General features: G+C 39.5%; 16 protein-coding genes across 51 annotated transcripts in view; 10 read left to right on the plus strand and 6 right to left on the minus strand.

Annotated features, from left to right (window-relative positions):
- fam222ba (family with sequence similarity 222 member Ba) overlaps positions 1-31,201 on the plus strand; it is a 66,671-nt gene extending 35,470 nt beyond the window's left edge. For both annotated transcript variants that reach the window (XM_047151982.2, XM_017459964.3), the window contains exons 2-3: positions 12,492-12,628; positions 27,435-31,201. In XM_047151982.2, the coding sequence (XP_047007938.1) occupies positions 12,547-12,628; positions 27,435-29,110 (1,758 nt within the window). In that variant the 5' untranslated portion in view covers positions 12,492-12,546 and the 3' untranslated portion in view covers positions 29,111-31,201. The remainder of the gene's footprint in view (positions 1-12,491; positions 12,629-27,434) is intronic.
- A 9,545-nt stretch (positions 31,202-40,746) lies between these two features.
- On the minus strand, positions 40,747-56,791 carry trpv1 (transient receptor potential cation channel, subfamily V, member 1). 2 transcript variants are annotated; one of them, XM_047151983.2, is made up of 16 exons: positions 56,630-56,791; positions 52,631-52,837; positions 50,942-51,093; positions 50,676-50,828; positions 49,763-49,900; positions 49,076-49,365; positions 47,476-47,661; positions 47,081-47,248; positions 46,822-46,944; positions 46,667-46,737; positions 45,092-45,257; positions 44,876-44,942; positions 44,443-44,789; positions 43,751-43,866; positions 42,826-42,926; positions 40,747-42,695 (listed from the first exon to the last, which is right to left on the minus strand). In XM_047151983.2, the coding sequence occupies exons 2-16, from the start codon at positions 52,804-52,806 to the stop codon at positions 42,589-42,591; spliced, it is 2,361 nt and encodes a 786-aa protein (XP_047007939.1). In that variant the 5' UTR covers positions 52,807-52,837; positions 56,630-56,791; the 3' UTR covers positions 40,747-42,588. The 2 variants fall into 2 exon arrangements, with proteins under 2 accessions (XP_047007939.1, XP_017315455.1); XM_017459966.3 differs by having other exon boundaries at positions 47,485-47,661; positions 56,630-56,790.
- A 2,509-nt stretch (positions 56,792-59,300) lies between these two features.
- On the minus strand, positions 59,301-73,990 carry LOC108260043 (transient receptor potential cation channel subfamily V member 1). Of its 4 annotated transcripts, XM_017459970.3 has the most exons (17): positions 73,708-73,979; positions 73,466-73,526; positions 68,895-69,108; positions 68,020-68,171; positions 67,738-67,890; positions 66,997-67,134; positions 66,111-66,400; positions 65,116-65,292; positions 64,748-64,903; positions 64,365-64,460; positions 64,216-64,286; positions 63,582-63,747; positions 62,436-62,502; positions 62,055-62,347; positions 60,599-60,714; positions 59,636-59,736; positions 59,301-59,485 (listed from the first exon to the last, which is right to left on the minus strand). In XM_017459970.3, exons 3-17 carry the CDS (start codon positions 69,062-69,064, stop codon positions 59,454-59,456), a joined length of 2,178 nt encoding a protein of 725 aa, XP_017315459.1. In that variant the 5' UTR covers positions 69,065-69,108; positions 73,466-73,526; positions 73,708-73,979; the 3' UTR covers positions 59,301-59,453. The 4 variants fall into 4 exon arrangements, 3 of the variants coding, with proteins under 3 accessions (XP_017315459.1, XP_017315460.1, XP_017315458.1); XM_017459971.3 differs by lacking the exon at positions 73,466-73,526 and having other exon boundaries at positions 68,895-69,144; XM_017459969.3 differs by lacking the exon at positions 73,466-73,526 and having other exon boundaries at positions 73,708-73,977.
- Positions 73,991-75,345: 1,355 nt separating this feature from the next.
- Positions 75,346-82,507, minus strand: shpk (sedoheptulokinase). The gene is made up of 7 exons (XM_017459974.3): positions 82,103-82,507; positions 81,882-82,023; positions 80,542-80,725; positions 79,447-79,599; positions 78,003-78,178; positions 76,701-76,901; positions 75,346-76,453 (listed from the first exon to the last, which is right to left on the minus strand). Exons 1-7 carry the CDS (start codon positions 82,259-82,261, stop codon positions 76,047-76,049), a joined length of 1,422 nt encoding a protein of 473 aa, XP_017315463.1. The 5' UTR covers positions 82,262-82,507; the 3' UTR covers positions 75,346-76,046.
- Positions 82,508-82,667: 160 nt separating this feature from the next.
- On the plus strand, positions 82,668-84,632 carry emc6 (ER membrane protein complex subunit 6). 5 transcript variants are annotated; one of them, XM_053677293.1, is made up of 4 exons: positions 82,932-83,107; positions 83,255-83,620; positions 83,753-83,772; positions 83,859-84,632. In XM_053677293.1, the coding sequence occupies exon 2, from the start codon at positions 83,268-83,270 to the stop codon at positions 83,598-83,600; it is 333 nt and encodes a 110-aa protein (XP_053533268.1). In that variant the 5' UTR covers positions 82,932-83,107; positions 83,255-83,267; the 3' UTR covers positions 83,601-83,620; positions 83,753-83,772; positions 83,859-84,632. The 5 variants fall into 5 exon arrangements, with proteins under 5 accessions (XP_017315466.1, XP_017315467.1, XP_053533268.1 ...); XM_053677292.1 differs by having other exon boundaries at positions 82,933-83,107; positions 83,750-83,772; XM_017459982.3 differs by lacking the exon at positions 83,753-83,772 and having other exon boundaries at positions 82,934-83,107.
- A 5-nt stretch (positions 84,633-84,637) lies between these two features.
- Positions 84,638-99,940, minus strand: p2rx5 (purinergic receptor P2X, ligand-gated ion channel, 5). 2 transcript variants are annotated; one of them, XM_017459975.3, is made up of 12 exons: positions 99,613-99,938; positions 97,209-97,359; positions 96,249-96,320; positions 95,837-95,912; positions 93,107-93,191; positions 92,919-92,999; positions 89,299-89,440; positions 88,337-88,467; positions 87,128-87,221; positions 86,968-87,033; positions 85,711-85,796; positions 84,638-85,594 (listed from the first exon to the last, which is right to left on the minus strand). In XM_017459975.3, the coding sequence occupies exons 1-12, from the start codon at positions 99,744-99,746 to the stop codon at positions 85,333-85,335; spliced, it is 1,380 nt and encodes a 459-aa protein (XP_017315464.1). In that variant the 5' UTR covers positions 99,747-99,938; the 3' UTR covers positions 84,638-85,332. The 2 variants fall into 2 exon arrangements, with proteins under 2 accessions (XP_017315464.1, XP_017315465.1); XM_017459976.3 differs by having other exon boundaries at positions 85,455-85,594; positions 85,716-85,796; positions 99,613-99,940.
- Positions 99,941-105,039: 5,099 nt separating this feature from the next.
- On the minus strand, positions 105,040-107,924 carry ubb (ubiquitin B). The gene is made up of 2 exons (XM_053677094.1): positions 107,790-107,924; positions 105,040-107,147 (listed from the first exon to the last, which is right to left on the minus strand). The coding sequence occupies exon 2, from the start codon at positions 107,135-107,137 to the stop codon at positions 105,308-105,310; it is 1,830 nt and encodes a 609-aa protein (XP_053533069.1). The 5' UTR covers positions 107,138-107,147; positions 107,790-107,924; the 3' UTR covers positions 105,040-105,307.
- Positions 107,925-111,324: 3,400 nt separating this feature from the next.
- cenpv (centromere protein V) lies at positions 111,325-116,311 on the plus strand. 2 transcript variants are annotated; one of them, XM_017459635.3, is made up of 5 exons: positions 111,325-111,480; positions 112,808-112,933; positions 113,044-113,113; positions 114,793-114,907; positions 115,804-116,311. In XM_017459635.3, exons 1-5 carry the CDS (start codon positions 111,467-111,469, stop codon positions 115,941-115,943), a joined length of 465 nt encoding a protein of 154 aa, XP_017315124.1. In that variant the 5' UTR covers positions 111,325-111,466; the 3' UTR covers positions 115,944-116,311. The 2 variants fall into 2 exon arrangements, with proteins under 2 accessions (XP_017315124.1, XP_047007840.1); XM_047151884.2 differs by having other exon boundaries at positions 111,326-111,480; positions 112,808-112,906.
- Positions 116,312-116,331: 20 nt separating this feature from the next.
- Positions 116,332-143,828, minus strand: pigl (phosphatidylinositol glycan anchor biosynthesis, class L). Its single transcript, XM_017459634.3, has 7 exons — positions 143,473-143,828; positions 142,007-142,106; positions 126,082-126,172; positions 123,063-123,130; positions 120,173-120,204; positions 119,063-119,196; positions 116,332-117,024 (listed from the first exon to the last, which is right to left on the minus strand). The coding sequence occupies exons 1-7, from the start codon at positions 143,798-143,800 to the stop codon at positions 116,896-116,898; spliced, it is 882 nt and encodes a 293-aa protein (XP_017315123.1). The 5' UTR covers positions 143,801-143,828; the 3' UTR covers positions 116,332-116,895.
- A 464-nt stretch (positions 143,829-144,292) lies between these two features.
- On the plus strand, positions 144,293-225,985 carry ncor1 (nuclear receptor corepressor 1). 15 transcript variants are annotated; one of them, XM_017459609.3, is made up of 51 exons: positions 144,295-144,543; positions 146,391-146,512; positions 147,592-147,669; positions 155,189-155,414; positions 161,565-161,701; positions 161,790-161,991; positions 163,085-163,267; positions 164,707-164,820; positions 168,173-168,229; positions 168,363-168,415; positions 170,808-170,874; positions 172,074-172,246; positions 173,506-173,596; positions 174,239-174,361; positions 174,603-174,781; positions 175,983-176,037; positions 177,029-177,130; positions 188,566-188,696; positions 191,538-191,746; positions 192,161-192,265; positions 195,229-195,291; positions 199,315-199,451; positions 199,885-199,987; positions 201,041-201,455; positions 201,760-201,985; positions 202,503-202,692; positions 204,331-204,492; positions 207,187-207,350; positions 207,592-207,712; positions 208,088-208,183; positions 209,265-209,356; positions 209,934-210,093; positions 210,443-210,562; positions 210,681-210,764; positions 210,901-211,124; positions 211,423-211,714; positions 212,414-212,608; positions 213,655-213,855; positions 214,539-214,688; positions 216,684-216,866; positions 216,980-217,118; positions 217,260-217,672; positions 218,665-218,796; positions 219,059-219,177; positions 219,286-219,518; positions 220,893-221,039; positions 221,511-221,629; positions 222,022-222,075; positions 222,278-222,481; positions 223,320-223,493; positions 223,650-225,985. In XM_017459609.3, exons 4-51 carry the CDS (start codon positions 155,307-155,309, stop codon positions 223,847-223,849), a joined length of 7,401 nt encoding a protein of 2,466 aa, XP_017315098.1. In that variant the 5' UTR covers positions 144,295-144,543; positions 146,391-146,512; positions 147,592-147,669; positions 155,189-155,306; the 3' UTR covers positions 223,850-225,985. The 15 variants fall into 15 exon arrangements, with proteins under 15 accessions (XP_053533053.1, XP_017315117.1, XP_017315098.1 ...); XM_053677071.1 differs by having other exon boundaries at positions 161,565-161,662; XM_053677078.1 differs by lacking the exon at positions 174,239-174,361 and having other exon boundaries at positions 144,293-144,543; positions 161,565-161,662; positions 216,983-217,118; ... (1 more) ...; positions 222,278-222,472; positions 223,323-223,493.
- Positions 225,986-226,112: 127 nt separating this feature from the next.
- Positions 226,113-231,285, plus strand: LOC108260330 (uncharacterized). The gene is made up of 6 exons (XM_047151849.2): positions 226,113-227,664; positions 227,857-228,219; positions 229,747-229,854; positions 229,996-230,047; positions 230,797-230,828; positions 230,955-231,285. Exons 1-6 carry the CDS (start codon positions 227,526-227,528, stop codon positions 231,008-231,010), a joined length of 750 nt encoding a protein of 249 aa, XP_047007805.1. The 5' UTR covers positions 226,113-227,525; the 3' UTR covers positions 231,011-231,285.
- Positions 231,286-231,387: 102 nt separating this feature from the next.
- Positions 231,388-236,219, plus strand: LOC124625946 (uncharacterized). 8 transcript variants are annotated; one of them, XM_047151853.2, is made up of 7 exons: positions 231,388-233,108; positions 233,208-233,416; positions 233,598-233,960; positions 234,328-234,438; positions 234,583-234,633; positions 234,806-234,856; positions 234,980-236,218. In XM_047151853.2, exons 2-7 carry the CDS (start codon positions 233,335-233,337, stop codon positions 235,042-235,044), a joined length of 723 nt encoding a protein of 240 aa, XP_047007809.1. In that variant the 5' UTR covers positions 231,388-233,108; positions 233,208-233,334; the 3' UTR covers positions 235,045-236,218. The 8 variants fall into 8 exon arrangements, 6 of the variants coding, with proteins under 6 accessions (XP_047007809.1, XP_047007810.1, XP_017316035.1 ...); XM_047151854.2 differs by having other exon boundaries at positions 234,601-234,633; positions 234,980-236,217; XR_006981319.2 differs by having other exon boundaries at positions 233,208-233,404; positions 234,328-234,633; positions 234,980-236,213.
- Positions 236,220-251,142: 14,923 nt separating this feature from the next.
- On the plus strand, positions 251,143-259,190 carry LOC108260329 (uncharacterized). 2 transcript variants are annotated; one of them, XM_017460542.3, is made up of 8 exons: positions 251,149-251,385; positions 251,620-252,000; positions 252,123-252,221; positions 252,878-252,913; positions 253,030-253,068; positions 254,876-254,950; positions 257,182-257,256; positions 257,348-259,190. In XM_017460542.3, the coding sequence occupies exons 1-8, from the start codon at positions 251,322-251,324 to the stop codon at positions 257,410-257,412; spliced, it is 834 nt and encodes a 277-aa protein (XP_017316031.1). In that variant the 5' UTR covers positions 251,149-251,321; the 3' UTR covers positions 257,413-259,190. The 2 variants fall into 2 exon arrangements, with proteins under 2 accessions (XP_047007812.1, XP_017316031.1); XM_047151856.2 differs by lacking the exons at positions 257,182-257,256; positions 257,348-259,190 and adding an exon at positions 255,042-256,720 and having other exon boundaries at positions 251,143-251,385.
- Positions 259,191-270,090: 10,900 nt separating this feature from the next.
- Positions 270,091-276,492, plus strand: LOC124626465 (uncharacterized). Its single transcript, XM_053677081.1, has 7 exons — positions 270,091-270,462; positions 270,697-271,074; positions 271,196-271,294; positions 271,948-271,983; positions 272,103-272,141; positions 274,195-274,269; positions 274,361-276,492. Exons 1-6 carry the CDS (start codon positions 270,399-270,401, stop codon positions 274,239-274,241), a joined length of 663 nt encoding a protein of 220 aa, XP_053533056.1. The 5' UTR covers positions 270,091-270,398; the 3' UTR covers positions 274,242-274,269; positions 274,361-276,492.
- Positions 276,493-278,211: 1,719 nt separating this feature from the next.
- LOC108260327 (uncharacterized) lies at positions 278,212-285,124 on the plus strand. 3 transcript variants are annotated; one of them, XM_053677082.1, is made up of 10 exons: positions 278,213-278,541; positions 278,776-279,153; positions 279,275-279,359; positions 281,460-281,530; positions 281,720-281,882; positions 282,384-282,746; positions 282,853-282,978; positions 283,063-283,107; positions 283,519-283,569; positions 283,753-285,124. In XM_053677082.1, the coding sequence occupies exons 5-10, from the start codon at positions 281,819-281,821 to the stop codon at positions 283,866-283,868; spliced, it is 765 nt and encodes a 254-aa protein (XP_053533057.1). In that variant the 5' UTR covers positions 278,213-278,541; positions 278,776-279,153; positions 279,275-279,359; positions 281,460-281,530; positions 281,720-281,818; the 3' UTR covers positions 283,869-285,124. The 3 variants fall into 3 exon arrangements, with proteins under 3 accessions (XP_047007816.1, XP_053533057.1, XP_047007814.1); XM_047151860.2 differs by having other exon boundaries at positions 278,212-278,541; positions 281,460-281,882; positions 283,756-285,124; XM_047151858.2 differs by having other exon boundaries at positions 281,460-281,882.
- A 272-nt stretch (positions 285,125-285,396) lies between these two features.
- LOC108260326 (uncharacterized) overlaps positions 285,397-287,642 on the plus strand; it is a 14,921-nt gene continuing 12,675 nt past the window's right edge. Inside the window, exon 1 of the mRNA XM_017460526.3 lies at positions 285,397-286,013. Within this exon, the coding sequence (XP_017316015.1) occupies positions 285,516-286,013 (498 nt within the window). The 5' untranslated portion in view covers positions 285,397-285,515. The remainder of the gene's footprint in view (positions 286,014-287,642) is intronic.

Here is a 287,642-nt window from a genome sequence, read left to right on the forward strand (position 1 = left end):
GATGATGATGCCTTGGGTTCAGTAGCACGAGTGCTACAAATAGCACTTCTGGTTAAGTGCACAATATGGCCATTTGTCAAGTACACTGAGCATTCACAGGATACTTTATTTTTCCCTCGGCCTACGACTTTCGGTTGATTGTACTCGTCCCTTTTTGTCATGCAGTGAATAAGGGAAACCACAACCTGCAGAATAATTGCATGCATTTGTTGCCTTGTAGTGCTAATGAGCCTGTTTCATAAAACTCTTCGCTGTTTAACTCGATCTGTAATTGCCTAGCCAAGACTCTGGTAGATGAGGGGTGACCAGTCGCTATATATAGTATAAGTACACACACGGACCAGGGCCGTATTCAGGGTTGAGTTAACCGCACATAATGATACCACAATTACGCACGTCGGTATTCAGACCTCGGATATAACTCCGGCCTTAAGTAATCTATTCAGACGTCACATAGGCAGGATGTGGTTTGAGTAATACAGAAGAAATTCCAGATAATAGGATGTGCCGGATCAAGTGCTATTTTACAAGCTGATGAATGAGTTTGGAATCCATACTGTTAAATTTAGGATTGATTTAATATGATCATTACAATTAGGATAATTACAAGTGGTTATATAGTCGACTCCTATTTCAGTGTTTGCCATTGTCTCATTCATAGATCATCGTATTAGGGTTTTTCTTTCTCCTATTTTAAATTTTCTTTAATCGTCTCTTCCTTTTGACACTGTTTTCCATCCTCTTCAGTTCTCCAGTCCTCATTTTCTGTCCCAGATTCCACCCCCTTGCACGTAATGGCGAGTACTTGTGTTTAAAGGCGGTGGTCTAGATGCATCAGGTGCTTCCGCGCAAGAAATATCTGCCGAATACAGAGGTGTGAATAACACACAGGTGATTTAGGAAATCTGAATGGGAGCTTGCAGAAAGTTAAGCGAGTGCTTAACCCATCTCTGAATACATGTAACTTTCCCCGTGTTAAATACTGCCATAACATTTGGGCTTAAATGGCCAACTTTGAATACAGCCCCAAGTTTATGAACCTGGGAATATCATGTCTGCGTCTCTCTCACTCTCTCTCTCTCTCTCTCTCTCTCTCTCTCTCTCTCTCACTCTCACTCACTCACTCACTCACTCACTCACTCACTCACATACAGAGTGACTGATACATAGCTGAGAGCAGACTCATATTCCCCACCTCAGCAAATCGCATTCCTGCTCTTTGTGCTTCTAGATTTATGCTGCAAAGCGATCCTGAATTGTCGCATAAACATATTGCAAAGTAACATTTGCTCGAGCCTGGCATTTCTCCATCAATCCCTTCAGTCGTGTTTTTATTTTTTTTTTTGTCTTTTTCCCCTCCTTCTTTTCCCTATCTCTCTCCTTTCTTTATGAATGAATGAACAGCTTGGTGTCGTATTCAAAGATAACGCTGTTCATTCATTCTTTTCAATCTCCTCTCCCCCTCTGATTTTTCTACCTCCTGCCTTTTGATGAAATAACCCTGCTTTTACCACCCCCCCCCCCCCCCCCCCCCCAAAAAAAAAGTCATTTTTGCTCTACGGCTTTTGTGCTCCTCAGAAAATCTACACAGTAGATTACATTGAATTTTTTTTTCCCTTTTTTTTTTTTTTTTTTTTTTTGAGTTCCATAATGGACCCATAACCCGAGGCCGAACATGCAATTAAATAAGAGCGGCTCACATATACTCTCTAACTATACATACAGCCAGGTCCACAACATGCAGGTGTACTTTGTATTAATTATGGCTGTTCTTAGTCCCCAAAGTACTTATGTTCTGTATGTCGGCTTCTTTTGTAGTGCTTGCCCGTGTTCCTTCTCAGTAAATGCAAACCGAGAAACGGAAGGACGTACATGAATTCTGCTTTATTATTTCTGGAAACAGCCTTGGGCTCTCTTTCTCTCATTCACGAACTCTCTCTTGCAATATGTTCCCCTCTCTCGCTCTCGCTTGCTCGCTCGCTCGGCCGCTCTTTCGACCTTGCCTCTGAAATATGTGCATGTTTGTGTGTAATTAGCTTTTACATGTCAGTCTGCCTGCTGTATCCATACTGAGCACACCTTACCCTGAGCTGTGACAGCTAGGGTGCGTCGCTCCATCCCCGTCTGTTTATGCCTGTAGTGCAGGGGTGTGTGACTCCAGAGCACTGCACACTTCAGCACTCTGCCTCTCAGACTGCTGTGTTTAGCATTCTATCTCATTTAACACACCTGATTCGACTCGTCGGCTAATTAACGAGGCCTTCCTGGACTTAATTTGGTACATTAGGAGAGGGAAAACAAGTCTCTGTAGGGCTGCGGAGCACCAGGACCTGAATTTGGCGCTTGTTTCATTGAATAGTGCTCTTCCTCTTTCTTTTCACTTGCATCGCTGTGTCTATACGGGCGCTTTTGCATATGCAGCGTTTAGTCGGTTTGGAATCGGACTTGTCTGCGAGAACACAGTAAGTGCACTTGAGTCCGAGCCAAGACAACGGATCTGAGATGGTCTGAGCGACCTTCTGGTCTTGGTACGGTTTCAAGCGATATCTAATGCAGTTCGATTGCAGTAAGCAAGAGTTTCTATTACTTCTCAGGATGTGAGCTGCTAAACTGCCCCATAAAGCAGTGGTTTTTAAAGTGGGGGCCACTAGGGGGCACCCAGGGGCCCTCAACAATTTGGTCGGAGCCTCCAAGCCCATCCCTCCCACTAATGTTTTCTCTTTCTCACTCTGACAACCGCACACGCACAATCAATTCCTAATGTAATGTAAAGATGTAATACGTAATTATTAATAAAAAAAGGGGGATATATTCAGAAGTCTGTATTTTTAATGTGTTTTAAAGACATCTTGCTAAAGGGGAGCCTCGGTCAAGTGTTAATGCCATTTGGGTGGCCTCGCCCTGGAAAAGTTTGGGAACCCCTGCTATAAAGATTCAAGCTGAATAAAAAGACAGCTGTAGCATTGCAGAAAAGCCATGTGATCAGATATTTGGACAGACGAACTCTGCATGCGATACACACAATGTGTTCAACTCGCTATTTCTGTAATTATCTAATTATTTAGCTATCGCTGGCCCCGTGTCCGTCATGCTTGGGTGATTTTTGTGATTTCTGGGCGCACTCAGTTTTCTTTACCTTTTTCCGTTGCCATATTCCTGAAGAAATCTTTTCCTGAGTATGTTTTCAGTGCTGTACGTCATTTTATCAAATATTGTTATAAACCTGCTCTGGTTCAGACTCAACAAATTGACCAATAGGTGTCAAAGTGCCCTAAAAAGTAAAGCAAGGCAAAACTGACTGTATTTTTAAAATTTTCTTTATTTTTTAAAATCAGAGCTAGTATAACCCAGACCACATCCTCGTCACCAAGCTTATTTAATGTCTTCATAGCTTGTTTATGCACTTAAACAGGAAATGACAGAGACAGTCTTTAGTTTAGATTACTTAAATCAGCAACTGCGTTCAGAGTGTCTAGATGGATAAAACTCAATCTATTTGAAGGAGGACACAAGAGGCGCACGTCCCAGTGGTTCTACTACTTTTCCGTCATCTATCCTTTACATCCTGCTTTTGTGTTCTTTTTGTAATTACAGCAGCGAAATGGCAACATGAACGCCGCACAAAGCTCTAATAAACTAGCTAGCCGACTAATGTGTTTTTGTATGGGCTTTATTTCTGCAGCTAGTTTTAGCATGTTCTAGGGTACACCCAGAGGGTCCTCTTGTACCTTTTTTTTATTTTAACCAACGGTAGATGTTAAAATTTTCATAGTTTGATCATTGGCTATGATTCTGATATCAGCAACAAGAAAATCTAGCCCAGTGTCCAAAATGGTGTTGAACTCCAAATGACAGTAATCCAAATGACTGTTGTTTATTTTATGGATTTGATTTTCCAATCAAATGGAAAATCGTGAATGAAGGCCAAACCGTTGCAATACTCCCAATATAGTGTTTTATGTAGTAAACAGGGTTGTAAATTTAATCAGTTTCTTCACAACGACAACTTTTTCGAGCAAAACCAATGACTTCTAACATGAATGCAGCTTGCCGATACTGGAGCAGTTCTACCCGACTGCCCGGTGCTCTCTGCTCACAATTCCAGCTATCTTAAGCTGCCTCCAAATGTCTAGATCTGGAAATTCAGTGGAATTAAGTGGAGTCCAACGTGAACCACATTTAAGCGGCTTGTCTTGTCTGACAGTCATTTATATCGTCTCTTCATGTCTGCGTGATTATTTCATTTCTTGTAAGAACTAACCGCTCTTTGAAACTCATGTCACTCCCTCATCCATAAAATGGGAAGTATGATTCCAGTTCAGTGGAGCAGGATGCAGGTGATACTGTTGCTTGGAGATGGTGGATTGGGTTACAGTGACTAAGCTGTAGGAAAGGAGTCTGCGACTGAGCAGGAGTGAATTCATACATGCGTGGGTGTTTTTAACTCAAAATTCTCTTCTGTGATATATATATAAAAAAAAAAACATTATGGAGCAGGACCTGGTTGTTTTTCTCTTTTTCTGTTTTTGAGCAACTGAAATGTAGGTTTGGTATTCAACAAAAGAGCCTGTGTAACAGTGTCGCAACTCCAAATTCCGTCAGTATCGCATAATATTTCGTTTAAAACCTTTACATATGATGCATTGTTTAATATGTTGTAATGCCCAAGATGCTACTCGAACATCGCAGGAGCATAACTATAACTTTTATAGGATTTTATGAATATGCTAGAGTATGCAGAATGCCCACATCCCGATAACCTCCTGACATGCATATTAGCTAGCCAAATAGCTAACTGCCAATTAACGTCCTCATATTTGTCACTGGTAGCCAATGGGATTTCAGTAGCGGATACATAATTATCATTATATTCGTAGTACTTTATTTAAAAGTAGCCACACCCAACAAAACACACCACGACAAACGTGGTTTTGTTTAGTGACGTTTTTTTTATTCGAGAAGTTAGCTAGCTAGCTTAGCACACAGGTTGTACTGCTAGAAATTCTAGCATGTCAGCCCCAGGTCAGTTTTATTAAGAAATATTGAGTCTCGGTTTATAAATGTCTAACTTGCGCAGTGTTTTAACAAGTTTGACCCAAACTCCAAGCTGTGTGACTGGAATTATCCAGTCAGAACATGTTGCTATTAAAAATCACGTTGGAGTTTCTGGGGTAGCTTACGATCATGATGAACGGCTGTCATGTAGTTTTTATATACATACATTGCATAGTTTTTAATATAACTTTATTTCTGCTTGGAGAGGTTTCTAGGCACCGGAGTAAAGAAGAGAGACACCATGGTGCAACGCGCCGTAACTTTTGATTGTATTATCAACACAAAACGTGACGGTTATTGCTTAGACATCTCAAAACACAACAAATATTCTTACAAAGAACAGATGCACAATACCAAAGAAGAAAAAATGTAGAAAATTCTTTTGACTATGTATTTAAAAAAAAATATTTTTTTTAAAGGTTTCTTAAGCTGAAAATACTCGTACCAAGAAACCGGCATTCCAACGTACAAATGTCCGAATAATAAACCTTTAGTTTTGGGTATGTCATTCATAAAAAAAAAAAAAAAGTTTTAAAAATACCTTCAGTGTGTAAGGGATTAGACTACATAATGGACACTAATGGTGGTGTTTGGTTTGGTATTCAACCTTGAGCTACTTTAGTGCACTTTAGAGTTTCCTTCTCTACTAAACCCTTTCTGGTCCTTTCTTCTATACCCATCTTCTGTCTCTGCTCTCAGCACTAATTGAGTGGACATTGACCCATTGAACCCTTTGCTAACTTTAGGGAGCTTTGAAGGACATGCACCTGCAGAGTGCATAATAAATGACTATATAAATATTTAAGGGAACAAAGTATATTTTCGTGGCCAGTCCACGTATACAGGACTTGTTATTGTGTATGCCAAAGATGCTGCGGGGTTTTTATGTGGTTCTTTTTAAGTCTAAGGCCTGTAAGAAAGAAAGAGCGAGCGCAAGACTGATTATGTCTTATTGGAAAACCTGGCAGCTTTAATAGTGCGTCTTTATTCCTCATTATCATGCTTGAGAAACAGCCATCCTCTTTCGGCACTCTATTCCTGTAACTCGATATCACAAGCTCCCTTCAAGCCCCCCACCCCCCTCCTCCTCCTCCTCCTCCTCCTCTTCATCTCTCTCTTAATCCTTGTCATACTTGTTCAGGAAAAAGCGTTGGCACTTTCATAGATTAAACAAGGCTGGGGAAAAAATACAGAGAGACAAGCGGCTGAAACGGAGCCACGCACGCACCTCTAAATCCTTCAGGAAGCAGAACGAACACGTCAGGCCAATTAGAGCTAATGCATGGTGACGCGGGGAATCGAGGGCAAGGGGATTGGTGCCATATGGCAGGACAAGCTGGAAATCAGGAAGGAAGGAGAGAAACAGGCTGAAGAGGGGGTTGTTGGGCGAGGACAGAAGCAATAGGTGTGTCAGGATAGGCAGAGAAAGGCAGACAAATGGACAGAAGTTAAAAGCTCATCTCGGCACACTGCGGTCTCGGGGGTGAGGGTCAGCATGAGGATGGAGAGGCGAGAGACGTGCATCAGCAGTGGAGAAATGATGCCATGGGAGAAATGAGCAGTTCTTTGATGCATTGAAATTCTTTGAATGATTCTACATCCATGCACGACATCATAATCTCATGTTCGATTATGCATAAATGTTTTTTAATGCATTCAATGAATTAATGTCAGCAGTAGCAAAAATAAACACTAAGCTAGGACTGTCAAGATCTTTGAAAATTGCAATTCAGTACATTTTGAATATTAATTATCCTGTAAATTAACACTGCCACTGTTGTTGTTGTTACTCTTGTCAAATATTATACAAGCTTAAGAAATTACACATCAATATCCTCCTTTTATCACAAACACGTGTTCCAAAATTATTTTTATTTAATTACCCACAATAATGTCTTCCTTTCATTGATATTTCTCCATACTTTACTTTTCTTCGCGGACACAGAGAATGTGTGGCCAAAAATGCTTGATTGTTGCTGCGTTTTATTTTTTCTTCCAAATTTGTGAACTACTTGAATTGGCGAAATAGTTTTGCACGGCCTTTCTCGATGATGTTTGTTGGCAAATGAGATCTTTTAGCTGTACCCATGTACGACGCACGTGAATCGAAGGCTTTGGCTGAATGCGCGTTGTGATGACGTCACATAACGCGTCTTGGCCAAAATCTGCGGTAATTTTGAAAAATCGTAAGCTCCTCCGAATATTGCAGAGTTTCCTTGATTTTCTGTTCATTTCTGCTGTTGCAAGAATCCGGGCGGAACTGACTATATATGCTCACCGCATAGGATGAAACACATTGATGCTGGATGTATGACTAATTTCAGATTCAGTACCATAAAAAGCATCGCTCAGAAGAGCCGGTCGGAAATGAACGAATTACTTTGACCGTATTTTGTCTACCGTTTTCTATATTTAATCATTTAACTAAATGCATAATCAAACATTTTTGTGATAATAAACACTATAGTATTGTATAAAATGCATAGGATTAAAAAAAAAAAAAATGTTACAAATGAAGCATAAGTTTATGGCAGTTCTGTAAAGTAATTCACAGTCAGAGTGCCTGGGGTGTTGGGTCGGAATTGGCAGGAAGTTGCACGTACACCCCAACTTTAGACACTAAAGAAGCGCAACTCCACTGTGGCTGGTGGGAGCTGGCAGCCAATCAGGAGAGAGAGTGTAAACAAACAGGAGTGAGAGTATGAACACCTTCTATAAGCAAGAAAAGGATTGAGGGCTGACTTTTCAATTTGTCTTGTTGAACTGAAGGCATTTATTTGTGATCTAATGTTATGCGAAGCTAATGAATGATAGCAATCTGATTTATCCTCATTGTAAAGTTTGTATCATTACCCAGTTGTTAATCGTTTTAGCTAGAGGACGGCTTGTAGCTAATGGCAACCTTTTCATGAGTTCTGTGTAATTCTGAGTTTTCAAACTTCGGCAAGAGAAAGCCGATCAATACTTATTTTTGCTCTTTGTGTGTGTAATTTGGACATCTATCTATTTATTATCTGATACAAGTTAGGTAGTGTGCTGAGAATAGTCGGGCTAGTGGCTAACACTATTTTTTTTTTTTTTTTTTTTTTTTTTTGGTGTTATTTCTGTTATTTCAGGCTACGATGGGTCTTGAATTCTTACTTTAACGTATGTATTTTATTCTGTGATCTGTTTTAATTAGCATGCGAACATTATCAGGCTAGTAGCCAACACGTTTTTATTGTGTGTTTCTATACGTCATGCATTTTAAACTTGGGTGAGTTCAAACTATTTATAGCATTTATTCGCATAACTCTCCCATAAACCCAAGGGGACGACATTAACAGCAGATTTTGGTAGCCTCAGATTGCTGTTATGTGCATAGAATATATTTCAGATGAGTTCCCACTGAACGTATATTACATCCGCACAATGGAAATGGCACAGCACAACACTTTACAAAATGTTCTTCTGCAAGTAGCTCACATTCATTCTTTTTTTTTTTTTCTTTTCTGTTCTTTTTTTCTTTTTTACTGGAAATGGCGAAACTCCAAAACCTCACACCCTGCTGTTTTAAGTAACAAGCATTCTGACAGTCCTAATGGAAAATACATTACTTCATGATGGATGAAAATGGTGTTGTTTTCAAAAAAGCAAAGGGACTTACTGGAAAATGTAGTCATAATGTAGACTATAAAAATCCACAATTGAGCTGCATTAACATCATAGCACCCTGAATCGAGGGGGAAAAAAATCGAAGGTCTCAAGAGAATCCCAGCCTTACCAGAGAGGTAGCTGGAAAGGAAAAAAAGGGAGCTAGAACATTACAGAGAGGAGTGACCTTCCCATAATAGTTCTGTATCTGAACCACCGAGATCTCTCACTTCTCGTCCTTCCCTATCCTCAGGTTTCTGTCCGTCATTCTCCTACAGCTGTTTCAATGAACAAATCAAACAAAAAGCAATTGGAATAGTTCAACATTACAAATGCTTCAAGTGGTTTCCCCAAATTCAACTGAAAATGTAACTTATGATTTCTCCAGTCTCAAAATTACTCAACCCCTTCATGGCAAGCATCTTTAGTACTTAGTAGAGCACCCTTTTACTGTTATGACCTTCTGCAAACGAGAAGCAGGGGCCAGACACCAGCTTCTGGCAGCATTCCCGAGGAATCTTAGCATATTCCTCATGAGCAGTGGTCTCCAGTTCAGTAATATTTTTGGGTTTGCGTGCTGCAACCGCCACCTTCAAATCCCACCAGAGATTTTCTGTGGGGTTCAAGTCAGGTGACTGTGATGGCCCTGTAGAGTCTTCCAGAACTTCTTCTGCAAACAAGCCTTGGTGGAACTTGAGGTATGCTTGAGATCATCGTCCTTTTGGAAGGTCCAATGACGCCCAAGCTTCAGATTCCTCACATGACGTTTTCTCCTAGGATTTCTTCAATGAATCCACCTTGCCTTCCACACGCTGCAGGTTTCCAGTGCCAGAGGATGCAAAGCAGCCCCAGAGCATCACTGAGCCTCCACCATGCTTGACTGTGGATAGTGTTCTTTCTTCATTCTTCTTCCTCCAGACATACTGCTGATCCATCGTGCCCAAAAGTTCCAGCTTTGTTTCATCGCTCCACAGAACAGAATCCCAGAACGTCTGTGGCTAATTTATATGATTTTGAGGCGACTTTTCTTGTGCTTTTGGGTCAGTAGTGGTGTACGTCTTGGAGTTCTGGCATGGAAACCGTTTGCGTTTAGCACATGCCTTACTGTGCTCCTTGAAACCTCCGTGCCTGTTGCTATCAAGTCTTGCTGCAGGTCTTTTGCAGTCACTTGAGGGTTTTTCACAACCTGCCTTCTCAGAAATCTGGTTGCAGCCGTCGATAGCTTCCTTTTACTGCCCCGTCCAGGTCTGTCCATCCATCTTCTATACCACTCATCCTTTCTTCAGAGTCACGGGGAAACCTTTTGCCTATCCCAGGGAGTGTGGGGCACAAGGTGGGGTACACCCTGGACAGGGTGCCAATGCCCTGACCAGGTATTTCATATATTTTCTACCCCTAGCCAGTTCAGGTATTTCACGTGTTCCAACTCAGGCACACCTGGTGCAACTAATGAAGCCCTTGATTAGTTGCATCAGCTGTGCTTGAGACAACACATGTTTAGCATATTTGTGCTGTTGTGAGGGATTCTATTCAGGGGGTTGAATAATTTTGAGACGGATAAATCATAAGTTGTCTTTTCAGTTGAATTCCACGTGAAGCATTCGTTGAACTATTTCAATTGCTTTTGTTTGATTTGTTCATTGCAAACAGCTGAAAGTCCTGTAAATTGACAATAAACCTGATTTGCAATGGGGGTTGAATAATTTTGATTGCAACTGTAAGTATTTGTGTTCCTAACTGCTTTCTGTCGAGTGTGTGTGTGTGTGTGTGTGTGTGTGTGTGACTCTGCTTCATTAGTGCTTGTTTTCACCCTCACTGGGAGGATTTAAATGAGCCATCGTTCTGACCTTTTATAATCTCTCTCTCCCCTGGTCCAGGTCTGTCCTAAGCCCCCCGACAGCGCGGTAAGGCCCTGTCGTGGCTGTATGTTGGATAATTGCCTCTCGTGTGAGGTGTTTGTCTCCTTTTAGTTATTTCTCCTCCTTACTTATTGAAGGGTTAAAAAGAAGAAAAGGCGATGGAAGGGGTGGGCAAGAAAATGCGTCTGCTAGACACAAATGACCAGCCATTAGCGTGCCACCGCTGCTTTTGTTCCTTAGGCAAAGCGTGTCTGCTGCTGTGAATACTGTAATTGAATTGACTGGGGCTGCCTCTGAACGCCGCCAAGCCTCTTTCCTCAGCTCAGAAGCCTGGGAAACCTGGAAAACTAGAATTTTATATACTGATCAAACACACACAGATATACATGGTTAAAGTCCATGCTTGCTACTTTCAAATTGTGGTTGTCTGGTTATGAAAAGATGCCATGAGCAGTCCACTTTTTGGACGAAAACTTTGACAGCTTTGAGTACGTTATTTGTGCTACAATGTTGTTTCCTTAATATTGAGGGATCCATAGCACTGAATCGAGCTACTAATGCTAAGTTAGGTTAGGGTATAATTTTAGCCATACAGAGGCTTCTGTCAACAGTACACCAGTATATCTGAGGAAAATGTTGCTATTCAAAATGGTTCTGTCTGGTTCGCTTTGACATTCTGCCATTACACTGTCCTGTATAAGAGACTTAACAGCTACTATGTATTAGCTGGCTAAATTCCTCTTAGCCTTAGCCTCTGCGTTCAGCTAGCTTATATGTGCATAAAAAATATACAGCCCTAGTATAGCTTATTTATTTATTTTAAACATATTTCTTCCAATTTAGATGATCTGTTTGTCTCTTACCCAGCATTTAAAAATATAACCAGATACTATGATTTGGTTCTTTGTACTAGCAAGCTAATCTGTTGCCTCAATTTCAGCTAGCTTATGTGTGATTTAAAAAAATATATATATGGTGTCCTACATATGTAGAATCTTTTAAAAAACATATTTGTTCTGGTTTAGATGACTTTACACCATGTTTCTGTCTCTTACATAGCATTTTACATAGAATCAGGAAATATTGAAAGGAAAATATTGCTTCTGTTTATTAGCTTGAAACTAGCTTGTGTGCTCTGTGTAGTTATTAATTTTTATTTAATTTTTTTTTTTTTTTTTTTTTTTTTTTTTTAAATCTCATCATGTTTGTTCTGATTTAGATGATTTCTGGACTGTTGTCATCTCTTGCACAACATTTTTAAAATCTAAGCAGGCATCACATCAAACTGAGTAGGTCAGGAACTTCCTATACTGCTGTACTTTAACATGAGTAGATGTAGACACACTACAGATCCTGAGACATGGTGGCCATGACAGATGGAGGGGTAAAAGTAAGTCCAATGGAATATCAGAGGAAACTAGGCTTTGGGGATTTGAAGATGCAGTGGGAGAGCGAGAGAGAGATTGGAGTAGGGAGGTTGAATTACTCTCGGCTGCTGGCCCCAAGGCCCCGGCTCTCCACAGTGGCCATGCTGCGTTTGAAGTTTAATTAAAGTTTAGATTGGGTATCAAACGTGGCCTCACCTGCTTCGAGTGAGGGAGCAGGGTCTGAAATTGAATGGCGGGAGAGTGACCTGTCTCTGATCCGTGGGCAAAGCAGCTAGGATTAGGTTCTATCTGCATGAAGCATACGGCCCCCAAGGCCATGACTTTGTGTGTGTGGTTGGGGGAGGGCGGGGGCTCTGTGTGTGATGTGGTATGGTATGGTATAGAGATGTCAGAGCGCACATGTCCATTTGGATTTTATCTTAAACTATTAGGTTTGTATTAGGTTAGGGATGTCTGGGGGTGTGTGTGTTATACATGTTGCGCCTCATTAACATGTACACATACTGGTGTAATAACCTGCCTAACTAATCCTCTCTTTCTCGCTGTCTCTTTGCAGTGTGAGGAGGAGTGTGTGTCCCATGTTGCACTAGGAGTGTGAGTGTGTGTGTGAGATGCTGGCCTGTTTGCCAGGGCCAGGTGACCTCTCCCTCCAGCTTCTTCCCCACTCGCAGATGAACACTGGACTTCAGAAATGTGAGTACTAATTTACAGATGTACGCACACACATGCACACAGGAAAAAAAACTGCATTCTTAGTAAAATGGATAAAGAGGTGCAACCTATACCAGAGCTTCTGAGGGTATTATGATTGCCAGTCATCAGTGACCAATGAGAGAGACAGGAACACAGTAATATTGCTAATTAAACAGTACCCTAGACTCCGGATCCACCATGCCGCTTGTCAGGATAAGTTCACTTGTGAATGAATAAATAATTTGATGTACTATAGACTGATATGTTAAGCGAAAAAGTTGCCAGGTATTTTTCGTCGCCAGGTATTTTTTCTCGCCAATTTGCTTTTACTGAGTGAACAATGCTTCCTGCTCAGTGGAACAATCCATTTCAAGGGCATCAAGCAACACTTAAATTTTTTTTAAATATTATTATTTATTTATTTATTTTTAAATAAATACGTGCCAGGATATGACCAATAGAGAAATGCGATTCAAATCGATATCAGTGTCTCAATGTCAGCTTCACATCTCAGACTTTCAGCATCAGTATATTTCATAAGCAAATGTAAGCGTAATTAACTTTAGTCAACCTTGTAAACACACTGATCATTAGCACATCTGCACTGGTTGAGCTGACCCTATAAAGGAAGAGTGCATGTTGCAGCACAGTAGATGCAGAATGCTAACTGCACTAGTGTGCAAACATGAGCTTTTACAGTCGTGAAGGGGGAGAAAAAAAAAAAAAAAAAAGTACATCCCATGGACAATTGTTGGCTTTTTTTTTTTCTTCATATTTGGACAAGCAAACATTTGATCTTTGAAACTGAGCCTATTAATAAAGTTGGTATATTTTAACAAAACCATAAGGACAAATAGCTTTTTCAGTCATTTATTCAACAGAAGTATCAATAGATGCGAGATTTGTCTGTGGAAAAAGTAAGTACACCCTTGGCCTCAGGAGCCAGTGTTGCCCCCTTTAGCAGAAATAACTTCTCATAGGTGTTTTGCATAATTATCCATTTGACTTGCTGGAGTTTTTGACCACGCTTCCATGCATTTTTCTTTTCTTTCAGTTCCAAGATGTTTGAGGGTTTTCTGGCGTTTACTTTCTGTTTCAAACACCCCCCCCCCCCCCCCCCCCCCCCAAACATTTCAATGGGATTCAAATCTGCTCTTTGACTAGGCCGTTCCATAACCCTCCATTTCTTCTTTTTGAGCCATTCCTTGGTGGATTTGCTAGTGTGCTTAGGATCATTATCCTGTTGAAAGGTCCACTTTCGGTTCAACTTTCGGACAGATGGCCTCATATTATCTTCAAGCACTCTTTGATATGATGCAGAATTCATAGTTGAATCAATGAATGCAAGCTGTCCAGTCCCTGAGGCAGCGAAGCAACCCCAAACCATAACATTTCTACCACCGTGCTTCAGAGTTGGTATGAGGTGCTTCTCCTGATAAGCTGTCTGTGGCCTGTGCCTGACATGTCTGTTGTTACTGCGGGCAAACAACTCTATCTTTGATTCATCCGTCCAGAGCACATTATTCCAAAAGGCCTGGTCTTTGCCTTTTGCTCACTGGCAAACTGTAGTGTTGCTCTGATGTTCTTTTTAGACAGCAAAGGCTTTTTCCTGGCACGCCTCCCATGCAGGTCAAATTTGTGCAATCTCTTTCTGATTGTAGAAGCATGCACTTTGACACCAACAGTTGCAAGACTTACTAGCAGATCCTGTGATGAAATTTTAGGGGTCTTGGAGACTTCTTTTTGCATCAGATGGTCTGCTCTTGAGATGAATTTGCTTAGACGGTCAGTCTTGGACAAATTGGCAGTCGCTTGAAATCTGCACCACTTGTAGAGGATTTTCTTTACAGTGGAGTGATGCATTTAAAATAATTTAGAGATCGTTTTAAATCCCTTGCCAAACTCATAGGCATCCACAACCATTTTTATGAAGGCCTTACAGAACTCTTTAGATCTTGGCATGACAACACCTTGCACCTCAATAGCAAAGGGAACATCAGACACTAGATATGTGAGGGGTATAAATAAGCCCGCTTCCACCTGCACTCAATAAGCAGGATCTAATCACCGACCGATCTCGAACACCCGATTTTAATTTTGTGGATTTGTAGGGGTGTACTTACTACTTCCATGTTATTGAGCTGTTTTTTTGCTCATTTTAAATTGTTATTACTACAAAATATAAATTTTATGTGGCATTTGCTAGTGTATCGCCTTTATTAATAGGCACTGTTTCAAAGAGGATCAAATGTTTGCTTGTCCAAATATGTCAAAAAAGCCAACAATTGTCCATGGGTGTACTTATTTTTTTTCACATGTCTGTGCATAGTACTTCCTGACCCTGCTATAAACTGTGATGAAATAAAAGAAAGCGCCAGTGGGCAAAGAGCCAGTTAAACAGTTGTGGTAAAAACAGTCAGTCTGCATAAAGATGTCTGAAATGTTATCTGAATACGTAACGAATGTCATCATTTGATCGTTGTTGTATAGCTACTGTATGTGCTGTAGTGATGTGACATAAGCCTGATCAGTTCAGTGTTTCAAAATGTTCCTGTGCTGTATTCCGAAAAAAATTCAAGGATTCAAAGGTTTTATTTGTCACGCACAGCGTACAATACATAGTGAAATGCAGAGTGGTTGTCACTGGGACTGTGCATGTAAGCAAGAGTATGAAGTAATAGAGGGTAATAATAGGGAAAAATGTATAGATGTAATAAAATAGACATAGTGGGACATGTGCTTATTGGTTAGCGCGTTTGCCTCGCACCTCCAGGCTTGGGGATTCGAATCCTGACTCCGTCCTGTGTGTGCCGAGTTTGCATGTTCTCCCCGTGCTTTGGGGTTTCCTCCGGGTTCTCCAGTTTCTTTCTCCAGTTTCTTCCCCCAGTCCAGAGACGCACATTGTAGCCTGATTGGCTTTTCTAAATTATCCATAGTGTGTGAATGTGCATGTGATTGTGCCCTGCGATGGGTTGGTACCCCGTCTAGGGTGTCCCCCACATTGTGTTCCCTGGGATAGGCTCCAGCCTCCCCAGTGATCCTGTGTATGATAAGTGGGACAGAAAATGGATGGAAAATATTGGTAGATTTAAGAAATCGTATGTTTTAACCATATATACAGTACAAAATGTAAATTTTACCATTGGAAGGTTTTCCCAGGTGACCATACGTATAAAATATAAAATAACTAAAAATGGCTTTAACATTGCTATATCAGCAAACATTATTGCCAAGTCAGTTCAGTTGTAGTCTCGTATTTATTCCAGTTTTATGACTGGAAATATCCTCCAGCCTGAACTGTAGTTCTCGCCTCTCTAGTATCAGTACCGGCTGCATAAATCTTGTATTGGTCTTTCCAGTGCGACATCTTGCTTCTGCGGAAAGGACAATTAAGGACAGCTAAATTCTGTTCCTGCCTTCCTCACGTCCACAATTGTGTGCTCCTGTGACAAAAAAACTCAGGTCTATCTGTGCCAGTGTGAACGACACCCCTGAGTGACAGCCAATGCCCAATAAGCGCTGCTTTTCACCACGCACCTGTCAACCTCGCCCCCAGTCTCATCTCATACACACACATACATACACACACTTCCAGGAAACCCTGCTGCCTGTCCAAGCCTGTCCTTTTCAATGATGTTGAGCACTCGGTGAAATTAGGCGCTGTTGTTCGGAGGCCCAGCAGGAGAGCGGCAGCCATCAACTCCAACCTCCATCACCTCCAAACACAGAGAGCACCTGCTGCTCCTGCACAGCCATTCAGCTCTACATCTCTCTCTCTCTTTCTCTTTTTAACACATTGTCGCTGTGTCTCTCTATCACGCCCTCCCTCTCTCTTATAACACACATACGCTCTCTATCTCTGCCCTGGCCTTTTCTCTTCCCCCACGCTCGCTGTTCTCTCAGCAGTAGACAAATGTGGGTGTCGCCTGACATGACATGTCATGAGATTGGCAGGAGAGCTATTTAGCGAGGAAATGTCAGAGGCCATTTTGTTTAGTCAACAGCCCATGACGGAGAGAGAGCGAGCGAGAGATGAGGTACTATGCTCAATGAGGAAAAAGGATGAGATTAGTTTGTCCAGCTGAAGCACAGCATCATTGAGGCACAGAATGCTCTCAGACATGTCTGGAAGATTTTCAACACTTTTCTGGCCACAAACCTCTGACCTTTTTGTTTGGTTGAAATCTGAATTATGACGCACAAAAAAAAAATGTAATAAAAAGTAAACCTTTGAATCCAGTTGCTTTCATACTCTTCTGTGTTTGCATCATGGTGCACGTTCGCTAACATGGTTAGTGCAAGGAAAGAGATCCTGCAAAGAAATAAAGTTCATTTTATTTCCCTTCTCTATTTTTTCTCTCTCCAAGGATTTCAAAATGATTGTGCATCCAACAATGGCAGAATTTATTTAATTATTTTTTCCCTTTGCCTTCTGTTCAATAAGGATATTTATATCACATCGCTGCTGATTTTTTTAAAAATCTGATTGGTCACAAGGTTTTGGTTAGTTTTCTATAACAGCAGTGCAGACAGTAGTTACGGCAGGAGGAATAAAATGCTTTGGGATGATGATGATGATGATGATGATTCCTCTCCATTGTTGATTACTTTCCTATAACAATACACCCCATCATGGTTTATTCCTTACTTAGCAGACATTTTACTTACACTGACATCATTAAGAGTTGTTAAAAACAAACGTAAACCAAAAAAAAATCCATGCTCAGAACTGATTCATTCACGTTCAGAAAAATCCTTGCACTCAGTCCAACCAGTGAGAAGTAAATGTGTTTGTGATTCGCAAAAATGAAAACAAAATCAAGCGAACGCCACGCTATCCGGAGGAGCTTGCGATTTTTCAAAATCACCGCAGATTTACCACAGACTCCGGGCCAAGACGCGTCATGTAATCACAACGCACTTTCAGCCAAAGCCATTTGTGATTCACGTGCGTCGAACATGAGTACACCTAAAACGTCTCGCTTACCAAGAAACATCATTGCGAAAGATCGTGCAAAAAATTTCGTGCGATTGCAGTTTTGCCAAATCAAGTCGTTTTCCGGGGGGGGGGACCTTTTCTTTTTTTTTTTTTTTTTTTTTTTTTTTTAAAAAAAGCTTCAGCAAAATCAAGGATTTTTGGCTGCAACGATCACAAAAAACAGCGAAATCCTGGACAGACTGAAAAGACCCCAAAGAGGGAGCGTGTGGAGTGATGGACACTTTGTGCAGCAACCTGTCCCATCATGCACCAGGAAACGGCAGCAGAGGAACTGATAACAGACACAACAGCATTTGTGGTTCTGCTTCTGTCTCCGTTTCCAAACTGTGCTTGTCCTAAAAAAAGAAGTAAAAAAAAAAAAAAAACGTGACACTTGCTTAAATTAACGTGCGAACATCAGGTAAAGCGAAACACTTACTGTCACTGTTGTCTAAATCACAGGTATTTTTTTAACAATTTTACAAATTCATTTAAAAGTAAGTTCCATATACTAATACTAATCGTGTTCATTTATGAATTACAACATATCTTTCAGTGTTAGCTCATAGTATGTGATTTCCGAGCCTTCCTTTTGTCATTCTCATTCCCCGTCCCTTTCTCTAACCATCATACACACCTTTCCCCTGTGTCTCTTTACCTCCTCTGCCCTTCTCACCCCCCCCCCCCTTCTCTCTCTCTCTCGGTGCCATGTACCCCTGTAGAGCATGTTCTCCTGGGAGGCTGACTGGTGATAATGAGGACTCAATCTCTGTAGAATGGCAAAACCCAGTTAGACAGACAGACAGTGTCAACAGTGGCAGGAGACATCACTCTCCACTCGCAGGGGAAAGCCGAGAAGAGGAGAGGAAGCGACAGAGAGGGCTGAGTGTCACAGGAAAGGAGAGAGCTAAAGAGCGTTGACTCGGGGAGAGGGGGGAATGGAAGCGAGGCGTGCTGCAGGTGTTTGGCTAGCATATTCATGAAGCGCTTAACCACAGGAACAGCGTGTGTTCTGGTGCATCTGGACTCGGCGAGAAAGCACCTTCCGCTCCTCCCTCGGAGACCGACCGATCTCCGGAGGATTCGCTCGCAGTGTGAGCTTGACCCATTTCTGGGCCTCATTACTTATGCGCACTCTGTCTTTCCTTGTCCCTCTCCTTGTTACTTTTTGTGTGTGTGTATCTCTGTTCTAACTCGAGACCTTTTTTCCTCTATCTCTTTCTCTGCATCTGTCTCCGCCCCCTAACTCGAGTGCTCACACATTCATTCCCTCCACGTCTCCTCTCCTAATTCCCCCCTCCCCCTGTTCCTGTCTCGCTCTTTGTCATTTTCTCTCCTCCCTGTATCTCTCTCTCTCTGTCTCTCTCTGCCTTTCCCTCCCTGTCTCCCCCTTCATCAGCCGTGTGATTTGAGAATAGCAGTAATCAGACTAGCCCCAGGAGCCCCCATTACCGGCACACAGGGCCGTTCCCTTGCCATTGTCAGTCTCTACTATTCACACACACACACACACACACACACACACACATACACGCACATACATACACCCTTCCACAAGACACGCCTCTTTCAGCCCTCGGCTCCCTGCCGAACACATCAGGCCACTCCAACTCTCTTCTTTCAGCTACTTCTGCCTGATCGAAAGCTCATCTTTCACCCACTTCTGACTATAGCACCATTTATACGAGGCTTTTCTCCCGGGAGAATTGCTACGCCTTTATTCTTATTCATCTCCCTCTTTCTCGCCGTATAGCTCATTTCCTCTTAGCGAGTACTCCTGCTGCTTTAAAAAGTGGCGTAAAAGAGGAGGCAGAAAGAAAGATGACAAAGTGACAGGGAGCAAGACAGATTTTCATGCTTCTTTTCATTAATGTTGGAATTTGATTCTAAGGCTGCTGTTATGTTGAACTTGATTTGGTCTCTTGGTTGTATGCAACCTCATTATTGCCAACCTCTTTATCGCAAGCCGTATAGAAGTGCATTTTGGATGTATGAAGGCACACATGGTGCCTTACTAACATTTTATTATTATCTTTTAAATGTTTTTATTAGAATTTTTTTTTAGAATAGATTAGCAGCCATACATAGTAAATACGTTTAACTAGAAGGTCATACTAGACAATGTGATTTGAGACGCTGCCTATGACAATGACTACAAGAGTAGCAACCGGGCTTGTATACAATTGTACGATGTCTCCATGCTCTGTCAGTCATGCTGTAGTGACGTGCGTCCCAAAATAGTGGGTGTGAAATTGCCGGCATTTTGCAGATACTCGGAAACCTGCCAGGGGTGTTTTAGCTCTGATCTTTCCCCTAGTGGACAGCTTTTATTTAATCCTCCACATGTGTAAAAGCTATGCAGACAATGCATGAACAGTTCTGTTTCCTGTGTGTCTCCTGAGAGCCCTGTGCCCATGCCAGGTGTGCTTCACCAACCACAGGAAAGTCAACACTGACAAACTGTGCTTATCTGTGTTTTCCACTGACCACAGACATCAACAGAAAGCACCCACATTTCTCATTAGTTACCTTTGGTTGATCTAATCACGAGCTAAAATCCAAGATCCTGCCTCCGTCCATTGTCCAAAGGCAGTTTAATAGAAGTGTGCACACGTACCGCTTTCCTTTTATTCAGTCCCTCCAGGATTTCGCAATTTTGTTGGCAGAAACAGCTTAACCTGGACCCTACTTTGATGATGATGATGATGATGATGATGATGATGATGATGTGATGGCCTTCACCACACATCACACCATTTGTAAATGGTGCTATATGGTTATCTTATATTTGGTTGTTTTAGGTTGACGTTTTTCATCTTTCTTCACAATCTTTCAAAATGTCGTTGGAGGTCTTCCAGAAGGAAAGTGGAGGTTCTTACTTCAGTTCTTGTTTATCACGAGTATCAAATGACATTCTTCATTGAAGAGCTGTTTAGACCGGAACTAAGCTCAGTATGGAAAGTGGCTCCGAATTCAATCCATGTCTCTGCCCTAATGGTCAGGCGTGTGGATACAGGCCACAATCTCTCTGAGAGACAAGGAAAGAGATGGACAGGGACCAAGATAGTTGAGGACAAGAGATAGACAGCCAAGGGGGGGTCAGGAATGGCCCCATCACTTCAGTGGCTGTGTCTCCATAATTGCTGCTTATGGAGGGTCCCCTCAGGGTGACGTGCTGCTCATCAGTCTCCGTGCTAGCGGCCTGCTTGGCGACATGCACACCAACGTCTCCGGGGCATCATGTGCCACCCTGACAGAGAGCTAATCTGACAGGAAGTCTGCCCACAGAGAGATGTGGTGGATTTAAGAGTGTTTTTGCTTGGCCCTTCCTTGTTCCCTTGCTCGCTTGGTTTCCATCATTTTCTTCCCTCATGCATCTCCTTGTGGCCAGGTAGAAAGGCAGCCTGCTGGTGTCACTCTTAATGGACCAAATAGCTGGGGCAGATAGACTGCTGTAGTAAATGGCTCTAATGTGCACCTCTGAGACTGGATCTCTGGACAGGAATGGAGTGTTTTGTTGTAATCTAGGACCAGTTTCCTCTACTCAGCTTGGCTTAGAGATTCTCCTAGCCTGGGGACATGACCAAACCAAAACTGGCTTATCTCTCTCACTCCATCTCACTCTCTCTTCCTGCTGCGTCTGCCTCTCTCTGTCTCGCGCGGTCTCTCTCCACCCGAGGCCGAATGCAGTAGTGGGTAATAACTATCAGGCTGTAGCAGTGGGTCGATCACTGAGGTCAGATACGATACTCCACACTTTAATATGGCTCTCTATTTATGATTCATATGAAGGGAGAAGAATGCAGCTGGGAGTAGAAGATGAAGGGTCGGGGGGGCAAAGTGAAGAAGGCGAGCGTAAGAGAGAAGATACTTCATAATTCCATACCAAACGACGCCTTAAGACTTTCTGCAAAATGAATGTTGTGTCATCAGTTCCATAAATTGTTCTCTCTTATGTCTCGCTATCTGTCTCTATTTTTGGCTGTCTCAGCCTCCTTTTTATATAATAGTCATTAAAGTCCCAGGGAACATGGTGTAAAATATTAAAACATTTGTGTGAGTAGTATATTAAACATCCAGAAAACTTTGAATAATTTTTTTTTTAAACCCATATGCTAGTTCATGCAAGCAGAACTAAATATCGAAGTGCAAAAATTAGGATTGTTCGACTCCATTACTTACTGATTCGCTTACCAGATATCACAGTAGTCTACACGCACCAGGCTAGCTTTCACTCACTAGGTTAGCTTTCATGTGCTTGGTTAGCTTTTGTCCAGATTTGAATGAGTAGTTTGAGATTACAGTACTTAAGACTGTACTGAATTTCCTTTTGAAACACTCAGCACTGTTTAGCATTATAGTGTAAAACTGAGGAAGAGTAATGAATTACAATCGCACCATCGTCGACTAGAAGATGATGAGTTCTCTTTTGAGTCTGGTTCCTCTGAAGGTTTCTCGGTTCCGGGAAATTTTTCTTTCCAGTGTCGCCTATGGCTCTGGATTTCCGTTAAGCTGTTCTGTTAACAATGTGTGTTATAAGCACTGTACATATCAAATTGGTTTGAGCCTCCATCACTGATGAGGAGAGATTACATGTAGACTTGACAACTCATTCATAATTTCTCAGATTATTCATACTTAATGTATTCAGCATTCCAGTGAATTGGTGACTCTAAATTGTCCGTCTGTGTGAATGTGTGCGTGTTGTGTCCCTCGGTGGATCTATCCAGGGTGTATTCCTGCTTTATGACCAGTTTCGTGGGCTCCACCTCCACCATGGCACTAACTAGAGATGCATCAAACCGGATTGTTAAGACCGAGTACAAGTCCCGATACTTTTGCTGTAGTAGTCACCGATGCCGGTATTTTTAGTGACACAGCGTTACAGTGAGACAGATGAGTTGAAGACAGCTTTTCAGTATTTAGCTCCAGTGCTAAGTGATTAGTGCAGAGTTTGGAGTGAAAGAGAGGCAAGTGTTTTTGTCATTTAGCAAAGTGGTTGAAACTCAGCCAGCCAGGTCTCTGCTCATGGCGTCTGCCTGGAGGTTTGCCCCACAGCACTGATCTGAAACTAGTAAAGCACTTTCCACTGGTCAAACACGTCATACAGCTTTAACATCATCCTCCTGCTCAGAATACAGGCCTCTGTCTGCACTAGCCCTGGGCAATTTGGCAGTATGATGAAGATATTTGTAATAACTGCTTAACACTTACCAACTATGTTGTTACTCATACCAAGCTGCTGATTTGTTCTAAGCAAACATTGTTCTAGTTTTTCTTCATTAGGTACTCCTGGTTTGTTTTCAAATACCATAATACATTTTGTGCATTGAGTATTATGATACATTTTCTCCCTTCCACCACCACCATGCATCTTTAATGTACCCCTGAATTAGCTTAGTTTGTAACAATTCTAAACAAACTATATAGAATAGTAAGTAGAATTTTATTTTATTTTTTTCGCTTAAATTCTTAGGAAAGTACTGAAAATTGTCTAAAAAGTACAACTTCATTCACATGATTTGTATTTGAACAGCTATATTTTTCAGTCATCCAAAATAGCTAGACAGGATGGATGGATGGGTGGATGGATATTTGTCACAGGTCTTGAATGGGATTTATTTTTTTTTATCTCTTTCTGATGTCGTTATTTGCAGTGCCATATTCGCCACGATTTATTTATCAGGAGTCAAACTCGTACAAATTGTATAACCGTTACATCTATTTTGTTCAGCTTTAATATTAGCTAGGTTCTCTAGTTAGCTAAGAGTTTCCTGGTACCAGGTCATCCTGTGTTCTTTCGGAGGAAAAGCTTTAGGGAAAAACTGAGTTCCTGACACCTAATCTTATACAGACTAGCAGGTATCTTCAGTGTTCCCACAGCTCATCGTCACCACAGAGCCCACAATACATTTTTGTGAACAACAGATTAAAAATGCTCAGAGAATTACTTCATGCAGAGTGAGCGAGGGCCTTGTAAATAAGTGAACCAGGGGAAAAAAAATTGTGCCTTTCTTTCATCAGTGTGCAGAATTAATATTAGACTGTTAGAGAAGTGACCTCGACGTGAATGAGCCTGTGTGAGTGGCCTTGGTCACCGTGAGAAGCTTGGAGATGAGGGAGCCAGGGGCAAATGGAAATGCATGTAAATGTGGTGTGTGTGTAGGAAGGATGGTTCTGGATCAGAGTGGCAGGGAAGTGCAGGTGGGTGCACATCAGAAGCCCCCTCACCCATCTATCTCTCCTGCCCCCTAATTCTGTCTCTCCTTCTCTTCCTCTCTCTTTCTCTCTCTCACTTCGAATGATAAAAGCTTGTTTTATACAAAGACTTCCTTTCAGCAGCCAGACAGCGGCTTCACAGAGAACACTTATCGTCAAATTCTCTCTCTCTCTCTCTCTCTCTCTCTCTCTCTCTCTCTCTCTCTCTCTCTCTCTCTCTCTCTCTCTCTCTGTCTCTGTCTCATCTTTTATTCCCTCAGTGTCTTTTATATTCTATAGATGCATCATGCGTGTCATATCAACTTGAAAAACTCAAATTGTCCTTTGGGATAGTAGTGCTGTTTATCTAGTAGATCACAAGGAAGTATAGAGCGCTTTTGTCTTGTACAGAAAAATAATTTCTATATATGCAGTAATTGTGCATGTAGAAGTTGACATGGCTTCTACAATCTTTTGTATACAATTCTACAATCAGACTTTTTTTTTTTCCTTCTAATAAATAACTTTAAGGATGATAAAATTATCATGGGCCTTATTAGCAAAGTCCTATATTAAATATAAAAGATATGGTTATTTTTGCTTAGGATATATTTTGAAATATACAATCTTCAAGCCATTAATGATCACCACAAATATTATTCTGTTTAGTACAGTAGAATCCTGCGTCTGTAGGTTCTTTGAACGTAAATATAACATTTTTGTGCAATAAAAAAAATATAAAGCATGAAAATAGCTACCCTTTACTAGACTCGCCTCATGCTATAAATGTGTACATAATGGTATGTGTGTTTGACATTATACCTAAGGAGATATGAACTGCTAGAAGTACCTAACAGTGTAGAATAAACTTTTCCACTCGTTTTTCAAAACTAGAGGGAGGTGGGACCAAACTACAGTTAAATTTGTTAGCTTTTTTTTTTTTTTTTTTTTTTTAAACCACCATGAATTTTCGAGTAATAGCCTTTGTGTGAATTTACCAACCAAAAGTAATTAAAACACCATTTTTAAGTAGAAATTGAGTAATAATGTTGAACAAAGACGTAATACATGTCTCTCTCAAAGATTAAATTTAAAAAAAAAAAAAAAAAAAATTTTGGCTATTAAATGAACTCCAGAGATTCACCGTCGCACATTTTGTTCTCTTTGGCCTTAAGCATGCTGCACTCATCAAGATATAGTGAGGAGAGCAGAGGGAGAGAGAATGAGCACACTCTAATTAATCAGCTCATTTAGAGCCAAGACCACAGTTATTATAATAACAGGCTCGGCTGTTGTCCTTTTGGAAACGCTGCTGAGAAGCAGTTTGGAGGTGTTAGTAGTTGGGTCAAGTCTTTTACATGCACAGCTCAGCCAAGCATAGAAGTGTAGATTAATTGGAGCATAAGTAAATCTGAGTTTTTATGGTTGTCAGCTAGTTTGGATTAAATGTAATGGGAACTACACCCCAATCTCAATCCTGATACAGCACATTGGCTAAAATCGCCCATCCATTATAACTTTGTGAAATGTGTATAGAATCTATTGAAAAGATGTGTTTAAGAAACTTTAATGGGAAAGTTGACCAATGTTGCAACTGTGGTAATTTAATCGATAGATACAGCTGCAGCAACTGGCTGTCATTAGTAAGTTAAAAGTACTTTATAAAGCTATTAAATATAGCCTGCTGGCTAGCAATACTCTGAGGGGTTGTCACTGGAGCAGATGAGCATAACTAGCTTAATATCTCGCTAGCTTAGTAGTTAGCTACTCTCGCGCTGTAAAATTAGGCATAAGATAAAATAAGGTTTTAACAAAGCCAATGTTATACTAAAAGTCTATCACTGCAGTATGTAATTATTACCCAAGTAACCTAGCCAGCTAACTCAACATTATAACTTGTTTCGGGTACTGAAGGGTGCTATTGTAAGAATGTCAATGGCAGCCAGTGGGAAGGCTAAGCTATCAATAGCTCCTCAATTAAATTATTAGGGTCGCCCAATATATTCTATCCAGAAGGGTAAGAAGGCTAAGCTATCAATAGCTCAGCAATTAAATTATTAGGGTCGCCCAAGATATTTTATCCAGAAATAATAATAATAATAATAATAATAATAATAATAATAATAATAATAATGATGTTTAAATGCTGTAAATTTAAAAATAAAATTGGGGCTGAAACCCTTTTGTTCAGACCAAATAAACACTAAACATACTTTGTCATCTGTCCTTTTGTGTAATTTGTGCTTTGATTAGACAATGTGGGCTCAGCCTATCAATTTTTAGTTTCTCTTCCAAACTCATTTTAGTGACAAATTGATGATGAATAATCCTTTGTTCACGATCATTACACCCGTGACTGGTGGTGCTGTTGCACTGGGTTTCACAAAAATCCAAAGTAATACTCTAAAACATTAACCACAAATAAGACAACGTGGATACCGAAAAATGAAACCTTACATGGACTTTTAGCCCATCTTTTACAAGCTGCCCCTGATCACCACACTGGTTTCCCACATCCTAGGTGATGAGTCAATAAGCTAACTTCCCATGTGGTTAAAGGGAGCTTGTTTCAAATTCTCTACCAGCCAATACAGGATTATGGAATTTGTGACTCTCTACATGCTCTTAAAGACATGATATTTCTCTCTCTATCTCTCTTTCTCTATCTCTCACTGTTTTAAAATAGTGTCACATGCACTTGCCAAGCTTCAATGCATCTACCATGATGCTCATGGTGGTGTGTGAGGGAGAGAAAGGGAATTGGGATGATAAGCATTTAGCTACCTCAACCACGCACACACGTATTGCAATTAACCTATGTCGGTACAAGATATTTGCTTTTTAAATGTCAGACCACATTATTAAGTCATTAGGAGGAGACTGATGTGCCATGTACGCTGAAAACAAAATGTGCATGCTCATCAGAAATTACCTCTACAATGACCATCACAGTGCTCTGGTAATTTCCTGTGTAGATGATGCATACACAAGTACACCCAGCTGGCAGTGTAGATTTGTATTTATTAGGCACATCTACCTTGCAGCATATCAGTTATGATACAGCACCCATGGGGCAGACAGGTTTGCTCAAGTTGATTGACAGTTCTGTGGTTTGAATTCACAACCTTCTGATCAGTAGCACAGTACCACTGTCCAATCAATGGGTTATTATTAATCATTTGCATAATTTGACAGCCCCCTCTACTCTGTCCACTGATTGAAAGAGACCACCACAGGACCAACGCTGATCAGATTTGATTTGGGTTGGGCTAGACCTTTCTAAGCACAGCACCCTGTGTTGTTTGGGGGGGGTTATGAGTGGTACTGTGTGTCTCTTTATCAGCTAAAAGTCAAAGGTCTTTTTGTGGTTCTGCTCAAACTGGTAACCTGAGAATATTGGGGCATTCAGGTCCTGCTCCTCTGTGTACTCTGCTCTGGTTACTCCTGATCCTACTCACCTCTCCTTACATCCGGGTATCCATAGTTTATCTGCCCCCACCCCACCCACCCACTCTGTTATTTTTTACTGCATCCCTTTATCACCCTTTTTTGATGCTGTTTCCCTGTAACTGTCAGTTTCTTTGTTCATTCATTTCTTCTTCCACTCTCTTTCTTTGTCCTTCTCTCTAGGGGACACTACACAGAGGATGAGATCAGCCCAGTATCCGACCCCTGCGGAGCTGGACGCTTATGCTAAGAAGGTGGCCAACAGCCCGCTGACGATTAAAATCTTTCCTAACAGCGTCAAGGTCCCACAGCGCAACCACGTGCGGCGCACTGTCAACGGTTTGGACGCGGGTGGAGCACGCTACAGTCCCTATCCCCCTTCACAGTCTGCGGCCAAGGCCGGCCTCCTGGCCATTGTCAAGGCGCCCATCACCAAGGGCATCATCAAAGACTTCACCGGTACACGTGTGACGATGAGCACCCCTGGAAGTGGGTATGGCCCGGCACCAAGCACTTTAACCCTTCAGCATGCACCACAGCAGCTTCAGAGACCCCCACAACATCAGCAAGGCCTCCCACAACACAGTCAGAGTCTCCAGCCCCTCCAGCAGCAACAGCAACACCAGGGACTTGGGCTTCATGCACCCTCAGCAATGCCCCAGCACCCACAGGGCATGGGCAGGACACAGCCTCTTTCCCACCCCCCTCCTCTTGGTCACCCAGGTCCACAACCTCCACCTGCTCTCTTGCTTCAGCAACAGCAGCAGCACCTCCAACAGCCTCCTCCGGGCCTGCAGGGTGGCACGAGAAAACTCACGGATGCCGATGCCCCTCCCAATGTGACTGTTTCTACCTCAACCATTCCTCTCTCAATGGCTGGCACCCTGCACCAGGGCCGCCAAGCTGATCTGAGCACCATTGTGCACCAGATTAACCAGTTCTGCCAGGCTCGGGCCCAGGGTGCCGGGGCCACATCCATGTGTGAGGGCCAAATCGCAAACCCAAGCCCCATCAGCCGCAACTTGCTCATCAATGCCAGCTCCCGGGTGGCCATGCATAGTGGGCATTCCAGTGCTGTACCTCCAGGCCTCGGACACTCTTCTTGCACCATTGGAGCACCAGATAAATCAGTAGGCACTGGAGTGCCTCTGCACAACATGGGTGCCATAAACAGGATGGCTGTGTATCACAACGATTTGAAGCAGCAGCATCTGCAGCACCAACAGAACCCCCAACAGCATCCGATTTGCCACCAACAGCATCAGCAGATGATGTCATGGAACCAGCATCAGCTTGCCCACCTGCAGCATGTATCAGACGGGGCTGGGCACCCTTGCAAAACCGCTACTCGGGACCCAGGCTTCCCTTGTAAAGGTATGAACTACCCGCCTGAGCTGTGTGTAGGGCAGACTTACAACCTCAAACCCCCCATGGATAAGCCAACGCCTTCGCCTCCAGTTGTCAACAACACCATGCCACCTGGCACTGTTGCTCACTATGCCAATGGCCAGTACTACCACCAGGTGCCTGTGTGGGGTAGTATTCTCCCAACACCCAACAGTGATAGTTCCGGCTCACAGGAGTTGCCTGCACCCTTCCACGGTCCGACAGGCAATGGAACGGGTTGTACCAACCCCACCCCAGGGGTGGACTGCGCCCCCACGGGAGCAACGGCGCATTATCGACCGGCAGGAGTGGCTGGGGGAGCCACAGTGGGGCAGACTAATCTGATGCAAACAGCAGATTACATGGGAGGGGACTTCCAGACGCCCTGCTTCCGAGATCAAAATCTGGGCCTGATTGGGAAGATGCCCAGGCCTCCCCCCATGGCCCATGGCCAGCACCCAGGGTACAGATAAGCTTCGACACAGGATCTGCTCACCACCTCGGTCCATTTCAGATAGCCACATAAAATCATCTATTCTGTCTTAAAATTACTCAATAGGAGGAAAAGCATTACAACGCATCAGTTCACATTAACAATTCAGACAGCAAACAGAAAGTGATCACTGAAAACTGAAAAACATTTTTAAAAAAGCAGTGTTTTCACTATTTTTTTTTTCTTTTGTTTTAATCATTCTTGCAAGTGATCAATTTTTTTAAAGGATTAAGCCCATTTACTTTTGGTTATTGGTTTCACTTGGTTTCACTTTGTTTCTCCCAGATCACTGTGTGACACGTCTTCTAGGCATAGAAATACAGTCTGAAAGATCACATGATGTCCTTAAAACATCATGAATGGCCGACTCCCTTTCTTGCCAGGGGTCTATGGTTCAGCTGTAAGTTGAATAACCTCAGTAATGCACTGTTCAGGAAGATAATGTTTTTTTTCTTTCCTTTTTTTTTTCTTCTAGATCTGGCCTGTGTCTGTTTGGTCTCCAGATTTCTCACTAAATTGTTCGACAATATAGATCTTTTTTAGAGGGCTTCATCCTCTTCTCTACATTAATTTATTAATCTGTGAATGGGATGCTAGTTTGTAATTGACAACACGATTTCGACAGGATAACATATATATCAGTGAAGTTCTCTCAGTCGCATATCAAGCCAGTCTGGCTGGGCTTAATATGACCGAAGCATAATTTATGTATCAATTACAGTCAAAAGTGCTGCGACAAATCAGGTGGCTTAACTGATGTCTTAACTCGTGTAGATTAATGAAGTAGGCAGCATGATTGTGGAGTTTTTATTTTCTTAAAAAGCCAATGTGGGCTGAAGTAAAAGAAGAAGGAAAAAAAAACAAAAAAACGACCTGCCAGAAAACATTGAGCTTCAAGGGGTGCCATTGTACTTCTGCTTCATTTTCTTAAGATATGAAAACATACTTGAATCCTAGAGATGGGCTGTTGTCTTGTTAGACGGTTTGTAATAAAGTTAGCGGGACTAAACTTACTACTGGAGAAGATTGTGTATTGTGGATTGTTACTAATATGGTTTAGAGACTAACTACAAACCAAATTGAGATTATTTGATCCTACATTTTTCTCATGTATCTGTTGAAATAACTTCAGTTTAGGAGTTGCTACTGATGCTCTAATGACATGTGCTTGAATAGACCAAATTGATCACTTGCAAGATTGCTTGTGGGTAAATCAAGGAGGACTTTAAGTCAAAGGTGAAACAGCAGATTAATTATTTTATTGTACACTGGCTAATCTGCTATACTACTGTAACTTTTAAGAAGTGTAATGACTGTGTGAATGTTGGATGGTTTGTGTGGGGATGGTTTTAGTGGATGGGTGGGTGAGTGTGAGTAATGGGTGGGTGAGTGTGAGTTGTTGGTGGGTGTGTGTTGGTGGCTAGGGGTGTGTGTGGGGCTGTGTGTGTGTGTGTGTGTGCGCGTGTGTGTCTTGGTTGGTTGGTGGATTCGCCATCACCCACACTCTGCTTGCCTCCCTCTGGAACAGCCCTTATAAAGCCTTAAGTATTTGGTCCTTGGACTTTCCTTTGAAAACAAGCATGGTTATTATGAAACCTATAATATTGATAATTATGAAAACTTCAAAAAGACTATAAAGGAACAGCAATTTTTTCCTTGTTTATTTTTATTAACTAAAGCTTTTGTTGAATAGAAAAGCAATTCCTTAGGATTACTTTGCGACAAAAACCAAGAAAAAAGAATATTTTATTGTAATTATGTTTTATAGCTATGTGTAGTTCTGGGCTGTAACAAAAATCTTTTTATTCCAAGTTTCAAAGCTTCAGTTTTGCAATTTGTGACTATTTATAATTATAAACTTTTTTTTTTTCCTCATTATTTAATTTTTTTTTTTTTTTTTTTTTTTTTTTTTTTTTTTTTTGCTATAGCTGTGAAATGAAGAGTCTAGAAGACTTTCTCATATCTGTCACTCTGTGGCTGTTGAGTGAATGAGCGAAAACTACAGAGTGTGTGTGGAGAGTTGTGCTACTCTTTTTGTAATATTGTAATAATAAAATAAAGTTCTAATTTATGCTTTGAAATCTACCTTCTCCTTCTTATACACCACACCACTTTGGTCTCTCAACATAGATTGCACGTTTGAAGTCTGGTCTGTGTGTGGTCTCGTTGTTGCACACCCTTTTGTTTTCCGAAGCCACGTCCCAGACAGCACCTGTGCAGGAAATGTGATTCAGCTTCTGACCAAATTCTGCACGTGGCTTTGAAATACACTTTCTTTTCTTTTTTCATATAATACGAGCTGACTTGTAGCCACTGATGCACGAAATCCCACGATTCACTGCACTGAGAAAACAGTCGGAAATGAGTATGATTAAGCTCAGGCGCTGTGTGTGTAAGCAGCTGTGGGTTCTTACTGGACACCATAAAAAAAACATTTACAAGGATTATGAATACACTGCTCGGAGTTGGACAGGAAGTCCTCAGCTGATGATCAGAAGTGTCCAGCTGCCCTAAAACCAACACTGTAGATTCAATAGAGATTTTACTTTGTGTAGGTAGTAAAATGAGAGATGATTCATACATACTGTATTAACCACATCAGTAACTGCTGTTTCTTTACAGCTCATTTATGAAACTCAAAGGCTGCTTTCTAATATTTTTTTCAGCACTTCTTATCATTTTGCCTTCTTAAGGGCTTTTACTACTTAATTAGTGAAGTTTGTTGGATGAACCTGTGCACTTGTACAGCTGTGAACTTCAGGAGCAGAACTTATCCAGAATTTTTTGCTGCCTAATGTAATTTCTCTTTTAAAAAATCTACAAAGGGTGTGTTTAAAAACAGGACAACAAAAGAAGTTGTTTATTTCCCTATACCAACATGTCTTGAACCCTAACGTTTAGGTTTTAATTTTTAAATGTCTGTCACGTCATACTTTTTTTTCTTTTTTTTTTTCTTGTATTAGTCTATAGTTATATTTAATGTTGTGGAACATCCACAAAACTTACACTGATTAGCCATCACGTTAAAATCACATGACTAATATTGTGTAGATCCCACTTGTGCCACCAATACAGCTCTGACCCGTCGAGGCATGGATTCCACAAGACCTCTGGAAGTGTGCTTCGGTATCTGGCAACCAGACTTTAACAGCAGATCCTTTAAATCCTGTAAGTTGTGATGTGAGGTCTCGGTTGATCAGACTTGTTTGTCCAGTACATCCAACAGATGCTCGATCTGACTGAGATCTCGTGAATTTGTAGGTCAAGACAACACCTTGAAATGTTTGTCATGTTCCTCAAACCATTCCTCAACAATTTTTGCAGTGTGGACAGCCACAATATCTTGCTGAAAGAGGCCACTGCCCTTAGGGAATTTGGGTACCCGTTATCCTGATGTCGGTTCACCTTTCCTTGGACCACTTTTAGCTTGTACTAAGCACTCCATGCCCCCCACCCCACAAGACCTGCTGTTTTGAAGATGCCCTGACCAGTCATCTAACCATCACAATAGCCTTTGTTAAAGTTGCTCAGATCCTTAAGTTTGCCTATTTCCCCTGCTTTCAACACATCAACTTCGAGAACTGACTGTTCACCTGCTGCCTAATATATCCCACCCCTTGATATGTGCCGTTGTAAAGAAATAAGACCAAAAATATGCAGCTTGTAAGGCTCCTCTGTCCGGACGTCTTCCCACCCATGGAGGAAAACACTAACTGTTTCAAAGTGCTGACACTGGAGACACTGGAGACTTCCATAAGCATTAAATAAACATCATCTCCTTACCATATCAGTAAGTCGTGCTGTTAGAAAATTAATTGACACCTTTTGCCCAATCAGATTTGAGAATTCAACAGTCCTGTGGTATACAGTAATGTGGTGCCAGAACCATATATTCCCAGAAATATGTTATTTAAGAGTCATAGGCATAGTCAATTTAATTTTCTAATGGAGATCTGAAAAACACTAAATTCAAATGACTAGGTTGGAGGGGAAACAGCCCCCCCCCCACCCCCACCCCCCAAGCAGTCTACTTTTAGCCTTGCTGCCTCATGCACCGCGACAGCTGGCATACAAATGGATGAACTGCGTCGATTTGAGTCAATAGGGCCGTAAATCAAAGGCTCATGGCAGCAGGAAATAGCCCAGACTGGGGCAGCTCTGAAAAAGTCCAGGTCGGGGCATATTGGAGCCGTCTGAAGCGAATGGAAATGGGAATTGCATAAAAAGGGCACAGCGGGACAGCCAGGTGACACTCAGTGTGAGTAATATCGACCATTTCCCCCTCAAATATGTGTAAAAGTCAATTATACATGCAAAAGCAAGTGCAAGACATACAAAAAACCAGACTGAGCATAACAGCAGGGAAGAAAAACAAGTCAGACATTACACAATTGCATGCACAGGTGCGTTCCATTAATTTCTGGGCTGTTTGCAGGTGCGCACTCTCTTCTTCCTTCCTGTCTCTGAAAAATGTTTCAAATGCTAACTTTATTAAGGGTCCTTGAGAATCCCATCCATCCCCTGAGCCTCCAGAAAACACTGGTGACACTTTACAATAGGGTTCATGGTTAACGTTATGACTTCTGTTAAGCATGAACAAGCACAAAATTCAGCAACAATCCACTCAGATACACTGTTTTTATTTATTTATTTGTCTTAAATAATGAATGAAGTAAATCAAATAATGAATATCAATATTTATTAGAGGAAATAAGTCTGTGGTGATTAAAATCGAACTCCAACTTCAGTTAATGATCTGGTGGTTTGTTGGCAGTATTCATAATTGAGGTTCCATCATTTACATCCACAGGCCAGAGATTATTATGAACATTTAGTAACATGCTATAATACAGGTATGATACAAATTATCCCAAATTATGCTCCATTTATAATCATACACAAAATAAAAGCAAGTATGTGTTAAATTTGGCATTTAATCAAACCTGTGTGTGTTAAGTTACAGTGATTAATTACAACATGCTGTCGTGTTACAGAGAAACTGGTCTGAAAAGAATTTTTATCTAAGCAGCTACCAGCTGCCAAAACAGCTGGTCAAGCTAGTCGACCATGTTTGCCAGCTTGTAAGTTATTTTCCAGCTTCCTTATTATTGACTAAATTGATCAAGAAATGTTTGAGATTTTCTAATAACCTGATTGTTATTTTTGTTCAAAACAATGTGCCTATATCACTGATGAAAAAATGTATCATATCACAACAGCTCAGAAAGGCAAATATCTTTAAAAGCACCCATTACGTTGTCTCTTCATCTCGCTGTTTACAGTGAATTGCAAGCAGCAGCTCCGCCATACCACAAGAGGGCAGCATGACCAAGTAAGTCTTCCATTAACTTCACTGTGCACAATGAGGCCATTCTTTATATCGATCTTTATTGCAACTGTACAAATGACATGTTGTAAAAACACAGTATTCATATCCAAAATGTTGTCAGTGTGTAATTTCCATATGGATCATTGAGTAGGTTATAATATTTACATAGTGTGGCTAAGAATAACATTTACTTTTTACAAAGAAATGTTGTCATTACATATGTTCTTTTCTTTTCTTTTTCTTTCTTTCTTTTTTTTCTTCTTTTGTTTTTTGTTTTTTACCAAGTAAGTTCTATTTAAATAGCATACTAATGGCTCCAATTTTGCTCTCAGCAGTTATTTCATATTCTATGAATATGCAATTTGAAACACGACCAACCATTCACACTGACTACCTTCCACTAATAAACCCATATTGCATGGCCTGTATTTGCACACGGTAACCTGAACGGCTCTTATATTTCATGCAGTAGTGTAACGGGTATGGAAAATATTCCATAAATTTACTGTGTAGAATTACAGAAAAGGAAATTTATACCTGATAGTAACTGTCTGTTTGTGAGTACTTTCCTTTTTAATTGTCATGATGTCATTAGTCTGTGTAATTTCCTGTTTTGGCTCCTCCTCTTCCCTTTCACATTATGGTTGAACGGGAGAGGTAGGTTTAATTTTGAGTTCTCAGTAATCTTGTTTTATCTTTATTTAAATCATCATTTATATGTACTCAATTTAATTTGTATGTATAATGTTATTTTTTTTTACCTGTGTGATTAGTTTGGTTGTTTTACCTTTTCTTTTTGAGTGATTTTTTTTTTGTATTTTGTTTCAACATGTGATCATCGCACATCATAAAACAAAATAAAACACAACGCAGACTACAACCGGTTACACTTGGTGGTGCGACCATTTTGGATCATCAAATCAGCGGTTCGCCGATGCTTCACCAATCTTCTCTCCCGGCCGTCTTCCTCATCAGCATCGTTCGTTGCGGCTCCGTGTTCGTGCATAAGTAGGGCGCGCAAGTGAGATCGCAGGACAAACTATTGAATCTTAAAGGAACCGTAAAGAGTTTAATTAACTTCAACTTTGACCTTTTTTTTCTCCAGAGTACTTTCGTTCGTCGTTGCTGCATATTAAACAAGAGAGACTTTGTGATAAGCGCACCAGGACGCTTCAGTGACCTTCGAGCATCGTATCCTTTATCTGAACAGTATATAATAAGTGACTGTAGATGCATTTTAAATAAGAAACAGTGCCTGATAACTTATGTGGTGTGAGAGAGAAAATTATTTTTGTCAAGAAAAGGAGCGTTTCAGTTTTTTTTTTTTGTTTTTTTTTTGATTGATGTCCTCATTCTGATAGTGAACTGTTTTGATTTAACTTTATTTCATATATTTCCCTGTGTGTATGACGTATACTTGAACATTTGCCCGTTGGTTAAGGTTTTGCTGTTTGGGGCATATTCATTCGCAGTCGTTTTCACATTTTATGTGTTTTCACTTTACATTTGAAACATGTTTGAGGATATTGGCCAAGACAATTTCAGCCCTGTGAAACAATCTAATGTCACTTTCCCATTGTGCAGGGGTGGTGGACCTGAAATACATCGCAATGAGGGAGTGTCTGAAATTACTACTCGTTGTTATGGGAGAGGGAGAGCCAAAGCTAATGTGGGACTTGACCATGTGCATGCAGTTGGTTCAGTGATCGGTGCTTCTGTAGGTCCAGCAGCCAGCTCTACACCAATCACGTGCCCAGATACTGAACGTGTCGTTACTCCTGAGTCATTAGGGGGCATCATTTCAGATCTGGCTCAGGTAATAGGGGAGAGTATTTCAGCCAGCCTTAACCTTGTGCACCAGCCCAGCCCAGCCCAGTACAGCCTAGTCCACCTCGCCAGTCTCAGCGCTCCAGCGAGTACATTGATGCATCAGGCCTGAAGGTGATAGTACAGCAAGATCCGGGTCACGGCACGGATCCTTCTACACACTTGTACACAAAAAAATATTTCCTTGCCACCGTCGCCTCTGGGGTCTAAAATCAATATCTGGATTTCTGTAAAAGCGGCTTTATGATCATGTGTATTGTTAGAAGTGCTGTACAAATGAAGGTGAACTGAAATGTAAATGAATGAAAAGTGGAAGTTGCTAATCAAAACCATCGTTGAGTTCAAAAGTACCATTTTAGATTAAATTAGAAGTCAGGATTTATTTTAATATGGTTTTGTAGGTAAATGTATACGGATTTACACGTCTCCATTTGTTTGAAATCGGTTACTGTTTTCAGAGTTTTAGGATTTAAGGATATATATTAACATTAAATATTGGTATTTCATTCAACCTTACTGGTATGATGTTGAACAAAATCCGACCACATCACTTTTGTTTCATTTAATACATATAAATTTTTCCCATGAGATCCAGTTCTTTAAATTCTATATGTGACATCATTACCAAGGACTGACAAGTTACACAAATACCCTGTTATAAGTTGCAAATTTTGGTCTAATAATGGGACCACATTCACATATTTTAGTTAACTACAGAGCCGATAAACGATTCACCCCTACCCGTTCTACCTGAGGTAATGTCTGTCAAGCTTGGCACGGTTCATACAATAGATTTTTATAAAGTAAACATTACACGCAATCATGAGAGATTTTTTAAGGCGAACAATTTATCATTCTTGAAAAAATCTGTTATCAAATTGCTCTCAGGCTCCAGGTTTCTTCAGATATAAATATGAGCATGCACAAAGAGATATATGGTTGTTGATCCCCGCAGTGGATATAAAAAAAAAAATCCAACAAGCAGCTTAAAATATCATCATATCAATTTTCATAAAATAATTCAAACTTCTTATTTCATTTCATGAATGGTGCCAATGAGGGTGCAGCAGAATGTACGTGAGCACAATGTAGGTTATAAGTAGCACATAAAATACGTGTTTATACTCGTACTTCTCCGTGAACTCCAGGTCGCCCATGCCTATAGTGAACTTAAACAGCTCCAGAGTGGTGAAGGCGATGGTTTTAAAGGTGGGTTTGTTGCAGCCTTCAGCTGGGTTCGGATCGTCTGTATAAAAAGACCGCCCATGCGTGCGGTTATTCCGGGCTGGTGCATTAAGCTCTTCAGGGTCATCTTTGAGTAGAGTTACGACAGCTGTTTGGAGAGCAACAGAAAAGAAACATTTTAGTGACGGGGATTCTTGAGGATGGTGGGATACTATAGAGCCTTTTGCAAGAATTTTTCTTCAGTGGTGTGTCCTCTGACTGACTTGTAAAGTGTGTCTAGAGAATTCACTTGGAGTTCTGAGTGTGATCTAGCTTTCAAGTCAGCTAAAGATGATCTTTGTAGTGTCCCTGTTCTCTCTGCACCTGATTTTACCCCTCATTCAAACTCAAGGTGGATGCCAGTGCGATAGGGTCCAGTGCAGTATTGCTGCAAGAAAAGGAGCCTGGGATCGACCACCCAGTATGTTACTTTTCTAAAAAGTTCTTAAAAACTCAGCAAAATTACAGCACTATAGAAAATGAAGATTTAACGCTACTTCTTGCTTTACAGCACTTCGAAGTGTATGTAGGTGGTAGTACCTTACCTATAATAGTATATACTGACCATAACCCACTTGTCTTCCTAATGCGTATGTCAAATTCTAATCAAAGGTTGATGCGATGGTCTCTGGTGGTCCAAGGATTCAACTTGGACATTCGCCACAAGAAGGGTACAGAAAACATCTTGGCAGATGCCCTCTCACGAGCTTATACTTAATAGATGGTTAAAGTAGTCAAAATGAATTTGACTTTTATGGCTGGGGGTGTTACATCAGGAGACGTATTGTGTGTGTGTGTGTGTGTGTTCTCTCTCTCCCCGTTTCGGTCTCACAGGTCGCTCCGCCCTAATTCAACGTGCTGACGCGCTGCGGTGATCGCTCAGCAGGCTGTTCTCTGTCTTTATTAAACAGAATATATCTTTTTTTCCCTTCTTCATTTAAACCACTTCGACAATAATATTCCTTGTAACAAATTACACATTTAGCATCACATTACAGTATGGAGGTTAATATATCAAACCGCTGGAATAACATATTTTACAAATTATATAAATGTACAAATTTGTTGTTAAGTTCAACAGAAATACTTCACCTATCCGAGTCTTAACTGGTACAATGACTCACAATTACTGCTATTACCAGCTCCGAAATCATATCCATCCAGTAGCTTTAATACTGTTAAGCCTACTTGTTTCACACTTTTACTACATTTTCAAATACAAAATATAAAAACAATACAGAAGACCTACATTATAAAAATACCTCTGTCTCTTTAACCTTACCAACACATTACAACTATATATACACAACTATTGAAATAACTGTACTTTATAAACTTTAGCTCTAACAAATACAGAGAAAGGTGCACAGGTCCAGGAGCAATGACCATAAACAAAATAAATGTCAACGTCTGAAGGCTGCCATGTCGCTTACACTTTTTACACGGAAGCTAGCTACACTTCAATTCAAGGTCTCTCAACTGAATAAACCACTGTTTTACACATAAAACATTGTCAGAACAACATAATTAAGGCTTTAAAAGTCCTTAGAAATGTATTGCAGCAAAATATCACACACTACTAACCTGTTTTGGACAGGAAAATCAGACACAGGAGATATTAATTGTGATCGTTCAGCAAGCTGTTCTCTGTCTGAGAAGCGGAAGCATCGCGCAGCCCTACTAGCGCTCACATAAATGAGTGGCATAATCAAGCAATTGCACCCTCAAATATACATTCAATTTGTTCCTTTTATACAGGCCAATACACAAAACAACTTAACAATTGTGACAATACATTTGCAGACGTCACACAGACTTTTTATGTCCACTCTAGTTATTTCCGTGTTTGGGGACAGATATTGGTAAAAAAAAAAAAAAAAAAAAAGTTAGTACACCCCTCACATTTTTGTAAATATTTGATTATAACTTTTCATGTGGCAACACTGAAGAAATGACACTTTGCTACAATGTAAAGTAGTGAGTGTACAGCTTGTGTAACAGTGTAAATTTGCTGTCCCCTCAAAATAACTCAACACACAGCCATTCATGTCTAAACCACTGGCAACAAAAGTGAATACTCCGCTAAGTAAAAATGTCCAAATTTGGCCCAATTAGCCATTTTCCCTCCCTGGTGTCATGTGACTTGTTGGTGTCACAAGGTCTCAGGTGTGAATGGGGAGCAGGTGTGTTAAATTTGGTGTCATCGCTCTCACACTCCCTCATACTGGTCACTGGAAGGTCAACATGGCACCTCATGGCAAAGAACTCTCTGAGGATCTGAAAAAAAGAATTGTTGCTCTATATAAAGACGACCTAGGCTATAAGAAGATTGCCAAGACCCTGACACTGAGCTGCAGCACGGTGTCCAAGACCATACAGTGGTTTAACAGGACAGGTTCCACTCAGAACAAGCCTCGCCATGGTCGACCAAAGAAGTTGAGTGCACGTGCTCAGCGTCATATCCAGAGGTTGTGTTTGGGAAATAGACGTATGAGTGCTGCCAGCATTGCTGCAGAGGTTGAAGGGGTGGGGGGGTCAGCCTGTCAGTGCTCAGACCATACGCCACACACTGCATCAAGTTGTTCTGCATGGCTGTCGTCCCAGAAGGAAGCCTCTTCTAAAGTTGAGGCACAAGAAAGCCCGCAAACAGCAAATCAGATGGTGTCAAGCGTGTGTGGCAGCAACCAGGTGAGGAGTACAAAGACAAAAAATTAAGAGTACAAAGAAAAAAATTAAGTTATTTTAAAGAATAAAACTACATTTTCTTTTTGTTGTGGACTGTATTTACACTTTCAATTGTATTGAATGAGTATGAATTGTGGAATTGTGATGGCAAATTAAGAACACACGGAGGGTGCAGCGCAAATGTTCTCTCTCGGAGCCGCTATAAATTTAAGGTTCTTCTTTGGCTAAATATTTACCTTACCTATGTGTGTGTAAAGAATGCTGATATGGGATATGAAACATAACCAGTAGTCAATCTGCAAGCAACCAGTTGAATGGTGAATTTATGCTACTCTGTTGAATTCATATATTTGTACATCTGACTTTGAAAGAGTCAGTGCCTCCCCAGATACGAACTTCACCGCACGTCACCGCAAATATCTTTAAAAGCACCCATTACGTTGTCTCTTCATCTCGCTGTTTACAGTGAATTGCAAGCAGCAGCTCCGCCATACCACAAGAGGGCAGCATGACCAAGTAAGTCTTCCATTAACTTCACCGTACACAATGAGGCCATTCTTTATATTGATCTTTATTGCAACTGTACAAATGACATGTTGTAAAAACACAGTATTCATATCCAAAATGTTGTCAGTGTGTAATTTCCATATGGATCATTGAGTAGGTTATAATATTTACATTGTGGCTAAGAATAACATTTACTTTTTACAAAGAAATGTTGTCATTACATATGTTCTTTTCTTTTCTTTCTTTTTTCTTTTCTTTCTTTCTTTCTTTCTTTCTTTCTTTCTTTCTTTCTTTCTTTCTTTTTTTTTTTTACCAAGTAAGTTCTATTTAAATAGCATACTAATCCTCAAAAACACAGTTGAAGACAATATCAACACTGATGTATTGATTTTAAGGTGCATTTAAAATGAAAGTGACCTACCTTTAAGTCAGCAAAAACTTTAGACTAAAGAAGTGGCTCCAATTTTCCTCTCAGCAGTTATTTCATATTCTATGAATATGCAATTTGAAACATGACCAACCATTCACACTGACTACCTTCCACTAATAAACCCATATTGCATGGCCTGTATTTGCACACGGTAACCTGAACGGCTCTTATATTTCATGCAGTAGCACTTATCTGTCATGTGTTCAACACTAATTCAGATTTTCAAAAGTTTTCTGCTCCTATGTTGCTTAAAAGGATGTGGCAAAACTGCTGCAGTAACACTTTCCACACTTTAACAAGCCTGAGCATTCAAATTAATGGCCAGGAGGTGCCATGTTATTTTGATATAAGCCTGAGAGGCTCTTAAAATGTACTTGTTACCAATTCTACAATCACCAATGTACTATCAGTGCATTTGCATTTCATTTTGAGATTTTTCAATCAAATCCTTGATAAAAAATGTTAAAACGTTGTATACATTGGGAATTAGCGTTCGTATAGATGTAAGTTACAGCCATCTTATTACTTATGTACTTTTACTTACTAATGTACACTTGTTAGCTGTCCTATGTTTGGTTACTAGCAACAGAGCTAGCTATATAATTAACCAACTTGAAAATTGTATACATACACAAAGAAGAATTGTTCTATGCACTACCTCGCAGCTTACTATATTCGATATATAATATACTCGATAAATATAATGCTAATATTTCTTCCTCCATTTTTGACTGCCTCATTATAACCAAAGCTGTTGGATTAGAGTGCAAATATTTCTCTTTTTTATTATCTTTTTTTATATTGTTATATTTTGAAGAAAGAAAAAAAACACCTCGATACTCAATGAAATATTCAGTGTCGGAATTCGTTTGATGTGATGATTTGAATTTAAATAAATGAATGTCGATTATGAAAGGGAAAGATCTCCTGTTTCACTGGTTGGCCTTACAGTCTATAGACTGGATTTGGTCTGTGAGCTGCTAGTTGCTGACCTCTATAGGCTATTTTCACTCGTGGCTGAATATTAAAAAAACCTTGTGTCAGAAATGTATTAATAAAGAGTTATTTGCACTAGATCGTGCCATGTGCAATTATATATGTACTTATATGTATGTATATATATTCTAAGTCCAGGGTGTCCAGTCTTATCGGGAAAGGGCCGGTGTGGGTGCAGATTTTCATTCCATCCCAGCAGAAGCCACACCTGAGTCTACTGAAAGCCAAGATCAACTGATTAAACAGGTGGAATCAGGCGTGGCTGCTGCTTGGTTGGAATGAAAACCTGCACCCACGCCGGCCCTTTCCGGATAAGATTGGACACCCCTGCTCTAAGTGCTCTCAGAAAAAAATAAAAGTCCTCCAAAGCTTCCATGATTGCCTAAGCAATTGAAATGTGCATCAGACAAAATGTAGCTTGGATCAGTGTTCAAATACATTTTCATAGTTCCTAGTTCTGTTACACTGGACTAGATGCCAGGGGTTCTGTCTCCTGCCGTGACGGGTCCATACGAGTGTTGGGCCTCCGTCGGCTGATTTCACGTAGGAACCCACGCCGGCTGGGCTCTGGAGAGAGTGATGCACATCATATGTATCAAAGCATACATTTCTTACACCTTAAGGGCTAAGCATTAAATTTGTCAACATACTAATACGCATTTATTTTGAACCATAGAATTTTTTCAATGATGATTACCTCTTTGAGATCCAGTCTTCATCACTGTGTTGCATTCTCCAGGATCCTCGCTGATGATGCCCAGGTTGCGGTTCCATTTTTTCCAGTTGACTTCTTCCACTCTGCAAAATGCACAAATGCACCAATTACTGCCCACCATCTAAAAGCAATTGGTTGGTGATAATCAATTTACCAGTAATTATTATGTTTAGAGTGTGTTATGTTTAGAGTGTTGATTAGATTGTAAAATCAAAGCGATCAGGGGACTGCTCCAAGTGCCATCCTTCTACACACTTGTACACAAAAAAATATTTCCTTGCCACCGTCGCCTCTGGGGTCTAAAATCAATATCTGGATTTCTGTAAAAGCGGCTTTATGATCATGTGTATTGTTAGAAGTGCTGTACAAATGAAGGTGAACTGAAATGTAAATGAATGAAAAGTGGAAGTTGCTAATCAAAACCATCGTTGAGTTCAACAGTACCATTTTAGATTAAATTAGAAGTCAGGATTTATTTTAATATGGTTTTGTAGGTAAATGTATACGGATTTACACGTCTCCATTTGTTTGAAATCGGTTACTGTTTTCAGAGTGTTAGGATTTAAGGATATATATTAACATTAAATATTGGTATTTCATTCAACCTTACTGGTATGATGTTGAACAAAATCCGACCACATCACTTTTGTTTCATTTAACACATATAAAATTTTTCCCATGAGATCCAGTTCTTTAAATTCTACTTTAGAGTATTTTTTAATGCATTAGGAACAAATGAGACTAATATTCTGTACTTTCTTTACATTTAATTCTATTACTTCAGGTAACATTACATTGAACTGATAACCCATCCTCTAAATTGTTCCAGACATACCACACCATGCCACACTTTCATTTCCTGTCAAACTATCTATACATTTATAGCTACAAAAAAATTTCCGTTAACCTGAGACACCAGCGCCAGTCGTCCTGACTTTTGCCCAGGTTCCTCCTTACTCCTGAGCGCAACTTGTTCTTCAGACAGAATGCGTATCTCTCCAGATCCAATATGGTGATGGCACGCTGGGAAAACACAAACATTTACTGTTACACTGTTCACTGGCATAAAATATGTGACATCATTACCAAGGACTGACAAGTTACACAAATACCCTATTATAAGTTGCAAATTTTGGTCTAATAATGGGACCACATTCACATATTTTAGTTAACTACAGAGCCGATAAACGATTCACCCCTACCCGTTCTACCTGAGGTAATGTCTGTCAAGCTTGGCACGGTTCATACAATAGATTTTTATAAAGTAAACATTACACGCAATCATGAGAGATTTTTTAAGGCGAACAATTTATCATTCTTGAAAAAATCTGTTATCAAATTGCTCTCAGGCTCCAGGTTTCTTCAGATATAAATATGAACATGCACATAAGCAAAAAGAGACATAGGGTTGTTGATCCCCACAGTGGATATAAAAAAAAAAATCCAACAAGTTCAATAAAAATTCTATGATCAAAAAAAAAAAAAAAAAATCCAACAAGCAGCTTAAAATATCATATTATCCATTTTCATAAAATAATTTGAACTTCTTATTTCATTTCATGAGGGTGCCAATAATTCCGCTGGATGCTGTATGTATACCTGTAGTTTCCAGATACCGGTGCTTTCCTTGGACATCTTCTCCACAGTCTTGCTCATCAGAGCAATCAGCATGTTCAGCAGCAGAATGTACGTGAGCACAATGTAGGTTATAAGTAGCACATAAAATACGTGTTTATACTCGTACTTCTCCGTGAACTCCAGGTCGCCCATGCCTATAGTGAACTTAAACAGCTCCAGAGTGGTGAAGGCGATGGTTTTAAAGGTGGGTTTGTTGCAGCCTTCAGCTGGGTTCGGATCGTCTATAAAAAAAGACCGCCCCTGCGTGCGGTTATTCCGGGCTGTTGCATTAAACTCTTCACGGTCATCTTTGAGTAGAGTCACGATAGCTGTTTGGAGAGCAACAGAAAAGAAACATTTTAGTGACTGGGATGACCATTTGTGGAGCAGAGAATGACAATTGAGTAAATGGTACCTGCTGAAAATCCAAAGAGAAAGACCACGTATACGAAGAGGAAGCGCAAGATGTCGCTAAGAATCATCTAGTAAACAGATTGAAAGGAGTCAGAATATGTATTCTTAACCTGAGATCCTCAATAGTTTAAGATGGGGACAGAGCCACAGTGTACGACCGTCAAACGTGTTACTCAGGAAGTGTTCGTTTTAGCGAAAAGAAAAGAAAATCAGTTACCTTCTGAATCATAACGCTGTAGATGCCCATGTGTCGGGTTCCTCTAGAAAAGTAGAGCACATTAACCCAGCACAGAGCCACACTGAGCACCAGGAAGGCAAGATACTCGTCCATCCCGCCGCAATACAGCCCCGCACAGATGATAAAGAATACAGCCTGCAATAAACTACAGTACCAGAAGACATGAAAATAATATGTGGCATGTACAGTGGATAGAAAATGTTTACACCCCCCTGGTAAAATTGCAGATTTTTTGTGATTAAGCCAAGATAAATCATGTTAGTACTTGATGTAGAATCCAACAAAATTCAAACAGAACTAAAATAGAAACGATTTATGAAAAAATAATGAAACGTACAATACCCTGGCTGAATTAGTGTGCACACCCTTTTCTAATGGGGCAAGAATTATCATACAGCTGTCCTCAATGAAGAAATTCTGATTATTCCCAAATAAAGATCAACTGTTTCTGTACAATTTTCTTGGCATCTTCCTGGTTTCATCTGGCTGCTGAAGCCATGGTCCACAAAGAGCTACAAAGCATGTACACTCACTGTCGACAGGTATCGATCAGGAGAGGGTTACAAAAGAATTTTCAAAACATTAAATGTACCATGGAACACCATAAAGACCATCATCAACCAGTGGAGAAAATGGGGCACCACAGTGGCATTACCAAGAACATGACATCCCTCAAACGTACTTGATGTCAAGAGACATATGGAAACATTTAAGGAGTTGCAGGAATATCTGGCAAATGCTGATTACTCTCTACATGTGACAACAAGCTCTTATATTCTTCCATATTAGACAAAAACCCTTTCTCACAAAATAAAATGTCACCCCCAAACCATGTGGCAAAATGTGTTATTGTCTGATGAGACAAGGCAGGATTGTTGGGCATAATTCTAAAAAATATTTTTGGCACAAAAAATAGACAACTTATCACCCAAAGAACACTATACCCACAGTGAAGCGTGGTGGTGGCAGCGTGGTGCTATGGGGCTACTTCATTTCAGCTGGCACTGAGGCTCTAGTCAAGATAGGAGGAATCTTCTGACCTTCCAGCAGGATAACAACCCAAAGCACAAATCCAAGTCAACAAATTAATGGCTTCAGATGAAGAAGATCGATGTTTTGGAACGACCCAGTCAAACCACAGATCTTGTGCAAGCAGGTATTATTATATTATACGTTTATATTATACATTTCCATTTGTTTTTTTTTCTCCTAAATTTAGTTGGTTGATATATCACATTAAAAGTTTTTCTTTCTTTTTTTACATCACAAATACCTGCAGTTTTAACAGGGGTGTGCAGACTTTTTATGTCCACTGTATTTATTTCCATGTTTGGGGACAGGTATTGGTTAAATATATATATATATATATATATATATATATATATATATATATATATATATATATATATATATTAATCTAAGTTAGTATATACTTTAAGATGTCCTGTGTCACTAGGAACGTATTTGCGATCTACAATTTCACTGTTTGTTACAGTCAAAATGTATCCTATATACTGTGTGTAAATATATTTTTTTAAAAGTTCGAGCACTCACAAAAGCAGCTCAGAATACCCGTCTACCAGCAGTGTTTTCAGACTTGGCCGCTTTCTCTTTATATTCATCAGCTACAAGAAATCATAAGGCATCGTTAGACTAATGTTAGACTAATTAATGTTTATATTTTTTTGACACAAGTAAATGATACACACCACACTGATGAAGAAGTAGAGTGATCCGATAGCCATGATGACCTGTCCGGCAAACAGTAAGTAGCCATCTGGAATCTTTCTCTCAACGTTTTTCGGAGTATAAATCCTAATTGGAAATGGGGGCTAGATTGACAAATTAAATGTAGATCAGTTAATGATAAGACATTTATGTTAAGGTGATATTTGTCGTGTATAGGAGTTTTAAAAAATGATTCATTATTTGTCCAAATCGATCTGACTAGCTGTGGCCTCGACTCACTCGTTTTTCATCCGTTCCTTCTTCACGGTAATAAGACACAGTTGTGAAGATGATGAGGTATATGATATAAACAATAAACTTGAAGAGGAATATCCGGTGGGCGTATCTGTTCCATTTGTCTTCCAGCAGTTTATTAAGTGGCTCAGTTTGGAGCATCTCGAGACGATTCTGAAACAAGAGACCAAAGCATTACCAACTCTGTTCAGGATACCTGGATGTTTGTACAGAATGCTTCTTAGTCTAATTGTAATTGGCTTGAATATAAAGACTGCATTATTTACAAAACAATTATCAGCCGAATGCATAAAAAATGAATATGTACAGTAAGTTCATAGTGTGCATTACACCAAATTTAAGTGTATCTGCATATTAAGGCTTATTACTGCAGAGTATACTTCTCTAACAGGTATTTCTGTGCCATAAACAACTATCTCCAGGACAGAGTTTGGCTCGTAGGAGTCCACAGAGTCCAGGTCATATAGTGAAGCGTACACCGGGCCATACGCCCACTCTGTGAACTTTCGGGACAGATGTCTGCACTCTTCTTGCTGGAACTCGCGATGCAGAATGTGTTCAAACAACTGGAGGAAAAAAGAAAAAAAAAAACATGTAGTATGTTTGACCATGGCATGGTTATTGGTGCCAGATAGACTGGTTTAATAATTTTCAGAAACTGCTGATTTCCTGAGATTTTCACACACAACAGTCACTAGAAATTACACAGAAACATGTGAAAACAAGCCAAAAAACATCTAGTGAGCAGCAGTTCTACTAGGGAAACACCTTGTTGATGAGAGATGTCAGAGGAGAATGACCAGACTTGCTTGAGCTACGTAGGGAAGGCTACGGTAACTCAACCCCTCTTTACAACTGTGGTGAGCAAAAAAGCATCTCAGAGCACACAACATGCCAAATTTTGAGGCAGATGGGCTACAACAGCAGAAGACCACATCTGGTTCCACTCCTGTCAACCAAGAATATGAATCTCAGGCTACAGTGGGCACGGGCTCACTGAAACTTGAAAAAGATCAGGCAACATTTTCCTAATCTTCAACTGTCCAGTTTTGGTGAGTTCATATAGCCAAGTCTCACTCTTACTTCAGTGGATAATCTCACATGGATATTGTAGATTTATACCTGAGAACCGCTGCTGTAATCATAAAGATTGTCCTATGCTCCATGATGCCTATTCCCAATATTTCACAGCATACTCATACTGAACATCCTTTCAACACACTTTATACCCTACTGCTCACCTTTACTCTTCTACAGCTGTATATTGTAATGATCTATCATCACACTATCCAGTATCACCCAGAAGAGGAGATTTTCCTTATCACTTTTGTCTCTGGCTTCTTCATTAGGGATTTAACATTTTTAAATGAAACTACTTTATGACAACGTCTATTGAAGTTAATTGTTAAGGCACAGATACCTTTACATGTGATAACACTGTGGGAGAGGTTGGAGTGAAGCTTTTATCGTTTAATGCATGAATGAGTTTGAATGATCGTTTAATGCATGAATGATTACACATATGCGTAACTGCTGCCTTAGGGTACGAATCTTAAAAAGAGGAAGAATGTCTGAAGAACAGTCATGTGTAATTCCTACACTGCTGTAGTAGACAATATTTTCCAGTTCTTTTTCTGATGAAATTGTAGGGGGAAAACATCACAAGACTGAATAGAATGAATAAGCCATTTGAAATCAGGAACCACCAATATAAATACGGAATTGTTCAAGACTTTACTAAAACAAATCAGTGTTCCTCAAGCCAGTCCTAGATTCCCCCTATCCTGACCACATGCTCTTTTCCAGCTTCTAACACAGCCAAAAATGTGGATACCAGGAAGGCTTTGATAATCTCTGAATAAACTGCATAAACTCCACATTCATTGTGAGTTGTACCCCATTTTTTTAAGCCGGGAAGCTTGATCAGGTCACTCATTATTTAGCATTTATAGTACCTTTCATGTACTGATACACTCTTACCCCAATCCTTCCTAGCTTCGCAGCCAGCTTGATGGAAGTAAGTCCCTGATTGTTCTCAATGTCCTCCAGCTTCTTTTCTTTGGGATTCTTAGCGGCGTCTTTGGTAAGAATGTAGTCGTACATGGAAATGACGAAGTCTGTATTTTCAGGGCTGTTATCAGCCACCATCATAAGCGCATGAAGAACCGTGTTGCCCAGAGTGTCCGTACACCTCACGTCTGCTTTATCCATCAGAAGGTCCACTATGTCTTTCTGATTAGTACACGCTGCCAGAGAAAGAGGAAGCTCCCCTGTGGAAAAGATTTAGTTTATTTATTTATTTATTAATGAACATGTGAAATGTATATTATTGATTAAGCTACAAAGAAAACATGGTTTTATATATACAGGTGCATTAAAAAAAATTTGAATATCAAGGAAATGTTTTTTTTCTGTAATTTAATTCAAAAAGTGGAACTTTCATATATTCTAGATTCATTACACATAAAGTGAAATATTTTCAAGCAGTTTTTTGTTTTAATCTTGATTATGATGGCTTATAGCTCACAGAAATCAAATATCCAGTATCACAAAATATTAGAATAATCTCTATAACTACTATAATTTCTTATAGTAAACATTCTATGCTATTATAGTAAACATTCCTATAACACAACGGATTTTTTTTTTTACCTCACCGTCACTTACCAAAGTAAAAACATGCTTCATCAAGTGGTTGGAAGAATGTCCCACAAGCCTTTGCATGGACATTAGCCCCTTTCTGAATGAGCAGCTCAACATAACGCTTGTTCCTCCTCTCAATGGCTATATGAAGAGCTGTCTGTCCTTCACAAATCACACAAAAACAACACTGTACGTATGTAACTATCGCACAACAGCTACCTACCTGTGGAAGTTACAGCTAGCATTTTCTTCTTCCGATATGTGTTAAGATGTGAAGCTCTTGAGTGGCAGAGCAGAAAAGCAATGACCTTAGCATTGGGAGATTGTAAGTTTGAATCCTGATGATGCCAAATCTGTTGTGGTCAGGTGACCAAAAGAGCATATTGTATCTTGCTGTCTCGATGGGGATGGTGGCATTACTCTCTCAGATCAGAACAACACTAGCTGTGGTTAAGCTGGACTGTGAAGTCATGGACAGGCATTCTGATGGAAGTCTGAATTTTGGTGAGTGTAATGTCAAATGCAAAACTGTGCTGGGGGAGAAATAATGGTCTAGAGATGTTTTTTGGTTGGTTCAAACGATGTTCTAGTGATGTCATAGCAGCATACAGCTTTGCGGTAGATTGGGGATGGCCTCACAACATGGACTTTCTTTTTACAGTATGATGGGTTCATTTGTTAATGCAGAGTGGAAGAACCTGACCTCACCAAACATTTTTGGCATGAATTGGAGACATTTGTGACCAAATCTCAATTCTTGTGATTGAATGGAAAGAAACCCCCACTGGACTAGATATTATTTAGGTGGTGGACCTTTCTCAGCACAGGTGAGTGAGCAACATATTGCATAATAATGGTGTACCTATAGAGGAGGTAGAAATGCAAATTTAGTAATGTATGTTACTGTCATTAACAGAATAATTTCAAATTTTCATACCTTCATAGTAGGGATCTGTATATGCTGCGTTCACTAGCTTATCCAGATGTCCCATTCTCTCTGCGATACCCAGCAAGTGTTCCACTGCTTTGTTATCTCCATTTTTCAGGTTTAGCAGAGCCTTCATCAGGGCTGTCTTCCCATTGGGCCGATCTAAGGGACATGGGACATGGGACAATAATCCTATTGTTACTATAATCCTCAACTATAAGTAAGTGCACTGTTTTATCTATACATATATGTCTAGTTTGACACATAGTTCTTACATTCATTGTTTGTCAGCTTCTTATTTGTTTTAATCAGATACTCCTCCAGGCTCACCAGCCTATTGACGTCACCCTTGGACACGGCATCAAAAAGCCTCTTAATGTCAAACCTCTCGTGCTGATCTGGTTCGGCTTTTATCCCTTGTATTTCACTGCAGAAAGAACAAACATGAAGCCTTTATGTTCACTTAGTTATGGATGTGTTGTTGACCCACATCTGATTATCTAAATATACATTTTTTGGAAAATATACAGTAATTATTATTTTCATTTCAGTTATTAGTAACATGAACAATTGGAAAGGAACCTATATACCTACAAAGCCCATAAACCTTCAAGTTCTAAACATGAATACAATAGTTTCCTAACCTGTGATGTTGTTTAAGCATGTGCAATTAATGAATTGTTCTATACATCAATGTATAGATCAGGAAGCCAACTCTACAATACCAGTATCTTTGCATTTAAATGGAATGGTGTTTTCCACCCAAATGTACTTAGAAACAAATGCAAATGTGGCTTCCCACCTATATTCTGACAAATTCTGCCTTCTGCATTATGATTGGTTAAGACTTGGATTGGATACTTAACTCAACACGTCATTCATATCACTGTAGATAGACAGTTACAGTTGTGCTCATAAATTTATATACCCATTGCAGAATCTGCAAAATCTAAATAATAAAAAAAATAAGAGGGATCATAAAAATTGCATTTAGTTATTTATTTAGTCCTGCCCTGAATAAGCTATTTCACATAACAGATCTTTACATATAGTCCACAAGACACAATACTAACTGAATTTATACAAATGAACCAGCTCAAAAGTTTACATACGCTTGATTCTTAATACTGTGTGTTGTTACCTGGATGATCAACGACTGTTTGTATGTTTTGTGATAGTTGTTCATGAGTTTCTTGTTCGTCGTGAGTGGTTAAATTACCTACTGTTCTTCAGAAAAATCCTCCAGGTCCTGCACATTCTTTGCTTTTGAGCATTTTCTGCATATTTGACCCCTATCGGTGGCTATATGGTGTTGAGAGCCTTCTTTTCACACTTAGGACTTGTGGACTATATGTAAACATCTGTTATGTGAAATAGCTTATTCAGGACAGTACTAAATACAAAACAAAATGCAATTTTTATGATCCCTCTTATTATTTTTCTTATTATTAACATTTTGCAGATTCTGCAAGGAGTATGTAAATTTATGAGCACAACTGTACAGTTTGCAATGCACCAGCCACATTTTTCCCCACCCATATTTTGGCAAATCTCTTTCACTTCCCTCTTATTGGACATCCCTTGAGTCTGGCTGTTCAATTGTATAATTAACTGCTGGTAAAGAAGAACTACTATCCAATCCTACCACAGGTGGTACAAATAATTGTAGCACAAAAGGTGTGATTTGTTAGAATACTAGTTGTGAAAATAACATGAGTTTCCTTCATCTGTTCCTCCTTTAAGTTTATTGGTGGTTGCTGGACCACATCTTAAATGTACATTATCACCTGTCAGTCTATTAGTCAGTCAGTGAGAGACACTAATGCCTCTTTTAGGTCGGCCCACTTGGCAATCCAGCATACAAACCATGTTACTCTTGGTATTCAAGTGATGGAATGAATACCTTATTACTACTTTAACCACACATGCTGTAGGCACATAATGGACACATGACTTCGACTCACTCAGAAAAGTTCAGGTTGATTCGGACTTGGCAAGCAAAATCACCATGATCCTCTGCAAGTTCAGTATCCATTGGTGCTTTGGCCTTTCCATACGCTTGACGATCCTTTTTATTTGCTTTGGTCTTAGTCCTCTCCTCATCCGACCTGTCATCTGTGTCCAAAGAAAAGGGTTCCATACTTTTCCTTGTTGTCTTTAGTGTCACAATTCTGAGTAAAGAAGGGAAAATTTAGGTTCATCACATGAGTTGATAAAAAAAAATACAAATATTAGAAATGTTATTGAGTCAAACAATAAATTCTAAGTCATATTCATTTCCATTCTCATTTCTAGGCCAGATTACTGATTTACTGATTCTGAATATATTATTGTATAAGATGTTTGCTTCTTGTTGGGCAGTGTAATTTGCCTAAATATAATACATTTTAGAGTGAAAGAAGAAGCTTTTCCCTATACTAAAGATATAAACTGTGAGGCAGGAAGCAAAGGAACAAAAAAAAAAGAAGAAACTGAAACTGAGGTCATATGTTTGTTGAATAACATTGCCAAAGACATTTTAGCTTTCCAAATGCTACATTTTTACTATTTCAAACCCTACAGCAGAGGTTCTTTTTTAGAAAGATAGAAAGCTAAAACCCTAAACCTATCTATATGACCATTGAGGAACCTTTTTTAAAGGGTACAAACGTATACCGTTCTTTCTTATGAGACTTTTTGAAAGTTATAATATTGAAGTGTTCATGCAATGTACTCTCAGTGGCCGAGCGACTTTGTGTATTACCCAGAGCTAAAAGTATTACCAATAGTACATATAGCTTTTAATACAGAGAAACAGCAACTGGTTTACAAATGTGAAATTCAAATGTTTCTATCATGAAGTAAAATGTTAGCTATGTTATCTGAAACATACAGTATAACCAGAGATTGTATTCATTTATTGATGCCTAGCAAATGCTGTTAGGCTTAACTGATCATGGCTATTTATGTAGGGTGCTATCTTGCTAACTTCTAAATGCCTGTTAGTTAGCATGATTTAGTCTGACTATAGAATGGGCTACAAGCAGTAGTAAAAAAAAAATAAAAATAAAAATAAAAAACCCAAAAAGGAAAACAGAGAGGACTGGTGCTAAAGTAAAGACTGTACATGTGTATAAATATATGTGTTTTAGCACAGGGAGTTAGAAGCTTAATTAGTAGCTTAGCTAGAATAATACCTTTCTCCTTCAGACTTAGCTAGCAAGATACCTATTCTCCTTCATTCATGCTAATTCATGAACTAATTAGTCAGCTCCTAGCTAGCTAGGCTCATGTACTAGCCTAAGTAATGCTGGTTGTCATCATGATTATCACGTACCATTTCTGAAGGTTATCAGTAATAAATATTGTAAGTGATTTCACATGGCAATATTAATCTGAAAGCAATATTAATCTGAAATAGTATCGATTGAAACAGTCTTCATGTATTCTGCTTTAAATGACGCCTTGGCTGTTATAAAGAAAATTATTATTATATTGTGATATAATCTCAGTGTAGATTGTCGCAACATACTTGTTATTTTAAGCTTCCTTGGTGACTGTTTTTTGTTTTGTTTTTTAACTTAAATTCTTGAAGTTTTCTATTAGTACTGTTCTACTCAGTAAAGCCCCAGTGTTTTTACTGATTCACCAGAGTAGATTAGTTTCATTGGGCTGTGAACAGCATTTCTTCAGCTTTATTATACCAAGTGCTAGATAAATTAAACTTATTAATTCTTTATATGAGTATGTATACTGTTCTGATTATATTAGTGTACCTGTACTGATTAGATTTAGGGTTGCGTTCAAAAGTTTGCACCCCTAATTCCAAAATGTTACAAATTAAATGTAGGTGTATCCTGTAATATCCCAATGATTTCAAACATAAGAAAAAAAAACTCAGTCCCAATGTTAATGACTAAATATTCGGTTAGCCTGTTCAATACTTTTTTTCCTGTGTCATTCCAATTTATTACACATAACTTTATTTATGGACTTTAATGTTGTGAATTCTTTATATTTCCAGATTTCTTGACTTAATACTGATGTCTGGTGAAAATTTCATATGAATAGCCTCATTGGAAATATATTCACTGAAAAAAATGTTGACACGTTCAATACTTATTTCCCCCACTGTAACTGTAAATGTAGATATAACTTAATATATGTTCAAGAAATAAAGAGGAAGCCAAATTTTATGATACAGATTGAAAAGCAGAAAGCAAATGGGGAAAAAATTAGAAGTCTAAGTGGTGGTTTTAGGACTGTGTGGATCCCTAATATTGTAAGCGTCTTTGTATTTTGTTACCACAACAATGGTTCCCATGATATGATGATGTAGGCTTTTTCCAAACTGTTGCCACAAAATTAGAGGCACATGATTGTCTAGAATAACTATGTATCCTGTAGCATTACAATTTCCCTTCACTGGAACTAAGAGGCTAAAACTTGTTCCAACATGACAAGACCCCTGTGCACAAAGCAAGATCCCTGAAGACATGGCTTGCCAAGGTTGGTCTGGAAGAACTCAAGTGGCCTGCACAAACTCCCTCCCTCAAGCCAACTGAACACCTTTGGAATGAATTGGAATGCTGACTACACCCCAGGCCTCCTCACTCAGCATCAGTGCCTGACCTCACTAATGCTATTGTGGCTGGATGAGCACAAATCTCCACAGCTAAGCCTTCCCAGAAGAGTTGAGCTTAATATAACAGCAAATAATGGAATATATCTGTAATGGGATGTTCAACAAGCACATATGATTGTAATGGTCAGGCGTCCACAAACTTTTGGCCTCATAGTGTAGCTGTATATTGTGAGTTCTAGCTCATATGCTCTTGTCAGAAATGCAAATGCAGATAATTCAAGAATTATATTAATAAGTTTACATTAACAAAATAAAAGTGGCGCCAATTAATGACAAATTAATGGGAAAAAAACAACATAAAATATCTTACTACTGAAGGCATGAACACTATTCTTCTATAAGGGATTCCTTTTAGTTGTGATGTTTTCATGATGGCAGTAGAGAGGTGTTTGATTGGGATGCGTTATGGTGACCGTTAAGGCCATAGCATATGATTTACATTATTGTTATATTCAGCAAATAATTCAGTGAGCCCACTGTAGGGGACTTGAACAACCCTGAACTGCCCCGTTCTGTAATAGGATTATATATAATTGCATTATACTATGTTTGCTATATAATTGCATTCAGTTTCTTGCTTTAAATAAAAGTGTCTGGCAGATTGCTTCCTACATTTGCCATGGACAAACATGTAAAAACAGCCACTTGCATTTGCAGATGTGAAAACAACAGATAATGGTCAGATTGTTATGAGCACTACTAAGCCAAGCTGAGTTATGAATTATTAATGTTTCATAATGCTGCTGTTACATGATGCTCTTATGCATTAGCCAGAATCAATAACTGTTTCATATATCAAGATTTAGATGCATTATCTCCTAGTGAAAAACTTTCAAATCAAAGCGCAAAAGCATCAAAACCAGTAAACAAACCAAATGACATAAATGAGAGCAGGGAGCTGAGAGATGGGCTCAGGGTGCAGGCATGCTAACCACATTACTGCACTTATCTTTCATATCATATTACTGATCGACTCTAAATGTATCGCAGATCTCTCTATCACTGGGGTGTGGCAGTTGTTTGTTAATCAAATGGCGTGTTTGTTTTGCAGATAATTAAGAAAATAATAATAATTTTTTTTTTTAAAAACAAGAGTATAAAAAACTATATAAATAGCAACAACATATCACTGGCATGTGCATAATTATTTATCAATTGCATATTCCATTAGCATTAGCTAAAATAGGACAATTCAAGGCTTTCGATTTAAAGCTGGGGATGTATTTATGTGGAGGGCAATGAAAGATCTGTATTATAAAAGAGAAAATCACAGATAATGCTTATTTAAATAAAAATACATAAAATTAGATGAGTAGTGAGATGTGGAATTTGAACTTACCAAACACTCACTAAAATATCCAACCTGTGCTGAAGTTGAATTGAATTTGATCCCCAACTGTGTTAACACCTTAGAAACATCTTCTATTCTGGAACTCAACCTTTCGGCTTGCTAAAAATGAAGCAGAAGAGGAAGTGATCACTCGCATGTGAGAGAAACGGCGAGAGAGACACACACACACACAGAGAGAGAGAGAGAGAGAGAGAGAGAGAGAGTGGGAGAGAGCAAGCATGTGTGATTTTCAGGTGAATCACAGATGTAAGAGAATCCCAAAGAGACCCCCAGACTCATTTAGGATTGATTTGCTCTTAGGTGACCTTCCTAATTTTTGCAGTTCAACATAAGACGCCTGCAACTTGTCTGTTGAGCTACTGAATTTAAAATGGTAAATTTTGCATTGTGCTGATAAAAATATATATCTAAATAGAGTGGCCTTTTCCTCATTAAACAAGATTAGGTGCCCGTTTTTTTTTTTATATAATGACAGCAGATACATGCACTTATCAAATATCATCACTAGCTCAATTAAAAATGAGATACAAATTTAAAAAGAGCAAGACTAAATGTGTCCAGGTTTACATGTTTATTCAATGTTTAATGTTGTCATGTCATTCAGTCATTAACCAATCAAACAGGTTCTATTTTAGGATCAGAAATGGTATATTTTTTGTGTGTGTGTGTTACAATGTTGCATGATATGTAGCACACACTCAGCTGGTGTTTTGCAGATGTGGTTTTCTTAGAGCATGACATTACCCATTTCTGCACATTAACAAGGGCACACACACACACACATACAAATGTCAGACCCAACACTCTCATGTGATTTGGTGAAAAGAAACTGCACAAGTGAAACAGTCTATGCAAAACTGAAAACAGTTCAATGGAACCCGTGGGAAATTTGATGTAACGCAAAACATTTTGTTTTACATGAACTTGGAATGTGTTTTAAAAATCCCAAACCTATGTTATTATCAAATTCTAGTTGTTAGGTTAATGTTAGGGTTACCAAAGGTCCTCTCTATGTTTAAAACAGCATAGAACAAAATCAAACAGAAAAGGGTTCAGTTTTAGGCTCCTTTTTGTTGTAATTTGTATGCATTATTTTGACTCACTTCTCCACTGACATTAGCCAATTATACTTATTGGTTTGATCTGATACAGCACCACAGCTATGCATAATAGAAAACATAGTTAAAGACATAAAAACCATAATATTAATTAACTCTTTATCTAAATTCTGATGAAACAGAAATGCTTATCCTGAGTACTTAGTCTGTCGAATTATTTCACTCTAGAGCTTCCTGGCTATTCTATGGTAGAACTCCACGTGCAGTCCCTTATATCATTTCTGAGAACTGAGCATTATCATGCTGAGAATCTGGTGCATGTTTATATAACTTAGATTAGACTACTATAATGTTTTGCTGGCTGGCTGCTCTGCTGCTTTTTTCAGGAAGCTTTTCAACAAGCTATAACAAGCTGCTTGTTAAGTTGTGCACTGGTTACATAGTCCTACTTATGACATTTAAAGCTCTGAGTGGTTTAGATCACACTTATTTTGCTGAGGCAGGCCTACTATTAGTACCCAGGATCACTTGCAGCTCAGTTGGTGGAAGATTTAAAAAAAAAAAAAAATGTCACCCTTAAACTTGTGTTCTTGAGAACTTTAGACATCTTATAGGAGTTTTACTACTAATGTACATGTTTAGACTGCTGTATTGGTATTTCTTAGGCCTTCATCATATTAAACTATTTAATATGTTTAATATGTATTTAATAATTATTATTATTTATCTAATAATGATTATTTAATAATTTTTAATTGTTTCATTATCATAAAGACATTACTGTATACGGCCAAAAGTATGTGGTCACCTTGTTATAATAACCTCCAATGTTTTGGGAGGGCTTTCCACTAGATTTTGACACATGCCTGTGGGCATTTTGCTCATTCAGCCATAAGAGCATTATTGAAGTCGGGCACTGATGTCAGATGAGGAGGCCTGGGGCACTTAATCAGCATTCCAGTTCACTCCAAAGGTGTTCAGTGGGGTTAGGGTCAAGGTTCTGTACAGTCCGCTCGGGTTCTTCCACTCCAACCTTGTCAAACCATGTTTTTTATGGACCTCGCTTTGTGCACAGGGGCACTGTCATGCTGGAACAGGTTTGGGCTTGACCCTTGGGTCCATTGAAGGGACATCTTAATGCTACAGCACACAAAGACATTCTAGACAATTGTGTGCTTCCAAATTTCTGTCAACAGTTTGGGAAAGGCACACCCTTCCTAAGATTCATGTGTTAATGAAAACTTCCTCACTGGACATATATTGTGAACAGGAATGTGTTTGCAATGGCCAAAGAGACAGCTTTATCTTTGTGCTGACCTTGGAGTAGAAGCCTAGACTACACAATTCCTGACATGTTAACAAACAAGCACATATAATAATATATTAATGAAATAATGTTGAACTTTTTCTCTGTTTTTTTTTTTTTTTTGTATAGAAGCCATGTTGCATACAGGAAGAGGAAATTGTTAACCTCCTACCCTGACGAATTGGGTATAATTGGAAAGCAAAAGGAGAGATGCAAAACAAAATGTCCGCTACAGAACAAACAAATAAATAAGCAGGATCGCAGGAAGATGTTGCAAATACATATATGACTTAAATACTCTAAGAAAACAGACTTCCAAAGCCTCCTTTATTTTATAATTGCCTAAAAAAACTTGGATCAGTGCTCAAGTATATATTTATTTTCATTGTGCTGAGCTGTAGGCCAGGGGTTGTGTCTCTTCTTCTGCCTGGACTATAGACCGCTTGCATCACTTTCGACTGACATCACACTGGCTGGGCTCTGGAGAGAGTGATACATATCATAAGCATCAACACTTATTACTTACACCTCTATAAAGGCGAAGACTTAAATCTGTTAACAAACAAATTGGCACTGAAACTGTGTCACCACATGTAATTACACCACTAATTAGAAACGAAACCTGAATACCTCTGTAAGGTTCCGTTCGCATTACTGTTTTGCATTCTCCAGGATCCTCACTGATGATTCCCAGATTGCGGTTCCAATTTTTCCAGTTAACTTCTTCCACTCTGCAGAGAGCACAGGGACAAATGCACCAATTACTGCCCACCATCTAAAAACAACTTGTTGACTTGTAAACAATACTCAATTGACCACAGAAATATATTATTGGTTAGAAATAATGTGCTTAGGTGTCTTGTAAAATCAAAGTCATTAGGTGACTGCTCCAAGCGCTGTTATTTTACATAGGAAAGCAGAAACCAAAAAAACTCTTACTCAGATAAAAGCTTCAGTAAATAATCTCACCCGGACCATGTAGATATATGTTTGTAATCATAACGAATGTCTCGTGCTCATTCCAGAACTCTCTTAATAATTCTCATAATGTGCACATCGTTTTTTAAAAAGCGTGATACAAATGAAAGTGACTTGAAAATTTAACTGAATTAAAAGTGGATGTCACTAGTCAGAATTATGCTTGAATCAGTTAAAAAGTGTCCACACTAAAGTATTTAAAAGTAATTGTTTTGAGTGAGGGGGGAACGGTGGCTTAGTGGTTAGCATATTTGCCTCAAACAGGGTAATTTTAATGCTAGAGCATACAAAGACATCCTACATGGCCTACATATTGGTGTGATGGTCAGGTGTCCGCAAACTTTAGGCTATATAGTGTATGTTGATTGGCTCACCTGCCGTTTTTATTAGAGACAAAACAATACTTTGCTTTTGGCATATTTTTGTGCTCTGCTGTTAAAATGTGAAGGTCCTACTGTATGTATAAAAGACATGTCTGAAACAGATATTTAATTTTGTTTGTTTGTATTTTTCATATCCACGACCCCCTGCAATTCCACAGTTTGAATATCTCTTTGCTACACCATCTTTCACGTTTACTTTCCGGTCTATGGTTATCAAGATTTTTCTTTTAACCTAAGACACCAGCGCCAGTCTGCCTCGCTTTTGCCCAGGTTCCTCCTCACTCCTGAGCGCAACTTCTTCTTCAGACAGCATGCAAATCTCTCCAGATCCAGGATGGTGATGGCACGCTGGGAAAACGCAAACATCCAGAACATTTACTGTTACACAGAAACATGATGCATTGTCACCAAGGCCTAAATGCTTAGAATGGAATAATGAGTCCCTGAACATAGAAGCCATATAAGTTGCAAATGGAACCAAATTTGAATTTATGTTAACTATGGAGCTAATAAATGATAAACACCCATTCATCATTCTAGTTGTAGCTATAAGTAATCTGTATCAAGCTTGGCAGTGTTAATAAAGATTATTTCATAATTGTTTCTTTAAATCGCACAAAATTAATAAAAATCATTCTTTAAAAAATATATAGAATAAGTGTGTGTGTATATATATATATATATATATATATATATATATATATATATATATATATATATATACTCAGCAAAAAAAATAAACGTCCTTCTTTCAGGAGATCCAAATAAGCATTACAGATCTTTCTACTGACTCTGAAAAACACCAAAAGAAAGATGCCTAGGGTTCCTGCTCACCTGCGTGAACATGCCATAGTCCTGCTGCAGGGAGGCATGAGGACTGCAGATGTGGCCAGAGCAATAAACTGCAATGTCTGTTATGTAAGATGCCTGAGACAGTGCTACAGGGAGACAGGAAGGACAGCTAATTGTCCTTGCAGTGGAAATTCGAGAATCGCAAATGCCTTGATGGAAGAGTGGAGTAACATCTCACAGCAAGAACTGACACATCTGGAGCAGTCCATGAGGATGAGATGCACTGTACTACTTAAAGCAGATGTTCACTGTTATTTTTAATATTGAATATTGAATATTTTTATGTTAATACAAATATTTACACGTTAAGAAATTTGCTGGAAATAAAAACAGCTGAATGTGAGAGGAAGTTTCTTTTTTTTGCTGAGTATATATATATATATATATATATATATATATATATATATATATATATATATATATATATATATATATATATACACACACACTCATATTTGTATTTATATTTCCAAAGTAAATTAAAATAATTTAATATTTTAGCATCTTCAAAGTAGACCCCCCTTTTGACTACAATTTCAAAAATGTATTGTTGGCATTTTCTCAACCAATTTCTTGAGGGATCCCCCTGAGATGTCTTTTTTTGTAAATAAAATGTTTGTTTTCTAATTCAAGAAATGAATACGTTTAATATTTTTGTCTACAACACCGATTTCAAACATCACACACCTTTTTTTTTAAGGTTTTTAAGATCATGAGAAACATTTCAGTCGAGTGACTGGTAGTGTATATACACATACATATACTCAAATATAAATACAAATAGGAGGTTGCACATACATGTATGCAAAAAGAGGCATAGGGCACGGTATGTGTACCTGTAGTTTCCAGATGCTGGAGCTCTTCTCAGACATGTCTTCGACAGTCTTGCTCATCAGAGCGATCAACATATTCAGCAGCAGAATATACGTGAGCACAAGGTAGGATAAGAGCAGCATATAAAATGCGTGTATATTCTCATACTTCTCCGTGAACTCCAGGTCTCCCATGCCTATAGTGAACTTAAACAGTTCCAATGTGGTGAATGAGATGCTTTTAAAGGTGGGTTTGTTGCAGCTTTCTGTCACATTTGTACTATTGTTTTTAGGTTCGTGCAGTAGAGTCACCACAGCTGTTTTGGGAGCACAAAAAAAAAGCAAATGCTTTAGTGACTGGAATGACCTTTGTGGAGCAGAGAGTGATGATTTAGTGAATGGTACCTGCTGAAAATCCAATGAGGAAGACAATGTAGACAAAGAGGAAGCGCAAGATGTCGCCAAGGAATATCTAGTAAACAGAATGAGAGGAGTCAGAATATTTAGGCCTAACCTCATAACGTAACCTCAATAATGTAAGATGGAAACACCTTGTAGTAGCAGATATGCATCACTTGGAGGCAGTGTATATTTTTTCAGATCATGAAACAATGACATTTGGGTTGATTTATACTTCTATGAGCACGTATCTACGAGCATGTCAAAACATTTTGTAGACGCTCACACAGGGTGAAGTCTTGAATGTAATGTGAGTGTGTAGGGGCAGTGTCACATGAACTATACCAGAATTCACGGTGAAGATTTAACCAGAGACGAAGAGCCAAAAGAAAGGAACACTTAGTTCAGTGTTTTTACCCAATAACTGTATATATGGGTGGACATTATAACAGGGTGTAAAAATTGAAGCCAAAATGTCCCTGAGGCCCTCTAATGGCTGGCTACAGTACAATTTTTAACCCCGGCTACTCCCATTTCAGTCAACGGGACCGTTGAAGTTTTAAGTTTTGAAGTTTTAAGTTACATCTCCGCAAATTATTTTTGGGTAGAGTGTTCGGTCGTTTTTCAGCTGTCCTTGATAACTTATCCAATATTTTAGGGGAGTTATTTGTCGATAAATAAAAAGGTCTTGTTGATGACAATTTTGGACAGTCGAGCCTCATGAATCTGCATGCACTTTCCCACATGCACCTGAAGCTTTTGACAGTTCTGTAGCAAAGCCATGTCTCGTTCTGCTGTAAAATGTTTTAACAGTTTTCTGATATGTTGCTCAGTTTGAAATCTAGACTATAATTAGCCACATTTAACGTTTTAATGGCATTTTGAATCTGTGCCAACCAATGCTTTTGTGGCATTTCCGTTGTGGGATAAAAGTGACTCTGCTGTAAACTCTTCTCTAAGAAGTGGTTTCATTAAGTTTTTCATTAAATTTTAAAAGTTATATTTTGATGAGTTCCTCGCATCATTTCACAATGGTGTGTGGACCTGATGAATTGGTGCAATGAAGTGTGGGTCAGGATTTCCTATCAGGGCATGACAGTCAAAAGTTTTACTATAGGAGTGTTAACTTCAGTAAAGCAAAATGTCAGTCACCCTCTGAATCATGATGTTGTAGATGCCCATGTGTTGAGTTCCTCTGGAGAAGTAGAGCAGATTAACCCAGCACATAGCCACACTGAGCACCAGAAAGGCAAGATACTCTTGCCTCTTGAAGACATACAGCCCAGCAGAGATTATAAACAACCCAGCCTGTAATAAACTGCAGCACCACAAAACATACAGATTGTTTAAAAATACAGACAGGTCCATAAGTATTTGGACAGAAATTTGCACCAAAAATACACCACCAAAATGGATTTGAAACGAAGCAATCAAGATTGTGATTGAAATGCAGACTTTTGGCTTTAATTTAAGGGGTTTAACAAAAATATTGCATTAACCTTTCAGGAATTTCAGCCATTTATTACAGAGTCCGTCCATTTTTTATTCTACACTTCAATCATATCTTGATTACTTCATTTCAAATTCATTGTGTTAATATATGAAGTTAATATATGACTGGAAATATGTACAACAACCTGCCTGTTTTTATCAGTTAATACTTATTATATACTGTATATATATATATATATATATATATATATATATATATATATATATATATATATATATATATATATATATATATATATATATATATATATATATTAAAAGATCAAGCACTCACAAAAGCAGGTCAGAATAGCCATCTACCAGTATTTTTTTCAGACTTGGCCGCTTTTTATGTATATCCATCAGCTACAAGAAGACATAAGTCATCGTTAAACTTTAATTAACGTTAGCATTTGTTTCAAAACTAAAGTAAATGATACACACCACACTAAATAAGAAGTAGACTGATCCGGTAGCCATGATGACTTGACCAGCAAGCAGAAGGTAGTCCAAAGTTGTGTTCTTGAATGAAAATGAAGGCTAGATTGACAGATAAAATGATGATCAGTTAATAGCAAGACTTAAGATAATATTTTGCATGCATAGTTGTTTTTTTTTTTTTTTTTGTCCAAATCAATAAAGATTTAACAAAATGAAATCTGACCAAAATAACAGGATATTTTTTTTGGTATTGTAACTGTTTATATGTTATGGTGCTTTGTTTAATTAAATGAGCTATTTCTCTGAATAAACTTAAACTCCATGTAGGTGGGAAGTGTATAGTAGCACATCCAAATCTACTGTAACTAGATGTGGCCTGAACTCACTGTTCCTTCTTCACGGTGATAAGAAGTAACTGTGAAGATGATGAGATATATGAAATAAACAATAAACTTAAAGAGGAATATCCATTTGGCAAATCTGTTCCATTTGTCTTCCAGCAGTTTATTAAGTGGCTCAATCTGGAGCATCTCGAGACGATTCTGGAACAAAAGACCACAGCATCATCAAGTACATGCATTTAACATGTAATCTAACTGTAATTGGCTTGCGTACACAGGCTATATGATTTTATATATATATATATATATATATATATATATATATATATATATATATATATATATATATAAAAGTGCAGAATTTACATATATTGGCTTATAAGTTAAGTTTCTGCAGAGTATTTTTCTCTTACAGGTGTCTCTGTGCCATTAACAACTATCTCTAGGACAGAGTTTGGTTTGTAGGTGTCAATATCATCCACGTCGTACAGTGAACCGCACACTGGGCCATATGCCCACTCTGTGAACATTCGGGACAGATGCCTGCACTCTTCCTGCAGGAACTCACGATGCAGAATGTGTTTAAGCAGCTGGAGGAACAAAGAATATTTTCATTTAGTATGTTTTTTCCAGACCCATGCCAAGCACTGTGAATTTACACTCAATGTCCACTTTATTATGTACGCGTATTCATACATGCAGTTATCCAATCAGCCAATCATGTTGCAGTAGCGCTAAGCATAAAATCATTCCGATACAGGTCAAGAGCATCAGATAATATTTATTTCAGACAACAGAATGGGGAAAAATTTATCTCAGATACTTTCGTAAAAACATCACAAGACCAAATGAAATGAATAAGCCTGTTGAAAATAGGAAACACCAATATATAAATGCAGAACGTGATTGTGCAAGACTTCACTAAAACAAATCAGTGTTTCTCCAGCCAGTCCCTCAAGCCACCAATGTTCTCTCTTCCGGCTTCTAGCACAGCTAATATGGAGAATAAAGCTTGATCACCTTGTGGGTGGAACCAAAATACAGATATTGGGAAAGCTTTGAAAATGTCTAATGAGCTATAAAAACTCTGCATTCATTTTATATTGTATTTTACCTAGATGTGTAAAATGTATTGGAAAGATCTATTGGGGCAGAGTCTGATTGCTCAGTCCGCCCCACCCAATCCCATCATCCCTCCATCTTTAAGGTTGTCCTGTCTGTATTATCCGTCTACTACCTTCTAGTTTCACTTCTGTAAGATGCTCTGGATAAGGGCGTATGCTAAATGCTATAAATGTATGTAAATATAGATGACTAACCAAACCCACCATATTTGAGCTGGGAAGCTTGATCAGGTCACTCATTATTTAGCATTTATAGTACCTTTCATGTACTGATACACTCTTACCCCAATCCTTCCTAGCTTCGCAGCCAGCTTGATGGAAGTAAGTCCCTGACTGTTCTCAATGTCCTCCAGCTTCTTTTCTTTGGGATTCTTAGCGGCGTCTTTGGTAAGAATGTAGTCGTACATGGAAATGACGAAGTCTGTATTTTCAGGGCTGTTATCAGCCACCATCACAAGGGCATGAAGAACCGTGTTGCCCAGAGTGTCCGTACGCCTCATGTCTGCTTTATCCATCAGCAGGTCCACTATGTCTTTCTGATTAGTACACGCTGCCAGAGAAAGAGGAAGCTCCCCTGTGGAAAAGACTTTGTTTATTTATTTATTTATTTATTTATTTATTTATTTATTTATTAACGAACATGTGAAATGTATATTCTTGATTAAGCTACAAAGAAAACATGGTTTTATATATACAGGTGCATTTTTAAAAAATTATATCATGGAAATGTTAGGTTTTTTCTGTAATTTAATTAAAAAAGTGGAACTTTCATATATTCTAGATTCATTACACATAAAGTGAAATATTTCAAGCTTTTTTTTGTTTTAACCTTGATGATTCTAATATATAACAAAATATTAGAATAATCTCTATAACTACTATAATCTCTTATAGTAAACATTCTATGCTGTTATAGTAAATATTCCTATAACACAAAGGATTTTTTTTTTTTTTTTTTACCTCACCATCACTTACCAAGTAGAAACAAGTGGAAAAGGATTTGGAATTTATTAATGAACAGATCAAATATATTTAAGTATATTATTGATAAAGTTAAGGTCATTGTCCTATATATGACCTATGCTCTTTTACTTAACATTCCTATAACAGAAAGGATGTGTACCTCAAAAAAAAATAAAATAAATAAAATCATGCCCATCCAACACTTACCAAAGTAGAAACATGTTTCACTAAGTGGCTGGAAGAATTTCCCACAAGCCTTTGCATGGACATCAGCCCCTTTCTGAATGAGCAGCTCAACATAATGCTTGTTCCTCCTCTCAATGGCTATATGAAGAGCTGTTTGTCCTTCACAAATCCCACAAAAACAACACTGTAAGTATGTTACTATCGCAACTACCCACTTGGACAGGTTAGAGCTAGCATTTTCTTCTTCCAACACGTTAAAGTCAGTCACCACAAACGCCTGCTGATGTGGAATGGAAGAACTTGACAGGACTTCATAGAGCCCTGATTTCAACCTCACCAAATATTTTCGCATGAATTGGAGAGACATATGTGACCAGTTCACCCTACGTCAGTGCCTCACTAGTGTTGTTGCGAATATTACTTTATGGGAAGAAATCTGTGCAGCAACATTCCAGCAAGAAGGAAAAGTGTACATAAACCCAGTAGCACATGTCTTTATCAGTTAAACCTAGCATATAGGTGCACTATGTAGGTATACAATTACTGACTGCAGCTACCTGTTGTTAGAATGCACCATCTGTCCCACTTTAGGGGAAAAGGACTACCATAAGACTACCCCTTACCAGATATTATTTAGGTTGTGGACCGTTCTCAACACAGATGAGTAACATACTGTTTCATAATTTTATACCAAAATGGTATGTAGAACATCATATTCGGTAATATATCTTCAGAAATGAATAATGGTTCAAATATTCACACCTTTATAGTAGGGATCTGTGCATGCTGCATTCACTAACTCATGAAGATCGTTTTTTCTTTCTGCAATGCACAGCAAGTGCTCCACTGTTTCGTTTTTTCCATTTCTCAGGTTTAGCAGAGCCTTCATCAGGACTGTCTTTCCATTGGGCAAATCTGAGGGACATGGGACATAATAATGCTATTAATACTATAATCCTGTATTATGTATTGATACATACAGTGATAAGAGGCCTAGTAAGGATTCTGTGTGCAGATATGTGGAGTTTTACACCAAGTTCTTACAATCAGGGCTTGTCAGCTTCTTGTTTGTTCTACACAGATACTCCTCCAGGCCCTCCAGCCTGTTGACGTCAGCACTGGACACGGCATCAAAAAGCTTCTTAAGGCCAAACCTCTCATGCTGAACTGGTTCGGCGTTAATACCTTGTATTTCGCTGCAGAAAGAACAAACACAAACCCTTCATACTCTATTTACTAATTAGTAATGGATGAACTGTTGACTTACAGCATTTCTTATTTTCTAGACATAAAATTGTACATTTTATTGGAAAACACTAGTACTTATCATTAGCTCAGTTATATATAACTTATAAACGCACAAAGCACCTAAATCTTATAAAACCTAAGATGCATTATATGGCCAAAGGTTTGTGGACACCTGACCATCACATCCACTTGTGCTTTTTGAACATCCCATTCCAAATTTCATCCCAAAGTTCATCCCCAAGGTCTTCAGTTGGGTTAAGTTCAGATCTCTGTGCAGGCCACACATCCCCGTGTTATGTCTTCCCACCCGTATTCTGAAAAAAATGTGTGTCCCGCATTATGATTGATTAGCACTTCATATTGCAAGCAATCTGCCAATTGGCCAAGCAAGGTGGTATTCAAATAACTGTGGAAAAATGGATGTAGTATGAAAGTTGTTTGAAATTCAGCAAAGATGAGTCAGGAGATAGGGTTGATCAGATATTCAATGTTTATTTGTGCACTTGGAGTATCTTCAGATCAGCTGGAAGAATTCTTAGCTCCTATCCTTAAAATGGCTATTTTTGGCTTGCCTGCCAATCCAGTATTGATACCTTGTTACCCTTAGTATTAAAATGTGAAATAGCACATTACTACTGTAGGTACCTAATAAACATAGGCCTTTTACTCACTCAGAAAAATTCGGGTTGATTTGGATTAGGGCAATGGTACAACCAAGGTCCTTTTCGATGTCAGTGTCCAATGGTGTTTTGGCTTTTGCTTGACAATGTTCTCTCATTGCTCTGGCCTCTTCCCTCTTCTCATCCGTCCTCTCATCTACCTCCAAAGAAAAGGATTTCATACTTTGCAACTTGTTGATTGTCGTTCCTTTTCGGTGTCACAGCTCTGGGTAAAGAGGGGGCATTTCTGTTCAGCACAAGGCTTATTGTGAAAAATAATAATATCAGAAATGTTATTAAGTCAAATAATAAATTCTAGGTATTAGGTATTACATATTTATTTCTGTTCTCTACGCTTGTCGTAAGTATATTATAGTGAGTCATATATCATGTAACTTACAGTAACTTACATTTCAGTCCAAAAGTTTACATACCCCTAAGTGTAAGATATTCAATCATAGTTTTTCACAACTCAACTCATTTCATGCTACCATACATTTCTTTTGGCAAGGCAATTAAGGTTTCTACATTGTTACATCTACATTGAGAGATAATTTTAAAGCAATCGACTAGAGACTAAGTTATTATTTAATTCACTATATCAGAATTCCAGTAGGTCTAAAGTTTTCATACACCAAGTTGACTGTATTTTTAAACAGTCTGGAAGATTCCAGAAATTAATCATATTTACAAGCTTCTGATTGACCAATGGTCATAATTCGGAGATAATTGGGGGCGCACCTGTGGCTGTAAAAGGGCTTAGCTTTAGTGACAGTGTATTTTTGTCCTTAATTCCATGACAATTAAAGCAACTGAGCCATGACCTCAGAAAAAAATAGTGGCCCTCCACAAGTCCAGTTCGTCCTTAGGAACAATTTTCAAACAACTGAACACTTGGTATTGTTCAGGTGGACGCACAAGGGGATACTGAAGCAGCACCTCAAGACATCAGCCAAAAAGTTCAAACTTTGTCACATCTTGGTCTTCTAGCAGAACAATGATCTTAAGCATATCTCCAAAGTTGTCATAAAGACATCAAAGTGAAAGTTTTAGAGTGCCCATCACAACGCCCTAACCTAAATCCTATATAAAATATGTGGACTGAACTGAAAAAGTGTGTCTGAGCAAGGAGGCAGTTACACTAGTTCTGTCAAGAGGAATGGGCAAAAATTCCGGCAAAGTATTGTCAGAGGCTTGAGGAAGGCTACCCCATATGTTTGATTCAAGTTAAGCAATTAAAAGGCAATTCCACCAAATCCTAACAAAGTGTATGTAAACTTTTGACCCACAGAAAATCTGATATAGTAAATAAAATCTGAAATAAATCTGTATCCTAGGTATTATTTTAAAACTACCTCTTTGGGAAATAAAGTAGATTTAACACAGGAAGTGTACGGTAAAAATTTTGTTTGAATGTAGCCTAGGTGTATGTCAACATTTGGCCTCAACTGTATCCTAGATCAAGAGTTGTATTGAAGAATCCTGATATGTCAAGAAGGTGATCTGGTTTCAAGCTGGTGTATTACAATCTAATGGTCCTTTATTATTTAAAAATTTACTCTGTATTATGAGGAACCACACTAGGTTGACTGTAAAACTCAACTGCACAAAAAAAAAAAAAAAAAACAGCCTTTTGGATCCGAAGAACAGTTGGTGGTAAAGGTAAATAAAATAAAATAGAGAAGAAGACAACTGATTATAACTGCCATATTCTGTCCATAATTATGCTCAGTCTTATGATTTTATTTCATTGTTTTTATCAGTAAGGATCTCATCATTTCTATATGCACTAGGCGTATAATGCAATGTTATTATACATATTTGCATCTGTGTCTGTTTAGTCCTAAAAATATTCATATCTGGTTTTGAATTTGGATTAAAGCAAGAAGTGGGGATTGTCTATACCCAAACTGAAAAAAACTGAGAAAAAAAACCCAGCTTCTGGAAAAATTCACATATTATAACAATATACTGTAGCTTTCCATCATCTATCTAATGTAACTATGAAAGCAAGCTAACTTAAAAGCAGTGATAAGTTTCCCAAATCAATAAAAACTGTTAAATAGGTTACAGCTGACAACAAAAGAACTCTATTACAATTTTATCAGATTTACTCTAGTTTTTGGGTTACATTCCAGACAGTTCAGAAAATATTACAGAACATGCTATCAGAATCCATTATAAAGCTATGGGGCACCAAATGTAGTTGAAAACTCTTTTCTCTCTGATTTCTGATACATTTAGATAGCGACTCAAGTCAAATAATAGTTTTAAGTTTCAATGTAAATTTTACCTCTAAATGTTAAATATAAATATTAATGTTAAAAATAAATAACAATGTTAAATGTAAATCTAGAGCTTAAAGCTTTCGTTTATATGCTAATTGACCCCACCCTCTCTGAATGTGCGTCATGGAAAAACACAACACTGGTAGGGTTACACCATACTGTGATAGTTTTGGAACAAATTTGAAGATATGAAAAGCAAGTCTGCTGGTGGCATTTTTGGGCTGATCTATAAACAGTTTGCAGCAGCCTAGATCTTGTTTTAAAGTGTAGACCTATCTACGATCTTACAGAACCATTTCTGTCTTTGACGGAAGTCCAGAAAGGCCATGAGTTTTTTTTTTTTTCTTGTGACCTTGAGACAACAAAAGTTGTCTTAAGATCCTGAGCTCGGGTGTCTGCGTAGAGTTTCATTTTATTTTCCCCAAATTTTCCCTTGTGGATCAATAAAGAACATCTATCTATCCAACTATCTATCTATCTATCTATCTATCTATTGTCAGGTGCAGAAACAGATGCAGGTAATCAAAAGCTTTATTTATAAAGCTTGAAGACAGATCCAAAATGTGAGACAACCACAAGGTCAGAGAACAGGCAATGGTCAGGTGATGTGCAGACAGCATAAACTGGTATAGGCAAAGAGCAAAAATGAGGAAACCAGAAAGACTATGACTAAATACAAGGCTTGGTAACTGGTGTGCAAACACAGAGCATATACTTCGCAATGAGTGGGATGACTGAAAATCCTTAAATACTGTTCAGTGTGATTGCGTCCATGTGTCTGGGATTAGTAATCAGGTGAATTGGAACATTTGTGGTGGGATTTGGAGTCAGTGGCAGCCATGTTTGTAGGCCACGCTGTGTTATGAGAGTTGTAGTTAGACACCAATTCCGGCGTGACACGAAGTCTGTTAGGATTTACAATTAGCTGATCATGTGTGTTTAGGTAAATAGTCGAATTATAAAAAAAAAAATCAAAAAGAATGATGAAATGAAGAATAAAAACTTAAAGCACACATGAACTAATTAGTCAGCGCCTAGAAAGTAGCCTTGTGTAGTGGTACAACTTGGTACAAAATGGTACAACTTTTACCATTTTATTGTTTCTGGACATGTTTTTTCAGGTAATGTTTTTATCATCATGATTGTTATCAGTAGAAATACATCCAAAGTGATTTCATATAGCAACAGTAATCTGAAAGTTTTGGAAAATGGGAATGGCAATCAGAAAAGGGGATTATTTTTTATCATTTGGCTAAACCAGGAGATGAGTGCGTCCATGCATCCTGCTTCAAATTATGTCTATGATTATACTGTAATGCAGTATTGATGTAGACTATCCCAAATTCCTTGTTCTATTACGTTTTCTTGGGGAATTATTTCCTATACTAAAATTGTCGTAGGGAGTTTTCTTACAAATGCTAAACATTTCATCATACATGCTCTCAAGACTTTTCTACTCAGCAAGGCCCTAGTGTTTTTATTCGTTCACCAGAAAGACTAGTTTCAGGTAATTGTAGAAAGATTTTTTCAGATTTATAAACATGTCCAGATAAATTAGACAGTTTTTAAAATGTGAACATACGCATTTACGTAACTCTGAACGTGACTATACGTTTACATTATATACATTATATGATTGAATATACAGTTGAGTGTAAAAATTTTCACCTTCCATGGTTTTGGAATGGAAAAAGGAAAATATACCTTCACTGTACAATTTATCCAGAATTAAAACAAACTCCAAAAAGTTACAAATCAAATGTGGGTATTTCCTGCAACATCACAACAATTTACAACATAAAAAGAAAATGGAAAAATAAAAAGTTGTAGGGTTAAAGGCTTTAATCACAAGACTACAAGTCCTGGGATTTGAACTCACAACCTTCCAGTCACTGGTTCAAAACGTTACCAAAACCAAATCTTAACCAAATATACTTCTGAGTGTGAAACAGGAAGCTTTAGACTGAAAGAAAGCAAATGAGAAAAAAGAGAAGTGAGATGGTGGTTTTTGATTCTTAATCCTAAATGTGGCATTAACCCACCAGCACAAACCAGCAAAAAGTGCTAACTACATTACTGTAAATATCTTTCATATTGTACCATTTATTATCTAAATGGATCACACGTTGCTCTATCATTGGGGTGTGGCAATTATTTTGGTTGTTTTCAAAGACTTGTTTTCTTAATACATGTACTGTACGTGGAAAAGAACTACATCAATAGCAGTGATAGAACAACACATTCATTGACATGCACTTAATTAAATTAATCACATATTCCAGGAACATTATTTACAATGTGTCTCTTCAAGGTTGTCACTTTTAAAGCTGGGCTGGTATTTACATAGAAGTCGACACTGACAAAAAACAAAAACAAAAACAAACAAACAAACAAAAAAATGTAATTATTAGTGAGAAAAGTGAATAATCACTGAGATTACTAATTGAAGGTATTCACATATTTAAGATAATTAATACTTAAGATAGTATAGCAAGTGTAAAAGTAGATCAATAGTGATACGAGGAATTGGTACATACCAGTCATTCACTAAAATATCCCGATTTTATTTTATTTCCAACTGCAGTAGCACATTTCACAATATAACAGCGTGGTTTATGGTCTTCTACTTGCTAAACTTCATAAAGCCACATAAGAGGAAGTGATTAATGGCAAGTAGAGAGATGGAGAGAGAGAGAGAGAGAGAGAGAGAGAGAGAGAGAGAGAGCAAGAGAGAGAGAGCAAGAGAGAGAGCAAGAGAGAGAGCAAGAGAGAGAGCAAGAGAGAGAGCAAGAGAGAGAGCAAGAGAGAGAGCAAGAGAGAGAGCAAGAGAGAGAGAGTTGGAGAGCGAGAGAGAGCAAAAGAGAGTTGGAGAGCGAGAGAGAGCAAAAGAGAGTTGGAGAGCGAGAGAGCAAGAGAGAGAGAGAGAGAGAGAGAGAGAGAGAGAGAGAGAGAGAGAGAGAGAGAGAGAGAGAGAGTTTTGTCAAGACATACAGTAATATTATTTAGTGTAGTGTATTCTTTAGTGCCCCTATGATAGGAGTTAGGATTTGCTGGTCATGTCTGTTTATGTAGGGTCTAGCCTGTTAGTTTGCTTTGACCTGGCTACTGAATAGGTTACAATCAATGATCAAATTGCAAAAACAATATCTCAGGATTGGATTAGTGCTACAATTAAATACCTGGGTTTATTAAATTAAAAATCTTAATTAGCCTAGCTTGCAGGATCACTTTCTCCAAATATTATTAAATTGCTGTATTCACTGTTCAGCTGTATTAAAAAAAACACACATACACAGAGAAAAGAAGAGAGAGAGAGAGAGAGAGCGAGAGAGAGAGAGAGAGAGGAGGCAAGTGAAAAAGGGTGAAGTAGAGGGAGTCCTGCACCGAAAGAGAAAGAGAGACATATTCCATTATAGAATTTCTACATGGTTTCATTCTCTGTCACTTCGTTCTCTGTCCACCCCATAATCTGCAGCACACACACAGCTAGCAAAAAAAAAAAAAAAAAAAAAAAAACCTGTTTGCGGATGTGGTTTATAACTTGCATGAAGTAAAACATTTCTGTACAGTTATGTATGTACACACACACACACACACATACACACAAAATGCACAAATGAAACAATCTAAGCAATATTGAAAACAGTGCAATGGAAACAATACAAAATTCATGTAACAAAAGTATATACAAAACACTTTGTATCTCACAGCTTGCTGAAGATAAAGCTGCATACTAGGAAGTGATTCTTGCAAAGAGGGTGAGAGAGAGGGTGAGGCCCAGGGTGTGGTTGTTTATGTTAAGATATAAAGTGTGACTTACGTTATCTGAAACATTATAGACGATATTTATTTAGTGTATTTATTTATTGATCTCCTTGCTATCTAATGCAAGTTAGTGTTTTTTTTTTTTTGCACTGTTTTGGCCATAATATTGTAAGTGCGTTTGCCTTTTCTTACCACAGTAGCTGCTGATGTGATCAGTACAGATGTGTACTATGATATTTCCAACAACCTCAGCTCTGTTTATATATATATATATATATATATATATATATATATATATATATATATATATATATATATATATATGAGCTAAAACATCATCAGATTTTCACACAAGTCATAAAAGTAGACAAAGAGAACCCAATTAAATAAGTGAGACAAAAATATTATACTTGGTTACTTGGTCATTTGTTTATTGAAGAAAACGATCCAATATTACATATCTGTGAGAGGCAAAAGCCTCATCTCATATCCATCTTTTGATCGCAAACCCAAATGTCATTGGTGTATAGCACAAACACTGTATGAGAGCACGCACGAGAGAGAGGGAGGGAGGGAGAGAGAGAAAGAGAGACAGAGAGAGGAGGGAGGGAGAGATTCCAGGTCCATCCCAGATGTAAAATATTAGTTAATGTTACTTTACATTAACTAATGTTTTGTGTATTTTGTAATGTTACACAATATGTCCTTTATATTTGTTAAAGAAAAGAAACAAAAAAAAAATGTTATGGTAATAAATGAACAAAAATTAATAATAAATTATTATATCAATAATAAATTAGCAAATTACATTGTAATAATTACAGTTTCAATAATTAAATAACATATATGTACAGATCTGTAAAATCCCTTCCATTTAATTAATACTCAAAGTAGTAATGTAACCCAAATGGATTGACATGAACATCAAAGATTTTATTGTGGATCCAAAATATAAGGAATGTGCTAATGGATTTTAAGGTCACATAGAATTCCCTATTTTAATTTAAGAAACACGTGAGCAGCCAAGTCTGTAAATGGCACATAATAATATCTGCAAAGGTGCTGTGTGTCTATAGTGCATGCTAAGTAGCGTGTGTGGCTAACTCTAAAGTCAGTCGTTTCCTAACAGCTTATCATTAAAAACCATTGCCACTCCAACTGCTGAGTCCACGTCTTGCCCGTAGACTACAGGGAAAGGGAATGTTTGCTCTACTTCCTGTCTCAAGGCTTCGTTCCGAGACAGAGCGCTCCCGCTACCCATAATCCGTTTCACTCCTGCACCCAAAAGCACGTGTGGGGGCATCATAGCGGCTAGATTAGCTACGATCCCTGCACAAACAGCACGAGTCACGTGAGCCAGTGAGAGGTTGGTTGGGGAGATGTGGGACACGACAGCGAGGCTGCTGGGGTCATGCCGTTCTCCTAGCAGGGTCGGGGTCACACGGAGGTCAGTGCTGGGTTGGGTTAGGGCACACTCGATCAACTTGGAATATACTTCAGAGTCACTGACCTCCACTCCTGCACAATGAATTAGAAGAAATTAAACAGAACACACATTCGGTAAACGGGATAAACACAGATACAGTGTTGTGCCTGGTAAGAACAATCTAACACTGCAGCGCTGAACAGGATTATTGAACATTTGACATTTATATTATTAATTAATTACAAATATAATGTTCCAGTATGCACATGCAAGCGATTTAGCATTGGTTTATCAAGACTGGAGCATGGCATGTCAGAATTAAATCTACAGCGTAGTTACCAAAGTCTTTCATCCAACAAGTCAACATTCCTACAAACGCTGCCAGAACGTTGCCTCCATTGAGTGCTGCGGCCACGGCCAGGTAGCTGTTGTGGAAATAAGGGAAGTAAGCGATGGGGGAGCAGGCATCCGGCACATTTCCAGGGCTGAAATCAGCAGGCATGGAGAATGTCAACTGTGCCGAGGTGCTCATGTTTAATACTGTAAATGACATGAAGGGAACAAATCACATATTAAAACACTGTACACTATTCCTGCCAGAGCATATCACAGTGCTTAAATCACAGTGTGACAAAACATTTAAAAATATATATTTCCATTGGTGTTTCTAGGACTCATTCAATATAGGATCACTTTATTATTGTTGGTGCACATAGTATTTTCTCTGCTGTCTATAGAGCCTGGGGCACAACAGATGTGAAGTATTTTATTAAATGTGCTGCAATATGAGAAGAACGTTTCGGAATGTCACAAAAATGGTAGTGGAGGCGGTGCGACAGAAAAGCATTTCATCAGGGGAATCCTGGTGATGTTACAGCCATCTGTACCCACGAATCGAAGAGAGCAATATTGGTCATGCTCTCTGGGTGGGAGGGATGGTGTTACTCTCCCATGTCAATCAGAGCAACACTAGACAATTGTGTGTGTCTGTGCTCTCATGTATGCAGAAGAGGGCAGAGAGTGATTCTGTGCACTCTGGCGCTGCATGAGCAGTAGCTTGAACAAGCCAACTGACTACTAGGCTTGATGTCACCTAGTCTTGTGACTCAGACCTTCAGTTTGACTTGATTGCCTGGTACTTGGCAACTTTTACATGAAGAAGCAGATTCATACGTGCAAATAGTCCGGTTGCAACTAGACATCTACGTCTACTCTTCACTATCTGATATCTTGCTCTGAAAAAGGTTCAGTGTCCATGGGTTCCAGATTGGTGTTTGAATCCAAGTATTAAAAATAATATTAACATTTATGATTGTTCGTTTGTCCAATTACTTTTGAGCCTGTGAAAATGGAAGGACTCTTTAAAAGATAATGGCTATAATTCCTAAACGGTTAATGCAATATTTTTTTTGTTAAACCCACTGAATTGAAGCTGAAAGTCTACACTTCAACTGACTACTTCATTTCAAATCCACTGCGGTGGTGTACAGAGGCAGCATTTTTGTCACTGTCCAAATACTTATGGATGAGACTGTATGTAAATGTGTGAATATCCATTTCCACCCTTGAAGATTTTTAAGCTTGTGCTCAACTAAAGTGTAGAGATATATCAAGCTGAAACTAGCTATAACTCAACCATACCTGCATCCGTCTTATCCGTCATACAGGAGTAAACGCTGCACTGGAAATCTCCTAGAGCTGCTCCTACAGGTGTGTTGGCAGGAATCCCATGCCACTCACAGCAGGTCTGACCGGCTATAGACCCAGAATCCACCAGCGTGGGCAACAAGTGCACCGGGAAGCCTGCACCTTGCAGACTAACAATAAAACATACGTTTCAGTAAATGCAAAATCAGTTTTCCATAAAATATCTCTTTAACATCTGTATATAAATGAATTTACTTTTAGATTTATTGGTTTGACAGATGCTATCACTCAAACAGTGTCAGCAACCAGTACGTTTTCCCGTCAGGGGACAGGGAACTTTGGTTTCTTGGTAACATGACAAGCTGTAGTGTTGTTGTTGTTTGGTCTTATTAACATCAAGACAAAGAAAGAAAAAAGAGGCTGCTGAGGGAATGACTATTCATAGCAGTTGTAAGCGATAACAGGAACAATTAATCTTGCGTACATTCCACAGTGATGTTAAACAGATTGACAAGTTCTAATTCTCTTTAAAATGTTCCACTGTCATGATCCGCATCTCAAATCGTAAAACAGACCTTTCGGTAGGTTTGAAGGCTACATGAGAGGTTTTTTAAAATTCAAACCCTAAACGAAATAGGAAAACCAGTACTCAATGACAGTGTGGAACACTACGTTAGTATGTGATTTGAGTATACAATGGTAGGTTGTTTAGTCAGTGGCAGAGACAGGGACACATGGTGACCTGGATCAGTTTCCTATAACAGCAACCCTAATTGTTTTATTCCTTACTTGTTGCCAGGGTTGAGGAGGGTTACTTTAAAAAAATATATTCCATTACAGTTACAAATTACTTCATCCATCCATCCATCCATCCATCTTCTATACCACTTATCCTTTTCAGTAACGTAATCTAAGTATCACAATATGAAAGTAATGTAATCTAATTATTTTTGGATTATTTCAAGGTCACAAGTGTAAAGAAAGTCAAGAGAAAAGCAATATGATGTAAAATACTTTTATTTAGAGCTTATTTTAGAGCTTAAAAACATGTTCAGTGTTTGGATGTGTTTTAATAAAATAAATAAATTTGTTGCTCGTGTGAGTCACGACTGGCAAGAAAGAACCTGAACTATAACCATGCAGCTGTCTATATTGTGTTCTGTCAAAAAATTCATTTCATTGGTTTTAAATGAAATTTTTTTTTAATCCTGATAGTATTCAAAAAATTTTTTTACAAAATGTACCTGTAATCTGATTACTTTCTTTTTTGACATAACTGTAATGGGTTACAGTTACCATTTTTTTGTATCCTGATTACGTAACGCTGTTACACGTATTCCGTTACTCCCCAAGCCTGCTTGTTGAACATTACTATTGCGCATTTCATATAATAACACTGTGACCTCTACAAAATAATGCAACTGCACTCTGTACTCACATCTCTGTATTCCACTGGTTGTTGGTGGTGTTGAAGTAGCCCCAGCTTGCAGCGTTCTGTGCACTCATGAGACACACCTCCAAACCACACAGCATGGACACCACATAGTCCTGGATGGTTCCTGAGACACTGAACTTTGAAAGACATTCAGGGCTGTAGAGAGAAAAATTTCTCTCCAGTTAGTATTCATTATCCAACACATTTTATGGAGATGAAGTTGTCCAAGAGCTCTATTCATTTGTAAGTAGAAATAACAAGAGTGATGCATTTCAGTCTGGTTTGAAGAAGCTGAACTAGAAAATAACCTACTGCTTGGCCAGATTGTAGAAATGTGTCAGTTTTAATACTGCACTATTTGACACCATTGACCACGATATTTTAATGAACACGGCCAGTTTGGACAGACTTGTCCTTGACAAACTGTTATTAGATTTTTAGAATCAATGGAGAGTTTTTATAGCCTAAACAGTTTAAGATGGTGTCCCACAAGGTTTAGTTTTAGGCACCTTTTTGTTTTTATTTATATAGCCACTTAGACATAATTTGCAAACATAATGTTGGCTTCGCCCTCTATACTGATGATGCACAATTATGCTTTTCAAGTCAGCAAGATTTAACATCACTATGCGACTATGCAAAACGGGAAACATGGTTAAAGACATAAAAACTGATGAACATGAACTTCTGACAAAACAGAAGTGCTGATCCTGAATACTAAGCGTGCCCAATTACTTCACCCTGAAGATTTACGGCTATTCCACGAAAACCAAAAGCTACATTTAGGAATCTTGGTAGAACTAGATGTTGGGCTATCATTTGATGTTTAGACTGGCATTCTGATGTTTTTTAAGGCCTTCTATCTTATTAAATATACTTTTAAAATGAAAGGTTAACTGATAAACTGTAAATAGTTTTATTGTCTTAAGTATCTCATATAATCTTAAACTTCAGCGCATGTATTATGGCTGCATTTATGCATCTTCGCGAAGAAAATCACACGGACAGTGGGTCGTATTAGTAAAATACAGGTTTTCTCATGAGCAAAAAAAAAGCTGATGGGTAGAAACCACTAATGACATAAAATAGATGTCTGACCTGTGCTTGGTGTACCAGAGGATGGAGGCGCAGCCAAAGCCAGTAGCCACATTTAGGTGTGACTCAGGTTTGGGTAGCGATGACAGGAAATCACTTGTGCAGCGGCCATCCTGCCATGTGATCAAGTGACTCACATCCTGAGGTCTAAATTTGTGACTTCCATGACTACTGTACCACTCACAAGCTGAAATGGGAACAGACGACAATATGAGGAACTTGAGATTAGGAAAATCTATCCTGGTCTGTATGTATTGGTCATGGGGGAAAAAATCTAAATTCCTACTACAGATTGGGATCCAATCCAAAACACTGAAAGCTAAGTACACACTGGTTATTTATGCAGGTGTGTAATATTACAGTTAGAGCTGATATATACTGTAGTTAGAGCAAGTTTGGAGACAATTGAGATTCTGAGAGCATCTACACATACTCATGCCATGGGTTCTCAAACTATTTCGCAGCCAGGGATCCCTCTTTCTGAATCTCAACACAGATTCATTTTATGACTATAAAGCTAACTATTCTAATATTACAAAAATTGGGTGCCATCATATCTATCTACTGAATCCATTCGAGTTTTTTTTTTCCCCTGAACGTTCCCCCAACTAAACCCAAACCAGTTACAATGTGAGAAAAGATTTGAAACTGTATTTATGCTTACTGTTTCAGTTAGTATTAAATATTAAAGGAAATCTTCAGCCTAAAACACAATAAATAATGTGATGTGTTCAGTGATCTTGGAGCTAATTCGTTGGTTGCTGACGTATTTTTGTTGTTCCTGTGAGAAGTTAGAGGTTATCCGCCTCTCTGACGTCAAAGGGGGTTCAATACAAAAGAGCAAGGGCTTCTATTCTCATATTAATGATAAATCCAACAAGGAATTACTGGAGACAGCAAACACTGGATTGAAACTTAAAGAATGCAGTGCAGCTATAGGAAACAACTGAGCTGAGTGACAGCAGAGGTTCGGCTCATCTAGACAGAGATCTATGAGATGACAAGTGTGATGGCATTGATGGTGGTATCGGCATGAGAGTTGAAGCTTTGGAAGCTGATCTGACAGACTAAAGGACTAAAGCGCTGCCGCATCATTCTCTTTAGGTAGAAAAGAATTCCTACTGGCGCCACTATCAGCAGGTAACTGAACAACGTTCTCGGTAACGTATTGTCAGAAACCATTAACTTAAGTGGAAACAGACCAATATGTGAATGAAAAAGTTTTACCTTTATAAAGTAAAATCGAAATGACAAAATTACAATTACTAAAGAAATCTTGTAAACAACTGGACCCCAGTTTGAGAGCCCTGGCTTTAGGGTAGTGTTATTAGTTTAATGTGCACCTGTGTTAGATTTCCAGAACAAAACACCATGCATCTGTCCTGACACCCCAATGCATATGACGTCATGCAGCTTTTCCTTAGGGAGAGCACACATGCACTGGTCAAGAGCAGCAATGATCCGCACAGGGTCCTGCTCCTTGACCTGAATATAAGATATTGTGTTACTAAATGCTGAATAAAATACCACTGGCATGCCATACGGTGTTATTCTGCAAACCTACGTGTTCATGCATGTCGTCGATGACGTCAGAGTTGGTCTGTAAACTGCAGCTGTCAGTCACGGTCTTTGATCGGGTGTCAAACAACACAACTTTGATCGAGGTGGTTCCCAAATCAATGCCCAAAACATACTTAGCTGATGAGCCACGAAGTGCAGCCATTGTGTTTTATATGATGTTTAATAACTAAGTAATATAATAGTGCACTTAATCGGGTGTAGAAGCTGGAACTTAAGAGCACTAACATAGGAAGTACAGGAGAGATTTGAATTGAACTACTGTACGGTTTGTTCCTTTGCGGACACCGTAGTGGCGAGGTCAAAGGTAACGCAAATTTAAAAATAAAAATAAAAAACAAAGATAATTGCTCAATATCCAAACCAAATGTATGTATATAGAATTATTCTGAAATCTTAAAATACAACGAATAACGTTAGAAAAAAACACAATTCGATTTTATTATTTTATGTATTAAGGCTTCATTACATTTCAAGCATGATACTGCTTATTCAACATATAGTGCACTAAGTAGGGTGTGTAGACGCTGTCACTTCGTTCCCTCTATAGGGCGCCTATGTAGAAAGTAGGAAGAGATTCGAGTTGAACCACTTCTGATCGCGTTTTGTTCCTCTGTGGACACCGTAGTAGAGAAGTTAAGGGTAACCCATTTTTTATTTATTATTATTTAAATAAATAAATAACACTTACATTATACTATAAACATACCAAACTTTTTATACAGAAATATTTCGACTTTAAAAATAAGTAAACAGGGTTAAAAGAGCAAGTTTGTGATTGTGTCGTTTTAAGCGTTGTCCACGGTTCAGTGCCAGGAAACAACATGGCTGCCGAGGAGTGATAAGCGTAGCGTTTTAGTCCTACATCTTTTCACACAATAGCTATGTTAAAACGTTTTTAATATTGTCATGAATATATTATATGCATGTATAGGTTAATATAAGTGAAGTATTTTAACGTTTCCTAAGCGCGCGCATCTTAATCCCAACGGTAAGATAATCACCATAAGTCGAAGCTTTAAGCGGAAGTTGGTGTTAATGATAATAATAATAATAAATAACAGAGCACGCAATCACGTGGTGTGTTAATGGTACATTATAAATGGTTATTAAGGTGTGTTAACTGTGCGTGTCCCAGTGATTTGGACGGAATGGCGGCGGTTGCAGCTAAACGCGAGGGCCCGCAGTTCATCAGCGAGGTGGCGGTGCGGGGGAACGCCGCGGTGCTGGAGTACTGCCGCACCTCCGTGTCCGCTCTGTCCGGAGCCACAGCGGGCATCTTGGGCCTCACAGGCTTGTACGGCTTCATCTTCTACTTCCTCGCGTCATTCCTGCTGTCCGTGCTGCTAATCCTTAAAGCCGGCCGGCGGTGGAACAAGTGCTTTAAATCCAGACGCCTGCTCTTTACCGGAGGTCTCGTGGGCGGATTGTTCACCTACGTGCTCTTCTGGACTTTCCTCTACGGAATGGTGCATGTGTACTGAAGAGCAACACTGCTGTAGATGTGCGTTTGTGCATAGGTTAAGAAATCTCTGTAGGGTTCAGTGTAATCTCTAGGCATGATTAATTTCATCTAATGGTTATTTCCTCTCTCTGTTGTATTCGATTGCACTGAACTGATTACGACCTGAAGTAGCTCAGTACCTGGGCTTAAAGGTGAAGCGTGAAGTCGTTAATCAGATCTATTTTTATTTATTAATTTATTCGTTCATCTTCAGTAACGCCTTTTATTCTTGGTCAAGGTCGTGGTGGATCTGGAGCCTATCCTGGGAATGCACCCTGGATGAGATGAGAGGCCAATATACACATTCTCACACACACACACACACATGCGTGCACACATTCACTCCAATGGGCAATGTTGCGTAGTCAGTCCACCTACTGACATGTTTCTGGGAGGTAGGAGGAGTGCAGAGAACCTGGAGGAAACAAATACGGACTTGGAGAACATGTGAAACTCCACACACAGTAACACAAGATCAGGATTGAACCGGGGATCCTGGAGCTGTGAGAGAGTAATATTACCTGCTGTGCCACCTTGATACAAGACCTGCATCGTGATCTTTAATTTTGCTAACAAGTCTCTAAGTTTTGATTTAATTATCATTAAATAACACTCAAAGAAACAAGAGTTTCTGAAGGATTCTTTGGATAGTTTAAAGTTACACTTGGAACCCATTTCTGATGTTGTTTGTTGTTTTCACCCAAAGCAAACCGAAGAACCCTTCAGAATGCATTCTCTCTGACATTGTCATCAACAACAAACACATAGGAAATAAAACTGCTGGTGTAAAATTCGACAATAAATGCAATACTCAAAGGGGAATCTGTTTGAAATTTAGCATACTTGTATTAGAAATGGTATCTTTATTTCCTGAGAGTCTGAGAAGAAACAAATATCCTCCTTCCATCATGAGAAATATAAATTAACCATCTAACAACTCCTGACTTGTGTGGCATTGTGTGTGAATATTTCTGTGGTTGCTTCTAAATAAATAACTAAATCACTCATATAATTGTAGTAATTCTTTTATTTAAGTGTTTATTTATTTATTTAGCTTTTTAACCACCTTTACATCAACAAGCATGCATTATCTTTACATTTATAATAAAAGGCAATATGTGTAAAAAAAAAAAAAAAAAAAAAATTAAAAAAGTTAAAATATCAAAAGGCAATGTAGCAACTAATGTAACCTCCATTTCACACATTTTCTAGCATTTAAAAAAAAATACTGTTCACATTTTACATCAATCAACTCTAGAATTTTTTGGCACACTTCATGAAAACATACCAAAACGAATCCCATGCATTTATTGATATTTTGACCTTAAATGCTGTGAAATGTCAAACGTGCAAAAAATTTCTGCAAAATGCCACTTTCCCCTATAGCGTCTTCTTCCTGTAATGTCTTAACAAGGCTGGAGAGACTTGGCTCACTCTGTCATCTAGTACATTTCAAGCAGCTTTATTTTCTTTAGGTTCTGGAGTATTTTTTCCTTACAAATAAGTCAGTCATGTCTAAAGCAATTAGCGGTTTAAGGTTCGACCTTTCAGCTACAGTTAACATACTCACAGAGTTGCTCAACTTTGGCATAGCATGGAATAGTACCTTATTTGCCTGCAAAAATAAATACTTTCTCTCAGCTCCATCATTTTTCCTTCACAGTATACAGTAATTCTCTCCCAAAACAATTTCAGTTTCTTCATCTGCTACTTCATTTTTTTGGACTGTGTGGCTTCCTGGATGAGGAAGCCTGAGCCACGGGCTTTCTTTGAGGACTGTGGTGGGATCTGGATGTTGCCTCTTTAACGTGCTTCTGTTCATGACTGCGATGTTTGTGTATTCTCGGACTACGAGTCGGCGAGGACGACAGCAGTTCGTTCTCCAAGTCCAGTTTGTCTTCTTTCTTGTGTCTATCATGGCCGTGCCGATGGTGTCTCGTGCGCTTCTCCTCTTTGGATCGTCTGTCATGCTTGCTACAGGTGGTCATATTTGCACATTAGCATATATTGGATTAAAAAGAAGAAGAAGAAGAAGAAGAAGTAAAAAAAAAAAAAAAAAAGCTCCACACAAAGTTTCAACTCAATCTTACTTTACCACAGTCTCGAACTTCCTCTGTCTATAGAACGAGCTCCCACTCATCATATAGATGAGGATCATGTCGCAGCAGAACACCCCCTTTACAAAAAAACAAACACAGAACTACAGTTTATTACCGCTATTTACTTCCCATCATTGTGCTTGTTTAAAACTGACAAAACTGTGAACCATTTTATTCATGTCCAGTAATCAATGCAAATTAAAGCCTCAGATACTCGGATACATTTGTTCTTTTTTGGACTCTAACCCTCCGTTCAATGAAAGCTCAGTGTGGATGGGATAACAATTCAATTTGACTTGACAGTAATTTCAGCTACACCTGAAAGACATCACACACTGCTAATTAAAAAAACTAATGATGCCTTTCAAAGGACTATCAAAATGTCATTCTGGACATTTTGACGACATTTGTCGTCTGGTTTGTTCATGATGAAGAACAATACAATAGTGCCCTCTGTGGCTGAAGCTTTTTTATTTTATTTTATTTAAGAACAGAATAATCCGTCATTACTGTTACACATCACACATCTAGTTCAATCACTACTACTGCTAGACAAGCAATAATCACTTGTATACACAATATAGCCAAAGGTTTGTGGAAACCTGACCATCACACTCATATGTGGCTCTTCCACAAACTGTTGGAAGCAGACAATTATACAGAAAGTCTTTGTATGGTTTAGCATTACAATTTCCCTTCACTGGAATTAAGAGGCTCAAATCCGTTGTGCACAAAGCGAGCTCCATGAAGACATGGTTTGCCAAGGTTGGAGAAGAAGAACTCGAGTAGCCTGAACAAAACCCTGACCACAGCACCACTGAACACCTCTGGGATGAACTAGAACACTGACTGCACCCCAGGCCTTCTCATCCAACATCAGCACCTGGCCTCACTAATACTCTTGTGGCTGAATGAGCACAAATCCCCACAGACACGCTCCAAAATCTAATGGAACGCCTTCCCAGAAGAGTGGAGGTTATTATAACAGCAAAGGGGGACTAAATCTGGAATGGGATGTTCAACAAGCACATATGGGTTTGATGGTTTTCTTCTTCAGTTTAATTTACATCAATTACACAACCACCTTCTAAGTAATAGAATTTCCTCCTACAGTCATGTTTTGTTGTGACTGTATCTGTTCTTCCTACAACTATCCTGTACTTGGCTTTGGTAAGTTATGGCACTTATTGTTTCACTGAACAGCTATAGGGGTGATATGGTGGTGCAGTCACAGAAAGTTCTACTTACAACACCCATTAAAGCAACTCCAGACCCAATGTTCACCACTGTGGGGACAATACTGAATTTCCTTGCCTGGAAACCAAGACCACAAGATAAGCAATGAATCAAAAGTCAAGTTTTAAAAACTGAATTATCTCACTATAATAGTAATAACAGTGAGTCTTACCTCCCCGTTAACCATGATATCAAATCGAATGCCATACACTTTAAACAGCGAGCGATAAGTCTCTCCAGCTGCATCTCTGTAATAGCGAGCAAATCTGCGAGACAAGCCCGGAAATGTTATTATACCATTATAGGAAAACTCTGATGAGTATCAAAGTCTAGGCTTTGATCTAACCTGTGGTTGAGATTCTCTAAATGAGAGAATATTGTTTAACGATCCATTTAAAAACTGTACTTACTGAGAAATAATACAAAAGAAAGATTATTCCAACAGGAACTGGAATAGAGCATGACTTAAAATTTTACATGTATAGTGCCATAAAAATAAAAAATAAAGGCTTTGAGGTTTTTTCCCTATGTTCGTCGCAGGTGTTCAGCAGGAATAGTTCAAGAAGAGACAGAGTAACTAAAGCAAGTCCGAGTTCAAAAATTAAGGCTGCCCTGCATTTAACTGCATTGCTCTAATCAAAGTGAAACAAAATAAGTGAAGCTGTTAAATATTTCTGTTTACAGATGATTGACCGCACTGTATGTAATACGTGAGAAAATTTCCTGGCTGTAAGCGTTTGGTTACTGAGGACTGCAAATCATCGTCACCCGGAGGCATATTCAGTGGCGACTTTTGTCACGAAGCTAGCCTGGAAAATTGAGTGACAAGCTGGGTCCATGGCATAATTGACATCTAAAAATTTAATAAAATAATTGAAAATGTGCCGTTAAAATTGCACCATCTAGAAATGAAAACTGAAATTCTGATCTATCGTCTCATATTCATTTCTTTTTAAAATCTAAAACCCAAATGTCTTCAACGTATCGTGAAAAAATTGGCCTTGTTGTTCCAATACTTTTGGAGGGGACTGTATAAACCTCGTATTGTAACTGCAAGTACCAATTTACACCATTAAAACATTCATATTGCAGTTAATAATCAAACGTCGCTTACAGCTTTAATGCTACATTTACGAAGACCTGGTTATGGTTTTGTAAACTTGTAAAATGAAATCTAAATTATGAGCTGGATTTGTGAATAATGATTCACATTGGACGAGTGCACACAAAACGCAGCATACGAGGTGTGTGATTTATAAAATGACGATTCTAGTGTCTCATTTAGATATAATTCCTTTTGACAGGAAATGAACTTGAAAGATATCCATAGTTAAGTGTCAAACTTAACACGAGTGTTAACGATGCTGGGTGATGAACACACCTGAAGTTGTATCCAGTGATGTTTTCGTATTTCGAGTTGTCCAGACGAGTGAAGCTGTACATGGGGTTGCATTTAGAGTAGTCTTTATCTAAATCACAATTCCACTCAATCCCTACTCCAACAATTCCACCCTGTGTGTGTAAGAGAAAGAGAGAAGATAGATAGATAGATAGATTTTCAATTTATTTCAGTAGTTCTAAAAACATCAGTGTGTAAGGCTTGGTTCTGTGTGTATAGTTACTTCTTCTTTGCCATACATGTACAGTAAGTAGCATTAGGACATGCCTAATACAAATTCTAGCAAACCGATGTCCAGACCTTGAGCCACCTAAATGTCTGTATTGTGCAAGTTTATTATACGACAGCACTGTTTAATTCTCAAATCGATTCTGATTGGTCAGAAGATGTTGATTGATTTTTCTAAAACAGCAGCTTGGATTGTTGTGCTGGCTAATAATATTTATAATGTAAAAGATAAGACAAACTAACTGACTTTCCAAAGCATTAACTTCTAAACAGTTATAAAGCACAACATGATGTATGTTAATAAATTAAAGACTTGTCGTTGTTGCCAAATTTCTGTGGTATAAGAGGAATAAAAACACTTCAGGATGTCTGCTGTAGGAAAACAATCTGTTTTCACGTGGTACCTTTACAGTAACTCCACTTCATGTCAAGCTGCACCACACCACCCACTGATGATTATTTTCCTATGACAGTACACACCCCAAGTCTTTTATTCACATAACAGCTGCTCAAAAGTTCCTCTGTGGCCATAACACATGCTGAGTAACGAATGCGCCAAAGAAGCTCATAATGAAATCAGTTCTTCCCTAATGATATCCTTCCTCAATACTTCTCGAATCCTTCACAGTTAAATTCAGAACATCAACCCTAATCACTACTGGGCTCTGAGACATTATAAATACATTAAGACTACATAATGACATAATGACACTTGCCTTGACAGCCATTTCTCGGAAGCTGTGACCAGTCCAGTTGACCAGTTCTCCTATTCGGAAGATGGGGCAATATGGATGGTGGACTTTGTCATAGTAGCAAGACTTCAGATATGTGTGGTTGGTGGAGGGGAGAACATTGGATCTTAAAAAAAAAAGAAAGAAAGAAAGAAAGAAAGAAAGACAGCAAAAAAAGAAAGAAGAGAAAAACAGCAAGGATAACTTTTACATGAGACTGGAACACTGGGGTCTCATTTATAAACAGTGCATAACAAAATATTAAAATCTTGTGTCCATACAAAATAAATAATAAATTCTGCTTTCTAAAAGAAAAATGATAAAAGAGCACACGTTCACTTTTGAAGTGCATGCTCACTTTTATAAGGAATCTGGTTAGCATTTATATGAATTAATTCCTACACATAAATATTTACGGTTGTGTTACAATTATTAAATTTCAAATGATTATAATGTTCATAGCATGTTCCTATGGGTACAAACCATAGCACACACAATTTTATACATAAATATATTTAAACATTAGCATATACTGTAAAGAAGTTTGGATAACAATGTTGGTATGTGTTAGTACGCATGTATGTGTGTGTGTGTGAGTGTTATGGATGGTACCTCAGCAGGAATAAATTGGAAGCACTTTTTATTTTGCAGTACTGCAAACACCTAGTATTTTATTACACATTTATAGGTACTTATGGTAAGTATTTATAGGTACATACACTCTATATTCAGTTCTATATTCAGTTCGTAGATGTAAATGAAGACAGCTCCACACATACTGAGGTTACCTTTGGAGTTCCACAGGGTTCTGTTTTAGGCCCACTGCTTTTTACTTTGTATATGCTACCCCTAGGACAAATTATTCGTAAGCATGGAATTAGCTTCCACTGTTATGCTGATGATACACAGTTGTATGTTTCAGTGAAGCCAGAGGACAGACAGAAGCTTAGTAAGGTTGAGGATTGTGTAAAGGACATTAGATGTTGGATGTTAACTAACTTCCTTTTACTTAATTCTGATCAAACAGAAACACTATTATTAGGATCACATGTAGCTAGAAATAATCTTTCTGATCACATGGTTACTCTGGATGGACTTTCTGTTTCAACATGTACAGCAGTTAAAGACCTTGGAGTGATTATTGAGTCCAGCCTATCATTTGATGCTCATGTAGATAATATTACTAGGATAGCTCTCTTTCATCTCAGAAATATTTCTAAGATAAGAAACATATTGTCACTACATGATGCGGAAATACTAGTTCATGCATTCGTCACCTCTAGATTAGATTACTGTAATGCCTTACTGTCTGGATGTTCCAGTAGGAATATAAACAAACTCCTGTTAGTCGAGAATGCAGCTCCTAGAGTATTTACTAGAACTAGAAGATACGACCATATCACACCGATATTATCAATACTGCATTGGCTCCCAGTGGAATCCCGCATTAACTATAAAATACTTTTATTAACCTATAAAGCACTAAACGGTCTCACGCCACAATATTTAAGCGACCTTTTGGTTTTCTATGATCCGCCACGCCTACTTAGATCAAAAGATGCAGGCTATCTGACGGTACCTCGAATAGTGAAGGCTACAGCAGGGGGAAGAGCTTTCGCTTATAGAGCCCCACTGTTATGGAACAGTCTTCCTATTAGTGTTCGGGACTCAGACACAGTCTCAGTGTTTAAGTCTAGGCTTAAAATGTATTTGTTTACTCAAGCCTACCCTGACTAGACTTTCTATTATACTAATTCCCAGTCCTAATAATCTTTTCTCTCCCTCTGCCGAGCCACACACGATTTTATGGAGATACTACAGATCCAGATCCTTTCTGCCTCTGGATGGAGCTCAAATCTTCTCCAATTCCAGACTGCTGGGACTACGGCTGCTCCTAAGGCCATACAGACTTCATATAGGTCAATAATGAACTTTTTCACATTATCTGTTGTTACCCAGATGAGGATGGGTTCCCTTCTGAGTCGGGTTCCTCTCAAGGTTTCTTCCTCTTAAAACATCTTAGGGAGGTTTTCCTTGCCACCGTTGCCACTCAGTGGCTTGCTAAGTTGGGATAAATTTGCACCTTTAATATCTGTATACCGTGTTGATATTTCTGTAAAGCTGCTTTGAAAAAAGCTGCTATTGTAAAAAGTGCTATATAAATATAATTGAATTGAATTGAATATATTGAATTTTAACTTTTGTGAAAATTGCCAGGTTTGTACAGCAGTATATCCTGACACAGTGCGATAATTACTCAGAATTGAACAGGTAATGAAGTAGTACCTACAGGTTAAACTTGGCATGTAATATGCAAGTTGAATACGTAAGAATATAGAAATGTACAAATGTAAAATTAATTCATTAATTCATTTTTTTAAGCATTCTTCAAAACCTAAGATGTAAAGATAATAGTAGTAATACTACTAAACTGCCTCGTTAAATACATGAAATATAAATGTACTGCAGGTCACCAGTGTCTAATAATATTTGTAAACGATTAAACCTGGTTCACCTGAATCGGCTAAATGATTCTTGCTAAAGTCATGTCTAAATATTGATCTTAGCATTGTGTACTTTTACATTTGTCACTATATAATGACAGTTCCATCTGACAAAAAACACACCATGGGTTGTCTTTACCAATCTCACAAGAGCACTGGATTGTTCCAAACAATATTATTAGCGATATATATTTTACTTAGCTTAGCAAAGAAATACAGACATGACACACTCAAACGTTTTATGTCTGTATGTCTCCAAAATGTACCGGTTTAGAGCATAACGTCAAGTGTTGTGTCATAGTGTATTCTGCGAATTGTGTAACGTTAGGTTCAAAGACCACTGTTCATCCTGCTAAATAACAATACTATAGAACACTGGGTAATTCTATCTGCTAATCTACAAAGGAAGCTAGGTACTAGCTAGCTCCACTGAACAAACATAATGTTGTGATTTTGTCAATCCTTAAGGAAGCATAAACTAAAACAAGTATCGTAACCTTGAAAAAAATGTCCAGTAAATGTGCCAGGAAGAATCTAAGTTTTCTAGTTAAAGAACACTAGATAATGCTAGTTACAAATGTATTACACACTGTACACTTCAAGGTGAGGTAGCGTACCACAGCAATTCAAAAATACACCTTTGGAAAGAAATGCATATAGTACGACTGTGAGTGTTAACAGCGTGTGGAAAGATACTACTTCTTGTGTGCGATGAATAGGTGAAAACAAAAAAACAGTTTCAGCTTTTAGCATGCTGAGCATGCATCCATTGTCAGTGATCCCATAACAGTCTGAGTGTGTATAAATAGAGGTTTTATGTGCAAGATAATTTCAGTCTGAATATAGCACTGTGTTTTGATGTATCAGCATATTCCCCCTTTCATGAAACCCCTTGATGTACATGATGTACACACATGCTGAAAATGTTGTCCTACACATGTCATACATGGAAATATGTGTGGGTGTATGTTATGTAGGTAGGTGTGAACATACCTTGTGTGTGTGTGTGTGTGTGTGTGTGTGTGTTGGGGGAGCAAAGGGTACTGAAACGAAATTGTTTCATGTAGTGTTGCTTTTAAGTGAGAAACACACCCAACTTACTTGGAGAAGTCAAACCTCGGAAACCTAATGAAGTTCCTGATGTAGACGCTGAAGTTTTCTGCTTTCTCCAGCAATGGTACCCTAAATATCACACCAGAACCTTGACTCATTTCTTTCTTTAATCACGCTGTAGCAGGATAAATTCCAAGTGCAAATGATATGATGGTGTAAGGTGCTGTTTTTCTTACCTTGGTGTTTGACTGCACTCAACTGGACACCAGCCATAAATTTGGCACGTGCCTGTCTCATTCATACAGCGTCCCGTCTTCATCCCTAAGGCAAGACAGCGGGCAAATGAAGCATAAATTTCAAAGTTTTCTATAAGTTCTACATTAAAATATTGTGTTCAAAACAGAATACTTGAAATGTATTTAACATTTACACTTCTCAAAGCACCAGTACATACAGGATTTCGTGGTGTTTCTTTGTGATCGTTGTGACCAAAAACGCTTGATTTTCCTGCGGCTTTTTTCAAAATATCCGATGCAAATTAAGGAGTTTTTTGTGCTTTTTTTGCAGAAAACTACTTGAACTGCCGAAACTGTAATTGCACAAACTTGTTTTGCATGGTCTTTCACAGTGATGTTTGTTGGTAAATGAGACCTTTTAGCTGTACTCATGTTTGACGCACATGAATCGAAGGGAACTTTGGCTGAATGCGTATTGTGATGACGTCACGTGAAGTGTCTTGGCCCAAATCTGCAGTAATTTTGAAAAATTGCAAGCTTCTGAACTTTCCTTGATTTTGCGCTCATTTCTGAGAGGCAGTCGCTTTACTGTATAGATACTGTAAGCAGCAAAGAAACCTTGTCTGGAATTATTATTATTTTTAAATCTTGTAACACTTTTCATTAATTTGTCATTCCAGTTTTTGTTTTTATATTTATGTTATGTAGCTAATGTTTGCTACCTACCTTGACAAACTAAGAAGCTAACCCATATATGTTTGTCTGTTGTATTCAGGACTGTGAACCACTGATTCCCTCACTGTTGTTCTCATAGTTCATTTTGTCTCATTGTGTAATCTTTCATTTTAGCAGTTTCTTATTGCTTAACTTGATTGCTGATTTTAGTTATAGTTAAGTTCTTGCGTATGAGAATGCTGTAAATATTAATTACAGTAACTACCTGGCAACTTTGCTGCCAGTGAATTTACAAAGTATTTTCACAGTGTACAATAATCTCCATACAGGGGTGCAGTCGGTAGCGGTGCTGCCTCACAGCACGTCTTTGTTTATTTTCACAAGTTCTCCACCTGAGTTTCTTCTGGGTTCTAGCTATGCTAAAAACTGTCCCTAGGTTTGAATGAGTGGATGAATATGTGAAGTCTCGCCAAACATTACATTTAACTTCTGAGCCTTCTATGCTGTGTTTGAACATGTTCCCGATCTACTGTTTGCCCTTTTGAATTTGTCTCAGGTGCGTTGAAAACTTTTAAAACGGTGTCGTTAATAACACTGACATGGTTTGTGAATTCAGTTTGTATGCATGGATTTTGGATTTCGCTCTGTCTGGTCTGGATTGTTAGACGTGTACATCCTGCGTGAAGTTGGCCCCCCCACCAACGCAAAATGTCAGCAAAATAGTCTCAATCGTTTGTGCTCCATTTGTACTGGTTTGTGCCGTAAAAATTTTCGTCTGTGCTACTTCGATTTAGGAGATATTAAAAGAATATTCAAAGGTCATTCTGGAGTCACCCAGCCACCCCCCCCCCCCCCCCCCCCCACTACCACGCCCACCCCCACACACACATGCTCCAAATTAACCCGAGATAGTCTCAATCGTTTGTGCTTCGTTTGTGCTGGTTTGTGGTGATAAAAGTTTTGTTTGTGCTGCTTTCGTTTTTAAAATTTGCACCACTGGGACACTTGAACTCTCATCCCCTGCGAGAACAGCCTGATATAAGAAGATATGGCCAGACATGCCATTTAGTCTCTGTAGTTTCCTCACCACTGAGCCAGTTGCATCAAAACTCACAGTGGGGTTAGTAGACTTCTTTGATAATGACTTGTACATAAACATTTGTGTTTGACTCCAGTAGTGACAGAAGAACTTGTCCAGTCCAATGTCTTTAATGCTACCACTGTGAGGTGCACTATATTTTAACATCTGCAGTGACAAAATAGAATCCTTGTCACCTAATTCTAAGTCATTTCTCTCTTGCTTTGCTTTGCGCAGGGTGGCCAAATTAGGAAGATGGCTTGGCTCAGGATCTCCAAAATCCATCAGCTTTGTTGACTCTGATGCCCTCCATACATGGGGTTCCATTCTACCCTGACACATTTCTTTGGCTATATGCACACGCAAGTTACCAGACATCGGACACTTTGAACATCCAGTGTGCAGGGAGTCATCGGTGTTTTTAATTAAACAATTGAGCACCATTGGGCTATTCATTTCAGGCACTTTGTCACATTTTATGTGAATGTGGCCATGACATTCTTTACAGTTGCCTCTGATTTCTAGGAATTTCTCTGTTACTGATGGATAGACCTTGGCTCTTTTAAAGGCAATCTTTTGGTCTTGGGGAAAGGGACCCTGGCTCAAAATCATTGTCATCACTACTGCCATTTGTTTCATGATCACTTTCATAATCAAACCCTACAGCAGTCCAAATGTTGTGTCTGTTCAGTTTAACAAAAGTATATAGAGCCTTTGCAATGATCTTGTTTTCCAACTTCACGCAGGTCTTTAAGTCCTGGGTTGTTTTATTTCTTGAAACTAAAGTTCAGGTGCTTTATGATACTCAGACTCAGTTTCTTTACATACAATGCCAAGCTATAAATCTATAAATGACAAGCTGAAGCTGGCACAATAAATCATTTGTTAATTTGTTATCACAAACAACTTTTCTTATCCGTGAATCCCACGATAAACTGAACTATATAGACACGTTTAGTAAGTATAACTACTCTTACCATGACCTGCAATAACAGGAATTCCATCTGTGCAATCATCATCATGAGAGCAGACACCATCAGGGACCTTTGAACTCTGAACACATTCAAATGAACATGCAAATAACTACAGAGCTCACCGTGTACAGTGAACCAGATATTTAAAAAAAAAAGAAAAAAAAGAAAAAAAAAAAGAAGAAGTAGTAGAAGAAGAAGAAGAAGAAGAAAAAGAAGATAGAATGGCACCAAACAGTTTTAATAAAAAAAACAACAACTATCCTACAATGGTAGTGATTTTTCATATTCAGTCATAATATTCACCTAAGGAAAGCGATCTCTTCTTTTCAAGTACACAAGTTATTCTCTACTAAGCATGTGTCTGTGGTGTTCAAGATGCATTTTACTAGTAAAGTACATCCAAATGGATTCTTACCTCAGCGCACAAGCCCAGCCTTTGGTTTGGAGTCTCAATGTAATTGGTTACAATAAAGAAGACATTATCCCCCTTGATGAAAAAATAAATAAAAATTAACAAACAATGCCTTTAAAATATAGATGTAATGTATAATTTCAAAGACATGTATTTAGGATATACATAAGCAACTATCAATCCTATAAATAAAAAAAACTGGGAAATAATAATAATAATAATAATAATAATAATAATAATAATAATAATATTATCTTAATAATATTTTAACATTTTTAATGTTACATTTCAGTGTTTTTAAAATAGTATGTTAAGAAAGTTAGTCAGTTAGAAATTGCAACATATTTCCTATTGCTTGGGTGGATGTGTAAATATAATAGATCTTTGACCCTTGAAGCATAATTGATTCAGACGATGGTTTAGACGATTTAGAGATGAATTAGATCCTTCTGAACTTCCTGTGTACTTGTGTGCACGTTGTCTCTTGCTTTTTCATTTATATTTCATTTTGCATTTCATGCCTATGCGCCTTTCTGAAACGAAGAGGCTCTACCGTTTTCAAATGAATGGTTTCAGTATAAGAACAATAAACAGGAAAAGGATATGGAAAAGGGCAACATTTTCTTTTACTTTCTGTTTTAATGAACCTTGTAACACTCTTGACTCTGAATGAGAAGATCCTAAACTAAAGCTCACACCTGTGATTAATTTCAATAATGCGCACTACATTATATCCACATGAATAAATGACAGTTCATTTGTGGTGGCAAATTGAAGCCGTTATTATGAATCAACTGCACTATACTGGATATAAGGATCAGAAAATGATATCATCCACAGCTGTCCTGTGGCATTTCTTTAAAATTGCTTTTGCCTAGGAATGGTGATTGTGTGCTTTTAATTTCATTCAAATTTAAAAAGTTTTTAATTGCTCCCATCATTCAACTCTAGCAGCAAGCCTACCTGAGAAGGAATGACATAATCTTCAGCGCCCCACACATGGAACCCATGCTCTGTGGTGTTAATGAGAGCAAAACCTTTAAGCTTTGTGAACACCGAGCTCTCGAATGCCTCTTCTCTCTCTTGGTAGCCTTTCTTCCATATGAAGACCCATCTACAAAAATAAGTGTTGCAGATAAAGCATTTCAGGAAGACACTCAAAGATGTACTGTTTATATTAATGCTTCTTTAACATAGCTGCAAGCTCCAAGCCTACATGCATTTATGCACTGAGCTGCTGCCTTATGATAGGCTGATTACATATTTGCACGAAGGAACAGATGTACAGGGGTGTCAGTGAGTGGACATGTATTTAAGAGATATAGTTTGAAAAGTAACCTAAAAAACAGCTAAATGTTTACTGTGGAATCAGATAATGATAATGATAATGAGTTTTTATTGGTCACATATACAGTAGAGCACAGTGAAATTGTTTTCTTTGCATACCCCAGCCTGTCAGGAAGTTGGGGTCAGAGCACAGGGTCAGCCGTGATACAGCGCCCCTGGAGCAGAGAGGGTTAAGGGCCTTGTTCAAGAGCCCAAAAGTGGCAACTTGGCAGTGCTGGGGCTTGAGCCCCTGACCTTCCGATCAGTAATCCAGAGCCTTAGCCGCCAAACCACCACCGCCATGAAGGCAGTATAATATAATATATCTCTATAGAAACAAATATGTCTGTCTCCTTGTGATTTAACCAACACTGTCAGTAGTAGTAGTAATATTTTTTTCATTTTAAAACTGTGCATCCTTTATAATACAAAATATATGATGTAGTATTTGAAGCAGACAAACCTAAACCAAATAACTGAGAAATGAAATGAAATACAAATGAGAACAATGAATGAAAAGTAATTGAATGTATTTCAGATGAATGCAACAGTCTATTGCTGTACATATTTGGGAATTCATCGGTCCACGATTTTCTAATTTACTTACAGTGATCACAACACAAATCACAACACACCCTTAGCAAAGTTATGATATTTATTACTGAGTTTAAAAAAAAAAAATAATTATTAGCCTACACTCTTTAAAAAAGGTACATTTCTTTGTCAGTGGGTTTTTTTTTAACCTTTAATGTGTATCTTCCACCTAAATATACCTTTTAAAAAGATTTAAGTTACCTAACTGAACCATAATTACCCTTTAGATTAAACCTATTAAAGTACCCTATACACTGTAAAAAGTTAAACTGTTAAGTTAACTTAACATTTCAAGGCAACTTGCTGCACAGCTTTTTTGAGCTTACCCAACTCCACGTTAAAAATTGAGTTAAGTGAACTACTTTGGTTAAAAGTTGAGTCACCTTTTATTCTTTTTCTTTTTCTTTTTTTACAGTGTATGCACCTTACATACTAAACCCCAGTGACAAGGAGCAGCACAGTGTAGAGTGTAGTACAAGTAGTTTATCTCTGAGGGATAGGTTTGAATAAAAATGTTATATCCAGATTTCTGTAAATCGGCTTTGTGTGTATTTGACTGGTGCCTTAAACTGAATCCAAACCTCACTAACTCAAAAATAAGATATAAATCATGTCTATTTGGACTTAAGGTGTTCGGTCAGTGAAAAGTTCAGGAAGAGAAACCTCTATGGCGCTAAATAATAGACCATTTCATTTCTGTACAAATTTACATAATGTTGCTTTTAGCTACATTTCCAAGAAGAAGAAGAAGAAGAAAAAAACTTTTTCAAATTGTTGTTATTTATTTACTTATTCATTTAGACCTTTAATCTACTGTTTACCAAAATCTTTAAGATCATCTCTTCTCTCATCCATCTATTGACAGGAGGCAAAATGAAGGTGCTCCTTTGAAAACAAAAACCTCTAATAATTTTAGATTGTTCGCATTAAAACATGACGTTTCGTCAGAATACGTTTACATCTTAAAACTTAAGTACATTTCAAAGCAGACACGTGTAGCACATTACTTTCACTTAGCCTACAGTGCATTCTTTTGGCACATTACTTTCACTTTTTTAAAAAAAAGAATAGTTTAACAAAAAATCTTTTTCAATCTGTTTAAGTGGCCTATCATTTCTCAGGACTTTGTTCACTCCTGTCCCTGGCTATAAAAAGTTTGTGAACTCCTGATATAGGCTGCTAGACCACTTACTACACTTGTTTATTTATTTATTTGATCTGAGGCGACCTCAGACAAATGGATCTGCTCAGAGCCTTGCACTGAGCGTCTACAAATAGCGTCCCTGATCTCAGCATGGTGTCCTGGTACTTTTTCCAGCCCTCGGGACAGGCACACATGACACCAGGGTGTGCTCCTCTCTCGTTATGCCTCAGATTTTCTACAACCGAGTAAGAGTTATTAAGCGCAATAACCTTTACAACTCCGACTTCTCTCATGTGCACCTACCCGATTAAGTATCCGATCACGGCGAGCTGAAAGAGTCTGAATAACACTCCGATTTTCTTGTTTGACGCGATGAAGAATTTCTCCGTCTTGTAGTTGAAAAGCGAACAGACACACTGACCCCAACCGTTTGCCATGCCGGTACCGGTAACTATTCTGCGCGTGTGCCGCTCAGCCAAGCCCGCGCCTTCAGTGACGGTGTGCGTGTGCGACACTATACAACCTCTTGTTTGGGTGTGTGTGTGTGTGTGTGTGTGTGTGTGTGTGTGTGTGTGTGTGTGTGTGTGTGTGTGTGTGTGTGTGTGTGTGTGTGTGTGTGTGTGTGAACCAGGGGCAAGGACACGGGAAGTGGGGGTGCTGAGAGCTGCCACTTGTAGGGATGAGCGATACTGCAAAGTTTGCTATCGATCCGATACCAAGTAAATACAGGACCAGTATCGCCGATACCAATACTTTTTCCTTTTACAAGCATGCACTTGAACTTATATGTAGTTTCCTTTGGGCTGCGCAGTGTGTCATGATTTATGAAGTGAATGCATCATTAATATGCCAAATCTGAATACATTTTCATGAGCACGAAAAGGTTTTGTGATTTGTACTCTCGATGCACCTGTAATTAGTCATGTGTAGCTATGTTAAAACCCAGGACAGATTTTAAGCACTTTTAAGCAATCCTTAAAAAAAAAAAAAAGTCTTAAATAAGTAAATATTAAATATTAATATACATTTTTATAGAAATAAAACACCTTAGTATGTTTATGTGCGGATCAATCCTTTCGATAGCCTACAACATCAGTATACTTCAGGATCGATCCGCCCACACCGATTTCCTTGACCTCCAGCTACAAGTGGTAAAATATTAGTAATAGCAATAATAATAGTAACATATAAATACCACACTTGTGTGTTGCTCATAACTCCAGCCCTCCAATGTACAACCCCTTCCTGCGTCCCTAAACCAGGGATTCGGACACATTTTTGCAGCCAGAAAACCATTTAAGTAAGGGAAGAAATTCTACAGACCCCCAGAATACACTGTTTCCCACCCATAATATTTAAATATTAAGCTTGTTATTTAAATGTGTAGTGTAATCTCGTGGCTATTTACTGGTGCAATAGAGTTCTATTCCTGAACTTCCCCCCAACAGAACACATTAAATTCAGGTCGACATTATTTATGGCCTATGTATTATAGACCTTCTTGTGTTTTTTTGTGTGTTTGTTTTAAATGATCAAGGTTTGGATTAAACGTGTTCAATTCACATGTCCAGTCAAATAGAACAGTTAGCTCCGTTCCATTAATTCGATTGGTCGAGTAGCGTTTCAAGAGCGCTTTTATTTAGTATAACCGTACTGGTACGTTTCAATGTGTGTATCACTCCACTTTTCACCATGTAAATTTCCACTTCCGTTGAGTTTGAACGGAACTATATAGTGTTAGCGATATCATCAACAGACTTGGCAAACTATACTTTTCAGGAATGTAACTTTTGACTTAAAATATGAACACTCGTCAAATGAACATGAAAAGGAAGAAGGGGAGCCAATTTGGGCTTCTTTGGGTTCTATTTCCACTAGCGGAGCAAAATAAACAGAACATCTGGATATATTGTGTCTGAAATGTCACTCGATATTTATTTTTTATAGAACTGTTGTATAAAAGCAATATCACGCTCGCAATGAACATCAGTATGGCTGTGCTTACCTATGGTCAAATCACAGTGTTGATATGAAGTATAACCTCTTACGCTCGCGCAATATTGCTTAATTAATGCCAAATGTTTGTGGACACCTGACCATCACATCCACATGCGGTTCTTCCCCAAACTGCTGATACTAAGTTGTAAGCACACAGTTGTCTAGAATGTCAAGATTTCCCTTCACTGGAACTGAGGGGCCCAAACATGTTCCAGCATGATAATGCCCCTGTGCACAAAACAAGGTTTATAAAGACATGGTTTGCCAATGTTGGTGTGGAAGAACTCAAGTTCTAGCCTCAACCCCATTAATCAGTTTTGGGATGAGCTGTAATGCTGACTGCACACCAGTCCTCCTCGTCCAACATCATTGCCTGACTTCGCTAACATTCTTGTGGCTAAATGAGCACAATTCCCCACAGTTAGGCTTCAAAATCTAGTGGAAAATCTTACCAGAAGAGTGAAGGTTATTATAACAGTAAAGCATGGGGGACTACATTTGGAATGGGCTCAAAAAGCACATATGGGTTTGATGGTCAAGTCTCCACGTACATTTGGCCATATAGTGTATTTAAAAACAAAATCATGGACTACCTGGATATTTTGGGGTCCCTGGAAACCAGTTTGTAAAATGGTAATGGTAAAAAAAAAAATTATATATAAATGGTAAAATAGTCTGCACTTATATAGTGCTTTACACTGTGTCTCATTCACCCATACACACACACTAATGGTAACAGAGCTGCCAACTTGCCATCGGGAGCAACTTGGGGTTTAGTGTCTTGCCCAAGGACACTTCAGTATATGGAGTCACATGGACCGGGAATTGAACCGCTAACCCTACGATAAGTGTACAACCCGCTCTACCACCTGAGCCACAGCCACCCCAGAGTTTGTCAACCACTGATATAAAAGTCTAGTAGCCTATCTGATTTCAAATTTTGTATGTAAGGGAAAGACACTGTTACAACTTAATTTCCTGCCAGCCTTTCTGTAAAGGGTGTGAAGTATACACATGCACATATTTTTCAGAGCTTAAATGTTGTCCAGAGTTCAAACGGAAATGAAAACTGAGAATACATTGATCAGAGATCAGTCTGAGGGTTAGACCTGAGACTGAGCTAGGCCGAGGGAAAAGAGACTACTTTCATGTTCCACTTTCACAAGTAGACTTCATACATGAACTTTTGTTGCAGAATTTGACTTACAATCACAAATCTGAGGGGGGAACAAAATAATTTTTCGATGGATAAAATTTTCAAGGTTATGAAAATGATTGACTGATTGAATAGCAACCAAATCAATCACAATTAATCTGTTTGGAACCCAGTGGAAATCAGTGACTGTTTTATGAAAACAGTGAGGTTTTGAGTGCATTTATTAGCTCAATTAGATAGCTACTAGACATGACAAGTAGGTACGAACATGTAAAATTTTATTATGTTCTTTGTTATAAAATTGATGATATGTAGGGATATTATACGCCTAAATACCCTGACTTCTACTAGCTTAACCGCATTGCAATGTAGCTCCTTTATTAGCTAGGGTTAGTTAACAATAATACGGAAACTACAAGCGTACTTATTTATACTTATAAATAGGCAGATGGTTGCAGTTATACATGGTGCATATATTATAACTGTTGTACAAGGAATTTTGTAATTTGACAATAATGACTAATTGCCAAATAATTCATATGCACTCATATCTCACCTCAAAAGTTACTTTACCTGATAGTAAAGTAACTTTTGGCAAATTCACACCAACTGGATGTCCTCACTTGGGATGACACAATCTACTGTAGGTGGTAAATAAAAGAGAAAAAAAAATGGACATCATACATGGATTCTATATGAAAACTACCATTAGAGCTATAATGAATGCATGTTATTCACCAACTAAATGCAATATTGCCTTTTTACCAACTGTGAAAAGTAGTATTGCTGGATGAGAAATAGTGAGCTGTGGCAATACTGAATGCAATGGTTATGATCTGTCTGTTAAAGAATAACACTAAAAATCAGAACACTCACTAGCCATCTACTCCATCTACTGGTCAAAGGGTGAAATTGTAGAGTAGGTGAAATATAACCAAGAACAGTAGTAATGAACATAAATAAAATAAGAATTTATAAACAAATTTCCAGAGATTTGTTGTTATTGCATTCCAACTAGTATAGTTCCATCACACAAATCTAGCTTTACTTGATATGTGCATGTGTTCTTGTACATTTTCGGATGGGGTTAGTTGCACATATTTTGTTTGAAGTGTGTTAGATTCTTGAGGTTGGTGCTTTGATGAATTTGATCCTTTGTGGGTTGCCCTCCATAGAGTGCTGGGGTGTGGATGTGGGGGTTGTGTGTTACTGACAGCTGTGCCCCCAAACGGCTGCTACAGCTGTGTAACGAATTTCCCATTAAACTCACTCTTTTCATAAGCCCACTATATTAGATAACTTAGATGGAGTTTTGTTAAACAACCTTAATTAATTCTGAATTTTGTAAATGTTAAAATGATTACATTTCCAAAATGTTTCGTGAACTAATAAGAGTTGTACTCTGATATTCATTATAGGTATTCTCTTATATAATGCACAGGTGGCATAAAAAAAAAACATTGCATAGAATGCAATCTTCATATAAATCCATAATGAACTTTTTCACAATATCTGTTGTTACCCAGATGAGGATGGGTTCCCTTCTGAGTCGGGTTCCTCTCAAGGTTTCTTCCTCTTAAAACATCTTAGGGAGTTTTTCCTTGCCACCGTCGCCACTCAGTGGCTTGCTCAGTTGGGATAAATTCACACCTTTAATATCTGTATACCGTGTTGATATTTCTGTAAAGCTGCTTTGAGACAATGTCTATTGTAAAAAGCGCTATGCAAATAAAATTGAATTGAATTGAATGTAATTTTATCACTAAAACTTCAATTCCAGACATTTAGCTCTATAAAATGTAATTATTTTTTTTAAAGGGATTATATCAGCTATATACCTAAATTAAAAATCTCATGCTGAAAAGTGAATAAAATCAGTTGTTTATTCTGCATTGAAGAAAAACCTTATTTATAATTACTTTATCCTAATTTTATAGTTAGTAGTGACCAGATGGAAAAACAAAAAACCCTGAAATCCAAAACAAACTTGTAGTTGTCACCTTTTACAGTATAGCCAAAATACCAATCTGAGGAGCTACTTGAACAGGCTTACCTGATGTAACGAGAACCATTCCTTTGGTGAATGTGGACTTTGAAGTAAAACATTCAAATAATATCCAGAAAACACCAAAAAAATTTGATTAAAAACTCTATATTTAGTATGACTACACTTAATCAATTTCTGTGCATTCATATTGCTCTTCATGAAGCTGGTGTCCAGCTGCTTGAACTTTTATCCCTTGCTAAAGTCTCAAAAGTTATTCACATAGGAACAGCCAGTATTCAGAAGTCATGAACTGACAGATGATCCCACCAATAACCTTCCACAATCCCTAAAATAGAAGGGATGACCTAGCCAGACATTGTAGTTATTCATGCGCTGATCTATTACATGCTACAGCAGGCATGATCCTCAGATCAGAATTAAGGAAAATTTAAATATTACCTACTAGTGTTACAGATTGCATCGTGTCAGTCATGTATAGTCACATCATTTATTTAGTTTTAAAACATGACATTACTAGACTGTACCTTGAACATACCATAAAGTTAGAGGCAAAACCACCAGGACAAGCTAACATTTAAACATCAATTTAATTTCCATTTTGGACCTTATGAACAAACAAAAAAGGCTTCACAGGTTGACAATGCAGACAACCTAACATGAGACATTACTATATTTAGTTGTGAAAATTAAAAGACAACCTTTAACACGGTCAATGTTTTATTTTTCATTTACATCTTACACAAGTGGAAAAAAGGATGGGTAAATTAAAAAAGGTGCAAGGGGAAGTAAAGACTTTGCTAGGGAAATAGCTTATAACATTTAAGACGATAGGATATTTACAGTCCACCCCGGAGGCGGAGAACCAGGTGGAGGGTGGACTCCTTCTGGATATTGTAGTCGGACAGGGTGCGGCCATCTTCCAGCTGCTTGCCAGCAAAGATCAGCCTCTGCTGGTCTGGGGGAATGCCTTCTTTGTCCTGGATTTTGGCCTTGACGTTCTCAATGGTGTCACTGGGCTCAACCTCAAGGGTGATGGTCTTGCCAGTCAGGGTTTTCACAAAGATCTGCATACCACCCCTCAGACGCAGCACCAGGTGGAGGGTGGACTCCTTCTGGATATTGTAGTCGGACAGGGTGCGGCCATCTTCCAGCTGCTTGCCGGCAAAGATCAGCCTCTGCTGGTCTGGGGGAATGCCTTCTTTGTCCTGGATTTTGGCCTTGACGTTCTCAATGGTGTCACTGGGCTCAACCTCAAGGGTGATGGTCTTGCCAGTCAGGGTTTTCACAAAGATCTGCATACCGCCCCTCAGACGCAGCACCAGGTGGAGGGTGGACTCCTTCTGGATATTGTAGTCGGACAGGGTGCGGCCATCTTCCAGCTGCTTGCCGGCAAAGATCAGCCTCTGCTGGTCTGGGGGAATGCCTTCTTTGTCCTGGATTTTAGCCTTGACATTCTCAATGGTGTCACTGGGCTCAACCTCAAGGGTGATGGTCTTGCCAGTCAGGGTTTTCACAAAGATCTGCATACCGCCCCTCAGACGCAGCACCAGGTGGAGGGTGGACTCCTTCTGGATATTGTAGTCGGACAGGGTGCGGCCATCTTCCAGCTGCTTGCCAGCAAAGATCAGCCTCTGCTGGTCTGGGGGAATGCCTTCTTTGTCCTGGATTTTAGCCTTGACGTTCTCAATGGTGTCACTGGGCTCAACCTCAAGGGTGATGGTCTTGCCAGTCAGGGTTTTCACAAAGATCTGCATACCGCCCCTCAGACGCAGCACCAGGTGGAGGGTGGACTCCTTCTGGATATTGTAGTCGGACAGGGTGCGGCCATCTTCTAGCTGCTTGCCGGCAAAGATCAGCCTCTGCTGGTCTGGGGGAATGCCTTCTTTGTCCTGGATTTTAGCCTTGACGTTCTCAATGGTGTCACTGGGCTCAACCTCAAGGGTGATGGTCTTGCCAGTCAGGGTTTTCACAAAGATCTGCATACCACCCCTCAGACGCAGCACCAGGTGGAGGGTGGACTCCTTCTGGATATTGTAGTCGGACAGGGTGCGGCCATCTTCCAGCTGCTTGCCGGCAAAGATCAGCCTCTGCTGGTCTGGGGGAATGCCTTCTTTGTCCTGGATTTTAGCCTTGACGTTCTCAATGGTGTCACTGGGCTCAACCTCAAGGGTGATGGTCTTGCCAGTCAGGGTTTTCACAAAGATCTGCATACCGCCCCTCAGACGCAGCACCAGGTGGAGGGTGGACTCCTTCTGGATATTGTAGTCGGACAGGGTGCGGCCATCTTCCAGCTGCTTGCCGGCAAAGATCAGCCTCTGCTGGTCTGGGGGAATGCCTTCTTTGTCCTGGATTTTAGCCTTGACGTTCTCAATGGTGTCACTGGGCTCAACCTCAAGGGTGATGGTCTTGCCAGTCAGGGTTTTCACAAAGATCTGCATACCACCCCTCAGACGCAGCACCAGGTGGAGGGTGGACTCCTTCTGGATATTGTAGTCGGACAGGGTGCGGCCATCTTCCAGCTGCTTGCCGGCAAAGATCAGCCTCTGCTGGTCTGGGGGAATGCCTTCTTTGTCCTGGATTTTAGCCTTGACATTCTCAATGGTGTCACTGGGCTCAACCTCAAGGGTGATGGTCTTGCCAGTCAGGGTTTTCACAAAGATCTGCATTTTGTTTAGTCTATGAAAAAAAAAAATAACTTTAATAAATCAATTGTGTAGTTTCAGGTAATTACATAAGTATATTTAGATAGCAATCATTTGTAAAATTTAGCTAGAATGCAACAGGAAGACTTTAAATACCTGAGAAATGTGAAAATGTATTTCAGAAGTCACCATTTAATGAGAGATCGTTCAAATTATCAACCGACAGAAATTTAGATCACAAGAACTAAAACATTCCAACTGTTTAACCTTTAAAATAATGGAGGGCAAGAGAGATCTTTTTTTTCTTTAAAATGGCCACCATTTAATTCTCTGACGCCATTTTAGAACATCCGGGTTCTTTGTTGGAGAACTGAAAATGATTCAGCAAAAACGCCCAGCGTCGAACAAAAGAAAAAAAAAACTAACTACTAATACCACTAGAAAATTGTCTTAATTTAAACACTTCATTTAAGAACAAGTCACCAGGTCATTTTATGATATTCAAACAACGCGGCTCGATTAAAGTAAGTTATACATTAGGAAGCAGGCTAACCTTAACCTAGTCACAGCTCATCGATTCCATACGAAAACGACATGAAACCCCACAAAAAAACATCAGTAGCTTTAATTACTTTTTGTTTTAAAATAATTTCTTCACAGGAGAAAAACAACTTACCTATTACAGAAATTTTAATTAAACTGCTCCTGATATACAGATACCACAAGCTGTACTCCTCGTCCAGTTATAACTGCTGCAACGAATGACGACTCCTGTGTATATATAGAACTTCCGAACAGTGACGTGTCTCGACGTGACGTGTGCATAGTTACTTCCGCACTTGAAACTAGTCCCTGTTTTTTGGGCAAAAACAAACAGTGACGCTTTATTATGTTTAATTAATATATTTCTTTGTTGATAAAATATAAAATATTTTTGTTTACATATGTCAAAACAAATTATTAAACTCGAACTTTTCACAAGGCGGATTAATACAATCGCTGTGAAAACAGAAACGTCTAGAATGCACCCGATAGGCCCGCCCAATGCGGGACACATTGCGAATGATGATTGGTTAGTTGGGTTGTTTTTTTGTAATGTTATTGGAGAATCATATGAATGGACTGTTGCTAGGGCAGAAGCAGTGAGCTGATAACAGCTTGATGGCGATGCCGCTGGGCAAATATGTCGAAGCAGAAACTGTAACCAGAACTGTCTGGAAATCGTTTGTAAAAGAAATATATCAGATTTTAATGGTGAATGAGCTGATGACAAAAGCCGGATTCCTCTTTATTCGTGTGTTGTATCTCATTTAGCTTTACTGGTAAACTGAAGTGTGTTATAATGAAAATAGGCTATACCACACATTTCTTTCTTTAAAAAAAAATCTTTTAAAACTTTTTTTATGTAGTTGTATAAAGCCATGCACTCAGAATAGTAGTGTGACAACAACAGCCTAAACAATTGTGTCAGCACTCCTCTCTAAACATGCTCTGGTGTTTGCTATGACAAAATAGGCCAGGCTCAAACAAAGCAGTAAAAAAGGTTTGTCCGTTTGCACCTAAACATTTGGTTAAAATGCAAATTATTTACCATTTATTATCATTTTGCTTTTTAAATGTTTTGATCATTATTAAACCAAAGTTATTTGTGTCCACTGTAAAAATTCACATCCCTCCAGGCCCAACATGATACCAATTCAACACATACTAGTCAAACCAGTTGCTTTATTTTTCATGGTGCTTTTCCACTGTTGCTACGGATGAATCACTCTTTAGAGCACAGTCAGTCTTGAAAAACGCTGAACAGTATGATCCAAACATGAATGACTGTTTAAATTGCTTTCACACTGAGTGGATTAAAGTTGTTGTGTGGTCAGGATGTTACTCATTTATTTGGACATCAAACACAACTGATAGACTACCCTGATCACCATTTTGTTCTGATCCTGAGCAGCCATTTTGTTGCTGAGAATATACCAAAATGGTGGGGAAAGTGTGCCATTTAAAAAGTTCCCGGATAAATACCATGGTTTGACAAATGGCCTTCAAGTAATGGTCATTGGGAGAACCTAAGTGAACATATAATATGGGACAGTACTTATGGGACACAGAAAATTATTGCATTAACAGGGCACTCCCACCTCCTAGAAACATGCCAATAGGTTGGTTACTTTATGTTTTAAATTTTACTTTATGTAACCCTAAGTGTGAATGTGATAGACTGGTGCCCCATCCACGGTATAGTGCTTCTTTGTTCCTTGATCAAGACCACACAGCACGAACAACTAAAAACAATGACTACTTTGAAGATGCTTGAAATGGTCAGAATATGAACTGGACCCTTCATAATGACCTTAGGGGACTTAGCACTCATAAGTGTAAAACTGTAATAATTATAATACTAAAAATGTTAGACTGCTCTAGAAAAAACAAAAACGATTGATAAATCCAGTGTCAGATTTGCAGCAACTTAGTCAGTAGTGATGCATGCTTACTTTTATATAGTCTATGTTATCTAGTCTTTTATGTAGTTTAAGTAGTTTTTGATAAAACACATTGGTGTGTAAAACAGAAATTTTGTGTTAAAACACAAAGTTACACCCCAAATTAACGCTCTGAACTGATGCTGTGTAACCAAATTTATTTTATTTTATTAAAAAAAAAATAATAATAATAATTCTATTAGCCATTAGCTCATTATACTCAATTTTATTCAGTAAGGTATAAACATATGCTCCTTAAAACAATTGATGTTATAGTTCACATTTTATTTTATTTAAACATGATATGATGAATATCAGACATTACTAAATGTTATAGTTTATTTGCTCTAGTATTGTTGTGGTATTGGAAATTGTGATACTTGTTACTAATAGCAGCTTAAATTAAATAGTATCATGATATCACCTTATTTAAGCAAATGATGTAATATGATTGTTGTAGAAACAAAACATGAAAATGCTCTTCACAATTTCAGTTTCATGCTTTATGCTTTGTCACTACGGCTTCTAATATGTAACTTGTACTGTAAGATCTGCCACTTTACCCCGAACTATGTCAGATATCCTGTACATCCTGTACCTTGAACTGGGTGTTTACCCTGTGTTTGTGTTCCTGAAACCATTTCACAACCTGTTTATCAGCATTTTCTATAATTAAATACTTGCTCCATGACAGTCACATTTGCAGTATACACAGACCTTATGGCTAGTTAAAAATATGAATTAAAATGAATAACTGAGTTTTCTTGGTTGATCTTTCTGGGTGACCTCTGATAGATATCAAAGTCATTCTAGTACTACAGTGTCCCTGCTGCTATTCAGTGACCTACTTTCATATGGTATTAACTGTATTAATTTATTTTCTTCCATAAAATGACCCAACCACTACATATTATATCCTGACTCAAAACATTTGAACTAAAAAAGTATAATGAACAGAATATTCTTTCTAATAGTCTTCTATCTTATATAACACCGAACATGAAACATGTAAGGACTTGTTCAATTTATTATGACAACGCCATTACAGTGACATTCGATACCTGGTCAGCAGATCAGGTCACGTGACCTGCGTCATTCTTTCGTGTTGCCAGATCGCAAGATTTACGTGGCTGTTTGACTTGTTTGACATGAGTGAATTAAATAATATCTTGACATCAATAACTACAGTATGTAGTCCTATACATAATATAAACATGTATATAATGACAATTTCAATTAAAAAAAATGTTACATGAGTGAAAAATTCCAGGATCTTTAGCAACCACTTTATCCTATCTCATCTCAAAAACACTGAGGCACGAACACATTCACACCTAGGGGCAATTTGGACTTGCCGGTTCATCTGCTGGCATGTTTTTGGGAGGTGGAAGGAAACCAGAGAACTTGGAAGGAAACCACATGGGCACAAGTCCAAAGTGAAACGCCACACAAGTTTATGATCGAACCAGGAACCCTGTAAGTGTGAGAACCCTGTAATGGTGAGCACCTAAATCACGCCAAATAATATATTTTTTAAATTGAAAATGTAACAAATCATAACCAAAGAATCTGACAGAAATGTGTTTATTACAGCAATTATTTCATACAAAAAAACCCCAGAACATACCAAAGTACACGATAAGAACATTAACAGTTGAAATAAACAGTCAAATGATGACATATGGTGAACAATGCAGCTTTTAAGCCTCGATGCGGATTGGTGTCAGAGAATCTGGCAACCCTGTGCAGCATTGTGTAATTTTCTCCTGAAACGGCATGTAAGCCTTTTGTTAGGAAACAGAGGCCTGGGTTAACGCCTTGAGTTCAACCTTCCAGCAACCGCTCGTTACAAAAGAAACTTAAGTCGGCTATGGAGGAGAAAAGGTAGGGTGTGTGAACAGACGATAGTTTGCACTTTTTAAATCACCACTTAAAAGGTGAGAAGTGTAAAAGCACTTTAAATTAACTTGATTAAATATATAGTGCAAATGTGAAAGTGCATCTGAAAAATCAACGTTATTAAAAGGCCCAGATACTGGAATTAAGTGCCCATGATCCCTAAAATCACAATCTAGAGCACAGATATAAAAGTAAGTTTTCCTGTAATGTAAGGTGATACATTTGTCTACAGCCAGAGACACCCTTTAAATGTAAAATAAATTCCAGGGACCCCTCAGTACATTTTTAGTTATTTTATGAACATTATATAAATGTACTATTTTGTCTATTTATTCAAGGCAAAGAACTTTCCATCCATGAACTTTACACTAAGAGAACAAAGTTCAAGTTGATATTATTTACCGCCTCCTTGTTTATGACGTTAGGATTAAATCCAGTCAATTCACGTAATATATTATATTTCTTATTAATAATAATCAATAAGTTGTCAAAAATAAATATAATAACGTAAATAATGGTGCGTTGTGATTTGCATGGCAGAAACAAAATTAAAAAGCACAATCCCCTGGCTGTACAGAGACCTTACTTTAACAACCTCATCTACCTTCCAGTCCTCACCAAACGAGAAATTCAAGCATAATGCATGAATAATTTTGACCATAAAATGCATACTCTCACATAGCCATGGATAGCAATTACATTCCATTTGTCATTGTATGTGTGTGAATATAAATAAGCATAGACTATAATAAAAATGTATACTTTAGATTATATGCCAGTATATATCTACAAGCTGCATATACACATTCGCTGGAGTGTTACTATCTTTTGTTAGGTTACAGCTTTTGCACCTTTAGAATATATCTTTTACTTTGAAAATGTCAATATACAGCAGTGTACCTTTTTAAAAATGACTCATAATTGGATATTAAAGTCCTTTAATGCTTTGTTTTAAAAGAAAAAATACACACTAAGTAAAAAGCAGGTACCAGCTTGGTACCTTTATTTCTGAGAGTGTTTATACAGAATAATCTTATGTACAATAGACTTTGTACTGTAGACATGGGTGTCTGTGTTCTGTCCATTAAATCAATCATGTATTAATAATTCCAGAGCTACGACTATAAGTACACTGAGTGGCTATTTGTAGCTAACTTTGCTCTCCGGTTGCACTTTATTGGTTAAACATCTATCTGAACGTAGGGCCTGTTGGACATTCAGGATCATGTAGACCTTGAAATGGTTGTGTTGCAATGCATTGCTGGAGCTGAGTATCTTGCATCCAGCGTGACCTCTGAATCATCTTTCCCAGGAAAGCAGAGGGTCTGGTGAGGCACACGGGCGGCTGCCACTGCGGTGCTATACGTTTTGAAGTGTGGAATGCTCCGGATTTGCACGTATTTGATTGCAAGTATGGGTTTTTTGTCAAGATCAAGAGGTGCAAACAATTCACACTTTCCCACTAAAGCTGTGAAAAGCATGCTATCACTTTGTCTCTGTACATTGCAGATAAACACCTGTTGAATAATGATGCCTCTGTGTGTTCAGTTGCAGCATTTGTACCAAGAAGCAGAACCGGCATTTTATTGTTCCCAAGGCCCATTTTACGTTGCTTCAGGTATAATTCCACTTCAATTCATAGACATGCAAAAGTCAGGAATTAGTCATGGAAACAACTATAGTGCTGAATTGCCTTGTTTACAATTGCCATAAAAATAATTGTAGTAATTATCCAAATAATTACCATTACAAGTATGTACATATTTGTGCAATTCTGGAAATCATATGTTTTTGACCAAGTAATATACATTTTACAAATAATTTGAGTTTGCAGTTACTCACATTGGCACTCACATTGTAACAAATAAGAAATTGAAAAGAAAAGGTAGATAAATAAATAGTGCAGGTATTAAATATTTTATATATATATATATATATATATATATATATATATATATATATATATATATATATATATATATATATATATATATATATATAAACAACCAAAAAACTGTACCCAGATAGTGTGATTAAGTGTCCATAATCCCTTAAAATCACAATCCGGACGACAGAATTAAAAGTAAAATGTTCCTGTAATTATATTCCAGTACTTTTTCTTGAAGTTACTATAAATGTTGCGTAATCATTTGCTCTAGTCCGATACTTTTTCTTGAAATTACTAGAAATGTTGCGTAATCATTTGCTCTAGTCTGATACTTTTTCTTGAAGTTACTAGAAATGTTGCGTAATCATTTGCTCTAGTCCGATACTTTTTCCTGAAGTTACTAGAAATGTTGCGTAATCATTTGCTCTAGTCCGATACTTTTTTTGAAGTTGCTAGAAATGTTGCGTAATCATTTCAAGTAACTTCAAGAAAAAGTTTCAGACTAGTGCAAATGATTGTAACATTTCTAGTAATTTCAAGAAAGTGTTGGGGGCAGAGCCATAGCACTATCCAAGGGAAGCAGTGGGAAAGCATGAAGAATAATAAATTGGATTGGATTCTGTTGTTTTGTAACCATTAGTCAGCTGTGGTTGGAAGAGCGCCTCTCTTTCTGTGTGTGTAATGGGGTTCATACTGTGTTGTTTGCTTCCAAGGAAAAGAGACAGCCCTCACTCGCCTGCTAAATAGGGGCATTTATTTTTTGCACAGGCGAGCCATGAGCAGATATAGTTTTCTTTTTTAGGCTCTTTCATATTTAGCTGCTTCTGCAAATGGCATGGAATGAACCAAAATGCTTCTGAAATGGGGTTACATTCCCTATTCGCTATTCAGAGTCTAAATAAGTAGACAGGGTGCCAAACTCCATCATACTAGTCAAAATAAGAAAATAATCTTGTGTAAAAGATTATTGCCCTGTGAACTGACAAAATAAAGGAAACTCTCTCCTTGAAAAGTCCTTGGCAAATGATTGATTTACTAATCTACAAATCAATCTGCCATTGCAGCATTTAATGCATGATGGATATACTGTGTAACAGAAAAATTATGTAATGGCTTTTGATTAAAAAAAAAAATCTTCATGTAAAACTTTTCTAACTGGGTGTATTTTATATAAATTTTACAGCATTGATTGAATTTATACTGATCCACAAAATATACATTCATACAAAAGAGATCAAGAATGTTTAAGGTCCATAAACAGTCAAGAGTAGCTGGAGGTTTGTAGAACATACTAGAACTGTTCATTATTTGTAATGTTTGAGAGTTCACTTGCGTCACCAAAGGATTGCTTAACAGGTATTTTTCATTCATTAATGCGTAACTTTGACTGGTTGACTCATGTGTTTCAGGGCTCAGAGAACATAACCACATACACATTCAATACACACACAGCCAAGCACACATTTTGCAAGATATGCGGTGTGCAAAGTTTCTACACACCCCGATCGAATCCTGATGGCTTTGGTAGGTCACACAACACAACACACACGCAGACATGCACTTAGGTTCGAAATAGGAAAATAATATGGCTGTCAGTAGAGATGGACCAATAATCAGGCATATACCAAAGTATCATATTCAGAACAACAGATCAAAATTCATGATTTAAATAAACTCATCAAAATTCATGATTTTAAATCAACAGATCAAATGTCATATTTATTTTGAGTGCCATGAAACATAGTTGCTCTAAAAGCAACATTATGTAAGGAATAAAACACATTGGGCATGTAGTTACAGGAAAATATTCAATTATTGGTTTCCAGTAACAGCATGTCCCAAAGTGTTTTATTCCTTTTATACCACAGCACTTGACAATGATTATCATTACAGAAGGCACGTTGTACATTTAATCAGTTTATAGTTATGTTAATGTTGTGGAAAGTCAACAAACAAACAAACAAAGTTCATTCCAGTTATTCTGTTAAAAAGAACAGAACTTATTAGAGAAATCAGAAAAAGCACAAACTCCTCTGTCCTGAAGATGTTCCTCTGTGGAAAACATACTGACTTTTAGAAAGTGCTGACACTGGAGACAGCTTCCGGAAATGCTAAATAAATTGTTAAATAACAATATAGTTTTAATCCAATTATTGTTATTCTAAGATTCTATAGTGTGCCTGCTGTGGTATACAGTACATTGTAATATTGTAAGCAGTGATAAAAGATGAGAGATCTTTTCTCACTGCAGTTATTGAGATACGACTGTACCACCAACATATTCTTGGTTGTCAACAAATTTGCTTATGGTCAATCAACAGGTGTTAGTGAGATTATATGTGACGGCCATAAGGTTTTTATGTGGCAACACCATGTTTATGACTTGTGTATACGTATTATGTGTCGTGTGAGAATTCTAGGTGTGGCTCCACATTGCCTGGACCCTGGAACTGTAAAGAGTGCGACAGTTGAACAGTTCTGTGGTGAGAACTGGGAGGAGAGCATGCAGAAACACAACACTATAAGGAGTATGTCCAAGCCTACAGAAGAAGCCAAGTAATCTATTAATACACATGTGACCTTTCATTCAAAATGAATGAAGCATTCATTTTGTTTGGGTCAAATTATAAAGGATAGGCTACACTAGCTACTTCTAAAGCTATTATTCTGAAAGCAGAGGTGCCACGTGGGATAATTACAGTACAAGGTCTTCTTGGAGTTAATACACGTGTATAAGGCACAGCAGGAATACAGAGGCCATGTTTTAAGTCACCTGTTATTGTGGTATTACTCATTCAGTAGTGATTCACACTGTGTAGCATGGCACTGAGATGGTCTGCATGCAAACACACTTTGAAACTAACACGTATTTCCAGAGAAATAATCATCATGACTTCCATGTGAAATAAAATATTTGACTAAACATCACTTGGCATCAGAGTCCCATGTTCATCTGGAATTATTTATTCTTAAATCTTAGGAGTTTAATGAAATAACATCGATAATAACACTGATACAAACTATTTACAAAGCGTATTCAGGTATTCAAAGTTAATTGGTACAGTAGACAAGTCTTACTCTTGTCCACAACAGAACACAAGCAGCTTTCACACTATACGTTTGGTTATATATATATATATATATGGTTTTAACAAAACACTCCACGCATACAAGATGGAATGAAATGTTTAAATAATGTCACAGCCTTTGGCTATTTTCCACTTTAACAGGTTATGTAGTGTTGAAAGTATTTAAAGTCCAAGAATAAGTAAACTGTGAAAGTGGCATTAAAGTAGTAGTATAACAAAACACAGAACATGTAACAACTAAAATTTTTTTTTTTTTTTTTTTACAATTTAAAAAAAAATAAATAAAGCTATATTCCAGTAAATTGAGCTGTGTGCGTGTGTGCAGGGCATTTCTTATAATCATTAAATTGAAAAGGAAAAAAAAAAAATCAGTGCTTTATTTTGGACAGTCACAGTACTCTTCAGAGTCGGAGAGCATTCCTTCTAGTAGAACTTCACATCATTTTTCTCTACGGGCACGACTCGAAAGGTGTTCACAAACATGTAGCGTGAGAACAATATGTAGAGGTGTCTGAACCAGAGGAGCTGTGAGCTGTGATGAAACATGGCCTCCTGATTAAGAAAGAGAGATGGCAATTAATAAAGAATAAACACACATGTTAGCATAAAACCAGATGTGTTGTAAAATATAATCAAATTGTGTTGAGAATACTGGCAGTCTCCACACACACACACACACACACACACACCAGGACTAAACATATGTAGATGGTTATAATACTGGGCATCTGATAAATTTCCTTTAGCACAGCCTGATTAGACTTCAGTAGGGTAAATATGACATTCCCAGATGGCTGTTAAGGACTGGTTAATAATTACACACCTTATGACTGTAAGGGTTTAGAAGTCCAGTAAGTTCCCCGTAATTCACTTTCCAACATCTTGTACAGAACCCTGATGATGGCTTCTAGGCCACTTACAGTGTACCGGATCCTATTTCATCCAAACAGCTTTTGCATTCATTTCAGACTTAGGTTTTGATCTCTAACTTAAGACAAGCAGTGAGAGGCATAGCTTATTTGGGAACTTTAATAAAAAGCTTCCTGGGTGAAGCTCCTTCCCGAAGCCGGTTAAGAAAATGACCAATGTGTGCAAAGCTTAATCAGGAATCCTGTTAAAATCGTCAGGGCCGAGAGGTCAGATGCTCTAACAGTGAGGAACAGGAGATGGGATGAACCCAAATACAGAGATGAACTCAAAATGGGGTAAAAGTTCCAAAGTGATTCATAAAGTTCAAAATCCAAAAAGATGCAAACATAGAAAAAGGCAAAGCAAGAAACTCTGTGAGGTTATCCACAAAGTTCAGTGGGTAAAACGCAGGAAACAACCCAATGTAAAATTCACAGTGCAAAAATCCCCTCAAAGAAGTGATCCAACATAAAGGTGAAGAAAAAGGTAAAATCACAAAAAGGTTTCAGTAATTCAACAGACAGGAAAACCAGAGAACCGTAGATGAGACACAAAGGGTTCGCCTGACAATACTAAACATAAAATGAGGAAACTAAAGAACAAGACAACTTGGATAGATACAAGGGAATGAGACACATGTGACATTAATAATATTAATCACAGACATCAGGGAATTCAACATGGGGGAACAATGGGGACCTCTGGTGTCCAAAGACAAAATAGCAAGTCCAAAATCCTGACAAAAATAGTTTTCATTTGTCTAATATTTTTTTAGTCACTGCATAATTCCATATGTGTTTAATGTCTTAAGTATTATTCATCTGAAAAAATTTTTTCAACAGTCAAACTGACGAAAACCCTTCTATGATGACGTGTCTGCACTTTTCACTGGTCGTGTATACGTTTAAACTTTCCAGATGTCACACACTACCTTCTTTACATCAGGTCAGGAGACCTGAGCGGCCCCGCAAACCTTTGATTTGTTTCCTCTGGTTCTTTTCAAATGATTTTTTTTTCGGTTACTTTCTCTTTCTGTGCATTTCTTCCTGGATTTTCTAATATGCGCCAAGGAACCGTGGTGGATTCAAAGCTTTTTTCAACTCTATGTACATAAACTCATTCATATCTGAGTCACCTGTAACCCTATATCATTGTTTATGGTACATAATCCATAATCTAAGTGCAATAATAAACAAATTTCCAAACATATTGCTATTTAACTAAGAAAAAAAGTATAATCGTTGATATGGTAAAGATTTTTGTATTTAACATTTATAGAAGGAGTCAACAGTGGGAGTGCTTTGTAAAATCTTCAGGTTTTTCAGACTTTACGGTTTCTCTTTAACATGACAAAATGCTTTTTTTGTCTTTTTACTTTCTAGGACAGAAGAAAAGAGAGGCTGGTGATTGAATGACTGTTTATTGTTGCTGTAATGTAAATGAAACTTTTTTTGTTGGCATTTCAAAACATTAAACTTAGCTAAAAATGGATAAGAAGTACAGCCTGTCACCATGACCCTCCCTCATTGATTATTTTCCTATAACAACACGACCTATTGTGTTTTAATCGTACACAGCATACAGTTACAGGGAATATCATAATAGAGAAATCAGAAATAGTTCTATGTTGTTTATTAAGGGGTCATGTGAGCCTGATTAAAAGCTTACTTTGTTTCCTCACCTTAGCTTTTTTGTATTCGTTTGGTCCTATGATGCAGCAGAAGGCCGAGGGTAAGAGCCAGCTGATTGGCAGCTCAAAGATAGACAGATACTTCCTGAGGATGCTAATGGTCTGTAGGGAGAGGACCTGGCAATCTGTGAGGGGGAAAAACAATGCGTATTAGATTTTGAGAAAAGGATTGATCAGGCCCAAGTGGCGTGGTTCAACACTGTCCCCTGGTGGCACTTTTCCACTAATGCTACCTTCATGTGCCTTTTTTCAAGCTATTTACAGCTTGAGAAGTTATAATCATGAAAGATTGTCTAACACTAACCTGTATCTTCCCAGCTTATGTAAAAATGCACAAAATGAAAAGATACAGATGATCAATGTCTACTCAGATGATCAATGTAGGAAGTTCTACAGGGTGTCCCAAAAGTCTCCATACGTAGGAGGCTACATATTCCAGCACCACTTCGGTTGTCAGTGGATGTTCGTGGACAAATTTGGCCACAGTGATGTGTGTGAGATGTGCACTTCCCATGTTTCCTGTTAAAGTCCAACACAACCTTGCTACAGTTTCCCGATCCAGCCATGAGAATAATTTCAATATGTTCTTCTTTTGTCAAAGGCATTCTTAAAGTCTATCTAAACTTTATATATTATGAAAATATATAATATAAACTAAGTATGAAAAATTTCAGAAGACCTTTTGCTAAAAAAAGTGATAATCTGTGGAGAGTTTTAAGTGTTATGTAGGGAGACTTTTGGGACACCCTGTTTATAAAAATAAATGATCACCTACAATCACTGAAACCATCCTCTCCTGCATCATGGGAAAAGGGTAAAGTTCAGTGTCAAGTTGGAAACCTGGGTATTAAAGTAGGTTCTGAAGTTCCCACTTGTTACTACTTATAACTCGAAATTATGCTCAACTTTTATGTCAGCAAATCAAATGGACCATAATTCCCATAGCACATGAAGGCAGCATAAATGCACTGAATAACAGCAAACAGCAGGTGGCGCAATTCAACTAGAAATCTCAACCCAGGGTGGCTCTTTGCACTTTTATTCCCAGCTGAAACAAACTTCAACAGAAATACGTAAGACAAACTCAAACATACGACTTACCTTCAGGTATTCTCCCAACAAATGCTAGATGACTGAAGAGAAAAAGAAGATGAAGAAAAAAGAAGCTAGTGTTAGATGAGTAGAAAAATTCAAACTACAATGATGAAGATAAAAGTAAGAAATACTAAACTAATACTAAAAAGTTGAATGTTAATACTGTGAAAACCATTGGAGGTAAAATGAAGGCAAATAGGGGTTTGTTTAAATGCATATTAAGTGAACAGACACCTTTTTCGAACCCTCATGAACCCTTTTTTTTCCTCGCTTTGTGACGAGCAGGCTCGCATACGCACACACATACGTACGTGTGATTAGAGAGAGCTCTAAATCCATAACCAAGTTCCTGGAAATCTCCATGGTGTCCTGGTTTGGCCCACCACAGTGCCACCTCCCTGTCCGTCTCTTTCACCCAGCTAACCAAATCCCAGCTCAAATCTGATCCATCAGATGACGTCTACAGAACTCGCATTGTATTTTATGTACTTTTGGATTGACTTATTTTTAAAAAAAATAATTAATAAATAAAAATAGCTCAACAACTAAATAAATAATAACTCCAAACACACTTCATAACTGCTACAGACATGGCAGTGCTCAGGCAAAGAAAAACAGCTCGCCACAGTAAAAACACTTTCATCTGACTCTCTGAGCTCATTCAAGAAAAACACTAATCCTGGCAAGGGTCCAACTGGGAGAGAGGTCAGAACAGTGGGAGCACACTGGGCGCTGCAACACATGTTCAACTCGAGGACTACAGACTGCAGAGTTTCTCATTTTACCGTATTTATTACACCAGATTCAACTACCAGTGCCTTCACTGTTTACATTTCGTGTGTTAGAATAAAGAAATATACATCTCTGGCCCTGTCAAAAAGGCACACTATGATCATTACTCATACTAAATCCCTGCCTAAAAGCAGTACGAAGTACGCAACACTTTGTATGAATATTTTCAGTGGACCAAAAACAGCTGAGTACACAAGCCAAATTCCCAAGTAAACAACCAGAGCTGAATCAACAGCTGAAAATGTCGTTTTCAGAACGAAAGCTGTGATGAAAAAGCTAACAGTGACAACACCTAGACATGTAAAAACCACATTTATACTCTGCTGTCTCTTCATCTACTTCATGTTGTAGTGAAATGAAAGCTGGACAAATGTCCCTTAGCTAATTTAATGCCAGTGTGAACAAGCTAATGCTAACAGAGCATTAATTAGCAATGGCTAAACAGCTTGTTTGCTTGAGTCTGAGAGTTATTGCTATATTTATACATTTACTCATCAAAAGATTTTCCTTAAAAGCTCTTTCCACAGTACAGACACTTAGCCAGTTATGCTAGCTGTACCTCTGTTCCAAAAATTAAGGCTAAAATACAATAACTGTGAAAATACTCTTTACAAAAACTGTGATCTGAGGTAATTCCGAGATGTTATATATGAGCAAAGAAGGCTGTGAAAAAATGGTCTAACCTTTTTGATCTTTTGTTCACAAAAATTCAAAAAAAATTCTCTGCTTTCATGGATATCAAAGAATTGCAAACACAACACAAGTTTATATAAAAAAAACTTTGTTAAATATAGGTGTGCAACAATTATTGGCACCCCTATGAATTAATATGAGAAAAATATATTTGAAGTATATTCCCATTGATATTTTACTCTTTCTTTTTTTTGTTAGTACACCTGGGTAGGAACTAGGAACGGGAAATTGTTCAACCATGACTTCCTGTTTCACAGGGGTATAAATATGAGGTAACACATAGGCCAAATTCTATTAGTCAGTCATAACAGTGGGTAAGACCAAGGAATATAGCTGTGATGTGCGGAAAAAGGTTGTTGGGCTTCACAAAATGGGAAGTGGCTATAAGAAAATAGCAAAAGCATTGAAAATTTCCACCATAAGAGGCAATAATTAAGTAGTTTTTGTTTTGTTTTTTTTAATTAATTTTGTAAACTATACTGATTTCACTTCACTTTGACATTATGTACAATTTTGTATAGAATCATGACATATAATCCCAATTAAGTCCATTTCATTTCGAGGTTGTAAGAATACAAAGTGTGGAAAAGGTCACAAGGATGAATACCTATTCAAGGCACTGTAAATTAATTTCTAAAATTAATTTTAAGTAAAATGCCTGTAGTATAACAAAAGTTAATTCTCACATACTATTTTCAAAGAACAGTACGAAGTATACTGTATCCAAATGGAAGAAAGAAATGAAGTGCGTAATGAACTAGAGAACACACAGACGTCTGTGTATTATCACTTCTCCATGCCGCTGTAATGAGGACAGGATTTGGACGAGACAAAAACCATTGGCTTGCTCGCCTTCCGACCGACCATTGCTCAATAACCAAACACGGATTTCTTTAGTGCGCAATTCCTTCAGGGGATATCGCAGGAACCCTGGTCGGGTTTTTATCTCTGTTTGTGATTCCGGAGAAGTGACCTGTGCTTTGGTTCACCACTGCCTTATCTTAATAGACTTCACTGGGGATTTGAACTTCGGTAACCTTGTACAGAGGGCGTGATTGGGTGTGAAGATATGGCAAGTTTATCAGACAGACTCTATGTGTATGCAGTGAACAATGATTAAAGGCTGCTCACTTTAAAAACTTAGCTTATTCGTGATGAATTGTTGGAGTTGCTTCAATAACAACACAGCTGTCTTTATCTTATAGAATTGATGTTGATGGTGCGGTGTCTTTTATCTGAATTCCATCACCACTGTTATTAGCTTCCTGCTAATGTCATCATTTATTAGATTCTCCACGTAAAGATTCATGTCACAAACGAATCAAGTTGAAATAAATGAGATTTCATTATTTGGGTTGAAGCAGATTTTCTCCCAAAACACAAACGAGCTGAAAACTGAAAATAAAACTACCTGAATGCTTTGTAGATGGAGATGTGATTGGCGTGCCCGCTCACTCCTCCCTTATCAAATGTCAGCACCTGTAAAGAGTCTTAATATTAGATCTGAAAAATGTGGACAGGTAAAACATGTTCGGCAATCACTGACACATGACACGAATATGTGGATGCACTGTAGGATTAGCTTATGTATGCTTTGTGTAAGAACCGTGTAAGAAAATGGGCCAAGGTTCTTTTTTGCCACAAAAGTATTACAAACTTTTCAAATTTAGGACCCACTTCATACCACCCATCAAAGCTTCATAACAGCCTGTCTACCATCTGAACTAGCCATTAAAACTGAATAGAACAAAAAGACTTCCTTATTTGAGAGGGGAAAAAGTAAAGCTACGCAAGGACGTGTTCCCGAAGGGTTCCATTCCTCTTGTACCACAGCAATTTGCCAACATTTACAATTTTTCTTATGAATTAAAGAAAGACACGTTATATTTTTTTGTCCGTTATAGTTATGTTTAATGTTCTGGAACATTCACGTTCCTGTTATCACTTACATTACAATAGCTATAAGCAGCTGTTCTTTCAACCGCCTCTTTTTTTAGCTGTTACTATAGAAACAATAACATATTAGAATAAGTGCGTTAATACGAACTTTGTAGCTGGAACTACTATTAACTATTACTATTATTACTATTAGACGTGCCGTTATAAAAAAAACAAAACAAACAAAACAATTAGAATTGAGTGCATTGATATAAACAACAGCATTGCGCTATAATTCCTGTTAAGTTGGGTTCCATGTTGCTTCACGGTTTACTTGTTTACGGGTTACTTGTTAACTTTTTTATTCATTGCAAAACAAAACATGCTACATTTCATACACTTCTTTGCTTTCCCCAGAGCGTATGAATTATAAATGAAATTCAGACATGCTCCAGGTGAAGTTGAATACCCAAAGCTAGATGTAAATATTGTATGTAAAATTAATTGCAATATGAACATGACACTTGGCATACAAGTGGCAAGAACTGACATTTAAGTGCTTTTCCTATTTGCGCTATTCCATTGTGGGTTGGTGGGGCTAAAAACAAATATGAGAAAAATCTGAGATAATCCTGTGAAGATGCAGCATTTTTGCCAGATGTTGGTTTGGCAGGGAGGCAGAAATGCACGGCATGTGTTTTTTCACACCAAAAAGTTGGGAAATCCCATCTGTTCTTTATACAGCAGGCTCGAGTTGGGCCTTTCTGCTGGGGTTTGGGTGCAGGATGATTTTTTTAGACAGGGATGGAGACGGACATAATAAGAAAATTTGGTGGAAATGTAGAAAGTTGCCAAAGCAAACAGGCCGAGGGAAGCGGCTTCTGCAGACACGAGGTGGGAGATTATATGACAGAAATCCACACGTTGCATAAAGGGGAGCAGAGCAGAACATTTGTATGTGGTAGGTATCTGAAGTGGTCATCACCTCTGTCTAAAAGTAAACATGCGGCGGTCAGTTTATTGATCCTATTGTCCTTTAATTGTTCCATTGTGTAAAGTTCGTCTTGAATCATAAATACTGAAACACAGACAATAAACGGCCAGATGCTACATTTTTGCAATGACCATAAATGTTGTGCTATAATAACAGCCTTTTGACACTAAACTTCATTCCACTGGTGAAATCAAGACAAAAATAATGGCTTTGGTCCAATTGAGGATTTTCATTATGATTATGTTTTAAATAAAAATCAGAAAAAGGTTGTTTGGAGTGTGACTGGGCCCGGCAGGATGGGAGGGACGCTGGTTTGGTGCTGGTGAGTTCGCGTGTTTACACATGCTCAGGGAAATATCAAACCGGAGTTGTTTCGTAACAGCACTCGCTCTTTCAGCTCATTTGTTTGCTATTGTTTGTTTATGCGAGTCTTTCGTGCTTGGGCTTTTAATCAGAGCCTTAATGGCCTGCCAAGAAGAGAGGGATAGAGGGGGAGAGAGAGAGAGAGAGAGAGAGAGAGAGAGAGAGAAGAAGAAAGAAAGGAGTTGTATGGGGTAAAAAAAATAAAATAAAAACCTTTGTTCAGATGTTGATTTGAAATCCCAGTTGGGAAATTTCCCGGAACGCTTAGGCAGGCCTGATAAAAATCTCTGGGTTAGCTTGCTAGTGGCCCAGGAGAGGCCAGGAGCTTTGTGGGATATTAGTGTGTGTAATTAAGGATAAATGCAGATGGCGGAAGCCATGGTAGACTCTATGGATTAAATGGACTGGTTGTTAAATTAAAGCACCCCATCTTCCTGCACAAAACACAGCCATCCATGAAGCAGTAAAAGCTGTGGAGTTGAAAGTTGGGTGAAGACCTTTTCAAATGTAAATCCTAAAAAATATGGATACAAAAAATGGGCCAGATGTGCAAGGCAATTGGTTTCTCAGATACAGACGGGTGATAAAAGGAAAAACAGTGACTCATGCTATGGAGACCATTTTGGTGACATGATTTGGTTTCCGTTGTTCCCTACAAATCAATACACACTACTGATTATGTAACAAAGAACAAAACATATAATGGTTGATTTAGTGATGCATTATTTAAGAATAACTTCTATAACATAAGTAATACCAGGAGCCAACTTGTTTCCAAAACATTATCTATAAACAAGGTGTGTCGTCATGTTGTTCTTTAATAATTAAAAATGGTTAGTATTGGCAAAATACTGTGGTATAAGAAAACTTCAAGGCATGCTCTTATAGGAAAAGAATTAACTTTGGGGTGGTAATAATAAATCAGCGAGCTTCCCGTCAGGCAACATCACGCCACCCGGTCGTTCATTATTATCCTATTACAGCAAACCTGTTGGGTTTTATTCCTTACTCAGTGTGAATTTTTCCATTGCTTGATTAGGTAATTTACCAAGATTATCTGAGGAAAATGTTGACAATTTAGTAGCATTTCCATCGTCACAGTTTTATTACACGGCCTGTGGAAAAGCTAATTTTTCGTCGAAGTCATTAGCTAGTTAATGCTTGCAGTGTATAGGTCCGAAAGTAAAGTTCTCACCAGGTTAATGGAATAAGCTGTGATGTGTTTAAGGATCAGTGATGCGGTCAGCGCAATGCTCCACTCAGTCTTTGGGTCATCCTGCAACTCTCTGTAGAAAGGGAAGAGAGAAAAGAAAAGGCACTATATAACACACTGACACCAATAATAATTACTTAAGACGTGAGTAGATGTGCAACTTTATTACTTACTGGCTACTCTGACTAGTGACTTCCAAATTTCCTAAATTTCTCAGCCAAAACTTCTCCCATTTTTCGTCTTACCAATTCCCACTCAACTAGGGGAGTTAACGCTCCCCTAACACACAACACAATGTTTTCGAACTGCTGCTCTTGCCGTGTCACAGGGCAGCGTAACACAGCCAGGTGAAAGCGCTATTTGCCCTCTTCTGAATACATGAGCCCACAGGTGCCCACGATTGGCTAGTGTCACTCTGACTGACAGAGGAGAGAGAGTCAGAACGTACAGGAGTGTTTTTATGATTGTTCCAACCAAAAATGCTGGATTTCACTGTTGCCTTTTTCAAAATTTGCGATGAAACTTGGAGTTGTTTGTGCTTTTTTGCAGAAAACTACTCGAATTGGCAACATTGCAATTGCACGAAATTGTTTTGCAGTCTTTCGCAGTGATGTGTGTTGGTAAACGAGAGCCTTTAGCCGTACTCATCTTCGACGCACGTGAATCGAAAGGGCTTGTTGTGATGATGTCACATGACAAGTCTTGGCCCAAATCTACGGTAAATCTGTGGTAATTTTTAAAAAAATCGCAAGCTCCGCCGAGTTTGCTTGCTTGCAGATAATTTCTTCGATCTCAAACTCTTGTGGAGGGACTGGAGAGTATAGCATCCGTCCCACCCAGAGATTTTGCTCTCTGGACTCTTGGCCACGGATGGCTGTGACATCATCAGGAATTGAACTCACGATGGTCAGGTGAACGCTTTTCTGTTGCACAACCTGCTGTATGTTGCAACATTTTATATGTATTGCAACTAAGCTTTTGCAAGCTGTGAATAGAAAAACAGTCTAAAAAAATGTTACAAGACTAGCGATAAACATAAACATAGTGATAGAAATAAACCGCATGGAGAGTAGTCCATGTAAAGAAAATATGCATGATCCAGGTGACGCTCTTTATGCGATACACACAGGGACTACATAAAATACAGACTTCTTTTTATGAGCAGCACTGTAACGTTATCCACCAAGGCAGCTGTTAAATTAACACAGTTACCATTCAGTGCCTAATTATAACCACATTTGTGGGTGAGCAGGATCCAGGCACAAAAAAACCCATTACTTTCTTTCCCAAAGTACTTTTACACCCATTACACATGATTTAATATTTTATGTTCACAAAAGAGTCATTCAAAAACTCCTAACCTCAAACTCAATCTTCTTTGATGGTTTGTCTCCATTTGGCATAGTTAATATAGATTATAATGATAATGAGTATTTATTGGTCACATATACAGTAGAGCACAGTGAAATTGTTTTCTTCACATACCCCAGCCTGTTAGGAAGCTAGGGTCAGAGCACAGTGTCAGCCATGATATGGCGCCCCTGGAGCAGAGAGGGTTAAGGGCCTTGCTCAAGGGCCCAACAGTGTCAGCTTGGCAGTGCTGGGGCTTGAACCCATGATCAATAACCCAGAGCCTTAAACGCTAAGCCACCACTGCCGCCACTGCCCCATGTTTATGTTGGTAACTTAGCTAGCTAGTGAACCTAGGTTGCTAATTTAAATTTGTAGTGTTGTAGAAATTAGACAGTTAGCAAAATACCAACATAGCTTTCTAGAAATGAGATCTATCTAACTAGATAGATTAGCTAGCTAAGTTACTAACATGGTGTTCTAGAAATGAGTTAATTAGCTAGCTAGATAAGTTAGTTAGCTTACTAAGTTTTCACCACAGAATTCTAGAAAGTAGATCATTGTTTAACTAGATAGATAGGTTATCTACATAGCTAGGTTACTGTCGGAGTGTTCTAGAAAGGGCATAATTAGCTCGGTAGATAGGTTAGCTGCCTAGTTAAGTCAGTAAGAGTGTTCTGGAAATTAGATCATTAACTCACTAGATGGACTAGTTAAGTTAACTAATTTACCAACAGTGTTCTAGAAATTAGTTAATTAGCAAGTACAGTTCTGTTTTTGTGTATATCTCACACCAAATTGTTTCTGAAATTAAAACAAAATCTAAGATAAAACAAAGTCAACCTGAGTAAACACTAAATGCAGTTTTTAAATGATAATGTTATTTACTGAGGCAAAAATGTTATACCAACTGTGCCTGTGTAAAAATGTATTTGCCCCCTTAGTTACCTATTCCCCAAATCTATGAGTTGAAAGTGGAACTGTTTGGAAGACAGATGTCCCGTTACATCTGACATAAATCAAACAGAGAATTCCACAAAAAGAACATCATACCTACAGTCAAGGATGGTGGTGGTAGTGTGATGGTGTGGGGATGCTTTGCTGCTTCAGAACCTGGACAACTTGTAGTAATTGAGGGAAACGTGAATTCTGCTTTGTTTGGTTGCAGTTATTTTTGCCAAATGTGGCACAAATTATTTATTAGCCGAGGCTAGTGCCTTCCACAGACTAATACAACGTACTTTTATAATGTATTAATACAAGCTGTGTCATAACAGATCCTTGTAAGAGCATGAAAACCTACACACACACACACACACACACACACACACGAGCACATTACAGGCTGGTGAGCTCCAACCAAAACTGTACCCATTCTTCCTTCAGAGATTTTAGGGCCATGAGGGCAGTAGTGTGAGAGTGTGCTGGTAGGCCCAGTGTGTGTGTGTGTGTGGGTATGTGTGTGTGTGTGTGTGTGTAATGATTTAGTGCTGCTGTCCCACACAGCGCAGCTGGAACGCTGCCTACAGGCCCCTTCTGAACTCTGGGGTCGGAGGTTGCCTGGGGCTTTGCCTCCCATTCATTTGAAAGTAGAGCCCAGAGAAAACTAGGGCCATCATGCATTGCTGTCTCGCACATGCATAGACACAGACACACAAATAGCTTTCCCTTTTCATCCCGGACACCCTGCTCAGCCAGCAATGTATTAGAGGTCAATGAACCTCTAGCTTGCTGGGCAATCTTTCACAGCACCCCTCCTCTCCCTGTCTCCCTCTTCCTCTGTATCTCTCTCTCTCTGCCTTGTTTTTCCATTTAGTTTTTTCTCCCATTTCTTGCACAGCCTCTCTGCGCCGACATCAAACATGAGCGAGAGACAGAGTGAGAGAGGCAACCAGGCGTGCAGAGAGTGTTTCAGACATGCTGGGGTCACTGCAGTTCAGCTGAAATCAAAGTGCTGAGGGGCATCATTACACAGAGAGCGAGCGGGGCAGAGAGCTTAACCGTTTCCATCCCAATCCAACTCAGGAACTGCATTTGAGCTAAGAATACTGTATGTGTATGTTAAATGGCTGCACCACACATGTCACAATACCAACGTGAATGTGAACATGCTTCCAATTACATACTTATAGGACGTTACGCTATTTTTCAATACGATTTAACGTAATGTGAATTACGTACAAAAACGGTTTGTGTTTAAAACCGTGTTTGTGTTTAATGTTCTATGTACTGATTATCTACATCTACTAGATTAGTAGCCTATTAAAGGTGCGGTAAGTGAGATTTGAGGTGTGTCCCAAAATGCATACTTATGCACTATTCTATGCCATTTTTTAGTATAAATAGTGTGAGTAGTGTATTCACACTGAAAATTCCAACAAGAAGAAGTGCACTTCAAGTACCCGGATGATGCACTTATACAATCGCAGCTTTACTTAAGTAGCGGAAGAGGGGCGGAGCTACTAGGCGCTGACACTAGCACAACAACAAAAAAAATTACGTGTGTTTGACATCATTTTTCATCGACTTGGAAACGGCTTAAACTTCTGGTTAGTAAAAAGCTGTTAGTGTTCCATTTGAGATGATACTACCCTTCTAAATTTCATACACTAGACGGTAGAGTACATGGTGCATAGTGTAAGTGCACAGTGAGTATTATGTAATTTGGGACATAGCTTGTGTCTTTGAATGATTTTTTGTTTTTACTCCTTGACCCCTCCCATTCCCACCCATGTTCACAAAGCTCTGCCCTCAGGATCCATGTTGGCCTGTAGAGTAGAGCAGTGGTACCCAAACTGGGGTACGCGTACACCCAGGGGTGACGGAGGGGGTACAGGAGCAAAATGCTGAGATTTAATATTCATTTAATTCTGCCTCACTAAATACCATTCAAATCAAAGTCACTTCCAGCCAGCGACTATCCAAGTAGAAACAATGAATAAGAGTAAGGAATAAAACATTCAGGACGATGGGCTGGTGTTATGCCGCGAAATGGATTATTTTCCAGTAACAGCACGTCCCAAAACATTTTTATTCCTCGTATACTACGCTACCCACCCCCCCCCATTTATTAAAGATCAACAGATCATATTTTTGTCCATTTATAGTAGTCATGTTATGGGACTTTCACGAAACAAGTTCCTATGATGACTTATGTTGTAGCAGTTATAAACAGCCTTTCCCACAGCTTGAGGGTGAGGACGGGTTCCCTTTTGAGTCTGGTTCCTCTCAAGGTTTCTTCCTCTTAACATCTTATGGAGTTTTTCCTCGCCACCGGCTTGCTCAATTGGGATAAATTCGCACATTTAAAATCTGTATCCTGTGTTTACATGTTTCTGTAAAGCTGCTTTGAGACAATGTCCATTGTTAAAAGCGCTATATAAATAAAACTGAATTGAATTAAGTCATGTTTCCAAGAAATTTCAAACCGCTTTGTCCTAGAAAGACTTTACTGACTGTTACTAGAAACGTCTTTAGAGAAAGCTTCAATGTTTAGATGGTTTTCTTTGTTAGATAACAAGGAATCTGTTTAATATTAGATTTATAGAAGTTTATATGGTGCTTTATAATACCACACAAGTCCTTGTGAAAGTCGTTACTATAGAAACGATCACGTGTTAGACCACGGTAATATAAATAGTTCGTGCAGGAGGTTTTTTTTTGTGATTGTTGGGGCCAAAAATGCTTGATTTTGCTGCTGCTCTTCCCAAAATGTGCTTTTTTTGGCAGAAAACTACTTGAATTGGTGACAGTGCAATTGCACAAAATTCTTCTGCACGGTCTTTTGCAGTGAGGTTTGTTGGTCAATGAGACCTTTTAGTGGCATGATGCGTCTTGTACTAGATCTACAGGAAAATCTGTGGTAATTTTGAAAAATTGCAAGCTCCTGAATATTGCAGGGTTTGCTTGATTTTGTATTTATTTTTGGAGGGACTGAATAAACCTGTGATTTCTGACCTTTTGACCAATCAGAACTGCACTGTGGTATAAAAGCAGATAAAATGTTTAACCTTCGAAGTACACTTTGAAAAAGTCCATGACTATTCTTACCGTGCTAATGGAATGGATTTATACAGGCTTTATCTAATGGACAACTGAACCTCTACCTGACTGAACAAACTTTTCTTTCTCTGTCTCTCACTGTATACATTTTTTGGCATACATTTTGGATTGGATAGGACGACTGAAGCTTGGATTCGGGTGTGTGTCAACAGTTGCCAGTGAACCTGTCAAAAACAGCCTGCAGCAACATATGAGATCAAGGTCAGAAACGGAGCGTGAGAGCAAGATGGAGAGAGAGAGAGATAGAGAGAGAGAGAGAGAGATCAAGAGGTATAAGGGTAAAAATGTAAACACAATAAGTTAGAGATGAGGGAGCAAGGGGGTAAAAGGAGGTGAAGGAATGAGGAAGCTGTCGAGTGAGATACAGTGAAAATAGGAAAAAGAATGAGAAAGGATGGTAGAGGGATGTGAGAGTGATGAAGATCATCAAGTGTGAGAGGGATGGGTGGGGTGAATTGCCACCCTCCATCCTCATTCTGTCCCGTTCTCTCAGCTTACAAAGAGATTTGGACAGTGGAGGCTGTTCTGGTCCATGATGGATCTGGCCACAAATCAAGCGCTAGCCAGGGTCACTGAGGTTAGCTGTGGGTGATACCATCTCAGAGTGGGCGATGGGGGGGAGGAATATCATTTCTTCTTTTTTCCCAAAGGGGTGTGGTGGAAAGACAGAGATAGAGGACAGTGGGTTGGTGGCCATTCAGAGCGTTGGATGGTGTTTAAAAGAGGAAGGGCCAACATACAGGGATGATGCACTAGGGAAAGGGGGGTGGAGTGGAAGTCAGGAAAGTTCAATTCGAGTCACGCCTTTTTTTTTTTTTTTTTTTTACAAACTGGTTTGCCTACACTTTGAATGCCATGTTGCATGACAGAAACCCAGCTGTTATTTCCTTCCCCTCTCTCTTTTAGCTTCTACTTATACTAGATATACTAATAAACTCTATGTTTGTGCACGTCGACACATTCTGCAGCAACGTCTGTCAGGATGAGATAAAAAAAAGAAAAAGAAAATAAAACAAAAGCCGAATTTCATTCCAGCATCTGCAGTATGGATTTTTAATGTTTTCTTGTCTTGAACGATCTCTTTCCAAATCAGATGTGATAGGTTTATTATCGGGCTTTTGAAGGAGATGTTTGGACGAGCGGCAGAGTTGGCAGCTGAGACAGACAGAGCAAGAGAGAGAAAGACAAAAAGAAAACAAAAGACACATGATCTACCTGACCTTTCTCAAGTTGGATTGAGTGTTAGCTTCGCTATGGCAACAGTGCTAAATGGCCCAGAGTAACCTTTCCCTCTCCCTCCCTCCCTCTCTCTTTCTCTCTCAGCAACCCTTGGATGTGGATGTGTAATTGCTTGCAGGCATGTGAATGTAGTGGTTGAACTTTGGCCTACTGGAGATGTGTGTGTGTGTGTGTGTGTGTGCGCGTAGGCGGAGAGGGGGGCATGCACCAGCACTTGTTTTGTCTGGTGACATGGGAGCACAAGCTTTTCTCCCCAATGCATGCTGGGATATCTAACCGGTTGAACTGATTTTGAACTCTTTTAGCATGCATGATTTTCTGATTTATCTTTCAGTATCTGTCTTTTAACATCCAAACACTTTTAAGGCAAGACACAACTATTTTGATCACATCAATCTTTTTTTTTTTTTTTTTTTCAGATTTCTGAATAAATTAAACCTATAAACATGCCTCCATTCTTACACTGTAGCAATAAAACAATTTAAACTCAACAGAAAAATGTTTGTTTCGCTTTGGGTTTTTTTTTGGCTACTCGCAACCATAACATTTACTGAAACTAACCTCCGCCCACTTGATACAATCACATCATGTCATATATTCCTGAAAAGCTCAGTTCAATTTATGCGTCATTTATGCTATACATGTTATTTCCTTGATAAACTCCATAACTAGAGTGTAAACACATTAAACCACAGTGGTGTATTTTTCCATTTTAAACCTTTTTCTTCAAAATCGTTTCCTTATTTCTAGCTCATCTACTGTAAATACATGAAATTTCATTCCTATCCTTCATTGCAAACATATTACAGAGGAATTTCTTTAAAATGCTAGTCATTCTTGGCTTTAAATTGGCTTGTCTAGCAACTTCTGCATATTTGACCCCTTTCCAGCAGCGGCGATATGATGTCGAGATCCATCTTTTCACACTGAGGACAACTGAGGGACTCGTACACAACCATTCCAAAAGGTGCAAACATTCACTGATGCTCAAGAAGGCTGAGCCAGGGGGGGTGTAAACTTTTGAACATAATGATCGGTGATTTGTATGATCAGTCTTTACATTAAATTTTTTTTTTTTAGCAGATTCTGCAAGCCTTATATATAATTGTATGACCTCAACTGTATTTAATTAGATGATGAAGTCTCATTTGCATAAATAAATAAATGTAAAAAAAAAAAAAAAAAAGGCAAGAATACTGGGAAAGAATATCAACAATCACATCCTGCTGTACGCATCCCATTTGGTGAAAATGATATGCATTAATATGCATTTGTTTTACACCAGATATTAAATCAGAATCTACAATGAAGATTAAACAAACCCTTGGTACTGCAGTAGAAGAACGATCATTGTGTGATTATTGTATGATTAATGTTTACCTCCTAAATAAAAGGCGCATGTATATTAAAAAAAAAAAAAAAAAAAAAAAAGAATATCTATCTTGTTGTCTCGTGACAAACTTTTGGCAGGAAGCGTGTTTCCCGTGCCGTCTGGCGATCGCATTAAGCAGCTCCTCTCCGGACCCTGGCCTCAGTTCTCAGTGCCCCGGCCCTGCCTTCTAGCCAATAAATCAAACAGGATTTATTTCCCACCGAACGTATAATTAAACACTGAAATTTGGACTTCTGGTGTGGATCAAAAACGTTCGTCCTGGAGTACATGAAGAGTCGGCTGTTGTGGCACTTATATAACACACTTCGGTAAGAAATAACAGACGGTTTCATTTAGAGAATGTAGCAAATTAAACAAATTGAATGCTGCAGTTTTGAGTTAAATGTTCTGTTGCTGGTCAGGAAAACTGAGATGAACTTATCATAAAAAATTACAGATCGGTGCCTCCGGGATTTTGCGATCGCAGAAATGAACGCAAAATCCAACAATCTCCACAATATTCGGAGGAGCTTGCAATTCTTCAAAATTACCACAGATTTCCACAGCTGCATTTAATGTTGTGGAACGTCCTGTTATTGTTGATGTTATGGCATCTATAAACTAGGGATGGGTGATATAGAACTATATGACGATCATATATCATATATCACGATATTTCATGGTATTTTTTGCGGTAACGATATAAATGACAATATAAATATAGTAACATTCAAGACTATCTTTTTGGCGTTTGATGCTTTCTCCTCGCCCGACTTCTGGCTGTCCTCGTGTTCTGGTCTGTGTTTTTGCTTGAGGTGGTGGAACAGATTTGATGTGTTTCCACCCTTTGTTGACACACTTTACAAATCACAGACGTGTGATTCACATCTGATCTTCTGTATCTGAATCACTTCCATATTACAGAGGAAACTCCTTTTTTGGGGATTAATTTTTCTTCCTCGACTAGGGTTGAAACTCCGCCTTCTACCATGCTTGTTCTTGTTTTACGTGTGAGATGCCCACGTTGTGGCGTGTAAACACATCAACTATATCGTCAACATCGTGGGATGACAAATTCTTATCATGGGAAGGAATTGTACCGGTATATCATAGACTATATACGATATGGTAGGAAACTTGCATTACAATGCTCTGACACTGGAGACTCCTTCCATAAGCGTTAAATAAACATTTTTTACAGAAAGGTTCCACATCGACCTATCGACTGTTGTACGTTTTTCTTTGTTAAATAATAACATGTTTATTTAATCTGTTTATTTCTAGGTTTAGATTACATGGAGCTACTATGGTTACCATGGAAACGATAACATATTGAACATGTGCGTTAATATAAACTTGTGCTTTGTCTTGCAGCAGGAACTACTGTCAGAGTTGTTGTTTTAGAAAAGGTTGATCTTCCGACCAATCGGATTTGAAAATTCAACAGCGCTGAGTTCTGCTGAATTGTAATAAAACAGAAGAACCTCGGAGGGTTTAAAATACGCATCAAACCATTTGAAGACAGGCGCAACAGGAAGTGTGGTGTAACACGAATGCATGAAACAGCAAGCTTTCTTGAGGAACCTCACCTCCTCTTCTGTCTGAAAAAAAATACTGGAGGAAGAAATGGAGATAAGAAAGAGAGAGCGAGAGAGAGAGAGAGAAAGAGAGAGAGAAAGAGAAAGAGAGAGAGAAAGAGGGAGAAAGAAAAAGAAAAAGAGAGAGAGAGAGAGAGAGAGGAGGGAGGAAATAGGACAAGAACTCTGTGCTCATGTTTTCCCAACAGACAGGTGGGCTGAACACACAGACAGCATCTGTACTCCATCTCCATGAATAATACAGAGAGGCGAGAGAGAAAACATAGAGAGGTCGTCTTGGTACGTGCGGTTGGGGCGGCGAGCAAAGGATTACCCAGAGTGCACTGCAACGCACAGGCTGTCAGCATAGCGGAGGCGGAGAGGAAGAGAGGGAAGCAGGCAAACCATGTGACCTGAAATTGTAGCATTACTTACAGTCTAACCGTGTGTGTATGTGTGTGTGTAAGCGTATTAGAGAGGCAACAATTACGTTAAGACTGGTTTAATACTCCACACTCACTAGTCCTCTCTGTGACCTCTCTTCAGCCCAAATGACCTGGCTGGATTAACACACACACACACACACACACATACACCTACCTCAAAAAGTCTTTTTGAAAATATACAGTATATGTTATATACAATTTCCTGCTCCTAGTCACCCAGGAGTACTAAAAAAAATATCAATATATTTTTCTCGTATGAATTCATAGGGGTGCCAATAATTGTTGCACACCTATATATAACAGATAAGATTTTTTTTGGATGAACCTGTGTTATATATCCAATTGTTTGATATCCATGAGAGCAGAGAATTTTTGTGATTTTTTTTAAACAAAAGATCAAAAAGGTTAAACAATAACGACAATTTTTCACAGCCTTCTTTGCTAATATTGACCAAGGGTGCCAATATTAGTGGAGGGCACTGTATATACATATATTACAATATAAAGTGTGATAAATTAAAAGAGAAAGTAATATAAGTGTCCTAGAGAACATTTTCACTGGTGTAGATCCTACAAATCTCTGGAAATGTACCAAAACACATGTTTAAATGTTACCGTGACAACAAGCCAAATGGTTTTTAGGCTGTATCTGTATTTATGCTAAATATAAATATCAGTGTAAGTGATGACTATCCTGTTTTGTAAAAATTCCACAACGTACAACAGCTGCGTTTACATGGACAACAATAATCCTCTCTTAACCCAATTAAGACCATACTTTGATTAAGACACTACCATGTAAACAGCAATTTTTACTTACCTTAATCTAATTAAGGTCATAGACGAATTAAGCTCTAATCGAATTAAGACAGGTGGAGTACTCCTGTTTTAGTCGCATTATGGACGTGTATTACAGACATGTACACACCGTAATCACATTATGAACGTCGTGTGAGAGTTTTCACCGCATTTTGAGACAGGACACGATCACACACGGCAGTTCTCAACATTTTACGGCGAACAAGAGAGTTCGGCTGCGTCCCAAATCGCATGCTTGCCTACTATAGGCCTGTAGTGGGGAAAAATACATGTATCTTGGCTACTATATAGACGGTAAGTATGCGGTTTGAGATGAAGCCCACGGCTTCAAGCAGTCGTCTATTAGCACGTACAGCATGACAAATAATTAACTGCACTTAAAGCGTTCATAAAAAAAAATTATACAAACACCCAAAACTGTATACGGTACCATAACGAAGATGAACTGTATGTTGATACATACATTCCGGAGGGACGTCGGACAGCGTGGCGCGGTGACGTAATGACGCGGGCTGTTCATCTAATTATGTTCTAAAACGTGTAAAACGGGAACATGACAGGAGTATTCTAAAAGCGACTCATGTAAACACCTTAATCACAGTATTATCTTACTCAGAGTAAGGTCAATAATTAGATTACTACCGTCCATGTAAACGTAGTCATTGGTTTGGAGCTTGGAATCTGACAAAAGGATTTGAATATGAATTTCATCCATTTGAATTATATATGTCTCATTAAATATTTTTTAAATCTTTTTTTCCAGAGCTGCATTTTTTTGTCTTTTCAAAGTTCAATAAAGAGACAAATAGAGAGGCTGGTGAGGGAGTTACTGTTTATAGATGCTATAACATAAGCGTTAACAGGAACTTACTTGTTTTGCAATATAAGACAAAACTTTTACAATTCAATAACTGTAATTCTTGCCAAATTATTGTAGCGTAAGAGGAATAAAACACTTCGGGATATGGTGCTATAGGAAAATAATCAACTTCAGGGTTGTAACAAGAACTCCAGTTCATGTCAGGCTATACCAGGCTGTCGTTGATTATTTTACTGTAACAGCGTTATATTTTATTCCTTATTTATCATCTGAGAGCTGTCGCATTTTACATGCATGTCATTTAAACAAGGCACTGTTTGATATGTACAACGATCAGCCGTAAGACTAAAACCACTGACGGGTGAAGTGAATAACATTGATTATCTCATTATAATGGCACCTGTCACGGGGTGGGATATATTAGGCAAGTGAACAGTCAGTTCTCGAAGTTGACGTGTTGGAAGCAGGAAAAATGGGCAAGTGTAAGGATCTGAGCGACTCTCATAAGGGCCAAACTGTGATGGCTGGACGACTGGGTCAGAGTATCTCCAAAACAGCAGGTCTTGTGGAGTGTTCCCGGTATGCAGTGGTTAGTACCTACCAAAAGTGGCCCAAGGACGGACAACTGGTGAACCGGGCTCCCACGGCTCATCACACCCTCGAGCAGGTTAACATACCCTTCCGCACTGCAAAAAATGGTTCAGGAATGGTTTGAGGAACATGACAAAGAGTGCAAGGTGTTGACTTGGCCTCTAAATTCCCCAGATCTCAATTTGAGAGCATCTGTGGGATGTACTGGACAAACAAGTCCGATCCATGGAGGACCCAAATGCTGGAAAAGTACGTGTTACTAAAAAGAAACAGCTGGGGGTTAATTATCAACAGGTCAGTGACATGACTGGGTATAAAAAGAGTATCTTAGAGAGGCAGAGTCTACAAGCAAAACAAGAAAGCATCAATAAATCTGTTGTTGTTTATAACAATATTGCTGTATGGTGTACAAACATGAAAGGATTTGACTCAATGCCGTAAGTATTTATAGGTACTTTTTTTTTTTTTTTACATAGTGTGCATTTGGAAACTCCTTCATCTGACGCTATAATGGTTTGGAGCTCAAAATGGTGGGAATGCATACTGGTTTTAAAAATGACCACTAGCTCCCTGAATCAGCACAGCATTGCCGTTCTGGTGGTGGAAAAAGGGTGTGTGCCAGTCATGGTATAGTTTCCCAAACAGTTTGATGGCAGTGCTGGTTTGAAAGCTTTGAGATTTGAATCTTTGTGATTGGAACTAGAAATGCCCTGATGTTGCTGTGTTCGAGAGCTGTGCCTGTAAGAAAGTGTGCTCGATTTAAGGCATTACACCAGAGCCTTGATTTTCCAAGTTAACTTGGACTGTTAGCGCCTGGGGTTAGGGTGGACTTTGGCTGGTGGAAAAACAACTCCAGTGGTTTGTGTTGTGAATTCCAAATCCCAGCTCTGCCAGAACGCCACTTTTGGGTTCTTGAGCAATGCACTTGACCCTGAAGTACTCAGATATACGCTTGAGTTGTGCGCTTCCTCGTTTGTAAGCTTCTGTATAAAAGCGTCTGGCGAAAGAATAAATAGCGTAAAGAGGAAATGTACAGCATGTCAGAATTTGTGTTACGTTCTGGATTGTTCCTCATCAGTGACTGCGGAAGTTCTTTCAGCAACACTCGAGGTGAAGGAACTAAATACCCATTTGGTAATGTACACGGCGGTTTGGCGGACGAGGCACTGTATTTTGTGGAAGGGGCTCTGCCAAAAAACTAGAGCCACACACCAAAACTTCCCACATGCTGAGGATCCGAGAACCTTTTTTTGCATCAGGGTTTTTTTGATAATAGTTAAAGCAGTTGTTCTGTAAATACTCTGTAATCCAGGTGTTAGCTGTTCTCAGTGTATTTCCAATACATGCTTAATGAAGTGTTAGGCCTTCCAGAAGAGACAGCACAGGAGATTTCAATCACAGCTTCGAGAGTTCAGCGCGTTCACACACACACACACACACACACACACACACACACACACACACACACATATTTGCTTCCATAGCACATTGCTTGGCAGGATGTCAGGTGATATTCTTAGAACATCGGACTCTAATCTGAAGATATCCAACCATAGCTAGAGTCAGACTGTAATTTAAAGGTATTTGAAAGGCTGTGGGGAAACATAAACAAATGTGATTCCTTAAAAGTCGACCGTCTAAATTTGGGCCAGAATATCTGACGTTCATTTTGTGCTTCATGCTTATCCGATATCCGAAACGCCACAAAAGCCATTTCGCATTACAGTGCAGTTCTGCTGTAGGGCAAATAAAGCTTCTGAGTAGTTGAGAAGTCAGACATGTGATTTTCCTACTGTATTCTAACAAATCAAATTCGTCTGGTTCAACCAGGATCATTTCACATTTCCATCTCCAGCAGATTTATCACCCAGAACGATCTACACAGCATGATGCACAGAAACCCTAACCTCGGTTAATAAACCTGCTGGGTCTGTTTAAAGCAGCAGCCTCTGAGCTGGGCCTCCGTTTCAGCCGCTGATTTCAAAATCTGAGCCACGGCCAACGCTTGACATCATCCCTGTTTCGAGCAGATCTGCGAATGAGGATTTGTCCGCTCGTTCCTGTGCATCTAAGGGACGAGGAATGACGAGGGCATGAAAAAGAAGCTCAGAGTAGTCTGTATTTGAACGCTCGGGAAGACTAGGGTATAATTTCTGGTTCACTGAAATTACAGGATGAATTGTGATTCTGAAAATAAAATAATAATACAGTGTCAGGACATGTAGGAGTTTGCTCCTTTAAGTTAATGTGTATTAAAAAAAAGTTCCTATCCCACTGCTTGGAGCTTGAACGATGCCCTGGGGATCTCCTGTCCTCTCAGATCTGATATTCACGACTTCTATAACTTCTCCTCTGACACACTTTGTACTTAATGGTTTCAGTGACAGAGGGGGCTAATACATCAGCCCGGCTGCTCTAAAGCTCTGTTGTGGTCCGAATGGACAGCCTTGATTTGTAACCTGACCACTGTTTGCTCTTTCGGTAGCCAGGGGAGAAGGGGAGGGTCCATACCCAGCATGGTAGGCCATTAATGGCTCTGCTTGCTGGGACTGAGGGCTGGGGGGGGGGGCCTCACCATTTGAGCTTCACTGTTTATTCACAGAGCGCAGAAGGAAGGTCGTGAGCAAACTCGGCTTTGTTGTCAGTGCGGAAGACTGATGGATGAGGAGACACTTGATTAGCCTAATGGGGCAGTTTTGAGGCTCATGTATTGTAAATTGTATTGGAAATGCTGAACTAGTTCGAGCATCGAGTTTCCACTGATGGGAATGCACGAGTGCCACATCTCTTATTTCTGATCCATTTCCGACGTCAGAGCTCAGAGATGTAATGGCAGGCTTGAAGACAAGAGTCCTGTAAGTTAATATGACGAGGTAAATAAAATCAGATCCCTCAGCTCACCCATTTTATTACCTTCAACAGGATCTCGAAGGAACAGCACGCGCTCTTTCTCTACACAGCTGGGATTCTATTGGAAAATACATCAGATCTGATCCAACTGTATTTCAGGCCAGTATCTGCCCTGAAAGAGAAACTCTAAGACAGATCTGTACATCCTTTTTGTTGTGTGGACTAAAACTGGATGTTAGCAACAAGCATTAAACGGTGCATTAAGTAAGATTAGACTTTTTTTTCCCCCAAGACTAGTGCTGCATATCAATTCGCCTACTTATACTATGCACTAAAAGTATGTAATTTTTTTTTTGTGAAGAAAAAGTACATACTTTTGAGTGAGATTTTGCCATTGTATTGCTGGAAAACTATCTAATACATTTTGGTTTGTTCTGTTGACTGTATTTTCCTTATATTTTATTTAATCAATCAGTTTTTACCACAAAATCCCACAAACAATATTCCAGTGGATGGTAATAACATAAACAATACACATCATAGCCCCACCCACTTTTTTCAGTGGGTCAAATTTCACTGAAATAAAGTTGCCATGAAGTGAAAGTCTACCAGAAGCAAATGCATTTATTTTCCATCGTAAGTCCTTTCCCTTTCGGTTATTTTGCGTTCCGATACATTTTATTCTGATCACAGTTTTAGCTCCTGGGGTCACTTGAAAAAAATGTGAATGCTACAGCTAAACCATGCTTATTAGCACCTCAGGGAGTGTTGTTGCTCTTACTTGTTGTCAATAACAGTGACTCGGTGAGCTGGAATTCCTAAAACAGCACAGCTGCCAAGCAGTTCCTCTTTACGCTGGGCCCCTTGATTGTAGTAATTCCCTAAATAGGACAGACATATACAAATATGACGTCATTCCCGAGTCACATAATCCTTAGTACAATACATTCACATCATATTGTAACACATTCAGCTGCCACTTCAGTGAAGTCAAGTACACCTACAATTATTATGTCACTTTGGAGGTGCAAAACTTCTGTCTTAGGCTTGAGTGCTGTATAGTAAATGCTAAACTGATTATAGTATCAGGTCTCCGCTGTTTATTTTAGTCTCAATGAAAAGGGAGCATGCAAGGGACCAGGTGGACCATTCTCAGCACAGCAGTGACGCTGACATGGTGGCGTATGAGTATCTCAGATACAGTGAGTTTTTAAATAGTTTGTGTATTTCCTGCCAACTTTATAAGACATGGCTACCTTATTGGTCCACCTTGCAGGTGTAATGTTTAACATTTCACTCAGTGGTTCTCAAACTTTTTGCATCTAGGGACATCTTTAGTTGTTTTCCACAAACCCCAGAACAGATCTATTTTATGGACTATCCATGTATTAGGCTCATTCTTCGAATGTCCACAACAATGTGATGGCTAATTATAGGCGTGTTAGAAATCTTAATTCCCAAAAACAAACCCCAAAACAAAACAAAAAAACTCAGGCCGGGGGACACCCTGGACAATGTGCCAATCCATCACAAGGAACAATCACACACATACACACACAACGGACAATTTGGAAATACCAATCAGCCTACATTGCATGTCTTTGGACTGGGGGAGAAAACCAGAGTACCTGGAGGAAACCCCAGAAGCCTGGAGGAAGATGCAAGCACACAGGGCAGATACGGGATTTGAACCCCCAACGGAGGTGCGAGGCAAACGTACTAACCACTAAACCCCCTGCTGAGAATGATACATCATCGAAATAGTATTTGATCAGTGGTGGACCTCGGCTGATCCCTGTCTTTTGTTGGACATGCATAGAAATTGTCCTATATGGAAGGTTTACATGAATGAAAAAGCAATGCGTGTTTTATTCGGTTTCCTCCCACCTCCCAACATACCGTCAGAAGAACTAGCTACGTTACATTGCACCCAGAAGGTGAATGAGAGTTTGAATGGGTTTGCACAGTGTTCCTGGGACAGGCTCTGAATCCACCTCCACTCAGAACAGGATAAAGCACTTACTGAAGATGAATGAAAGAATGAGAACGTATATGTGAACGTATACTTAATAAACAGGCAACTAAGTATAAGGTTAACTCACTTATGTTGAATGTGTGCTTAAATGTTGATGGGGGAATAGGTCATGATGAACACTTTGACCTGTTGCTATGGTAGCAGGACAAAAATCGAATAAAGAGCACTTTTAAACACTCCAGTGCTTGTGAAACTCTTAAAGGAAGACATACCTGATGACAAGCACAGCAAGTGAACGGCTGCATTTGATTCGGTCAGTTTTAAAAGCGCTGGTGCAAAAAACATGCATTCGTCATCAGGATGCGCGGTGACGAGCAGAACCCGCACTTCATCAAACGGGCGCGCGGCATTACCGCAAGTCCTGCACGGCGAATCAGACGGATCACGTGACGGCAGAAAGTTTACATCTTTAGCAGGACTCGAAGAACGTAAAATGTTACTCCGTGACGACGGCCATAGCCGCTTAAATCTATTATATATCAGTTTTATACAAATAATGTAACCAAGGAAACACAGGGTGACTGAAAGCAAAACAAACATGTCTCCCGTCTCACAAAATAATCCGGGTAGAACAACACACTCTTACCAAAGGTTCCTCTGAACCTTCTTCGTTCTGCGAAAAGCAAGATGCGTAAATAAATAAATAATAGCGTTTTATCACAATACCATTAATGTTTTATACAAATAAAGAGAATATGACTAAATGTACATTAGAATTGTATGCACAGATCATTTGGGGTTGTTTAAAACGTGGATGCGTTTTTAATATATACATTTTTTATCACAAATCCTAACATTCGTTAAATGTTTCAAATAAGGCAAATTGCCAATTATATAGTTATAGGTTCAAACATAGCTAAGCCATACTTTAAAGGTTTGGGTGGGGAAGGCTTGCAGGAACGTCAAGCCGCCAGTGGGGAACCTTTTAACGTCACACCACATTATCCTGGCTGGTACATAAAAATCATTCAGTCCGCTGTTTAATGTCGACTCGAACATATCAAATCAGCATTCGTTAAAACAAGCATGGTTGAAATATAGTCAGAACGATATATTTGTTGCGTGTGTTATTTTTACACAAATATGTTTTTTTAAAATCAATTTTTCAAATATTTGTAGCGCTGCCAGGACAAATAGTACCGTTGAGGTTTATGTGCGCAGCAGCACTGTCTGCAGCGCTCGCGCAGTCCTTCGGAGGCGGAATAAAAAAAAATATAAATCTAATTTTTAGTCACATAAGTTTGTCTTTTTGTATTCGTTTGGCGCGTTTACATGGAAATGAGGTGAGTATTTTTTGCATCTTTGGCAGATTTCTTTCTGTTGTAGCGCTTGCTTGTTTCTAAAAAACGGAGGCTTGTGTATATTACTGTAAACGTAGTTCTGCTGTTCCATTGGCTGGAGTTAGCTTAGCCTGTTAGCCGTGACAACATGGCGGCCTGGTTTAGAAAGGTGAAATGTTCAGGCTGACCGTCACGCCACGCCTGGCTTATTCCCCCTCTCTGCTGTGTTAAGGACGTGTTTACAGTTTTTCCAGTTTTTCCTTACACTTAAACGTATAAAACCTTGGATATTTTGCACGAAGATGTGTTTGAAACGTACCTTTCCTTGTTCGGCAGCTAGCTAACAATGGATAGCATTAACGTTAGCAAGTGTGGCTAACGTTATTTAGATAAAGCTAGCGCTGCCAAATAATGTTACTAACTATAATGCGGGTCGATATTTGTACACAGAAATAGAGCTAAGGTTAGCTAGGGTGATTGAGAAGACGTGTGTGTGTATGTGTGTACGTACACAGTCGTTTTTTATACACCCTTTAATCCTTATTCGTTTTAAAGGTTTGTTGTTTTTTTTTTATAGCTGAGAGAAGACTTGCTGTCGCGCGCACTCCTTGCAGCAAAAGGAAATGATAAATAAATCTTAAGCAAGACTACATTTGACGTATTTCCTATGCCTTATATCTTGTCCTGGAAGTGAGAACAAACCAGTCCGCTTTCTTTCATGGTAAAGTTGTACCACGGTGTCAGTTTTGCTCTGTGTGTGTGTGTGTGTGTGTGTGGGTTGCGGTTTGGCCATGCACATTCCGTTTAAGATAAAAAGATTTAACGTCTTTTTACTACAAAAAGAAACAAACACGCACACACCAAGAAACCACGAAAACCTTTATTGTTAATAATTCACGTTGAGTGTTAAAGTAAGCTCTTGCTAAGTGAAATGAGTACAGCGGTGTAATTACTGCGGAAATAAGCAAATGAAACACGTCGTTTTCAATCCTTATATATATATATATATATATATATATATATATATATATATATATATATATATATATATATATATATATATTAGTTACTTGTTTACTGTTTTAAAAAACGATTAATAATCTAAGGAGCATTACATCCACCTACATAGTATTTAGCAGTGTTATGACAGTTCCCGCGCATGCGCACTTCACTTCAGTGTTCATGTATTTTAACGCGGGAGCCATTTTCTGATTATAAGTGAGCTTAATAATAGCGAGTATGCGAATATGTAAGGTAATAAAGGAGACACAATAGCTTTTATGACCTATACATGTACACTAAGGTAAACCGCTAGGGCAGTTTACTAAAATAGTTTAACAACTCGTTAGAACACCTGCAGTAAACGTTTTCGCCATGTATGAATATTCATGAGTATGCAAACAGGACACGCCCCCGTCCAAAACAGCCAGGTAACTGACGGTTCAAGATCAGTTCAAGTGGCTTTGTCATTTCAACCATATACAGCTGGTACAGTACACAGTGAAAGGAAACAGCGTTCCTCCAGGATCACGGTGCTATATAAAACAACACATGAGACGACTCAGAACTAAATAAGATCTACGCATTTTTATATAAAGTGCAAGTGTACATGTGTGCAAGACAGTACAGTACTGTTAAAACAGGACAATAGGTACAGCAAGCGACCGAGTAGCGCTGAATAGTATACGCGTTTTGGTGTGGAAGTGTCCGATATAACAGTTAGTGCGAAAGGTAGGTGCCAAAGAGTAACAATATAATTTAAAAATGGTATAAATGTGAACTTAGTAAGCTTGTTGCAGGACGCTTGAATTTGTAGTTTGTTTCACTAACATTTAAAATATGTCATGCAGAATACAACGGTCATCATCGCTGCCATGAGTTAACTCGTTCAAAGTTCTGCGACATTTTCCTGCCTTCACGCCATTTATTTGCTGTTGATGTCAGCAACACGGAGCTGTGATTTCAGCGACAGGTGAGGTTTTCTCGGTTTTATGGAAATGAGATATGATGCTGTAGAGCTACAACTGGCTCGAATGATCTCTCGGACCAATCCTATGGCTTGTGTGGTCTGGTGTTACTTTAGTTCCTCCCTCCTGCAGTTAGTTCTTATGTACCGTTTGACATGTAGAAATGGAATAAAGACACAACTGTGGTTTGATTTTATTCTGCCATGTACGACCCATCATCAAATGGGTATAGAGACATTATGAAGAGGAAAACGTCGCTTCCTCTAGTGAGCGTACGTAGCCAGTAAAGCTCGAATGCTTTGTTAATCTGTCAGTGAAGCTAGTCTGAAACCTGGCATGTAACATGGAAAGCAAACAACCGGTTTTCACACCGATTAACACGTTACTGAATTTGTGTTTAACTAGTTACACGCGTTACGAGTTTTTAGAAGCGTTTACATTTTGACTATTACTGTTTCTCATCTGAACTAAAAAAACAAAACAGTTCACAGTAGCAAAACCTGTGAACATGGGGTTAAAGTGTCCCTTCCTAATCATTTGAATATCAGATGTGACATAATCTGAGCTCGTGCATAAGACTCGCACTGAACTCCTGCATAACACATCCCCGTGTCAGTTTTATACAAAATTTTCCCAGAGCGACAGAGATTAAACATCCAATAGAAGAAAAACTCAGTTTAACACCAACGTGTTCTTAAGGATTAAAACAAAAAAAGGATGCATAAAAAAATCAGCTTACAGACTTTTCAGTAGCACTTTGCGATCATGTGAGTACATCACAGGTTCACAAGAGTTATCTTCCGACACTATCTTATGTTCAGGAGGGATTTCAGATATCCGTAAGCTAACGTAGCATGAGCACCTGTAAACAGTGTGTCCTTGCATTTAGTTGATGCTGAAATTCATACTAAGAGTAGACTTGTGCAGACGTATTTGTTTAGTGATTTTTTTTCCATCGTGTTCGATGCCTAACCTTTGCTCATGGTTTACAACATCGTACACATGACTGTATTAAAAAATGACACGGTGTTTACCTGTACGTGCCTCACCTACCAGCATTTACACCTCAAATATCCCTCATTAGATGCACATGCAGCTTCGGGAAGTGGAAAAGAACCCACACATGTTAGCCTTCTGTAAATAAGCTTCTACAGATGACTTGGTGAGTGTTTCCTTTTTTTTTCTCTTTTCCACTTTCTAATTTGCCAATATTCAGCATCAGGCTCATCACAGGATGTGAATACGGATATGTAAGTTTACTGGAAAGCTGAGATGATGTACACCTTTTCCCTGGTTGTTATTCTAGTGTTGGTTGAGAGCAGAATTATAGTTTGCACTTTGTTAAATATGTACAGTAACGCTTTCTCACCACAGTTCACCTCTGAGAGGAACCGGGTCATCATGTATAATATACACATCCTGATTACTGGCTGTGAATTCTCGAATCAGAAGGCGCTGATTCATTTTCTTTAACCGCTGCATTGAGAGAAGTTCTGACACCAGAGTATTATAAGAGTGCGTTTAGTACGGTATATCGTACAGTATCGACTCATAGGGCAGATGCTGTGACTATCGCTGTTGAGTAACGTAAATGTTATTATGGAAGTTGTTAAGCCGACATCACATGTAGCTAGAACCTTAAACAATGACACGTCATACTTTTGGATGAATATGAAACTGTAATCATGGGCTGCTGGGAAACTGCTGTGGAGGAACTACCATTGGAGTGATAATGCCCTTTTACTTTGCCTCTGGTATACAGGTTTAAACGTTAAGGCTGTGCGACGTACATCGGATCGGTAACTATATCACGAGCGATTCGTTCTGAATCCCGCCACCTGCTGCACTACACACATCGATCGGCTGTCACAGCTGCCATATAACTCCTGCTAGTACAACACGTCACCTCGCGGATATCAGTTATTAGACACGAGACGTATCCCAAGACCGGTTTCATGAGATGGTGTTGACGCAAATAAATAAAACATGGCGTATTAATGCTTTTATTTTGTACTGCCAACAAATGGAACCACTGCAATATTAAATCACGATTGTTTTTCTCGTCTGTACAATTAAGTTGTATTAAAGTGCATTTCAGGCAGCTATCAGACTTGCATTTGTTATTTAATCATTTAAGGCACAATTTACCGTCAGATTTACTTTCCATATTAATAACGTTGCCATGAAGTAGGTTTGACACTGGGGGGGGGGGATAAATATCGTTAATGAAAACGAATAAAAAAGCTCAAAATGACGCCTCATATTCTAAAGCCTGATCGACTTTTAGTACAATACAACGCGTTGATATCGCAGCGGCCCGATTTGTTGTCATTATAAAATGAAATGGTTTACGATTTCGAAAAAGCAGTAGAGAAGAGACACTGGCTTTTTATTTCAGTTTGGGGCGGACTGCGGTTCCAGCAACAGCTTGAAAATACAATGAAACAATAATCACAAAGTATACCAGAAGCATCCATTTTTCTTTTCGTGATTCGGGGGGTGGGGGTGGGGTGTTTAATATCTAGAGGAGGGTCACTGATTCGCACACTATGAGATTAAATACAGCAATTAGCTGCAGTCAAACATGTTTTTTCCCCCAAATGTGAGGCGACATCTGCATTTACAATCACAGATGTGTATCTGGACAGGTGTAATATTATCAGATGACTGCAGAGTTTGGTGGAAAACAGTAGGACATTTTTTTTTTTTGCCCCCTCAGAAGAGGACCGAGAAAAACATTGAAATTTGACGATCCAGACAGAAGTATAATCACAGAGGAGCACCTGTAAACGTTGCTTCCAGGATTTCGCCATCGCAGAAATGAACGCAAAATGAAGCAAACGCAACATTGGGGGCAGCTTGCGAGTTTTCAAAATTACCGCAGATTTCCACATATTTGGGCCGAGACGCGTCAGCGAAATCGAGCATGTACACCAAACAAAACTCTCCGACTGTGTAAAATAGGAAATGATCCCAAGACTCTGGATAGTGCTTTAGCAAGTCTACTAGAGGAATCTATTTGGGAGGTGGGAGGAAACCGGAGAACCCAGAGGAAAATATCACCCGAGCTCAGGATCAAACCTCGAACCCTGGAGCTGTGAGGCAATGCTACCTGCTGCCCCACCGAACACTTGTATAGTTTATGGTGTGAAAAGGACAAGGAGTAGTGTGTTAGCTAGTTGTGTAACCTGCTAGTTATCAATATTGATCAGTATCTGAAGCAAGAACTCTTCCTTTACATCTGGGCAATGGTGGTGCTTTTTTGCCCTTCATGTTTACGGAGACGAATGGTGTCCTGCTTACAGTTTAATCAGTCCTTTCATCTGATGAGTGTGTGTTTAAGGGGCGTGATGCTTATTTTTCATTGCCCGCTGCTCTTGGTTTTTATAAGAGTTGTGTGATCTGCTGGCAGTGAGACAGTAGTAGCCTAGCATAAGACGTATAATTATTGTGCCTGTGTCTGTGGCCCTGCCACGTTGCCTCCATTTTTTATTTTTTATTTATTTATTTTTAAAAAATAATTTTCCAAGATTTATGTCAACTGTCAAGTCGTTATATTCTTTCCATATTTATATAGAAAATGCTTTGTTGAGACCAGACTGCGACTGTTTCGGCGAGATTTTCACGATCCACCGCGCACACAGGGTTATTGTGAGCTTTTCTTTTTTTGAAGTGTCATCGTTACTAAGCTGCAAAGCTGGAGAGCGATTAAACAAATGCCGCACTTGAATTCTCCTTGAGATGCTGATAAGGTTTATTCTGGTGTTATGCAGATTTAGAGCATCCTGATATCAGAGAAGAACAATATCATCAGTGTTTTCTGTTCTTGCGACATGTCAGCAGGCGTTATCACACTACTCACCGTTTAGCCTGTTTGACGGTAAGCCTTGTGCTTTTCCCCTGTCGGTGCAGCTTGTTTCGATGGGTTGCAACAAAACGGCCTACACAGAGCCGTCCCGAGCTACCAGGCCAGCTCTCCCGTGAGCGAGAAAGGGGTTCGGACTCAAATCTGCAGAAAGCGCTGTGTTCTAGGTAGCTGTGAGTTTCTAAATAGACCCATGAGGTGCAAACTGAACCGAAGGACAAAGCTGTAGAAATGGTGTGTGGGTTCTGGATATTTTAAGCAAAGCAAAAAAGAAAATAACTGTTGGATTGATGGGTGTAATGATGCATCATGATTGATGTGTCATGTATTGTGCATGGAGATGCAAACATGAGAGATTCGCATCATGGAAATCAGCACTCTATAACTGATCTATTAGTAACGAGGCTGCGTTGTTCCTCACTCACAACGTAGACACGGCACTGTCACATTAAACACACTGTCGACACTGTAATGTCACATTAAAATCAAAGTAAACGTAAGTAAAACAATACGCTTAAAGAAAGCGAGTAACAAACCGTAAGGTGCAGTGAAAGTGAGATTTAATTAAACTACAGTCCTAAATTAATAATAATCAGGGCTTTTTTGTGCATCCATGAAAAATAATGCATAAATACTTATATATAATAAGTATAAATTGTGAAGTCCGATATCTCCAGATTTCAACAACCATCGCTCATTATATGGTTACGTGAGTGTTCTAATGGTTAAAAAGAGCTATTCAGTAGCTTTGAAGCAACGCCAGAGCCGCATTTTAGCTGACTTTGGAGCTCTATTTCTTCTACTGAGCTCATGGTATTAAATCCATAGGGTAGACACTTTATTTATTCAGACAACTTAACTATAATGTTTTCTTACAATAACTTTATTACTGTATTATTATTATTATTATTATTATTATTTAATAATTTGTTTTGCACATGTTCCATGTTCTCCAGGCTTGATTGAATTCCTGTGATTTCCACACCTCCTTGTCAATCTTTTTTTTTTTTTCACTTTCACGTCCTTCACACTTCGTTTTTTTTGACCAATAACAAGTATGTTTTCAGCCCTGATCATGGCATCCACTCTGGGGGGGGGGGATAAAAATATATTATGTGTGTGTGATATATGAGAGAGAGAGATAGATATTTTTGGAGATCACAAAAAGTTTGAGTGATTTTATATAACTGTACACACGTGCCTACTACAAAAACAGGCTTCCGCTTTACTCGTTTGAAAGTGTCTGTGGTTCATAGTTTCACTCCTGTCTGTTAGCTCTGTCTGAATCAGAGAGTTTGCTAACTGGTTTGGTTTTGCACTACACCAAACAGTAAAAAAAAAAAAAGAACAACAAAAAAAACCCCGTTGGCCATACCTATAAAATTCTTTCATTGATTGGTCAGAAATATGGCGACGGGGAAAAAATAAACCTTTGCAAAGTGCTCTAGAGGTCGTGTGGAACCCGAGTGAGACCATGTCTCGGGCTGCGTTTATCATTACCAGAAGTGATTCTCTGTCATAATGTGGCACAGATCTGATTTATCCATCCATCCATCCATCTTCTACCGCTTATCCTTCCTTCAGGGTCACGGGGAAACCTGGAGCCTATCCCAGGGAGCATCGGGCACAAGGCGGGGTACACCCTGGACTGTATGCCAGTCCATCGCAGGGCACACACACACACACACACTCACACGCCCATTCATACACCACGGACACTTTGGACATGCCAGTCAGCCTACCATGCATGTCTTTGGACTGGGGGAGGAAAGCGGAGTACTCGGAGGAAACCCCGGCAGCACGGGGAGAACATGCAAACAAAGGGCCACCTTGGGAATTGAACCACCGACCCTGGAGGTGTGAGATGAACGTGCTAACCACTAAGCCACCGTGCGCCCAGATCTGATTTCATTATTATTATTATTTTTTTATTTCAAGCTGAATGGCCTGAAAAATCAGATCTTTTCAAATCAGACATGAGCCATCATATGAACCTTCATATGCTGTTCTAGATTGGATACATATCCGAGACGTGACCACGTGACCGGCTTGAGGAATTCAGTGCAGCAAAACAACAATGGAGGACAGCAACAGAAGCGACTATGTTCAGTGGAAGGAGGGGGAATGTGGTGACTTGGCAGATATTTGGGGAACTTATTCAAGCTCGAAATAATCTACTACAGCTTCAACAACTAGCCTAATTTATGATATTGATGAAGATAAAATAGTTATCGATTTATGCATGACGGCACTTCCACTTCCCGTCTCCATCTCTTCTTTATAAACGGGGAAATACAGACGGCGTATGCTGCAGCTCAGGGTCTTATAGTACGATCCAGAAGGGCAAATTACAGGAGCAGTTTACTTTAGAGTCAACTAAAGTTCTTATGCAAATGATGGTTGAGTTTCACTCCGCTCTCTAGCTCGTGAATCAGTGTATCGTGTACAAGAATTCAGGCATTGCTAAAGACCCTGGCTCACTACACATTGGGACACTGATGACTCAATTTCCGGCGCCATGACTACACACTCGCATCCTAAAAAGTCACCACTGGCATTCATCAACAACAGGCAGGACCGATATATTTCTCACATTATATGTCATATATAAATTTGTTAGGTTAATCACACATGTTTCTGTCATAGTACTTCACCCAGAATCATAGGCTAGCTAGTGGAGATTTCTCTAAATCGTTAAACACTTAAAAATTGTTAGATTCAAACGAACCATATATAGAAGGTCAAATTAAATAAAAAATCGCTAACTTGCGTAATCATTTGAGAGCTACAATAGCAAGCTGCTTTTATTTATATATATATATATATATATATATATATATATATATATATATATATATATATATAATATATATATAATGTGTGTGTATATATATATATATATATATATATATATATATATATATATATATATATATATATATATATATAAAAGCATATAAATAAATAAATAAATAAATAATATTTCATATATATATTATTTTTATATATATATATATATATATATATATATATATATATATATATATATAATATATATATATATATATATAATATATATATGAAATATTATTTATTTATTTATTTATTTATTTTTTGATCTGAGAGGCTTCAGAAAATATGATGACGTTGCTTGTAAGGGAACGTACTGAGCATCGATGCTTTTTAATGGTGTCCATGTAACGTAAAAAGAATAAATGGATACTTGGTAAGAAGGCGAAGCTATAAAGATAATAACACTGATGGAGAGGAGGGTATGAATGGATGGAGGGATAGTTAATGAGATGGATGGATGGTTAATAGGATGGATGGACGGACGGATGGGCGGTTAATACAGTAGTTTTCAAAGTGGGGGCCGCCAACAATTTGGTGTGCCCATCCCTCCCACTAGTATGTTTTCTCTTTCTCACTCTCAGACAACCACACACTCTCAATTCCTAATGTAATGTAAAGATGTTATTATTAATAAAAAATAAAAAAGGGGGATATATTCAGAAGTCTGTATTTTTAATGTGTTTTAAAGACATCTGGCAAAAGGGGGGGCCTTGGTCAAATGTTAATGCCACTTGGGGGGCCTTGCCCTGGAACAGTTTGGGAACCCCTGGGTTAATAGGATGGATGGATGGATGGATGGTTAATAGGATGGATGGATGTCTGGATGGTTAATAGGATGGATGTCTGGATGGTTAATAGGAAGGATGGATGTTAATAGGATGGATGGATGGATGGTAAATAGGATGGATGGTTGGACGGTAAATAGTATGGATGGTTGGACGGACGGATGGATGGACGGACGGATGGTTACGTTTCCATTTATTCATTTAAGGAAAGTGCAGTCATCAAGGTGTGCAAGTGAGACACAGAGTCCGAAAAGCAAGACTGTCTCCTTTAACTGCAGGGTGAAGGACAAACCGAGAGCTGAAACTGAACATGTAAATGCGCGCGCGCACACACACACACACACAGAGGGAGAGAGTCAAAACTAAACATGAACATTTGTGCAAATACTAAGCCTCAGTAGCACTATAACTATTGGTCACAATAAGAGCTGGGATATACGATGATATGATTGATCTTGTGATGAGTTTCACAATGCACACAAAAAATAACTAAAGCTTTAATCAACTGTCATGAGCGTTTTTATTTTTAATTTTTGTTGTGTGCTTTCTCCAAGACATGTGAAGCCAACCCACAGAAACCTTTCGAACTATTGCTCATGCTGTATCACGGGGTGGCATAACCCACTCGGAGGAAAGCATTATCCGCCCTCTTCTCACAGACGCCTGGGATTGGTTAGTGTCACTGTGATTGACAGGGGAGAGCGAGCACGCCATCCCTCCTACCTCCAGAGCCCGGCCAACTCTGCTTCCTTTTTACTCCCGGTCACAGATGGCTGTGGCAGCTTAAGGATTCAAACTCACGATCTTGGGACAGTATGACGAATAGCACCCGAGGGCTGAATATAATTAGTGTTGTTGGCTAGTATTTTTTTTGGGGGTTTGGTTTATATTTGGTTGCTTTTGTCAGTTTTGGCAACCCTCATGCTGATGAAATGGGATCACAGCCGGCCAGTTGAAAATGGCAGGTGTGAAGAGATCTCAGGATCACCCGAGACCAATTCCGAACATGGCCATGTATGAAAATGTCACCTAAACAAACTCCGTGTCCCCTGCTGGTCTCTCCAAGCAGCAGTTTTGCGAATTATAACACGTACACTGCAGGACCAGTGTGTCCTGTTCTGGAAATCACTAAACCCATGGAAGTGCTGATATCTGTTTCTCTCCTGCTCCATTTTCAGGTGCGCCGGCACTGCGGCCATGTTGGCGTCGAGCCCGTAAGCGAGCCTCCGTGCCTCGAGGCTCCAGGCCTCCATCCAAGCCTTCATCTTCTTAATAATCATCATCATCATCATCAGCATGTCTAGCTCGGGCTTCCCCCCCAGTCAGGGGAGTTTCAGCAGCGAGCAGAGCCGCTATCCACCCCACTCAGTACAGTACACCTTCAGTCCTGCACGCCATCCACCGGTAAGTCCTGCAGCTCATCTGCTCACTACAGTAATGTTCAAGCGCTGGGTCACGGTGCTGTATCTTTCTCTCTGTCAAAAATCGAGTTAGAGTGAGATTCAATTTGTATTAAATATTATAATTCTGCATACTTCAAGTGGGGGAAAAGACTAACAGTGCTGTGGATATTTACAGCTTAAATGTGTGAGGTGAAGTATAGTTTTGTTTTAACACGATGTTATTTCAAACGCAAGATACTTTTGTGCAACAACAATCGTTTTACAATAACTGGCACCCCCACAATTAATACTTGGGGTTAGATTCGATTCAGGTCCGATCCAGTCAGATTCAGTTCAGTTAAACTTACATTTCTTGATGTATTAGGTTCGTACAGGATTTCTTGCCGAGTTTATTTTTGTGATTGTTGCAGCCAAAAATGCGTGATTTCGCTGCAGCTTTTGATGCGATATGGGGAGTTTTTTGTGCTTGTTTTTTGTGTGTGTGTAATCTTCTTGAATTGGCGACATCACAATCGCACGAAATTGTTTCGCATGAACTTTCACAGTTTGTTGGTGAGTGACATTTTTTAGCTGTACTCGTATTCGACGCATGCGTATCGGCTGAACGCGTGTTGTGATGACATCACATGACGCGTCTTGGCCCCGAATCTGCAGAAATTCTGCAGTCATTTTGAAAAATTCCAAGCTCTGCCGAATATTACGGAATTTGCTTGATTTTGCGCCAATTTCTGCGAACGCAAAATCATGAAATACTAGAAGGACTGATTTTATAATTACTGTTAACAACGTATTCCCAAGATGCCACTTGTGATCCGTTCTCTGAAATTGACTCAACGTGTCCGTGTGGTGCAATACCAGCACGAACAGTGGAGGCAGTATAGCGCAATATGACCGTTTAATAATTTCTGTTCTAGAAAAAGTAGGCAGTTGCTCCTACCCTCTTGGGTACTGATACTATTAATATTTATTTTATACCATCATTATTTTACTTCTTCCTTTACAAGTGCGTCTGTATATTAAACGCGTTCATTCATTTTATCGCTATTTTTATCATCTTCATTTTTTACATAACGTGACTCACTTTGCGTTGAAACATGTGGAAGCTGTTCGGTAAATAAAGGCATCTAGGTTATGAAGACTTGAAATGAATTTCCAAAAAAATCAATTTTGTCCCAGAGCGCATCGACCTGTTCCGAATACAAAATCCCACTGTTTTTGTCACGACAAGTTTTTGTACTTGTCCTAATGAGGCATGTTTTCATTTAGAGTTTCACCATACAAATATTTAGTCTGTGAATTATATCGCCTGTGTGTGCTGTGCAAAGCCTTTTCATTTCTACAGCAAGCTTTGAGAATGTGGTATCTGGCGAGGCAGATGTTAGACAGCAGCTGCCAAGTCATTGTTTCCGATTCTTTCTTCTTTTTTTATTTATTTATTTTTTTTTTTTTTTTTTTTTTTTTTTTTTTTTTTTTTTTTTCTCAATGTCATGCAGTCGTCTTAAGCAAAAAGAAACAACTCTTTTTGTCGTTCCTTCCTTTTTTATTATTTTTTTTTTTTATAATCCCCAGGATGACATTAGTTTTAAGACTAGCTGATGTCTTCATCAACTAATAACATTGCATATAAATCATTTATTCGATAAATAGCTGGTGTATTGCACAAGGTTATGAATATTCTTTCTATTATCCAGAAAAGCTGTGCAGTAATTTGTATGATGATTGATGAGCTGGGGCTGAAAAATCAAAGCATGAGTAGAACATCTGTCATATAAAATGTACAGTTTTTACATTTGAAATCATCAAGTGAGCTTGTTAAGATTTTTTTTTTTTTTTCTTCCGTGCACAATCCCATACTGAGTATCTGTATTGGATTTAACGCTGGATCACTATTGAGTTGGATTTGACCGGTTTTCTAGTGAACTGTTGGAAATTTATAGTCCACATGAGCATGTTTCTGATTCTTTTTTTAAGGCATGTCGCTCTCACGATTGTGTTAAAGCATGTGAAGCAGGTGTGGATAAACGATCAATTCTTTAGCTAGCACCCTGGGCAGGTGTGTTTACGCGCTCCCGTGTTTTGGTGACCCGGAAACTGACTAGGCTTAAAAAGTTGTAGCTAATGTAACAACTAACTAGTATGCGAGTTAAGTGCATTAATACAGACTAAAGCGGTGGTCAGACTAGACTTTCAGCATGCAAAGTTTCTTCAGAGACCGCTGCGAATAAGGGTGGAAACCGGCTATGATGTCACACGCCAGCGTTAAAATATTCCTATATCCAGCGACAGCACAATCCAGGCAGTGTCTCTTTTGATGTTGATTTTATAGTCTTTTAAAGCCATGTTGTATAAAATGGGTTGGTACGACACCGCTATAATCGTTCTGAAAAGGTCACGCCGTGACGTGTCAATCTTCTATTGGTCACACGTCATCACATGATGCGAATTCGCAGATCAGAGTTTACCAGCCTTGAACTTTGGAACTCGGCGAAACTATTTCGCACGACTCTCGCATTTCCGGTCTCCAGCATTCGCACGCTGTATGAAAGGAAGTCGACGAAAATTTGGCATGCCGAAAGCCTAGCGCGAGAAACAAACGAGATTATGATGGAGCACGTTGTGGTCGTGACTTTAACTGAAATGTTGCCTAGCGACTTGTTGACTTTTTGTTATGAGCTGTTGCTCTGTCCTTTGCAGGCATTGCACATATTATACAAGCCTGGATAGTCGCTGTGAGGTGACTGCATGTATCATAAAAGTTCTAAGATAGAAACTATGTATCTTGTGCTGTAGTTGGGTCATTGAGGTGCATCACAGGATGGTGAAGTGCATTACATTTAAGCAAAAATGTTTGTTTTGCAGAAATCAATAAAGAGTAGTGTTTGTTGGTTGGTAGACTGAACAGTAAACAGCCCCGTAAAAACTTTGTGCTGGGTACCTGGGCTAATAATTTGTCCATCCATGTGACGGGTGAACTACATAGAACTATATACAGCGCTGATTTCTTCTGTTGTTGTGTATATCTCATTCTAAATTGTTTCAGAATTTAAAACAAAATCTAAGATAAAACAAAGACATCCTGAGTAAACACTAAATGCAGTTTTTAAATGATAATGTTATTCATTGAAGCTTAAAAGTTATCCAATACCAACTGGGCCTGTGTGAAAATGTATTTGCCCCTGTAGTTACAAATTCCTCACATCTATGAAACTGCATTCATAATGGGGTTCAGCTGAACTAGACACAACCTGATTACTGCAAACCCTGTTCAATCAAATCAACACTTAAATAGATCTTTTTCAACCGCATGAAGTTGGTTAAAAGGTCTTACCCAGCAACACGCTGTGCCAAATTGGAAAGAAATCCAGAAATGATGAGGAGGAAGGTGATTGAAATACATCAGTCTGGGAAGGGTTACAAAGCTATTTCAAAGGCTCTGGACTCCAAAGAACCACAGTGAGAGCCATTATCTCCAAATGGAAAAACTCGGCACAGTGGTGAACCTTCCCAGAAGTGGCCGATCTTCCAAGATTCCTCCAAGAGCACAGCGACTACTCATCCAGCAAGTCACAAAAGAGCCAAGGACAACATCAAAGGACCTACAGGCCTCTGTTGCATCAATAAAGGTCACTGATCATGACTCCACTATCAGAGACACTGGGCAAAAATGGTATTCATAGAAGAGTGGTGAGGTGAAAACCACTGCTAACCCAGAAGAACATTAAGGCTCATTTGAGTTTTGCCAAATTACACCTTGATGATCCTCAAACCTTTTAGGAGAATGTTCTGTGGATGAGTTGAAAGTGGAACTGTTCGGAAGACAGATATCCCGTTACATCTGACATAAATCAAACACAGATTTCCACAAAAAGAACATCATACCTATGGTTAAGCATGGTGGTGGTAGTGTGATGGTGTGGGGATGCTTTGCTGCTTCAGGGCCTTGACAGCTTGCAGCAATTGAGGGAAACATGAATTCTGCTCTCTACCAGAAAATCCTAAAGGAGAATGTCGGTCTTCAGTCAGCAAGTTGAAACACAAGCGCAACTGGATTATGCAACAAGACAACGATCCAAAGTATAGGAGTAACTCCTAGTACTGGAAGTAAGTGAAAGACTGATCTCCAGTTATTGGAAGTGTTCGATTGCAGCTATTGCTGTTAAAGGTGGCACAACCAGATTTTATGTTTAAGGGGCAGTTGGATTTTCACATGGGTAATAAGTGTTGGATAACTTTATTTTGTTGTTGTTGCTTTTTTGCTTCAGTAAAACTCCGTACTCCGGTTTCCTCCCCCAGTCCAAAGACATGCATGGTAGGTTGATTGGCATGTCTAAAGTGTCCGTAGTGTATGAATGGGTGTGTCAGTGTGTATGTGATTGTGCCCTGCGATGGATTGGCACCCTGTCCAGGGTGTACCCCGCCCTGTGCCCGATTCTCCCTGGGATAGGCTCCAGGTTCCCCCTGACCCTGAAAAGGATGAGTGGTATAGAAGATGGATGGATGGATGTATTGTGTTTACTCAGGTTGCCTTTGTTTTATGTTTTATTTCGTTTGAAGATCTAAAACGAATTAGTATTTTTTATATATATATATATATATATATATATATATATATATATATATATATATATATATATACACACACACACACACACACACACACACACACACACACACACACACAAAAACAGCACTGTATAACTACATTGTCCTTCATCTTTTTTTCTTTTTCTTTTCCTCTCTCTTCTGCCACGACGTGTGAAGTGTTTTTAAACCAGTTTGTGTTCGGTTGCACACGTGTATTGCAAAACTGAGAAAACTGGCAGTCCTAGCCTCCTGTAGTATGTCCATGTCGTTTTTATTACCCAGCGCCATTAGTTTTCCTGACGTCCTTGGCTTCTGTATTTCCCCTTTTGTCTTCAATACAAGTTATCCAGAAGCGTCAGGGCTTTAACATTATAAATCAAACCACTTATTCCTCAGTGCTACAGAAATGGCCTCGAACAGACCCCAGATGTAGAAGAGGTTTAGATGTTTGTACACAGTTTGGAGTGTGAGCATTGCCCTTTCACTGCTGTAATCTTTGTAACAGTTTGTGATGTAATACTGAGCTGTAAGTCCAAATTATGATGAGCTTGCTCTTTGTTTTGTTTTTTTTTTTTTGGTGTGTTTTTTTTTTTTTTTGTCGCCTCCCCTCACTTCTGCTAACTTCGACGTTGTGCAATTGTTGTCTCTAGGTCAAGAGTCTTTGCTTCGATTGAGAAATCGCTCGAGAACTCGATGAACACTTGACCCCCCCACCCCAAATCCCCTCAATCTTTAAAATTGCAAAAGTACATTTTTTTTCTCTCTTTTGAACCCTGTATGTTTGCTTAGCTTTCATAACGGCCTCCTTTTTACTTCCTAGACCATGTTGGAAATGAGTCTTTATTTACATTTATGTGGGGGAAAAAAATAAATAAGCGACAAGGTTGTGTTTGTGGTACTGCAGCAGATTTTGCTTGAATCCTGGCAGCCACCAAAGCAGGGCACAGGAGACACGGCAGACCTGTAAGCCGGCTTAGAAACTTGGCCGCTTGCCCTGAAGGTCGTTTGCAGTTTATTTGCTAAATTTGATTAGAGTTCTGAGAACGAGACTTTTAAAGGAAGGCGTTTTCTCTGTTCATGATTTGTGCTGCATTGCAGACTGAAGAGAATTTCTCTGGATGTTAAACAACTAGTCAAGGACATACAGCAACCCGCATGGGCTTTTTTTATTATTATTTTTTGGCTAATAATTCAGGTCTCGGTGCCTGTACCCCTAATGTCTGGTTTTGCTTTATTGATTTTCATGCTACTATGTCTTGGGGCATCGGTTCCTAAACCTGCTGTAATTGGTGGATCATGTGAAGATAATAGACATGTCGGCAGGAATGTTTGTGTGTCTGTTATTGACTCTTTTTTTTATTTTTTATTCTTATTACCAATTCACTGCATTTCAAACCACCTAGAGTCAGACTGTGTTTCTGGTTTGGGTTCTTGGATATCTTTTTCATCTCGCCCTCATTTCTTTGTAAGGCCCTCATTCAGGAGGGCACTGATGTTTTTTTGTTTGTTTGTTTGTTTTTGGTATATCTGCTTTCTTTCTGATCATGTCTTTCTTCTTTGTGTGCAGGAGTTCACAGTTTCAGAGTACCGTAATGCTCACCTGCAGGACCAGCAGCAGCGTCGCAGGCCCTCATTACTGTCCGAATTCCACCCTGGAACCGAGAGGTCTCACACACGCATGCACTCTACATTGCATGATCCAATGTAGGAATAATAATCCCTTTCACGCTACCAAAACCAAAGTTTTAACTTTAACTTTAAGGACTAAAGATTTTGTATTTGTGCCGCGCAGGCCTCCGGAGCGCCGGCACGGCTATGAGCAGCAGTTCCACACCGTCACTGCCCAGCTGGAGCACGAGGCCATGGATGCCAAGCGTCCTCGCATTGAGGGCGCCAATGAAGCCCACCTGGCCCGCGCACCACCCGCCAGCGTCGTCCTGCCGCTACTAAACCCCATGCAGGACGGCCTGAGAACCCCAGGAGAGATCAAGAAGGTGCCACACACCGCGATACTATTAATATTCGTATCAGAACGTAATCCAGATGATCGTGTGCAGCTGCTTCACATGTGGCTGGTTATAATCACTTACAGTACTCTTAATTCAAACCGTATTGACACATGAATGCACACACTCACACACACACACACACACACATACGGTATATGCGTGCTTCTATTAGCTCCAGGTTTTACCGTGCCCTGAGGCAGCAAAACTTTGGCCTGAAATGACTGAAAGAGTAAAACTGTTTTAAAGTTTTGCTAGCGTAGTTAGTTTATATTTTTCCGAGCTTAAATGCAAATCACAACAATGTGAATTATGGTTAAAATGAAATAGAAACTTGTTCAACGTTGCCATATCAGGAGGAAGTCCTGTAAATGCGCCATTTTCGCATCACCTTCCTTAGGATTTGTGATTTGACACTGATCTTTTGCAGTCACTACATTTCTTTCATTTTGTGGGAAATGTGGGGACTATTAAAATAAGTGCTGTTTTTATTAGAAATGTTGTTAATAAACATGTATTAATATCTATGTAAATAATTGAATAACTAAGGATCAGTGATGTTTCTGTGCTTCCTTGTTTTTCAATTAAATCTATATGATCTGTGCTATGATTCGAAAAACAGCTCAAATCAGACCCAGTTTTCTTTTGTAGCATTTTAGCTCTGTGTGTCCTGTGTTTCGCTTTTGGCCAATGATGCATCACGACAAACTGTGTTTACATTCTCACTGCATCTGCTGTTTAGAGTGTGGACCCTTTATCTGGACGCATTTTTGCTAGGGTATAACGTTATCTGCACTACAGAATGTAAAGTACAAGTATAAACAGGGTTTATAAAACTCATTACTGGGTAATATAACTGTTTATCTCAGCATCTGTTGCTAAAAGCTAAAACTGTCAAAATGAAATGAAAGTAGAGGTTCAGTACGAGTGCTGTGGGAACGTTAGTGTTTGTGTGCATCCTGTTTTGTTAAGAATTTAAAATTTTTTTAAAACATTTTTTGCTATTGCGTAACATGTTTACATTAGGCTTAATCCGTGTCTGAGAGACTGTCCTCATTTGAAATCTCTGTGTCTTTCTCAGGAGAATCAGTTCAGTGTGAAGCTAGAGGCCTCATCCCCAGGAGGAGGGATTCAGGCCATGGGGGAGGAGCAGGACGCATCTCCTTCTAAGCTCTCCAAAGAGGAGCTAATCCAGAGCATGGACCGTGTGGACCGTGAGATTGCCAAGGTTGAGCAACAGATATTTAAACTCAAGAAGAAGCAGGTGAGCAGATCCAAGGCCTTGGTTTGTTTCCCAACTTTCTGAGGGATTTCGTTTGTTTGGCAAAGCTTATGGGAAATGTACACACCTGGTGCAGCAGTTATTACAGAGACTGCCACATCGACAACTGATCGATCTCGCGCGCACACACACTTTTATTACTTTATATACTTCATTAAAATTAGCAATTAACACAGCAATTAATCCGTTTTACTGTTCATCAACACATCATAGTATTAGAAACACAAGACGAGGTGCACCTGTGAGACTGGTAGCTCATTAGCTAAATCCACTCACCTTCTTGTGTTGGCCATGGTGGAAAAAAACTCTCTCCTTCATCCATCTGTAATCTCTCTTTGGAATTCCACCCTTATTTGGCTCAGCTGCCAGTCTGGAGATTTTTCCTACAAACCCCCCCCCCCCCCCCCCCCATACTTTTTTCTTTTTTTTCCCTCCTGCTTTGTCCTGCAGAAACGTGCCCAGTTTATCTTGCTTTCTTTCTTTTTTTCCCATTCTCTAACACACACTTGCATTTGTCATATACATGTAAGGATAACTAATAATACAACCTGATAATATTTCATAACTGTTATGAAAAATTCATAACTGTATATCACAAACACATTACACAGAGGGCATTTGAGGAATCTTGCAAATCAGAGAACAAAGTCACCAAAAGAATAATAATAGAGACAGTCAGCACTGAATATCAGACTGGTGGCAGTGCAAAAAAGCTGATCATCTAAACCTGCATTTAGATGTATGCATTCAATATTTACAGTTACTCTCTACCACCGATATGGATCAACAATTATCTGTCCATTCAAATGCTCTCTAGAATCTGAAGTTTCCCCTGTCCTGCCCCCCCCGAGCAATATATAAATCAAAGTCGAAGTTACAGCTTAGCCGGGGCCGTGAGGTAAGCTAAACACTATTGGCTATTTTAAAAGGGGGAGGGGCACTCAGTATGTCAGTACGCCCTGAGTTCCTGTTTCAGTGGAAAATACATCAACACATCGAATAACGCTGCGTGTTTTAAGGGACTTCACGGGGACTTTAAAGCTGCTCTGCATAATCTCATGGTAGAATGTGCAGCATCTTCAAGGCGAATACATCCGTTGTCTTACTAGGCGTGCTCCATCATGATGGATAGAAGATTCGAAAAACTCTAGCAGTGTCTTGTATATCCCAATACGTTGCCCATCACTAGTCATATCCAGTCCATGGTATTTTTCATATGTATGAAAATGTTCACGCATCTGATCTGATCTGTGATTCCACAAAGCTTTCTTTCAGTCTAAAGTGCATGAAATACAAGCCATAGCTAAATCTGAGCTTAGGAAACTCACACAAGTTGCTGACTCTTGCATTAATGAAGGAATGTAGTATGTAAACTGCCCCTGCCTCAGTGTGTGAGATGAAAAAAGTTTTGCATCTTCCAGCAACAACTGGAGGAGGAAGCAGCAAAGCCGGTGGAGCCGGAAAAGCCAGTGTCTCCTCCCCCCGTGGAGCACAAACACCGCAGCATTGTCCAGATCATCTACGATGAGAACCGGGTACGAGACACAACACAGACATGCTCACGTCATTCACAGCTTTCGTGATGGACTTCCTGAACTATGTCCTAGTTTCACTCTTGTCTTTTCGTGCATCACTAACAGACAGTTCCACCACAGGCATGTGAAAACCTCTTCTTTATTCTATAGAGTGCTCAGCAAGTGAGGCGACTGTTAAATCGGATGGACAGAAACCGCAGTCCAGACTTGTGTCTCATGGAGTTCTGTGTGTGTAGTGTTCTATCTGTGCAATATGATTGGCAGTGAAGGACACACAGTTCTGTAGTCCTTTAATCTTTTTTCCAAAGCATTATGGGGGACCTGTATAAGCAGACAAGGAGTGATAAAGGCTGAGGGCACAGCAGAGTTGGCTGAACTCCACACAGACAGTAAATTTCCTTTCCTAGGGGCCACACTACTAGGGATTACTCCTAACAAGAGCATGAAGGGAGGGGGGAAAAAACCACACGCTCATGCTTCAGGAGGTACGACGTGGATGAAGGAAGGTGTGTGGTGTCTGGGCTGTAGCCTGGTTTATCCTTTGTACTGCGATCTGTGGCACTTTAGCTTTCTTTCTCTTCCCCCTGGATTTAAATTGCTTATGAATGCCCGTGTGGCCATGCGCATTTTACTTCCAAAACGACTGTGGGGCGGTCAAATTATTAGAACATAACATACACCCGAGGTGGTAATGCATCCGCAACGAGAAGCGGCTTATACAACAGTTACCACACCTCAAGACATTTGTCAGGTTTTTGTCCTTAAAATGCCTTTGTGTGTGGAATTTTAGAGCTAGTGACGGAGGCTTGAGCCATTGATATGCAGTTATTGGGGAGAGAGAGAGTGTGTGTGTGTTCAGGTTTATTTTTTCATTTCATGCTGATTAATATGAAAATGGAACAAATCAACTAAAAATTGATAGGCCTACTTGTTCACAGGGTTTTTATTTTTACACTGTTGCTTAGCAACTGGGAAATATAGTAGCTGAGGGTAGACTAGCTAGCACTTTGATGATTTTTCATGATTAAATGATGTAAAGGTGGTAACAGACCAGCCATAGAGTCTGGCAATGTTGAGAAACGTCAGAGTTGTGTTACAGTTTTGAACTGTTGTGAAATTGTAAATCGTAAACCTTTTGTGACCGTCACGAGCCAGAATCGTTCACAGGAAATCTTAACGTAAACACGTTGCGAAAAAGGCTGTATTTGAACATCTCATGGCCTCATTACAGTGAGCCAATCACCACTTCCCCGTGCCTTTTTCCACACCCTTTCCGAAACGCATTCCCAGGCTTCGAAAGCCTGTTCTGTAGGCAGCATTAACCAAGTGTGTGTCCTTGTGCTGCAGGGTTACTGTAGTTCATCTGGCCTTGGCTTTCAGAGCAGGAAATCCACACTTTAAATAAGCCCCGCTCTCTGGCTGTAGTTTCCTGGTTGAACTAAATCGATGCCATTGTCAGAGATGCATAAAACCTCGCTGTATAGACTGCAGTAACTGGTTACGTCCTGCCAGGTTGCTGAAAGACACTTTTTATTTCAGAGCGTCTCGCTTTCTTCATTTCTCTGTCTCTTCATGTTTAAACAGCTGTTGCTGCCTGCTGGGTGATGCATCCGTCACACTGCAGGTCATGCTAGACTGTTCATGCAGAAATATTCTTTCTCTCTCATGCACTCTTTCTCTCTCTCTCTCTCTCTCTCTCTCTCTCTCTCTCTCACTCACTCTCACACACACGTTACTGTTCATTACTTCCCTGGCACACAGGGCATCCTTTTCTGCAGTGTATGCAAATACAAACTTGTGGTTTTTACTTTAAATTTTCCCTTTCACATTCGCTCAGCTGCAAATGACTTTTGAGAGTTTGTGTGAGCGTGTTCGTGTCATGCGCTGTTGTTTAAGAAAGCTGGGCTCTGGTCTAGTGACCAGTTAAAAAAGACAGACAGCAGGAATGAATTTTGTAGCGCTCCCCGTTCTTAGGGAAAATATTCCAGAAAATACAAACGCCGTGCTGTTCATATAATTAAAACATGCGGCCTAAAAACGTCCGGAAATCGTAGTACATCGTTCTTCTAAAACGAGACGTATTTGTGCGTAGAGTAGATATATGATAGGTGTGGGAGGTAAAACATTGAACGGCGACCTCATAAAAATGTCCTGTGGACAGAAGACTTGTGCTGTGAGTTATTCATACTGATAAATGATGCACAACATGACCAAACTAAGATCAGTAAAGGTTTATTTTATCTTATGGATGGATGGATAGGTGGTGTGTGTGTGTGTGTGTGTGTGTGTGTGTGTGTGTGTGTGTGTGTGTGTGTGTATAGAGATGGATGGATAGGTGGTGTGTGTGTGTGTGTGTGTATAGAGATGGATGGATAGGTGGTGTGTGTGTGTGTGTGTGTGTGTGTGTGTGTGTGTGTGTGTGTGTGTGTATAGAGATGGATGGATAGGTGGTGTGTGTGTGTGTGTGTGTGTGTGTGTGTATAGAGATGGATGGATAGGTGGTGTGTGTGTGTGTGTGTGTGTGTGTAGGGTTGGATGGATAGGTGGTGTGTGTGTGTGTGTGTGTGTATAGGGTTGGATGGATAGGTGTTGTGTGTGTGTGTGTGTGTGTGTGTGTGTATAGGGATGGATGGATAGGTGTTGTGTGTGTGTGTGTGTGTGTGTGTGTGTGTGTGTGTGTGTGTGTATAGGGATGGATGGATAGGTGGTGTGTGTGTGGGTCTATAGGGATGGATGGATAGGTGGTGTGTGTGTGTGTGTGTGTGTGTGTGTATCTATATGGATGGATGGATAGGTGTCGTGTGTGTGTAGAGATGGATGGATAGGTAGTTGGATAAAGGGGTGGATGGATGGACAGGTAGTTGGATATAGGGTGGTTGGATGCACAGGGAGTTGGATATAGGGTGGGTGGATGGACAGGGAGTTGGATATAGGGTGGGTGGATGGACAGGGAGTTGGATATAGGGTGGGTGGATGGACAGGGAGTTGGATATAGGGTGGGTGGATGCACAGGGAGTTGGATATTGGGTGGGTGGATGGACAGGGAGTTGGATATAGGGTGGGTGGATGGACAGGGAGTTGGATATAGGGTGGGTGGATTAATTTAGAGGTGAATAGATAGAGAGAGAGGTGTATAGCAGTGAAGACGTGGTGGTAATCTGCGAGCTACTAGGCTGTTTATGACGCTAGAGATGGCAGATGCACTGCACTGATATGAGCTCTAGCTGTACATTACAGATAACATGGTTAACCTGAGGATTGACTTTATGCCACAGTAGTTTGAATGGGTTTGAATCTATAATCCAACTGAATGTTTTGGATACACCCCTAACTGTTTATGTTCTCTTCTTAGAAAAAAGCAGAGGAGGCCCACAAGATCTTCGAAGGACTCGGCCCTAAAGTAGAGCTGGTGAGTGCGACATGTCTGATGTGACAGTTTACTCAAACTGTTCTCGGTGTTCAGTGCTCCTGAACCCAAACAGCATTCCCTTTAATTGCTAATGATTAACCATTGTTTTCCCCACGTGTTTTTGTGTCACCAGCCCCTGTATAACCAGCCGTCAGACACTAAAGTGTACCACGACAACATTAAGACGTGAGTATTTATTCCTTTCCTGACTAAATATTTGTGAGAGTGGGCAGGAGCGTGAGTTTATCAAACACTGTTAGCCGATAAGCAGCGAGACGTGATGACGGGAGTGGAAGTCGGCTGGGGTTAAAAGCTCAGGGCGTAGAGTCTTTATGGCCAGAACACGTTCAAGCTAGATTTGATTTAAATGTTTTTGTTTTTTTTTATGCAGTTTTTTTTTTTGTTGTTTTTTTTTTGAGAAAACACTAAATCTCTTTGCTGTTCTTTCGAAGTCGTAAGCGATTGCTTTTGTCAAAATCGAAACTTAAAGGAATAAATCAGCAGCAGGTTTACAGTGAAAAATGTATTGAAATAATTAATGTTGCAAATATTTAGTGTTGCAGAAACGCGACTCTATAAATGTTTTACTGTATGACTGCGAATATGCTGAGTAAGGTTTTATGAAGGTAGGATTGGAGCACGGTGTGTCCTTGTTTGTTTTGTGTGCGTACACATGCACTAAGGTGAAGGTCGAGTTGTCTGGAATCTTATCAGTTTTGCGAATGAGCGTGTCAGTCTGAGAGCTGGGCATTTTGGCCAAAATATCATGTTCGGACACTTGGCTGCGTTTTCACAATATTTAGGTTTGCCAAAAAAGTGTCAGTGTAATAATAAGTAGAGCCACGACTGAACCATTTGACCTTGCAGTCTGTTAACTGTTTCTGACTAGCACTAAAATCAGAATTTCATATTAATGACCCAAAAAGAAAGCAAACCTAAACAAATCCATACATTTAAGACTTGTTCTGTCAAAAAACAACAGCAAAAAGGTGCCTTATAAAAGGTGGAAGAGTCTGTGGTAGCTGAAGAGCTGCAGTGGCTGAGCTGCATTACTGGAAGAGTTTCACTTTTTAGTCATTGTTGGAGATGCCAGTGATCTGATACCCTGGTGAACTGGATATCGGAGAGAGGAAAAAGAGTGAATTGAAGCCAATCCTGTAACAAATGGAAAAGATTCGAAATCGGATTTATTTAATTATTTATTTTTAGCTATGTATGTTTACATGTAAATAAACTTGATTGTACGTTTTGTTAGGATTGATTTAAAAAAAAAAAAGATTTTATATTTAATGATATATTTTTATATTTGATATCGACGTGATTTTTATGTGAACGCTGCAGTTTTGTGCAAATCATGTTTTCAGATGTGTGTTTTTATTTTATTCTGTTTTTTCCTGGGCTTCAGTCAAAATAGAAAGAAATATCACATGGGCATCGTTATCAGCTGATGCATAAGGTTTTAGTATCGGAAACGTAAAAGTGCCATCGTGCCAGCTCTCGTTGTCATGTCGTTTTCAAGTTTTCTGATTTTACTGATACGCGAGTTGGCCCGTTACCAAATAGTTTTTTGAAAGTGATTCTGAATGAAAACATAACCCTAAAAGTGAAATGTTGCTGAACTTTGTTACGAACTTGTACAGTACTGACTTTGCTATGAAAATGTAATGTACTTTGTTTTTTAAGTGAAATATTCATATGTATTATCTATTAATAAACATTAAAAGATATACATCCAAATTGAACCAAAAAGAAGCTCCAAATAAAAATAGAGACATCCAGAATGAATTTGGAGAAGAAAAAACTTCAAATAACACAACAAAATTTGGCAGAGATTGCGATTGTAAGATCGGTTATTGGTGCTGATTAATTGGCAAAAACCAATCAGTTAGTTGACCTCTAGTCAGTTCACAAAACAGACCCTCTAATTTACGGGCGATTAGTGTTCATCAGCATATGAAGTAGTGTTTTTTTTATTTTTATTTATTTTTTTTTTTTAATTTATTTTTTTTTTTGTTTAAAAGAAGCATTGCACAGGTGTATTTAGTCTTTTATCTCAGTCACTGTATCAGTGCAGGCATTCTTGTACGTGTGTGTATGTCTGTTCATTGGCATTTAGCCATTGCTGTGAAACGACATTGTTAAGCAAATATTTTAGTAGCATCCAGTAAAATATTAGCAGTATAAGTAGAAAGGAAGCCTTACTGGGACAGATTTTTAAAAAAAATTTATAACCAATAAAATGTTATCCAGCTTTGTGTGCCCTACACATAAGAGAGAAAGACCGTCTAACTAAACAGGAAGTGATGTGATTGCTCCATTGAAGTCGACTATGTCGTGCATTACATTAACAAGCCCTTGCGAGTTTGATTTACAGAGTTGTATTAAAGTTAGCACAAGCATGATGTCTTATCTGTTGATTTTTTTTTTATTTTATTTTTTTTTTGCTATGGTAACAGAGTGGGCCAGAGTTTGCTGTAAGATCACTGTTTAAGTGTGTCAGGGGTTGTGTGAATGAGTCCATGTGAGCATGTGTGTGTTTTTTTTTTTTCTTCTTTTCTTGTTCTTCTTTTCTCCATAGAAATCAAGTGATGAGGAAGAAGCTGATTCTGTTTTTCAAGAGGAGGAACCACGCACGCAAACAGAGGGTGAGTGTGTGTGTGTGTGCGCGTGTGCACACACTTGTTTGCACTTTGAGAAAGTCACAGACGCTTCTCGATATTAATGACGCCATGTCTGTTACCTTTGTACAGCAATCAGCTCACTTTAAAAAGCATGTGCGCTGTGTGTTCTGCCCCACTTCTAAACGGCATGTGCAGACGTCCATCTTAATTCTAGCGTAATGTAATCCGGTATGGTTTAAAACCCCTCTCTCTCACACACACACACACACACACACACACACACACACACACACACACACACACACACACACACACACGGTGCAGAATGGTCAAGCTCCAAGAACAAGTGCTGTGTTCCTCTGATCTAAATATACCTCTCAGACCACATGTGGAAGTCATTTGGGTGTGTGTGTGTGTGTGTGTGTGTGTGTGTGTGTGTGTGTGTGTGAGAGAGAGAGAGAGACCAAGAAAGGTATAGTGCAAGTTGCTCCATAATGCCGAGACATTTTTGGATCCTGAACAAAATAGTCTATTGTCGAGCTGGCACTTCACCAAGCATATTGCTCGTGGTCTATTTAAAGGCACATCTCATTACAAGCCATCTTTCACATTGTTTGGCTTCGTTTTATTCGTTCTTTTCCCTACCGTGATGGTTCACATTCCTGTTTGAATTTGTATCGGTCGTGAACGGAGGCCCGCCCTAAAATAACCTCACGTGAGAATATTTTTTGAAAGCGAGGAAAAGCTTCACGAGACGTGCATCTATCGTTGCAGTAGCTATTAAAATGAAGACTTCATCTAAAGGATTATTTGCTCTGGAGGTCGGCTGACAGCTCGTCATCTGAACGTGATTAGGCGGAGGAGGCGAGAAAAGGCCAAATGCATAAATTTAGCTGTTTTTGTAGCTGTTCCTGGCACAGCTCTACCGAGAGACACGCGAATGCCGGAGAAGAGGCTGTAGTGTGCGTGCACTGCGGATACTTGAACCTTCTCATTACACTCAAATAGCCAGGTGTAAGATAGTTTCCGACATAGGATGTGATATGAATCTGGTTCAGACCAGTAGCATTTTAAAGAAAAAGCCAGACGCGGGTCGCTTCAGCACTGAAATGCGAACGTATCTGTAGTTTACGCTTAGCTAGAAATTGATTTACACCCCCCCCCCCCCCCCCCCCCCCAAAGTAAACCCCCCCTTCCTAAATATGTGTCTCTCTGTGTGTCAGGAACAGAAAATCTGCCAGCGCTACGACCAGCTGATGGAGGCGTGGGAGAAGAAGGTGGAGCGGATGGAGAACAACCCACGGCGCAAGGCCAAGGAGAGTCGCACGCGCGAGTACTACGAGCGCCAATTCCCCGAGATCCGCAAGCAGCGCGAACAGCAGGAGCGCTTCCAAAGGTCAGGCCAGTGCCATTACCCTCGTCCTGAATTCCCAGCATTCCCCAGAACGCTTCCCTTCCAGGAAATGTGAAAATAGGCTGGCCTGGAAACTTGTTTTGTGGACATGGGGCCTCCTAGGAGGTTACGCATACGCAAAGGCACCCCGTCACAGCGATGTAACTCACAACGCGTAAACCGAAAGGGTGCAGAGCTGAATTCTGAAAGCAAATAAATGAAAGAGGCGGTCAGCTTGCCTTTTTAGTGGCAAGGTCAGAGGTCATGCATGTTGTGGTTCTTGGTACAGAGGTAGACAGACTTCTCTGAACTGGGCACAATGGAGAACTTCGCACTACACCGGCTCCCCCCTCCCCCGCCCCCCCAGAAGTCAGGATTATGTTTGGATTCAGATTCTTCTTTTGACTCACAGTGTAGGAATTAGTAATGCTTTCATCTACTAGCTTTTTATTCTCGTTTTATATTAGTGCATAAGTAACCTTAACTATACACAAGATCTCATTCCAAATGGGGGGGGGGGGGGGGGTGGAGTTGAGTACCCTTTCAGTCTTGCTTTTCTGAATATTTCGGCGGAAACATACCCACTAACGCGTTTCGTATCAGCCCTTATAAAGCATTCGGTCACCGCTTCGCTTCAAGACCTTCCAGTTCATTTGGTTTACCTGCCCGTTCATTGACGTTGCAGCTTGTTTACACTTGACCTCTGGCATCAGTTTAGTAGCTCTTCCTGGCTCTCCGCAGGCTTTATTTCCGCCCATTCAGACTCTGACCTCTGTCCTGCAGGTGCTCTGTTACCTGTGCACCCATTGTTTAGAGAAGAGAATTTTCTCAGTGCCAGAGGTCAAAGATTTCTGAGAACCTCACACCATTAGAACAGTTCTGGAAAAAAAAAAGTCAGATGTTGCGGCTCACTGAGGCAGAGCACATCAAAGACTTCTGCTGGAGCCGAAGCCATGGGTTGGCTTTGTTTCGGATGTGACGGTAGTCACTGGCAGGGGAAGGAATTAATGATGACTATAGGGACTTGACCATCATCCACAGGAAGATGTTTGTTCTCAAGAGGTCTCGGTTAAAAACCTCTCCTAGGAGACCCACTTCTCTGTGCCCTACAGGAAAGAGTACAATAGAGAAATATCCTTTTTTCCACCGTTAGTGGCGTGCTTGTGGGATCGTTCTCTCTTTCTCTCTCTCTCTCTCTCTCTCTCTCTCTCTCTCTCTCTCTCTCTCTCTCTCTCTCATCCTCCATCTGCTTTGTCTTTCAGGGTGGGACAGAGAGGCACGGGGCTGTCTGCCACCATAGCTAGGAGCGAGCACGAGATCTCGGAAATCATAGACGGCCTCTCTGAACAAGAGGTAGGTCAGGGACACGCCGCGAATCCTCTCGCTAGGCCCTGTTTTTAGATCTTCGACGACTTCCCATTGACGTTTGCGCTTAGGGGAGTCTCTGTCACTTTCTTAAAGGAATACTGTGATGTTTTTACTTAACCTCTTATTGAAACTCTTATTCTCATCAACCAAGAATTTCCCAGTTTCCTGCACTAACCCAAAAAAATAAATAAATAAAACCCATTAAACCTGTTTATTTGAAACTGCCTTTATAATGGACGTCTAAAGGCAGTCGTCTATACGGCACAATTTTACAGCTAGAACCTTCACTCACACACGGATACTCTAACAATAAAAGTCTTAACGAGACCGACACGAGAGTGCGCCTTGGCAACACTGGAGCAGTAATGTAACGAGAACACTTCTGCGTTTGTGTCTAGATTGATAACACGAAGTCATAAGTCCTGTCCTCTTAAAAAAAAAAAAAATGTCTATAATAAAAATTCCCATCCCATTGTACTGATTTCCAAATGCCTTTGACTGAAGATGTGTTTTCATCAGTGCAACTGCCCTTAGATTTCTATTATAAGAGCAGCTGTTGTGCCGAGGTTTTCTTGTCTGTGTTGGAAGATAGAGATTAGGTTGAATACTGTGTTAATCCATTTTTAGATTTTCTTAGATGTGGCCTCGGAGACTCGTGGGAGTCCGTCACAGGCTGCAGGAGCAGCGTCTACCCAGAAAGCTTCACAGTCAGCAAAAAAATACTTGAAGCACTGTAACGGAAACAATAAAGTACTTAACATTTAACAGTACACTTATTCGCAGTGATCAAATCAAGTTTTTTTTTAATGTAGCAACGACTCCATCTGTATGTGACAGCTGGTGTAACATTTTCTAGCAGCTGAGCGAGTCACTATCACTCTATATGCATAACGTAAGAGAAATAGACTAATCGTAGAAATAGATTTTTTTTACATTTCTATCGGTACGTCGACGAGTACACGGAGAAATGATCACTCTGTCCACCCATCAGAACAACGAGAAGCAGATGAGGCAGCTATCCGTCATCCCTCCCATGATGTATGACTCGGAGCAGAGGCGCGTGAAGTTCATCAACATGAACGGACTTATGGACGACCCCATGAAGGTCTACAAGTCTCGGCAGTTCATGAACGTCTGGACCGAGCACGAGAAGGAGATTTTTCGGGAGAAGTGAGTATGAGCAAGGCATCGTGGCTTTGGATTCGTTACAGTCGTTATCCTTCATTGTTTTACACATCAGCTGAACTACACAGTACCGGTCAAAAGTTCACACACACTCATTCTTTATTTTATTTTTTTTCTCTCCACATTTTAGAATATGACTAAAGTCATCAAAACTCTGGAGTAACGCAATCAGAACTATGGGAATTATTTTGTGGTTAAAAAAAAAAATCTAAATAATTGAATGAAAAGAGTAGACACTCTTTTTGTCTAGAATTTCCAGAAATTTATTCTTGCCTTTTTTTTTGTTTTGTTTTGTTTTTTTTTTCCAACTAATTTCTTGAGGAATTTCCCTGAGATACTGTTTAAAAAGCATTAAAGGAGTTCACACCTATGCTGGACTCGTACCGGCTGCTTTTGGGAATATTTCGCGCCATGTCATCTGTTAAAAAATACGTTTTTTTGTCACTAAAACTTTCATTTTCTAATGAAAGAAATGAATACGTTGGCATGCTTATATTTTTGTCTACAACACCGATTTCAAACATTTAATCACACACCTTCAGATCAAAAGATCTTTAAGATCATGAGAAACATTTCAGTCGAGTGTCCGCAAACTTTTGATGAGCCAGCATATGAATCTCGAATGAGTGACAGATGTTTATAACCGACACCCCATGGAAGCCCCGCCCCCTTCCCCTAATCTCACAGGCTAATCTTTTTCCTGCCGGTCTGATCTTGACGCGATATTTCTTTTTCCCCCAGCTTTCTTTAATCTATTCGTGTATGTTTAACTTGTACAGTTCATATAGCCCTTGTCATTCTACACATACTGCTACAGTCACAGATTTAAACCCCACGTCCTCATCTCACCCTTCCCTTCCATATATTATACTGCAGTCACGCGTCCTGACCGCACTGTATGAAATCTCAAGCTAATAGCTGTCTCCACAAATCCCTGTTTCTGGCGGAAGAGCTCACACTCCAGACTGGATATGGCCTCACGAAGAGTTCTATGGGTTGGAGAGCATTTTTATGGGCCAGACAAAACCCTGGGCGGAATAATGACTGAGGGATACGCCACACACGCACACCCGCTAATTGTTTTGCTACTTTTAGATGTTCTTCCCCATTGTGTATGTTGTAATGAATCAGCTTGTCCTGTTTAGTAGTTCAAAAAAATTCACTCTTGCTTATGTTTGCTTTGCAGGTTTGTGCAGCACCCAAAGAACTTTGGCCTTATTGCCTCTTATCTTGAACGAAAGGTGAGTACTTCCTGTCTGTGCAGGCAGGTTTCCTGTCTCTCTCTCACTCTCACACACGCGCACACACACACAGAGCTAATGCAGCCATGACCCACCGGCAGCTCTGAAACCTCACAGTGCTCCCACTTCACTCCGACCTCAGATCAAGGCTTCTCCTGTAATGGGTAAGGTTAATGCTCAGATCTTAAGTGTGGAAAATCGATTTTCTCGATCGTAGAAAAACACTGCAGTTTATTTCCGAGCTAACGTTTATCTCGAAGCGTGTCTGTGCTACCGTAGACAAGAATTAACCTTCCGAAGAAGAGACCTAAAAACTACGAGCATTGCATTACAACTGGATGTACGACAGCTCGTTCTTCTGGAGTCGTCTAATGTTCGGGATCTGTCCGCGTATATCCTGAAGGTTTTGTGGTGTCCGTGTGCTCACACCACAGACTCAGTAGAATTTGTAACGTGACTACCTCTGAAAAGTAGTCCCACGTTATATGGATAGATTCGCGTAAATGTTTTTCGCGTTAAGTGTGAATTTGGAGTTTTAAAAAAAAACCCCACACGAACATTTTGTGTTATTTTCTCAGTGCAGGGAAACGTGTCCGTTTTGGTCTGTGGTAATCACACGTGTGCTGCCGATGGTAAAGGTCGAGATTAGCCTGAGAACACTGGACTATTTCTTTAAAGCACTTTCACAACGGTGTGTGCTAATCAGCGATTGGGTTTGGGATTGCTGTAACACTGTTGATCCCCAGTTTATCTACAGTTAGCTAGAAATGTGTTAGGTGTGAGAGATGCAGTTCGACATCATCTTTAGGAGTGAACATGTGAACCTGAGTGCAGTCTAATTAACCAACACACTTTAACGGAGTTTAATTAGCGACGCCTTTGTGATTTATTTATCAGTTGAGTATCAGTAATTGAGCAGCTCTTTCAGTGTGTGTGTGTGTGTGTGCTTGCTCTGTTAGCTACATGCTCACACTTCCTCCTTCCTTTTCAGTGTGTCTCAGATTGTGTACTGTATTACTACTTGACCAAGAAGAGCCAGAACTATAAGACACTGGTTCGACGCAACTATGGCAGCCGACGACGGAGGAACCAGGTAAGTCAGGGCGAGTGTGTTTCACCAGTGTGAACGTGTATTGTGGTGTTATGCGCTCTCTTTCGCTCTGTCTCACTCTGTCTGTCTCTCTCCCTCTCTCTCTGTCTCTCTCTCTTGCGCTCTCTGTCTTTTTCTGTCTCTCTCCCTCTCTCTCTGTCTGTCTCTCTCCCACTCTCACCGTCTCTCTCCCACTCTCTCTGTCTCTCCCCCTCTCTGTCTGACTCTCTCTCTCACTTTCTCTCTTTCTCTCTCTCTTTCTCTCCCTTTCTCTCTGTCTGTCTCTCTGTCTTTCTGTCTCTCTCTCTGCCCCTGTCTCTCTCTCTCTCTCTCTCTCTCTGTGTCTCGCTCTTTTGCTTAATATTGGTTATGGCCATTTTAAGTAATTTTTGTAGTCAAGGGCTTGAAACATTCTGAAGTTTATTATACGTCTCACACCGTACTTTTTAATCCGTTTATACTGTAGATATATGTAATGATGTGGAGCAGCCATGGAAAAAGTTCCTCTTATCACTTACCTTATATCCGCTATACCTAATCATTCCCTTCACCAGCTTCACTTTATTTCTCCGTCTCGAACTTCATTAAAAAAAAAAAAAATACAGCTTGCCATGTTAGCGAGAAACCCGGAATCGTTCCAGCTTTGCCTCTGTTTCACAGTTACAAAGCGTCAACACTGGAGACTCCGTCCAAAAATGCCAAACAAACATCCCCTTATAGAAAACTTCACATCGACTGCACAAGTCTCTGTGTATGCTGTTACTGTAGAAACGGTAGAAGACTTCTTGGAATGAGCGCTTTAGCGTAAACCTCACAGCTGGAACTGCCCTCCGAGCTGCTCTTATAGAAAACGAACCAACACTCTGATTCTGACCAATCAGATTTGCGAACTCAACAGCACTGCGTTATAATATTTAGCAACCAAGCATAACCAAACTGAATAAGGACTGTGTATAGACACTTCATATTGTATTATTTTGCTCTCATCTTTCACATATATATTTTATATATATAGTTTATATATAAAGTAGTACTTCGGGGATACAAAGGGCATGCTGTGTGATGTGTTTTGGGAGCTCCTCCTTCCTGGGTGTTGTTGAGCTGAAGTGGGAGGAGCTTGAAGAACTGGGCAGGGCAGAGTCGAGCCAAAAGTCCAGGAGGTATAGACAGTCGAGTGTGTTCCAGGCTGCGTACAGTAAGTGTGTTGTTTCGTGTTTGAGATCAGTTGGATCAGGCCCAGCTCCAGTTCCTGGACTTCTGGTTCTGCCTGAGGCATGGAGATGATTTTTGTCTCTAACAAACGGCATTTTTATGGGTTTCGCTGAACAGTCTGACTTCTAAGAGGTTGTCGAAAAGTACTGTAAATGTAGCTTTTTTGAATCAGAATTTCATAACACATCCTCAGGCGTATTGTAGTTGTAATGTCTGGCAGTGTGAGTGCAGTATGCCATTTGTGCTCATGTCACAGGAGTAATGTGTACTCTGGCAGAAGTCTCGAAAAAGCCCTCTAGTGTTCAGCACGTACTATAGCTAGTGTGCCTTTATTTTTGCACACTAATACCTGTATGACCGCTACAGTACGTGTCACCTCTGTCAGTGTCACGGTTCTTAGTGAAAGAGTAGTTCGAGGTTAGTGAAGGAGCAGAGCGAGGAAAGAAAAATGCCATACCAGAATAATAACTGTCGAGAAACCTTGTCCATGTCTGTGTTATTTGTGTGAGTGTTTTGGTTAAATGAGAAGCAGGCACTGTGTTCCCAAAGACCACACCCTCTTCATCTCGTCCTTCTCTCTTTCTCGCTCGCTTGCTCGCGCTCTCTCTCTCTCTCTCTCTCTCTCTCTCTCTCTCTCTCTCTCTCTCTCTCTGTCTTTGTGATTTATGTATTGCTGCACAGCGTACAAGGAATCTTTCATCTGCCTGCTACAGAGGCTTCATGCTGATTTCCAGGGACTACAGAGGAGGAAAAAAAGAGAGAGAGAGAGACATATTTTGATCCCTCCTCAGTACAGCTAAAATCTGTTTCTGTTTCTGCGATGGTAGCCATGTTTGGTAGTTTAAGTGTGCTGATGTACTCTGGATGGAGCTGCTGTGCTCACACACACACACACAGGCAGTGGAGCAGGTAGGAGATCTGACGCCATAGGATACAGTTCAGGATACAGATGTTGTGTGTTTTTGTTTTTTAGCTTATTGCTTTCGGATGTTTCAAACATTTGGAGTGAAATGGGTTGTGAAAGAAAGGATTTTAGATGTGACAATTGTTCGTGTTTTTAATTAATTTCTCGTACTTTTTTTCTTTTTCTTTTTTTTCCTTGCTAACGCAACATCTGGGTTTTTCACATTCTACTTATTTATTTTTAATCTTTTGAGTCTTATTGTGTTTAGCGTTTAAAGTCTCACTCAATATGACAGCGTTTAGTCATTTTCGTTTCAGTGACTTCTACATCTGAAGGAATACATGCGTATCAGTTCAGTTTATATGAAACGTTTAGTGCAGTAAAAACAATTTTGATGAATGAGGCAGTAAGAGATGTAATGAAAGGACTGGTGTAAGAATGAGAGAACAACTTTATTGCTGCTGCAGTGTTTATTCATACTTGTGTGTGTTACTGTTCGTATTGCTGGAGTTTGTATTGCTCAGACGTGTGTTGAAGCATACTTTTGTTGAGACAGAGAGGGGGTTTATGGGTAAGCGTGGCACGAAGAGACGCACTGAAATCCAAACAGTGTGCCGTACTTCAGGCTAACGCTGATTGGACGAGGCCAGGGGGGTGTGTCTGGTTGTGGAAATGTTGTGACAACAGGGCAGGAGCTTTGTTTCGTAGGTTTTCTGAAGGGGTTCAGAGTGATGTTGGTTATGTAATTGTTGAATCTGACTGCAAAACTGCAAGATTTTTTACGTTTTATTTAGTAGTATAAATGTAAGTGCATTTTAGTTGAGGTTTATTGTAAGTAAGGAATGAAACACAACAGAGTGTGCGGTTATACAGGGTGGTGTGATACCACGCCGAAATGGATTATATTCCTGTAAGAGCACACCCTGAAGTTTTTTATTCCTCTTGTACTACAGCGGTTTGCCAACGATTGCGATATTTTAACACTTTGTAATTTTTAACCATTTATCGTTGCGTTTCATGTTAGGCAGTGACTACGAGACAAGTTCTTGTTCTCACATTTGTTAGAATCAGTGTTCTCTTACTAGCTTCTCTTTCTTAAAGGAAATAAGATTACATTTTTACTGTTATGAGATGAGGTTTTCTTGTGGGGCACAGTGGCTTATTGGTTAGCACGTTTGCATCGCGCCTCCAGGGTTGGGGCTTCAAGTCCCACCTCTGCCCTCTGTGCATGGAGTTTTTCTCCCTGTGCTTCCGGGGTTTCCTCCGGGTACTCGGGTTTCCTCCCCCAGTCCAAAGACATGCGTTGTAGGCTGATGAATGTGTGTGCGTGTGAATGTGTGTGTGATTGTGCCCTGCGATGGGTCTTCCACTTTGTGTGCCTCAAGTTCTCTGGGATAGGCTCCAGGCTCCCCCCTGTTATTAGTCTCAGATTATGTGGCGTGTTTGTTATACAAGTCCCTGTGAATGAGCTGTTGCCATAGAAACGATAATCTATTAGAATGGGCCCATTATTATAAAGCGGTCTGGAAACTGCTGTTTATGGAAAACGAATCCACACCTTCTGATTCAAGAATTCAACAGCACTGTAGTATAAACTATCCTAGTATATAATATAATCTATAATCTGTCTTTGGCTTGTCTTTATTTGTGGATGAAATCTAAAAAAAAAAGAACTCAATAGTATAGTATTTGTGATTTATACTAAGTTGTGCTTCTCAGGGTTATTGTATCTCCGTCCTCTCTATTCATCCTGAATTCATTTTCCCGTTCGTTTTCTGCCCCCTAGTGGGCACATTCATGTTGACGGTTACATTCAGGTATGAAGGAAGGCAGACACCCATGTGATTCCCTCACGTGCTCACAAGTACACTGTTACCCGACTGTCCTCGTCTCTCCTATTCCAACAAGCTACTGCAGCACACTCCTTTCTTCCCCTGATCTCTGTTCTGTACAGTATATCCTTCCTTTACTTCCTTTTTTACTATTCTGGTTTCCTTTTCATTTCTCCCTCCATCCCTCCATTTTCTTCCTAATTTGGCCACCATTCAGCTCTCCCCTATTATACCAGGAAGGTGAAGGCTAACACGTGCTTGCTTTTGAGAAACATGAAACCAAGCCACCACACCACATTTCAATGCTATCCGTCCGCTTCCGCACACACGAGCTTACAAGGACGCCCGTGATTGGCTAGCGTTGCTGTGATCAATAGGAGAGAGAGAGAGAGAGAGAGTACACCCGTGACTGATTGCTGGAGAGCTGTGGCATCGTCGGGATTCGAACTCATGATCTCCGGACGATAGGGCAAACCCTTTTCTGTTGCATCATTCGGGGGGTTAGTCTAGCACTTTGGCATGCTAATACTGAAAGTTGGTATGGTCGATGGTGATATTTTGCAGTAATTTTTAAATTGTTCAAACAAAATTGCAAAATTTTACTGGGTTCTTTGCATTTTGTGTAGCTTTGAGTATGAGCATAATTGATTCCATGAGGATTGATCACATGTCCTGTTTCCTTAAATCAAAAAAAGCCTCATCTTTGTCCTGAATGCTCTGAAGTTATAGAATCCTGATGCGTGTGTCTGTGTGTGACAGACAGACAGGGGGTCTTGCTGCGCCACTGATCACCGAGACTACGTGAGCACCTGGTAGATGTGGAGCTCTGTCAGGAGTCCAGTATCAATAATTAAAAAGATATTTTGCTGAGTCCAGACCGACTCGTACACTGACCTTCCAGCACCGTGGAGGACGCCTGGAGTGATTCCTTTGCTATTTTGGGGAGAGACAGAGCACCGTGTTGCAAGAGGCTCCATTTTTGTTGTTTGTGACAAGGCAGAGCAGAAATTTATTTATTTATTTAAAGTCTGAGTGAGTAGACGGCTGCAGAAACAACAGCAGTGTCAATTCAGGGCTCCAGCTGACATCGCTGTGTTCCAAACAGATTTGTGTCTGGAACTTTCCCCCCCCCTCTCCCCTTCGACATGCAGAAAGGAGGGTGGGGAGAATACAATATGCAATGGTGGAAGGAAGGAACAAAAAAAACAAAGAGGGAGCAGGACAGAAGCAGCTCTGCTGGTAGTTTGTGTGTAATGCACTCTTTGACATGCTGAGCTTCAGACGGAGAGGTCTGTGTGTTTTGTGAGAGACGAGAGGACTAGTCACCGTCAACCCCCCATCCCCCCTTCTCACAGTGGTATGACCTGCTTTCCCATGACCAGGACAGGAACTAGAAAAGTTTGCCATACGGCTGTGAGTGCCAATCAAACGCCTCAGACTCTCAGCACCTGGCCCAACCCTGTCAACTGTGTGTGTGTGTGTGTGTGTGCGCGAGAGAGAGAGAGAGCTGTGTTGTGATACGGGAGTGAGTGGAAGGTATGCTGTGGCAGTGTGGAGTGTGAAAGGGCTACAGTCTGGAGTAGAGTCTGAGCGGCTGCCGTTATCATGGTGTGTGTGTGCGATTCACTACTGCTGTGGCTCCAACTGCTTTACACACGCACACACACTGACTGATGATCTTGAAGGTAGTGTGTGTGTGTGTATTCTCCAGTGTGCGCATGGCGGTTGTTGCTTATTATTATTATTATTATTATTATTATTATTATGTATGCTTATATATTATATTGTGTTTATGTATGCTTTCTGATTGTGTGTGTGGCTGACGTTTGCTGGATCAGAGATCTCGAAGTTGCTCACACTGCCGATTTTTACTAATTTGACTTTTTTGTTGTTGTGATCACAAAATACCAAATGAAATGCTTCTCGCGTAATATAAATAAATGAAATATAAGTAAGCCCGAGTTTAGATATCAGTAAGCCCTCGTGTTGATTCACAAATGAATGTAATTGGGTTGGTCTCTCCAAACTGTCCTGCAGTCGAGGAACACACTGATTATTGTTGGACAGAAACTTCTTTCTCTACCGTTGATCCACATTCCAACCCGAAGTCAGTCTTTGGAGGCTGTTGGCTTTCAAGTCTGTCATTTCCAAACTCGAATAAGTGCCTGGTGAATCCGCAGAAAAGGGAACGATTCAAAGCCTCCACTCGTGGGCTAAAGGAAAGGAGAATTTTACAGCCTCTCTCACACTTCCCCAACCCCTGCTGATCAACACACCAGGAGTAAACTCCTTTAAACCAATCTTCCATCCTGAATCCATTTAACACCTGATCGTTGACGTCGGAACAGTCAGAACTGGTCTACTGAGAGAGCTAAATGTACATTATACATTGCTGGTGAATGGAAGGAGGAAGTGAACAGCGTCTACTCTCGGAGTTTGCACCCAGGCTGGATCTGATTGACCCTTTATAATGAAGCTAGAACCAATTACACAAATTGCACTGTCTAAAGTACACCATCTATTTTCCAAAGTCCATGTTCAACATAATGCACTAAAGGAAATTAATAATAATAAAAAACAAATAAACCTGAGCTTATTGAGAAAAACGGTTTGAACACACATTGGACCAAAGATGTTGTTTTTCACCCCCAGTGGAAGGGTAGACTCCGGGTACTGAATATAATATAGATCTGACCAGCACACGTGTCGGATATTGTACATTCTGAACATGCTGAACAACGATAGCAGAGATGTTCGAGGGCTGGTGCGCTCGTCTCTGCTTCTGGATTTAAAGAGGCTCAAGGTGCCATTTGCAGGGGTGTTCGAGCCTCACTTCCTTGGCGTGAAGAGGAAGCCCAGCAGGAAACTTGACACCCATTCTGCTGGCTTGGATGTCTGATCAGAATGGCACTGGATCCGAATGATCCGTGTGTCCAAAACGGGATGTTGCTAGAGCGGGCGCGGGATGGCTCCGGTTTCAGAAAGCCTTATAACTGACCCACTCACCAATGTTAGAGCAACTGTAAATGATGGTGGACATACTTTATACTGACCTCCGTAGGTGCCCGAAGGACTCCTCAGGAGTTATGCAAACACCAGCAGCAATAATACTGGACTGAAATTACAGGGGAAGCATCCAGCATGTTATCGTATCCAGCTTGTTATTATACCGAGAACCCTGAAACTCCTCTGTCCTGAAGATCCTCCTGTGCTTGGAAACTTCATGAAGCACCGTCCTTACAACCAAGACGCCTTCGATAAATGTTGAATAAATAAATGTCTCTTAACAAGAAAAAGTCTCCACATCAACGATTATACAGTTCACTTTGTTAAAGAACAATCTTTAAAAAAAACAAAAACAAAACACGATTATTATTATTATTATTATTATTATCATTATTATTAGTCTTTGATTACGTGGAGCCGTACAAGTCTGCTACAGTATGAGCCGTTACTGCACAAAAACAATAACTTATTCGAATGATCGCCTCCATATAAATCATTCATATTGCAGCCGGATCTACTTTCCGAACCGAATATAACGCACGCCTCCTGAACAGTCGGATTAAAGCCAGGCTCTGTGGTATAAATTTGCACATCGACTGCATAGTAAAATGGACAATTAGTCATAAAATACTGCTTGTTTCGAGATTTCACAAGATCAAATAAACTTTTAAACTTAATCAAGCCCACACTACCACCTCTGGAAAAAGTAGCTAACGCTTTATCTCGATTCAGGCGAGGCTTAGATTGATACCATATAGAGCACCCAGTCAGGAGAGAAAGGACTAACATTTCAGGTCATCTTTTCAAACTGCTACTTGTGCAGCATCAGCAGAGCGGTTAAACACACGCGGAGGGGAGCACAAACTTCTGTATTCTCTATTCTCATGTGATTGGATAGTGTCACTCTGCATAGCCTGACCAGAAGGACAGTCAGGCCATCTTTCACTCAGAAATGTTGAATTATTTTTTTCCCCCCTGGATGTCCTCTTATTGATGTCATCAAACTTGGACATGTGTCTAAAGGAAAAAGTTTGAGGAAAATATTTTCTATTGCATTATTTTATATATTAGAGTAAATCATTTTGATGGTTGTTTATTTTGCCTAAAATACAGTGAATTGGTTTGTCTTTGGATGAAGTCCTGATGTGAGCTCTTTCTTCCATAAATACTATATTTTTGGGAGTATATCGAAGTTGAAGAACATTACTTTTCCCTTTAAAAAAAAAAAAAGGCCAAATCCGAGCCAGTTGTTGACTGACCTGGAGTACTTGATTCCCTCAGTATGATGGAAAAAAAGGCTCTTTATTACTGTGAGCACTTTGGTTTATTAATAGAGCCTAAGTGGCAGTAGAGAGCTTGGGAACACGATTGGCGTGCGTGTAGATGACGTGAGCTCCCTCTCTGCTCCGAGCGCTGTGAGAACACCACTCGAGACCACGTATTTTGCTGCGTACTTTTTAATGAACGCGCATCCATTTAATTGCCCGTTTTTCCACTCTGATTCAAGGCTCACAAGGCATTTTAATATGATTTTGGAGTAGGTTTAGTGCTATTCTTTGTCTCTGTCTCTCTTTAATTTCAGTCTCATTCTCTTTCCCACTTTCTCCACGTACTCTTACTCTCTCCCTCCACTGTCGAGCCTTTGACATTCCTTGGCCCCATCTGGTGTCTGCATGGCTTATTTGTCTTGGCTGAGGCAGCTTTGTTCTCCTAACAGATTTAACCCAATAAAGTGCTTGTACGTATTGGGAAAGACAGACAGATTGGTGGATTATTGTAATTGGAGTTATGTTGTAACTGATTAGCATTTCTTAAAGCATTGTTTGTACTGTCTACTTCAGAATTATTGGCACCCGTGGTAAAAATGAGTTTGAAAAAAAAAAAGTTGCCCACCCAAAGACCGTCCACATTGCTCTGATGGTAATAGTGCCCTCGTCCCCTCGCCCACCACTGCATTTCTTTTGATGGGTTCCTTTACATCATTCCCAGACACTTTTCATTGCTATACTTTGTGCATCCCAGGAAGGGAGGAGCAACATTTTAAGGATGCTACGGTTTTTGTTTTTCCGATATGGCATCGTCTGAGCGTGTGTAGCTTTAACCCAGTCACCGGGTCGCCAAGCGCCTTGCGTTCCTCTGATCTGCCCTCCTTTGCTATCTTCCCGTCTTTGAACTGAGTTCCGTCAACAATGAGCCTATTGTGATTTTGGAGCCTGGCCTTTTAGACAACCCCATCCATGTGAACATCATCAAAGTGCCTCATAGTACTAATCTTATCTTTGGAGAGTGCACCAACTGGCCATCCTTCTTAAACTCAGTCATCTCTTTTTTATATATATATATATATATATATAATGTCTTTCTTGTGTACTCTCTTTCTCTCTCAATTTAGTTTGATTGCCACTCAGCATTTCTCCAAGTGCTTTCTTTTCTAATAAGCCATAAGCCCACATTATTTGAGTGTGTGTTTGGTGTTTCCTTTAATTATAGTTTTAAAGTGCAATCCATTTTTATTTACACACATCCTTTATCACAGTCATTCTCTGGGCACAGCTTTTGAACCCCAGTGATGATCTACATCTGAGCATCGCTGTGTTATGGATGATGAGGCAGATGACATGCAGGTGTGTTTTCCCACAACTATCTTTGACGCGCAGAACCAGGCCTCATCCAGATCAGGAAAAGTCCCTCGCTCTTTTTCAGGAAGAAGCTTGTCATATTTCTTCTCGGTTTTTGAAAAGAAAATGGGTTTGGATAGATCTAACTAGCAGTGAAGAGGAGGGAGTCGACCAAAAGTGGTTTTCCCATAACAGGAGTGAGCTGTGATTTGAGGTTTTGTCTTCTATTTGACTTATGACTGCCTATTTATTTATTTATTTATTTATTTATTGTTCCTTAATGGGTTAGTCATGTTTTAGATATGCAAAGCTGACCATAGATTAGAATCACATACCTCCTAATATACAGATCGATCCGATTAAAATCGCTACACTTTCCTTTTGAATTTATAACGTCACATGACTGATCAATTATAACGGCGAATGATTCAACCCCCATTTCAAATCAGGTTTGTTGTCAAAATTTACAGACTTTCAGCGGTTTGTAATGAACAAATCAAACAAAAGCAATTGAAATGGTTCAACACAACGAATGCTTTGTGCTTTGGTCCAGTCTGAAAATTATTCAACCCCCTGAATAGAATCCCTCACAACAGCACAAATATGCAAAACATGTGTTGTCTCAAGCACAGCTGATGCAACTAATCAAGGGCTTTGTTAGTTGCACCAGGTGTGCTTGAGCTGGAACACATGAAACACCTGAACTGGCTAGGGGTAGAAAGTATATGAAATACCTGGACGGGGCAGTAAAAGGAAGCTATCAACGGCTGCAACCAGATTTCTGAGAAGGCAGGTTGTGAAAAACCTTCATGTGATTGCAAAAGACCTGCAGCAAGACTTGATGGCAACAGGCACTGAGGTTTCAGTGAGCACAGTAAGGCATGTGCTAAACGCAGAAGGTTTCCATGCCAGAACGCCAAGACGTGCACCACTACTGACCCAAAAGCACAAGAAAAGTCGCCTCAAAATCATAAATTAGCCACAGAAGTTTTGGGATTCTGTTCTGTGGAGCGATGAAACAAAGCTGGAACTTTTCGGCACGATGGATCAGCAGTATGTCTGGAGGAAGAAGAATGAAGAAAGAACACTATCCACAGTCAAGCATGGTGGTGGCTCTGTGATGCTCTGGGGCTGCTTTGCATCCTCTGGCACTGGAAACCTGCAGCGTGTGGAAGACAACATGGATTCATTGAAGTATCAGGAAATCCTAGGAGAAAACGTCACGCCATCTGTGAGGAAGTTGATGTTTGGGCGTCATCGGTCCTTCTAACAGGACAATGATCTCAAGCATACCTCAAATTCCACCAAGGCTTGGTTGCAGAAGAAGTCCTGGAAGACTCTACAGGGCCATCACAGTCACCTGACTTGAACCCCATAGAAAATCTCTGGTGGGATTTGAAGGCGGCGGTAGCAGCACGCAAACCCAAGAATATCACTGAACTGGAGGCATTTGCTCATGAGGAATATGCTAAGATTCCTCAGGAACGCTGACAAAAGCTGGTGTCTGGCCCCTGCTTCTCGTTTGCAGAAGGTCATAACAGTAAAAGGGTGCTCTACTAAGTAGTAAAGATGCTTGCCATGAAGGGGTTGAGTAATTTTGAGACCGGAGAAATCATAAGTTACATTTTCAGTTGAATTTGGGGAAACCACTTGAAGCATTTGTAATGTTGAACTATTCCAATTGCTTTTTGTTTGATTTGTTCATTGAAACAGCTGTAGGTCTTTCAGAAATGTTCACAATAAACCTGATTTGCAATTGTGGGGGGGTTGAATCATTCTGATTGCAGCTGTATTAATATGAACAGTTTTCTTTCCGAGCAGAAATACAGTCTGAACATGCTCTGCTTTGTGTCTCTTTTTTTACAGCAGATAACGCGGACCTCACAAGAAGAAAAGTCTGACGAGAAGAACGAGGAGGACAAGTTGGAGAAATCGGACAAGAAAGAGGAAGACGATAAGAAGGACGAGGAGGAGAAAGATGAAAAAGAGGACTCGAAGTGAGTGCAGTTTTGCTTTGCTTGCGTTTTTTCCACCCCCCCCCCACCCCAACAGGTCGAGTTGGCTCCTGCTCTGAGTCAGGCCGTTGGCTCTGGCCCTAGCTCTGACATCACTAATCCTCCAGAAAAGCCAGGCAATTCAGGCAATTTTTCCCATCAAGAAGCCTCTTATATTATACCACAGAAGGTCACAGAGCATTCCCGGTTATACCTACAGGCCCTGTTTTGGTGGTGTTTTTTTGTGCCCTCGCTGTTTATACAGGACCAACATCTTGTTTTCCCTTTTAGCAGAAAGAGGGATATGAAAGGAATATGAGCCTAGACCACTTATTAAAGACAGCTTGGCCTCTTGCCAACCTCTTCCACTCATAAATGAGAGCTATTCATAAGTAGTTCCTGGCTCTCTCCATCTCTTACGCTTTCACCATCCCTTCCTCCATGCCTTCTCATATAATGGTCCACCTCACTTATTCTGAGAATTAGTTTTGTGCAAATGACATGCACGGGGATGGAGCATCTGTTTATACTGAGACAGGCAGGCTTCTGAGAATAGGATGTCTCTTTATCAGTACAACGGCTCTGGAAATCTTTAATAAACGCAGATGGGGAGAAATCTGCGGTGTCTTATTTGAAGCCAGAGTTTCTTGTTGACAAGGCCCTTCTGTCTAATTGCATTAACACATTTGGAGCATTTTCATATTTCTCAATAGCAACTGCATCAATAGTTAGGACTCCTGATCTGGAGCTATGTGTAGCGTAATGAATGCAACACAACAGCTGTGCGGTTATAGGAAAGTAATCAGTGGCAGTGTGGTGTGATACAGCTCGATGTGAAGTACAATGTGAAGGCAAATCTCAAAGGATTTTAACCAGGGCTGGGTAAAAAAAAATAATAATAAAAAAATAAAATGAGAGAATCGATAATTTTTTTTTACCCAGCCCTGGTTAAAACCCTTTAATTTTAATCGATCTTCAAGTTAACGAAACGATATCGATTGTTAATGCGCGTAGTCGCTTTGCTTGAGAGGATGTGAATATTTATCTGTAGTTCGCCTCTCATCGTGAAGATGTCGCCATCTTTCATGTTTTTTAATTTTGAAAACGGTTTTATTTCTTAAACATGTTTCAAGTTGTTAATGAATTTCACCGTTGCACATTTACAATGTTTTTATTGTTTTTTTATGGTAATGTGCAGTTTGTGTGCACTGTATGCACATATTAATGATTTCTTGTTACAAAGTTTGTTACACAAAGTAAAAGTAAAAAGCAGTGCAACATAATTGTGTGGGCCCTGTTGTTAACGTAAATGTGTATTTCAGTAATATGGCTAAGTAGGAGGGTTTCAGGATGTCTGCAAAACTCATTTTAAATGAAATATTGATTACTAATCGATATTGAATCGAAAACGAAACGAACCCATATAAATGAGAATCGAATCGCCAAATTGGTCACAATACCCAGCCCTAGTTTTAACTAGAGGTCGACCCATAGGTCAGTTTTGGTGTTTTGATTATCGGTTATCGGCAAAAATCCGCACCGATAGTTTTTCATGGTTGTATCCGCTGTGGGAGCGTTTATGAAGTGTTCGTCGTCATTATACAGGACGAGGGCAGCCTCTAGAGGCGGAATAAAAAATATCACTGGCAAATTTTGTGTTTTATTCATTTTGGATGTCTCTATTTTTATTTGTTACTTGGAGTGTTACTTTTTGGTTCAGTTTGGCTGTCTAACTTTTATTTACTTTATTAATAGTTAATGTATACTAAAGTGTGTGTGTGTATGTATGTATGTATGTATGTATGTGTGTGTGTGTGTGTGTGTGTATATATATATATATATATATATATATATATATATATATATATATATATATATATATATATATATATATATATATATATATATATTTTTTTTTTTCCATAAAAAAGTACAGTATATTTTAATGGTAAAGTTCAGCGATGTTTCACTTTGAATGGTATGTTTTCATTCAGTATCAGTTTTAGAAACTACTGGTTGATTAATCGGTTATCAGCAGGTGCTGCCCAGCTTAGTTATCAGTATCAGTAAAATCCCCTACCTATCGGCCGATCTGTAGTCTTAGCACTTTGAACTTTTATTCGTAATGTTGTAGAACGTCCTTTACAAAGCACTGACACTGGAGATTCCTTCCAAAAAAATTCGAAATAACCTATCCTCACAGAAAGCTTCAGTATATCGATGATTTCACACATTTATAAAATGTGTTGCTTCGTGTAGAAGTCCCCGTGTTTAAAATGATTTCTATAGAAATAGCATTTTACAGAAAATTAAGCAACACCTTCTGACCAATCAGAATCGAGAAACACAACAGCACTCCGGTATAAATACTTATAATTAATTCGAAAAGCGTAGAGTTACAAACACAGCGCTATACACAGTATCTAAACTAAAAACAAAACCGTACGCTATTTGCTACTTAGGAATCGGGAGCGGGTTAACAATTTGTCAGCATCATATAAATGAATCCCTCACAATGAATGTGTCTCCTTGCAAATGGTCTTCTACTCTTCAAAGATCTTTTATTTCTCTGATCACACCCTGCTAGCATTTGGTTGTTTCATATGCCTTGTGTCTGGATTATATCTTGATACGACCTGAACCACACACGTTTACAGATGCAGCGAGAATTAAAATCCGGTTTCCGTATTCCACGTAGCACTATGGCCATGTTTGTTTCCTCTGTTTGTTTAGTCTGTTTTGAAACAAATGACCTTTTTTTTTTCTTTTTTTTTTTTATTTATTTTTTTTAGATTTGCTAAGAATAAAAGTGAAAGTGTGTGTTTGTGTGTGTGTTTGGTGCAGGGACATTAGCAAAGACAAAGAGAAGTGTGAGGGAGAGGACGAGGAGGGGAAGGAGCAGAACACGCCCCGCGGTCGCAAGACGGCTAACAGCCAGGGACGGCGTAAGGGCCGAATCACCACGCGCTCCATGGCCAACGAGGCTGCTAGTACTGCCACAGAGGAACCAGCAGCACCAGCAGCACCCCCGCCACCACCACCACCTGAACCTGGTAAAACACACTCTCACATCACACTAACATGCGTACAACTAAGACTAGAGGTGTTTGATTTTAATATGAAAAAGACACTCGGTTAATCACGAAGAGAGTAGGAAAAGCCGTATTTAATCAAATAGCTCGGCGTTTTTCTGTAAATCTTTATTTAGTTTATTTAGCGTCTAGTATAACCCCATCCCCCCACCCCTGGAGTTTCAGTAAAAATCAGCACTTACTTACCCATCTGTGCATGTACGTCAGCATAACAAGCTCTATATCTGAGCCACTGATCACACACACACACACACACACACACGTCTGTGCTTCTTCTAAACAGACCTTTAAAAGTTATGGTAAATGGGGTTTTTTCTTCTCTCTCTCTCTCTCTCTCTCTCTCTCTCTCTCTCTCTCTCTCTCTCAAAACACAAGTTTTACCGGAGCCTGTCCCTCCTTCCAAGCCAGAGTCAGCGCCGAAGCCAGCACGCGAACTCGCTAAGCTTGCTCCTGTGACCAGCATGGACAGCCAAGCACGAGGTACAAACGCGCTGAAGCACAGCCCCCTTGCTTTCCTCACACTTTCACACAGTCCAGGGCTTGTGTTTGTCCTCTGACAGATGTTTGTCAGTGTCTCAGAGTTTGGGTTTGGACGGTTGATTTATTGTACACTATACCATATACGCATTGCGAAGGAGCTAGCTTGATTGTTTTCTGCTCGCGGAAAAGAAGCGGCGCGTATTCGGAGGTCCGTTTGCCGAAACCTGACGGTGAAAAAGCACCAAAACGGAAAAACACAAAATTCTGAGCTCGCTTTTTTAGCTGCGTGCGCTGACCCACTTCTGCGCCGTGAGTTTACAGCCAAGGAAATGAAAAAAGAGCTGTTTATACAGAACGGGTCCCCCCCCCCTTTGGCTCTGTCAGAAATGCGTCTGTTGGATCCATCAGGGCTGCTGGCTGAAGCCTGCGTCCTCTGACATTTGAGGCTTTTTTTCTTTCTTTTTTCCACTTTCCCTTCTTTCTTTCTACTCCTCCCTTACCATCTCCGAGAACAACCCACAGCTCAGTTCAGGCTGTCCCGTGTTTTGTCCCCCGCTCTGCCCATCTGTCTCTCTTTCTGGAGTTTGCATGTTGCTGTGGTGATGGCGTGTGTCTCAGGTGGATTACATTTGCCATGAGGATGTAAAAGGGAGGCGACGACTGAGAGCAGGTAAACGTCCTGCTTTCTCTCTCTCTCTCTCTCTCTCTCTCTCTCTCTCTCTCTCTCTCTCTCTCTCCTTTTCTCGATTTCAGCATTCAGTGATCTGTGATACTTTATTGCTAGATAGGAAGAAATCTTCTTAGAGCGCTGCGTTATACTTGGGTAGTGCTGCTGATCATGTGACTGAATTGGTAGGTGATCCTTATACACCCCGTGATTGTCCCAGCCTCGTTCCCTGCACACTCGCGACATTGTCCAACGAAGACCTTTACTATATTTATCGCAACATCCATCCAGAGTTGCATCCATACATCATTTTCGTGCCGGTTTAATTTAAAGTGTAACTAAAAATCATAAGATTCTGTGTGTTACTGGTGTGCCAGTGCCACATGAGTGAGATCTGATTTGAGTACAGCGGATGAGTTTTGGTGCTGGAGTTAACAAGTACAGAAGTCCTGGGAAGGTTGAGAACTGAAAGGAAACCGAAAAGATTTGACAAGTGACGCAGTTGCAGCCAGACTTGTGTGTTTTGGGAATTTTGCACCAATTTCTGTGTTTTGTAAGATTTGCATCTCGGCGCAGGAGAGCTGCGGCTTCCTGTTTCTCCATTTCCTGTTTCCTATCTTGCCCACTGTCCTCAAATCACCTCCTAGCTAACCTCACCGCTCATAATCAGACTGGCTTTAACGCCATTAAACGTGTGTGTGTGAGAGAGAGAGCGAGCAAGAGAGAGGAGTAGGAGGAGAAGGAAGGAAAGAAAAATATTTGTGCCTCCTCACCAATTTGGGCATTTGCCAGCCCTGGAGTGTGTGTGTGTGTGTGTGTGTGTGTGTGTGTGTGTGTGTGTGTGTGTGTGTCTGACCACAGTATACAAACACAAATGTTTCTATCACTGAGTTTGGACATGTGTATGTGTATATACACACACTCACGCACACACACGCGCACACACACACACACACATACACACACAAACAGGCGCTGTGTGGATGTGCACTGTGTGTGTGAGTTCGTTGTTAGAGATGTGTCTATAAAAGGGGTCATGCTTTAGTCTTAATTGCAAGGTGTGTGTACGTACGCATGTCCTTTTTTTTTTTTTATTTTTTTCTTTTTTTTTTTTTTTTTTTTTTTTTTAAAGGTCAGTTGATGGAACACTCCAGTGTTTTTCAACACTTTTAATCATTGCAGATGTGTTACATCGATTTAAAGACAGGCTCAACACACACGCAGTTTATATATATACATTTTAATATATATATATATATATATATATATATATATATATATAAAAATGTGTGTGTATGCGTATATATATATCTGTATGTATGTATGTGTGTGTGTGTGTGTATATATATATATATATGTATGTATATGTGTGTACACGCATTTATTAGAGTTGTGTTAGTCGGGACATTTTGTGCAAGAACTCTAAACGCACAAGATGACTCTTCTTATCAGAACAGACACACACACTTGTATAAATGTCAGAGGGTCACACTGTGCTAAATTTGTCCGAATGTTTGTTCAATCTCAAGGAGTCTCGGGGGTGGGGGGTGGGTAAGTAAGTAGGAGCAACACACACACACACACACACGTATGCACACACTCTGTCCCACTGTTGCGCTTGTTGCCTCGCTCTCTCTCTCTCTCTCTCTCTCTCTCGGTTGTGCACAAGAGCCGCTGTTTAAGGGAAGGAAGGCGGTGCTTGTGCAGTGTGTAGCCATAGATCAGCTGACGAGAGAGTGAGTGAGAGTGAGGGAGTGAGTGAGACGGGGGAAGGAAGAGAAATAGCAAAGGAACCGAGAGAGGCGACGCGCGAGTGCATTAGGGAAAGTGAGAGTGGACGATACGGGGAGAAAAGGGGAGGGGAGGGAGGGGAGTGGGACGAGGGCTGGACAGCTGATGTAAACAAATTATTAGATTAAACATTGAGAGGAAGAAAGTGCATTACGGTCAGTCTGTCTCTCTCTCTCTCTGTCTTTCTCTTGTAGCTTTCTCTCTCTCTGTCTCTCTTGGGATCTCTATCTCTCCCTGTCTCTTTCTCTCGTTCTCTCTCAATCTCTTTTGCTCCGTCTATATTCTGTCTATCTCTCTCTCTCTTTTGGTTTCTCTCTCTTTCTATTTCTCTCTCCTCTCTTTTTTTCTGTCTATTTGTATTGCTATCTCTCTGTCTGTTTCTCTTTCTATCCTTTTTCCTTTCTCTTATCTCCATCTGTTTCTCTAGTCTTTTTCTGCACCTTGTGTGCACTCTCTCTTTCCTGATTTCTCCTTTTTGTACTAAGTGCGTGTTGTCTGTGTGCAGGAGCTGTAGAGGCCGGAGAGACGTCTCGCTGGACAGAGGAGGAGATGGAGGTGGCCAAAAAAGGTACCGTTTTGATTTCACTTTTCCGCTGATCTTTACTTTCCTAATCTCATGTTTTCAGGAAATCCCTGTGTGTGTGTGTGTGTGTGTGTGTGTGTGTGTGTGTGTGTGTGTGTGTGTGTGTGTGTGTGTGTGTGTGTGTGTGTGTGTGTGTGTGCGCGCATGCTGCAGACCTCTGACTGCAGCTGTGCGTTCGTGCATGCATGTGGTGATTCACTGAGGAAGTTAATGTGCATGATGAATTGGGCTTCCAATAAAGATTAGAATCAGTTACTCACAAAGGTCATTCTACAGCCCTGCAGTTTAGTGGTGGAAAGTTGAACGAATTGAAGAAAACAAAAGAAAAAAACCCTGTTTTGAAACATGTTAAAGGTTTTTGATTTTACTGATAGAAGTCAGTAATATTTTATTTACGACATCCTTCCTTTGCACTCTTTAGTTTTCTTCCTTTTATTCATCAGTGGCCATTATTTAAAAATCATGCACAGTGATGTGGGTAAATCGTGTTGTCTCCAGTGTGTGATTTCATGGCTATAAACACACCATGAAGCTGAAATATTACCGTATGTTTCTGCTGTTTCTTATGCATTCAAATTTAAAGGTGCAATATTTGATTATTTATATTATTTTCATTTTGATTTATTTTTTACTTGTACAAAGAAGCTGGGAAATATGTTGAAGATGATAATAATAGTTTATTAAAAGAAAGTATTTAATAAAAAATAACGGTGTAAGCCATTGGAAATTGGTAAGCGTCCAGCACAGCCAGATAATTCTGCTCTGAGCAAAGAACACTCTGTGCTTGGAAACAACAGGAAGAAATGCCGTTAAATCAGAATAAACTTTGGCGAAAGAAGACGAAGCTGTACGCAGAATTAGGTCAGGTATCTAAACCCATTTTTTTATTACAACGAGAAACAGGACAGCGAAGCCACTCTGGACCGTTCTCATGAATGAGTACAAGTTAAGTTTTGTGTGTTTTTAAAGGTTTAAATTTGGCTTTCAAGCTGGATGTCATGACCGTCATTGCTGATGCTAACTCTAGTTATTATGCTTGAGCGTTGAAGCGGAGCTTTGTGTACATGCCCTAGCTCAAGGAGTTAAAAAAAACAACAATTCAAATCTTATTCCATCTATGTCAGGGGTGTCCAATCTTATCCGCAAAGGGACGGTGTGGGTTTTCATTCCAACCAAGCAGGAGCCAGACCTGATTCCACCTGATTAATCAGTTGATCTTGGCTTTCAGTAGACTCGGGTGTGACTTCTGCATGGTTGGAATGAAAACCTGCACCCACACCAGCCCTTTCCGGATAAGATTGGACACCTCTGATCTATGTAATTATTAGAGACTTCGACAAATCTTTCCTAATGCACCTTTTCGTAGTGAAAAGTGGATGTCATTGAACAAACATGGAGTCGGACGTGAACGGTTCCTGTATGCTGGCCATTTTTCTTCCGTGGGCAGACTGCAGTCATCATTCATTCCTTTATCTCTTTGCTTGTTTCCTCTTCTGTGTTACAAAAGCAGAAGTTGAAGCAGGAAGTGGGAAACACTTGGGTGTATGTGTGCACATGCTAGCGTTGCAGAAAGAGGAAGAATTTCCCAGTGGGCTTCCACACTATCAGAGACACGAACAGTGGTGAAAATGTTGGACAGTTTATGAAAAGCAAACTTTTCCATCGGTAATTATTTCAACATTTTCTTCCTTACTAGGTGACCGCTACGTCGTGCTCGTGCTAGATTGAAGGAAAGATTCTATATGGTGTCGTTTCAGAGGTTGAGTTTGGACAGAGCGGTGAGGCGTTCAGTTATGTATAAGGACAGTTATGTAGCATAGTGCATTAACAGCATTCAGCACTGCCATGTTTTCCCACTGAGAAATGACAGGCTGCAGAACTGTTCACCTCAGATACGAGTTACTGTAACTTTATCCAGTTGTTTGACAGTTCTGAGTTCTGTGCTTAAAGGAACTTCTCCACATTTTGTAGTATGTATATGATCATGACGGATGAGAATTTCGACAAGAAAGAACAGAAATCTTGTTTACTCAAAACTCATGTATAACAGAGGTCGTATAATCAACGTTGCATTTAATAAATGCTAAAGTGAATACCGTTTTTAAAGAATGATTTCCTCTTTGGTTAAAGATATTGGTCATTTAAGCCAAGACACTACAGGTGTATAGATATCACAAATAACATTTGCCACCTATGTACCGTTGCTGCCTTTTTTGGGGGGGGGGGGGGGGGGGGTTTGTTTGAAAATTTTTTTTTGTTATTTTTTTAAATGTTAGATTTATGCAGTCTTTGGATTATGGTCTGTTTAAATGTGTCTGGAGAAACTATTTCACAAAATAAATTCAAATGTCATTTTTAAAGTAGTGTAATCAAGAAAAAAAAATACATTATAAAAACGTTTTTTGTTTTAAATGTCATTTTGGAGTAAAACGAAATCTATCATAAATCCATCAATTATAGATATTGAAAAATTCCTCAGTAATTTAAGCCTTTAAAGCGGGATGGGACTGAAAATGTAAAATGTCATGAATGCATATAGAAACTGGATTTCTTAATCTAGAAAAATATATACAATGTGTTTCTACACCAGTATATATATATATATGGTTGATAAGGTTTATCAAATAAATTGCCATTTATTTCTGGAAGTCTGTGGAACTGAGCTCTAATACAAAACTTGACATGATTGTGCTGAGTGTGGCGAAGCGAAACCTTCTACAGTCCATACAGGACTTCGCCGAGATTTTTATGATTTTTGCGGCCAAAAATTCTTTATTTTGCTGCAGCTTTTTTTTCTTTTCCACAATTGCTTATTTTTTGTTGTTGCAGAAAACTAATTGAATGGACGAAATCGCAGTTGCACAGAATTATTTTGCAGGGTCTTTGTAGGTAAACGAGACCTTTTATCTGTAATCATGTCCGACGTACGGGAATCGAAGAGGGTTTCGACTGAATGCGCGTTGTGGTGATGTTCACCATTCATCTTGGCCTAAATCTGTGGAAAATCGGCAGTCATTTTGAAAAGTCGCAAGCTTCCCCAAATATTGAAGAGTTTGCTTGATTGAGTTCATTTTTGCGTCTGCAAAATTCTGGCAGGACGACTTCTTTACTTCCCCCAAACTCTTTTTATTAATATTTTTCACAGTGTAGAGAGTTGCTTCTCAGATTGTTTTGACACGTTTTTTAAAACGTACAAAAATAATGGCATGTAAACCTTGTGTGTGTGGTAAAAACAATAGTTGCAAACAGTATATATATGTGTGTGTGTGTGTGTGTATGTATATGTGTGTGTGTGTGTGTGTGTGTGTGTGTATATATAATATAATATATATAAAATATAATATATATATACACACACATATAAATAATATGTGTATGTATGTATTTGAGTGTGTGTTATGGGACTGCTTCTTTAAAGTTGCTAAATTTCACACCACTAAAGTAAACATTTCGTAGCAGGTTTTTAAATTGCAGCTGTCACTGAAATCGTGTCTGTGTCGCACACGTACATAGAAAATGAATGGTCTTCGGTCAGTTTGTTACTCGCTATTGAGAAAGTAGGTTTAAGCAAGCTACCCCCTACTTTGTGCCCAAGTTAACACATCCACTACAGCCAAGCTGATTGGAGGATTAACCTCACCATAGGGTGCACAGGAGGGCATTACAGTAACTACTGACCATGAAGCTCAAGTCCAGAAGGGTTCAGAGGAGGGTGGAAATGCAGACATTCTGTGTCAGCTTTGTGGAACACATCTGTCGGTCTTAAAAAATGCGCTTATCTGTTTCTCTTGTGTAGTGAAGCTTGTTTCAGTTAAACTTAGCAGTAAGCCTGGCCCGTTTTAGCCAAGATTATGGAAATCACTCCAGTGCATGCTCTCGGAGGAAACTCTGAGAGGAAAGTAAAGCATTGATCCAGTCCATTTGCCTCGAAGCCACTTTTTTAAGCATGATCAGTTATGGCTGCACTCTGTAACATCGTCACACGCAAGTCTTTCCCTCCTTCTGCAGGACTGGTAGAGCACGGCAGGAACTGGTCGGCTATCGCTAAAATGGTGGGCACCAAGAGTGAGGCGCAGTGCAAGAACTTCTACTTCAACTACAAGAGGCGGCACAACCTGGACGACCTGCTGCCTCAACCCAAACAGGTGAATGATAGCACTTTGTACTTCTGAGGAAAAGATTCATTTTCATTTGAAGGATGCGCTTAAATATCCGATCATATAAAACATGGCATGGTGGTGCAGCGGGTTGTCTTGAGCTTGGGATTTGTTCCCTGTTGAAGTTTGACATGTTCTCCACATGGTCGTGTGGGTTTCCTCTGGGCTCTTGGGGTTCCTCCAATCACCTAAAATATGCTAATGGGAGGATTGGGTGGATCGACTCTAAATTGTCCCAGGTGTAAATGTGTTCCCGGGATAGGCTCCAGATCCACTGACTAGAATAAAGCGCTGCAATAAAATATATAACATTTTGTAATAATATATATAATAAAATATATCTCCACTGTTTTTAATGTAAACATAGATGTTTTTTTGTTGTTTTTAATAATATGTATATATTTTTAAATAAATATTACAGGCAAACAAATGTTCGCGTGACCGAGATGCGTCTCAGAGCGACGGTGTGGCCACGGCTTCGGCTGATGATGATGATGAGGAGGAGAACCCAGATGACAGCGAAGGTGAGAACAGAAACGGACAGTTTGACTCTGAAATCCCTCTCTGAGGCACACAGAAAGCGACGTCACAACCGCTGCTAATACTGTTTTTGCTTTTAATAAGCATGAGAGATGATCAAATACGAAGATACAGAGAGAGGAGGACGAGTGGAAGAGAGAAAGGATTGGGTCTAATTCTGAGTGCCAGGCTTGCTCTTATATAAGTGTTCTTTCGCTTTGAAGGCTCTAGAAAACGCACTGTTGGGAACGCAGAGTTCCTGCTTTGCTCGTTTGATCTGGTGGGATGCCTCTCTCTCCCTTTATCCCTCTCACTACGGTTTTTCGTTCTTTTTTTTTTTTTTTTTTTTTTTTTTTTTTGGATCATGTCTTTCCACACTGCCCTAATTCAATGTTTCCAGTCTCATATCCTCTCTTCTTTGTCTACCTTCCCATCTGTCCCATTCAGCTATGTCATTTCTCTACTATATGCTCGCTATTTCTCTCTTTTTTTTCCCTTCAAAGTTGTGCTGCTAAATAGTTATAAAATTTTTCAATGTCTTTTGAGTCCATTCAATTAAATTATTCATTCAGATTTGTTCAGTTGCAGTTTGCAGCCGTCTAAGCAGCTAATCCTCACTGTTTTTAAAAAAAAATATTAAAAAAAAATTATGATGTCTGTGTTTTTAGAAAGGTCATTCTTTTTACATTAAGCCCAACACGGACCTTTTGCGTGCACTGAAATGCTGGAAATCTACAGCTCAGATTAAATGAGCCCAAACAGGATTCACTGAATGTGCTGAATCATTGCCATGACTGACTCGGACACTGAACCACTGAACACAAGAGGAGTGAATCCGAAAGGGATTAATTGAATCAATCGTCGAATTTCTGAACATGAGAGGGAAGGAGTGAATCGAATACGATTCCCTGGATCGGACCCTGACCTGCTGAACACTGAAAGGATTCACTGATTCAAACACTGAATCACTGAACATGAGACCTAAACGATTCCATGAAATTGCTCTAATCTGACTTGTGTATTTTTTTTCTTTTTTTTTCTTTCTTGTCTGAAACCAGGTGCAGAGAACAGTTCAGACACAGAGAGCGCGGCATCTCCTTCACGGTCGGACACACCCAAGCCCTCCGAGTCGCAACCCCAAGCCCCGGATCAAGAAGCTACTGCCCCCAAAGTCCCTAATGCAGATACCAAAGCTCAGGAGCCCACCTTCAACGAGCTGCAGGTAAAGCTGGAGAAAAGTCCAGAAGGAGCAGTGGTGGACGAATCCATGTTTAAGGATGAGGTCCAGCTGTACCCTAAGAGCGAACCTCAGGACACAGAAACAGCGGGAGGAGACCGGGGAGAGGTGCAAGTAAAGACCGAGCCAGAATTGAGGGAGAAAGAGAAGCAGAACGAGCAGCAGCATTCGGACAATGACTCAAGTGCCACCTGCAGTGCTGATGAAGATGTCGAGGACGAGCCAGACAGACAGAGGTGAGACAGTGGAACGGTTTCTTAAATATAGTGCATTTATATACATATACTAAACAAAAACCTATGTATTTATATATATATATACAGTATACATATTCTGTGACGTTATCATTGTTATATACATTGGGGTGTGTAGTGAATGGAAAGCTATTTTGGGATTCAGTCTCATTGCTTGTTGGAGAATAATTAAGTATCTGCAATGTCAGCAATTAATAAAGGGTTTTAAACAGAACCGTCTGTATAAAACTCATTTTAGTCTGCTTTTGCTTCATTCCTGTCTTTCTTTATTTCTCTGTCCTTCAAGGTTGTTCTCTCTGGAGAAGCCGTCGATTCTCGGAGGCTCTGGGTCAGTGGTGGTCTCCTCGAGCAAGCAGGCTCAGCTCAGTATGCAGCAGCTCCAGCAGCGTGCTGCCACCATCCCCCCCATGGTCAGTCTCCCTAGTTCCCTCCTTCACTACCCTAGCAGCTCTGCCCCCCTGGCCAGGCCCAGGGACTGGGAGAGGCTCCGTCACAGAGCCCCACCCCGCCACGTGAGTCCAGACCACGCTTTGACCCAGTGAACAGGAAACAAAAAGAAAATTCCAATCGATTTTGGTCAAAATCCCGTGATCTGGAGCGATTCGAATCAAGAATGATTCTCCCTTCTACCTCCCTTTCCCCTCAAAATGAAATGATGGCAGGCTGATTTGCTATATCGCCATGGATTCTCTGCTTTAGGATGGTTTGATTTTGTGTGATTGAACGATTATTACCTTTATGATTACTGCTAGAACCGAATCATGGCTGCTTCTGAATCACAGGCAGTGTAGTGGACTTCATGCATCTTTGGGTCTCTGTGATTTAGTGCGAAGTGAGCAGTGATGGGCTACACCAGAAAATGATGTACAGTCCTGTCTCAAAATCACTTTCCTGGAATGAATGCAAATGATAAATATTTAATGATTATTAAAGGGTTGGATTAAGTAGATTGGTCGAGGAAGGTTTTGGTTCTGACTCAGCTTGTTTTTTTTTGTTTCATTTCGTTTCGTTTCTTTCCCTTCTTCTCAGGTTGCTGGTCCGTTTGGGACGGCTGGGGTTCCTGTAGGAGCTCCTCTGAGTGGCTTAACCATGTTCCAGCACCAAATCAAAGCTGTACACGAATCGGCACACATGGAGGACAACCAGAGACAAGAAGCCGGAGAGTTGGAGCGCAGGCCGCGCTACATCACTCGCAGCCCCACCATCCTCGACCGAGATGGTAAGAGAGTGTGTGCTTTTTGGTGAAATAATGGGAAACTTGATGGCAGAGAAAACAGAGGTCAGTAGAAATGGACTGTGATGTCTGTACGAGTTAATATTGTTTATACATTAGCGCGGTTGAATTCTCGGTTCTGATTGGTGAGTGGTTGATCAAGTTTCTAGATCAGCAGCTCTTCTAATACGTTACTGATTGTGTCATTCTTTTTTCCGTTTTATTCTTGTTTGTTTGTTTTTTCTCCCGTCTCGATTGGAACTGTTTTAAAAACATTTAACATCATAATATTAGCTAACACTGGTCATTTGTATCCAACCAGGGATATGCTTTAAATCTTGCACACACAAATGCGTTATTATTTGACAAAATTGGTCAAGTAGTAGCCAGACATTCCTTGATAGAACCAGGGGCTGCCAAGGACACTGACCAGTTCGAACACGTAGCTGGTGTGGACATTATAGAAGGTGAAATGTACATTAGTAGTTGTAGACCTAATAACGTGGCACCGATAAAGACAAAAAGTGTTCAACTTTTCAAGGATTCCTTCGTGATGCCTGTAGATACCCTGTTTTACTTTAGCCACAGCCTAAATTGTGGCTTGATCAGTGTAAGGAAGGGGCATGAATAAGGGAAAGACTTGGGGGAGTCATGTGGGTGGAGATGCTGCTTCAGAGTGGAGCTGCTAGATGAAGTGATGAGTTGCAGCGGTGCGAGTGGGCGTCTCGGGTCTTCTGGTTTCATTCGTCGATTGCATGTTTTCTCGGTCGTCTGACTCGGTCTCGGTCAGTTCTGTTTTGAAAAACTGACCAAACTGGGCCAAGCTGGAGAGAAGGAAAGTTTGTTGTTTTATTCTAGCTGTACAAAAAAAAAAGAAGTTATGAAACAGTCCTCGAGACACACGTACACCTTGTCTTCATATACTTCTGAGAACCTTTCACTGACATAATTATCATTCTAGCTTAGAAATCATTTAAAGAACTGCAAAGAAAGCTGTTTTTCCTCATTCAGCCAAATGTTGTGGACATTTTGTACACACCAAGATATTACACACACACTGAGAGAAAATCCGGTACATTGTGTATTAGTCCCCAGCACTTTACTCAATATTTTTTTTCCCCCTTTTTCTTGGACTGCTGAGGGCTGTGTGGTGTCTCTTTGCTTTCCCAGACTTACTTAGGGCGGAGGAAAGCATGTCTTTCTGATTCTGGAATGATGGTCAGGGCTTTCCAGGGCTGTGAGAGCAGAGCAAGAGCCAAAATAAGAGTCGGGGAGGGAAACGGCTGCCGTTGTTAAAAAAGTCAGACAGGAGCAGTGAACCAGAGGAAACATCGGGGCAGCCACTCTTATAGCTGTGCCCATTAGCCAAAGTGCTGCAGTTATTCAGGCTTTTCTCGCCCTGTGTTTGAGTCAGGTCGGCGCTGAGGCTTTTTCCTGAACTCATACGGTTTTGGTGTAGTCTGTGTTTCTGTCATTACATCACGCATCACTGGATATTGTAGAGCTTCTCATGAGGTTTGCTTCACACTGAGTATTTGGTCAGGAGTGATCAGCTTCTTTTCTAATTGGTGTCATGCATGCATGCATGCGTGTGTGTGTGTGTGTGTGCGTGTGCAATTGATACGCTGTCCTCTCTTGCCACAGGTAAGCCGTTTCCCTACATGGCGTACGATATAAAGCTGATGGAGCCAGAGGTTCCTGCTGCAGGAAGACCGGGTTCACCGTACAGACTGTCTCCCCGAGAGCCTAGCAAAGCGTCGCCCCAACCCGAGCCCAACAACCCCGCCCGCTACAGCGTCCCGCCAGGTAAACACCCCCATCCTTACTTTCACTACAAACCGTCCCTTAGCCTTTTTGGTTCTCCAACCCTTGCTCTCTGGGTGCAAATTCAGTTCCGATGCAGAATGGCTGTATGAACCTGTGGTGTCAGGAGAATGAGGGTGGTGTTATGTCGATAACAAAAAGTTATATACCCGTCTGTCATTAAAGTGAGACGCGAGAGATAATAAAGATTAGGGAAATGAAATATCACCACTGTGAATCATTCAGTTATATTTTATACATTTATGGCATTTGGCAGACACTGTTATCCAGAGCGACTTACAATTATCTCATTTATAGAGCTGAGCAGGTGAGGGTTAAGGGCATTGCTCAAGAGCCCAGCAGTGGCAGCTTGCCAGTGCAGGCATTTGAACTCATGACCTTCTAATCAGATGTCTGACGTTTTAACCGTTGAGCTACCACTTTCCAAGCTACCACAGCACTGCTGATTTGTACATAATTCTAATGCAAGTCATAACAGGAAGTAACTTGCGAATGTTTCGTAACATTTAAATGCAACTATAAACAAATAAAAAATTTTAGGTGGTGTTCTTTAGTTATTTATTTATTTTTATTTATTCATGATGGTAACAGTAACTCCATGTCATGTCACACCACCCCATCGTTAATTATTTTCCTTTAACCGCATGCCTTATTTTTTTATTCCTTACTTAATGTATTCTAGTTGGAACGATCACACGCTACTTTGCCAATGATAACACAGTTGCTTTGGGCAGCTAAACAGAGTCTTTGTGAGGATAGACGCTGAAGGATTTGGCATTTGATGGTAAAATATGTACAAAGCCACAGATTTTTATTTTTATTTTTTTTTAAACATTCAGGTCCACCCACATGATGTAATTATTCGCAATTCTCAAATCAGTGGAAATTCTGAAACCAGCAATGGACTTGGCTGCTATTTTTCAGTCCTCCCAGTTCTACCGAAGTGATTCATCTTTTTATATTCTTGTCTCGGTTATGTATAATTCATTGGCATGCAGCAGACTTCAGAGGTAATGTTTCACTTCAACGTACAGTACAAGGTATATGAATTAATTGAAAGTTAATAATTTAGTGGGCCTTTGCAGCTTTTGTGGGTTACTTGAGTCACCTGTCATGGAGTGAGCGATTTTCTTATCTATAACTGTGTCTGTGTCTAGCACGCACACACACACTCGTGCACCCACACACAAAGATCAATCGAAGTGCAATCTCCTGAACTCCCTTTTACATGTTTTACACGGCCTCTAGTGGCGAAATAAAAACGATCACTGACTAATTCTTTTGTGTTATTTGAAGTGTTTTTATTTTTAATTTATTTATTTTTTTCATTCATTTTGAATGTCCCTATTTCTATTTGTTATTTGGAGTGTTACACATTCAAACTGAACCAAGCAGTATCTTTTATTTACTTTAATATTTATTAATTAGTTAATATATTAATATTTATATATTTTCATTGTGGGCTGAGAGCTCTGATTTTCTTTCTTGTGTTTTTGCACCCTTGTCAGTTTGAAGACGTGCTCTGATCTCATCGTCTGTGAAAATATATTCAGGTCATGGATGAAAAGAGTTTTCAAAACAGTTAAAATACACTACCTGTCAAAAGTTTAGACACTCATTCTTTATTTTTTTATCATTTTTTTCCCCACATTTTAGAAGAATAATAAATTAATCAAAACTCTGGAGTACCGCCCATGGAGCTATGGGAATTATGTTGTGATTAAAAAGTCCAAAATAAATCAAAATAATTTAATATTTTCACATCTTCAAACTAGACGCCCTTTTTACAGAGAATTTCCAGAAATGTATTCTTGGCGTTTTCTCATCCGATTTCTTGAGAAATTCCCCTGAGATGCTTTTTAAACAGTATTAAAGGACACTTATTGGCTGCTTTTTGGAATATTCCTCTCCAGGTAATCCGTTTAAAAATATATATATATTTTGTAAATAAAATGTTAGTTTTCTAATGAAAGAAATGAATACGTCGGCACAATATTAATATTTCAATCTACAACACGGATTTTAAACACTTAATCACACACCTTCAGATCAAAAGGGTTTTAAGATCATGAGAATCACTTCAGTCTCCAGACTTTTGACCCGTAGTGTATAACGTAACGTTTACCTGGTTTTATACTTGTAGGCATCGGGATGCTACCTATACAGTAAGTGGAATTGAAAATGCAAGTATGCAAGGGATGCGTTAAGTTATATTACATGGATGTGAATTTTCCTTCCTTTTCTATCCCGAAATATATTTTTTCAAGTTGCTTTTTTTTAATATGAAAGAATACTTTTATGTAGTATGATGGTCTAGAAAGAATGTTTAAGAATGTCTGTTTTAAATAACATAAGCAGAATAATAAGTATGAAGTAAGTCATTTTTCTGTATTACCTTTTAATGCATGATGAAAGGTCAGTTCTTGGTGTTGGAATTAGACTTTGTTGATGCTACTGTAAGTTACTCTGCTGCAGATTGTATTTCGGCGACGTTATCAAAGCGCTCAAGTGTCATCTGGTCAGTGTGCGTTCTTGATCCGATCACATTGAGGGCTCTGTGGACGAGCTGGAGTTCATTCATCTAAGATCTCACCTTCCCTGGAAAACGTACACCACTTCTGTGTCACTGTGCTCATCGTTTAATTTCTCCTTCCTGTCCTCCTGTTGTTCCCGCAGTCCTGCAGCCCGCGCCTAACCAGGTGGTCCAGAACCTTCCAGATGGAATGCGTGTGCCATTCGCCCGCCACAGGCCCCCCAACATTCCGTCCCCGCCTCCACTCATCCCTACGTCCAAACCCTCGGACAAGCCCACCTTCATCCAGGGAGGATCCATTTTACAGGCGAGTTGGATAAATTAAAATATAACAATAATAGTCAGATATATCGGTCGATTATAAAGGCATTTCATAATTAAGGTGAAAATATTTTTAAAGAAACACCATTATCGCTAATTTGCCCAGTGCATTTGATGTACCACAGAGCAGCTGAATTGAATTAATGACATTTATCTAGGATTTTACAGGGTCGGTTATCATTTCTTTCTCTTTCTAATCTGAGACGTGTGTGTTTCTGCTTGTGTAGGGAACGCCGGGCACGTATCTGCCCTCACACACTCATGTCATGTTCGGGCCAGAGGGAGCTAAGAGCGCTGGTGGATCCATCTCTCTCGGCCTGCCAAGACCACAGGACCCTGCCAAACCTGGTGAGAGAGTCGGGGAAGCAGGGAGATGGGTCGGGGGTTGAATAAGTCTCTGACCCCTGGACACCCTAGACTACCTAGAGAAAAAGCAATGTGTACCACTGAATACAGTAATAAGTATATTCATACTAGTTACTACTCCTAAATGAGTACCGCATTTATTTCTGTGCTGTTCATTTCTTGTAATAAAAGCAGAAATGATTTTCGATTTATTGTATTTTTGTATCTTATTTGTACCCATAATAACATGTACAGATGTTCCCTTATGTAATTAAAAAGGCCAATAGATATTTACATAGCCCAAGTAACACCACTATATTATATTGAGAGAGAAATGCAGGTTTAAAAGAACTGGGTTGTGTCTTCTCTTTTCCTCAGTGTCCTATATAAAGCAGGAGGAATGTTCACCGCGTGGGCAAAGTGCTCAGGCTGAAGGGCTGCTCTCCAGGGCACAGTATGAAGGAGTAGTCCGAGGTGACACACACACACACACACACATACACACGCACACACAGTATACCAGAAATATTCATTCATATCATAAATCGTTCTACACGGGGTCTTGATAATTGTGATTCCCTATTAACCCGACAGCCCAGACACAGTGCTCACAGCTATGAATTAAACATCACGTTGTCATTATGTGACAAATTATCAGTGATTAATCTCGTTCACCATAACACACAAAGCCCAATGTTTAACAGTGTATTTATTTGCAAAGAATCTGGAGAGGCTAGCATTTAAAACTGTAGTACTCTGCTAAAAAGCTCTGTTTACATCCTGCTTGTCCTCTCTACATTTGCTTGTCTACAGACTCGAGAACATTTCATGGCTTGTGGATGCTAATCCATATTTTAAAACCTTCATAAGTATTATACCATGAAATGATTAAACTAGAGGCCGGTTGGTTGATTGGTTTTGCAGATTAATTGGCACCAATGATCGATTGCTGGAACAATCGGTTATCAGCAAAATCAACACATACACACAGTTTTTCCCGGTTGTGTCCATTGTGGGAGCGGATATGAAGGGTCCACTGTCATTATACTGTACAAGAGCGGCCCCTAGTGGCGAAATAAAAACTCCCGAAAAAAAAGTCGCTGACAAATTTTATTTTATTTTTTTTGTTTTTTTTTATTTTGTTTTTTTTTTTATTATAATTTTGGATGTCTCTATTTTTATTTGTTATTTGGAGTGTTACTTTTTGGTTCAGCTTGGATATATATTTTTTTATTTACTTTAATGTTCATTAATAGTTAATATACATTAATATTTACATGTTTTTCATTTTTAAAAAGTACAGTATATTTTCATGGTACAGTCAGTACTGTCTATTTTTGGAATAAAGTTCAGTAATATTTTACTTTGAGTGTTATTTTTTCATTTAGTATCACTTTTAAAAAAGATCGGTTGATTAATTGGTTATCAGCAGGTACCACCAACTTAGTTATTGGTATCGGTAAAATCCTCTATCGGTCGACCTCTAGATTAAATTCCATGTGTTGCACTGTGACATCAGAGAGGTTCTAAATGAATTTTTGTGTCATTCCTGCAGGAGGGCCGATGCCTACCATCCAGGAACTGGGAAGAGGGCCTACTGGAAAAGGCCCTGAGGGACTTCCCATAAGAGCAGGATCAATCACCCATGTACATACTTTCATGAATATAATACAGGGCTGTTTTAAAGTTTCAGTAATGTGCAGTCATGTGAAAAAATAAGTACACCCCATGGCAATTGTTGGCTGTTTTTTTTTTTTTTTTTTCTTTTTTTTTCCTCCTCTCCTATTTGGACAAGCAAACAAGAAAGTGTCTATGAATAAAGTTGATCTACTTGAACAAATCTCAAGGAAATTTTGCCTTTTGAGTCATTTATAGGTGCTTTGCATAATTTCATGTAATCTTGAACACCTGATTCTAATTTTATGGATTTGAAGGTGTGATAAATGTAAGAGTGTACTTACGGTTTCCATGTGACTGTTTTTTTTTTTTTTTTTTTTTTTTTTATTTAATAAAAGTTACTAATAAGCTGATAGCCAATGCTAGATTACTTACATTTACATTTATTTATTTAGCAGGCGCTTTTATCCAAAGTTATTACAAATGAGAAAATAGCCAATTCTAGATTGCTTGGCTGAAGTCAAGCTTGGTGCGAGGCTGTTAAAATGTATGGACTCTAACATTCTCTCTGCATTCTCTGGTCTTTTGTGTCATTTTCTCGGAGTAGGGCACCCCAGCTCTTCCTCAGTCCAGCATACCGGCAGAATTGCTGAAGGGCAAGCTGAGTGCTGAGGACCTGAGTAGCCCAGAGAAGGGCCGAGGCGAACCACTGCCTAAAGCCCATGTCATTTATGAGGGCAAGAGTGGCCACATCCTGTCATATGATGGTAAGACTTGACACTTTATGATTGCCTTCTTTAGTATTCAGGTGCAGAGGGAACGGTGCTGTTGACGAAGGTTCTGATTTTACATTCTGAACCTAAACTTAGGAGCAGGAATTTGGAAAATTAACTAGTTTAAAAAAAAAAAAAAAGAGGAAATAGTGAAATTTGAAGAAAGGGTAAAAATATGTTTTGAGGCAAATTAGGTGAAATCCAACAAGCCCATTTTCTCTGGATATACATACACACGTGCTTTTCACCATCCTCCTTATAATTAAGATATTTTAGTTAATTGCATAAGTACCACTTATGACTGCTGATTTGGTTGTAAAGAAGTGTTTAACTCTGTCCACAGCCATTAAGAACACCAGAGAAGGTACAAGAAGCCCCAGGACAGGACATGAGTTGAAACGCACATACGAGATGATGGAGGGAGCCAGAGGACTTTCTGGACGGGAGGCTGCACCTTTTGAAGGTAATGAAGTCTCCACAGAGAGCACACTGTTTCAGTAATTAAACTCCAGGTGATCATTGGCATGTTTTTTTTTTATTTTATTTTTTTATTTTTTATTTTTTTTTTATTTTGTTTCCAGGTTTGATTAGCAGGGCACTGCCAAGAGATGGCCAACACCCTGACTCCAAGGAGAGGCCCATACTCATGGGATCCATCATGCAAGGTTAGTGGAGAGATAAATAAACTTCGATTTTGCTAGGGTTTTTTTTTTTAACTTCATATAATAAAGACATGGGTACGGATTTGAGGTGTTTGTATTTTGGTTATTAGATATGTTTTTTTTTTTTTTTTTATTTCAGGGACACCCCGAACCGCCGCTGATGCTTTTGACGAGGTCAAGTATGGTAAGCAGATCAAGAGGGAAAGTCCACCAATTCGCTCCTTTGAAGGAGGAATCACTAAGGGCAAGCCCTACGAGGGTGTGAACACCATTAAAGAGATGGGACGCTCCATTCATGAGATCCCACGCAAGGAAGTACCGGACAGCCGCAAGACCCCTGGCTTGGAAGGATCCATTACTCAAGTAAGCTGCCGTATTAACAAACTAGATCATTAGAGGTAGAGGGTGAGAGTTAAAGGGGATGTATTGTAAAAATGAGCTTTCCTCTGTTTTGGTGTTTTAGATTTTAAGGAGTTGCAGTGCACCCTGTGCCAATAAGGGGTTAAGGTTCTTTTTACCAGTGTTTAGGAAAACAAATTCAGTTTTGGGATTCAATCCAATGACCCTTTTTTTTTTTTTTTTTTTTTTTTTTTTTTTTTTTTTTTTGTTGTGTTGGCCAGAAAGTGACACAATGGTGCCTTGTGTGAATATTTTCTTTCAGGGCATCCCTCTGAAGTATGAGAGCAGCAGCAGTGGCGCCAGCCAGTCTGCCATCAAGCACAATGTTAAGTCACTTCTCACCAGCCCGGGCAAGCTGGAGGAACCCAAAGTACAAGAGCGCGTGCGGCACACGTCAGTCGTCAGCTCCACGTCAGTGCTGCGCTCCACACACCAAGAGGCCAGCAAGGCTCAGCTCAGCCCGGGGATGTACGAGGACGCGAATGCCCGCAGGACCCCCAACTACACCACCAGCTCCATCTCCAGAGGATCGCCCCTGCTTCGGGCGCAAGAGGGTACGTCGCCTCTTTTTTCTTCCTTCAGATCCTTATAGGATGCCCATTACTCAGCTTTTAATTTCTTTTCCTTAGAGAAGGACATCATTTGATGCCCAGACAAGTTACATTCCTGAAATAGCGTATTGTTTAAGGTTCATTATCAGAATAACGTATGTTGTTTGTAGATGTTTTATTAGCAAACAGATTATAAGTATTATTTATGTTCCAAATTCTGGTGATGTTTAAATAAATGTCAAAACACTTTTTTGTTGAGTTTAAAACGACAAAGTGCTTTATAAATAAATATTAATGACTGACTGTAGTATTAGTAGAAGCATTATCAGTAGTAGTAGTTGTAATAGTACTAGTATTGTCGTTAGTAGTAGTACTAGTAGCAGCAGTATTAGCTTTGTCAGTACCAGCAGTAGGTTAGGCACGATTCATCTTTTATTTCCCCACGGTTTCTTACAGGAATTTTCAAAATTGTTCCCTTTAATGCTATTTATTCTGTCATGTTGATCAATTTGACATTTTCTGCAGAATAGAATGTCCATCTCTCACTTCATCTCTTCCTGCTTGTACCTCTTTCAGTTTTTTTTCTTCATTCATGTAAATAGCTAACCGCTGCATTCAGTATTGAAACAGCGTCTTCTTTTGGATTAATGTTGTAAAAAATACAGCACCGTTTACTGATGTCCTCTTTTCCTTTTTTAACAGGGGGTATAACTGCAGGAAAGCCCGTGTCCCACGAGAGAAAGAGCACGCTGACCCCAACCCAGAGAGACAGCGTCCCAGCCAAGTCTCCTGTATCTGGAAGCGAGCCGCTGTCCTCTCACAGCCCCTTTGACCCCCATCAGGTCTACCGAGCCCACCTGGGCCCTCATTTGGACCCCAGCCTTTTCCACCACCCAGGTGCCCTACGCATGTGTCCCCATGAAACTTACAAATGTCCTTGATATTAGAATACATTCTGGTTGGAGACGGGTGCTACATAACATAACTGCACTTATGTTATACTTCACTTTCCACCATTAACAATTTGTATACAAGTGACATTTAAAATGTCTTTTTACAGAAACAGTAACAAAATAAGCTGTTGGTACAACTCGTAAACATCACAGATCAATGTGAGCGAGCCCTCCTGTGTCATCGTAAGCAGGCGACTGGACTGTTGTCTATGTAAAGATGATTAGATTTGTATCATAAAATTAACTGTGAGGTCAGATTTATATTTCATAACTTCGTGGTTCTGACCCTTTGTGTTGCACCCCCCAGTGGAGCATGGAGATAGTGCTCCTTCTCAGGGGTGGTCATTTTTTCCACTGTAAAAATAATAGAATAATAATAATAATGTCATCAAAACTCTGGAATGACACAGATGGATCTATGGGAATTATGTTATTTTAGCATCTTCAAAGTAGACACCCTTTTTGCCTAGAATTTCTAGAAATGTATTCTTGGCATTTTCTCAAACAATTTCTTGAGGAATTCCCTTGAGATGCTTTTTAAATAGAATTAAAGGAGTTTATTTCACTCTAAGTCATCCATTTAAAACATTTTCTTTGTAGTAAATAAAATGTTAGTTTTCTAATGAAAGAAATGAACATGTTGGCACTATTATTTTTATCTGCAACACCAATTTCACACATTTAATCACACACCTTCAGATCAAAACGTTTTTAAGATCATGAGAAACATTTAAGTCGAGTGTCTCCAACCGTTTGAGTACAGTACAGTGAAGTTCTTTACTTCACATATGCCAGATTGTTAGGTACATCGGATCAGAGCATATGGTGAGCCATATGACATGACTGAAGGAGTTGTGGTTATAACTTCCATAGGCCTTTTTTCCTCTAATTTACAATGTTTTCTTGTTTAATACACTGCTTGGCTGTGATGATGATGTTTGTTTGTTGTTTTTTTGATATCTTTAAACCTAGTGTTCTTCTTCTCGGCAGCTTACATGTTCCAGAGGCAGCCATCCCCTACTGGCTACCCCAACACCTACCAACTGTACACCATGGAGAACACGCGCCAGACAATCCTGAATGACTACATCACCTCGCAGAAAATGCAGCCCATCCCGCGGGCCGAAGTCGCCAGAGGCCTGTCGCCCAGAGAACAGCAGATTGCCATCCCATACCCTGCTGGAGCCAGAGGTGAGTTGGGCTGCATGGTTACAGGGAGGGATTTGTAGTCTGTAGACCTTTGCTTGTGTGAACTAGTGGCCACCTTTTCCAGACGACCAGAAGCAAACGACCTTAAGGACAAAAGAGAGGAACATTAAGTCAAAATGAATGAATTTAGGGCTGAGGCTGCTCCTTGTATCAGGGCAGATTTGCCATCTGTGTGGTAATGCAAAAAAATATTATATTTTAAAACTTTTTGAATGCTTTGAGACACAAAGTCAATCACTTTAATTTACTTTTTTCCTGTATTATGTAGTGCAATACTGAGACATCTGACAAATGAAACATTTAAATTTACACACAATATGTGTGCAGTTGCAGAAGTGGAGACTCTAACCTTTTAGATCAGATATTGCCTAAACCACTATTCCACACTGCACCATAACTAACCACGAACTAATTTTGTTTGATTAATGATGTAATGTATTCTGATCGGCTGTCAGCCCTAACCTTATATCTAATCTGTAAAACATCATCTAGTATCAGTTTGTAGTACAGTTCATTGTTCATTCCAAATTGAAAGTCTGATGCTAGTGCAACAGCTGCTGTACTGTAGAAACTCGTAGAAGCTTCCAGCTCTCGAGTGCAAAGTGAAGTGTGAGTCCTGGTTGTGGTTGCTTACCCTTTGGTCCCTTTGCTTCTGTCTGCAAAAGGTATAATTGATCTAGCCCAGATGCCTCCCACCATCCTGTTGCCTCACCCTGGGGGGACAGGTTCCCCTAACTTGGACCACATCGCATACCGCCCTGGACCTCAGACCCCTTTTCCTCCTAGGGTTTTCAACCCAGCCTCCATATCTCCAGGTGAGGACCCCATCCCGAATCCCAAACCCCGCCTCTTCCTCAGATCCCCTGCTGTCTATGTAGCGCCTGACCTAGGTCGCCTCCATCTGCTGTTTTCTGCTCTTCTCCCTGACTGCTCCTGCTCACCTGCACCTGTTCCTGAAGCGAGCTTCACACTTCACCTCAAAATACTGGTGTAGAATCAGCTCGATTCCTCACCTCATTATGACTGAGTGGTGTATATATGCCAGGGGTATGTGCGCTATGCACTGCCCTTGACAAATATTTTTAAACGTACGTAAACCGGGGGTGGGGGGGCCCATGGTGATATAGTTTCACCCCAGTTAGTCGAAACTCATATTTCATCCAGGACATGCAAGCTACTCCTGTTAAATTGTGATACTTGCAGCTAAATGGTGCTTCAAATGGTATAAAATAAGCATTAAAATGAACCATCTATCAACTGCAAAATATCCACAAGTGAGAAGAGCCCAGAATATTTCTATAGAGATTTCTGTAAAAATGTGTATACTACAATTTTGGCTGTATCTTCACCACTAACCACACACAAAACTAGTCTAGTCTAAATCACAATCATTTGAAGTGATTTGGATGGGTGTAAGTTGTTGATCAGGGTGCTTGCAGTTTCAGTCTCTATGTGGGCTTTCACTACTTTCCCTGTGGGGAAAATTGTGGTGTTGGTGGTCTGAGGGTTTCATGTGACTTTCTCAGCTGGTTTCTGACATATAATAGTGAGATGCTCATTTAACAGGGTTTATTGTCACAGTGTTTTCCGGTTGGGTGCGTCTCTCTTCCGCTCATTGAAAAAAAAAAAAAAAAAAAAACTTTTTTTTTTTCCTTTTCTTTTTTGATTTCTGAGTGGTTATAATGTTGAGGTAACCTCACCATGTCGACTGTTCAAGCTGTTTTGCAGAATTCATTTAACTTCAAAACACTTTTCTCCACTAGGAAATGAAATGTCACAACTTTTTAAATGTTCTTCAGTGCTTTCAAACCACTGTGACCATAAACACACTTTTTTTTTTCTTTTTCTTTTTTTTTTTTTTTTTTAAACCTCAGGTTTGCAGAAAACATTTCAGTCAAAATGTTAATGCTGCTTGCAATGAACTAACTACACGTTAGCATTCATTTTCTTTAAATGACTTCCTGTGCTAGATAGAGGTGCTTAACATTGTTAGTTATGTCACTGTTTAGTGGAGCTCTTCCTTTAGGTGTAGAACCCAGCACTTCTTAATATTGATTCATAAACTTACCCCAGCACTCACAATGGTGATTCTTTTTTTAATGGCCTCTAATGGTTCGTTCTGATTATACAGCACAAATGTCACGTTTCTCACATCAAAGCAGAGACTTTATCAGTTTGTCTATATACAGGTGGTGCGAAGAGTTTGAGTTCCATAGCGTTAGACTTTTAATGCCCAGTGTAAGAAAATGATGTCGGACCTGCTATCATTTATTCACAGACCCTGTGTAGTAAGCGTAGCTGCTGTTCGTGATGAATACGTTGATTATTGGTAGGTTTTATATTGACCAGTTTAGTCACTGAGTATAAATTGAGAATCTGGTATCATATGCTGGAATCCTACTTGACCCTAGGAGTCATGTTTCTAGATATGTATATTCGTCGAAAAGATGCTTATAGGCCCTAACTCACACAGTTTATTTTTTCTTAAGGCGTATTTTCTGTGTAGACAAGCAAAAGTATCCGTTTGTAAAGAACTGGGTAAAATTTCTGTGTTATCAGTCGCTTTCTAGCTGCTAAATGCCTTCTTCACAAGGGCTCCTGCTTTCATCTTGCATCTCAGCAATGTCTCGTGACTTACTTTTGTGCCTTAATCAATGCTATGACATTATCAACTTTCCCCAGCTTGGCTTAACAGCAAGGAAACACTCGTTCTTCATCCTAATAAAATACTGAAGGACACCAATGCTTATGTTTCTTTGTCCTATGTTCCTTTGTGTGTGTGTCCTCGTCTGTGTTCTTCTATCTCACAGGACACCCTGCACATCTCGCAGCCAGCATGGAGAGAGAGAGAGAAAGGGAAAGGGAACGAGAGAGGGAGAGGGATCGCGAACACCGTGAACGGGAGAAAGAGAAGGAGCGAGAGAGGGAGAGAGAGCGGGAGCGAGAGAGGGAACGCGAGCGCATGGTAGTCGCTAACGAGTACATCCGTGGGGGTGAGACGAAGCAAAACAGCACACTGTTTATTTTCTCCTGCCTCTGCTTTATTGAATGAATGAACTGCTACAAGTTCATCATTCTGTGTGTGTGTGTGTGTGTGTGTGTGTAGCAGCTCCAGAGCAGCCTGGCAGGCCCAGTAGCCGTGCTTTCCTGCGTTCCCCGTCTCCTTCAATGAGGTCCCAGGAGGGTGTAGTCCAGCAGAGGCCCAGCATCTTCCAGGGCACGAAGAGTGTCATCACGCCTCTTATGTACGCTGAACATTACACACACATACACGCACGCACATGAACACACACATACACATTATTATACCATCCAGAAGACAATAAAAAGCATGCTGATTTTTTAGGCATCAAATTTATACTCTATGGTGACCTTTGACCCCCGAGCAGGCAGATGCCCCCCGCAGCAGCCGCAGCACAGACTTCCTCCCGCTACAACACAGCCGCAGATGCACTGGCTGCACTGGTGGATGCCGCTGCCTCTGCACCCCAGATGGACGTAGCGAAGGTCAAAGAGGCTAAACACGAGGGCATCAGCGCCCGCGACGAAGAGGCGAGCCCCTCACGAGCCATGTCACTTCCTGCTGGGAAAGCACCCCTTCCTGGATATCCAGACGGAGGAGGAGGAGGAGGGGCAACAAGCGGCAAAGATAAGTCCCGCATAGAGGAAGAGCTGCGTACGCTCGGCAAGACCACCATCACCGCGGCCAGCTTCATCGACGTCATAATCACTCGTCAAATTTCATCAGAAAAAGACTCGCGCGAGAGGGGCTCACAGAGCTCGGACTCCTCGGGAAGTTGTGAGTGGGAGATCACCCGTTTCTACATGTTTATCCTTGACCTCTTCTAATCCGTCTAATCTGTAAACCGTCCTGGCAGTATGAGCCAATGAGCTGAACATTTGTTTTGTGTTTTTTTTGTTGTTGTTGTTTTTTTGCTTTAATTAATTGCATTTATTTTATTAATTTTTTAAATTGGAAATTCTAGAACTAAATGATTTTATTTATTTTTATAAATGAGATGAAATTCTGTAACATACTTTGGAAGAAAGGTCAAATATTGAAGATCAAACAAATTAAGTGTTATGTTTGTTAAGTCTTTTGCGTGTTGTTAATCTAACTGTTAATATTGATAATGAGAAGAATAGGAATTTATCTACACCACCGGTCAGAAGTTTGTGGACACTCGACTGAAATGTTTGTGATCGTAAAAAGCTTTTGATCTGAAGGTGTGTGATTAAATGTTTGAAATCGGTGTTGTAGATAAAAATATAATCGTGCCGACATATTCATTTCTTTCATTAGAAAACTAACATTTTATTTACAAAAAAAATATTTTTTTAAACTGACAACTCGGAGCTAAATATTCTGAAAAGCAGCCAGTAAGTGTCCAGCGTAGGTGTGAACTCCTTTTAATACTGTTTAAAAAGCATCTATGATGAATTTCTCAAGAAATCGGGTGAAAAAACGCCAAGAATACATTTCTGGAAATTCTAGGCAAAAAGAGTGTCTGCTTTGAAGATGCTAATATATTAAATTATTTTGGAATTTTTTTTTTACCACAGTATAATTCCCATAGCTCCCTTTGTGTTAATCCAGAGTTTTGATGATTTTATTAATATTCTAAAATGTCGGGGGAAAAATAGTGGGTGTGTATAACCTTTTGACCGGTAGTGTACATGGTGTGTTTGTCAGATCCCAGGATTCTTTACAGGAAGTAGATAGATTTAACCTTTGCTTGACTCGCATGTTCCAGAGTGTAAGGATTGAACACGTTTTGTTTTTGTGTGCAGTGACATCGAGCCGTTATGATGGACAGAGCAGCGGCGCCATCGAGGTGATCAGTCCGGCAAGTTCCCCGGCTCAGAGAGAGGAGAAAAACGAACGGTCCTTCTCCTCAGAGAAGAGCACTCAGCCGGCTACAGGTGAAAATGTATTCATAGTAGATCTAGACTTATACACTACAGCGTGGCCTCGTGTTTACGCCCCAAATGTCCGTCCTAATTTTAGGTGAATTTGTGAATCGTCAGACAAAGAAGACACAAACTGTCCATATTTTATTTCCTGCTCTTAGACAAATATTTTGTTGAGCAGGATAATGTATCACATGTCTCACGTTGTTTGTGTGCAAAAAAAACCCCAGGTGTTTAGAAAACTTATTTTGCTGTTTGTCTGTGCCTACCACAGGTACTGTTAGAGGATTTGATATTGGGCGCTTCAGGCATCAGATGGAATCGGGACCCTCAACAGCTCCAGCTCCACCTACACAAACTCACCGTGTCATGACCCTAGCTGACCACATCTCGGTAACTCGACAAACTCAAACTAGGAATAACAATCAGACAGTCATGCACACTGTACATTTTTGATAACAGTAAGTCACTCTCTCCTGTCTTTCTATATCTGTCATGCAGCACATCATAACCCAGGACTTTGCCAAGAATCAGGACCCTCCTCCTTCATCCAGCGCTTCTTCCTCCTCTTCCTCCTTATCCTCTACATTCCAAAACTCTGCAGCAGTAGGTGGAAGCGCTCGCTCCAAAGTGCCTAACCGCTACAGTCCGGAGAACCCAGTCAACCCCGCCCACCATCAGAAACAACCTAGCCGAGTGTCCCCTGAGAACGCCTCGGACAAATCCAGATCCAGGTACTGCACAGTGCCGTAGTAAATTCCTCTGCGTAGAATGGTGAGCGTTCATGCCTCGTTCGTTATCGACCAGTGAAATCTGAGTTTTTGCAATTCGAACACGTCAGCGTTTCTGAAAATCCTCTCAAACAACACGTTGTGGTCACCCAGACACAAGCATTTCATCTCACAATCCATACTGCAAACGGAGAGAGGCAGGCAAAGCAGTCTGCCCTATGAATAGAACTTAATACTTGTATACATGTATCGATTTCTGTGTGTAAATCTTTTAGTCAAAAGTACAGGGTGTCCCAAAGTCTCCATACATGCATCACGTCAGTCGTGTCTTCGTCAGCGGATGTTCCTGGACAACACATCCAGTCTTTTGGAATTTGTAAAAAAGTTTGGCAACAGAGTTGTGTGTGATGTGATCTTGGCGTGTTTCTGCTCGCTGTTAAAGCCCATCAAAACCTCGCGACAGCTTCCCGATGCAGCCATGAGAATGATTTCAGTACGGTCTTTTTTTTTGTCAAAGGTGTTCTTAAAGCCTGTCTGAACAAATATATATATAATAGAGACTAATTATAAACTAAATTTTGGAAGACATTTTGCTTTAAAAAAAAAAGTGTTTTTAAAAGACATTTTCCCTATGGAGAGAGACTTTTGGGGACACCAGGCCAGAGCTTATCGCCTCTTGAGCCATATCTCCCTGCAGTTCTCGCTTGGTTTCCCACTGAAGCTAAGCAGGCTTGAGTACCTGGATGGGAGACCTCTTGGGGAAAGCTAAGGTCGCAGCTGGAAGTGGTATTAGTGAGTCCAGCAGTGGGTGCTCACCCTCTGTTCTGTGTGAGGTGCCCCTTATGCACCAGATGAGACGTTAAACCTAGCTCCTGACTCTCTGTGGTCATTAAAAATCCCAGGAAACTTCTTGTAAAGAGTAGGGGTATAATTTAAACCCCATTGGCCCTTCTCTATCATGGCCCCCTAATAATCCCCATCTCTGAATTAGCTACATCACTCTCCTCTCCACTAAACTGCAGTCGCATCATCCAGGCGGATGCTACACACTAGTGGTGGTTGAGCAGACCCCCCCACCCCCCCCCACCCAAACCCCATACTATGTAAAGCACTTTAAATGTAACTGTAATATATAAATGTAACTGTAATAAGACCCTGTAGTTTCGGTTTTTAACGTTTAACTCCAGTGTGTGCCTGTCAGTCCTGCTTGTCAGTTTGAAAACAATTAGAAACCTGATAAAGTGCAAAACATCTTGAAGACTAGAAGTACAGTCATATTAACATCCTACTACTAAAATTAAACTCTTAAAGCTCATTAAGATCTTAAAGCTTCAACCTGTTTTGAAATCCGTCTCTCTCACTACGTGGGTGTCGCAGGCCGGGTAAATCCCCTGAGCGTGCTGGCGGCCGGGCCGTCGAGAGCTACGAGCCCATCTCCCCTCCACAAAACTATTCAGGGCTAGAGAAACAAGAGAACAGTCTGCTTCAGAGCCAGAGGCGTGAACAGGATCTTACAGAGCAAAGGTAAACCCGCATGCCACTATAAATCACACAAGCCAAATACTGCCAGCTGTCTAATTCCGTTGGCCGTTTCAGTGTCTGTCCTGGTAGTACTCTTCATGATTCTGAGCTAATCATTACATTATGCTGAGAGCTAGCTTTTGATGGATTGATTGAAATATTTATTTCTTAGTCTTATTGTTTCTTGCCCTTTGAGGTCACATACAGATATTGAAGTTGAGCTTGAGACCCCTGTATGTAAAGGATGAGATTGAAGAAGGATATGCCATGTGTACCCTGGATGTAGTTTAAAGCATAGTAAGCTCAGACGCTGGTTGACGGCCATCCGAGCAATGTAATCTCATCTCGTCCCCGTCAGCCCTGCCTGGCATCCTTAGTGGAAACTTGGCTTATTCCCAAACATTCCCCACACTCCTGTTGATCCTATAACCTGTTTTAACCTGTTAACCTTCTGTAACCTTTCTCCGGTGTCAGAACGGACTCGCGCTCCCCGGGCAGCGGCAACTATCTGCCTGCTTTCTTCACCAAGCTGGAGAGCACCTCCCCCATGGTGATGTCCAAGAAACAGGAGATCATCCGCAAGTCTGATGTCGGTAAGGGCCTCTCTTCTTCCTTTTTAAATCGTTTATCTTACCTGAGCTTGGATTGATGACAGCTAATAACAGCTGTATTTTCCCCCATGCCTCAAATGTTCAGTCAGCCAAGGCAAGTGGCATCTAGATCCCAGACTCCCAAGGGTTGGCGTTAGAATAGTACCAGAAACATAATTGTCGTCCTGGGTAGTTATTTTTAAATCTTTTAGAAATAAATCTGGATTATACTTTACTATTTAGACATGTATTTATGATAAAGATTTTGAGTGCTATAGTGCGCAAAATTATTTAGTTTTATCAGGACGCCAGCATGTCCTGGCTGTTCAGTTAAAATGATTATGTATTAAAAGACTCTTTTCAAAATCCTAATCTTTTGTCTATTTTCTTTCCAGGTAATGCACAGCCAGGCACAGAGATCTTTAATTTACCAGCAGTAACAACCTCAAGTAAGTAACATAAAACCCTGGGTTTTTTCTACATTGCTTTCCATAACACGCTTAACTCTTAATCATCTCCTTTAAGTCTGCTCTGGTGTTGATCAAAATGTTTGTCATTTATTTATTTATTTTTTTAAACATGGATTTGTTACTGTAGATTATTTGAACTCATGGTTTGGTCACAAAACACCTTTATCCTCACCCTTTTCAGGTAATGTGAACCTTCGGAACCACTCGTTCAGCGACCCAGCCAGCAACCTTGGTCTAGAGGACATAATCCGTAAGGCTCTGATGGGGTCTGTAGATGAGAGACCAGAGGAGCAGACACATCAAGCTCAGTCTGTAGCTTCAGCAGCAGGAAATAACTCTGAGGGGCGACAGGAGGCCAATCCGTCCCCCAGCACAGGTAGATATTGTAAGGAAAACACACACACACACACACACACACACACTGACCATTTCATCATTTCGTGTACATACCCACTCCGTGTTCTTATAAATGACACCTCTCCACCACTCCCTGCTCAGCTGAGTCCATAACTTTTTATATAGAAATGTGAAGTACTCATTAGAGTTCACACTGCAGGTATGAGTGCTTCTTTTAAACGACCGTATGAAAAGCAAAAATCACATCAAAAGTTTTCCGTTATTCTTGGTTGACATTTTTACTAAAGAAATGAACATTTTGATTTGTCAGGATTCATAACCTTTTTTCACTCAGCATGTTGCTGTTATGAGTTGCAATAAAATATATTTTCCAGTCACATGAGGGGAATTACACATAAATTACAATTCATGCGCAGCAATGAAACAGAATTTGTGGTTGTAATCTGGTTGTAATCCAGATCAGATCAGGAGTGTGATCTACATAGACTGGAGTAAGCCACCACATCATATTAAAAAATTTAAATGCATAAACTTGGCATGAACGCAAGTCAGGTTTCTTCTTTAGGCATAAGATGTCTGATTTAAGAAATATCAGCGCATTACGTCACTGTATATAGAAGTAAAAATCCCCGAATCCCTCGGCCAGCTAACAGCTAAGAAACATTTTGCGGTGTAAATTTATTTCCTTTTTGATTTTCTCTGTTCTTATTTTAATCTGTAAATTCTGGCTGCTTTGAAATTTAAACAAAGCTCTTGCTCTTATTGTAGAAAATATTATATATTTATGTATATTTATTTTTTGTGTGTGCAATACTATGTATCTGCGTATGCTTGTTGGAGTTAGTCATGCGTCTCTTTTCCCATAGCAGCGAAGCAGAAGCTCCAGAGCAAAGCCAGTAGCAGGAAGTCCAAGTCGCCCAACCCAGGCCAGGCGTACGCAGGCGGAGAGCGACCCTCCTCCGTGTCCTCTGTACATTCGGAAGGAGAATATCACCGGCAGGCTCCCAGCTGGGCTTGGGAAGACCGGCCCTCATCCGCAGGTGAGTTCTCGGAGCACTGATTGCAAACATAAGCAATCACGCTCTAGCCTCCAAAGCTGCTTCACGCCGCTTTCTTGAGGTCTCAGTTCGCTGGTGATTCTCGATAATAGTTTTAAAGAACTGACCGTGAACTCCCCATGTCTCTCTGCTCTCCAGGTCCAATGCAGTTCCCTTACAACCCTCTAACGATGCGCATGCTCAGCAGCACGCCTCCCACCTCCATGGCCTGCCCTTCTCCCTCCATGCAGTCCCAGCAGCAGCCAGGAGGAGGAGCCAACGCTCCGGCCCGTGCCTGGGAGAGGGAGCCGCCGCTGCTCTCGGAGCAGTACGAAACCCTCTCGGACAGCGACGACTGAGCTGGTCCATGAACCTTGACCCTTTTGACCTCCCTCCAACCCCCTTCCCCGGTCCCTAGGGTCACCGAGAACCGTGTCCCTGTCAGGGCGGTCCAGCTAACGCACGTCCCTGTGCTCAGTGGGGATTGCCTGGGGAGGCACACTCGCTTCTGGTGCTTTAATTTCCTCTTGTGCTTGTAGAAAGCGTCGCGAGGGAGCCACGACCTGGTCGTTCAGGATAAACCTCGTCCAGAAGCTTTATTTCACCTGTTTGTGAACGAGCAAACACAAAATGTTGGAAAAACAGAAAAGAGGATGAAGAACTTGAAATATAACAACTGAACTTGCTTCAAATTTGTTTAATTTCTGTAAAGAAATACTCAAAAAAAAAAAAAAAATTCTTCAAAAAAATGTATGTAAATACAGTAACCTTTTGCAGTGTGAATTTTTTTTTCCAGACTTTTTGCGTTTTATTATTACTTTTTAAATCAGATCCCTGCTGGTTTAAGATTATACAGAAAGTTCTTGCTCTCAATGTGAAAAGTGTGGATTTTTCTCCCGAGCCCATGATGGCAGGACGCAGCGTGAACTTGAACCGATAGAGCTGAAGCACCAAGGAAGAGAGCATTTCAATCACACAGCCAGCCTTCATAGCACTGGAGGCACCAGGGGCACCACAGATTTTGTAAACGAGCATTCAGCCTGTTACACGAGTGCATGATAAACAAAAAATTAATTATTTAAAATTTTTAAAAAGCGTGAGCGTATTTAAGCCCTGCAGAAAGATCTCCATTTTGGTTCACGTGAACAAGTTGAGAACACTGGTGTCAGAGCTGAACGATTCTTCAGTGAAAGAAGAACAATAAGCTGAATGTTTCTTTTTCCTCCCGAAATACATGTTGTTGTGTTTTTGTTTTGTTTTTAGATCATTTTTTGTCGCTCTGTGGTGACCTCTAGTTGTGAGAGGAAACTCGTCATGGTTCTGGTGTCTGCTTCAGAGTGTGGCTCTGTGTGATTGCTAACAAGTGCTCAATGTTCTGCTGTTTTTCTCCTTCATCTCTCTGCCAGAGGAACACCAGAGGAAGCTGTTTCACTATGGAGAGATTCTTGGTTCCCTTCACACGGAGGAGAAATCAAACTGTGATCTTCCTCTTTTTTTTTTTTTTTTTCTTTTCTTCTTCACTTTTTTTTTTCTTCTGTAAAATGCTGAAGTACATGCTGATCTGTCTATCTGGTGAGGAAAAAAAACAAAAAAAAAACAAGCTTCTGTTTGTCACACCTCTGCACCACTGTTGCACTTTTTGTTTTGGCTTACTAACCTTTGACAAGCGTACTACCTGTAATCTAAGTTATTGGAGCTTCTGCAGAGGTCTGGACTCTTCAAATTCATTCACATTTTTGCAATAACGCTCTTATCACAATTTTATTTGTTAAATCTTGCCACCGTTTTCCGGCTTGTTGGACACATCACTTGATCTTTGCTCTAGTCTATGGTACAGTAAGGCTGTTCGAGTTGCTGCTTTGTAGTGGTGGCTTTCACTTATAAAATCATCTTGATGTAACAGACAATAAGCTCAGTTTCAGTAATCTGCACAAGTATAGCTGTATTTTCTATGGCAACACCCTCAAAAAGTTTCAATCCGTAGTGCAATTTGTTTTCTTTTTCTTTCGCTTTGCTTAATTAACTAAAAACCTGTCTGTTTATTTTTTATTTTATTTTGTTATATTTAATTAATTTCACTTCTGAGAAATATTGAGGAAAAAAAAAGCCCTAGAGCTCATGTTGAGATTTTATTCCATCATTCTCAACATCATTATTATTCATCCTTTTTAATGGGATGCAAAGTGTTTACAATGGCATTGACAAAAACAAACAAAAAAAAAAAGTGGTGAAACTTGAATCTTAAGAAAAAGAAAGTCAGTCATTGCATCAGTTAGTCTATTTTGTTCAGTCCAACACCATGCAGTGGTAACTTTTATTTTTCTTTATTTTATTTTATTTTTTTGTCCTTTTGGAATTGAGACTTGAAATAACCCATATATCCCATGTTGTTGGAAAGCAATGTTTGTATCGCACAATGTCTCTTAAGTAGCCAATTACAAAATTTTCAGACCAATCAATAAAGTGGATTAGCGCTCCACCTTTCTGAAAATTTACTTCCTGTACTCCTTTGACCTTTATTTTGGGGCTTTGTTTGGGGTTTACCATATGGGTTACGTTTCTAATGTCTGTTAATCCAAAACGATGCCAAAATGTTTAAAAGATGATAACTATTCAAGATGGCTAGTTATTTCTTGTGTCTAGTTATTAATGCACTCCAGTAATAGTTATTACTTTATAGATATTATACTCTATTGTTTTAGATTGTAGTTTTCTGTGCTGTTAACCAGCAATCACTGATCAATTTTAATCTAAAACAAATCAGCATCTCACTCATGAGACTGATGTATGGCATCAAAGTGACCGGTGATTTGATTACAATGTGTAGAAATCGGCTACCGCCCACTATTCCCTTATGTGCATGTCATATGCATGCGGCACAGTCGAATCTACCCTCATACAGTCTCAGATTTGCATGGGAACTCTACATTTTAACGTTGGAATACACTGGTTCTGAAATTAGAGTCAGGTGTTTTCAATCAATGGGATGACAGTCAGGTGTGAGTGAGCGTCCTGTTTAATTTAAAGAGCAGGAATCTATGAAAGTCTGATCTTCACAACACGTGTTTGTGGAAGTGTATCATGGCACGAGCTAAGGAGATTTCTGAGGACCTCAGAAAAAGAGTTGTTGATGCTCATCAGGCTGGAAAAGGTTACAAAACCATCTCTAAAGAGTTTGGACTCCACCAATCCCCAGTCAGACAGATTGTGTACAAATGGAGGAAATTCAAGACCATTGTTACCCTCCTAGGAGTGGTCAACTAACAAAGATCACTCCAAGAGCAAGACGTGTAATAGTCCACGAGGTCACAAAGGAGCCAAGGTAACTTTTAAGCAACTAAAGACCTCTCTCACGTTGATTAATGTTAATGTTCAGAGTTTACCATCAGGAGAAAACTGAACAACAGTGGTGTACATGGCAGGGTTGCAAAGAGAAAGCCACTGCTCTCCAAAAAGAACATCCGGCCCATCTGATGTTTGATAAAGATTTCATGGATAAGCCAGAAGGCTATTGGAAAAATATTTGTCAACGGTTGAGATCAAAATAGAACATTTTGGTTTAAATGAGAACCGTTGTGTTTGGAGAAAAAAAAAACACTGCATTCCAGCATAAGATCTCTAACCCATTTGTGAAACATGGTGGTGGTAGTATCATGGTTTCGGCCTCTTTTGCTGCATCTAGCCTAAGACGGCTTGCCATCATTGATGGAACAATGAATTCTGAATTATACCAGTTAAGTCTAAAGGAAAATGTCAGGACATCTGTCCATGAACTGAATCTGAAGAGAAAGTGGGTCATAAAACATAACAACTCTAAACATACAAGTCAATCTAGAACTATTCAGTGTGAGATATACCCGAAAATAGGATGGCGCAAATACTTTTTCATAGCTATACGTATATATAAAACATGAACTGTCATTTTAACACTTATGTTTTACCCCTCCCCCCATGAATTTGTGTGAGTTTACAAGATTTTCTAAAACGGGTACTGAGGTCTGCGGTTTGTTAGTTTGAAGCTTTTGTCCGGAAGCTATGTACACAGTTCTCATCACTGGTCTGACGCGGTCAGGTTTAGATGAGCTGCAGCTTCATGATCGTACAATGGTGCAGTTTAAGATGAGCTGTTTCGGGCTGTGGATGGTTTATTGGTGCTGTTTGGCTTTGGGAAACGGTAAGTTACAAGGTAAATCTGTACAGTTAATAGATTGCTGAAGTTGTAGTTCAGTATACTATTCAAAGTATAAATAAACCAGTATAAATAAGTTCAAAGATTGAGGAGTTTTTTTCTGAGGACAATTTTACTCATTGTATGAATTTAATAAAGTTTTTTTCTGAATCATAACTCTTTACTCTTTAATTACAGGAGAAAGCCTGTGCAAAAGTGAACTTTTACTAAGCAGTAACATTTCTACTGAGCTCCAGTCTGATGTCCTGCTGCCGTGTAACTTTAATACAACTCTCCTCGGATCAGATAAGACTGCAGATATAGCAGTAGTGTGGACTCAGAGGAACACAACAATACACAATCTAATGGAGATCACTCTACAGGGAAATGAGATGTTTTGGGATACTAAACGTGGACGTATCAAGACGTTCGCTAATCTCTCTGAATCAGGAAACTTCTCCATTCTCCTTCAGAAAGTGCAGCCGTATGATCTGGGTCTCTACCTCTGTGAGCTGTTTAACGGGCCCGCCTGCAGAATTGCGTATCAGGAACTACAGCTTGGTTAGTAATGACATTTTTAGACATATACACACAGTCAATCCTTGGATTGCGAGCATAATTCGTTCCGGAAACGCACTCGTATATCAAAGCGAATTTCCCCATAAGAAATAATGGAAACTCAGATGATTCGTTCCAAAACCCAAAAATATTCATATACATAATAATGATTAACACAAAATACCATCTTATATTTTTATTATTTAAATTTAATATAAAGTGATGGAATGTATTAATTATTGTGTAGGACGACGTTCTTTCACTGTTACTAATGGAATCACTGCGGTCTGTTGGCTCGCCGGAATCTTCTTCTTTTTGTACGACGTTAACAAGGAACCTATCCGCTGACGCTTGCTTTTGCCTCCTTTTAAGGATTTCGCGGAAATGTGACACTGCATTGTCGTCAAACAGATTCATCGCTCGCACTGCTGCAGTCTTACTCGGGTGGTGCTTTTCTACAACATTTTGCACCGTTTCCCACATTTTACACACCTCCCTAATCTCATTTAAAGTGAGGGATTTCTCCGTCTTTTTCTCCTCCTCCTCCTCCATAACCTCTCGCTGTTGCTCGTGATGCAGATCCATCAGTTCGTCGGTGGTCAGCTCCTGGCCATGTTCCTCCACCAGCTCTTGAATGTCGTCTTCATTCACCTCCAGTCCCATGGTCTTCCCCAAGGACACAATTTCATCGACAACTGACTACTCGCAACTCAGCTACTCGCATACCTCGTTTGTGCTTCTCGATGATTTCCTTCTTAACTTCCAGCGTAATCATCTCCTTTTTCTCATCGCCTTCCTTTTCAAATTTTTTCTTCATGGGGGCCATTGTCGCAGTACAGTTACTACACAGTCACAGCAGTTAGAACACTATAGTACACAGTGTACGCTCACACGGATGTTGACTCTACAAGTGAAGCACGCTCACTGAGACCGAGCACGTGAGAGAAGAACCGTCGTCTCAGTAGTGATCACGTGACGCTCGGCAGACAAAGCAGCATGTACGTACTACAGGTACTCGTTCTCGCTCGTATATCAAGTTAAAATTTAGTAAAAAAAAATTGCTCGTCTTGCAAAACACTCGCAAACCAAGTTACTCGCAATCCAAGGTTTGACTGTGTGTGTGTGTGTAGTCATTACCAGTTATTTATACCTCAGTGCTCCATTCTGATTGGTCAGAAGTTGTTAATAAATTTTCTCTAACAGCATGCACTGACAGCAGTCCCAGCTGTAATTCAGATCACAGGTTCATATTAATGTGCTCTTTCTAATCAGTTATCGGTTCTATAGGAACAAGCTACACAGGGACTTGTATGGCAGGGATGCTAAAAAAGTACAATGTGTCAATCTTTAATTAATTTCATTAAGCACTGCGTATCAGGAGCTACAGCTTGGTTAGTTTTTGCACTTTTAGTCACCCACACAGCCCCCTAACAGAAATCTGGCCTGAAATATATAAAAAGCTCTTTAAAGGTTGCCAAATATTTTTCTTTATTTTTGACTCATATAAAGACAGATTATAATCCTCCACAGGTCTCACTACTGTTTCCCAGCCTCAGAAATCCATCATCGCAGGAGCATCAGTAGTACCAGTACTTCTGTGTTTATTCATAGTGTGTGTTTGCAGAAAAAGGAATAAACGTGAGTCTTTGCATATACACAACATGGAGTTATTATTATTATTATTATTATTTTAAACGCTGATTAGTGATACTCATCTGTCGACACAGAGTTAAACAGATTGAAGCTTGATAAAACATGTTGGTGTTTTGGATGTTGCAGGAAAGTACCAGCTGCAGCCAGAGAGCAGTCATGAACACAGTTACACAGAAGTGTGAGTGTACATTGCGTTGCATTGCTTTCACACACATCTTAACTTGTCGTTGGAAATAACAAAATATACAGCATCATCCAACAAATAAGCACAAGGATCACTAAATATCAAATCTTTCAGTATCGACATATTTACCATGTTTTAGGTTGAACATTTCCTTTCTGCAGTCTGTTCTGCTTTAGCATTAAAGTTAGCATTAAAGTAAAAATCTTAAAAAGCTATAGGAGACCATTCATTATCTATGTTCACACACAACACGGAGCTACAATTCTAGTGACAGCTGTGAGTGACGAAGAATGAGCGATTCCTCTGACCAACCGCATGGCACGAGTTGAACAGCATTTTCTCATTCGTCCTATCACAACTTTATGCTGCATTCGACTTGCCTCATAGCTGGCAATTCACAGGTTGGAATGATGTCATTTTTCGAACCTCTGCGAATTCGACTTATGAAGTTGAAAATAGAAATTTCAAGTTTAGGGGACGTTTTCTTTGGCTTTTTCTAGTTGAAGGTTGGAAACTGAACACAGCATAAAAACGTTGGATGGGCGTTACACATGCACAAGCGACAACGGAAGTGCTCGCTTCATGACCACTAAAGACAAACTCAAGCAACACGATGGATTTGTCACTCACTAGTGTGAATGCAGAGTTATTCAAATTGCTCGATAAAGGCAGTCCTCCAATTTGGAGGCATCCTAGATTAAGAGTAATAATTAAAATATTGCATATATTGTCTGTTCTTCCAGGATGTACACTCTCCACAGTACAAACAGCCATGGTAAATACTTCTGAATTAATTTTTCTGCAGTTAATTAATGTATAAATTCATTCTTTCTTTCTTTTTAGCTCAGTTGGTGGTGTTTTCTCATATTTCCATCATTCCTAATAAACCTTTTTCCTTCAGAAAATCCCTCACTAAATGTTGCTACTGGGATGTTGGAAGGACAAAAGCAGAACTGAGGAGTGATCATATGACATACGTTCACAGATGTTGGAGCGTGAAATATAAATCATGTGTTTGATCTTTAAGATAATTATTCCAGTCTTAACTGTGTACTACTGATGTGTGGTTCCTTAATGAATGTAATAAACGGCATTGAAAGATAAATTGTTCTGATTCATATCTGACGTGTGTGTTGAGAGTCTGGAGAAACAGAACTGCCATCAAACCAGTCGAGAATCCATTCAACAGATTTTCAATGAAAATAATCTTCCCTCATTCATCATCCATAGGCCCTTTATCCTGATCAGGGTCATGGACTTGAAAGCACTTCTATAAGTTGCTCTCGATCAGGGCGTCTTCCAAATGCCAGAAATATAAATGTAAGTGGTTTGTCAGTTTGACACTTTTTCAGACCATCATACTGGTCTGAATAGGTTGATTGGCATGTCTAAAGTGTCCATAGAGTATGAATGGGTGTGTGTGTGTGTGTGTGTGTGTGTGTGTGTGTGTGTGAGAGATTGTGTGCCCTGTGATGGATTGGTACCCTGTCCAGGGTGTACCCCGCCTTGTGCCTGGTGCTTCCTGGGATAGGCTCCAGGTTCCCCATTACCCTGAAAAGGATAAGCGGTATAGAATATGGATGGTTGGATGGATGGATGGATACTGGTCTGAATGTGTCATATTTCCAAACCAGCTGTCAAACCCTTGAAAAATAATCATTTTAAATAATCTCTTTTATCCGGTTACAGAGTATAACTTGATCAAGACCAAACAACCAAACCGAACCGTCTTATCCACATTAAAGTGCAGCTCCTCTCTCCAGGTTAATTCAGCTGTTGGTTTTCAATTGATGAAAAAGGTGCATGGTAACTTATGGTATAAATGTGGTTTGGTAATTATAACACAGTAACCTCTGCCTCAAAGCTGCTGCTATATTTATTCTTTCATGCCTGATGTAGAAAGTGATCCAAAAAATCGTGATCAGGCAGCTAGTCAGCTAGTCGGATTGATCAGAATGGTTGGGGAGCAAGTGGGAGTGGGATTTAACAAAAACAGACAAACACAGTTAGCTCGAACACAGAATAGGAGACTGTTCAAGTGTCAAATGCTGTGCCCTGTGCAAATATGCATGAAAAGCTATGCAACTTCCTGCTACATTTCCTCTTTATAACTAGCCATATTTATTTTTAGTCAGCACGTTCTTTATAGAGTTTGCTAATTTCTTTATGGGATTAAATGGACCTGGGCTGTTTAAATGTTTATAGTTTAAATGGAATGACTGTGTGATTGACCTCTTATGAGGTGACCCACTCATTGCATGTTTGTTTCCGTGAAAACTGTTTGTGTTACTGAGTTACCTGAAGTATTTGACATTTGGATGGTACTTACCCCCTTGCACGCTCTAAGCTTATGATAACAGTTGCCTTTACCCACGGCTTATACTGACAGCTTGCTTTGTTCATGACTTGTGTTCTGTTCTTGTATTGGCCCTAGCTTATTTCATGGCATAATAATGCACATTCATGCCATTATCCAACCAGCCAATCATGTGGCAGCAGCACAATGTATAAAATCATGCAGTTCATTCAACAATTCATATATGATGTATTGCCTCAAACTGAAACTGAAGTATTTTAGAAATAGTTTGGTTTAATGAACCATTGTGTGACTCTTTTTTTTTTTTTTTTATCTACAATTGTGTGTTTTATTATTTTATAGCATGTATTTTACTATTAGATCAGCATGATCTGGATTAACATGAAACAAAATCAAACTATCCATTAAACTTCTAATCATAATATCTAATATATTACCTCTAGTGAATATGCTGGGGCTGTGGTAAATATATTTGCTAATGTATTCTGATTTCAGAAGTATGAGAACAATTGTGTGTGAATTTACAAGTTCATCACTACTGGCACTTGGGGTTCTGTGGTTTGTTAGTTTGTAGCTATTTCAGGAAATGTTATCTGTGATCTCATGTTATCTCATCATCGCTGCTGTGAAAATTACATTTCCAGAAGCTGCAGTTTAATGATTGTATGATGGTGCTGCATTTTAACACGATGTGCTTCAGTGTGTGGATGCTTTGGTGTTGCTTGATGTTTGTCAAAGGTAAGTTACACTCTGAATTGGATGTAAATCTGCGTGAATGTGCATATTTTTCTAACGAATCAGGTGACCCTTAATAGTGTTTTTGTCGCTTGTTTGCAGGGGGTGAATTGTGTAAAAGCTACTGCACTGATAGAAGCAACATTTCTATTAAGATTTATATTACACAGTTCTCATCACTGGTCTGACGCGGTCAGGTTTAGATGAGCTGCAGCTTCATGATCGTACAATGGTGCAGTTTAAGATGAGCTGTTTCGGGCTGTGGATGGTTTATTGGTGCTGTTTGGCTTTGGGAAACGGTAAGTTACAAGGTAAATCTGTACAGTTAATAGATTGCTGAAGTTGTAGTTCAGTATACTATTCAAAGTATAAATAAACCAGTATAAATAAGTTCAAAGATTGAGTAGTTTTTTCTGAGGACAATTTTACTCATTGTATGAATTTAATAAAGTTTTTTTTCCTGAATCATAACTCTTTACTCTTTAATTACAGGAGAAAGCCTGTGCAAAAGTGAACTTTTACTAAGCAGTAACATTTCTACTGAGCTCCAGTCTGATGTCCTGCTGCCGTGTATCTTTAATCCAACTCTCCTCGGATCAGATAAGACTGCAGATATATCAGTAGTGTGGACTCAGAGGAACACAACAATACACAATCTAGTGGAGATCACTCTACAGGGAGATGTGTTGTTTTGGGAGTCTAAACGTGGACGTATCAAGACGTTCGCTAAGCTCTCTGAATCAGGAAACTTCTCCATCCTCCTTCAGAAAGTGCAGCCGTATGATCTGGGTCTCTACCGCTGTGAGCTGTTTAACGGGACCGGCTGCAGAACTGCGTATCAGGAGCTACAGCTTGGTTAGTAATGACATTTTTAGACATATATACATTATTGTTGGCTTTGGAAGCGTCGTGGTCCTACTAGTCATTACCAGTTATTTATACCGCAGTGCTCCATTCTGATTGGTCAGAAGTTGTTGATAAATTTTCTCTAACAGCATGCACTGACAGCAGTCCCAGCTGTAATTCAAATCACAGGTTCATATTAATCTGCTCTTTCTAATCAGTTATCGGTTCTATAGGAACAAACTACACAGGGACTTGTATGGCAGGGATGCTAAAAAGTACGATGTGTCAATCTTTAATTAATAAACATTTTGTAATTGTTTTATCTTTTCTGTTCTTATCAGTCTCAGTTAAAAACAGGGACACTTTTGGTCTTTAGATACTTCCACAGATCCTGTCTTCCATCAGGCGATAATCATCACAGGAGCATCAACAGGAGCAGTACTTCTTTGTTTATTCATAGCATCTGTCATCTACATAGGCAACAGACGTGAGTCTTTTGTATAAACACTTTGTTAGGTAATATTTGACATGACGTCTATTCTTTTTTTGGTAACTTTTGAACGAGCTTGTTCAGATAGACCAATGCTGATTAGTATTAAACATCTACTATACAATGCATTTAAATAAACAGCTCAACTGGATGTTACAGGAAGGCACCGGCTACACCCAGAGAGCACTCGTGGTAAGTGTTAAGAGGTGTGAATTCTCACAGCTACAGGAAGTTGCCACTCCTGTGAAGTATTGAGGACTGTAGTTCTGCTGTAGCTTAAACTGAATTAATCAGTAACATTGAAGGACGAACTAGATGAAGAGTTCTAATAAATAAAATAGTTGTATGTATTGTCTGTCTCTAGGTTGTTCACATGATAACCCAGACTATGTCAGCTACAGCCATGGCAGGGATGGTAAATACCTACATTCAAGACATGTTCTGTTTATTAATAAGCAAATATCAGATTTCTATATTTCCTTTTTAACATCTGTACCACTTGATTAATCCAAAATAAACTTTGCTTCCCGAACTTTAGAAACTCTTGTGAGTGAAAACCCGATCTACGAGACTATTTGGAACAGAGGAGGCAGCATGTGTTGAAGGCTCATACAGTACCTTCACCAGAGGGGCAAATATTGGAGAATAAATTATATCTTAGTAGGGACTCGGTGTTCTCACAAGGATAGCAAAAATTCACAGTTATATCTTTACAAGAACTGCAGCTATTATTTTATTTAAAAAACCAAAAGATCTCTTTTCGGTTACTTGAGTAAAGCTTAGAGTTAGATTAAGGTGCAGAATAACATTATCATTATTAGTCAGCATTAATAATTATGTCAAAGGTCTTGACAAGCAAGTGTGTGTGTGTGTGTGTGTGTGTGTGTGTGTGTGTATCTACAGTATACATCCATACATACATGCATACATATACACACTCACTATATGGCCAAAAGTATGTGGACACCTGAGCATCATTCTCATATATGGTTCTTCCCCAAAACTGTTACCACATGCTGCATCATTACCATTTCCCTTCAGTGGAACTAACAGGCCCAGACATGTTCAGCATGGCAATGTTCTTGTGCTCAAAGCAAGCTCCATAAAGACATGGCTTTCCAAGGTCGATGTGGAAGAACTGGAGTGGCGTGCACAGAGCCCTGACCTCAACCACGCTGAACTGGAACGTCGACTGCACACCAAATCTCCTCACGTGTCTCAATGCCTGACCTCACTATTTCTCTTGTGGCTGTAAAGGGAGAACGGGGAAAATCCCCTCAGCCGTGCTCAACAATCTAGTGGAAAGCCTTTCCAGAGAAGTGGAGATTATTATAAGAGCAATGACAGGACCAATTCCCCATCAATGTTCATTCATTTAGAATTCATTTCTCTTGGATGGATACATTTATTCGCTTTATTTAATATTATATTATGCAATAGCATATTATCTCCGTCAAAAATGAAAAAATTTGTCATTTAAGTGGTTTTATTTTACATTTGACTGCATTCTTTTCAATTTCTGAATGTTTAATTAAGCTGTTAGACACCTAACTAACTGGAAAGATTTTTTTATTATTATATTACTGGTCCTTTTTTAAAAAAATAAATAAAATAAATGTTTTATTTTATTCATTTCTTGTCTTTTGTTATTATTTTATTAGTTTATCTTAAATAATTGCTTGATGACTTTAAACAATGTTTCGTAAGAAGTTATTAATGGATTAACGCCATAATTTTGATGTTATATTTACATAAAAATTTAGCGTTTGCAATAAAATTACATTACTGTGTTCTGTTCAGCGTAAATAAACCGTGTCAAAGTGATATGATATTAAACTTTTAAAATAATATGTAGATGTGGTTCTCCATGCACATATCTTATACCGTATATGATGTGGGTGGAGGGCGGTGTGGCCCACATCAATATTTTATCAGGAGCCCAGAACTCCCGAGCTACGACCCTGCTACCGCCTGTAAACTGTACGTGTCTTAACGACTGTTCCACAGCTGCATGTGCAGTAATTGTTTATGGTTCATTGCAGCATGAAAAACATCGTTTAAACCCTTTCCATTAAAGATCTGTAACGTGTACTTGGATTTTACAAAATTATCTTTAAAATACAGTCTCCTGAGAAAGGGACGTTTCTTTTTTTTTTCTTTTTTTTTTTTTGGCTGTTTATAATATATATAATATATATACACACAAGTCCACACCAGGGGTTTAAATAACGAACATAATCAGGGGTGTAACACAAAACAGCTGTAATTAACAAGAACACGTAAGGGGGACATCCAGTAATGTAATGGGGGTGGAGACAGGACATAAACCATAACTAATACACGTGTGTTAAGTAAACAAGGTCAAGACGGGCAATGTAAAAAGCAAACCAGGAAGTGCGCCATCGCATTTCAGAGCATGCTGTGTGCTCCAGTGCTTTGCGCAAGGGGAAATCATCACACACACACACACACACACATATACATACTGTATAAATACTTTCGTCCCAGCTGTCGCGACGGGCAGAGATCCGGCGCACACAAGAGGGAAAACGCTCCTTCTCCGACTGCCGCACCGGCACGACGTGGGCAGCTTCCTGCCGAACATTCCGCCAGCCGGAAGGACCGCCGCGGCAGGGCGGGACTGACGCGACTCTGGCCAGCGATTGGCGGATCCAACGGGGAAGTCCCACCACTCAGGCGACGACGGAGGAGGATAAAAGGGCGCGCTTCTGGCCGGGAAGCGGAAGAGAATATCGTGGCGTCAAAACGGACTCCGTGCGTGTTTGCAGCGATTCGCAACCTCCGATCACGACGGTAACCTCACGCCCCACGCTAATTTCTCTCTCTCTCTCTCTCTCTCTCCCTCTCTCCAGGAGGCGTAAGCGCGGACGAGACCGCTGGATAGTGAGAGTCGCAAACACGGAGGACGCCGGCCCGGGAAAACCCCCGCCCCGCCTCGGGAATCCCGCCTCCGCCACGAGTCGACTCCGCCGGCCGTCACGCCTTCACAAACCCCCGCACTCTTCCATTTATAACACGTTCACCTCACCCTAGCCACAATAAAGCACCGTCTGCAACCATCCTTTGGTCTCCTGTGGGTCTGTACGCCGCCCTTCCCCGGGCTAATTCCTCACAACTGGTGGAGGATGCGGGCGTAGTACAGACCCGCCTACTGCAAAACAAAACAAAACAAACAAACAAACAAACAAAAAAATTTATAAATAAACCCACGAGAGAGAGAGGAAAAAAAAAAAAAAAGGGGGGCCCCACAAAATGGACCCCACCCTGCAACACCTGCTGGAGACCAGCCTCCAGCAGCACGCCGTGACACAGCAGCTCGCCGAAAGCCTTCAGGTCGCCACACAGACACTGATCGCCATGAGGACTGAGACCCCCGCCGCCTCCACGCCTCTCCCCGACGCAACCAGCGAGATCCGCCGCCTACTACCCCCCCCTTGGCCCCGAAGAGGACCTTGAGGCGTACTTCGAGACCTTCGAGAGTATCGCCCGCCGGGAGGGGTGGGACCGTGATGACTGGCCCCGTGCCCTTGGTCCCCTGCTCACGGGAGAGGCCCGAACAGCCTACTATGCCCTCGAGCCGGAGGAGGCTACGGACTACCTGGCGATGAAGGAGGGAGTCCTGGCGTGGTGTGGCCGAACCCCTGGCCAGGCAGCTACTGAATTCCATCGTTGGGTTTATCGATCAGGTGCTCGACCACGTTGCCAGATGAACGCCCTCCTCCGGATCACCAAACGATGGCTCCGACCGGATCGGCATACCGCCTCGGAGCTGGCGGAGAAGGTGGCGGTCGACCGTTTCCTGAGAGCGCTACCCCGGGCAGAGAGACAGGCCATGGGGGCCCACGCCCCAACTACACCCCAGGAACTCCTGACTGCCCTGGAGCGAACCTTGGCCACCCTGGAGCTCGACTCCGGGGAGCAGCAGCACCTCGATCGGCCCCTCGGTGCCCAGGGCCCCCGGTCTGACCGCCAGACCCGGCCCCGCATCTGGAGGAACCCACAGAGGGCGCCCACTTGTGAACACCCCCGAGACTAGCCCATGCCTACAGAGCCGGAGAGGGAAGCCGCCCGGCTGCTTACAAAACCATGGCTGGCAGGCTGCGCCCTCCATCAGCAGCAACCGCCGGAGGCGCCCTCCGTGACGGTGTGGGTCGAAGGGAGACCGGTAACCGCCCTACTGGACACCGGGAGCACGGTGACCCTTGCCCAACCCTCCATCCTGCCTGAGGGGCGCCGACCAAGCGGGACGCTTACCGTGACATGCGTCCATGGGGACACCCGGGAGGTCCCCTCAGCTGAGGTCCAGATCCGGAGCGAAGCCAGCACCTGGCCCCTCCAGGTCGGAATCATCCCCGAACTCCCCGTGCCCCTCCTCCTGGGACGAGACTGGCCAGGATTCCGGGTGGTACCGAGAGCCGAGTCCCGGAGACCGCGGCAGCGGGGGAAGGGGATCCCAACCCGGCCGGCCTACCTGGCCCAGGACGACGGAGAGGCCACCTCAGAAGGTAAGACCCCCCAAACTACTAACCCTCTGTCATCTGTCTTTCCCCAGGTAAACCGGGAGGGAAAGTTCGGCCGGGAGCAGAAGGAGGACGACCGACTGAAGCACTGCTGGGCCCAGGTACGGGTGATAGAGGGGGTCGACCAGAGCCCAGACCTGAGGCTCCCCACATCGTACTTCCTCGTCCGAGGGGGACTCCTGTACCAACGGGCCTGCCGCCGCGGGGAGCAGGTGGACCTACTGGTGGTGCCCCGAGCCAAGACAGCCGTCTTATTACACCTAGCCCACACCCATCCCCTCGGCGGCCACCTGGGGGCCCGAAATACCCTGGAGAAACTGCGGGACCGCTTCGTGTGGCCCGGGATGGACGCGGAGGTCCGGACCTTTTGTCAACAGTGCCCGCAGTGCCAACGCACGGCCCCGCGGAGGCCCCCGCCGGCGCCCCTGATACCCCTGCCCATCATCGGTGTCCCGTTTGAGCGAGTGGGCATGGATCTCGTGGGGCCCCTACCCAAGTCGGCCCGGGGCCATGAATACATCCTGGTCCTGGTCGACTACGCCACTCGGTACCCTGAGGCGGTGCCGCTCCGCAAGGCCACCTCGCAAAACATCGCCAGGGAGCTGGTACTCCTCTTCAGTCGAGTGGGGATCCCCAAGGACGTGTTGACCGACCAAGGTACGCCGTTTGTCTCGAAGCTAATGGCGGATTTGTGTCGTATGTTACAGGTGAAGCACCTCCGGACGTCCGTCTACCACCCCCAAACCGACGGACTTGTTGAAAGGTTCAATCAGACCCTCAAGCGGATGCTGCGCCGGGTGGTGGACGAGGAGGGGAGGAACTGGGACCTCCTCCTCCCCTACGTACTCTTCGCCGTTCGGGAGTGCCCCCAGGCGTCCACGGGCTTCACGCCCTTCGAGCTCCTGTTCGGGCGGCGGCCGCGGGGATTGTTGGATGTAGCCCGCGAAGCCTGGGAGGAGCAACCATCCCCTTTCCGCTCCGTCGTCGAGTACGTGCAGGACATGCAAGCCAGGATTGACAGGGTGGGCCCCATCGTCCGGGAGCACATGCTGGCGGCGCAGGAGGAGCAGAAGAAGGTATACAACCGCCCCGCACAGCCCCGGGAATTCCAGCCGGGGGACCGGGTCCTCCTGTTAGTGCCCAGCAGTGCCTGCAAGTTCCTCGCCCGGTGGCAAGGTCCATACACTGTCCTCGAGCGCCGGGGCCCAGTCAACTACCGCCTACAGCAGCCCGGTAAGCCGAAGGACGGGAAGCTATACCACGTAAACCTGCTGAAAAAGTGGGTGGAACCAACCCCGGTGGTGTCGGCGTTCGCAGCTCAGGACTCGGACCGGGGCAAGGGTACCTTGGTCGGCTTCGGGGAGGACCTCACCCCCACCCAAAGACAGGAGCTTATCGAGCTGACCGACCAGTTTACAGATGTGTTTTCGGCTGCCCCGGGAATGACTCAGCTGGTCCAGCATGAAATCAAGACTCCTCCCGGTGTAGTGGTGAGACAAAGGCCATACCGTGTCCCCGAGGCCCGGCGCCAGGCCATCGAGGAGGAAGTCAGTCGCATGCTGCGGGACCACATCATCGAGGAGTCCAGCAGCCCCTGGTCCAGCCCCATCGTCGTCGTGCCGAAGCCGGATGGAAGCATGAGGCTATGCAATGACTTCCGGAGGCTGAACCAGGTGTCGGAGTTTGACAGCTACCCCCTCCCCAGAGTGGACGACCTGATCGAGAGGCTGGGGAGAGCCCGGTTCATATCGACCCTGGACCTCACCAAAGGCTATTGGCAAGTGGCGCTCGCACCGGAGGCAAGGCCTAAGACAGCCTTTAGCACGGCCACCGGCCACTGCAGTACCGGGTTCTCCCCTTTGGGCTGCACGGGGCGCCCGCCACGTTCCAGCGGCTAATGGACATCCTCCTGCGACCCCACCGACAGTTTGCCGCGGCCTACCTGGACGACGTGGTCATACACTCCTCCACCTGGGCTGACCACCTGTTCCACCTCAGGGAGATCCTGAAAGCCCTCCGGGAGGCCGGCCTGACGGCGAACCCAAAGAAATGCCACCTAGGGCTGACGGAAGCCCAGTACCTGGGATACCGCATCGGATGGGGGATGCTGAAGCCCCAACAAAAAAAGATCGAGGCTGTGAAGGGCTACCCACGGCCAACGTCGAAAAAACAGGTACGTGCCTTCTTGGGATTGGCGGGCTACTACCGCAGGTTCGTGCCTAACTTTTCTGCTGTAGCCTCTCCCCTCTCAGACCTTACAAAGAAGGGCCAGCCAGACCAGGTGAGGTGGACAGCCGATGCAGAAAGGGCCTTCCAGGCCCTAAAAGAGGCCCTCACCAGCGCGCCGATACTCCGCAACCCGGACTTTGACCTCCCGTTCACTGTACATACTGATGCTTCCGAGACCGGGCTGGGTGCCGTCCTCTCCCAGACCTTCGACGGGGAAGAACACCCAGTCCTCTACATCAGCCGGAAGCTGTCCCCGGCCGAGAGGAAGTATGCGGCGGTCGAGCGGGAGGCACTAGCAATAAAATGGGCCATCGAGGAGCTGCGATACTATCTGGCGGGCAGGCACTTCATCCTCATAACCGACCACGCCCCCCTGCAGTGGATGGCCAAGGCGAAGGACACCAACGCCTGGGTAACCCGCTGGTTCCTCGCCTTACAAGACTTCTCTTTTCAGGTTAAGCACCGGGCAGGGGCCCAGCATGGTAACGCGGATGGGCTCTCACGACGAGACGCCCTCTGGGCCCACCACCGAGCGGCAGTAGGCTCGGAGCTGAGGGGGGGGTACTGTCGCGACGGGCAGAGATCCGGCGCACACAAGAGGGAAAACGCTCCTTCTCCGACTGCCGCACCGGCACGACGTGGGCAGCTTCCTGCCGAACATTCCGCCAGCCGGAAGGACCGCCGCGGCAGGGCGGGACTGACGCGACTCCGGCCAGCGATTGGCGGATCCAACGGGGAAGTCCCACCACTCAGGCGACGACGGAGGAGGATAAAAGGGCGCGCTTCCGGCCGGGAAGCGGAAGAGAATATCGTGGCGTCAAAACGGACTCCGTGCGTGTTTGCAGCGATTCGCAACCTCCGATCATGACGGTAACCTCACGCCCCACGCTAATTTCTCTCTCTCTCTCTCTCCCTCTCTCCAGGAGGCGTAAGCGCGGACGAGACCGCCGGATAGTGAGAGTCGCACACACGGAGGACGCCGGCCCGGGAAAACCCCCGCCCCGCCTCGGGAATCCCGCCTCCGCCACGAGTCGACTCCGCCGGCCGTCACGCCTTCACAAACCCCCGCACTCTTCCATTTATAACACGTTCACCTCACCCTAGCCACAATAAAGCACCGTCTGCAACCATCCTTTGGTCTCCTGTGGGTCTGTACGCCGCCCTTCCCCGGGCTAATTCCTCACACAGCTCAATACACAAAACAATGGTGTTTTCCAGGCTGGTCTTCTAGCTATAAATTCAGGATATAGATTTTAAATGTATGAATTTATCCCTAATTGTTCGTCTTTAAAGTGTCTTCAGTGTTTGGAATATTTCATTCTTTATCTTCTGATCGATGAGAAACAAACTGGGCTTCAGAAAGGCATTTTAAAGATGACGTTTGTTTGTTTGTTTGTTTGTTTGTTGTATATGTATAGGGAGAGGTCTGTACCCGGACGTGGTGGTTGATGCTCAGTTCTACAAGATGATCATGTGTGGATATCACATGTCACAGCCGGCCTCTGCTGAGATGTGAGCGCTGATGAATACACAGTGACATTTCATCATTACACCTCTCTGATTATAAAGAAATAAATAATGTACAAATAATGAAGATGTGCTGGAGTCTCGAGCCGACCTCGAGACCGACCTTCAACCAAATTGTCCAGATGATCAGAACGCTGCTGCCGGAAAACTCGGAGCAAGTACGAGACATTAACAATAGTCACCAATCCAGTCATGTAATAATATAATAGAATATGAATTTTATTTTCATTTTTATTTTTATTTTCACCCACTTTATGGATTTTTTTTAGTGCAGTCCCTGCTAATTCCCTCCTAAAACACTCTCTATCTCTGTTTTTAATAAGTTCAAATGTTTTTGTTGCTTATATTCCTGATTTTTGAGCCCTAAATAAACACATACACACTTCCATATATAATGGCACCCTTTATGAAAATAACCAGAAAAAAACCCCAATAATGAACAATTAGCAATATATTAAGTTTAAACTTAGTGATGTTCTATTTTTTTTAGTGCTACGTTTCACCACAAAACATTGAATTCAAAATTATTGGCACCCCGAAGTGTCCTTGAGTGCGAAACAGCACCGAGTTGCTTTCTGTAATTCCTAACAAGCTTGTAGAGATATGTAGAAGATCTTCATCCACTTCATATAGTTGATGTGTGTGTGTGTGTGTGTGTGTGTGTGTGTGTGTGTGTGTGTGTGTGCGTGCGTGCGCACAGGGGAATGATACTAGTAGAATTAGTCGTATATGGAAAGAGAGATGGAAACATTTTTTAGGGGCATTACTCTGGGGTGGCTTGGGGCACTTAAATCATAAAGAAACACATGGGTTGGTTTTACTCTCATTGTGAAGAGCCTTTAATTCATTTACTTGTGTGTTATTGTAGAAATATTTACACTTAATCCTAACCCTAAACCTCAGGAACCGAATCTCTATGTTTTCTTTATTGTTTCCAGTAAAATTTGTAAAAGAAGTGAATTATTTGCAGAGGACCAGCCAAGTGACAAGAAAACTTTCATGTATTCCTATCACTACGGAGACATTTGGTCCACACAGTTTGAGTAGTTCCTGGTCCTTGTATGACTAATTTCATTGAAAAATCTTACTTGAAGTAAATATGTAAGCCAGGAAGCCAGAAACACTGGCTCAGTTATGCAGCAGGTCACCATTATAGATGTTAAAATGTTGATCTGTGATCACTTTAAGCACTTACAAAATCCTTGAGTGCTTATTTTCAACTAGCTAGACTTAATGTATTAATGTATTAACATGCCACCAGGATATCTTTATTTGGTGTTTCTGAGGAGGTGAGATCAACCAGCTCGGGCTGGAGTACATTAAAGACATAGTTCATGACATCATATGGGTATCTACTCACATACACACGTATCAACAAGCAACAAAATACAAAGCTCACAAGGTCAGAATGCTAAAAGGTACGTACAGCTAAGACCAGAAGGTTTCCTCAGAAGGGATTTGTTTTTAACAGAAATTCCCCTGCCATTTCCATTAGCTCTACACGAGCAGATCAGAACAGCCAAAAGGGAGACTCTGGCATCTTTTGGAAAGCGAGAGTATTTATTAGGCTCCCTCACATTTTTTTCCAGCTTGATTTTTAGCTTTGCATGTTTTCACCATTCATACATCATAAGCTACAAGGAAAAATATAAACAAGAAATCAATTTGACAGTCCCGCAGAAAGAAATCTAAGTGTATTTAAGAAACACAAAACATATATGTAATTAATAAATAGTAAATAAATAAATGTATTTCTCTGGAACAGTTAATTTCCTCTCTCCATGGAGCTTTTTAATCAGTCAGGCAGTCAGTTAGTCAGGGAAAGTATCTTTGTGTCTCTCTCAGTGTTTCTGTCAGTCAGTCTCCTCCTAGAGCCAAGACTTATTTTCTTTCTTCACTTGCTCTTCCATGAGTACTTTTTAAATCACTCCTTGTTGCTTTATGCGATGACTTGTCCTTCAAAATGACTGAAAGTTGGCATGGGGCAGGCCGAAGTTGAGGGAGATCAGGAGCTCATTCCTCATGAGCTCCACAAAGCACTGGTTATGGACATCACTCCATTCATTTGCCACCATGGAGAAGAGTCTCTCCAAATACCCTGCTGAGGCCAGTACACTCGGGTTGTAGGGGATGATTGACAGCATATTTGGGAAATACAGGCCTCCACCCATCCACTTGGCAGCCACATATGTGCCCTTCCATTGAAGAGACCTATATGAACTTGAAGAGCTTAAGTAATTAGTAAAAACCTTAAAAAATAAATAAATAAAAAGACAAGATAATTTTTGCCAGACAAAACACACCTGCCATTACATAACCCATATGTGTGCACTATTTAGCCAAAAATGTTAGTTTTGCTAAGCCAATGGACCGTTTTCAAACTTCTAGTTAAGCAAAAGCAGTGCAATCACAAAAGATTAAGTAACTATGAGACAGTTTTATTCTATCCTAAGCCAAGATTCGTAACTCAACTCACAGAAAGGAGGACAACTAAATATCTAAAACATTATTTCAAAGGCAAGATTTTCACCACATCAGGTCAACTTCATTGTGGGAATGCTAATCTGCTAAACATCTGCAGCACTAACTCTGATTTACACTGTAAAATAATAATAAATCATCCTTTAAATGACTTTTTATTGTTTAGTCAGTGTTTCCGTCATAAAAAAAAAAATCAAACACTATAATTTCCATGCGTGTTTTTGTTTGAACAGCAGGCGCCCAACACCGATCCTTGTGGCACACCATACTTTACTGCCCTTACATTAGAAAGTTCATCATTTAAACAAACAAACTGGTAGCGGTCAGACAGGTGGGACCTAAACCATTTTAATGCCTGTCCCTGAAAACCAATGTATTTTTGTAATCTATCTAAGAGTATGTCATGATCTATGGTGTCGAACGCAGCACTAAGATCAAGTAGAACAAGCAGTGAAATGCAGCCTTGGTCAGATGCTAGAAGTAATTCATTTGTAATTTTGACAAGTGCAGTCTCTGTGCTGTGGTGAATTTCTGATTGAAATTCTTCATAGATACCCATTATTCTGCAAAAATAAGCATAACTGATCAGACACAACTTTTTCTAATATTTTAGATTTGAATGGAAGGTTTGAGATTGCTCTGTAATTTTCTAGTTTACTAGGTTTCATAATGAGAGGCTTAATTACCCCCAGCTCAAATGTTCTGGGGACATGACCTAGAGCAGTGGTTTTCAATGTGGGGCCACCAGGGGGCGCCCGGGGGGTCTCAACAATTTGGTGTGCCCATCCCTTCCACCAGTATGTTTTCTCTTTCTCACTCTCAGACAATCACACACACACACACACACACACACACACACACACACACACACACACAATCAATTCCTAATGTAATGTAAAGATGTAATTGTTAATTTTAAAAAAGGGGGAGATATTCAGAAGTCTGTATTTTTAATGTGTTTTAAAGACATCTTGTAAAAGGGGAGCCTCGGTCAAATGTTAATGCCATTTGGGGGGCCTCGCCCTGGAAAAGTGTGGGAACCCCTGACCTAGTGATAATGAGGAGGTAGTAATATTGAGAAGAGGCTCTCCTATTACAGGAAGCAACTTTTTCATTAAATTAGTGGGTATGGGATCTAGAATACCTGTAGTTGATTTTGATGTGTTAAGTTTTGCAAACTCTTCCTGTCCAATAGCAGTAAAGGACTGCAATTGTACTTGGGAGACGATATTGAAGGCCAAAACCTGTGATGCTTCTGTTAGTTGTACATTTCCAATTATATTCCTGATGCTTTCATTTTCTCAGTGAAGAAATCCATGAAGTCATTACTACTAAACTGTGCTGGAATATTCAGTTTGGGCGACGTTTTATTATTTTTTAATCTAGATATTATTTGTTAATCTAGACTTATGTAGATACTCTGCTCTAGCACCTTTTAGAGCCTGTCTAATGCTAGACATACTGTCCTTCCACGCAAATCGAAAAACCTTTAGATTAGTCTTTTTCCATTTGTGCTCAGGATTACGAGTTGTTCTCTTGAGAGCATGAGTATGACTATTGTACCATGGCGCAGGATGTTTCTTTCTTTTCTATCACATCTATTGATATTTCTGTTGAATAAATAATTGAAAAAGCTAATGTTCCTTGTGATTTTGTTCAAGTATATAAACTTCATTAATAGGCACTGTTTCAAAGATGATCGAATGTTTACTTGTCCAAATATGTAAAAAAAAAAAAAAAGCCAACAATTTCCATGTACTTATGTTTTCACAAGACTGTCGCTATATGAGTGAAACTTGACATTATATTGTTATATTCTCATTCATATTTGATCATAAGAACATACATTTAATTGATTGATTTCTTTATTGTCATTGTACAAACACCGTGAAATTATGGACTTGCCAACTTATACAGTTACAGAATAATTGAGTGCATATTACAAACAAAGGCCCTATTCCACATAAAAATAAAGTGCTCATAATGTAAATGGAATAAAGTGCTCATAATATTATTGCACAAGAATGGTTCTTATAAAAGATATTTTGTAGTTGGAGGGTGTGTTTTCAGTTCAAGGTTCAATATGGTGATAGCTTTAGGATAATGTTCATGAATCTTGTGGTGCGTGTTTTGAGAGACCTGTAGTGTTTTCTAGACAGAAACAATTCAAACATATGATGGGCAGGGTGATTTGAGTCCTTCAGTATGTTATGTATTTTCTGCAGGCAATTGGAGGTAAATATGTTGTCCAGGGCTGCTAACTGTTGGTTTGTTAAACATTTCAGCCATCTCATAAAACCATCTCAGACAACAATGCTCTTTAGAGAGTAACATGATTGAATGCAGGTTTTATTTATTTATTTTTAAAGCAAAGAATTAGCAAATGTAAAACATGGTTAACTAGCATCCATGAGGACATAAAGCATTTTCCAATAGTTTATTTTTCAAATATTTTCTTAAATTAATCTATGTTTACTTTCACACTATAATTTGAGTATCTTTAATATAAATTTATATATAATATAAACAAAAGAGTACAAAATTGTCCCGTGATCTTGAGGAAATTTGGATGAAGCAGCATCCTGTTGAACAGGTGACTGTAATATTCCACATATTTCACAGTGGTAGATGTCATCAGGTAACAAGGAGTGAGTGAATGTTGTGGGACCTAAAATATACTTAAAAAAAATAAACAAAAAACCTTAATGGATTACTCATAGAAAAGGATGTTTGAGTAAGAGTAAGAATGGATTCACACATAAGATTTTAAGGATTATATTTTATGCAGTTATATTGCTTTGGGACAGGCAAAAATGCTGTTTTGGACACTTTACTTGTATTTAAAGGTGCATTAAGTAAGATTTCTCATAATTTGTTAAGATTAAGTCTCTGTCTGTTAAATACGTGGAGCTGAATAAGATTTAAGTGATTTTGTTTGACTCTTTTTACCTGTTTTTCTTTTCTCATGGATGAACACAAAGCGGTGGTTCAACTAGAGCTAAAATTAGCAAGGGTTGTCATGACATCAATTTCAAGCACACTATACAACTCTGTAAAGATGCAAAATCTGGCTCATAATGATTAATGATAATGGTCACAATTGCACTCGCTCTCCTTTTTTCCTCTTAATAAGCTCTTATGAGTGCTAAGCTGCTTAAACTATCATTCTTTGTTTTGTTTACCATATTCTACACATTTTCCATCTTATTCACGTTATTACTAAGGGGTGAAATTGACTATTGCACCTTTAACGAGTGCTTTAAAATTACATACATATTTCTAAATGTAATTTCAGTGGGAAACAAATGGCACCTTGACTGAAATCACCTTTAGTGCTGTGTTAGCTTAGCATAGTATTTTTTGTTCATTAATTGCTTGTGAAATGAATATTTCACTTCATTAATTCAGCCGCGTTCTTGTTTCCACTCAGAGAAATTGAAAATGCTTATACAGATATATAGATGAGAATAAATGACTAAAAGTTAAATATTTCGTTCTTCTTTTACACTTAGGTTGTAAGGATTTGCTCGTCTTGCTAGTTTGCTAAAGCAGGTTTACTGAGCTCACTTGCACGCTAGCATAGTTAGCATGTTTGGTTGAAAAATACTGACTGGAAATGAATTCACTGAACGCTGCAACGCCTTTCTTACACACAAGATGTTTGTTTTTACCTTGGTGAAAAAGTGGTTCTCATTTTTAACACACTGCCACAAGGAATAATGGCAGAGTGGCGCCATCTAACGACAATAATAACTAATTACAGATGAAAGTTTTAAACAACATGCTGTAATATGTAATAGTCATGATTTTTTTTTGACCACAGTGTTGAAATCAGCCGTCTGCCACACTCACAACCATGACTGTGATTTGAATTGAGTCAAAACAGCAGATATGAACCGCAATGAGATACGTACATTTACATTTATATTTATTAATTTAGTAGATGCTTTTATCCGAAGCGACTTAGAAATGAGGCAATACAAGCAAAAGTGCATCTAAAGTTCTACTGAAATTTCTAGTTAAATTCCTGTTAAACAGATAACTTTGTCTGTTAACTCGTGGATGTTTTCCAGCAAGCTAACATTAGTGTAGCTTAACATGCTAGAACATTAAATACTAGAAAACTAGCTAACTGAGTAAAACTTTGTATTTGCTTGAGCACTTTGAAAGCTTGCAGTTTTCCTTTGGATTCCTAGATGGTTCATCTTTTGCCCAATTGACATAAAGTCTGTATTTGAGATTTGAATTTCGTTAGTATTTAAGTTTATGAATTTATAAAATCTCTAAACCTTTATTTAGAATTTTTTTTAAAGGCAAATTTTAGCAAATTCAAAACATGGAAAAAACATTGACAAAAATATGTTTTGTGTTTGTTTGTTTGTTTGTTTTTGGTCCAGGCATCTACTTTAGTAATAGCTATCAGGATGTAAAGGAAATTACTTCAAGCTTTTCTTTAAAACTCACTTTCACAGACATCCCACCCTGCAAAAACTCATTTCAGAGAGGTAGCACCCCCACATAGGGACTTCTACAGCGAACCCTCCACATAAACAGATTTTTAAAATGTGATTAATTGTTGACATGTAAGGAGACATTTATTTAACATTTTTATATTAAGTTATATTATATTATTCGACTCATTTTTATTATTATTATTACTATTATTATTATTATTATTATTCTGTTACAACTTTAAGCAGGTCTACAGGGACTTTGGTCTCATCATGTAGGACATCAATAGCCAGCTAGTTTAAATAACATTAGGTGTGTCTCAACCAGTTCCCTAGTTCAGTAGGTCGTGAATCAGTGTATTGTGTAGACGAGTTTTGGCACTGGTGAGGACACTGTCTCACTAAACATAAGGACACTGATAACTGAATTTCCAGAGACATGACTACATACTCGCGTTGTAAAACGACACCAGAATTCACTGATGGTGAAATGAAGCTTTGCGAAGCACCGACACTTTCCCTTCCACTGTATCGTGAAATACAACAGGACATATACACACACGGCAGCGGGCAACCATTAGACGGCATGACTTTAGCCGGATTAAGGTAATCAATAAACGCTGTTTACATGGTAGTTTCTTAATCAGAGTATTGTCTTTATTGGGTTAATATCGGATTATTGTTGTCCATGTAAACGTACTGAATGTGTTTAACGAGCTTGATTTGTGCACAGGAGCATTGTCATGATGAAACAGGTTTGGGGCCTTTTAGTTCCAGTGAAGGAAAGTCTTAATGCTACAGCATACAAAGACATTCTGGAAAATTGTGAGCTTTCAACTTTATGTCAACAGTTTGGGGAAGAACCACATATGGGTGTGATGGTCAGGTGTCCACAAACTTATGGCCATATGGTGTACTTTGGCTACGTTTTCATTCTTCATCTTAGTTCATAGGGAAAAATTACCACAGCTACACCAATTTCCCCCCTCATATTATAAAGTATCTATAATAAATTAAACTATTAGATTGTTTATTGCAAATACATGTCACAAAAGTGCATCTCAGTTTCTTTCAATACAAGAGTTCCAGAGCTTAACAAGTGGATTTCACATTGCATCAACTGCAGTGTTTCCGTAGTGAGGCTGAAAGTCAGTGCACTTGTGGTGTACAGAAACCCAGTTGATGCAGAAGGTGTGATCAGGTTGTAGGTGTGACTGTTTATGCACTTTTCTATGCACTTGTGTGCTTTACTTCAATTCAACTTCCTCCCTAAAATGTGCCGAATATAATAAATAGTTTTACATTATACATTTTGTTCCAGTAAAAACAAACAAACAAACAAACAAAAAAAAACGAAAATCAAAACAAAAATGTGAATAAATGATGGAAACATGGAAGCCAAAATAGTTCAAGTTCATCTTTCTCATATGTTTTGTCCTTTTTATAAAAGAGATTTTAATGATAGTAAAATTGACGTCTGTAATCAGTTATATCAGACATACAGATTTTAGATTATTAATCTCTATAGTGTAGAGCTGGGGGCAATGCATCAAAAATAGTTTTCATATCCGCTTAAGGTCATTTCAGGAAGTGAGAGCCAAAGAAATGCATCATGTAGCCTTTGTCTGAGTGAAGAAGTAACAGCTGCAAAATGAAATTTCAGTGGTTCATGTTCAGAGCTCTGTGGATTCTCCTCATTTTACCAACTTTCAGTGGTAAGTGTATGACATGATCTGTTTAATAAATAGGCTGGATTAAAAAAATCTAAATGAACATTATATTACATTATGTGATCTGTTAGCTAAAGTGTATTTTCGGCACTTCACGTAATATAAATATTAAAACATTAAATATGGTTGTGTAGTATAGTACTGTTTGAATAAAAGTTCATTGTTTTGTATTACTTAAGTTCAAATTTGAAATCATAACTCTTTACTCTTTAATTACAGGAGAAAGCCTGTGCAAAAGTGAACTTTTACTAAGCAGTAACATTTCTACTGAGCTCCAGTCTGATGTCCTGCTGCCGTGTAACTTTAATCCAACTCTCCTCGGATCAGATAAGACTGCAGATATAGCAGTAGTGTGGAGTCAGAGGAACACAACAATACACAATCTAGTGGAGATCACTCTACAGGGAAATGTGATGGTTTGGGATACTAAAGGTGGACGTATCAAGACGTTCGCTAAGCTCTCTGAATCAGGAAACTTCTCCATCCTCCTTCAGAAAGTTCAGCCGTATCATCTGGGTCTCTACCTCTGTGAGCTGTTTAACGGGACCGGCTGCAGAACTGCGTATCAGGAGCTTCACCTGCTTGTCAGCATCCAACAAAGTAAATTATAAGTGTACCCTACATACTACTACATCTATTTAAGGAATGGACATGAATATATTTTTACATTTACAATGTCAGTGTTGGATTAAATATCCTATAATTTATCATTTATATTCTAGGCCAAGAGAACTATCAGTTAATGTGGAGCACAGTTGGAGCACTCTCAGGAGGAATTGTGCTGCTTGCTGTATTCACAACCTGTTTGTTTCATGCAAAACGTAAGTCTGAGTTATTTCTACAAGCACATCTTCATGTTCTCTTAATCATCTGGGTCTCTTTTTTTTTTGCATGCATAGGAATGATGGTTTTCACTATAAAACAGAAGCACAAGCTTTCAGACTGAGTGTTTGAGTTACACAAACAAAGTGAATTGTTGAAACATAGCTTGTGGTTTTCACTGTAAAAGCAAAAACAATTCACACATCCTAGAGTCATTCTATAGTTTATTTGAAGGCATTTCCGCTTTGTAGGTGTTTACACATGTGAGAAAACGTGAGGTGCCCATATAGTATAAACCATGAGTTAATGCCCTCCAGGCTCTTCTGTTTTACTGAAGGTGAATGAAGTGTATGAATGTTATTACTGACATTACTGGTTACACAGATCCGCTTGTTTGTGATCTTATTCAAATGTATAGAATTTGTTACTTTCTGTGAAATTTCATAGATTTGATTGTACAACTTTGAAGAAGAGCATCTGTCCTATATATTGTTTACTAGAGTGTATACATTGTCCAAGTAAAAGTAATGTACTGCAGTGATAAATGCACTCCAGTGTACTGTGTGTGTCTCAGAGTCGTCCAGGTTCTGAACTGAAACTTGGACACTTGTTTTATTTTACACTTCCAGTTATGTTCTTTGAAATTACATTGCAGGCAGACAGAATATCACTGTTATCGAGGCTGACTATGGTAAGTTGATGCGTGTTTGATACATTATATATAAACACTTTATATTTATATATGGTATATTCTGTATCTGCAGTAGTTCTATTTAGCACACACAGTAATCACCTGTGTCTCTGCAGAAAACGTTGTGGGTGCAACAGCACACTCAGACAGAGGAAGTAAGCAGTCTGTGGTATTTGATAACCAAACTTTGATCTGTTATATAGCACTAAAGCCTCTAGTAGTGACTCAGATTTAAACCTTTAATAATAACTATCTAATAAACCATAATAATAAATGCTCTTTAGATCCAGAGCTTATCAGTTTCAAATGCTATGCTATAAGTGCATCATGTGTTGACTTTTCTAAATGCATTGTTCACATTTAATAGAGTTGGTTCATTTCATTTATTTTAAGGCATTTCTACTTTGTACATGTGTAACCATTTAGACTTGTACTGTCCACAATTCTGATGAATCTGTACCTGCGTTCCAGTACTGTTTTTGCCCTTGTCCACTCGCCCTTGCTATTTCCTTTTGGAGAAATTCATTACTCCATTAGGATCGTTACTGTATACGCTCATGTAAAGTCAGTGGTGGCTCAACCTTAGGGTTGGATATCAGGCATTCAGTACTTGTTAATCTTCATAAAGTTCTTCATAAATTCTGGTGAAATACTAATACTTTGTTAATTCTCTTGAAATACCTCTTTCAAGTGACCAACAATTTTGGACACTTAAAATTATTGTTATTTGACAGATATAAGCCAATGTTTAATTGATTCACTCAACTTTGTACAATCACGGGGCAGTATGGTCACTGCCCCATTTACGATATGGGGCGCACAGTGGCTTAGTGGTTAGCACGTTTGCCTCACACCTATGAGACAAAAATATTATACTTGCTCACTTATTTATTGAGGAAAATGATCCAATATTACATATCTGTGAGTGGCAAAAGTATGTGAACCTTTGCTTTCAGTATCTGGGCAGCAATAACTCCAACTAAACGTTTCTAGTAACTGTTGATCAGTCCTGCACATCGGCTTGGAGGAATTTTAGCCCGTTCCTCAGTACAGAACAGCTGCAACTCTGGGATTTTGGTGGGTTTCCTCACATGAACTGCTTGCTTCAGGTCCTTCCACAATTTCTATTGGATTAAGGTCAGGACTTTGACTTAGCCATTCCAAAACATTAACTTTATTCTTCTTTAACCATTCTTTCATATAATGACTTGTGTGTTTAAAGTTGTTGTCTTGTTTCATGACCCATTTTCTCATCAGATTCAGTTCATGGACAGATGTCTTGATATTTTCCTTTAGAATTCACTGATATTATTCAGAATTTCAAATGCTGTAAAACAGACCGAACCCATGATACTACCACCACCATGTTTCATAAATGGGATAGAGTTCTTATGCTGGAATGCAGTGTTTTCTCACAGATCTGTAATATTGGATCATTTTCCTCAGTAAATAAATGACCAGGTATAATATTTTTTGTCTCATTTGTTTAATTGGGTTCTCTGTGTCTAGAGGATTTGTATAAAAATCTGACTATGTTTTAGGTCATATTTGTGCAGATATATATAGAAAATTCTAAAGGGTTCACAAACTTTCAAGCCTATTACAGGGTTACTTTAAAAATTCTCTAGATAGTAAGCTGCATCATAAGTCAACTGTGAAAGCCTCTGGACTTAATTTTTGTCTGAAGGTATGTCTTTATTAATGTCGGCCTGCCTCACCAAACCCTATGGTCACGTGTTGCTGACGGGTAAAGTTCATTAGATGAACCATTGGAGGAACGATAGTCAACATGTCGGCGTAACTATAGTCATCAGGTGCAGAATTTCCACTCCCTGTTATACACTTTGTCACAAGTCACCACTCGGGTGAAGTGCACAGGGGCATGCTAAAAAACAGTAGTGGGATGCAAGGAATATCCGTTAAAAAAGTCTAACTTCTCTTGATGTATTTTTCTCTAAATAGGTGAATCAAGAGAGAATCCAATATATGACACTTCCTGTCAGCCAGAATCAAGTAACAATGCAAGAGAAAAGGAAGGTAAGTGTGTTTAAAATAATAATGTATTTAAGCATGCTACACTATTAAGACGTTAATCTAATGATAATTATCTCCAATTCATCTTTTTAAGGGCTTTCATCTGATACTCCAGTGTATGCCACTGTCAAGAAAGGAAAAATAGTTAATAGAACCTAAAGGAAACCATAAACACAGTGTGACATTTTATAGGAAAACAGTTTATGATGACATATGTACTAAAACTGAATATATAGTTTGATAATTTACCCCATGTCATTCTTATTATGCAGTCAGTAGCCAAGTTTCTGTCCACTTTTACGCTTTTCTGTTATCGGCAAACTGAAAGTGTGTTAAAAAAAATTTTTTTGTGAAATTTGCTGTCTTCTGCCTGTTTCCATCCAATCGGCCTTTTACTGATAAAATGGTGAGCATGATGCTGTCATCCTTTAAAATAAAACAAATTGTCTCAAAAGTTTTGGTGTATCGCAAAAGAAATCTGCCCTTGAGCCGTTTCCATACATAATTTTGTGTATATCGCAAATTGTGTACCTTTTGTGTCCCACATGTCTTCAGATCTTTGTAAAATGGAGTGAGCATTCAGAAAATGAAATGAAACTGGGCAGCTTCCTGTTATTTTAATTTCACAAATAATTGCAATTGTATGAAAAATCAGAAGACAACGTTAGAATGGAGTAGTTGCTTGTCTGATAGGGCTCCAGGTAATTGTTCTTATGCGACTAAGCCCATGGGTCTGAGAGGTACTGGTGGAGAGACACTTCACAGAAAGTCTCTGGCTGCAAAGTTTAGAATGTCACGGCCCACGTTTGAGATGCTGTGCCAATGAATTGGTCCTGATGTTGGGCCCATCGCAGGTTGCCACCGACCACCGGTTCTGACCTGAAAGCGGATTGCCATCGTTCTGTTCAAGCTGGCAACCGGCACTGAGTACAGAGTAGTGGGGGAAACTTTCAGGGATAATAAAACGACAATCCATCAATGTGTATATGCTGTGTGCACAACTAGGAAAGAAAAATTAACACGCATTATATCAAGCTAACGAATGTAGGGGAGGCCAATGAAATGCATACCATAACCTTGCTTCTTATCACATCTTGGATTGGATGGATTCATTCTGTCGTGACACTGTATTTTTTACATGAATGCCATTTTTCTGATAAAAACTGAAGAATCGGCATAGAATTTAAACTACAGTTAAACAAAAAAAATATATTGTGTCAACACGTGAAATTTTATGGATAATTTGCGTTTTCATCAGCTGTAAACATTTCAATGCGCTAAACCACAGACATCTTGCTCTTTGATGAACTGTTTGTTTGTGTGATCTTTGTTAGTTGACCACTCCTAGAAGGGTAACAATGGTCTTAAATTTCCTCCATTTGTACACAATCTGTCTGACTGTGGATTGGTGAAGTCCAAACCCTTTAGAGATGGTTTTGTAACATTTTCCAGCCAGATGAGCTCAACAACTCTTTTTCTGAGGTCCTCAGAAACATCCCTTGTCCGTTCCATGATACACTTCCACAAACACCTGTTGTGAAGATCAGACTTTCATAGATTCCTGTTCTTTAAATAAAACAGGATGCTCACTCACACCTGATTGTCATCCCATTGATTGAAAACACCCGACTCTAATTCCACCTTCAAATTGACTGCTAATCCTAGAGGTTCACATATTTTTGCCACTCACAGATCTGTAATATTGGATCATTTTCCTCAGTAAATAAATGACCAGGTATAATATTTTTTGTCTCATTTGTTTAATTGGGTTCTCTATGTCTAGAGGATTTGTATAAAAATCTGACGATGTTTTAGGTCATATTTGTGCAGATATATAGAAAATTCTAAAAGGTTCACAAACTTTCAAGCCTATTACAGGGTTACTTTAAAAATTCTCTAGATATTAAGGTGCATCATAAGTCAACTGTGAAAGCCTCTGGACTTAATTTTTGTCTGAAGGTATGTCTTTATTAATGTCGGCCTGCCTCACCAAACCCTATGGTCACGTGTTGCTGACGGGTAAAGTTCATTAGATGAACCATTGGAGGAACGATAGTCAACATGTCGGCGTAACTATAGTCATCAGGTGCAGAATTTCCACTCCCTGTTATACACTTTGTCACAAGTCACCACTCGGGTGAAGTCCACAGGGGCATGCTAAAAAACAGTAGTGGGATGCAAGGAATATCCGTTAAAAAAGTCTAACTTCTCTTGATGTATTTTTCTCTAAATAGGTGAATCAAGAGAGAATCCAATATATGACACTTCCTGTCAGCCAGAATCAAGTAACAATGCAAGAGAAAAGGAAGGTAAGTGTGTTTAAAATAATAATGTATTTAAGCATGCTACACTATTAAGACGTTAATCTAATGATAATTTTCTCCAATTCATCTTTTTAAGGGCTTTCATCTGATACTCCAGTGTATGCCACTGTCAAGAAAGGAAAAATAGTTAATAGAACCTAAAGGAAGCCATAAACACAGTGTGACATTTTATAGGAAAACAGTTTATGATGACATATGTACTAAAACTGAATATATAGTTTGATAATTTACCCCATGTCATTCTTATTATGCAGTCAGTAGCCAAGTTTCTGTCCACTTTTACGCTTTTCTGTTATCGGCAAACTGAAAGTGTGTTAAAAAAATGTTTTTTGTGAAATTTGCTGTCTTCTGCCTGTTTCCATCCAATCGGCCTTTTACTGATAAAATGGTGAGCATGATGCTGTCATCCTTTAAAAAAAACAAATTGTCTCAAAAGTTTTGGTGTATCGCAAAAGAAATCTGCCCTTGAGCCGTTTCCATACATAATTTTGTGTATATCGCAAATTGTGTACCTTTTGTGTCCCACATGTCTTCAGATCTTTGTAAAATGGAGTGAGCATTCGGAAAATGAAATGAAACTGGGCAGCTTCCTGTTATTTTAATTTCACAAATAATTGCAATTGTATGAAATATCAGAAGACAACGTTAGAATGGAGTAGTTGCTTGTCTGATAGGGCTCCAGGTAATTGTTCTTATGCGACTAAGCCCATGGGTCTGAGAGGTACTGGTGGAGAGACACTTCACAGAAAGTCTCTGGCTGCAAAGTTTAGAATGTCACGAGGCCAATGAAATGCATACCATAACCTTGCTTCTTATCACATCTTGGGTTGGATGGATTCATTCTGTCATGACACTGTATTTTTTACATGAACGCCATTTTTCTCGATAAAAACTGAAGAATCGACATAGAATTTAAACTAAATTTAAACTAAAAAACAATATTAGGTCGACACTTGTGAAATTTTATGGATAATTTGCGTTTCCATCAGCTGTAAACATTTCAATGCACTAAACCACAGACATTCACACATAAAATCAGAAAGAAATCCTTTGATGGAAATGTAACTACTGAGACATTGTGATATAATGCACTCCTTAATCTTAATAGTTTCATTGTCGAGCTATTGATCGATATTAGATTTTAGCCCTCCATCTGTTATCATGACGAGCCGTCACTGGTGATGCAGCTTTGTGCTTTTGCCCCTACGCCAGGGAACTACTGCTACTTTGTTGTTTTGTAAACTTTGAAAGTTTTGTACTTTGTTCTGCTATTTTGTTGTTTTGTTGTGAAACATGGTACTGACCTTAGACTTTACAACTATGTACTTGTTTAATATCTCACATTGCCTAGTTTGATGCTTTTAATCATTTCGTAGAACCCCATATACAAATAATAGTGTAGTTTTCCTTTTCATTAGAATTTTATTGTTTTGGGCTTACACACTGTCTTTCCCCTACTTTAAAAGAGGGTTCAATAAAGTGGTGCTGTTGTTTATATTTCATTTTACAACCTGGCCCTCTTATTCACCAGATCTGCTCTTTTGGATTGGACATGCCAATTTTAATAAATCTCTTGAACACTTGGCGTTTTTAAATGAATGTATTGAGATAATGAAACAATGACTTACTCGTAATAGCTGGGGGGAAAAAAACACTCATTGGCGCCACCTTTTGGTGCAATCATGTACCTTACGGAAAGGGACACTGACCGAATCTGAGTCTTTCTGGTGAACGGAGAAAACTAGTTAATTGAGTAAAACTTTTTATTAGCTTGCGCACTTTGGAAGGAGAAAGCATCTTCTTTTCCTTTGGATTCCCAGTTGCTTCACCTTTGACCTAATTCAGAGGTCCTTAACCTTTTGTAACTAAAGCCCCCCCAAGTCTTCCCTATCATGTGGCACGCCCACCCCCAGATTGGAAAGGACCAGGTATAATGATAATCTATTCTATATAAAATCTATCTATATATAACCTAATCTATAATCTGTTTTTGATATATATATATATATATATATATATATATATATATATATATATATATATATATATATATGATAGATAGATAGATTTTTTATTTTATTTTGTGTTTTCGTACTTTTTTTCTTTTTTTTAATTACTTTTCATAACTTTAATGATTTTTAAAAAATAACTTTTATAAAACTATATAACAGACAGACATGGAACAGGAATGATCAAAAATGTTCTGAACACTATAGCTACTTTGAACAACAGAACTAGGCTGTAATAACACGAACTATTTTACATGTAAAACATGTTACATTCCATTCGTCTTGCGTTCTAAAAACATTCTCATACGAATTATGTAATTTGGGACGAAGGGCACGTCTCTTTATCCATGACATTGTTAAATCTCCGGCTCTCAGACACTCACTGAATAGAGCAGACTCAGAGAGAGGTGTGAGTGCAGCAGGAAAGCCAGACCTCGCGCTTGCAGAACAGTACTGGCCACATTTGGAAAGTTGTGAAAGTTTGTCCAAAAAGTCACTAGATTTGTCGTTAGGCGCCTTTTTTGGGGGGGTTGGCAAAAAAAAAGTCTCTAAAGGGGTCTGAAAAGTGGCTAAGGTGGCAACATTGGTCTGCACTGCACTGACAGCTAGATAAAAGGCATGCTAAGCTCTGCCTCTCCCCAGCAAAAAGAAAATACAGAGGCAGAGGGAACGCGGTGTTTTTCATTCATGCACATTTTGTTTGAAAAGCAATAAAATAAACCGAGCACCCAAAGGATGCACTGTCTGTTTTTTTCTTGAAAACAATTTGCACCCCCCTTCCGATCTCTACCCCCCTGGTTGAGAAACACTGCTCCAGACAACTGTGTGCTGACAAACTTTGTGACAGCAGTTTGGGGAAGAACCACATATGGGTGTGATGGTCAGGTGTCCACAAACTTTTGGCCATATGGTGTACTTTGGCTATGCTTTCATTCTTTAGTTTACATTATAGGGAAAAATTGTCCTCACCTACACCAGTTATCTATCCCTCAGGTTATAAAGTGCCTATAATAAATGAAACCATTAATTCTTTTAATTTTGCATTTATTGCAATTAGGTGTCACAAAAGTGCATCTCACTTTCATTCAACGCAAGAGTTCCAGCGCTTAACAAGTGTCTGGATTTCTCTAGAAAAAACTTGGATTCAATTCTAATTTATGTCACACTCTTAAGTTTTTCCTTTGACTCACCCTCATAGACTAATGAGAGACAAATAATGCAAGATAATAATGCATACATTAAAAAAAAACCAACAACAATAAACATTGCATCAACTGTAGTGTTTCTGTAGTGAGGCTGAAAGTCAACGTGCTTGTGGTGTACAGAAAAGCAGTGTCAGGTAATGGAGGCTGAGATGGAAGTAAGTGCAGGTATGGCAGTTTAATAAAACAATATGAAGTACAAAGGATCAGGCAGAAAACAAAGTCCAAGACAGGCTAGGGTCAAACGATCAGTGGAACAGGAAAACTAGGCAGAACAGAGAATCGAGGTCAACAGGGTAAACAAAGTCCATAACCAGAAAAGCAACCACGCGATAAGGCTTAGAATTACGACAGAGACTGAGCAACTGAGAGTAATACTTCGCAAAGTCATAGTGTTCGAAAAGTCTTATATATAGCGTGGTTGTGAGTGCTGTGAATTGGATTCAGGTGTGCGTGATTATAATGAGTGTGAGTGTTCTGTGTGTGTGTGTGTGTGTGAGTGTTCTGGGAATTGCAGCCATGCTGGCCATGTTTGTAGGCCGCAGTGCAGTATGTGAAATGTGGTCACTGGTTTGCTGTGATATGACACTCAGTTGATGCAGAAGGTGTGTTAAGGTTGTAGGTGTGACTGTTTATGCACTTTTCTTTGAGCTTGTGTGCTTTTCTTCAATTCAACTTCCTCCTTAAAATGTGCAGAATATAATAAATAGTTTTACATTATACATTTTGTTCCAGAAAAAAAAAACAGCAAAGCAAAACAAAAATGGCTTGTGTTACTTAATATGTGAATAAATGATGGCAACATGGAAACAGTTCATCTTTCTCACATTTTTGTCCTCTTTATAAAAGAGATTTTAATGATAGTAAAACTGAAGTCTGTAATCAGTTATATCAGACATACGGATTTTAGATTATTAATCTCTATAGTGTAGAGCTGGGGGCAATGCATCAAAAATAGTTGTCATATCCGCTTAAGGTCATTTCAGGAAGTGAGAGCCAAAGAAACGCATCATGTAGCCTTTGTCTGAGTGTAGAAGTAACAGCTGCAAAATGAAATTTCAGTGGTTCATGTTCAGAGCTCTGTGGATTCTCCTCAATTTACCAACTTTCAGTGGTAAGTGTATGACATGATCTGTTTAATCAATAGGCTGGATTAAAAAAATCTAAATGAACATTATATTACATTATGTGATCTGTTAGCTAAAGTGTATTTTCGGCACTTCACGTAATATAAATATTAAAACATTAAATATGGTTGTGTAGTATAGTACTGTTTGAATAAATGTTCATTGTTTTGTATTACTTAAGTTCAAATTTGAAATCATAACACTTTACTCTTTAATTACAGGAGAAAGCCTGTGCAAAAGTGAACTTTTACTAAGCAGTAACATTTCTACTGAGCTCCAGTCTGATGTCCTGCTGCCGTGTAACTTTAATCCAACTCTCCTCGGATCAGATAAGACTGCAGATATATCAGTAGTGTGGAGTCAGATGAACACAACAATACACAATCTAGTGGAGATCACTCTACAGGGAGAAGTGATGTATTGGGATACTAAAGGTGGACGTATCAAGACGTTCGCTAAGATCCCTGAATCAGGAAACTTCTCCATCCTCCTTCAGAAAGTGCAGCCGTATCATCTGGGTCTCTACCGCTTTGAGCTGTTTAACGGGACCGGCTGCAGAACTGCGTATCAGGAGCTTCACCTGCTTGTCAGCATCCAACAAAGTACATTATAAGTGTACCCTACATACTACTACATCTATTTAAGGAATGGACATGAATATATTTTTACATTTACAATGTCAGTGTTGGATTAAATATCCTATAATTTATCATTTATATTCTAGGCCAAGTGAACTATCAGTTAATGTGGAGCACAGTTGGAGCACTCTCAGGAGGAATTGTGCTGCTTGCTGTATTCACAACCTGTTTGTTACATGCAAAACGTAAGTCTGAGTTATTTCTACAGGCACATCTTCATGTTCTCTTAATCATCTGTGTCTCTTTTCTTTGCATGCATAGGAATGATGGTTTTCACTATAAAACAGAAGCACAAGCTTTCAGACTGAGTGTTTGAGTTACACAAACAAAGTGAATTGTTGAAACTTAGCTTGTGGTTTTCACTGTAAAAGCAAAAACAATTCACACATCCTAGAGTCATTCTATAGTTTATTTGAAGGCATTTCCGCTTTGTAGGTGTTTACACATGTGAGAAAATGTGAGGTGCCCATATAGTATAAACCATGAGTTAATGCCCTCCAGGCTCTTCTGTTTTACTGAAGGTGAATGAAGTGTATGAATGTTATTACTGACATTACTGGTTACACAGATCCGCTCAAATGTGTAGAATTTGTTACTTTCTGTGAAATTTAATAGATTTTACTGTACAACTTTGAAGAAGACCGTCTGTCCTATAAATTGTTTACTAGAGTGTATACATTACATAAAAGTAATGTACTGCAGTAATAAATGCACTCCAGTGTACTGTGTGTGTCTCAGAGTAGTCTGAAAACTGAAACTTGGACACTTATTTTATTTTACACTTCCAGTTATGTTCTTTGAAATTACATTGCAGGCAGACAGAATATCACTGTTATCGAGGCTGACTATGGTAAGTTGATGCGTGTTTGATACATTATATATAAACACTTTATATTTATAAATTCATAAATTCTGGTGAAATACTAATACTTTGTTAATTCTCTTGAAATACCTCTTTCAAGTGACCAACAATTTTGGACACTTAAAATGTCTGTTATTTGACAGATATAAGCCAATGTTTAATTGATTCACTCAACTTTCTTCAATCATGGGGCAGTATGGTCACTGCCCCATTTACTCTCCATTGAATTATTATTGTACCCAGTGGTCAAAGATGGGAACTGCAACAAGCGCTAATAGAGGCCCATTGTGGCAGAAATTATGCTGCTCCATGCTCAGTGGAAGAAGAGCAGTGGACAGGACAGTTAGTGACATGATTGTTAGGGTAGAGGTTTTAATGCCAAATCGGCTAGCCGCCAAGATCTTGTTTAATAGCAGATAATCTCAATTAAATCGAATACATTTTCACAAAGACAAAGTATAAATGCATACAGTTATACACAGAACAATTTCTATTGTATGATATACCACAAGGTCTAGGGCAATGTTAGCTCAGTGGTTAAGACATTGGGCTATTGATTGGAAGGTCATGAGTTCAAACCCCGGCGCTGACACTGTTGGGCCATTGATCAATGTCTTTAATCCTCAACTGCTCAGATGTATGGATGAAATAAAATGTAAGTCGCTCTGGATAAGGGCATCTGTTTCAGGCCTTTTGTGTGGTTTTTAAGATGTAGTCATAGTCACAAGATATGGGGCGCACAGTGGCTTAGTGGTTAGCACGTTTGCCTCACACCTATGAGACAAAAATATTATACTTGGTCATTTATTTATTGAGGAAAATGATCCAATATTACATATCTGTAAGTGGCAAAAGTATGTGAACTTTTGCTTTCAGTATCTGGGCAGCAGTAACTCCAACTAAATGTTTCGTTAACTGTTGATCAGTCCTGCACATCGGCTTGGAGGAATTTTAGCCCGTTCCTCAGTACAGAACAGCTGCAACTCTGGGATGTTGGTGGGTTTCCTCACATGAACTGCTTGCTTCAGGTCCTTCCACAATTTCTATTGGATTAAGGTCAGGACTTTGACTTGACCATTCCAAAACATTAACTTTATTCTTCTTTAACCATTCTTCCATAGAATGACTTGTGCGTTTAGAGTTGTTGTCTTGTATCATGACCCACTTTCTCTTCAGATTCAGTTCATGGACAGATGTCCTGACATTTTCCTTTAGAATTCACTGGTGTTAGTCAGAATTCATTGTTCCATCAATGATGGCAAGCTGTCTTGGCCCAGATGCAGCAAAACAGGCCCAAACCATGATACTACCACCACCATGTTTCACCGATGGGATAAGGTTCTTATGCTGGAATGCAGTGTTTTCCTTTCTCCAAACACAACGCTTCTCATTTAAAACAAAAAGCTGTATTTTGGTCTCATCCATCCAGAAAACATTTTTCCAATAGCCTTCTGGTTTGTCCACATGATCCTTAGCAAAATGCAGATGGCTAGCATGTTCTTTATGGAGAGTAGTGGCATTCTCCTTACAACCCTGCCATGCACACCACTGTTGTTCAGTTTTCTCCTGATGGTGGACTCGTGAACATTAACATTAGCCAATGTAAGAGAGGCCTGTCATTGCTTAGAAGTTACCCTGGGATCCTTTGTGACCTCACAGACTATTCCACATCTTGCTCTTTGATGAACTGTTTGTTTGTGTGATCTTTGTTAGTTGACCACTCCTAGAAGGGTAACAATGGTCTTAAATTTCCTCCATTTGTACACAATCTGTCTGACTGTGGATTGGTGAAGTCCAAACCCTTTAGAGATGGTTTTGTAACATTTTCCAGCCAGATGAGCTCAACAACTCTTTTTCTGAGGTCCTCAGAAACATCCTTTGTCTGTGCCATGATACACTTCCACAAACACCTGTTGTGAAGATCAGACTTTCATAGATTCCTGTTCTTTAAATAAAACAGGATGCTCACTCACACCTGATTGTCATCTCATTGATTGAAAACACCCGACTCTAATTCCACCTTCAAATTGACTGCTAATCCTAGAGGTTCACATACTTTTGCCACTCACAGATATGTGATATTGGATCGTTTTCCTCAGTAAATAAATGACCAGGTATAATATTTTTTGTCTCATTTATTTAATTGGGTTCTCTGTGTCTTCAGGATTTGTATAAAAATCTGACGATGTTTTAGGTCATATTTGTGCAGATATATAGAAAATTCTAAAGTGTTCACAAACTTTCAAGCCTATTACAGGGTTACTTTAAAAATTCTCTAGATAGTAAGCTGCATCATAAGTCAACTGTGAAAGCCTCTGGACTTAATTTTTGTCTGAAGGTATGTCTTTATTAATGTCGGCCTGCCTCACCAAACCCTATGGTCACGTGTTGCTGACGGGTAAAGTTCATTAGATGAACCATTGGAGGAACGATAGTCAACATGTCGGCGTAACTATAGTCATCAGGTGCAGAATTTCCACTCCCTGTTATACACTTTGTCACAAGTCACCACTCGGGTGAAGTGCACAGGGGCATGCTAAAAAACAGTAGTGGGATGCAAGGAATATCCGTTAAAAAAGTCTAACTTCTCTTGATGTATTTTTCTTTAAATAGGTGAATCAAGAGAGAATCCAATATTTGACACTTCCTGTCACCCAGAATCAAGTAACAATGCAAGAGAAAAGGAAGGTAAGTGTGTTTAAAATAATAATGTATTTAAGCATGCTACACTATTAAGACATTGATCTAATGATAATTATCTCCAATTCATCTTTTTAAGGGCTTTCATCTGATACTCCAGTGTATGCCACTGTCAAGAAAGGAAAAATAGTTAATAGAACCTAAAGGAAGCCATAAACACAGTGTGACATTTTATAGGAAAACAGTTTATGATGACATATGTACTAAAACTGAATATATAGTTTGATAATTTACCCCATGTCATTCTTATTATGCAGTCAGTAGCCAAGTTTCTGTCCACTTTGACGCTTTTCTGTTATCGGCAAACTGAAATGTGTTAAAAAAAATTTTTTGTGAAATTTGCTGTCTTCTGCCTGTTTCCATCCAATCGGCCTTTTACTGATAAAATGGTGAGCATGATGCTGTCATCCTTTAAAATAAAACAAATTGTCTCAAAAGTTTTGGTGTATCGCAAAAGAAATCTGCCCTTGAGCCGTTTCCATACATAATTTTGTGTATATCGCAAATTGTGTACCTTTTGTGTCCCACATGTCTTCAGATTTGTAAAATGGAGTGAGCATTCAGAAAATGAAATGAAACTGGGCAGCTTCCTGTTATTTTAATTTCACAAATAATTGCAATTGTATGAAATATCAGAAGACAACGTTAGAATGGAGTAGTTGCTTGTCTGATAGGGCTCCAGGTAATTGTTCTTATGCGACTAAGCCCATGGGTCTGAGAGGTAGTGGTGGAGAGACACTTCACAGAAAGTCTCTGGCTGCAAAGTTTAGAATGTCACGAGGCCAATGAAATGCATACCATAACCTTGCTTCTTATCACATCTTGGGTTGGATGGATTCATTCTGTCGTGACACTGTATTTTTTTTTTACATGAATGCCATTTTTCTCGATAAAAACTGAAGAATCGACATAGAATTTAAACTAAATTTAAACTAAAAAACAATATTAGGTCGACACTTGTGAAATTTCATATATAATTTGCGTTTCCATCAGCTGTAAACATTTCAATGCGCTAAACCACAGACATTCACACATAAAATCTGAAAGACATCCTTTGATGGAAATGTAACTACTGAGACATTGTGATATAATGCACTCCTTAATCTTAATAGTTTCATTGTCGAGTTATTGATCGATATTAGATTTTAGCCCTCCATCTGTTATCATGACGAGCCGTCACTGGTGATGCAGCTTTGTGCTTTTGCCCCTACTCCAGGGAACTACTGCTACTTGATCATTTTGTTGTTTTGGTGTGAAACATGGTGCTGACCTTAGACTTTACAACTACGTACTTGTTTAATATCTCACATTGCCTAGGTTGATGCTTTTAATCATTTCGTAGAACCCCATATACAAATAATAGTGTAGTTTTCCTTTTCATTTGAATTTTATTGTTTTGGGCTTACACACTGTCTTTCCCCTACTTTAAAAGAGGGTTCAATAAAGTGGTGCTGTTGTTATATTTCATTTTACAACCTGGCCCTCTTATTCACCAGATCTGTTCTTTTGGATTGGACATGACAATTTTAATAAATCTCTTGAACTCTTGGCGTTTTTAAATGAATGTATTGAGGGAATGAAACAATGACTTACTCGTAATAGCTGGGGGGGAAAACACTCATTGGCGCCACCTTTTGGTGCAATCATGTACCTTACGGAAAGGGACACTGACCGAATCTGAGTCTTTCTGGTGAACGGAGAAAACTAGTTAATTGAGTAAAACTTTCTGTTAGCTTGCGCACTTTGGAAGGAGAAAGCATCTTCTTTTCCTTTGGATTCCCAGTTGCTTCACCTTTTACCTAATTCAGAGCTTCTTAACCTTTTGTAACTAAAGCCCCCCCAAGTCTTCCCTATCATGTGGCACGCCCACCCCCATATTGGAAGAGACCAGGTATAATGATAATCTATTCTATATAAAATCTATCTATATATAACCTAATCTATAATCTGTTTTTGATATATATATATATATATATATATATATATATATATATATATATATATATATATAGATAGATAGATAGATAGATAGATAGATTTTTTTTATTTTGTGTTTTCGTACTTTTTAAAAAAAAATTACTTTTCATAACTTTAATGATTTTTAAAAAATAACTTTTATAAAACTACATAACAGACAGATATGGAACAGGAATGATCAAAAATGTTCTGAACACTATAGCTACTTTGAACAACAGAACTAGGCTGTAATAACATGAACTATTTTACATGTAAAACATGTTACATTCCATTCATCTTGCGTTCTAAAAACATTCTCATACGAATTATGTAATTTGGGACGAAGGGCACGTCTCATTATCCATGACATTGTTAAATCTCCGGCTCTCAGACACTCACTGAATAGAGCAGACTCAGAGAGAGGTGTGAGTGCAGCAGGAAAGCAAGACCTCGCGCTTGCAGAACAGTACTGGTGACATTTGGAAAGTTGTGAAAGTTTGTCCAAAAAGTCACTAGATTTGTCGTTAGGCGCCTTTTTTGGGGGGGGGTTGGCAAAAAAAAAAGTCTCTAAAGGGGTCTGAAAAGTGGCTAAGGTGGCAACATTGGTCTGCACTGCACTGACAGCTAGATAAAAGGCAGGCTAAGCTCTGCCTCTCCCCAGCAAAAAGAAAATACAGAGGCAGAGGGAACGCGGTGTTTTTCATTCATGCACATTCTATTTGAAAAGCAATAAAATAAACCGAGCACCCAAATGATGCAGTCTGTGTTTTTTTTCTTGAAAATAATTTGCACCCCCCTTCCGATCGCTACCCCCCTGGTTGAGAAACACTGCTCCAGACAACTGTGTGCTGACAAACTTTGTTACAGCAGTTTGGGGAAGAACCACATATGGGTGTGATGGTCAGGTGTCCACAAACTTTTGGCCATATGGTGTACTTTGGCTATGCTTTCATTCTTTAGTTTACATTATAGTGAAAATTGTCCTCACCTACACCAGTTATCTATCCCTCAGGTTATAAAGTGCCTATAATAAATGAAACCATTAATTCTTTTTATTTTGCATTTATTGCAATTAGGTGTCACAAAAGTGCATCTCACTTTCCTTCAACGCAAGAGTTCCAGCGCTTAACAAGTGTCTGGATTTCTCTAGAAAAAACTTGGATTCAATTCTAATTTATGTCACACTCTTAAGTTTTTCCTTTGACTCACCCTCATAGACTAATGAGAGACAAATAATGCAAGATAATAACACAAACATTTTTTTAAAAAAACAACAACTATAAACATTGCATCAACTGTAGTGTTTCTGTAGTGAGGCTGAAAGTCAACGCGCTTGTGGTGTACAGAAACCCAGTGTCAGGTAATGGAGGCTGAGATGGAAGTAAGTGCAGGTATGGCAGTTTAATAAAACAATATGAAGTACAAAGGATCAGGCAGAAAACAAAGTCCAAGGCAGGCTAGGGTCAAACGATCAGCGAAACAGGAAAACTAGGCAGAACAGAGAATCGAGGTCAACAGGGTAAACAAAGTCCATAACCAGAAAAGCAACCACGCGATAAGGCTTAGAATTACGACAGAGACTGAGCAACTGAGAGTAATACTTCACAAAGTCATAGTGTTCGAAAAGTCTTATATATAGCGTGGTTGTGAGTGCTGTGAATTGGATTCAGGTGTGCGTGATTAGAATGAGTGTGTGTTCTGTGTGTGTGTGTGAGTGTTCTGGGAATTGCAGCCATGCTGGCCATGTTTGTAGGCCGCAGTGCAGTATGTGAAATGTGGTCACTGGTTTGCTGTGATATGACACTCAGTTGATGCAGAAGGTGTGTTCAGGTTGTAGGTGTGACTGTTTATGCACTTTTCTTTGAGCTTGTGTGCTTTTCTTCAATTCAACTGCCTCCTTAAAATGTGCTTTAGTTTTACGTTACACATTTTGTTCCGGGGCGCACGGTGGCTTAGTGGTTAGCACGTTCGTCTCACTCCTCCGTGTGTTCGAGTCCCACCAGGGCCATGTGTGTGTGGAGTTTGCATGTTCTCCCCGTGCTGGGGGGGTTTCCTCCCCCAGTCCAAAGACATGCATGGTAGGCTGATTGGCATGTCCAAAGTGTCCGTAGTGTATGAATGGGTGTGTGAGTGTGTATGTGATTGTGCCCTGCGATGGATTGGCACTCCGTCCAGGGTGTACCCCGCCTTGTGCCCGATGCTCCCTGGGATAGACTCCAGGTTCCCTGTGACCCTGAAAAGGAGTAAGCGGTAGAAGATGGATGGATGGGATGGATTTTGTTCCAGTAAAAAAAAAAAAAAAAAAACAGCAAAGCAAAACAAAAATGTCTTGTGTTAATTAATATGTGAATAAATAATGGAAATATGGAAGCCAAAACAGTTCATCTTTTATTATAATAATCATATTATATTTTTTGTCCTCTTTATAAAAGAGATTTTAATGATAGTAAAACTGAAGTCTGTAATCAGTTATATCAGACATACAGATTTTAGATTATTAATCTCTATAGTGTAGAGCTGGGGGCAATGCATCAAAAATAGTTTTCATATCCGCTTAAGGTCATTTCAGGAAGTGAGAGCCAAAGAAATGCATCATGTAGCCTTTGTCTGAGTGTAGAAGTAACAGCTGCAAAATGAAATTTCAGTGGTTCATGTTCAGAGCTCTGTGGATTCTCCTCATTTTACCAACTTTCAGTGGTAAGTGTATGACATGATCTGTTTAATCAATAGGCTGGATTAAAAAAATCTAAATGAACATTATATTACATTATGTGATCTGTTAGCTAAAGTGTATTTTCGGCACTTCATGTAATATAAATATTAAAACATTAAATATGGTTGTGTAATATAGTACTGTTTGAATAAAAGTTCATTGTTTTGTATTACTTAAGTTCAAATTTGAAATCATAACACTTTACTCTTTAATTACAGGAGAAAGCCTGTGCAAAAGTGAACTTTTACTAAGCAGTAACATTTCTACTGAGCTCCAGTCTGATGTCCTGCTGCCGTGTAACTTTAATCCAACTCTCCTCGGATCAGATAAGACTGCAGATATAGCAGTAGTGTGGAGTCAGAGGAACACAACAATACACAATCTAGTGGAGATCACTCTACAGGGAAATGTAATGTTTTGGGATACTAAAGGTGGACGTATCAAGACGTTCGCTAAGCTCTCTGAATCAGGAAACTTCTCCATCCTCCTTCAGAAAGTGCAGCCGTATGATCTGGGTCTCTACCTCTGTGAGCTGTTTAACGGGACCGGCTGCAGAATCGCGTATCAGGAGCTACAGCTTGATAGCATCCAACAAAGTAAATTATAAGTGTACCCTACATACTACTACATATATTTAAGGAATGGACATGAATATATTTTTACATTTACAATGCTGTGTTGGATTAAATATCCTATAATTTATCATTTATATTCTAGGCCAAGAGAACTATCAGTTAATGTGGAGCACAGTTGGAGCACTCTCAGGAGGAATTGTGCTGCTTGCTGTATTCACAACCTGTTTGTTACATGCAAAACGTAAGTCTGAGTTATTTCTACAGGCACATCTTCATGTTCTCTTAATCATCTGGGTCTCTTTTTTTGCATGCATAGGAATCATGGTTTTCACTATAAAACAGAATCACAAGCTTTCAGACTGAGTGTTTGAGTTACACAAACAAAGTGAATTGTTGAAACTTAGCTTGTGGTTTTCACTGTAAAAGCAAAAACAATTCACACATCCTAGAGTCATTCTATAGTTTATTTGAAGGCATTTCCGCTTTGTAGGTGTTTACACATGTGAGAAAATGTGAGGTGCCCCTATAGTATAAACCATGAGTTAATGCCCTCCAGGCTCTTCTGTTTTACTGAAGGTGAATGAAGTGTATGAATGTTATTACTGACATTACTGGTTACACAGATCCGCTTGTTTGTGATCTTATTCAAATGTATAGAATTTGTTACTTTCTGTGAAATTTCATAGATTTGATTGTACAACTTTGAAGAAGAGCGTCTGTCCTATATATTGTTTACTAGAGTGTATACGTTGTCCAAGTAAAAGTAATGTACTGCAGTAATAAATGCACTCCAGTGTACTGTGTGTGTCTCAGAGTCGTCCAGGTTCTGAACTGAAACTTGGACACTTGTTTTATTTTACACTTCCAGTTATGTTCTTTGAAATTACATTGCAGGCAGACAGAATATCACTGTTATCGAGGCTGACTATGGTAAGTTGATGCGTGTTTGATACATTATATATAAACACTTTATATTTATATATGGTATATTCTGTATCTGCAGTAGTTCTATTTAGCACACACAGTAATGTTGACCTGTGTCTCTGCAGAAAACGTTGTGGGTGCAACAGCACACTCAGACAGAGGAAGTAAGCAGTCTGTGGTATTTGATAACCCAACTTTGAGCTGTTATATAGCACTAAAGCCTCTAGTAGTGACTCAGTGTAAAACCTTTAATAATAACTATCTAATAAACCATAATAATAAATGGTCTTTAGATCCAGAGCTTATCAGTTTCAAATGCTATGCTATAAGTGCATCATGTGTTGACTTTTCTAAATGCATTGTTCACATTTAATAGAGTTGGTTCATTTCATTTATTTTAAGGCATTTCTACTTTGTACATGTGTAACCATTTAGACTTGTACTGTCCACAATTCTGATGAATCTGTACCTGCGTTCCAGTACTGTTTTTGCCCTTGTCCACTCGCCCTTGCTATTTCCTTTTGGAGAAATTCATTACTCCATTAGGATTGTTACTGTATACGCTCATGTAAAGTCAGTGGTGGCTCAACCTTAGGGTTGGATATCAACCATTCAGTACTTGTTAATCTTCATAAAATTCTTCATAAATTCTGGTGAAATACTAATACTTTGTTAATTCTCTTGAAATACCGCTTTCAAGTGACCAACAATTTTGGACACTTAAAATGTTTGTTATTTGACAGATATAAGCCAATGTTTAATTGATTCACTCAACTTTCTGCAATCACAGGGCCGTATGGTCACTGCCCCATTTACTCTCCATTGAATTATTATTGTACCCAGTGGTCAAAAGTTGGAACTGCAACAAGCGCTAATAGAGGCCCATTGTGGCAGAAATTATGCTGCTCCATGCTCAGTGGAAGAAGAGCAGTGGACAGGACAGTTAGTGACATGATTGCTAGGGTCGAGGTTTTAATGCCAAGGGACTTTTGTGTGGTTTTTAAGATGTAGTCATAGTCACAAGATATGGGGTGCACAGTGGCTTAGTGGTTAGCACGTTTGCCTCACACCTCACACCTATGAGACAAAAATATTATACTTGCTCACTTATTTATTGAGGAAAATGATCCAATATTACATATCTGTGAGTGGCAAAAGTATGTGAACCTTTGCTTTCAGTATCTGGGCAGCAATAACTCCAACTAAATGTTTCTAGTAACTGTTGATCAGTCCTGCACATCGGCTTGGAGGAATTTTAGCCCGTTCCTCAGTACAGAACAGCTGCAACTCTGGGATTTTGGTGGGTTTCCTCACATGAACTGCTTGCTTCAGGTCCTTCCACAATTTCTATTGGATTAAGGTCAGGACTTTGACTTGGCCATTCCAAAACATTAACTTTATTCTTCTTTAACCATTCTTTCATAGAAAGACTTGTGTGTTTAGAGTTATTGTCTTGTTTCATGACCCACTTTCTCATCAGATTCAGTTCATGAACAGATGTCCTGACATTTTCCTTTAGAAATCACTGATATTATTCAGACTTCATTGTTCCACCAAGGATGGCAAGTCGTCCTGGACCAGATGCTGTAAAACAGACCGAAACCATGATACTACCACCACCATGTTTCACAAATGGGATAGAGTTCTTATGCTGGAATGCAGTGTTTTCTCACAGATATGTAATATTGGATCGTTTTCCTCAGTAAATAAATGACCAGGTATAATATTTTTTGTCTCATTTGTTTAATTGGGTTCTCTGTGTCTAGAGGATTTGTATAAAAATCTGACGATGTTTTAGGTCATATTTGTGCAGATATATAGAAAATTCTAAAGGGTTCACAAACTTTCAAGCCTATTACAGGGTTACTTTAAAAATTCTCTAGATAGTAAGCTGCATCATAAGTCAACTGTGAAAGCCTCTGGACTTAATTTTTGTCTGAAGGTATGTCTTTATTAATGTCGGCCTGCCTCACCAAACCCTATGGTCACGTGTTGCTGACGGGTAAAGTTCATTAGATGAACCATTGGAGGAACGATAGTCAACATGTCGGCGTAACTATAGTCATCAGATGCAGAATTTCCACTCCCTGTTATACACTTTGTCACAAGTCAGCACTCGGGTGAAGTCCACAGGGGCATGCTAAAAAACAGTAGTGGGATGCAAGGAATATCCGTTAAAAAAGTCTAACTTCTCTTGATGTATTTTTCTCTAAATAGGTGAATCAAGAGAGAATCCAATATATGTCACTTCCTGTCAGCCATAATCAAGTAACAATGCAAGAGAAAAGGAAGGTAAGTGTGTTTAAAATAATAATGTATTTAAGCATGCTACACTATTAAGACATTGATCTAATGATAATTATCTCCAATTCATCTTTTTAAGGGCTTTCATCTGATACTCCAGTGTATGCCACTGTCAAGAAAGGAAAAATAGTTAATAGAACCTAAAGGAAGCCATAAACACAGTGTGACATTTTATAGGAAAACAGTTTATGATGACATATGTACTAAAACTGAATATATATAGTTTGATAATTTACCCCATGTCATTCTTATTATGCAGTCAGTAGCCAAGTTTCTGTCCACTTTTACGCTTTTCTGTTATTGGCAAACTGAAAGTGTGTAAAAAAAATTTTTTTTTAAAGTTTCTCGAAATTTGCTGTCTTCTGCCTGTTTCCATACAATTGGCCTTTTACTGATAAAATGGTGAGCATGATGCTGTCATCCTTTAAAAAAACAAATTGTCTCAAAAGTTTTGGTGTATCGCAAAAGAAATCTGCCCTTGAGCCGTTTCCATACATAATTTTATATTGCAAATTGTGTACCTTTTGTGTCCCACATGTCTTCAGATTTGTAAAATGGAGAGAGTATTGAGAAAATGAAATGAAACTGGGCAGCTTCCTGTTATTTTAATTTCACAAATAATTGCAATTGTATGAAATATCAGAAGACAACGTTAGAATGGAGTAGTTGCTTGTCTGATAGGGCTCCAGGTAATTGTTCTTATGCGACTAAGCCCATGGGTCTGAGAGGTACTGGTGGAGAGACACTTCACAGAAAGTCTCTGGCTGCAAAGTTTAGAATGTCACGGCCCACGTTTGAGATGCTGTGCCAATTAACTGGTCCTGATGTTGGGCCCATCGCAGGTTGCCACCGACCACCGGTTCTGACCCGAAGGTGGATTGCCATCGTTCTGTTCAAGCTGGCAACCGGCACTGAGTACAGAGTAGTGGGGGAAACTTTCAGGGATAATAAAATGACAATCCATCAATGTGTGTATGCTGTGTGCACAACTAGGAAAGAAAAATTAACATGCATTATATCAGGCTACCGAATGTAGCGGAGGCCAATGAAATCCATGCCATAACCTTGCTTCTTATCACATCTTGGATTGGATGGATTCATTCTCTCATGACACTGTATTTTTTACATGAATGCCATTTTTCTCGATAAAAACTGAAGAATCGGCTTATAATTTAAACTAAATTTAAACTAAAAAACAATATTATGTCGACACTTGTGAAATTTTATGGATAATTTGAATGAAACAATGACTTACTCATAATATCTAAAAAAAAAAAAAAAAAAAAAAAAAAAAAAAACATTGGCGCCCCCTGCTGGTGCAATTATCTAACTTACGGAAAGGGACACAGAACGAATCTGAATCTTTCTGGTGAACGGAGAAAACTAGCTAATTGAGTAAAACTTTTTATGAACTTGAGCACTTAGAAAGTAGAAAGCATCTTATTTTCCTTTGGATTCCCAGTTGCTTCACCTTTGACCTAATTCAGAGGTTCTCAACCTTATGTAACTAAAGCCCCACCAAGTCTCCCCTATTATGTGGCACGCCACCACTCACCCCCACCCCCATATTGGAGAAGACCAGGTATAATTATAAGCTATCTAATCTAATAAAATCTATCTATATATAACCTAATCTATAATCTGTTTTTGATATATAGATAGATAGATAGATAGATAGATAGATATTTTTTTATTTTGTGTTTTTGTACTTTTTTAAAAATTACTTTTCATAACTTTTATGATTTTTTAAAATAACTTTTATGACTTTTATAAAACTATATAACAGACAGATATGGAACAGGAATGATCAAAAATGTTTCTGAACACTATAACTACTTTGAACAACAGAACTAGGCTGTAATAATGTGAACTATTTTACATGTAAAAACATTCTCATACGAAGTATGTGAACTGGGACGAAGGGCGCGTTTCGTTATACATGACATTGTTAAATCCCCGGCTCTCAGACACTCACTGAATAGAGCAGACTCAGAGAGAGGTGTGAGTGCAGCAGGAAAGCAAGACCTCGCGCTTGCAGAACAGTACTGGTGACATTTGGAAAGTTCCAAAGGTTTGTCCAAAAAGTCGCTAGATTTGTCGTTAGGCGGTTTAAAAAAAAAAAAAAAAAGCCTCTAAAGGGGTCTGAAAAGTGGCTAAGGTGGCAACATTGGTCTGCACTGCACTGATAGCTAGATAAAAGGCACGCTAAGCTCCTCCTCTCCCCAGCAAAAAGGAAATACAGAGGCAGAGGGAACGTATGGTTTTTCATTCATGCACATTCTATTTGAAAAGCAGTAAAATAAACCGAGCACCCAAAGGATGCACTGTCTGTGTTTTTTTCTTGAAAATAATTTGCACCCCCCTTCCGATCTCTACCCCCCTGGTTGAGAAACACTGCTCCAGACAACTGTGTGCTGACAAACTTTGTGACAGCAGTTTGGGGAAGAACCACATATGGGTGTGATGGTCAGGTGTCCACAAACTTTTGGCCATATGGTGTACTTTGGCTATGCTTTCATTCGTTATTTTACATTATAATGAAAATTGTCCTCACCTACACCAGTTATCTATCCCTCAGGTTATAAACTGCCTATAATAAATGAAACCATTAATTCTTTTTATTTTGCATTTATTGCAATTAGGTGTCACAAAAGTGCATCTCACTTTCATTCAACGCAAGAGTTCCAGCGCTTAACAAGTGTCTGGATTTCTCTAGAAAAAACTTGGATTCAATTCTAATTTATGTCACATTCTTAAGTTTTTCCTTTGACTCACCCTCATAGACTAATGAGAGACAAATAATGCAAGATAATAACACAAACATTTTTTTTTTTAAAACAACAATAAACATTGCATCAACTGTAGTGTTTCTGTAGTGAGGCTGAAAGTCAACGCGCTTGTGGTGCACAGAAACCCAGTGTCAGGTAATGGAGGCTGAGATGGAAGTAAGTGCAGGTATGGCAGTTTAATAAAACAATATGAAGTACAAAGGATCAGGTAGAAAACAAAGTCCAAGGCAGGCTAGGGTCAAACGATCAGTGGAACAGGAAAACTAGGCAGAACAGAGAATCGAGGTCAACAGGGTAAACAAAGTCCATAACCAGAAAAGCAACCACGCGATAAGGCTTAAAATTACGACAGAGACTGAGCAACTGAGAGTAATACTTCACAAAGTCATAGTGTTCGAAAAGTCTTATATATAGCGTGGTTGTGAGTGCTGTGAATTGGATTCAGGTGTGCGTGATTAGAATGAGTGTGTGTTCTGTGTGTGTGTGTGAGTGTTCTGGGAATTGCAGCCATGCTGGCCATGTTTGTAGGCCGCAGTGCAGTATGTGAAATGTGGTCACTGGTTTGCTGTGATATGACACTCAGTTGATGCAGAAGGTGTGTTCAGGTTGTAGGTGTGACTGTTTATGCACTTTTCTTTGAGCTTGTGTGCTTTTCTTCAATTCAACTGCCTCCTTAAAATGTGCTTTAGTTTTACGTTACACATTTTGTTCCGGGGCGCACGGTGGCTTAGTGGTTAGCACGTTCGCCTCACTCCTCCGTGTGTTCGAGTCCCACCAGGGCCATGTGTGTGTGGAGTTTGCATGTTCTCCCCATGCTGGGGGGGTTTCCTCCCCCAGTCCAAAGACATGCATGGTAGGCTGATTGGCGTGTCTAAAGTGTCCGTAGTGTATGAATGGGTGTGTGAGTGTGTATGTGATTGTGCCCTGCGATGGATTGGCACTCCGTCCAGGATGTACCCCGCCTTGTGCCCGATGCTCCCTGGGATAGACTCCAGGTTCCCTGTGACCCTGAAAAGGAGTAAGTGGTAGAAGATGGATGGATGGGATGGATTTTGTTCCAGTAAAAAAAAAAAAAAAAAACAGCAAAGCAAACCAAAAATGTCTTGTGTTAATTAATATGTGAATAAATAATGGAAATATGGAAGCCAAAACAGTTCATCTTTTATTATAATAATCATATTATATTTTTTGTCCTCTTTATAAAAGAGATTTTAATGATAGTAAAACTGAAGTCTGTAATCAGTTATATCAGACATACAGATTTTAGATTATTAATCTCTATAGTGTAGAGCTGGGGGCAATGCATCAAAAATAGTTTTCATATCCGCTTAAGGTCATTTCAGGAAGTGAGAGCCAAAGAAATGCATCATGTAGCCTTTGTCTGAGTGTAGAAGTAACAGCTGCAAAATGAAATTTCAGTGGTTCATGTTCAGAGCTCTGTGGATTCTCCTCAATTTACCAACTTTCAGTGGTAAGTGTATGACATGATCTGTTTAATAAATAGGCTGGATTAAAAAAATCTAAATGAACATTATATTACGTTATGTGATCTGTTAGCTAAAGTGTATTTTCAGCACTTCATGAAATATAAATATTAAAACATTAAATATGGTTGTGTAGTATAGTACTGTTTGAATAAAAGTTCATTGTTTTGTATTACTTAAGTTCAAATTTGAAATCATAACACTTTACTCTTTAATTACAGGAGAAAGCCTGTGCAAAAGTGAACTTTTACTAAGCAGTAACATTTCTACTGAGCTCCAGTCTGATGTCCTGCTGCCGTGTAACTTTAATCCAACTCTCCTCGGATCAGATAAGACTGCAGATATAGCAGTAGTGTGGAGTCAGAGGAACACAACAATACACAATCTAGTGGAGATCACTCTACAGGGAAATGTAATGTTTTGGGATACTAAAGGTGGACGTATCAAGACGTTCGCTAAGCTCTCTGAATCAGGAAACTTCTCCATCCTCCTTCAGAAAGTGCAGCCGTATGATCTGGGTCTCTACCTCTGTGAGCTGTTTAACGGGACCGGCTGCAGAATCGCGTATCAGGAGCTACAGCTTGATAGCATCCAACAAAGTAAATTATAAGTGTACCCTACATACTACTACATATATTTAAGGAATGGACATGAATATATTTTTACATTTACAATGCCGTGTTGGATTAAATATCCTATAATTTATCATTTATATTCTAGGCCATCAGTTGGAGCACAGTTGGAGCACTCTCAGGAGGAATTGTGCTGCTTGCTGTATTCACAACCTGTTTGTTACATGCAAAACGTAAGTCTGAGTTATTTCTACAGGCACATCTTCATGTTCTCTTAATCATCTGTGTCTCTTTTCTTTGCATGCATAGGAATGATGGTTTTCACTATAAAACAGAAGCACAAGCTTTCAGACTGAGTGTTTGAGTTACACAAACAAAGTGAATTGTTGAAACTTAGCTTGTGGTTTTCATTGTAAAAGCAAAAGCAATTCACACGCACTAGAGTCATTCTATAATCTATTTTAAGGCATTTCCGCTTTGTAGGTGTTTACACATGTGAGAAAATGTGAGGTGCCCATATAGTATAAACCATGAGTTAATGCCCTCCAGGCTCTTCTGTTTTACTGAAGGTGAATGAAGTGTATGAATGTTATTACTGACATTACTGGTTACACAGATCCGCTTGTTTGTGATCTTATTCAAATGTATAGAATTTGTTACTTTCTGTGAAATTTAATAGATTTGATTGTACAACTTTGAAGAAGAGCGTCTGTCCTATATATTGTTTACTAGAGTGTATACGTTGTCCAAGTAAAAGTAATGTACTGCAGTGATAAATGCACTCCAGTGTATTGTGTGTGTCTCAGAGTCGTCCAGGTTCTGAACTGAAACTTGGACCCTTTATTTATTTATTTATTTATTTATTTATTTATTTATGTATTTATTTAAGCATGTTCTTTGAAATTACATTGCAAACACACAAGATTTCATTGTTATACAAACTGACTATGGTAAGTTGATGCGTGTTTGATACATTATATATAAACACTTTATATTTATATATGGTATATTCTGTATCTGCAGTAGTTCTATTTAGCACACACAGTAATGTTGACCTGTGTCTCTGCAGAAAACGTTGTGGGTGCAACAGCACACTCAGACAGAGGAAGTAAGCAGTCTGTGGTATTTGATAACCAAACTTTGAGCTGTTATATAGCACTAAAGCCTCTAGTAGTGACTCAGTGTAAAACCTTTGATGATAACTGTCTAATAAACCATAATTATAAATGCTCTTTAGATCCAGAGCTTATCAGTTTACAGTTTATCAGTTTCAGCTTATCGGTTACAGCATGAAATGTTTAGCTTGCTAATAAAGAATCAAGCATCGTTTTGTCAGTAGCTGTGTTTATGGCCCTGAGATAATTACTCTATATTTCTCCCTGGTGTAACAACAGAGACTACATCTTTTTTTTTCTAATCTTTCCATTCAATTATGATCCACAAACAGATTTTAATGTAACCCACGTATTCTAAATTCATTTAGCGGCCAGGGAGGATGGCATTCTCTCTCCCCTGTCATGAGCAGTCATGAGCATCTGTGAGCTCATGTATGCAGAAGAGTGCAGATAGCATCCCTCCCCAGTTAGTAGTTATCATATGATTGGGGAGAGCTGGCTGGTGGGTTGGAATTTGCACATGACCAAATTGGGGAGAAAATTAACAAAACAAAAAATAAGAAGGGCAATTTCACCCTGAGTTCACAATCAATGATACAAAATGAGAGCCAAAAACAACAATATGAATGGTAATCGTTGTACGTAAGTGCAAAGCATTATCCTAGATATTGTCTGCATCTTTAGAGATATCCTGTTTAAGATTCTCCTCGACACAGTAAGTGCAAACAGAAAACAGTAACAGACCTCTTAGATGCTATTACCTTTGTGGTTATGTATGTCTTTTCTGTTTTCTTTTTTACTTCTCCTGTACACTCAGGTCCTGTCTCAGTTGATTGCTATGTGATTTATCCATCTTAGGCATATTAAAATTTATACAGTCCCACCTGAAACTATTGGAGCGGCAAGGCCAATTAAATTGTTTGTATTGTACACCAGACATTTGGGTTTGAGATCAAAAGATGGATTTGAGACGAGAGTTTAGGATTTTATCCTTTGTTATTTATATATTTATTTATTTTTATTTTTATTGGGGGGGTGGGGGTGGGGTATCCCTTTAATCTCCTCTTCAGGAAGTGAAATGCTGCTCAATTGGGTTAAGGGTTGGTGGTGAAAACCTGAGGTCTTTCTGAAGAATGAACACCAGTGGGTTCTTTCTTCAGAGTACAAGAACTTACAAGTCTGTAAACTTTCTGGTTGACTTTAGTCATATGTTCCTAGGGTTACACAAGAAACAGCAGCAAGCATGACATCATACCTACTGCTATCTACATCAACTTTCCAGTTAACAGGTAGGACAGATGCTTAATGTTTTAATGAGGATGTTTATATTCAGAGGTTGAAGCACAACTCATGTTTCACTGAATGGATCTCTTGAAGGTACAGAGTAAGAAACAACAGAAAAATTAATAGAATAAACTTGTTGTGCAAAATGAGAAAAGCTCACGTTCACTTGCACCCACCATTAAAATCACACGTAGGTTTTTCAGGAAGTGGTGAAAACTCCCCTGTAGTCCATCTGAACACAGCTGAGAAATGCTGTAAAAGCTCTCTAACACCTCAACTGAGTAACAACAGAAATGTTCTGTGAGATGAAGCACTGGATATTGTGGCTGTCTCTATGCCATATTTCACACACGAGAGGTAAGATCATTTTTTAAAATTTGACCGTTTGGGGTTTTTTTTTCAAGTTATACCTGTTAAGGTAACATATGCTAATCACTCTTCCGTTCTAAAAACTGGAGTGCTACTTGTACATCATTCATTTATTTTGTTTTCATCTTAAGCCTGCTTGAGTAATCCAAAAAAACAATTCATGTACAGTTGAGAAATGTTTAAACACCAAAGACATTGCTTGTGTAAAACTGAAACCAGGGCAAATGTGCTAAAGTGCAAATGCAAGGCTGATAATTCTATGATTAAATCTGATTTAAGTACCTGAATCGTCTTCTTCACTAATTCCAGACAGCATATGCCAAAGCAAACTTATGAACAGAGTCAACTTGACTACTGAGCTCGGATCTGATGTTGTGCTGCTGTGTAGCTGTAGGGTTGTGTAATATAGTACTGTTTGAGTAAAAGTTCATTGTTTTGTATTACTTAAGTTCAAATTTGAAATCATAACTCTTTACTCTTTAATTACAGGAGAAAGCCTGTGCAAAAGTGAACTTTTACTAAGCAGTAACATTTCTACTGAGCTCCAGTCTGATGTCCTGCTGCCGTGTAACTTTAATACAACTCTCCTCGGATCAGATAAGACTGCAGATATATCAGTAGTGTGGAGTCAGAGGAACACAACAATACACAATCTAGTGGAGATCACTCTACAGGGAAATGAGATGTTTTGGGAGTCTAAACGTGGACGTATCAAGACGTTCGCTAAGCTCTCTGAATCAGGAAACTTCTCCATCCTCCTTCAGAAAGTGCAGCCGTATGATCTGGGTCTCTACCTCTGTGAGCTGTTTAACGGGACCGGCTGCAGAATCGCGTATCAGGAGCTTCACCTAAGTAAGTTGTATATTGGCATGCTGTTGTATGCTACTGATTCATGATCTTCTGCATTGGATACAGTGAATATACATTTCTGTTCACATTTCTGTATTTTTTATTTTAGACAGATGGACGAGCATGAATATAGTGGTATCTCTACCTATATGGCCCTTTATAGCAGCAGGAGGAGGAGCTGCTGCTCTCATCCTTCTTGTGGTTTTAATCTGTTTAATAAAGTGTGCTTGTTCCAGTGAGTGATGCTTCAACTACATAATATAATAGATTTTAGAATATGGGTTTATTTAAAAAAAAAAATGTTTGTTTATTATTCCAGATGCATCAAATAAACACATCTATGCAAACTCAAGATTTGAAAAAAGTAAGAATTTTCTTTTCTTTTCCTTTTTTTCAACTGTTTAAACTGTTTATCTGTTCGAACTCTAGCTCTTAAACATTTTTACAACCAGGGAAATCTTCCCGTTTAAAACCATTTTCAAAGACTCCCTTATGATTGAAGTTGCATTTTATTAAATAATCTAATTTATATTACTCTAATATGATATCAATTAAATATCAGGCAAATGTGTGCAGACACATTGTTTATTATATCATTAGTGCTTTTATTACTGGACTTTGCACTCACAGGACTCAAGCTGACATTATTTATACTTTTGACAACTACTGTAAGTTTGTTTTGGAGAGAAAAAAAGAATTGTTGACCCCCTGGCTATGTTTTAAGAACCATGGAATCTGAAGTAAAGTTTTTGGTTTTGATCCGTTTCCCTTGCAGGAAATGACAAAGAGTGCAGTGAAGAGAAACACAGCAGCAGCAATCAGCATGGTGAGTATTATTACTGAAAGATCACAATAAAGCTAGCATCGAAATCTTTTTTGCAGAAGTTGCTTTAATCTCTGATTTGACTGATCCTCAGTCAGAACATTGTGGTGTTTTATTGCTCAGATTATAAATTTGTTCTGTGTTCTCTTGCAACCTTTTTACTTGCTTTGTTCTTTTTTATTAAAGCAGCTAAGGCTAGAAATAAGGTTGATGTCAACAAGCCTCCAAACCACAGTAACATCTACGCCAACAGCCACATGGAAGCTGAAACGATTTATGCCAACCAGCCACACTGTAACTAACTATGAGGTTCTAAATGGAAGTGTAATTTATACAGTATTCAATGTGTACAGTACTCTGAATGTTCTTGCACCCTCCCACTCTTTATGCAGAGATTCTTGTACAGATTCCACAGTCTAGTGGAAAGCCTTCCCAGAAGAGTGGAGGTTATTATAACAGTAAAGGGGGAATAAATCTGTAATGGGATGTTCAACACACAATTGTGGGTGTGATGGTCAGGTGTCCACATACATTTGCCCATATAGTGCATATCCTTCATGTTAAGGTTTGTAGATGAGAACCATTTTCTACTTCATCAGTAATAATTATGTCTCTCTCTCTCTCTCTCTCTCTCTCTCTCTCTCTCTCTCTCTCTCTCTCTCTCTACTATCCATCCACTCATACCCCTATCTATTCGGAGCATAACAACATAGAAAGACAACAGTTTAAATGAATCAATACAACAATTGATTAATCATAAATGTATTATTAGAGAAAAAGGACAAACAACTGGTGTGCAAAAGTAATTCATATTTTTAAACTGGTGAGGTGATTTGCCTGTAACTCTGATAGTTTGGAAATTGTCCTTCCCTACATCATCACTTGTGACTTAACAGCAGGCCTCTTGAGATTCTGAACACAGTAGGTCACATATTGATCGTAGCAGAGTCAATGGTATCGTCAAATATCGAATCATTGCCTTATGAATTGAAATTGTATTGTATCGTGTGAAAGCCTGAGGTTTACACCCCTACTATCCTTCCAGCTATCCAAGTCCCCATAATTCCATTCCCATTGCTTTTACTTGAACATATTTTCAATAGCATGGGGTCAAAATTGAAATTGAAATTCGAATAAAAGTTTATCACATAAAGAAGTCGATATGCAGTTTTGAATCATTTGAAACTTTTACATGCTTAATATTAGCAAACCAGTGTCTTCAAAAACATGTTAAATACTGGTAAAGTGAAATCTCTATCATTTCTTTAGTGCCATATTTTATCTTCAGCCTGTTTATCAATCAGGTAAATAAGATTTCAGCACACATTACGACATCATGCTGTAACCATGCACCTGCTACAGACTCAATGCACTTTGGCCTCTGATCCAAGAATTACTGTCCTGTCCCCATATGGTAAACTCACTTGATGGAGACGAGCTGATGAAGTAAAACATGATAGGAGCCGATGCTGTACTAGAAAAGAATTTTTATGTGATTGTACTGTCTTGGATTGTATTTAATTTTTGTTCCACTTCATTAAAGAACTACAAACGTGAATACTGAATACTGTTTACTGATTTAGTTGTGATAGGCTCCATGTGATTTGGTCTATCATTATTGAAGGTTACATCGAGAAACTATTTTAGATTATTTTGTGTGTCTTTGCACCCTGTTTGCCCTGTCTTACCATGCCCTGATGAAACATTAAGGCTAGTGACAGGCTGCCAGACAGCAAATACATTCTAAAATTAGACCCCTTACATGGGGAACCAAGCCCTCCATCTCCATTACTCTCCCTTCCCCCCTTCTCCTTCCACTGTTAAATGACCTGGGGGCCAAGAAGGCAAAGAAAGAGCCTGATCTTAGCACTCTCTGCTCACATACCCGCTGGCGGGTCAAGGAAAGACACATACACCATCTACACACAGTTCTGTGGGTTTGCGCTGTGATGGAATCGAGTACAGGGAGTGGTTCATGTGAGAATGGCACTGGCGTGCTGGCACAGTTTGAACGAGCTCTGCGCCTTGTTGTACGTGAGATCCACGTCGACGTCGCTACTTTCAAACGAAACGTAGAGCAGCGCCTGGAGGAGGCTTGTAAAGGTGCCAAACCCCTAGAGAACATGGTTTCAAGGCTCCAGGAGGAAAACCAGCAGCTGAAGGAGAAGCTAGAGGCTCTTTCCCAAATGGTAGACACACTACCTTGGATAGTGAGCCAGTCAAGTTACCATCCAAATCCTGATCTCCAAGTTCAAGCTCAGATCCAAGCTGAGAGATGTAGCCCAGGAACAGCATCTTCCATGGAGGAAGAAGAAACCTGTGATCCAGCTGGAGTATACTTACTCGGTGGATCTGTGTGTGTGGACTCAGAGTCTACTTCCTCCAGGAGCTCCCCTTCTGCATCCGTGGTCAGCACCATTAACATAGATGCAAGTTATGAGTCTAATGTAAGCTACTTATTCACGCACTGCTTGCTTTCCTTGTTCAAATCCACACTTCTCAAAGTGAGGTCTGCAATCTGTGGTTTTAATCCTTTATAAGGAAGGGATGGGGATGCGAAACAGAGTTAGTGTTACCATCCTGTTTGGTAGTTTTTCCTATAACAGCACAACCGGAAGTATTTTATTCCTTTACACCACAGCAAATTGTTTAATAAACTAAAGAACATCAAATCATTCTTTTAAATTCATTTAAAGTCACATTTAATGTCATGGAACAAGTTCGTTCCCATTATCACTTACGTTATAGCAGCTCTAAACACTCATTCCCTCTACAGCCTCTCTTTTTTCTCTCTCTTGAAATTAATATGATGCAGTTTGTCCTCTGTCCTGAAGAGTCTCCCATGGTGGGGCTGTTACAAAGCACTGACACTGGAGACTCCTTCCATAAATGTATAAATGTCTCCTTACAGAAAGCTTCACCATATTAATGATTGTATGTTTTTCCTGGTTAAATAACAACAACATTTTAATCTGTTTAGTATTAGTCTTAGATTATGTGGAGCACCCGCCATACAAATCCCTATAAATGAGCTGTTACTATAGAAACAATAACGTATTAGAACAAGCTCAATAATATAAACCTGTGATTCGAATTACAGCCGCAATACTGTCAGAACTGCTGTTATAGAAAATGAATCAATGCTGTCTGATTGATCATATTTGATAATTTAAAAGCATTGTGGTAGTGTGGTCATTTTTAGTGGACATTACTATACAACTAGAGTTAAGAGTTATATAATTATTATTCATTATACTCATTATATACATAAACCTGACTGATTGGTCGGTTGAATGAATCAGATATAATCTGAAGCTAACATATAACTAATGTTACTGCAAATTTACAAAAAATTGCAGTATTTTAATATGATATGAATTTTGAAGCTTAATATGATTAATATTTGAATAGTTAGATTATGTTATATTATATATGTTCTAATTTATAAGTTAAATATGTTATGATCATAAGGGGTCCCATGAATTTTTTTTTGTGCCGTGTGTGTGTGTGTGTGTGTGTGTGTGTGTGTGTGTGTGTGTGTGTGTGTGTGTGTGTGTGAAATATCTGAATATTCAGAAATATCTGAATTCTAATAATTAAAATATATCATAAAATATTGTTACCTCTTCCCTTAAACATTTCACATTCTTCTTAGAAAACTGATTTACATAAGGATTTAATCTGTTGTACATTTACATACGTTTGCATCCTAAGATTATTGTAATATTTAAATGCATTCAGTTTCCTTTAATGACACTGATATGTTTAACAGGAGACAGATATAGTAGATGCAGATATGTAGATAGGTTTAAGTTTTCTAGTCTTGTAGGTCTTGCATTACAGTTACATATATTTAATGTCGCTTTAATGATTCATGCTACTGTCAGTCTTGTTTGGGTTAGGACGATCCTGGTTGTCTTTAGGAGTTTTCTATGAAGACTGACAGCACAATCACAGATTCCCAAATTTATTCACAAAGTTCCTGAGCTGTTCCAATCAATCCCTTGATCTAAGATTGTTTTGGCAACCATTTGTTTAATACTCACACCATTTCAAATGTTTGCACACACAGATCA

The sequence above is a fragment of the Ictalurus punctatus genome, chromosome 28 (assembly GCF_001660625.3).
Source record: "Ictalurus punctatus breed USDA103 chromosome 28, Coco_2.0, whole genome shotgun sequence".
Lineage (NCBI taxonomy): Eukaryota > Metazoa > Chordata > Actinopteri > Siluriformes > Ictaluridae > Ictalurus > Ictalurus punctatus.

Coding starts and splice junctions, on each gene's coding strand:
- trpv1 (XM_047151983.2), bottom strand. CDS start 52,806: ATGGAACCCTTTTCTTTGGACACAGATGACAGGTCGGATGAGGAGAGG. Junction 47,662..49,075: donor CGAAGCTAGGAAGGATTGGG/GTAAGAGTGTAT, acceptor TTTTTCCTCCAG/TTGTTTGAACACATTCTGCA. Junction 42,696..42,825: donor GAAGACTGGATCTCAAAGAG/GTAATCATCATT, acceptor CACTCTCTCCAG/AGCCCAGCCGGCGTGGGTTC.
- LOC108260043 (XM_017459971.3), bottom strand. CDS start 69,064: ATGAAATCCTTTTCTTTGGAGGTAGATGAGAGGACGGATGAGAAGAGG. Junction 63,748..64,215: donor GGCTATTCTGACCTGCTTTT/GTGAGTGCTTGA, acceptor GTGGTGCTGCAG/TTTATTACAGGCTGGGTTGT. Junction 59,486..59,635: donor GCGAACGGAACCTTACAGAG/GTATTCAGGTTT, acceptor CACTCTCTCCAG/AGCCCAGCCAGTGTGATGTC.
- shpk (XM_017459974.3), bottom strand. CDS start 82,261: ATGGCTGCACTTCGTGGCTCATCAGCTAAGTATGTTTTGGGCATTGAT. Junction 82,024..82,102: donor TCGACGACATGCATGAACAC/GTAGGTTTGCAG, acceptor TCTTATATTCAG/GTCAAGGAGCAGGACCCTGT. Junction 79,600..80,541: donor CTCTGGTACACCAAGCACAG/GTCAGACATCTA, acceptor TTCTCTCTACAG/CCCTGAATGTCTTTCAAAGT.
- emc6 (XM_017459977.3), top strand. CDS start 83,268: ATGGCGGCGGTTGCAGCTAAACGCGAGGGCCCGCAGTTCATCAGCGAG.
- p2rx5 (XM_017459975.3), bottom strand. CDS start 99,746: ATGGCAAACGGTTGGGGTCAGTGTGTCTGTTCGCTTTTCAACTACAAG. Junction 93,000..93,106: donor GAGTGCAGTCAAACACCAAG/GTAAGAAAAACA, acceptor TGTGATATTTAG/GGTACCATTGCTGGAGAAAG. Junction 87,222..88,336: donor ATCACTGGATACAACTTCAG/GTGTGTTCATCA, acceptor CTTGTCTCGCAG/ATTTGCTCGCTATTACAGAG.
- ubb (XM_053677094.1), bottom strand. CDS start 107,137: ATGCAGATCTTTGTGAAAACCCTGACTGGCAAGACCATCACCCTTGAG.
- cenpv (XM_017459635.3), top strand. Junction 113,114..114,792: donor CCCATTTTACGTTGCTTCAG/GTATAATTCCAC, acceptor CATGTGTTTCAG/GGCTCAGAGAACATAACCAC. Junction 114,908..115,803: donor ATCGAATCCTGATGGCTTTG/GTAGGTCACACA, acceptor TGAGAATTCTAG/GTGTGGCTCCACATTGCCTG.
- pigl (XM_017459634.3), bottom strand. CDS start 143,800: ATGTTTGTTTTGCTTTCAGTCACCCTGTGTTTCCTTGGTTACATTATT. Junction 123,131..126,081: donor CAGCTTATTCCATTAACCTG/GTGAGAACTTTA, acceptor GACTCTTTACAG/GTGCTGACATTTGATAAGGG. Junction 120,205..123,062: donor TCCATCTACAAAGCATTCAG/GTAGTTTTATTT, acceptor TTTTCTCTTCAG/TCATCTAGCATTTGTTGGGA.
- ncor1 (XM_053677067.1), top strand. CDS start 161,214: ATGTCTGGTTTTGCTTTATTGATTTTCATGCTACTATGTCTTGGGGCA. Junction 161,663..161,789: donor TTCCACCCTGGAACCGAGAG/GTCTCACACACG, acceptor TGTGCCGCGCAG/GCCTCCGGAGCGCCGGCACG. Junction 212,609..213,654: donor CAGCCTTTTCCACCACCCAG/GTGCCCTACGCA, acceptor TCTTCTCGGCAG/CTTACATGTTCCAGAGGCAG.
- LOC108260330 (XM_047151849.2), top strand. CDS start 227,526: ATGTACACAGTTCTCATCACTGGTCTGACGCGGTCAGGTTTAGATGAG. Junction 227,665..227,856: donor CTGTTTGGCTTTGGGAAACG/GTAAGTTACAAG, acceptor CTTTAATTACAG/GAGAAAGCCTGTGCAAAAGT. Junction 228,220..229,746: donor GTATCAGGAACTACAGCTTG/GTTAGTAATGAC, acceptor AATCCTCCACAG/GTCTCACTACTGTTTCCCAG.
- LOC124625946 (XM_017460546.3), top strand. CDS start 233,335: ATGGTGCAGTTTAAGATGAGCTGTTTCGGGCTGTGGATGGTTTATTGG. Junction 233,417..233,597: donor GGGAAACGGTAAGTTACAAG/GTAAATCTGTAC, acceptor CTTTAATTACAG/GAGAAAGCCTGTGCAAAAGT. Junction 234,439..234,582: donor CATCTACATAGGCAACAGAC/GTGAGTCTTTTG, acceptor TTAAATAAACAG/CTCAACTGGATGTTACAGGA.
- LOC108260329 (XM_017460542.3), top strand. CDS start 251,322: ATGAAATTTCAGTGGTTCATGTTCAGAGCTCTGTGGATTCTCCTCATT. Junction 252,001..252,122: donor GCTTGTCAGCATCCAACAAA/GTAAATTATAAG, acceptor TTTATATTCTAG/GCCAAGAGAACTATCAGTTA. Junction 254,951..257,181: donor CAATGCAAGAGAAAAGGAAG/GTAAGTGTGTTT, acceptor TTCTCTAAATAG/GTGAATCAAGAGAGAATCCA.
- LOC124626465 (XM_053677081.1), top strand. CDS start 270,399: ATGAAATTTCAGTGGTTCATGTTCAGAGCTCTGTGGATTCTCCTCATT. Junction 271,075..271,195: donor GCTTGATAGCATCCAACAAA/GTAAATTATAAG, acceptor TTTATATTCTAG/GCCAAGAGAACTATCAGTTA. Junction 272,142..274,194: donor AGCACACTCAGACAGAGGAA/GTAAGCAGTCTG, acceptor TTCTCTAAATAG/GTGAATCAAGAGAGAATCCA.
- LOC108260327 (XM_047151858.2), top strand. CDS start 281,819: ATGTTCTGTGAGATGAAGCACTGGATATTGTGGCTGTCTCTATGCCAT. Junction 282,747..282,852: donor GTATCAGGAGCTTCACCTAA/GTAAGTTGTATA, acceptor TTTTTATTTTAG/ACAGATGGACGAGCATGAAT. Junction 283,570..283,752: donor CAGCAGCAGCAATCAGCATG/GTGAGTATTATT, acceptor TTTTTATTAAAG/CAGCTAAGGCTAGAAATAAG.